The sequence below is a fragment of the Pristis pectinata genome, chromosome 7 (assembly GCF_009764475.1).
Source record: "Pristis pectinata isolate sPriPec2 chromosome 7, sPriPec2.1.pri, whole genome shotgun sequence".
NCBI lineage: Eukaryota > Metazoa > Chordata > Chondrichthyes > Rhinopristiformes > Pristidae > Pristis > Pristis pectinata.
The window spans coordinates 100,206,636-100,494,993 of record NC_067411.1 but is presented as its reverse complement, the minus strand read 5'-3'; the positions used below and the strand labels follow the sequence as shown (position 1 = coordinate 100,494,993).

Genomic DNA, 288,358 nt, shown 5'->3' with positions numbered 1-288,358 from the left:
AGAAGTTTTATGACAAGGTGGATGTCTCACCATCTGGGACACGCCCTCTTCTTGTGACTACCATCAGGGAAGAGGTGCAGGAGCCTGAAGACCCAAACTGAATGATTCAGGAACAGCTTCTTCCCCTCCGCAATCAGATTTCTGAACGGTCCATGAACACTACCTTATTATTCCTTTTTCTTTGCACAATTTTTGTAATTTATAGATTTTGTCTTTGCACTGTACTGCTGCCGCAAAACAACAAATTTCATGTCATACGTCAGTGATAATAAATCTGATTCTGAGAGTAAATGATAAATGGTTAGATGGAACCGGCTGGAAGGTTGTGTTAAAGGCATGGTGAATAATGAAAGGCAAGTCTAGAGGAGACGCAAATAGGAGCAGGTGAATACATTTGTTAACTGGAGGGGGATGGAGAGCTGAAGTAAAAAGCAAGTGGAAGTGGACAGTCACCACTGCAGACGGACAACCACGTTCTATAAAGTGACTGGTTTCTTCAAGGTAGAGGAGGTCACTGCTCGATAAGTGAAGGACACGAAACCAGAAGCAGTACAAGCACATCGCTACTTCACTTGGAAAGTGTGTTTGGGTGCTTAGTTAATAAAGAGGAGCTAAATGGCAAGGTAGCTTGAGAAGCTGCCGGAAATAAGTGATAGTGGAAGAATGATGCCTCTGGAGGAGTAGGAAATTTTAAAAAGGATGATCCACTCAGTACAGAAGTTGGTGGGGTGGAAGGGGAGGACTAGGGGAATTAGCCCATGTTTGTACATTGAAAGATACCCTTGATAGTCCTGGCCTTGTATCAAGGATTGAAGAGACTGGGGAAAGACTCAAAACTAAAAAAAAGTGCTTGGACCAGGGCCATCGTGACCAATTTGATAACTTTCTCTTCATTTACTTGTTTCTACATAAGTGAGATCAATGCCTGTAATCTTGTTAATATTCTTTTACAACCAAAATTGTTGACCCTTGTGCCCTTTTGATGACACTGCCACTCTCATAGGTTCAACATATCATACAGCATTGAAGAAAATCTTAGGTACAAAAGCAACTTCACTTTTTAGCCTGTTTTTTTCCCCCTCTTGGCATGCAGCTAAAGTTATCGGTCATTTTAGGCTTTGTTCTACACAATATTCTTATTTTTCCAACTAATACAGTTTTTATGTTACACCTCCATGTTGAATTTCAAAACACATGTGCCTCCATGGAGATGATAAATTCTTATTTGCCTTTGCTTGGCAATAGGACAATGGACAATCATAACCAATCCTTGAACAGATTTAGCCGTTTTGCTTCAAGTTGTTATAATCGGACTGTGAACCAGCAGCCAATCTGATGTTGATTTTAGTATTGCTAACTTGATGTCTTCTATCCAATTATCATTCACTTGCACTATTTCTATTTTCAGTGGTGAGCTAAAATAGATTTCAGTTAGGGAATGCTTTCTCTTGGTCGTAATCACATTCTAGGTCATGCATCATTTTCTTTCAGTGCTTGTAGATATTGGCTGTGGCAGTTAGCATTTACACCTGAGCAAATCTTCCTTGCTTTGCATTTGTATTAATGTGCATGACTGACTACAACTCTCCTGTGCTTGAAATTGTACTGTTTTCTGCATGAATATTTGATTGTATCCACACATTCTGAAGGTTGTGCTTCTCAGAGTGGATCATAATCTTAAAACACAATGACAATTGTAAGTAAACTGATCAAACTCTCCTTTGATATATGGTTCTTATTTCAAGATCAGATTTTAATCATCCAGGTAACATCCAACTTCCATATGTGATGCTTTTCTTCCAGCACAAATATTTCTCATATTTGGCCAAACCGATTTCAGTGGAGGAGCTCATATTACATTTTTTTTTTGAGGACTTAGAAAGACAAATTGGTTTATTATTGTCACACATACTGAGGTACAGTGGAAAAACTTGTCTTGCATACCATTCATATAGATCGATTCATTACACAGTGCATTGAGGTAGTGCAAGGTAAAAAAAAAATAACAGATTGCAGAATAGTGTTACAGTTACAGTGAAAGTGCAGTGCAGATAGACAATAAGGTGCAAGGTCATAATGAGGTAGATTGAGAGGTCAAGAATCCATCTTAGTGTACTAGGGGACTGTTCAATAGTCTTATAACAACAGGATAGAAGCTGTCCTTGAGCCTGGTGGCACGTGCTTTCAGGCTTTTGTATCTTCTGCCTGATGGGAGAGGGGAGAAGAGAGAATGTCTGGGATGGGAGGGATCTTTGATTACGTTGGCTGCTGTACCGAGGCAGTGAGTAGTGTAGACAGAGTCCATGGAGGGGAGGCTGGTTTCCATGATGTGCTGATCTATGTCCACAACTCTGCAGTTTCTTGCAGTCTCTGGCAGAGCAGTTGCTGTACCAAGCCATGATGCATCCACAGTGGATGCTTTCTATGGTGCATCGATGAAAATTGCTGAAGGTCAAAAGGGGATATGCCTCCATTTGGTCCATCAAATCTGTGCTGGCTGTCAGAGCATTCTGATCAATCAACCCCCCATTTACCTATTCCCTCCCACCCGTCCATGAACTACTTGCCCTGAAGCTACCAAACTATACTGGGGTAATTTACAGTGGCCAGTTAACCAATCAATGAGGTTAACTTTGGATTGTGGGAGGAAGCAGGAGCAGCCAGGGGGAATCCCACACAGTCACAAGGAGAATGTGCAAATATCATACTTTATAGACTCAAGGTTAGGATTGAACCCAGATCACTGGAGAGGTGTGGCTGCAGCACTAACTGCTGCACCTCAGTGGCATTTCAGTAGAACTTGCATACATGTAGTGACACAACTTCAGCATGTTCCAGAATGCTTGAGTCAACAAGGTAACACAGCTGCCAATTTGAACACAGTCATATCTCACAGACAACAAGACTTTAAAAAAGCACTGCTGCAATGCTGATTTGGAACATCTGGAATGAAATAGAACTGAGCCAGAGGAGACCCACCCAGTACCTTACAATTTAAAAATGGAAAAACTAATCTTAAGTAACTGCTTATTAAACATCTTCTACTTCTTCTTAAGTAGTCCCGAGGTGGAGGATGTTGACCACCGCTTATGTTTTGTGGGTTGTGAGGGGACTGACAAGTCCAGTAAAGGAATGGTAGATTCTTTCACAGATGAGGCAGAAGGTCCCCGATAGGGCAGGTGGGGAGTTTATGAGATGGTGCATTCCTTCTGTCACTTAAAACGGGGCCTGTGGTCTCCAACTGGTCTGTTTCCCTCTAGGAGTACTACCTACTGCCCATCATACCTCATTGGGGCAGCAGCATCAATGTCCAAGTGTCCGAGCTCCCAAATTATGATGCTAGAGTGGGGTTTGGGTTTGTCATTGCTGGGATTGTCGATGTGGGTCTTGACATTGTGGAGTGGAAAATTGTGGTTTCTTTTAGCGAGGTAGCTGTCACACACCAGCTATCACATCCTTCACAGAACAAGGTCTTGAACCAGTGGCAATGGGGACCAAGATGACCGGAGACCAGGCTGGTCTTAAACATACTTCTATAGGTCAAGATAAATTTACCGATCTGCAGTGTGATTGTGTTTTAAGAATGTGTGCTCAAGTTTAGAAACATGAGCTGGTCTGAAAGGTCTTCCATGGGAGTGCTTTCTCAGACTACATTCTACAAATGAAATAATGTTTAAATGATAAAAATTAGACATATGAATTACTGAAATCAGTGCTAAATAATAGTTGTTGGAAAATGATCTGTATTCGCTGCCATTGGTTGAGAGTTTTAAGTGTTGGTCAAGATACATGAAGATTCTCCCTACTCTTAATTTGGACCATGGGATCATTTACTGCCTGCACAAAGGACAAGACCTGGTGTTAAGTTATTGTTACATCCAAAATAATTTACCACCGATAATAACATCAATGAAACTGAATGCCAGATGTGTAGTTGGCACCGCTGCTACAGTACAAGCCATTGTGCTTCTAATGGCACACAAATTAAGGAGTTAGAGTCAGTTATCTTCAACAGCGCAGGATTCCTTCAGTAATGCACTGAAGAGTCAAACTGGAAAATCGATTCAAGTTTCTGGACATGTCCAACTAAAATTGGAAGAGCTACCTCCGAACCTCAGCTGACACCTTAGTTAATTGTATTATTAGGTTAGGTATTTCTTAATTTTGATATTAAATAGTTACAATAGAAGTTAACTGACAATTGACTTGAAATTAGAAGATCTGTGCATTTCATCCAGAATTCATTTATGCTGGTTTCCCTGCTCCATCATGGATTCATGAGGGTGGAAGTTCTTCAGTTCCATTAGTTACTCAATGTTTAATAGAGACATTGCTGTACATTGTACTCATTACCAAATATTGAACTGCATGTTTCTGTTCTAAAGGACAACCTTACTCACTTTTGCATTCTTCACAACTAACATTCAATCAACCCTGGTAACACCCAAACAAGTTTCACTTCTATCCTGCCATCTTGGTGGACACCAGAATCTCTGCTCATCGACTTATCTTCTTTTAAAAATTGTTTAACCGTTTTAGTAACATTACATAGTCACGAACCAGCAGCAAAAGAAACACACTGAGCATGATTCAGCGTTAAAAACTATTTTATTAATCACTACTTATGGTAATACGTAAAATAAAAGTAAAAAAAAATGTTAGTATGTTAGAATTCAAGAATGTTAAACCTCGAACGTTAACCCCAAAACTAAACTCTTCGTGTGTGTGTGTGACAAAGTCCAAAACTCCCAGTTCCGGAATGGTTCTTAAAGTTCAGTTCCGCAAGCCATAAGGTGAAATATGAGCAAGGGCTTCTTCAACAACCACCGTTGTCTGAAGATAAGATGTAGATGTAGAAAAACAGAGAGAGTACATACGAAATCCAAATGTTCCACGATGGAACCCAAACGACACTTCAGTGTTTACTCGGTAGTGACTTCCTCACCCCGAAAAGCATCCGAACCGTGGTCGTCCACACACAAATACCTGTTTCCTTCTACAGGTCAGCAACAAAGTGAACTCCACCGGATTACTTCCAACTTCCATACATGGATTTCAGTGGCAAACACAGTTATTGTTTCTCATCCATCGATAGAGAAAACAAGCAGGCTGGTGTCTCTCTCCCTTCTCTCTCTCTCTTTCTTCTTCTAACTTCTTCAACAACGTCATTACGTCCTTTATCTTCTATTGACGTAAGCACGCCCCACACACACATACACACACACTCTCTATCTTAAAGGGACTTTCACTGAGTCCGTAACAACATATAAAAAGTTTTCAAAATTGGTTCACTCACTGATCCACAAATTTAGTAATAGGAGCCCTTTCTAGAAAGTACCTTAATTTTATGACCAGGTTAAACAATGGTATCCAGGGATAGAAAAATGAGTGGACTACAGAGGTATACTGTATCTAGCCCCAAGCAACTTTTTCATCTACCTTCATCTCAGCAGCCATTTGTTCCTCCACATAGAACAGGGATGTACAAGATAATGACAGATTTCAATAGAGAAGGAGAGAAAATCTATTCCTATTAACAAACAGTTGGTTCAAGGAACAGGGGAGAGGTTTAAAGTGATGGGACAAATCTTTTAATGCAGTGTGGTTAAGATCTGAAACTCACTGCCTGCAAGGGTGATGCAAACAGAATGAAAGACTTTCCTCAGTTTACCCCAGCATCACTTTCATGCACTGACCCATATCCTTTGATTTTCTTGATCTCCAGTTTTAACTTCTGTAGTACTGGTGACCATGCATGTAGTTGTGAATATCCCAACCCAAAAACCTTCTCTAAAAAAAAATAACCTCCCTCATTTTAAAGCTTACCCTCTGATATTCCAACATCCCCACGAGTCTCATTGTTCTCTGAAGCTCCTTGGGACACTATGTAATGTTGTAACTGTAATAAGTGTTTACAGTTGTTTTTAAATAATATTTTGAACACAATTTGTCACATTTCATTTATCTTCAGACACTAATGGCAGCCTCTAGCCATTACCATTCACAGTTGTGCTACCAACACACTTCACCTCCATCCTTCCATCTCCGTGGACAACTTTTTTAAATTAAATATTACATTCACCTGCAGCCTTGAAGCATCAATTTATACTCTGCCCCGGCATCACTGATGCCCATTCAACTCCCAGACTGCTAAAAAGTGCAAGGGTTTTATTTCCATTTATTTTTACAAGTGAAACCATTCCCAGTGATTTGCTCTATCTAATTTTTGATCATTCTCATAAAATTGCAGCTCTATATTTCCCCCAAGTGAGATGGCATTTTGCTTGGGCAAGGAGATTTATGACTCGGGATGATGTGAATTTTACCTGATAGGTATGGCAGTTTCTGGATGGAAGGAGAGAACTATAAATCAGTGCTGAGAATGATTGATGATGGCTCGTAGAATATATGGAGTTTCTGCTAAACTTGCACTCATGTTACAAAGACCAGCTGGGAGAATTCAGAAGGAAATTTACCATTCAAATCTCTAAAACCAAATGGAATCTCACTCAGACCTTGGTTGGAACCTGGACAGAAGCATTACCTCCTATCTGCCTCAGATTTTTTTTTAAACCTCTTGTACAGTGACCTAGTCATTATAATACTCTACCATGGCAACAGAGGTCATAGTTCAAATTCTGCTGAAAGCCTTGAGATTACATTCAATAAATACTTAAATGTTGCTAGCTTCTCTAAAATGATATAGTTAGAGCAGTGAATGCTTCCAGAGAAGAGGTCAAGATTGTGGAAGAGAGATTTTCCAATCATACTTTTCCTTCGTTATTGTTGTATCAAACCCCCAGCACACATACGGCAAAACCACCATTCCAGGGATTGTGGCAGGTGGACAAGTCTCAATGCCACATTCTCAGAGCAACTAGGAGCTGGCACTAAATCCAGTCTCAGCGGCATTCCTCATGTACTGAGAAAAGCAAGAAAATGTACTACAAATTTCTGCTTAAAGCAGGACAGAAATGGTATCTACGCCATGAATGAGTCTGTGGCCAAAGGTCTATCTCCAGAAGTCATACTTTATATCTTTGGGGCACTGTATCCCAAAATGGTCACTGGGATGCTTACCTTGGATGTGAGATTAAGGACATGCCCCACAAGGCTGTGTCCTCAGCCTTCTACTCTACTCCCTATACACTCATGACTGCGTGACCAGATTCTGCTCTAACTCCATCTACAAGTTTGCAGATGATACCACTGTAGTGGGCTGTATCTCAAACAATGATGAGTCTGTACAGGAAGGAGATAGAGAGCTTAGTGACATGGTGTCATGACAACAACCTTTTCCTCGACGTCAGCTTCCTGGAGCAACAATGAATGTGCTGGAGGAACTCAGCGGGTCGAGCAGCATCTGTGAGAGGAAAGTAATTGTCACGGATGCTGCTCGACCCGCTGAGTTCCTCCAGCACATTGTTTGTTGCTTCAGATTCCAGCACCTGCGGTCTCTCGTGTCTCCCTGGTGCAGGAAGTCCTGATACAAGGTTTCGACAATTCCTTCCCTCCCGCAGATGCTGCATGACCTGCTGAGTTCCTCCAGCACATTGTACCTTGGGATGCAACAGTAAATTGCTTTGAATTAATGATTCCCCTGGTTGGATGGATGTTCTACACAAATTAGAATTGTCAAATAACATCCTAGAAACATCTGAAGCATTGTAGAGAGACTAGAGAGAGATTGCAGATGAGTTGAAAGGAATCAAAGAATACCAGAGAGCTCAAGAGCCTGAAAACATTCCTGGAGGTGTCTAGTTTCAGAACAATAACTTTCAATCAAGTAACACCTTTATCACAGAAAAAAATCTTAAAGGCATTTCACTGAGCCATTAAAATATAGATGGCCCATTGGGCAAAACCAGAGATAGACAACTTATTCACAGAGATGGTTTTAAACATTCTCAATAGAGGTGAAGGGAGGAGAGATCTAATGGGGTTTACCAGGAATCCGCAGAACAGAAAGGCTTGATAAGTAAAGGCACGGCTGGACACATTATAGGAGGACGATTCATAAAAGTGCATCATGGATGAGAGACGATGGGGTGATTATCAGGAGAAGTCAAAAGAATTGGAAAATAAAAGACATGGTAGCAAGAACCTCAGAAGGTATTTGAACACTATTGGTGATCATTTTCAGTAAAAATATTGAATAATGTTGAGCCATTATAACCCAATGACAGGGGGCATTAATGAATGAAGTTTGAATCTGAATAGGATAGATGTTAAAGGCATGGATAAGTATTTCTTCAGATGGGCTTCAGCATTTGCATTTGAAACAGCCTTTGTGAAGGAAAGGTTTTGGAATCAAAGGCTTGCTTAAGGTGAAATGGAATCCCATGATTGTTAATGGTGATAAAACAGATGCATCTCATGACAAAAACATTAGTCTCTCTTCAACATGTTAGTGTTTCCCCTCCCTATACACATTTACAAAAGGTCAGGGTTGAACTACCACTCGCTGGGCAAGAGTCCAACCCAGGGAATTAATACATAACAACACATCAGTGTTCCTTATTCTGTGGTGATACACCTTTACTTGGTATTGAGAGATTATAGTGATCTTAATGTAAATGCTGGTGCAGCACAGTCAACCAGCTCTCTGCTAACGTAAGGAAAACTCACCACATTTTGCCTACAGATACTGTTCTTGGCATCGGATGCTCCGTTGGGGTCCAGGTCATAGCGTTGGGCGCTCCGGTGAGTGATAGTACACCTTATTGCACTGCACTTTCTCTGTAGCTGTGACACTTTACTCTGTACTGTTATTGTTTTTATCTGTACTACATCAATGGACTCTGTACTAACTCAATGTAACTGCACTGTGGAATGAATTGACCTGTACGATTGGTTTGTAAGACAAGCTTGTCACTGTACCTCGGTACAAGTGACAATAAACCAATAATAATAAATAACATGGTGACAAATACAACACAAATTATATGGGACTACGTTTCAGAAATAACCACAATGATGAATTGATAAATAGCCGTCAACATAGACTCAGCTGACCAACCTCAATGATTTGAGGAAGTGAGATCCTGTGGAGATACGCTGGTGTTGGGAATTGCCAAGCTGGGAGTCTCAGTGGTCGTCATTGTTTTCCTGCATCCAAGCTGCATAGAGTCACACTGCACGGAAACAGGCCCTTCAGCCCAACTCATCCATGTTGCCCTTGTGCCATTTACACTAGTCGCATTGTTTCTGCTTCACCCTGCTGGGTCCACATCATCTTCACGTCACTGTCCACCACCAATTACCCTGCTCTCCTCCGTTACCCTGCGGCCGATTACTGTAGCCATTTCCTTGGTTGGTTGCCCCTTCGCTCTGTCCATCCCTGCTCCAGGTTCACCCAACATGGTCCACTAGGACATCACCCCTCCAGGTCCACTTGAGCTCAACCCTGCCAGGTTTGCCAGATCCACTCTGGATCATTTTGCTGCCTCTGCGCTTCACTCCGCCACCTGCTACCTCCGCTCCCCACGTGGCTCACTCCGTCTTCGCAACCTGCTCACGTCCCCCACCACCTAGTGCGTTGGCTCGTCACCCATTTTCACATTGCCAGGTCCACTTCCAATCACCCTATCCTCCCTGGTTCACCCCGCAGCCGATTAATGTTGTGACTTTCTTGGTTAGTTGCCCATCCTCTCTCTTGGTTCACCCTGGGTGGTCTGGTAGGACATCCTTTCAGGTCCACCTGACCTCCATCCTGATGGCAAACTCCATTGAATAAGCAAACCGTGAGAATCACACAGCACTGACTTAGATTCATGGGCTGGAGTCTGTTTGATTGTGCTATTTTCTTACAGCACATCTTCGCAATATTGACTTTATTGGTACAAGAGACTTTTCAGCATAAATTGTATTCGGTGCAATTTGGTTCTGCAGTCTTTTATGTTGGCTTTAAAGCACTGGGCCATAAACAAGCCCTGCCTGGAAAATTGCTCTTGCAACCTGTGAATTAATCCTAGACAGTTTCCGCTAAATGCTTCAGAAAATTAGCTGAAACTTTTGGATACAAGGTTACTAATAGAGAAGAAAAATAAAAGCTTGAGTGACTATTGAAACAAAATCTAATAATTGTCAATCCAATTAAAAAGCAGATTAGCATAGTTTTTAAAAAGGCTTTTTCCAGTAACTTAAAATTGGGTTATTTACATGTGATGGATTTACACTGCTTGTTTTTGGTGATAATTCTATTTTTAACTGTATTAATCAAATCATCACTCAAGGCTGTAAACGCATATATTCTAAAGCAAACAAAAGTATTTAAAGTGCTGCCCATATGATAGATTGTATTCTCAGCAAGTTTCAAAAGAGTAAATCAAGACACAAAGTAGGACTTTTTCAAGTGAGTACAATATTGCATACTTTTTTTGTTGTAATTGTTAAGGTAAGATCTTTATTAGTCACATGTACATCGAAACACACAGTGAAATACACCTTTTGCGTAGTGATTTTGGGGGGCAGCCCACAAGTGTCGCCACGCTTCCGGCACCAACATAGCATGCCCATAACTTCCTAGGAACGTGGGAGGAAACCCGAGCACCCGGAGGAAACCCACACAGACACGGGGAGAACGTACAAACTCCTTACAGACAGCGGCTGGATTTGAACCCGGGTCGCTGGCACTGTAAAGCATTGTGCTAACCACTATGCTACCATGCCATCCAAAACTGACACTTTCTCTTAGAAAATACATGCAGAGTTTTCAGATTGATAAATGATAACAAACTACTTGGGATGTTGAATTTGGTGAAGCTAGCTCAAAGCAAGATGTATGGATAGAGTGGCTTCATATTTTTGTAGATTGGTCTAGAGCACATCAACCTTGCTCTCAACAGGATCAACCTCCTCTTCTCCACAAACCTGCACTTACCTGGGTCAAACACGGAGGGTTAACCTCACTAGCATTCCAGGCCTCAAGTCAAGTGGCAAGGTCCTGATGACAAGCCAGCTTGTCGGAGGAAGCCTTGTTTCTTGTCCAAGCTTTGAGTCATTTTAAATATTTTTAAATAACTCTATCACACCAAGATAGTTCAAAGCTGTTGAAATAATTACTTTAAAGTCTAAAAATAAAAGTGAAGCTAACTAAAATCACATGAAAACACACACAAATAAATAAAAACTTTAAACAAGTAAAATGATTCAAGAAATTACTCACTTCCCCTTTGCCTCCTCATCTACAGGCCTAGAATCCCCATTCAAGATCCAAGAAATGATTTCCCTAGCATTATACCAGAAAATCCAAATAGGAGTTGTTTCCACACAAGTACAGCTGCTGAACATAATACAAGCTGTCTTAGATTTCCTTACTCAACAGAACCAATCTGAGGCTTAATTGAAGTTTAATTGGCTAAATGCAGGTGGTTCTGGTCAGAACCATTGGCTCCAGCCAGTCAAGATTCTCTCCATTAAAAGCCTATTATTGGCATATGGAAGTAAATTTTTCTTTAAAAGGAACAGGGAAACAGATAACTAACTAAAGTCTACTGAAGCCTAATTTGGGTTCTTCTAATTGAAGTTGTTATCTAAATGTTAAACCAAATGAAAAGCCCAAAGTCATGCAGTAATTGAATAGGCATCCCATATTTTTATTGATTCCAATCAATGTACTTGTAATGTTCTCTACAATTGTTCAACGTATTTGCCCTTGTGAATTGTAGAAAACATTACAATGTCACCTGATCTTTGTTTCAGTTTGCACCATATGCACTTTCTCTTGATTAACATTAGAACCAAACAGTTCAAGAAAAAGTAAGCAAATGATGTGTAAGTTGTTAGATGCATTAGCTTTTCATTTTAAGTTTTAGCTTATTGTCAGTTTTCTGCCCTTGATCACTGATTTATGTCATTCCCTACGTTATAACATTGTATATATTGATCTTTTGAGTTAGAAAGAACTACATTTTGCTGAGAATAGGATTTAGTTTAGCACCAAGGTTTCCCATGGGGTATATTCACAATGACTTAGCATGCTTTAACACATAGCTGACCTTCGATAAACCAATACAAAAGGTGAAGAGTAATGAGTCATGATGTACAAATATCTGAATTGACACTTACACCTTACATTTGAGATTACTTCTCTGCACTAGAAGACTTCTTTATTTATTGATAAGTTGGTCAGCTACTTAGGATGAATACTTAGGTCAACAGTAGAAGCAGCAAAGTATATTTTTACTGTTTATTTCTCTGAATGCTGGTCGTTTTTACACTGATGGAACAACGATAAACAAAATAGCTGTTCTCTGATTGGATATTGAATTCCTAGATTGGAAAGCCCATGCTTTAATCCAATATTTAGTGTTTAGTCTAAGTGAATTAAAAAAAAATGTATTATTGGTGACAAATTCAAGAAGGTTGTGCTGCACATTCTGAATAATACAAAAGGAAAATACTGCAGATGCTGTAAGTAAGGGGAAAAAAAGCAGAAAATAGATCACCCAGTGTCTGGGGACAAAATAAAAACAGAGTTAACCTTTCAGGTTACTGACCTGCCATCAAATTTTTCCTGATGAATATTGATTGACTTGAAGTGTTAACTCTGATCTTCTCACCCTCTCTGCTAATTCAGTTTTTGAAGGAAATTCCTTCTTTGCACCTTGAAACTTATTCAATTTTGGCTCTCAGGAGTTTGCAGGTGGATTGAATGGGGTGGAGGGTAGAGACAGGAACTGAATGTGCTAATCAAGGCATATAACATGTCCTCGGTGTTCAGAGCATCCGTTATTTTTAAGTCATTTTTTGGGGGATCTGGCCATCACTGGCTAGGCCCATCGTTAAATATCCTTGAATCGAGAGGCTTGCGAGGCCATTGAGCAAGCATTGAAAAGTCAACCACGTTGGTGGATCTGAAGTCAAATCAGATCCAGGCAGATTTGCTCCCCTGAAGAACATTGGTGAATCAAGGCGTTCTTTGAATCAAATGATTAACACCAAGGAAGATTATAAACTATGAAAATTGTACGATGAGGCTTCAGGACCTTCAACTTTAATGGAGGTAGCTTTACTGAAAGCTGAAACTGGCTCCTGACCTGCTCATTTCCAGTGGGCTTATTGTAAAAACAAAATACTCTTGTTGTCAGTGGAGGGGTAATCTACATTGAAATATTAAAATAGAAATTCAAACACTTCATAGTTTCCAGAAACTGGCCCTTCCACCCTTGGCTAGACTTTGCAATTCTTATACCCGTCCAGAATGCTCAAGCATTATCAGATGACCTTAGCCCAGTGTGTCTGTGCATTACTTGTGCAGTGAGTGCAGCATGTTTCCTGCCAGGCACTGGGGTTTATGCATGTTAACTATAAATGAGTGGAAAATCTAGCCCAAGGTGTTAAGCTGAAATACCTCTAGAAATTTGATGTTATGCATTTGCAATGCTTTCCAAAAGGAGCTGAGAGGATATCCAAGGCAAAATAAAGAATTTCCCAGATGGCAAGAGAAAATACTTTTTTTTTCCCATTCAGTTGATAGAGATAAATACCATTGCTGCTGGTACTTGATATCTGTAGACACTTGCCTCTGGCAAAAGTCTGTGTTTGATCAGGAGTGCCAGAAGCTGCCTGGGTATTTTGCAGGTTTGCAAAAACAGTCTGGTAGACATAAATTAAGTGAGGGAGAAATTCTAATAATTCCAAATAATTAGAATTAACAATTACACATCTTCTTCGTCCAGAGTTAGACGTTAAAGGGCGGTCAGAGGAGTCACAACACAAAAGAGAATCTATTGTGCGGCACACGGATGATAAGGGTGATACGTTAAACAAGACAGTCTACATCCTACACGCTATCTTGGCCTTTCTTGGATAAGATGGAGATACAGGATTTCTAAGAATGTGCCAGCTGAGCTGTGATGTATGCTAGAACTGGATCAATGGTTCCCACTGCTTTGCCTGGGGCTCTGAAGGTAACACCAACAAAAATATCGGCTTTTTGCTGTTTGTTCTTCATCAGCACAAAGAGGTAATTCATGGATTAGGGTAAGGGGGAAGGGGTTTAGAGGGGTTCTGAGGAAGAACTTCTTCACTCAGAGGGTGGGTGAAATGTGGAACACACCTGGGGGTGGTGGAAACAGGTATGCTCACAACAGAAGCGTTTAGATGAGCACCTGAATTGCCAAGGCATGGAAGGCTCTGGACCAAATGCTGGTAAATGGGGTCACTATAGATATTGGTATTGATATTGGTTTATTATTGTCAGTTGTACCGAGGTACAGTGAAAAACTTGTCTTGCATACCGATCGTACAGGTCAATTCATTCCACAGTGCAGTTACATTGAGTTAGTACAGAGTGTATTGAGGTAGTACAGGTAAAAACAATAACAGTACAGAGTAAAGTGTCACAGCTACAGAGAAAGTGCAGTGCAATGAGGTGCAAGGTCACAGCAAGGTAGATCGTGAGGTCAGAGTCCATCTCATCGTCTAAGGGAACTGTTCTATAGTCTTATCACAGTGGTATAGAAGCTGTCCTTGAGCTTAGTGGTATGTGATCTCTGGTTCCTGCATCTTCTAGCTGATGGAAGAGGAGAGAAGAGAGAATGACCCGGGTGGGTGGGGTCTTTGATTACGCTGGCTGCTTCGCTAAGGCAGCGAGAGGTACAGACAGAGTCCAAGGAGGGGAGGCTGGTTTCCTTGACACGCTGGGCTGTGTCCACAACAAGAAAGGTAGTTAATGGACATGGTAAACCAAAGGGGCTGTTTCTGTGCTGTATGACTCTATGAATTGTCTCATAACTGATTTACACCTACCTGATTCTCACTTTGTCAAGTAGATTGGAACATTTCATTATGTTAAATCATATTTTGCTCGTGTTTATTTGCTTAGATTCTTCTGTCAGTTGACATAATACCTTCTTATTTAATTCTGTCAAAACCATTTATAACTTTGAAACCCTCTATAAAATCTCTTCTTATGGTATAAATGAATCTCTCTGTTCTAAAGAGAATGTCCCAGCTTCTCCATATAACAGTCATTGTTTGCCCCTGATGTCATTCTTGTAAACCTCCTCTGTATCCTTCCTAAGGCCTTGATATACCTCCTAAAACGTGGTGCCAGAACTAAACACAATACTGCACCTGAACCTTAATTGGTGAATTCATAACTTAGCATAATTTTCCTATATTTTCTCTCCAGGCCCAGTAAAGCGAAGGATTCCAGATGCTTTTTATTTTAAACAGGCTTCTCAACTTATACTGCCACTTTAAAAAGTATGTATTCATATACCCTGATGACTTCCTATTCCTGTAGCCCCTTTAGAATTGTATCACTTCATTCATTTTGCCCGTCCTTGTTCTTCCCACTGTAATTTATCATTCACCCTTTATCTGTATTAAATTTCATCCATCATGTGCCTATGCAATTTATCAGCCTTCTCTTCCCTCCTCCACAAAGTTACTTGTTGCTTACTGCACTGCCAAGTTTCCAGTCATCTGCAAACTTTGAAATTACACTCAGGGTAAACTAATCCACATCATTAATATACAATAAAAGGAATAATGCTCTTAAAAGCATTGCTTGATGAATACTACCTTATACCTCCCCTCAGTTTGAAAAAAAGTTGCCCACAGCTCTCTGGTATTTGTCCCTGAACCAATTTCATACCCAGGCTTCCACTTATCTTTTATTCCCATGAGCTTTAATTTTGCTTACAAGTCGGTTTAAGATTCTTCATCAAACACCCTGTCGAAGCCTATATAGACATAATTAGTCATACTGCGTTAACCTTCTGTTACTTCATTGAAGAATGCAGTAAATCTGTAGTAATTTTCATTTATTTGACGTGATTACCAGAATCAACTGCAAGCTGAGTTACTGGGAGGAATTTGAACTAAGGAGATGGCTTTGTGTCAGGAAGCAATATAAGAGAATTTATAAACAAATATGACACTGACCCCTGACCTGTCCACTTTCGGTTGTAACGGAGGCTGCAAAGGTTGTGGACAGCCACAGTCAATGTGGAGATGAAATTGGTTGAGTGTCCCATCCTACTTGCAGGAGAACCTACTGCAGTATTGGTATTGGTATTGGTTTATTAGTGACAATAGTAAACCAATACCAATACCAATACTGCTCCTCCATGATGAACAAAACTTGGAAGAAGAAACAAAAGAAACAAAGTGGAGGACTTCAGTGTCCATCACCAAGAGTGGCTTAGTAGTGTTCACCAATTCCTAAGCCACAGCTGGAAGACCGGGTCTATGGCAGGTAATGCACGAGTACACAATGGACACTTGACCTTATCCACGCAATTCCATCTGATCATGGATGTAATGGTACAAGTGACCATTGTTGTGACAAAGTCCCGTCTTCACATCAAGAACACCCTCCATCGTGATGTGAGCCATTATAAATGTGCTCAATGGGATAGACGCAGAACAGATACCGTGGGTGGCACAGTAGTGTAGTGGTTAGCGTAACGCTATTACTGCGCCAGCGATCGGGTTCAATTCCCGCCGCTGTCTGTAAGGAGTTTGTACATTCTCCACGTGTCTGCATGGGTTTCCTCCTGGTGCTCCGGTTTCCTCCCACATTCCAAAGACGCATGGGTTAGTAGGTTAACATAGGTGTAATTGGGTGACGTGGGCTTGTTGGGCTGCATAAAAAAAGATTTTAAAGTTTAAAAAAAATTCTAGGCATCCATCTGGCACTGTGGACCATCGGCAGCAGCAGATACACGCTACCTTTGGGCCGGCATATCTCTTACTCCATCATACTGCCAAGAGAACCGTTCATCCCTGGTTCGTTGAGGAATGCAGCAGGGCGTGCTGGAAATAGGCCTGAACGCTGCCTTCGTGTTGCTGTTTACAGATAGGGGCGGCTCATTTATGGCAAATGGAATTGAACATTGTGTCATCATCAGTGAACATGCTCCCTTCTATCCTTATGAAGGAAGAAAGACTATTGATGAAGCAGATGAAGATGGTTAGGTTTGAGGAACTTGTGGAGTGATGACTTAGGGATGGGAGAGTTGAGCACCAAAACTACAATCAACTTTCTTTGTGCAAGGTATGACTCCAGCCACTCGACAGCCAATCACCCCACCCTTCCTTTCGCTGAATCCTAATCTATGATCCAATTCCCAATTACAGATGCAGTTCAGAATTTGCAAAGCAAAACAGCTGGTGATTGTGGTGGGGCAGTAAGGGCAGTTGTTTACAGCTGCAAATTTATACTTCAATGATCTGTGCTTTGAAAATAGGTGTCTCTATTGTTTAACTAAAATGATGAAGTGGATGTCTACCATCTGTAGACATTACATATGTAGAACAACCAAAAGCACTAAGATGAAAATCTCTCTGCAGAGGCTGAAAATTACATGTGACCTTTATAGCATCGATTGATTAAACTGAGTAACTCATAAACATGTTTTACAGTTTGGCAGTTAAAATATTCACCTGAGGACATTCTGTGAATGTGAGGTTAAACTGGTTTGTCTCTTTGAAGACTGCAGTGCTGTTTTGACAACAAACAGAAAACATTCCTCTCACAGTATACTGTTGGTGTTGTTGAAGGCACCTGAACACAATGTAGGCTCAACAAAGATTTAATGACTTTTTGCTGGAAGATCCTGGATGTCTCTTTGATTTGTATGCACCCTAGTTCTTCAGTTCTCTTTTCATCTCCTGTGGTTTTGCTTTGAGCCAATCAATGAAGAATGACAGAAAAGTGCAATGGATGTGCAAGCTATGCACGCTGTGGAGAATTTCAGAATCCCACCTGAAATCCTGTTATAAAAATAGCAGAAAACTTGGATAAACATGTAATTTGCCAACCTTAGTCATTAGCACATTTTCTCTGAGTTGCAGGGTATGGTTTGATACCATTCAATCAAAGTCGAAGTTCAACGGATGAAAACTGAAGAAAGTTATTTTCTTGCCATTGTCATCAGCTGCCACCCAGTCCTTTCCACATTCCTCTTTCACCACATCCACCTCACGTTCATATTTTCCCTCCCTGCTCTTTAGGCAATCCTCACCTCCGTTCCTCTTGCATCTTTCTCAGCTTCCTAACTGCTAGCAAGGTTACTGCGGGACCTTGTCAAAGGACTTTAGCAAGGCTGGTCTGGAAGTCCAGAGCACATGGGATCCAGGATGAGCTAGACAACTGGATACAAAATGGGTTTGGTGGAAGGAGACGGAGGGTGGTAGTGGAGGGATGTTTATCAGATTGAAGGCTTGTGACCAGTGGTTGCCATGGGGATCATCTCTTGGTTCCCTGTCGTTCATTGGTCCACTGGTCCACTGTTGACCCACTGGGTCCACTGTTGGATGAGAATGTATTTGGCATGGCTAGTAAGTTTGTGGATGACACCAGCATTTGTGGTATAGTGGACAGTGAAGAAGGTTGTCTAAGATTACAACAGGATCGAGATCAACTGGGGATGTGGGCCAAGGAGTGGCAGATGGAATTTAACTCAGACAAGTGCAAAGTGTTGCATTTTGGGAAGTTAAACCAGGGCAGGACTTGCACAGCGAATAGCAGAGCCCGGGAGAATGCTGTAGAACAAAGAGACCTTTGGTCCCTGAAAGTGGCAATACAGGTAGACAGGGTGGTGAAATGTCATGCTTGCCTTTATTGGTCAGGGCATTGAGTACAAGAGTTAGGACATTATTTTACAACCGTACAAGATGTTGGTGAGATCACAGTTAGAGTACTGTGTGCAGTTCTGGTTGCCTAGCTACAGGAAAGATGTTACCAGGATTGGAGGGCTTGAGTTATAAAGAGAGATTGGATAGGTTGCGAATCTTTTCCCTGGAGCGCAGGAGGGGTGACCTTATGGAGGTATATAAAATCATAAGGGGCATAGATCAGGTGAATGGTCACAGACTTTTTCCCCCAGGGTAGGGGAGTCTAAAACCAGAGGCAATAATTAAAAGTGAGAGGGGAAAGATTTAAAAGGGAACTGAGGGGCAACTTATTCACACAGAGGGTGGTATGTATGTGGAACAAGCTCCCAGAGGAAGTAGTAAAGACAGGTACAAATACAATGTTTAGAAAACATTTGGGATTGGTCCATAAACAGGAACGCTTCAGAGGGATATGGACTAAATGCAGGCAAGTGGGTCTAGCTCAGTAGGCAACTTGGTTGCCATGGATGTGTTCAGCCAAAGGTCCTGTTTCCATGCTGTATAACTCCATGACTTTATCAACCCAAAGTCTTTTATTGGCCTCAAGATTTTTTTGCCTCCTAGCCCTAAGTTCGTTTGAAGGTGTCCATTCTCCTTGAGCGGTCTGTTTGCGGATTGGTGTTACGTTAACACACCCTGAGCCCATATTCAATATTTTCATTCTAGCCATTAGGTTCATAACATGGAGGTTATTTTAGGAATCCCAGGCAAGTCCTAGATGTTACGGAAAAATGAATAAGAAAGTTAGATGTAGCACCACCTGTGAATTTTACAGGCATCTGTCTTTGTCACTTTGTCATCTTCAATGTCATGCTTTCACAAGGGAGGATGATGTAGTTTGTTGCCATTTCTAAGGTGCCATTGTGCAGCAACTTGTATCACAAGGATGGCTCTTCTCACAGGCATGAAGGTCACCACAGCATCTGCATCCCTTGAACCGCTTATGTGATGGACGAAGCCAATCAGTCATCTGTCCAGGCATCTACACGTGGTAGCACATTCATTTCTTTCCCTTTCAAACATAAGCATTGACTCAACAAGAGACAAAATATTTTCTGGGCTATAGTCCTGAGAGTGCTGAGAACTATGTAGGTAGCTGTGTAGTTGATTAAGCCAGACTGCTCCCTCCTAATAAACTAATATACTGCTCCTACACTGCAAAATTGGGCAGTCCCCTTCTGATCTGCCTCATATAGCCTGTTAACTCTGCTGGCTTCAATAGAAGGCTTGGTTGTTTTGACATATAATCATTTGCCCATCTATAAATAATTTTATTCAATATAATAAAATTACCAAATTAATCTCCGATTAAATTGTCAGGTTTTATGAATCCTAAAATAGAGGAATGAAATTTCTAAAGAGAAACAAGGAAAATTCAAATTCCCTTCATATCATTTTATAAAACTATGGCCTTTCACACAAGACAATGGATCAATGCAGGCCATATAAAAATAAATTTAAGTGTACAATCTGAGAGACAAAAAAGAGCTGCCACAGATAGAAATAAAAAAAGTCTGCAGCCTCTAGATATTTGAAATAAAAACAGAACTTGCTGGAAATACTCAGCAGGTCAGTCAGCATTTGCAGAAAGAGAAACAGAGTTACTGTTTCAGGTTTGAGAATGGTCTTAAATTAAAATTGGTATTGGTTTATTATTGTCACATGTACCGAGGCACAGTGAAAGACTTGTCTGGCATACCGTCCATACAGATCAATTCATTACAACAGTGCATTGAGGTAGTACAAGGTAAAGCAATAACAGAGTGCAGAATGAAGTGCTACAGTTACAGAGAAAGTGTAGTGCAGGCAGACAATAAGGTATTAGTATTGGTATTGGTTTATTACTAAGGTACAGTGAAAAACTTGTCTTGCATACCAATCGTTCAGGTCAATTCATTACACAGTGCAGTTACAATTAGGTTAGACCCGAGTGCATTGATGTAGTACAGGTAAAAACAATAACAGTACAGAGTAAAGTGTCACAGCTACAGAGAAAGTGCAGTGCAATAAGGTGCAAGGTCACAACAAGGTAGATCATGAAGTCATAGTCCATCTCATCGTATAAGGGAACTGTTCAATAGTCTTATCACAGTGGGGTAGAAGCTGTCCTTGTCTGGTGGTACGTGCCCTCAGGCTCTTGTATCTTCTACCTGATGGAAGAGGAGAGAAGAGAGAATGACCCAGGTGGGTGGGGTCTTTGATTATGCTGGCTGCTTCACCAAGACAGTGAGGGGTAAAGACAAGAGTCCAAGGAGGGGAGGCTGGTGTCAGTGATGTGCTGGGCTGTGTCCACAACTCTCTGCAGTTTCTTGCGGCAGAGCAGTTGCCATACCAAGCCGTGATGCTTTCTATGGTGCATCGATAAAAGTTGGTGAGAGTCAAAGGGGACAAACCCAATTTCTTTAGCCTCCTGAGGAAGTAGAGGCGTTGGTGAGCAGCCAAGAAAGCATCATGGTGCAAGGTTATAACAAGGCCAATTATGAGTCTTTGGTCTGAATTTTGCCGCTGATGTATACAGGAGTCAAAACCTGTAAGTTAGTGTTGACTTCCATCATAGTGTTCTTTGTTTTGCTTGCAATTAATGTGAAAGTGAGATCACTTCAACATTTCACAGTGACAAAAAGGTGTATGATTGACAGAACTTTTTTTTATGCGATTCCTGTCGACCAGACTGTTTCTACACAATTTCTTAGCAATTTTTCACATTTCTCTCCAAAGGCAAAGCAGTAGATTTTCACCTTTTCTGCCAGTATTGTAATCAAACAGAGGGATCTACCATTGACTTTCATTCCACAGAGCCCTTTGTGAAGGGACTATCATCATCCAATGTTTTGACTGAACAAAAATGCAGTAGATAAATTAGAAAGCATTCTGCTGATACTAAATGTAAAATACAGTAATTGTGTATGTTGGTGGGATTCCATTCATTTTATTTGGAATCCTCATTGACAAACAACACCCCCATTTGCCCAGTAGATACTTAGCAGGGAATTGCCTTTTGCAGTTCTCTCATTCGAAGTGACATTTAATCTCAGTTAAATTGAGTTGAAACCACAAAAGAAATGAAGAACCGACTGCATGAAGTCTCATCTGAAAACAAGCAACAATCCTTATCATTGCCAAATCAAAATTGCCAGAAACATTTCCACTGCAGCTGAAGCATAAACCTCATGTGAATGCTCAGAATGTTTTTGGTAGGATTTGTGTGCAAAATTGCAAATTTTATACAGGAAAAAATATATTATGCAAATCTTTTTATACAAGGGTGGTGTTTTTTTTTGTTTTGCCTCGATTGAATCAACTCAGCTTTTCTGACCTTCTGCAATAATTCAAGAATATTGTGGTTTCATGTAAGAAAGATCACGAAAAGGTCATCTCAAACCATTATAACAAACAAAAGAACTCTTCTGTACTCAAAAAGTGCTGTTTCAGCTGTCAGGTAGTCTTATATTTTAGTAGAGTGTTATTCTTTATAGATTACAGCTTTAGAGTGGCAAATTGGTTTGCATATCTTTGTAAATATCGGGGATAAGTTTGTGAATTCATATTACTGACATACTCAAATTCCCAAAATGTTTTTTGGGTTGGTGAAGCTCTGCACTGGAAGTACACAATCATAAAATTGTTTCAACTGTATACAGTGCAGAGTTGAATGACATCACCTGCCATTACGTCAGATAAAGTTTATGTAATATGGGATACTAGAATTTTTCTGATGTTTTAGATAAGATAAGATAAGATATCTTTATTAGTCACATGTACATCGAAACACACAGTGAAGTGCATCTTTTGCATAGAGTGTTCTGGGGGCAGCCCACAAAGTGTCGCCACGCTTCTGCCGCCAACATAGCATGCCCACAACTTCCTAACCCGTATGACCCAGAGCATCTGGGCCAGAACTAATAGACTGTACAACAGTTTGCTCCCCCAGGCTGTCAAGTTCCTGAATACCCTGGAGGCAGTCTCAGACAAACGCCGCGTCAAAAATCCTGGTTTGCACAACGGCGCATAAGAACTTTGGCTGCTGCTGAACATGTTTATACATTTAGTGCAACACACTGAGTTCTGTATTTTCTTTGTCCAGTTCAGTTTTGCACTAACCTTGCGCTAATTTTGCACTATTTGTACTTGCACAATTTTTCTGTCTGCGTTTATTGTATGTCCTCTGTTCTACGTATGTCCTCTGTTGTGTGAGTCTGGGGGAAACGACATTTTGTTCCTCCATGTGTTTTTACAGTATATGGGTGAATGACAATAAAGTTCAACTTGAACTTGAACCTGAACTTTGGAATGTGGGAGAAAACCGGAGCACCCGGAGGAAACGCACGCAGACACGGGGAGAACGTACAAACTCCTTACAGACAGCAGCGGGAATTGAACCCAGGTCACTGGCGCTGTAATAGCGTTATGCTAACTGCTACACTACTGTGCCTGCCCATACATTATGAAATTCTATCAATTTATAAGTGGTACCATAAATTACAATAGATCACAAATCGTTTGTTTTGGGGATATATTAACACAATTGTGCAAAGTACATCAGAAAAATGTGTTTTGATTGAATTAAGTCTATAATTTCAAATGATTTCATACAGTTTTCTTTGATGTAATGTTTTGCAATAATTTATTGTTTGTATTTGTTACCGTCATGTCAAAATGAAGAAAGCGAAATAGAAACTAAACTTTGTAACAAACTAGGCTGAGATCTCCTAGCATAAAATAAACTGGTAAAAACTGATATTTTTGAAAATATATTTGTTAAACCAGTTCAGTTTCAATACTATTTTGTGAATGTAAAGTTTTTTGAAATTGCTGAGCACTATTTTCAATAAATAAAATTGCATTATAAATCTTTGTCCTTGTTACTAAGTGCTCCAGAAACCTTGCCCCACTGCAGGAATGAGAGGACCTATCATGCCTGTACTTAGCTTCATCTGATTTTGGCATTCCTTGTTTTCCCACTTTATTCTTGGGGAAACTCTCACAGAATTGGAAAAAAATGCTGAGGAATGATGAAAGGTCAAGTTACATCAATATATAAGAAGGGAGATAGAACATGTCCAGAGAACAATAGTTAGCTTGACATTAATGATAGGAAATAAGATACACTCAATCACAATTTAAGATAAAAACAGATAAACCTCAAGAAACCAAAAATATAATAATCACTATATTTGCATGGAATTCAAAATGAAAAGTCTTGCCTGATCTATTTCTGATTTCTTTGGAGAGGTTATGGATGGTGGAGACCTGGGTAGAGTAGTAGATTGAATTTACCTAGGTGAAATTTTACAACAGTCAATGCTGGGACAACTGTTGTTATATTGATACTAAGAAGTTAGACTCTCAGTCAAAAACATAATTACTAACTGGGTGGTGGTTGAGTGAGAAAACAGTCAAAATTCAAAAGAACTGCAATAAATTATAACTTTCTGGGAAAAGGTAAGAATCTAAATGCAGTAGAATAAAAAAAGAGACCTTGCAGTACAGTGACACAAATCACGAGAAGTAACAATATAGAATAATAAGGCATTACAAAGAAAGTAAACCCAGCAGTAGTGTTCATTTCTGAGGGATGTAATTGAAGTATGAAAAAGAAAATAGATGATTACGCTGTCAGAATTAGGGAGGAGAGTTATAAGCAGGCTTGGGTGAAGTATAAAAGCTGTTATGGAGTGTGGAAAGAATGGATTGGTTTTGTGTTGTGTATTAGAAATTATTCTCATCAACTGTTCCACTTTGTTGCAGTGATCTTAGAGTTTTGTATTCACCCATTAAAACACATCTTCTACCTCACAACCATTTTACCTTCAAAGCTCTTCAAATCTTTCCTCTTTGTTTCTGCTGTCAGATTTTGCAGCTATTCTTCACACATTCTGAATCATTGTTTTCAACATTTCTGGGAAATGCTTTGAGATTTTGGACTATGTTAAAGGCACTACATAAATGCAGTCCATTTTCAATAAAACATCAGGGCCAGAGGTTTCTATAATGGAGATTTGTTGTTCCAATTGTGTTACCATCTTTCCTACCTTTAAGGATGTTATTGATCCTGACACCGTTTCCTTGCAAATAATTGGCTTTCTCAACAACATGAATGTTTCATAATTTTGCAACCATCTGAGCCTCATCAGATATCCATGTAACTATTCAGCTAATCCCTTTAACAAACAGCACATAATTTGTGTTATAATAGATTTTTTCTTCAATTGATTTGACCTCTTGGGGGTTAAACAGGTAAAACTATACATTTCCAGGAAGATAAAATCCTGTGGAATGTCTCCCTTACCCCTTAAGGTAACTGAATGAAAAGTGTCTCATATCAATCTAACACAACTGACAGAATACAGAGAATTCCTGGCATTTCACAGATCCTACAACCACAGACCTATCAGAGCTGGTTGTGTGCTCTTACAGCAATGTTAATATATTTTGACCACATTAATCCAAATGATTTGCGTCTCACTCCTTCTCTGACTACCATGGTTATACTGAATCCACACATTATACATTAGAAGTAATATTATGACTCTTTTATGATTAGCATTGTGGAGGCCATATTTAGAACATAGAACATAGAACAGTACAGCACAATACAGGCCCTTCGGCCCACAATGTTGTGCCGACCTTTAAACCTCGCCTAAGACTATCTAAGCCCTTCCTATTGCATATCCCTCTATTTTAAATTCCTCCATATGCTCATTAAGTAATCTCTTGAATTTGACCAATGTACCTGCCTCCAACACCGCCCCAGGTAGCGCATTCCATGCCCCAACCACTCTCTGGGTTAAAAACCTTCCTCTGATATCTCCCTTGAACTTCCCACCCATTACTTTAAAGCCATGCCTTCTTGTATTGAGCATTGGTGCCCTGGGAAAGAGGCACTGGCTGTCCACTCTATCTATTCCTCTTAATATCTTGTATACCTCTATCATGTCTCCCCTCATTGTCCTTCTCTCCAAAGAGTAAAGCCCTAGTTCCTTTAGGTGTATTAGAGATGATTTTACAAGGCTTTATTTTTAATAAGAAGTATCTTTATTCACTGGGGCTCTACATTAAAAAAAAACATGTCAAATTGTGCCGTTTCCTTTTTGCATCTTGTAAATATATTTCCAGTCATTCTAAAGAATGTGGGTCACTCTTGACCTGAAATTAAACTGTAAAAGAATGACATGATCCACTATGATTCAATAAGTATCTCAATGTGTTTGCAAATGTTGCAGAACTTTCTTTTTTGCACAGGGTTTTATAGGTGTGATCTTTTTCACTGTGTTATCTGGTCACAGGGGATTGCTGTGAGTCAGTCCACAAATTGTGGATAAGTAAAGGATGTGACAGATGCTACAAACTATGAGGCAACAGTGTCATCATTTTCCTGACAGAAAATAATTTTGATTGGATAGTTGTGCTGCCAAATGTCCCGGATGTAATTATCAGTCCAGCGAACACTAACTTCACTGCAGCTACAAGATGACAAAGTGGAAAATTGCCTGGGTGTGAATATTCCACTAAAAGCGGGAAAAATCCAATCCAATTACAGCCCATCTACCCTGAATCATTTGCAAAATGATGGACAGCTTTGGCACCAGTGTTACCACTGACACCAGTAACTTCTGACCAATGTCCACTTTGCATTGAGCCAGGGCCACAGAGCTTTGGTCAAAATATGGGTAAAAAACTTGTATCGCAGAAGCAAAATGTGAGTGGCTGATCGTGACATGAAAGCAACATTTGACTGAGTGGGACACCATGGAATCCTAGTATGGAAGATCTTTGAGGTTGTAAAACACTGGAAACTGAAAACGCTAGTGGTGATCGGTGGGTCAGGCAGCATCTGTGGAAAGAGAAACAAATTAATATTTAGATCTGTAAATTTTCATCTGATGAAAAGCCATTGACCTAAAACATTAACGCTGTTTCTTCCTTCACAGACGCTGCCTGATATATTGCAGCCTTGGTGGTTGTTGGAGGTCAGTCATCTTGGTAAGACTGCTATCCAAGTAGACCATCACTGATACAATTCCTCAGGGCAGAGTTACAGATCAAAATTATATCCAACTGCTTTATTAAAAATCTTTCTTTTATGGCAGGGTCACAAAGTTAAGTATCATGGATGATAGCACTGTGTTCACTTCTACTCATAATTGATTAACTTAAGCATTCTGTGCTCTCATACAGCAAAACATAGCAAATCTCAGGGTTATGAAGAGCAGGTAAAAGTTCTTGCCACCACCGTCATCCACCACTTTAAATTGGTAAATTGATTTATTGTTAGTACAGTGAAAAACTTGTCCTGTGTACCAGAGAAACAAAGGACCGCAGATGCTGGAATCTAGGTGGAAAACACGATGATGCTGGAGGAACTCAGCATCCTAGTGTTTGCTGCCTGGCCTGCTGAGTTCCTCCAGCATCATATTTTTCATTTGTCCTGCATACCATTCATACAGATCAATTCATTGCACAGTGCATTGAGGTAGTACAGGGTAAAACAGGAACAGAATGCAGAATAAAGTGTTACAGTTACAGAGAAAGTGCAGTGCAGGCAGACAGTAAGATGCAAGGTCACAACAAGGTAGCATTCTCTTCCTCCATTCTCACATCACCGTGGCTCAAGTGTGTACCATCTAGAAGATACACTGCAGCAACTTACCAAGGTTTCTTTGAGAACATCTGGTAAACTTGTAAGCTCTAACACCTTGAAGAGTAGGGGCAGCAGGTGCTCCAGAACATCAGCACACTTTTCCCCAAGCTACATCGCACCCAAGCCTGGGCATGTGACATTACGCTTTCGCTGTTAATCCTGGAACCTCTGTGGAAATATGTTCACTATGCAGCCTTTGAAAACATTCTATCTGGATGCATCACAGCTTGGTCTGGCAATTGCTCTGCCAAACAGCGCAAGAAATTGCAGAGAGTTGTGAAGGCAGCCCAGTCCCTCTCGCAAACCAGCCTCCCCTCCTTTGACTCTGTTTACATTTCCCACTGCCTTAGGAAAGCAGCCGACATAATCAAGGACCCCTCCCACCCCAGTCATTCTCTCTTCTCCCCTGTCCTGTCAGAAGATACAAAAGCTTGAGAGCACGAACCGCCGGACTCAAGGACAGCTTCTATCATGCTGTTATCAAACTCTTGAACAGACCTGTCATGTGGTATTGGTATTGGTTTATTATTGTCACTTGTACCAAGGTACAGTGAAAAACTTGTCTTGCATACCGTTTGTACAGATCAATTCATTACACAGTGCATTGAGGTAGTACAGAGTGCATTGAGGTAGTACAGGGTAAAACAATAACAGAATACAGAGTAAAGTGTCACAGCTACAGGGAAGTGCATTGCAGGTGGACAATAAGGTGCAAGGTCATAACGAGGTAGATTGTGAGGTCAAGGGTCCATCTCCTTGTATAAGGGAAACGTTCAATAGTCTTATTACCATGGGATAGAAGCTGTCCTTGAGCCTGGTGGTATGTGCCCTCAGTCTCCTGTATCTTCTGCCTGATGGGAGAGGAGATAAGAGAGAATGACCCGGGTGGGTGGGGTCTTTGATTATGCTGGCTGTTTCACCAAGGCAGTGCGAGGAATAGACAGAGTCAATGGAGGGGAGGCTGGTTTCCATGATGTGCTGAGCTGTGTCCACAACTCTCTGCAGTTTCTTCCAGTCCTGGGCAGAGCAGTTGCCATACCAAGCCGTGATGCATCCAGATAGGATACTTTCTATGGTGCATCGATAAAAATGAACTCATGATCTCCCTATTTACCTCATCATGGCCCTTGCACCTTATTGTCTGCCTGCACTGCACTTTCTCTGTAACTGTAACACTATATTCTGCATTCTGTTTTGGTTTTATGACCTCAGTGTAATTATGTATGTCATGATCTGTATCGATGGCAAAACAAAAGCTTTTCACTGTATCTCGGTACATGTCAATACCAATCCCAGAAGCTGGCTCACCTCCACTTCTCATGGACTTGGGTAGAAGTTCCAGCTGAGTGACCAATAATTATTCATACCTGCGGCATGAACCAGGAAAAGAGCAGCGACAGAATCAGCAATTTTGCCCTGAGTCTTGAGGCCCTGCCCAGATCTGTCCCTCCATCCTGCTCCATCATTTTGTGGGATATGGCCAATCTGATTGCAATGTCAACTCATCATTCCGAACTACCACAATCTTTCATCCCCTCACTTACCAAGTACATATCTGCCTCTATTTTAAAATGGCTTTGTTTCTACTGCCCTTTGAGGAAGGATGTCCAAGTCATTCCAAGGACTTACAGCCCATCGAGAGAAATAACTTTCAATGCCTTAAATGTCTTATTTTTAAACAGTGTTCCCCAGTTCTAGAATCTTCCACAGGAGGAATTATCCTTTCCATATCAATTTTGTTTTATAGAGTCATAGAGCAATACAGAACAGAAACAGGCCCTTTGGCCCATCTAGTCCTTGCCGGTCTGGTTTTCTGCCTTGTCACATCTACCTGCACCCGGACCATATCCCTCCAAACCCCTCCCATCCATGCACCTGTCCAAACTTCTCTTAAGTGTTACAACTGAACCTGCATCCACCATTTCCATTGACAGCTCGTTCCACACTCGCACCACCCTCTGAGTGAAGAAGTTCCCCCTCAGATTCCCTTTAAATATTTCACCTTTCACCCTAAACCTATGACCACTGGTTCTAGTGTCACCCAACCTGAGGGGAAAAAGCCCGCATGTATTCACCCTATCTATACCCCTCATGATTTCATATACCTCTATAAGATCTCCCCTCATTCTCCTGTGCTCCACGGAATGTTCCAGTCAAGTCCCCTCTGATTTTACTATACTCCAGTGGATACAAGCCTGACTCATTCAAGCTTTCCTCATAAGGTAGCCCGTCTATTCCATACATTAGTCTAGTAGACCTTCTCTGAACTGCTTCCAATGTATCAACATCCTTCCTTAATTAAGGAGACCAGTACTGTACACAACACTCCAACTGTGGTCTCACTAATGTCCTATAGAACTGAAACAGAGCTTCCCTCCTTTTCTACTCAATTTCCCCAGCAGTAAAAAAATTCTGTTTGATTTCTTTAGAGCTCTTAATCCAGCAGAAGGCATCTCAAATCACATGAAGGAGAACAAACCACTGTTCAAAAGTAAGAGGCCATTCACTTATAAGACAGAGATGAGGTGAAGTTCTTACTTCAAGAGTCTTTGGAGCTCCTTCCTCAAAAAGCAACGGGAGAGAGTCCTTGAATATTTTTCAGGGAGAGTGGTGTAGCTAGAAGAGCCACTACCACACAGCACCAGAGACCTGGGTTCAATCCTGACCTCGGATGCTCTCTGTGTGCAATTTCCTTGTGAGTTTCCCTCAGGTGCTCCGGTTCCTCCCATGTCCCAACGATGTGAGGGTTATTAGATTCACTGGCCACTGTAAATTGCCCCCAGTGTGTAGGCGACTAGTAGAATCTGGGGACAATTGATAAGAATGTGGGGTTAATCTTGGATTAGTGTGGATGGGTAGTTGATAGTGTGGACTTGGTTGGTTGAAAGATATGTTTCCGTGCTTTATCTCTCCATGACTCTATGATTCAGAGGTCGACAGATAATTATTCATCAAGGAAGGAAAAGGTTACCATGAGTAGACAGGAATATGGAATTAAAGTTATAGTCAGATCAACCATGACCGTATGAAGTGATGAGGCAGGCTATACGTTTGTGTGGATGCAAAGAGAAAAGGCTAAAATCCTAATGGGAAAAAATGCAGATGCTGAAAATCTGAAATGAACCCAGAAAGTGGCAGAATTTCTCCACAGGTCTGGCAGCATCTGTGGAGAGAGAAGCAGATCCAACATTTCAGGTCAGTTTTGATGAAGAACCATAATCCAAAACATTAACTATGCTCCTTTCAGCATAATACAACACGGCATTGTAGTGTAGCGGTTCGCGTAACACTTTACAGCGCCAACGACCTGGGTTCAAATCCGGCCGCTGTCTGTAAGGACTTTGTACGTTCTCCCCGTGTCTGCGTGGGTTTCCTCCAGGTGCTCCAGTTTCCTCCCACATTCCAAAGACGTACGGGTTAGGAAGCTGTGGGCATGCTATGTTGGCGCCAGAAGTGTGGCGACACTTGCGGGCTGCACCCAGAACACCCTACACAAAAAGCTGCATTTCACTGTGTGTTTCAATATACATGTGACTAATAAAGACATCTTATCTTATCTCTAACTTGCAGCATTGAGTATTTCCAGCACATTCTGTTTTAAATTCAAAATCTAGAGAGAGTTGACTAAGAAAGTTCTTGAAAGCAGAGAATTTCCAATTACGGCTTCTGAGGCATTCCCCAATTTTCACTGCTCTGCCACTGGTGATCGTGCCTTCACAGCTTTTCAACTCCTAAATGTTGATATTCCTTCCCCAGACCCCTCTTCTTGTCTCAATGTCAAAATTTGCATGAAAATATTACTGTGAAATTCCTTGAATCGCTTTAGCATTTTAAAAAGCACTTTGTGAATGGAGGTTTTAAAGGTCCTCTATAAATTTATTTGCTGTCATTTTAGATGCGGAATGGCTCAGAATGTAAAGGACAGAAGCAGGGCACTCAGTTCAACTGGTCCAGATCTGTGTTTAGGCTACACAGATTGCTTCCTCCCACTCCACTTCAACTAGCCTTGTCAGCAATTATTCATTTTAGCTTCCTCGTGTTTATAATCCAGTTAAAGTGTTGCAATATTGGCCTCTTATGTAACAAAAGTGACAGAGAAACGTTATCATTAGGAAAGTTTGCTATCGGAGCATGAATCACTGATGAATTGCGAATTTTATTTGAAATAAATTTGAATATGAGTTTGGGTCTTCTGTGGATATTTTACCATAGACATATTTAAGAATACATTTCTGATTTCGGTATTGAATCTAAAAGCAAAGTATAATTGGCCTGAAGCAACATTTTTAAGTGCTTATCTTTCTGTAATTTAAAGGTGCAGATGGATATTTTAATAACTTGCCGTGAGTAGGTTCTGCTTTTTATCAATTGGTTGCAGTGTTAAAGATAAACTACTAGCTCATATAAACTCAACTGTGGCAAGTGTCCACAAACATCTGCATTTCTTTGATAATCAGAGAAAATGCTGGAAACACGCAGCAGGTCAGGCAGCATCTGTGGAAAGAAACAGAATGAACATTTCAGGTTTTTGAGCACACATGCTGCCTGATCCACTGAGTGCTTTCAGCACTTCCTGTGTTTTTTTTGAATTTTAGATTTCCAACATCTGCAGTTTTTCTGATTTTCATTATTCTCAGTCACTGGTTCCCAAAGTTCCTTGACTAGTCCAGTAAATGTACACAACGGTTCAATGTTATGACATTATGATGAAAATACTGCTATGGTTCAAATAGACTGATGCAAAGATGTGTGTTTATGTGCCCTAACGTCAGGATATTGATCCTGCGGGAAAACAATGTGCTCGATCAGAAGCTATTTGTCTGCACAATTCTATAGAGCGCTTAATCTAGCAGAAGATGCCTCAAGTCACTATGAAGAAAAGAAAACATTGGATATAAGGAGTAAAGGGTAAACACTTGAAAGGGGTTTCTGACAAAGTCCCTGAAAGCAAAAAGGTAGGCCAAGGCAGAAGGAACTGAGCAGGGAGACTGATGCTCAGCTGATGCAATGTTCAAGTTTATGTAACAGTTCCATTTTTATGTGTGTTACACAGGTCAACTTTCTAGAAATTCTAGAATATTTCAGAAGAACTGATTGTCATAGCTTAACGCTCAGCATTATGGAGCTTTTTTCAAGATAACGTAGTCACAGGTTGTGGAGATTGTGTATTCATTGTTCACCCTTAATTGTCCCTGATCAGACTGGCACCACATTGATGGGTCTGGAGTCACTTAAAATAGGTCAGGATGGCAGATTTACTTACCAGGCAAGCTTTTTCCATGGAAGCTAGCTTTTAACGTGCAATATTTACTTAATTTTGGGATTTAAATTCCTCCACTGTGGGATTTGAACACATCTCTCTTGGCCTCTGCATAATAGTCCAGTCATTTAACTGCAATGCTACCATACTACTTAGTGAATCAGAATCAGATTTGCTATCACTGACATATGATGTGAAATTTGTTGTTTTGCGGCAGCAGTACAGTGCAACACATAAAGACATAAAAATTACCCTAAATTACAAAAATAAATAAATAATGCAAAGAAAGGAATAATGAGATAGTGTTCATGGGTTCATGGACTGTTCAGAAATCTAATGGCGGAGGGGAAGGATGAGTGTTGGTCTTCAGGCTCCCGTACCTCCTCCCTGATGGTAGTAACGTGAAGAGGGCGTGACCTGGGTGGTGAGGGTCCTTAATGATGGATGCTGCCTTCTTGAGACACCGCTTCTTGAAGATGTCCTTGATGGTGGGGAGGGTCATGTCCGTGATGGAGCTGGCTGAGTCCTTTGATCCTGCACAATAAAGCCTCCATACCAGGCAGTGATACAAACAGTCAGAATGCTCTCCACTGTCCAGCTATAGAAATTTGCAAGAGCCTTTGGTGCCATACCAAATCTCCTCAAACTCCTAATGAAGTAAAGTCACTGGTGCGCCTTCTTCGTGATTGCATCAATGTGTTGGGGACAAGATAGATCCTCAGAGATGTTGATGTCCAGGAAGTTGAAGCTGCTCACCCTTTCCACCGCTGACCCCTCAGTGAGGACTGGTGTGTTTTCTCCTGACTTCCCCTTCCTGAAGTCCACAATCAGTTCCTTGGTCTTGCTGAGCTGAGTGCGAGGTCGTTGTTGCGACACCACTCAACCAGCTGATCTATCTCACTCCTGTACACCTCCTCGTCGCCACCTGAGATTCTGCCAACAACAGTGGTGTCATCGGCGAATTTATAGATGGTGTTCGAGCTGTGCCCAGCCACACAGTCATGAGTGTAGAGCGAGTAGATCAGTGCCATGTTCTGCTCAGTTTTGAAATGAAAAAGGAGACTGGATAAAGATTATTTTCTCCAAATAGGGTGTGCTATTCTTACCCTGTACCAATTTCTATTTCTGATTGATGCCACAAAAGGAAGTATTGGCAGAAGTGTAGAAGAAAAACAGTGAGCTCAGGTAAACTGAAAGTAATATGTGAAGAATTTCAGCTGAAAAACAATTAGCCTCTGGTTCCTTCTCCCTTCTGTTTCCAGACATGAGGTTACAATCTTGATTGCCCGTGCTTGAGGCTTGAAATCTAAATAATTCACTAAAAAGCCTTCCAGCTCAGTTTAATCCCCAATCTTCAGAGCCCAAATCCCTTTTACGATCAGTCAGTGTCTCTTTACAGCAAATTACAGCTATTTACTCAGTTGCTGTTAAAAATATTATCAGCCAATCACATCTGGCTTCAGGATACCCAGGACAACATATGTCTTCAGCAGGTTTGTATTGTTCAACCTCCACAGGGCTTGCATTGATCTGTGCCTAAGATTCAAAAGTTGCTGGATCCAGTTAACTATTTGTTTGCAGAATGGAAAGTCTGAATTTGCCTGTGAAATCTATTGAGATTTGCACAGCAAGTGAGATAAAACAGCAAACACTCTGACCTTTTGAAAACTTTCTAATATGACGATGAAGAGCCATATATTTTTTCTTGTAAAACTTGTGTATAGTTTATGTTTTTATTGTGAATGCTGCTTAACTGGTGCTATGTGCCTGTGATGCTGCTGCAAGTAAGTTTTTCATTGCACCTGTGCACACATGTACTTGTGCATATAACAATAAACTCGACTTTGACATATTTTACTGAAATCATTACAGTAAGATTTCATCAACAGTGATGGTTAAATTTTTTGATTTCAAATGCAAGATTAAATAATTGTCCATAAGCAAGAATGTAGTATTACTATAATCAATCCCTGGTAGGTTGATTGTAATTTAGTTAATTGTAGGTTAATTTTCCTGACAGAAAAATATTTTTCCTCCAACCTTCATGCCTCTCTCTGATTCCCCATGAATTTGCATCAGATGACCCTTGGATCTGCAGGTATTTGTCTTGGATCTCTTTTCATTGAGAGGCAGAGGATTGTACGAACATACAGTACTCATCACTTCAGCAGGTTTTACAATCTCGTCATAGTCGAATGTTACACTGTTAGGTAGAAAATATGCTCAGAGACCACTTGCAGATACTGAGGGGTCCCAATGTTGCTATTTCAAGACTTGAAATTTGCCTGAAAACACTTCAATACGTTATCTTTACATGTTAGCTTTTTCTCAGCAGATAGTAATAGCAACAACAACTTCCATTTATGTAGTATCTTGAACATTGTTAAAATGTCCCAAGACACCTCACTGGAGTGTTGTAAAACAAACCATTCAAGTTGCAATGTGATATTGGGGCTGTGTATGTTCACAGAGTATTGAAAGTGCCTCATTTGGATACGGAGGTATTCCACATCTGAATGAGTGATTCCCAGAATAAGGTAGTCATTCTCCAGCCAGAAGTCACATTTAAAGCTGGTGCACAATGCCTTTCACCTTTGACACATGGGTTCCCCTACTCACCGTCCCTTGCTGCAGGTCACTCATGGTCGTTGACACCCGACATGCTGATCCCACCTGTAATCCAGCCTTTACAGTCTGCAAAGTTACAGTATCAGAGCTTGTGATATCACATCAAGTGATGGAACATATTCCCCTCTGCGTTCATGTTGCTGAACCACTGCCTGGCCAGAAGGAACATCCAGCAACAGAATCTGGTTTATTATCACTGTCTTATATATTGTGAATGTGTTGTTTTGTGGCAGCAGTACAGTGCAAAGACATAAAAAAAAACTATAAATTATCAAATAAATAAATAGAGCAAAATAACAGGAACTATGAGGTAGTGTTCATGGACCATTCAGAAATCTGATGGCGGAGGCGAAGAGCTGTACCTGCATCACTGAGTGTGGGTCTTCAGGCTCCTGTACCTCCTCCCTGATGGTAGTAAGGAGAAGAGGGCATGTCCTGGATGGTGAGAGTCCTTAGTGATGGATGCCACCTCCTTGAGGCACTACCTCTTGAAGATGTCCTCGATGGTGGGAGGGTTGTGTCCATGATGGAGCTGGCTGAGTCTACAACTTCTGCAGCCTCTTTTGATCCTGTGCATTGGAGCCTCCGTACCAGGCTGTGATGCAACCTGTCAGAATGATCTCCACTGTACATCTGTAGAAATTTGCAAGAGTCTTAAGTGACATACCAAATTTCCTCAAACTTCTAATGAAGTAGAGCCACTGGTGTGCCTTCTTCGTGATTGCATCAATGTGTTTTGCCCAGGACAGATCCTCGGAGATAGTGACACCCAGGAACTTAAAGCTGCTCACCTTTTCCACCGCCAAGATCTCATTGAGAGTCTGACAAGGGAAAGGCACAAAGATAGAGTAATGGTGGGAGGAGTGAATGTGGATGGGGAAAGTAAGAGCTTTATACCTATACCATCGGCAGCTTCAGTTGGTGTGGTCTACGTAGATGACATCTTTGCTCAGCCAGTGGGCATCTTCTGGTCATGTGCAATGGTTGTTGAATCCTTGACCTTCAGATGTTGCATGAATGGGAATGAAGGAGTGTAATGTGGGAAGGAAGGTTAGACACAAGTTTATCATCACTTTCAGTCTATTGGCTATCCATTCTGTAATGTCAGTATATCTGGTGGGCTGCACTCTGTCCTCCAGAGGTTGAAATATTACAGCTGTATTTCCCATTGGTTTGTTGTAACTGCTGCTGGTTAAGCACCACCTCTCCCGAAAAGAAAGATAAGTGCCATTGATGTGTTTGGGTGATATTTCAGTGTTAAGTAGCTAGTATTGTCTTCAAGCCATTAGGTATGGGTGGTGAGGCTTGGGGAGATGATAAGCACGAGAGGATGAAATGGAATAAATAACTGTTGATGGGTGGAGATCATTGGCAAGTGAAAGGTGTAGGTGTGATGGATAGAGCACAGTCTGAGGCTAATGGTATAATTGGTGGGAAATGGCACTCAACATGCATTCACAGAGTGTGGCCACAAATGAGACGTCTTCAGAAAACTCTCCCACTAGAGTCTGAAGATATCTTGAAGACAATTAAGATAATTTAAAACTAGAAATCTCTTCTCACAGAGGGCAGTGAATCTCTGGAACTCTCCACCCCACTGAGCTGTGGAGGCCAGTTCATTTGAAGTATTTCAAGTGCAGGTAGATAAATTTTTGAAAGATCAGGGGATTATGCGGATGTAGAAACAGAAGAGGTGTTGAGGCCCGGAGTAGATCAGCCATGATCATATTGAATTGGTTCGGCAGGTTTAAGGAGCCAGATAGCCTTCTCCTGCTCCTATTTTCCTGCGTTCTCTTATGAGGGATGTTGTCCATGTCCTTGGGGCTTAACTCATTGCAACTAACTGCTACCACTTCTGCCTTAGCATGTGCCTTGAGGGTAGAAGACCTTGTTCCTCCTCCTCATCTCATCTTCCAAGAACCTCCCTCACTGCATCAGAAAGTCCCACTCATCCGTATTCAGTAGGGCTTCCTGCAAGCTGCTGAGACCTTAAAAATGAATTCAACCACCAATTCCAACCATTGAAACACTACATTGTCATGATTGTGCCCTGAAGCAATGACCACCACAGCTCATGCTGGATGCTCTTTGAAATCATTTTAACGAGAAGTAACATGAAATTTTTATATGTCTTGCATGGTTTCAAATAGTTGTGGTTAAATCACGCATTGCATTGACAACGTCTGTTTTAGCGTCCTGTCCAATTTAATACCAGCAGAGTCTAAACCAGGAAAAAAAATAACCAGAAACAAGCTCTAAGACAAGATACCTTCATTAGTCACATGTACATCGAAACACACAGTGAAATGCAACCTTTTGCGTAGAGTGTTCTGGGGGGGCAGCCCGCAAGTGTCGCCACGCTTCCTGCGCCAACATAGCATGCCTGCAACTTCCTAACCCGTACATCTTTGGAATGTGGGAGGAAACCGGAGCACCCGGAGGAAACCCACACAGACACGGGGAGAACGTACAAACTCCTTACAGACAGCGGCCGGAATTGAACCCGGGTCGCTTGCACTGTAATAGCATTACGCTAGCCGAATTAGATTGAAATCATCCACAGAAAGTGATATAAAGATCAGAAAATAAAGATGAGTGAGATAATAATAAGAGAGACAGGAGAAGTAAAAAATATATACTTTTTTAATGCCTGAAAATAACTGAAATGTAAAACTAATTTTTCAGAGGATGAGAATTTGATTGGCACTAATTAATGTTAACCATGTTATTAAAAATGTATTTACTCCTAAATATATCATCCTTTACTTTCTGTCCGTGTAATGGATAATCAATGAGCAAGTGTCATGACTTCATGTTATTATATCAGAGGCGGAATTGTTTTGTTGATTAAAGAGTATTATAAATAAGGGGTAATTAGGGATTGATTTTAAATTGAAGATGGAGTATGATCAATCCCTGTGACCACTTTAGTACAGAATAGTTGAGCAAGTAGCAATAGAAATGCAATGTTTGGGAAATGGTGCAGTTAAACTCCTATTCAGCTGGGAATGTGAATTTAGGCCACAAAACTTTATTAAAATGAAATGTCAAGTTTGTAATTAAGATACAGATTTGAAACTTCAAGCTTTTACATTATTAACAGGATAAGAGACCTTCAAACGACATCTCAGCCTGAGAAAAGAAGCAGACTTATTGTTTCTCCAGTTTGCGTTTGGCCTCACCCTGGAAGTGGAGATGGTCGAGAACAGACAGGTCCGTCTGGGAATGGGGAGGGAATTAAAATGGCTTTCAATTCAAAGCTCCAGGTGACCATTGCGGACAAAGTGCAGGTGCTCGGCTAAGCAGTAGCCCAGTCTGTGCTTAGTTACACTGATGTGGAGGAAGAGCGCATTGAGAGCACTGAATGCAATAAAACAGAGACACAAGAAATTCTACAGATGCTGGATGTATCTGGAACAATGCACAAAAAGTGCAATAAACAAGGTTGGAGAAGGTGCACATGAATCTCTACTTCACCTGGAAGGGCTGCTTAGGTCCCTGGATGGAAATGAGGGAGAAGATGTGGGGACAGGTTGCAGGGAAAAAGCACCGGAGGAGGAAGAGGGGTGAGTGAACCAGGGAGTCGTGGAGAGAGTGGACAGATGGTGATGGTCACTTACCCAGCACCCTAAATACTAGTGGGATCTTCACAACTGCCCAAGTTACAACATTGCTCCTGTAACGTGGGACCTAAGAGTAAACTTGCATCACTTTATCACCCCTGCACCCACCCCAAGTGCATTCCCCTCCCCCAACAACACACCTTCATCTTGAGCCCTTGTTTAAAAGGTAGGAAACAGAGAGATCAAAAGAAAGCTTTGATTTGCAGAATTGCAGCTTTAGGGCGTTAAACATTTTAGCCCAAGGCCGTGATGTGTTGAATCGTAAAGGACCACTCTGAATTCAAGCCAGGGGTCAGAAGAATCAAGGAAGTCAAGAAGACATGTCATGAACTATGGCACCCTTACACAGTCACCTGCAGTTCAGCCTGATAATGATCTGGTAACACTGTACCTGCCTTTATTTTGTGTCATCTTAGTTTTAATGTCTTTGACATAGAATTATCATGTTATTTGAATAAAATGCCTCCCGTTCTCCTCCTGTTCTCCCTCCCTCCTCTCCCCTCTCCCCTCCCCCTCCTCCTCCCTCCCCCCTCTCCCTCCTCCTCCCTCCCCCCCTCCTCATCCCTCCCCTCCACTCCTCCTCCTCCCTCCCTCCCCCTCTCCCCCCCCTCCTCCTCCCCCTCTCCCCCCTCCCCCTCTCCCCTCTCCCCCCTCCCCCCCTACGCCCCCCTCCCTCCCCCTCGCCCCCCCACGCCCCTCCCCTCTCCCCCTCCCTCCCCGCCCCCTCCCCCTCTCCCCCCTCCCCCTCCCTCCCCCTCTCTCTCCCCCTCTCCCCTCCCCTCCCCCTCTCCCTTCACCTCCCTCCCCCTCCCCCCTTCCCCCTCCCTCCCCCTCTCCCCTCCCCCTCTCCCTCCCCTCTCCCCCCTCACCCCCTCCCCCCTCCCCCCCTCCCCCTCCCTCCCCCCTCCCCCCTCCCCCCCCTCTCCCCCCTCCCCCCCCTCCCCCCCCTCTCCCCCCTCTCCCCCTCTCCCTCCCCCTCTCCCCCCCTCCCCTCCCCCCCCCTCCCCCTCCCCCCCCCCTCCCCTCCCCCCCCCCTCCCCCTCCCCTCCCCCCCCCTCTCCCCTCCCCCCCCTCCCCCCCCCTCTCCCTCCCCCCCTCCCCTCCCCCCCTCCCCCCCCCTCCCCTCCCCTCCCCCCTCCCCTCCCCCCCCCCTCCCCCCCCCTCCCCCCCTCCCCTCCCCCCCCTCCCCTCCCCCCCCCCTCCCCCCCCCTCCCCCCCCCTCCCCCCTCATCCCTCGATCTATCTCTTGCTTTACCTCCCTTTCCTCCTACCTCACAAAGTAACCATTTGCTTTTGGACCATTCAAAACTTGATACTCAAGTCTGTTTAAACAGTGCAATTAAAATTACGATTAGCCCACAACTAAGTTTTTTTCAGCACGTGATTAACCATTAAAAAAAATCACTTTGACTTGCCCTAAAATGGCTATTTTTCAGTATCATAGCTATTCTCGCTGCTCTTTATTGCAGAGATAATCCTGCTTTTACTGAGAGATGTTGCTGTAGTTTCAGTTGTGTTTTGTTTGCTGTGGTTAATAGGACTCTCTTTCAATAGACTTTGATTGCTCAGTAACACCATTATTCAGTGTAATACCCTGTTAAAGCAAACTTCTGCAATTGTTTGCTGAATGAGTAGAACCTGTTTGCTGTAAGGTGATCTATTTACTGGGAGCCCCGTCAAAAAGGTGGTGTGAATGACAAAACCAAACTCATTTATCTGAAGTTACCAAAGGAAAATGCCATGGATGTTGGAAATCTGAAATAAAAATAGAAAAGTCAGGAAATGCTCATTATCTGAAATTGCTAAATTCAATATTGGAGCCAGAACCCAATGTGTCCAATTGGAAAATGAGCTGCTCTTCCCCAAGATTTCATTAGAATGGTGGACAAAGCGTTGTGACCATCTTACAGCACTTAATTTATCTGTTATGTACGCTAATTTGTATGTGCCAAGCCAGATATTTTGAATCAAACCTTCTGATAAGGAAATCTTAATATTTTTTTCTCTAACCTGTGCCATTGCTAACCATATTATCCTCAGCACAGATCAGCATTAACATGCACCCTTGGCTACAACACATATATAAGCATCAAAAACAACTTCATTCAGCTTGGAAATATTCTGCCTAATGAAGCCAGTGATGTTTTCTTGTCCGAAGATTTTCAAAGAATTAGAAAGCCTGATTTATGCAATGAAGCAGATACAAAGGTCATATGAACAAGGTGAAAACATACTCATTGATAGTTTGTGCTTGACATGAGTGATGCATTGCCATGTGTCAGACCCTTTTGTACTAACATTTATCTGACTAGTGCAGCACCTCACTAAATCTACATTTAATAAATGAGCTACTCACCATTTTTTTCTCTGGCAGAGATAAGTAAAGAGTACAATTTATATTCACTTCATCTGACAGGTGTTAAAGATTTGTTATATCAGGACAACATTTGTTGCTCTTTGCAAGTCACTTAATTTCTGTTGCCCTTTTTAACTAAGCCTATCTTGATTTCAACTGATGTTTCCACAGCTTGTTTATGTTTAGTTCAGTAAATTGGTGATCTAGGTAAACTGAGGTAACTTTTTTTTACATTATCTGACAATATCTTTGAATACTGATTCTATTTTCAGAAGCTGGTATGAGATGTCAGGGTGTTAAGTGTTTAATTAGAATTATCTTAATTGATCTACAGTTGTGTTTTTCTGAGTCAAATGGATCATGTTAAAAGTTTAAAGTGAAATCCCACAAATGCAGAAACTTTTGTTGCTTTACCTAGTCTTGATTGAACAGCTAGAATGAATTATGCCTCCAGAAATGGTCTGCAAGTGAAGGTACCTTAATTGCTAATTCCAGAAAATGGATGATTGGATGGATGGCTCTATTTACATGATAATATGTTTGTCAACTGGTTATAACCTTATTGACAAAATAAATGGTGCTAGATCTTCAGCTGCTGCAGGGAAATTCGTGCCAATCTGGGCTGACTGTTTTCTTTTAACTTTTTTTAAAAGTTCAATTCAATTTAATTTAATTCAATTTAATTTTACTTTATTTCCAGGGTATGCATGCTGATGCTGAAAATCAAAGTTTTAATTGTAAAACTCACTTATAATATTTTATTTAGGTGGATGGAAGCAGAACATGCTGGAAGTGCTCAGCAGCTCATTGGAATGGACATTGTGCTGCAATGAGGACCTCTTCTCCCTCTGTGGACACTGCCAAGTATTTCTAGCAGTTTGGAGAATGGTAAGAGTCTTCAGACTGATGAAATTGGAATCTTTTTTCTAATTTAATTAGAACCATTGATCCCAAATGCTTTTTTCACTTGCCATCTCAAATTATTCTGCCACCTTCAAAGATTCATGATCTCTCTATTCCTGCAAGTCATTTAAAATTGTAGCCATTATCATGTATGGCCTCATCTCACCCTCCCCGCAAAACACACACACTTCTTTCCGTTAGATTTCATCTCTTAGTTGTACAACATGGAAAAAGGCCCTTCAACCCACTGAATCCATACTAACTGGTAAGCAACCATTTATACTAATCCTCCACTAATCCCATTTTAATTTCCCCTCATTCCCACCAACTCCGAAGCAGGCATGGTAGTGTAGCAGTTAGCATAATGTTTTACAGCGCCAGCGACCCGGGTTCAATTCCGGCCGCTGTCTGTAAGGAGTTTGTATGTTCTCCCCATGTCTGCGTGGGTTTCCTCCAGGTGCTCTGGTTTCCTCCCACATTCCAAAAGACGTACGGTTTAGGAAGTTGTGGGCATGCTATGTTGGCACTAGGAGCATGGCGACACTTGCGGGCTACCCCCAGAACACTTAACGCAAAAGATGCATTTTACTGTGTGTTTCGATGTACATGTGACTAATAAAGGTATCTTATCTCTTATCTCTCTCTTAGACTCTACCACTCACCCATATGCTACACAGTTGACACAGGCTAATTAACCTACCAACCATACATCTTTGAGAAAACCAAAGGACCAGGAGAAACCCACTGGAGAATGTGCAAAGTCCCCACAGACAGCACCAGAGCTCAGGATGGAAGCCGGGTTACTGGTGCTGGGAGGCAGCAGCCCCTCGAGACCGTGTCACCACGTACCTGAGCACAGTGATCATATCTGCCTTGTGTCTGTCCATTTCATTGATTTAATTCCCCTTGCAGCCTGCCCATTGGTTACCACTCATCCATGTTCTTTCTTCTTCAGACTTTAAAACTATGTACACCTATGACCAAATGGTTAATAAATTTACCCAGTACTGATCTATATGGAAAACCAATGTATAATTCCCTCAATTCTTAATTGTTTTCTTGAACCAACTGGCAAAACCCTAATCACTACAGTTTAACAACACTTGGACCACTTGATCACTTTGCACTAAAATGGATTTTTTTTGTTCCAATTGTGTTCTATTTTGTAAAAAGTGTGCATAATTTTTCATGGGGCGGGCACGGTAGTGTAGCAGTTAGTGTAACACTATTACAGCGCCAGAGACCCGGGTTCAATTCCTGCCACTGTCTGGAAGGAGTTTGTACGTTCTCCCCGTGTCTGCGTGGGCTTCCTCCGGGTGCTCCGGTTTCCTCCCACTTTCCAAAGATGTACGGGTTAGGAAGTTGTGAGCATGCTATGTTGGCGCCAGAAGCGTGGCAACACTTGCGGGCTGCCTCCAGAACACTCTACACAAGAGATGTATTTCACAGTGTGTTTTGATATACATGTGACTAATAAAGACATCTTAATTATATGATGCTATGTACCCGTGATGCTGTTGCAAGTAAGTTTTTCATTGCACCTGTGCATACGTGTACTTGTGCATCTGACAATGAACTCGACTTTGACTTTAAGGATTGCTGTTCATTTGCCAGCCTTGCTCTCTTTAGTGTGTCACTGCTCAAGTGCTGGGCTCCATGATGTGACTCTAGTGATGGAGCAGAAGGTTTAGTCCACCAGCATCTGACCTCTAGCTTCTCTTGGAATCCTGCACTTCTCCGACCACATGTGGAAGTTCAGGATGTGCCGAGGTCCCAAGGGCTGGAAGCCGGAGGTTCCCTATGGAGCTGCCAGCTGTCAGTCAGCTGACTCATCCTGTTGCTGGTTTTTGGATTGGAAAGATTTATAAAACCAAACCAAACCAGCCAGCCAGATGTAGCATTCTACCACATTTGTAAGAGCAAATAAGCTGTTTGTCATGATCATTGAAGTATAAAAGTGCACGTGTGGATATTATAACACTTGCAGCCATCAGGGTAATAATTCTCTTGACAAAGCATCCCTTTATTAAGAATTAGACTGATGACTCTATAAACAAGTTGATGAATACAGTGACTGAACTTCAAAAGTGACCTATTTATTGCAAAGCGCTTTTGAGCCAACCCTGAAAATTTGCGAAGGATTAGAGCCATTCTTCTCTTTGCTCAAGGCAGTGAGAGCTGACTGACTTTAATAATGGCTCATGACAATGAACATCGTGCCTCAAATATTTAATTATGGAGGAGATTTAAAGTCATGGAAATGTTGTCATTACATTTAGTGCCTGGAGTTCAACTTGAAGTTTGATTACAAGTGGCTTAATGGAAATAAGCTACTTCCTTGACTTGATGAGAGAACTCTGACAGTATGCATCACATTCTATTTTTTTGTAGGAGTATGTCTTTGTTTAAAGATTGCCTAACATTCAGAAGGAGAGATGACAACCTTATTTTGGTCCAGATATAAGAGGCTGGTACAAATACATCAGAGTGAATAAGGTTGCAGAGGAAGGGAATTTCAACTTCCCCACTATGAACTGGGATTGCCTTGGTGCGAAAGGATTGGATGGGGTGGAATCTTTAAAAGTACATCCAGGAGACCTCTTTGTGTCAGTATGTAAAATGGTCCTATTGGGGATGGGGCTGTATTGAGGAACAAAGGGATGTTGGCGTACAAGTCCAGAGATTCCTGAAGTTGGCAGCACGGGTAGATTGGGTGGTAAAGAAGGCATATGGGATGTCGGCCTTCACAAGCCAGGGCCTAGACCATAAGAACAAGGAGGACAGAATAAAGTTGTACTAACTTTACAAAACATTGTTTAGTCCACTGTGGGAATATTCTGTGCCATTTAATCACCATGCTATAGGAAGGCCATAATTGCAGTGGAGAGGGTGCAGAGGAGGTTCACCTGGGATGGAGTGCTTCAGTTATGAGGAGAGACTGGAGAGGCTGGGTTTGTTTTCCTTGGAGCAGAGGAGGCTGAGAGGGAACCTGCCAGACGTATACAAAATTATGAGAAGCATAGACAGGGTAGATAGTCACAAACTTCTTTGCATAGTGGAGGGTGTAGGTTTCAGGTGAGAAGTAAAAGATTGAGAGGGGATCTGAGGAAGAATGTTTTCATGCAGAAGGTAATGGCAATCTGGTACGCACTGCTTGAAAAGGTGGTGGAGGAGGCAGGTACTCTAATCACATTAAGAAGCATCTGGACCAGAACTCAATTTACCAAGGCATTGTAGACTATAGACAAATGAAATTAGTATATGTAGGACTTAATGGTCAGCCTAGACGTGGTGGGCTGAAGGGCCTGTTTCTGTGCTGTATGACTTTATGACATCACCTCAGATGGAGGTCTTCAGGACCCTGAAGATCCACACTCAACGATTCAGGAACAGCTTCTTCCCCCTCAGCCGTCAGATTTCTGAAAGGTCCATGAACACTGCCTCGTTATTCCTTCTTTTTTAGCATTATTTATTTATTTACATAATTTATAGATTTTTACGTCTTTGCACTGTACTGCTGCTGCAAAACAACAAATTTCACGTAATGTGTCAGTGATAATAAATCTTATTGTGATGTTGCCATGTAGAGTTTACTGGTACCATTGAACAGACATAAGAATAGAATTGCAATCACAATCCATTATCCATGAATCAATATGAAACATTTTCTGAAATGTGGATGTTTCAAAGTTTTATTGTTAATCTGAAGAACATACAAGCTTGTACTGATTTTGCATTAACCATCAGATTTAGAGCCTAATACAAAAACAAGAATATTATTACACAGTTGCTAAGGTTACAGTGGTTATTTCATCCCGATTACATAATTTATGCTTTTTGACTTACTGACCAATCTTAAGCCACAGTTCTTAGATATAATTGCCTTTCATACAATAATAAAACAAGCCCACCACTCCTTCAAGTTGAAATCTTACTTCCGATTTTACTGTATTGTTCTCAAAGGGAAAGTCAACCTGCTGTAGGGATTTGTCTTAACTGAGATATGTTTAAACACAAGCATTTCCCAAGGAGTAAATTACAGAACACTAATACATCTTCATTTAAGTATTTTGCACAAATTACTTGTTCAAGTTGGTTACAACATTCGCAATTTTTATTATTTTATCTTTTCTTCAAGAACATCCACAGTAGGGGAATTGATAGATATCCTGAAACAATTCACAGGAGGTTTTTGTCTCTATGTGCATGTATTCCTTCTTGACTCTGCATAGTGCTCTACAAAAGTACTTTTTCATGATCTTGAAGAAAAGATGAAGGTTCTTCAACCTGATATATTAGTTCTGTTTCTCTCTTCTAGCTTCCTAACCTGCTGAGTGCTTCCAGCATTTAGGGTTGTATTCCAGATTTCCAGCATCTGCAGTTTTTTTTATTTTTACTTCAAGACATTTAATTGCAGTTACATGAATTTCCAAAAACATCTCCTTGCAAGTACAATCTATCAGTGATTTTCATCAGAGTTCTGCCAATAATTCGATGTGACTTCAGTGAGAGATCAGTGGAAGCTTGTGATAAATGGCATCAAAATCACTGAGATTTCCATAGATTTTCTACCGAAATTCCAAATTAAGATTAGGAAACCTTGGAAATTCTACTCTGTATATTCATCAGAGAATTGCAATCCTAATTTATTTTCTGTAGCCAGGTTTGTCCAATAATTTGATAATTTTACTATTTGCCTTGGCAAAGGGTACAAAATTATGGGATGCTTTGGGAGAGTAAACCAATTCCACTGGCCAGTCTGTCAAAGATCAGAGGGTAGAGATTTAAGGTGGAATCAAGGAGCCCAGTAGGAGGTTAGTCAATCCATTGTGGCCAAGTCTTTCAAAATGGAACCAGGGAAGGGTGAAAATTCATGCAGTAAGTTGTTATGATGTGGAATGAGTTACTTATAACTTTCAAAATGGGGGTGGACATGCCCCCAGAACACGCTACGCAGAAGATGCATTTCACGATGTGTTTCGGTGTACATGTGACTAATAAAGATATTTTACATCTTACTTAATAAGGAAAAAAAAATAGTCTGGTTTAGGGGAGTCATGCTAAGTAGACAGCTGTGGCCTATGCTGTAGGATTCTGAGTTGGGTATCCTTTCTTGCTCTGATGTGTGTTTGATGTGGAACATACTTGTTTCTTTCTATTCAGAGGAAAAATATTCAGAGGCTAAAGTAATGCAGATAGTTATGCATTTCTCTATGTGCTGAAAATTCTACTTGCTCCTTTCAAAGTGTTATTAAAAATACCTTTCTTCACTAGTACCAACCTCCAGACAATTTTGTAAGGGCTCATGCTTTAAGTCTATCTCTTGATATATTTGTTGGCATATGTCCAGCAGCTTGTTTCTGATGAATAATGTGTGGAAGAAATTGGATTCTCTCAATTCCTCAAAGGATATTCCTTTATGTGTCCTTCGATAGTTTTGCTTGCAGTCTTTTATAGTGGGAGCACAAGAGTAGCGCAAGAGTAGCGCAAGAGTAGCGCAAGAGCATCACTTCTGAACACCCAATCAGCAACCTTGTTGTATGAATCAAGACAGACTGACCTCCCTGTTCTGTCAGTTGCTGAAGCACATAGCCTTGCATACGGTTTTAACAGATAATTTCCCACACGGAGCAGCATAAATGTCAATAATGCCTGCAGAACAAAAAACAAGCTGGAGACATAATTTTCTAACGTTTTCCGAAAGGCAGAGAGAAGGGATAATGAGAAATGCTCTATGGCATCCAGATGGGAGACAAGATGTGGTTGAGAGATGCAAATTTCCGCTCAATAGATACTTCTTGGAAATTTTGACTTAACCAAGAGGCCAGTAGCAATCAAAGGCATCTGCAAAAGGCATCAACACACCTGAAGGAAAATTTAATCCAGGATTGAAATGAACATTGTGTGTGTTATATTAATTGGGGAAAAATCTTTAACAATTGATATTTGCAAGACAGCATTAATATATTACATTATGAATGCATGCACTGTGAAAATATTCCCTTCAGACAATTACCAAAATTGACTTCAATGGAATGAATTCCAAAGATTTTGTGGGCATGCTATGTTGGCGCCGGAAGCGTGGTGACACTTGCGGGCTGCCCCCAGAACACTCTATGCAAAAGATGCGATGAACTGTGTGTTTCAATGTACATGTGACTAATAAAGAAATCTTATGAATTTCGGAGGCAGAAGACAATGCACCAAGATGGTAACATCATGCATTTAGCACTACTGGCTGGGGATGTAATTCTATGGGTCTATATCCAACACTATTTTAATGGTTGACTTTCCCTTTAACTCGATACACAAACTAATACATTCTTTAGTCACTCAGTGCATACAGGGGTTAGGAATGCTCCACAATCACAGACATGCTAACAGTCTAATGATTTGAATAGCTTGTAGTAAGATTAGTTTCTCCATTATGTCTTTATAGCTCCACAATGTTACAACATTACCTTTTGTTGTCCTTCACAGAGCCAATTTAAAAATTATCCACATCATTAGGGGGAAAAAAACTGCCTTAAACCTAAATGCAGTTTTTTCCCCCTTTTTGGAAGATGCAACTTCCCCTATAAAATTAGATTGTGTGAACCTCCTCCTTGTAGCTTTAGAAATGCCAGACTACATCTTGGTACTTGTGTTCTTGATTCCAAATCAATTTTGTGCAGGGTATTTTGTGAAAAATTTTCAATATTACCATAAAAGCACTGAAAACAGGTTCACAAAAGTATCTGTCATGCAGCATCCTAAGTAATTCTAAATAGCAGACATCAATTATCCACACTGAATTTGATCTGCTAGAACTCAGTTATTGGATAAAAATCATTTTCAACACTAAGAAAACAGCCTTTGGAGGTACAATAAAAGGATCCCACAATTCTGTAGAACTCATAAAAGTAGAAAATAACCTAAGTAATTTGTTCTAGCTCCTGTAAAAATTAAGTGATTTGTAAAGCTGCGATGGTTAAATCCAAAAACTGGTAACGTTACCAGATTTATGGCAATGAAGATGAAACTTGTAACATTTTCTCCCTTCTGAATGGCAGAAACAGTATGACTGACAATCTGCATTAACATTTTCATACTGACATGGCATAGTAATGACGTGCCAAAAAGATGTGCATGGGTGTGTTACAACAGGTCAACGATCTTTGTTTTTCAATCAAAGGTAAAAAGAACTAGTGTGTATTAGAGCAGTAAGTTTGTGGTTCAGTTTGCTGGCTACTGACTCTCACTATTACTCAAGCTTTGGAGCTTCTCCTTTTTATCCAGAAAGGAAGTGAAAATTATTGTTGCAGGACATTTAAAAGGATAAAACTGGCTGAAACTTCCAATCTGATATTTTTGCAAGCTTTGTTACAATTCTGTGCGCATACAGTATGGAAGCAATAAAAGACAGCATCACATGTGAAAACCTTTCTTCATAGACAGAGGCAACAACTAACAGAACTGCCAAACACATGGTTTACATCAGCTTACAACAAAATGATGCACATTTAAAATGGTCAGTAGATGTTATTAATATTGACTATATAACATAAATACATATGTGATGAATAATTTAGGGATTGCAGAGAATAAGCATTACCCTTTCTCTCTCTCAGTACACAATAGCATCTATTTGCCTCTATGCACTTTGGGCTTTAGTGAATTTGGGAATAATATGTTACATTGCACTTTAGTGAGAAATAAAAGTGCTTTAAACAAGAGGACATTAATATGTAAAAGCAGAGATTATCTATGATAAGACAATGCTGGATTTATAACACCAGCAGGTCAATTCTGATGGTGACATAGAACCGCACCTGAATCACTGTTAAATTACATGGATGTTAATTTTGCATGACTTTTGCTGCATTGCATATATAAGCACTGAGGCAAAATTGACAAAACCATCTGTGTACATCAAGTCACTAAACAACAAATGACTTAAATGAATGACATCATATTATGTATTCATTGATATACAGAGGTCACTACATTTATCTGAATCAACAGAACTAAATGGATTAGGACTGAGCAAACAGCTTGTGTCTAACATAAATTCACATTTAGTAATAATCACAACAGCATTCCTTTTTCCTCCTATTTCTTTGCTACGATAGCATTTGTTTTCTTTATTTAAAAATAAAATTTGCAACAGAATAACTGAGGTTGGAAATTCAAACATGCTGTACAAAAATGATAACGTTTGGAATCATTGAGTGAGCTCCAAAAAAATGGCTGACGTGCACTCAAACATTAACTTTTTATTGTGTTGTATGTTCAGGGATTTATGGTCTTGTAGATTCAGGAATCATGATATTTATTGCCTAATTATTTTGATATATTGCAGTAACCTAATTTTACCTTTCTGGGTTTCTTCATATTAAGCATGAGCCCCCACATACAGAATCACACATGAAGTATGAAGGTCTGTAAGCAAAGCATATAGGGAAAAAGTTGCCTTAAAATAAATCTTCAGTGTCTGATAACAATGTGAGACAGGTACACTTTACAGAATGAAAGCTTTATCAGTGCTCAATTGTTTTAATGCCTGACTGGAATGACAAAGTGAAACTTAAGCTAGACTATTGAAAACCATTTCATTCTTAGGAGCCAAAGAGGAAAAAAAAAGAAACTTTTAAAAGCTGACAATAAATAAGATACAATACTGGCACCTGGAATAATAATTAGAAATATTAATTTTATGCATATTAATCAAACTTGGGGGGGGGAGCTTGCAATTGCACAAGTTTATTTCATTATGTACAAATTAACAAAACACAAGAAAGTAAACTTCTAAGGAAGAGAAATCACCGTATGAAAGTCTGACAAAGGGCAGGCCGAGACCACCTAACTTGATTTATGCCTATCACAAACTGAACACGTGTTCATGAAAACCCTTCAATATTTTACAGGTGTGTGCAGCTTTTGTTGAGATACAGTCGGATAGTGATAACTTTCTTGTCAGTAACCACCATTCATTATCACTCTTCTGTGCATCCCAGTAACTCTGTCCGCAGAGTGATCCGGCCATACCACGACCAGGGCAAGATTCGAATATATTGTGCATAGATGGGAGGATCTATTACATTTTTCCTGTGTGTATCATTATCAAAATTACCTTGGAAAACCTGCCCAAAGAAAAAAACATTGTTACTAAATGGACTGTAATATGATCCTCATCCACCCAAGCTGACAGCCAAATATGAACACTTAAAGCCATTTGGTGAGCCTGAAAAGAAGCAGCAAAGTAAAGATTCCAGAGGAGACCTGATAGAAATCTTTAAAATTATGAATGGGAGTAGTAATTAAGAATGTGAGACGTACTGTATACTTGTGCCTTGTGGATGGTCAAAAGGTTTTACCATTCATAAGAGCTTAGTATGCAAAATTGAAACACATGGGATTGGGGTTAATATAACGGCAATGTTTGACAGACATGAAAGAGAGAGCAGGAATAAGCAAGTCTTCTTCTGTATGGCAGGCACTGACTAGTGGGGGGTGCCTCAGCTATGACATGAAACATTTCCAAGTTTGCAGACTACACACAGCTGTGCGAGAAGGTGAGCTGAAATAAAAACTGGAAATGCTGGACGCACTCAGCAATAGTGAAACCCTGAAAGCGCGTACCACTGGGCTCAAGGACAGCTTCTATCCCGCTGTTATCTGTCTGTTGAACAGTTCCCTAGTACGATAAGATGGACTCTTGACCTCACAGTTCATCTCTTTATGACTTTGCACCTTATTGTCTACCTGCACTGCAATTTCTCTAACTGTATGTATTATTCAGCACTCTGTTATTGTTTTACCCTGTACTACCTCAATACACTGTTGTGTAATGAATTGATCTGTACGAATGGTATGCAAGACAAGTTTTTCACTGTACCTCAGTACAAGTGACAGTAATAAACCAATTTACCATTTTACCATTTGTGTAAAGAGAAACAGAATTGATGTTTCAGATCAAAGGATAGCATTCGTTTCCAGTAACGCCATCCTTGAGGAATTCTGTTCCGGGAATGTGAGCTGTGAGGAGCTTGCATTGCGTCTCCAATTGGCTTAGATTAGAGGATGTGGGAAAATGCATGGCAGATACAGTGTAATGTGAGTGTGAGGTTATCCACATTGGTTCTTAAAGCAGAAAGACAGACCATTATCTTCATGGTGATGGATTTTGAAAGAGTGAGATGCAATGGGAGCTGGGCACCCTTGTAACATGAGTTGCTGAAAGCTAGCATTCATGTGCACCAAGCAATTAGGAAGGCAAATGGTTACTGGCCTTCACTGCAAGGGCATCTGAGCACAAGAACAAGGAAAGAACAACTGCTGTTTATCTGAGAAAGGATATTCTCGCTTGGGAGGGAGTGCAAGAATTGGTATTGGTTTATTATTGTCACTTGTACCGAGGTACAGTGAAAAACTTGTCTTGCATACCGTTCATACAGGTCAATTCATTACACAGTGCATTGAGGTAGTACAGGGTAAAACGATAAAAGAATACAGAATAAAATGTAACAGCTGCAGAGAAAGTGCAGTGCAGGTAGACAATAAGGTGCAAGGTCATAACAAGATAGATTGTGAGGTCAAGAGTCCATCTTATCATACTAGGGGACTGTTCAATAGTCTTATAACAGTGGGATCGAAGCTGTCCTTGAGCCTGGCCATACGCGCTTTCAGCCTTTTGTATCTTCTGCCCGATGGGAGGGGGGAGAAGAGAGAATGTCTAGGGTGGGTGGGATCTTTGATTATGCTGGCTGCTTTACCAAGGCAGCGAGGTATAGACAGAGTTCATGGAGGGGAGGCTGGTTTCTGTGATGTGCTGAGCTGTGTCCACAACTCTCTGCAGTTTCTTGTGGTCATGGGCAGAGCAGTTGCCATATCAAGCCGTGATGCATCAAGATTGGATGCTTTCTATGGTGCATCGATAAAAATTGGTGAGGGTCGACAGGGCCGTGACATATTTCTTTAGCCCCCTGAGGAAGTAGAGGCGCTGGTGAGCTTTCTTGGCCATCGTGTCCACATGGTTGGACCAGGACAGGCTATTGATGATGTTCACTTATAGGAACTTGAAGCTCTCAACCCTCTCGACCTCAGCACCGTTGATGTAGACATGTGCATGTGCACTGCCCCCCCTTCCTGAAGTCAATGACCAGCTCTTTTGTTTTGCTGACATTGAAGGAAAGGTTGTTGTCGTGACACCATGTTATTAAGGTCTCTATCTCCTTCCCATACTCCGACTCATCATTATTTGAGATTCCGCCCACTATGATAGTATCATCTGCAAACTTGCAGATGGAATTGGAGCAGAATCTGGCCACGCAGTCATGAGTGTATAGGGAGTAGAGTAGGGGGCTGAGGATGCAGCCTTGTGGGGCACCAGTGTTGAGAATAATCGTGGCAGAGGTGTTGCTGACTATCCTCACTGATTGCGGTCTGTTGGTCAGCAGAAAATCAAGGATCCAGTTGCAAAGGGAGATGTTGAGTCCCTTGAATAAAGAATGATTTACTAGAATGATTCCTGGGTGCTAGGACTCATGTCTGAGGACAGATCAGGTTGATTGGTCCTATATTCACTGGAGTACAGAAGAATGAGAGGCGATCTCATTGAAACCTCTAAAATACTAACAGGACTGGACAGGCTAGATACAGGGAGGATGTTCCTGATGGTCAAAGAATCACAGCCTCAGGATATGGCATATGCCATTTGGAATGGAGATCAGGAGAAATTTCTTCACCCAGTTTAGTGGTGAACCTGTGGAATTCCCTACCACAGAAGGCAGTGGAGGACAAGTCATTAAATAATTCCAGAAGATAGCAGGAATATTTTTTAATGCTAAAGGGATCAAGGAATATGGGAAGAAATCATGGGCAGGGTTCTGAAATGGATGATATACCATGATCAAGTTGAATGGTGGGTCAGGTCTAAAGCATAAAATGGCATATTCCTTCTCTTATTTTCTTCTTCTATGTTTTGAGAAAATGGGTGGGACACTTGCCATAGAATACCCAGCTCCTGAGCAGGTCTGAGGAACTCACACTGGTTTCTGGTCAAAGGTGACTCCAGGTGCTGATGGTGGGGAATCAACATTCAACATTAGGGATGATGGACATTCATGAATGTCCAGAGGGATTCTCTCTTGTTGGAGGTGATCAGTACTTTGAACTGGCGGGGCATAAGGTCAGGTATGGCATGATATACCGTGATCAAGTTGAATGATGGGTCAGTCAAAAAGTTTGGTTCAACCACTTGCTGTTCCCAAGGTGAGAAATGAGGTGAATCGTTAAGGACAAAGGGTTATAACAAAGGTTCTCCGACCCGAAACGTTAACTCTGTTTCTTTTTCTAGAGTTGCTGTCTGATTGCTGAGTGTTTCCAACATTTTCTGTTTTTATTTTATTTCATTTTAGCTGAGGAACAGAGGTTGTGGCAAGTGCAGAAAGGAGAGATGTCCTTGTCCACAGTTGTTACAATGTGGAAGTGGTTATGGCAAAACTGGTGTATTGGTATTGGTATTGGTATTTGGTTTACTATTGTCACTTGTACCGAGGTACAGTGAAAAGCTTGTCTTACAAGCCAATCGTACAGGTCAGTTCATTACACAGTGCAGTTACATTGAGTCAGTACAGAGTGCGTTGATATAGTACAGGTAAAAACAATAACAATACAGAGTAAAGTGTCACAGCTACAGAGAAAGTGCAGTGCAATAAGGTGCAAGGTCACAACAAGGTAGATCGTGAGGTCAGAGTCCATCTCATTGTATAAGGGAACCGTTCAATAGTCTTATCACTGGGGTAGAAGCTGTGGTGTAGATGCTTTCAGAAGGAAGCAAGGTAAGTGGATGAGAGAAAAGGGTCAGGGGAACATGTTGGAAGATTTGGTGTGTAGAATGAACGCCAGTAAGGGTACTTAGGTCAAATGCAACAGTTCTGTCATGTATGTTCTAAGTAATTCACTCAACTGTAGTGATTACATGTTTGAAGCTAATTTTTGTACTGCTCTAGCCTCATGCCATTTCATTCAATATTGATCTCTTTTCTTCTATCATCTGATAGGAATAACCCAGTAACCTATGGTATCCTGATCCAGTTTAATTCCCCCAGGATATCAACAATTCACTATCGTTTCTGATCCTTGTTTATTTCACAACCTTTTTAATGTTCAGATAATTGTCCTTTTTTTGAGATTTGGATGCAACTAGAAAAAAATAGAAAATGAAAATTTCTTACACCAGACACTGAATTGAGCCACTAAATCTGTGACAATCAAAAGACTATTGTAGTCTCATGGTAGCTGATTGAAAATCTCTCCTCAGGGAGTACACAGAGATTACAGAAACTGCTATCAATGCCGATTGATTTTTGCAGAGTAAATGTATAAAGTCTTAAAGTCCTTATAGGTATTCTCCCCAAAGGAATGCAAAGAGAGATAGTTCAAAGTGCTGAACCAAATCTTTTGTGTCTCGGCTTCTGAAGGTCTTCAATCACACAACAATGGGGCAGATCTTCCCCACAGAAGTCTGAGTTTCCAGCACTGACATTGATGTAAATTGGCAGTGACAACTTCTGCACTGCTGTCTGTCCAGTGTGGTTCCTCATGGAGTCCAATCATGGCAGCATGACCTTCTGTGGGCCTTCTCATTCTCAGGCTGGGAACTCCACCTGTCAGCTTCAGCCAGGTTAAATATGGCACAAGTTCGGCAGTGCCCATTCAAATGGATGGGAGACAGTGGCTCCTTGGAGAAAAGTTCTTATGTTTTGATTATTTATTGAAGTTTGAATGATTTCAATTTATTTTTCATATGTGCGTGTTATTTTTAGCATTATAAATGTAAATATATTAAAAAAATATTTTAAAGTCACAAGGGTTACATTTTTATATATCTCAAGTGTTATTAAAAAGATGGCGCCAGAGAGAGGCGACACTTTGTTGGCAGCTAGCAGCATGTCTGTGGATGTCCACTCATTCAATAGCCCCAATCACACTGACAACGGTGACAGTCCGTGAGTCTGGGCTGATAAGTCCAACCTCCTGTCTCTACCTGCACTGCACTTTCTCTGTAACTAACACTTTACTTTGCATTCTGTTATTGGTTTACCCTGTACTACCACAATGCACTGTGTAATGAATGGATCTGTATGAACGGTATGCAAGACAAGTTTTTCACTGTACCTCGGTACAGGTGACAGTAATAAACCAATTCCAATACCAATGTTGCAATGGAAACAACCACATGGGCAGAGGGCCAACGATCTATGGGACAACAAAAGTTCTGCCCCAATGGGACTGGAACTGATGTCTTAAGATTGACATAGCTGATTTATTTTTTGAATTGTCCAGATAAATGCGTAACTAGCCCAGTTGTCAATACCAACCAGCTTGATCACTGAGAAGATCTCCATCTTTACGGAAAATAGATTCCTTTTAGTTTGGCTGTTTGCCTGATGTAGAGAATTCAAAAGGAATTTGGCAGTAGTGCTACAAATTTTAATATCAAGTGTTAACATGAAAACCACTTTCCTAATGAGTTTCATCTAACTTTATAATAGCAAAACCTTTTAATGATTTCCCTGCTGAGTACAATAGAAAATGAAGAGGAAAATTCAATCTTCAGAAATCAAGAAATATCGAATGGGTGTCTCTGGTGAATCATACCTATTCAGTAACTGTTGGCAAACTCACCTTATCCTTCTGTTGTTTGTCATCTTTATAAATAGTCCAGTTCTTTCCATCATTACTGTAGGCTACCTTGTAGGAACCCACAAACTGTATGTGACCAAAATCTTTAGCGCCTTGGGTGATTATACCAGTCACTTTTGTAGGAACAAGTAGATCAATCTGCAAGAGGAAAATATATAAAGTATAAAACATTTCCACGGATAAAAATATTGCATTCTTTGAAGTTTTTGGGTAAAGGAAGTGTTGTCCAAAATATTTCAATGTTTCACATAAAATGAAAATAATTTTCCTGTTATCTTTTTTAAGATATTTTTCTTACCAAGGTAGCTTTAGTGGGGCCCCTACATCATTCACATATTTTCAAAAATAACACCTTGTAAATCATGTTGCAAATATTTTTGCTGTACTGCACAACACAAAGTAGAAATGAAGAGAGGTGAGGTGAATCATTAACATCCTCGTCTTTTTCCCTTAAAAATGATTACGTTGCTTGTTTTGGAGCAGAGTTACTACCACAAGTATAAGGAATTGTGTACACCAGTAAACATTAGTATGATCCTACTGTAACCTTAGCTTATTTAAGAAAAATGCCAAATAATGAATCTGATAACCCAACAATGCAATGATTAATTTTCAAACTAGGCACCCATTTACAAACACAAAGTAAAAATGTGATATTTTGCCTGTAATGAATGCATTCCATGCAATATAAGAATTTGAACGTCATATAGGATATCTAAGTTTAATTATTACTTGGATGTGTTTTTCATTCTTTCTTTAAAGAAATATTCTACACTCTTTATCATCTTTACAGAGATTCTATTGGCTAGAAATGCCACTGCACACAAAATCATAGACACATGTGTGAACTTCATCTCGTGTCATTACTACAAAATGCACCACGTAATATAAGGCCACTTCACTTTTTACTTTTGTTGACCTCAATGGAATGAATTTCAGAGGCAGAGTATAAAGCAGTGGTGTTAGAACCATTGACTAGGGATGAATTTCTATATTATCTTGACCTTCACCATACAATTATATAACACTTCATCAGGAATCTCTTGACATAAGCATTTGTACTTCCAGCTACAGATAATAATTAAGGAAAAAGTGCAAAGTATCAAACTGCATACAGACTTCTTTGTTACTGATATAAATACCTCCTATTCAATGCCTCTGCAACTCCCACCCTTTCCTTTGACCTATTTCCATGACTGCCACACATACTGGAGATTAAAGGTGAAGCCTACAACCTTCAGTTGTTATTTATCACAAAAAATACAAGGAGTGAACTATACAACAGATCGCCAAAGAATCTTGAATAACCATGGCTTATCTATATTGGCCTCAACTCCTCTTCTGTTCCAGTTCCCCATAACACTCAAGTTCTCAATCTTTCAAATAGTTATCTATCGCCATCTCAAATATATCCAATGATCTGGCTTCCAGCACGCCTGGGATCAGAAAATTCCAGAGATTCATTACCTTCTGAGTGAAGATATTTCTCTGTACCTCAGTGCTAAATGACCAGCATCTTATTTTGCAGCTAAGTTGTTGATGACTCTCCCAGCGGGCACAGAAGTGTAGTGGTTAGCCTAACGCTATTACAGCGCCAGCGACCCAGGTTCAATTCCAGCCACTGTCTGTAAGGAGTTTGTATGTTCTCCCCATGTCTGCGTGGGTTTCCTCCGGGTGCTCCGGTTTCCTCCCACTTTCCAAAGATGTATGGGTTAGGAAGTCGTGGGCATGCTATGTTGGCGCCAGAAGCGTGGCGACACTTGCGGGCTGCCCCCAGAACACTCTACGGATAAGGTGTATTTCACTGTGTGTTTCGATGTACATGTGACTAATAAAGATATCTCATCTTATCTCATCTCACTAGGGAAAACATACATGTTTGAGTAAGTTCACCCCTCATTTTTCTGGACTTCAAGGAATGCAGACCCAAACTGGCTAGCTTCTCTTGATAGAACAGCCCAATTCAATACGTTCACGGCCGATCATCGGATACCCTGTTTCTGCCCTCTCCCCATCTCTCTTGTCCCCTTTGGCATTAAATATATCGATCTCCTTCTTGAATATATTTAATGACTTGACTTCCACTGTCTTTTGTGACAGAGAATTCCAGAGGTTCACTGCCCTCTGGCTGAGGACATTTCTGATCTCAGTTCTAGACCCTTAGGTTGTGAGCCCTGATGCTGGACTATTCATGCCACACCACGGGGGATGCAATCGTTGATGCCACCCTTTGAACAAGACTCTACTGCAACATTGGTGGTGGAACCTGATCATGTTTGCTAATGTAGGAAAGCGCCTGGCCAGCCACGGCGACCCGTGCTTTCCCAGAGGTCGATTTGCTACAACTGCCCTAATCAGAGGACCACACGCCCACTTGCTCACCTGCAGTCTGCTGGGTGATACAGGAGCTGCTGGGTGGTCCCACCGTCAGGTTGACCTGCGTTTCTCTAGCTATTACCTCTGTGGTCCAGGTGCACCTGCGATGGTTCTGCTGGGTGTGCAGCAGGTACAGCTGCAAACCAGGCACCAGAGACAGCCCAAGGCAGGGGCATGTCGTCGGGCCATGGTCTCAGGTCACAGTGACACTTCCAGCCACTGGCTCTTTGTTTCTACTCTTCTACACAGACAACGTGCCTCCTGATGATGTCATACACCACAGGAATAAGACCTCCCCTCTATTTTTTTTTCCTTTTCCAAAGGTGGTTTATTCAGTGATTACAGAATCACATTACCACAATATTACAGTACTTCACGATACACACTATTTACAGTTTCAAAATACAACATGGTCATCACTATCCAGAGTGTACTTGAGCCCCTGTTGTGTTCACCAATTCTGGAGATCCCCCACTGTACATGTGGATACCGCATGCTCCTTCTCCAGGGATACACTGGCAGCCCTACCCTCCTTGGGGCTGACCATCCCCCCTCTGCCCATTTACACTAATCCCATTTTATTCTCCCCACTTTCCCATCAACTAGCACCTCCACCCCCCTCACCGATTCCACCGCTCACCTCCACACTGGGGGCAATCGACAGAGGGAAATTAACACACGAACCTGCATGGCTTTGGAACATGGAAGGAAACCAGAACACCCGTGTGGTCAGAGGGAGAATGTGCAAACTCCATACAGACAGCAGCGGAGGTCAGGATTGAACCCGGGTCGTGGGAGCTGTGAAACAGTAGCTCTACTGGCTGCATCACTCTGCAACTAAGATGTTGAGGTCAGAATCAGGAAAGCAGAGGGCAAGCTGCCTCCCACACAGCTATATAAACACTGAGAGCACACATCCAGCAATGTGGGGCTTAACTGAGAGTGGCCTTTAAGGGCTGGTCTCTGCTGCCAGAGCATGGGAATGAAGAGGTGGGCAGCCTTAGGCCACTAAACTCTGGACTTGCATATTAACAGTCTAAAGGCAGTGCTATGGATTTAAAACAAGCTTAGAATCACCATCGGGCACTGCAATTGACCTGCAATAGCATGAATAAGCTATAGTTTTAACATTTCTTCTCAGGACCCAATTCTGAGGCAGAAGATTTAAAGTTGTGGGCATGCGATGTTGGCATCGGAAGTGTGGCAACACTTGCGGGCTGCCCCCAGAACACTCTATGCAAAAGATGCATTTCACTGTGTGTTTCAATGTATAAGTGACTAATAAAGATATCTTATCTTATCTTAATATATGAACTGTTGTGTTCAAGTCCTGTGAAATCTCACTTGAAAGTAGTATTTTCTTTAAATCATTTCTCTTTATATCTGGTTTTCTCTTCTGGAAACATAAAGATCAAACTTCTAGATCGTACAATTGATGGGCTTGTGCCAAAGTGCAAGGGGAAGAAACAAAGACACAACATAAAATATGATGCATACCGCATTAAAATCTCGCCAAGCCATTTAAAGATTTTGATAGCTCGGTTGCCATGCCAATTAGTCTAAGTAGAAACTTGAAAACGTATGACCCTTAATTAATATGGTGAGGTAGTAAATCGTTTTGGAACAAAATATGTTGAGCCTTCTTTGACAAACAGTTTCCATGTGTGAGATTAGAGCAGATACTACAAATGTGAAATGTGAGTTTGTTATGGAGTGCCAAGATAACATGGTTATCACGACCTATTTAAGATACTTTCCAAAATAAATGCTACTGGATGAAAAGTGTATTATTTGTTTTGTACATAAATTAGGAAAAAGGTTTGTAATCATTATACCTCTATGATATTAAAAAAAAATTGATAAATCTAATCGTTGTGGTTAACAATCAGTGAATTAATTTTTCAGCTTGAATGGAGTGATAACTGATGAAAATAAAAACAAAACTATCTGCCTGAAGGTCTCTACTTGATTTCCTGCCCAAAACATCATGACCTATGGGTTGTATTTAGCACACAGGAAAGCTTTGGTTTTGCACTGTTCATGAGGGACAGTGAAGTTTGCAGTGCAGCTGAATGAGGTGTCCTTAAAAGAATGGCGACATCCCTCACCAAGATCTACAAATACCATTGCACCATTTATTTTAATAGACTAGGATAAACATGAATGCCACTGGCCATCTTAATTTTCCCCGATCGACTACAAGTTTCTCCAAGTCTACTCTTCCCCACACCGCACTTGAAGTCCCTCTCAAGCAACAAATGGTGTCCATGATGACCACAACCTTACTTCTGGCTGAAAAAGATCACATGATCTCCAACTCCCCATTAATGAAAATAATTTGTGTCTCTGGTGAGTTTCGGTGGGAAGTTGGTACAACAAATGGTGAAATCAAAAATCATCCCCCCTGCCTCACCAATGCCCCCAAGTCTCCACTACAAGCAGATCACCAACATAAATATTGCCTAAAGTAGATAATAGATCATTTTCTTCCTCTCTTTCCAAGTACAAAGTACAAAAAAAGGAAAGTATACAACAAGTTCCATGGACCAGGCACCTACACTCTTTATATTGGCCAGAGATTCCTTACGGTGAGAAGAGGGACACCTACTGGGACTGGATATGGAATATCCTGATGAGACTGTAGGGTGACCTTCCTGCTTCATGTTTCATCTCCAAGGACAGATGGGCACCATTTAAAGGCACCATGAAGAACACGGCCTGAGGCCCTGGGCCTGGACTTTTTCAGAGACTCCAAAAGGATAGCAAGAAGACGGAATGCATTATCAGTGACTAGTCTTGTGCCCGAGGCTTTCTCAGTGCTACTCACAAGGAACAGCAAGAACGTTCTCATAACCAGGTCCAATAAAAATCTCCAAAAGTTCTACTGTACTTCCAGAAGTGATCCACTATACTTTTTTTGTATCTTTATTTGGTTATGGCATAATCTATTTACCTGAATAACACAAGTAGCATTGATAAAATAAAGAACCGCTGCTAATATTAGTAAAATATCTGGAACTGTTACTTTATAAGGGGAATCTGGAACTCCCGGAACTGTTCATTTCCAGGGAACTAAATGTTATAACAATCTGAATATTTATGTGCAATCAACGATTCTGAGGTTGACATGCACCCTCAGTGTATTAAGATGGTTTAAAAGGATTCATTTCAGGTTAGTTCCGGCTGGTACCAGAAACAAATCAATCAAAGCTGAAAATGTACACACAGAAACCTAACCACAGATAGTACCTGTGGAGCAACAACATATTCACTGCCCTGCAAACATCAACTTTCCATTAATGTTAAAATAAATCTGCTCTATTTATAACTGTTGCAATTGACATGAAATTTACTGACTTTTAATATTTCCATTTGCCAAATTTTTGACTGATGTTAAATACCATGAAAGTATTTATTCCCAATAAGAAAAAATGCATAAAATGACCATGACTGGGACCTTAATAAGCACTTCACTTTTCACTTCACTTTAGTCTTCCCTTGTGAAGACTGCAAAGCATATACTGAAGTGGGAGTTATTGCTGTGTGTTCTGAAGTGGTTGAAATGCCAACGTATTTTGCATTAGAGTTTTGTGTTGAGGTTAAGAGAAATAACTAATCTTTGTTCTCTTGAGATAAAGATCATAATTACAAATTGTTCCTTGCTGTTAGCAATTATTTAGTTTTCAAAATTTAGATGCAAGAAATAGGTCAACAAATCCTGCGAAGGACAAATCTTTGCATTTAAAGAAATTAGTGCTTTGAAGTATTTAAGGAAATCATTAGTTTCAGCCTTTAGAACAAATGTTTTTCATTAAAATAAGTGTATTTCAGAAGGGCACTCTGAATAGAGTGACATAATTCAAAAAAGCAAAGCTCAGCCAATGCCTGCCACGTAAGGTCATTTTAAATAAAGCATCACAGTATAAGAAGAATTTCGTAACGGCTTAAAATGTACTTGGGTGGCCATAGTCAGAAAGCTGCATCTTTGCTGCACCTTATAACTCAATATAACTCAAGCTCCAACACATTTACTTCTCATATTTTCTTATGACATAGAGTGAGTTCATTCGGCTCATTGAATCTATGCTGGTTTTCAGCACAATCCCATCAATCCCATATCCCCCATTCGTTTCTCTGTAACTTCTCTGTCAGATGCACATCAGCTCTCCCTCATCTGCCCTACCCACCTACAATACCAACCACTTACAGGAGCCCATAGCCAGGCAGCACATCTTTGGAGTGGGAGGAAACTGGAATACTGAGGGGAAACCCACCCAGTCACAGGGAGAATGTGCAACTCCATAAGGAAACCCCATCAAGCAACATCTGTGCAGCGGAGATCAGATAATTGGGGTGGTGGGGATGGAGATGTCAGACTCCACTGTCAGGAGGGTCATGGAACCTGGATGATTGTAGGGTTGTGGACCCCAGCCGATTGGTGGGTTGCGTGAAAATGTAGGACACCAGGAGTGAGGTTGGGAAACAGTTATCAGTTGTCCGGGTTGGTCACCTTTGATAGATGAAAGGCAAGCCTCAACCCAAGTCTGTGTTCTGACAACACAGTTATCTCCTGACTGCCTAATGATGGCTGCTCCCAGGAAAATTCAGTGTAATGGGGTGCTACACAGATAATGGCATCACCCTCTGTATGACTGACGTGGAAATCATGAATGGAATGCAAGAGTGAATCATGCCCTTAAGTGAATGGTCAAATTTCTAAAGTGACCCAATTCTGCCTGGAAGTGGTCATGCATGGAAACAAAACATTTCTCAGTATTTTTTGCCCTTTTACTTCACATATCTCCTCACAAAATGCACAAAATTCACAACCTCATCCTACCGAATTCCTGAAATCATCGATTCATAGAACAATACCAAACAATCTTCTAAACTTACAAACGGTACCAAACAAACTTCTACTTTGACCTCACCAACTTTCCCAGTTGCTATTGATAGTTGAACGTTTCATTCATAGTTATGCAATAGAAATGTTTCAGCTCCTTTCCTTGCACACTCTGATCACACTTGCTTGAAAATTGAAAAAAACCATACCTTCCTCTGCCATTGGATGATTTCCAACTACTTTTCTCATTAATTCTACTCTGTCTTTAATCATGTGGAAATCAGCCACTTTGCTGGGCTGCAGTTCTAAATATTCATCATTTCAAAGGCCCCAACAACCATGGGGCATATATAGTCCAAGCTACTACCATACTGGAAGTATGAATTATCAAAAGGCCAGTTCTGTTAATTGTAAAGACACTGGAATTATCACAATACTCAGTAATAGACCATAGAACATAGAAAAACTACAGCACAATTCAGGCCCTTTGGCCCACAAAGCTGTGCTGAACATGTCCCTACCCTAGAAATTACTAGGCATACCCACAGCCCTCTATTTTACTCAGTTCCATATACCTATCTAACAGTCTCTTGAAAGACCCTATTGTATCAGCCTCCACCACCGTTGCCAGCAGCCCATTCCACACACTCACCGCTCTCTGAGTAAAAAACTTAACCCTGACATCTCCTCTATACCTACTCCGCAGCACCTTAAACCTATGTCCTCTTGTGGCCACCATTTCAGCCCTGGGGAAAGGCCTCTGACTATCTACCCGATCAATACCTCTCATCATCTTATATACCTCTATCAGGTCCCCCCTCATCCTCCGTCGCTCCAAGGAGAAAAGGCCAAGTTCCCTCAATCTGCTTTCAAAAGGCATGTTCCGCATTCCAGGCAGCATCCTTGTAAATCTCCTCTGCACCCTCTCTATGGTTTCCACATCTTTCCTGTAGTGAGGCAACCAGAACTGAGCACAATACTCCAAGTGGGGTCTGACCAGGGACCTATATAGCTGCAACAATACCTCTCGGCTCCTAAATTCAATTCTCTGATTGATGAAGGACAATACACGATATGCCTTCTTAACTGTAGAGTCAACCTGCACAGCCGCTTTGAGCGTCCTATGGACTCGGACCCCAAGATTCCTCTGATCCTCCACGCTGCCAAGAGTCCTACCATTAATACTATATTCTGAATTATATTTGAGCTACCAAAATGAACCACATCATGCTTATCTGGGTTGAACTGCATCTGCCACTTCTCAGCCCAACTCTGCATCCTATCTATGTTCCTCTGTAACCTCTGACAGCCCTCCAAATTATCCACAACACCCCCAACCTTCGTGTCATCTGCAAGCTTACTAACGCACCCCTCCACTTCCTCATCCAGGTCATTTATAAAAATCACAAATAGTAAGGGTCCCAGTACAGATCCCTGAGGTACACCACTGGTCACTGACCTCCACTCAGAATATGACTCTTCAACAACCACTCTTTGCCTTCTGTGGGCCAGCCAGTTCTGGACCCACACTACAATGTCCCCTTGGATCCCATGTCTCCTCACTTTCTCAATAAGCCTCGCATGGGGTACCTTATCAAACACCTTGCTGAAATCTATATATACTACATCTACTACTCTCCCTTCATCGATCTGCTTAGTCACATCCTCAAAAAATTCAATCAGGCTCGTAAGACAGGACCTGCCCTTGACAAAGCCATGCTGACTATTCCTAATCATATTATACCTCTCCAAATGTTCATAAATCCTGCCTCTCAGGATCTTCTCCATCAACTTACCTGCTAGATGGTTAGATATAAAAGTTAATAGGACCACTTTAAAAGCAAAACAGTATCACTGCTCAGAGAAGTGTTTCTTCTGGCAGTGAATCATTACAAATCTGGACAGATATGTGACCACACAGCAAAAATGAATTAATATGACAAGGGAGCTGTTATTACGTGATGTATGAATTCCAATGTCAAAACCAAAGAATCAACCAAAAACCCAAGTGGCGCAATAATATTGAACAAGGAAGGAAACCTGTTGTCTTCACCCAATCTCGGCCAGATGTATTGCCTGTTGTGTACCCATCTGATGTGGGTTAGGAACCACCTCAGTTGTACCAGTCCATTATACAGAGAGCAGTGGATTTAGAAGATAACCCCACTTCCAGCACCGGGGCCTGTGTGTCTTCTGACTGCCCTCAGTGGCAACAAGGACCCAGTGACTTATAAACCTCATATTTTAAGAATTAATCCTCTGGTGCAGTTATTTATAAATTCTTCCATATCTTCCTCCTGTTTACCTGTTATCCCTGGTACCACCACCCTTGAGAGCAAAAACTCATTCAGTATCTTTATTTTACACAATATTTAGCATCTGTGTTATATCCTCTACCAGTTGGAGAGCCTCCTTCTCCCTTCAGTCACCACAGACTTTCACTAATCTTTTACTTTTTGTACAGATATGAAAGTCCTTACTGTTTTCTTTTGGGCTGGTTTATGTGAGGAAATACCAGTAGTTCCCCGCATAACTGTGGACAGTTCCCTGTGTAACTTTCTGTGATTTTGGGATTTCAGTGTGATTGCTGGTCCCAATGTTGCTGTTAGCTGTTCACCAGCGTTTATTCGATTAAGCTCTGACGCTGGGCTCCATGTGAAATCCGGTGAGAGAACAGCAACTGGGCCACTTTCTCTACACATAGGCAGCAAGCTCATCATAAAAATCTGTGCCAGTCTGGATCTGAGGTTGGGAAATGGTGTCCATTCAGTTTAATGGATGAGAAACTGTGGTCAGTGTAAGTTTTAAGTTAGATTTCATTAATTGAGATTATTTAAATGTTAAATATTCTTAAGTGCTTTGGCTTTTTTTTTACAGTTTTAATGTTTTCAATAGCTTCAGTAACTTTTGATAGTTTCCGAATGGTTTTGGATGTTTCTGAATCATCCCATTACATTATAGAAGCTCCCACTGGGAGTGATGAGGCTGGCTCTGCCCTCTGTGCAAATGTTCTTTGGATATCAGTGGTGAATCTCCAGCAGCAAACAATCTGCCGGAGGAACTTAGTGGGTCAGGCAGCATCTGTTGGAGAAAAGGAACTGCCGATGTTTCAGGTCGAAACGCTGCATCAGGGCTGAGAGGGGAGGGGAGATGGCCGGCACAGAGAGGGGAAGGGGAGTGGTAAGACAAGACTCTGAGGTGATTGGTGGACTGAGGAGGGGTGGAGGATGATGGGCAGGTTGAACCAGGTGGAGGATGATGGGAGACAGAGGCAGGTGAAGTGGAGGCAGTATCGTAGCACAACTAAGTAGAGCTGCTGCTTCAGAACTCCAGTGGCAGGAGTTCAGTCGTGACCTCCACTGCTGTCTGCGTGGAGTTTGTGTGTTCTCCCTGTGACCACGTGGGTTTCCCCAGGTGCTCCAATTTCCTCCCACATAGATAGAACATAGAAAAACTACAGCACAATTCAGGCCCTTCAGCCCACAAAGCTGTGCCGTACGTGTCCCTACCCTAGAAATTACTAGGCTTACCCATAGCCCTCTATTTTTCTCAGCTCCATGTACCTATCCAACAGTCTCTTGAAAGACCCTATCGTATCTGCCTCCACCGCCGTTGCCGGCAGCCCATTCCACACACTCACCACTCTCTGAGTAAAAAACTTACCCCTGACATCTCCTCTATATCTACTCCCCAGCACCTTAAACCTATGTCCTCTTGTGGCCACCATTTCAGCCCTGGGGAAAAGCCTCTGACTATCTACCCGATCAATACCTCTCATCATCTTATACACCTCTATCAGGTCCCCCCTCATCCTCTGTCGCTCCAAGGAGAAAAGGCCGAGTTTCCTCAACCTACTTTCATAAGGCATGCTCTGCATTCCAGGCAGCATCCTTGTAAGTCTCCTCTGCACCCTCTCTATGGCTTCCACATCCTTCCTGCAGTGAGGTGACCAGAACTGAGCACAATACTCCAAGTGAGGTCTGACCAGGGACATATACAGCTGCAACAATACCTCTCGGCTCCTAAATTAAATTCCCCGATTGACGAAGGACAATACACCATATGCCTTCTTAACCACAGAGTCAACCTGCACAGCCGCTTTGAGTGTCCTATGGACTTGGACCTCAAGATCCCTCTGATCGTCCACACTGCCAAGAGTCCTACCATTAAGACTATATTCCGCCAACATATTTAACCTACCAAAATGAACCTCTTCATGCTTATCTGGGTTGAACTGCATCTGCCACTTCTCAGCCCAACTTTGCATCCTATCTATGTCCCTCTGTAACCTCTGACAGCCCTCCAAACTATCCACAACACCCCCAACCTTTGTGTCATCCGCAAACTTACTAACCCACCCCTCCACTTCCTCATCCAGGTCATTTATAAAAGTCATAAAGAGTAAGGGTCCCAGTACAGATCCCTGAGGTACACCACTGGTCACCAAGCTCCACTCAGAATACGACCCTTCAACAACCACTCTTTGCCTTCTGTGGGCCAGCCAGTTCTGGATCCACACTGCAATGTCCCCTTGGATCCCATGCCTCCTTACTTTCTCAATAAGCCTTGCATGTGGTACCTTATCAAATGCCTTGCTGAAATCCATATACACTACATCTACTGCTCTCCCTTCATCGATGTATTTAGTCACATCCTCAAAAAATTCAATCAGTCTCGTAAGGCAGGACCTGCCCTTGACAAAGCCATGCTGACTATTCCTAATCATATTATACCTCTCCAAATGTTCATAAATCTTGCCTCTCAGGATCTTCTCCATTAGCTTACCAACCACTGAGGTAAGACTCACTGGTCTATAATTCTCTGGGCTACCCCTACTCCCTTTCTTGAATAAAGGAACAACATCCACAACCCTCCAACCTTTCGGAACCTCTCCCATCTCCATCAACAATGCAAAGATCATCATCAGAGGCTCTGCAATCTCTTCTCTCGTCTACCACGCAGCCTGGGGTACATCTCAAGTTGGGGTACATTCCCAGGGCACCAATGCTCAAGACGAGAGGGCATGGCTTTAAGGTTATGGGTGGGAGGTTCAGGGGAGATGTCAGGGGGAGGTTTTTTCACCCAGAGAGTGGTTGGTGCATGGAATGCACTGCCTGGGGTGGTGGTGGAGGCAGATACATTGGACAGGTTCAAGAGTTTGTTGGATAGGCACATGGAGGAATGTGAGATAGAGGGATATGCGGGAGGAAAGGGTTAGATAGTGTGAGGGTGGTTTGATGGATGGCACAACATGGTGGGCCGAAGGGCCTGTTTTGTGCTGTATGGTTCTCTGGTTCTATGCTGCTATGGTTTTCTCATCTGGTCCCGGCGACTTATCCAACTTGATGCTTTCCAAAAGTTTCAGCACCTCCTCTTTCCTAATATCTACATGCTCAAGTTTTTCAGCCTGCTGCAAGTCCCCACTACAATCCCCTAATCTTTTTCTGTAGTGAATACCGACCTAAAGTATTCATTAAGTACCTCCGCTATTTCTTCTGGATCCATACACACCTTCCTACTGCTGCACTTGATAGGCCCTATTCTTTCACATCTTATCCTCTTGCTCTTCACATACTTGTAGAATGCCTTGGGGTTTTCTTTAATCCTGCCCGCCAAGGCCTTCTCATGCCCCCTTCTGGCTCTCCTAATCTCCTTCTTAAGCTCCTTCCTGTTAGCCTAATACTTTTCCAGATCTCTAACATTACCTAGCTCTCTGTACCTTTTGTAAGCTTTTCTTTTCCTTTTGACTAGATTTATTATAGCCTTTGTACACCACGGTTCCCGTATCTTCTCATGACTCCCCTGTCTCATTGGAACATGCCTATGCAGAACTCCACACAAATATCCCCTGAACATCTGCCACATTTGTTCCGTACTTTTCCCTGAGAACATATGTTCCCAATTTAATCTTCCAATTTCCTGCCTGAGAGCTTCATAAATCCCTTTACTCCAAGTAAATGCCTTTCTAGTCTGTCTGTTCCTATCTCTCTCCAGTGCTAACGTAAAGGAGATAGAATTATGATCACTATCACCAAAATGTTCACCCACTGAGAGATCTGACACCTGACCAGGTTCATTTCCCAATACCAAATCAAGCACAGCCTCTCCTCTTGTAGGCCTATCTACATATTGTGTCAAGAATCCTTCCTGAACACACCTAACAAACTCCACCCCATCTAAACCCCTCACTGTCTGGAGATGCCAATCGATGTTTGGGAAATTAAAATCTCCCATCACAACAACTCTGTTATTCTCACACCTTTCTAGAATCTGCTTCCCTATCTGCTCCTCAATATCCCTGTCACTATTGGGCGGCCTATAAAAAACACCCAGTAAAGTTATTGACCTCTTCCTGTTCCTAACCTCCACCCACAGAGAATCCGTAGACAGTCCCTCCATGACGTCCACCTTTTCCGCAGCCGTGACACTATCTCTGATCAACAGTGCCGCTCCCCCACCTCTTTCGCCTCCCTCCCTGTCCTATCTGAAACATCTAAAACCCAGCACTTGAAGCAACCATTCCAGTCCCTGAGCCATACAAGTCTCCGTAATGGCCACCACATCATAGCTCTAAGCTCATCCGCCTTGTTCACAATACTCCTTGTGTTAAAATAGACACATCGCAAACCTGTCTGAGCATGTCTCTTCTCTATCACCTGCCTATCGTACCTACTACTAGTTTTCTCTATTTGAGAGCCAAACACCTCTTCCCCAGTCTCTCCAGTTTGGATCCCACCCCCCAACAATTCGAGTTTAAACTCTCCCCAGCAGACTTAGCAAACCTCCCCACCACACCGGGTTTGCTAACCCGTCCCAAAGACACAGGGTTGGGAGGTTAACTGCCTGCTGTAAAGTGCCCCTGGTGTTGGGTGGTGGGATTGATGGGAATGTTTGAGGGGACAGGTTACAGAGCAAATTAGTGAGTGAATGTGATTGCTCTGTAAGCTATATAGACCTGATAGGTCAGATGGTCTTTCTAGTCATAAGGAAATATGGACATTTAGATATCCCACAACATTTGCATTAACAACTTTCATTGCATTTCGGCGTTCCATATGCATAACAGTCAATGAAGTGTAGCCACCAATGGAATGCAAGATAAATGGCAAGACAAATGGATGTGGGCAGGCGTGGCAGTGTAGCGGTTAGCATAACGCTATTACAGCGCCAGCGACCCGGGTTCAATTCTGGCCACTGTCTGTAAGGAGTTTGTACGTTCTCCCTGTGTGTCTGCGTGGGTTTCCTCCGGGTGCTCCGGTTTCCTCCCACATTCCAAAGACATACGGGTTAGGAAGTTGTGGGCATGCTACGTTGGCACCAGAAGCGTGGCGACACTTGTGGGCTGACCCCAGAACACTCTATGCAAAGGTGTATTTCACTGTGTGTTTCGATGTACATGTGACTAATAAAGATATCTTAATTTTTGCACAGTTACTCTTACAAACAGCAATGTTAAAATAACTGGATGACCAGTTTTAAAGATATTATGTGAGGAATAAACATTAGCCATGAAATCAGCAAGTAACTCCATGGTATAGTGCTGTGGAATCACTTACATCCACCTGACAGGCCATACAGGGCTTCAGTTTATGTTTCAGCCAAGGGATGCCTCCCTCTATGTTATCCTGTCAGTTTAAATGTTTATGGTCAATCACAATGAACCCACAACCATTTAAGTCAAAAGCAAAGGTGAGACCAAATCAGCCACGGGCGAAATGACTAAAACTTTCCCCCAGCTGCAAAAATATCAGAGACAGAGATGGGCAGTGCAGTAAAGTTACAGCATATAAAGCTGCTGCTACAGTTCAAATGGAAAGTGAGTGAATAGTTAATTCTGCGACTGGTGTATTATGAATTGATTTTTCTGTGAATATCTTCAACGCACATATCAAAGGAGCAGGATTCATAAAACGTGAGGGTAGCGATAACCTCCATACTTCTGCCAGAGCTTTCACTGAAGCAGACATTGTATAGAACAAATAGCATGGTAAAATGGAGTCTGAAGATAGTTCTTTTCAGACATTAACAGGTGTGTGGGCGTAAAGTTAGATTGGCTCACATTAAGCAAAATGAGAAGCAACTACAATAGCTTGTTTTTTTAAAAACAGTTTATGCACACTCAGCTTTCATAGTCTTAACCTTTACTTTTTGGTTTTAAATCCTGATAAATATCCCACATGAAAACATACTTTTAATAATGTTAAATCTGGAGAAAATGACTTGCTTTCAATCACTCTCACCCCAATAAATTGTTGAGTTGTAAGGAATTGACTGTATAATAGGCATTATTACATTGCACTATTGCCCCACAGCCTTGTTTTCTTAATGCTCTCTTCAGAGTACACTCATGGAAACCAGCTGGGGACTCTTAACATATTTCTATCAAGAATGCAAAATATATAAATTTTGTTTTACATGTGTAGGATTTTCTTTGATACAACATTAGAATACAGAGTAGGGGTTGTAGGCAGAAACTGTTCTAGGTTTCCACCCACGTTCAACTCAATATCGATCCTGTTGGAGTCAGGCTAGCCATATTTTTGTGGCATACTCTAATTAGGTGGCAATGACAGAAAAGCACCACACAGTTTGTACTGTTGGCAAAACCTGAATAAGCAGAAATTCAGCATTGCAGGCAAAATGCCAGGAAACACTTCCGTGGTGAAAGTGGAATGTCAGATCAATTGTGAAATGATCAATGCACCGACTCAGACAATTTTATGATTGATTGTGCATTGAATTCTGTAACCAGTATCTTCTGGAGGCATTTGAAGCCTTTATTAACTGTTGTTTCCTGCTCTTTAGAGTGTTGCAGGGTATTTGCTCAGTTTGAGAACTCCCTGCAAAAGTAGTTGAGTTAATCCCATTCCCAGCGCTTTCCCCTGTACACCTACAATTCTTCCTCTATCCAATGTCCATCTGAAAGCAGTAATTGAATCTACTTCCACCGCTATTCTTGGTGAATCACTTTGACATTACATTATTGTTGCAAAGCCTGAATGTTAGCCTGATGGAGAGCTCTGTGTACAGGGTTGTTTTAAGTATATGAAGCATGAAAGAACATGGTTCTTCAAGAGTCCTACAGAATTTAACCAGAGAACTCCTCTTAAGTGATGTTCCTTTCCACAAGCAGCTGGGTTGAAAAAGCTTATTTTTTTATATTCAGTTTTAGGATTTGGGTATCGATGCCCATCTTTGAGCTGCCAGATCTGAGACTGTTTCTGGTGCCTCACAATGTGATGGTGTCCCCAGTGTGAATATGGGACTTTGTTGGTGTGAGGAATGTAGGGTGGTGGCTTCTATCATGCTCTCATGGACAGATGCATCTGCCGCTTGTTGGTTCACTCACTGCTTGCTGCAGACGCAGTCAGGCAGCTCTATCGTTCAGGCCTTGGCTAACTTGGTCTGTGTTGACATTACCAAGTCACTCCTGGTGGTGAACACTGTAATGCAGGGAAACTGCAGAGAGTTGTGTACACAGCTCAGCACATCGCAGAAACCAGCCTCCCCTCCATGGACTCTGTCTACACTTCTCCTCAGTATACTATCATGGCCTCAGTAAAGCAGCCAGCATAATCAAAGACCCTATCCACCCCGGACATTCTCTCTTCTCCCCTCTCCCATCACGCAGAAGATATAAAAGCCTGAAAGCGCGTACCACCAGGCTCAAGGAGAGCTTCTGTCCCGCTGTTATAAGACTATTGAACAGTTCCCTAGTACAATAAAACTCTTGACCTCAATCTAAATTGGTAAATTGGTAATTGATTTATTATTGTCACATGTACCGAGGTACAGTGAAAAACTTGTCTTGCATACCGTTCATACAGATCAATTCATTACACAGTGCATTGAGGTAGTACAGGGTAAAACAATAACAGAATGCAGATTAAAGTGTCACAGTTACAGAGAAAGTGCAGTGCAGGTAGACAATAGTTTGAGGTCAAGGGTCCCTCTTATTGTATAGTACAAGCCACCTCGCAATGACCTTGCAACCTTATTGTCTGCCTGCACTGCACTTTCTCGGTAACTGTGACACTTTATTCTGCATTTTGTTATTGTTTTACCTTGTACTATGTCAATGCACTGTGTAATGAATTGACCTGTACGATCGGTATGCAAGACAAGTTTTTCACTGTACCTGGGTACAAGTGACGATAATAAACCGATTTACCAATTTAGTCACCTAAACATTCTGTGCTCTTGCTATTTTCAGTGTTTCTTCCAGCTGAAGAAGGATGGTAGGTGGTAACTAAGAGGAGATTTCTTTTCTGATATTGACCTGATGTGCCACTGTGCCACCACCTCTGGTGGGTCTGACTTGCCATTGAAACAACTTCCATTAATTTAGTTCTAATGTCATTGTTATCCAATGGTATTGATTCAGTTTTGCAGTCATACTCGCAATGACCTTGCAACCTTACTGTCTTGCAAGTTTTGCAAGAAATAGCCACAATAAAAATCACCTTTAGGACCAGTGCAGTATTAATCATAAAAGTGAGAAGATTATCCTTCATCTAGTAGAATTTACACTGCAGCTGAGTTTATTACTGTGACAGTTCTCCTTATTGCCTGCTGAGTTGGTCATAAAAGTCATGGAATCTTATAATCACAGTGACTAACTGTAGTACCTATCAAAATGCCTCTGAGGTGAAAACCATAGATTTTTGGACTCCCAATATTGATAGAAAATTGTAGATAATAAGGCAGAAGGCTTCTTTGGAAGGAATTAGGGTGGGGAGAAGAGGAGATGACATAGGAAAAGGGGGGATAGGCAGAGAGCTGGCCGTTAGAAGGGATTGGGGAAGAGGTGGAGGGGACTGGGGGAACATCTTGCATTGGGAAAATAGGAACTGACCAAAATTGATGAGGATATAGGGAAGAGTATGAGGCAGGGCCAAGTTTTTCTGGTGGGGTCCATTAGGGCCTTTACTGGGTCAGGAAGCCTTGAATTTTCTCTCTAAAACATACCCCTTCTCGGCTAAGGATCTGGTTCTTAACAATTGCTGTCAGACTTCAGTTTGAGATTTCAGATCTGATGACCTAATCTACAAAGTCAAAGACTGAACCCATTTCCTTCCTCTGGGTGCCCTGCTTGCCTGCACAGTAGTACGTGTTAATGTGGGAGAGAATAGCAAGGAAATGAGATAAGTGGAGACAAATCATTCACAGTATTTTAACCATCCTTCCCAGCCAGGTTTCTGCCCGACAATGCCAGGTGAAAAACCTAGACTTAGGAGTCAGCAAGATGTCAGCAAGGACAGCTTCTATCCCACGGTGATAAGACCACTGAACAGTTTCCTTATACGATGAGATGGACTCTTGACCTCACAATCTACCTTGTTTGACCTTTCACCTTATTGTCGACCTGCAGTGCACTTCCCTGTAGCTGTGACACCTTACTCTGTACTTTGTTATTGTTTTACCCTGTAGTACCTCAATGCACTGTGTAATGAATTGATCTGTACGATCGGTGTGTAAGACAAGTTTTTCACTGTACCTCAGTACAAGTGACAATAATAAACCAATACCTATGTAAGTTCAACAGAAATAGCCAATGCTCTTTGAACAAAAAGTGCTCCCTTCAGACTTTCTGGAAGCAGCAAAGGCATGTGGGTAGGTAATTGGCCAATGTAAATTACCCCTAGTGTGTAGGTGAGTGGGAAAATCTGGAGTTAATAGGAGTGTAGGGACAATGATATGGCACTAGTGTAGGTGGATGCTTGATGGTTGGAGCAGTCTCAGTGGGTAAAAGGGCCTGCTTCAATGTTCTGTGTCTCTATGAAGCTAATATATTGTGTTACAAATTGATCTGGAATGATTTGGAAGTGAACTAGTGAAGAGAAATCACCTTTCAGTAAGTGTAAATCCAAATAATATTTCCCTTTCCTCCAAATCTGAAGAAACACACAGCAGTTTATCATACCGACAAAGGAATGAAACTTCTGCTTCATTCATTTCCTTTGCTGTGAAGCCCCAACAACTTGCAGGGTTTATCATAAGGTTTATTGGGAACTTTATTTTGTACAGGGGTTAGAATCTGAACACTCCCAAGATGCTCAATCGTGGAAGGCCACATTCTCATTTCCAAGGCTGATAGGTTATTTTCCCCTAAATAGTGCAGAGTGCAGGAGTTCACATAGGACTGGTGTTGAAAGTAATCGGCCAGAGCACTTTTATGGAGTATAAGCAGCCGGCTGCCGGATGAAGGGAGGCTGATAAGGTGAAGAGAAAAAGTAGCTTGATAAATTACCAATAAAGTGGAAAAAAATGAAATTAAGTTATTCACCATTGCACAAATAGATTCCAATCAATACCTTATATCTCAGGAGTGAAGATACCATGTCATTACTCCTGCTTCCTTTCACAAGCACAGAACTCCGGTGGCCTTACATCCCACATTACTCATCCCTGACCAATTAGTTTCCTGAGCATGGAACTTCTGAGCTCCAGAAATCGTCATGTCTCCGCACTGTGGTCAATCATCTATTTAATTAACCTAATAAATAGTTATCAGACATTTTAATCACAAGGGACTTCAGCCCATCTGTCAACTTTTAAGCTTGCAGGAATGCTTGCACCAGCCAGCAGTTAATCACGTAAATAAATCGGCTTCTGCATCTTCCCCTAATGAAACAGAGGGAAATCGACACTTAACGTAACATCTGGGTACTGAATTCAGTGAGAGGAATGCTAAACATGAACACAGTATTTCCAATAGGTTTGATAAGTCATCAGTGCAATGAGCTCATCTCTCTCCTCTGATTAGGTAACCAACATGTACAAAATATAAAAGAAATCTCGACTTATCCGAATCGTTGTTGTACAATATGATGAATTCTACAGGTCATACCGATTAAACTAATTAGTCTCGTTTACACAAACATAGTTTTAGAAAAATTACACACTAATGTTTTACTGGAATGATGCTGAATTTACTGAAGTGATTGCCTTGTCAGGGAAAATTGAACATATTGATCTAGTTGAATTCCATCAGTCTGAAGGACAACTACAATCCTTTCTCTCATTCTCCCTCAACAGGGAGAGCAAGTCCCAACGACCCACAACATACACTGGGCACAGGGCGCAAGAGAATTATGTTGGCCCTCATATTTATTGAAGAGTTCTTGAAGGCCTCAACATCTAATGGGATTTCTTTCTTTTCTTATCAAAAATAAACTCAAACATTTTCTCAACCAACATGCTGATGGGCTTACTTTGACTTACATGAAACATAAAACAGTACAGTGTACGAACAGGCCCTTTGGCCCACGATGTCTGTGCCGACCGTGATGTCAAATGAAACCAATCCCATCTGCCTGCACATGATCCATATTCCTCCACTCCCTGCACATTCATGTGTCTGTCTAAATGCCCCTTAAATGCCACTATTGTGTCTGCGTCCACCACTTCCCCTGGCAGTGCGTTCCAGGCACCCACCACCTCCTGTGTATAAAAAAAACTTGCCTCGCACATCTCCTTTAAACTTCCCCCCTCTCACCGTAAACCTATGTCCCTCTAGTATTTGACATTTCTACCCTGGGAAAGGGGCTCTGACTGTCTACCCTATCTATGTGTCTCATAATTTTATAAACTTCTATCAGGTCTCAATTCAGCCTCTGACAGTCCAGAGAAAACAACCCAAGTTTGTCCAACCTCTCTTTATAGCTAATACTCGCTAATCCAGGCAGCATCCTGGTGAACCTCCTCTGCACCCTCTCCAAAGCCTCCACATTCTTTCTGTAATGGGGTGAACAGAACTGTATACGATACTCCAAAAGAAGCCTAATCAAAGTTTTATTCTCCTTCCTTACTCTTATACTCAGTGCTTTGACTGATTGAGGCAAGCATTCCAATATGACTTCTTTACCACACTGTCTACTTGTGTTGCCAGGTTCAGGGGTCTATGGACTTGGTCCCCAAGATTCCACAGTACATCAGTGCTCTTCAGGGTCATGCCATTTACTGTGTGCTTTCCTCTTGCGTTTGACCTCACAAAGCACAACATCTTTGGGGAAACGTGCCTGGAGGTGGAGGAGGTAGGGGAGGTAGGGGCGGCACAGTAGCGTCGTGGTTAGCGCGATACTATTACAGTGCCAGCGATCAGGGTTCGATCCCCGTCGCTGTCTGTAAGAAGTTTGCACGTTCTCCCGTGTCTGCGTGGGTTTCCTCCAGGTGCTCCGGTTTCCTCCCACATTCTAAAAGACGTACGGGTAAGTTAATTTGGGTTTAAAATGGGCGGTGCGGACTCGTTGGGCCGGAAGGGCCTGTTACCACGCTGTAAATAAAATTTTAAAAAAAATTAAAAAAATACTTTGCTTCAGTGTTCACTAGGGCGAGGGACTTTCACGAATGTGAGGTCAGTGTAGAACAGGAAATGCGCTGGAGCATGTCGAGGTTAAGAAAGTGGCAGTGTTGGAGCTTCTGAAAAACATTTGAATAGATAAGTCCCCAGGGCCAGATGGATATACCTCAGGTTCTACGGGAGGCAAGGGAAGAGATTGCTGGGGCATTGATGACGATCTTTGCATCCTCCCAGGCCACAGGAGTGGTACCGGAGGATTGGAGGATGGCAAATGTTGCTCCTTTGTCCAAGGAAGGTAATAGGGATAATCCTGGGAATTACAGACCAGTGAGTCTTATGTCAGTGGTGGGCAAACTATTGGAGAGGGTTCTTGGGGACAGAATTTACAAGCATTTGGAGAAGCATAGTCTTATTAGGGCTAGTCAGCATAGCTTTGTGAGAGGCAGGTCATACCCCACGAGCCTAATTGAGTTTTTTGAGGAGGTGACAAAACAAATAGATGAAGGTAGAGCGGTGGATGTGGTGTATATGGATGTTTGTAAGGCATTTGACAAGGTTCCTCATGGTAGGCTCATTCAGAAAGTCATGAAGCATGGGATCCATGATGACTTGGTTGTGTGGATTCGGAATTGGCTTGTCCACAGATGGCAGAGGGTGGTAGTAGATGGAGTGTATTCTGCCTGGAGGTTGGTGACCAGTGGTGTTCCGCAGGGATCTGTTCTGGAACCCCCTGCTCTTTGTGATTTTCATAAATGACTTGGATGAAGAAGAAGGGATGGGTTAGTAAGTTTGCAGATGACTCAATGGTTGGTGGTGTTGTGGATAGTGTAGAAGGTTGTCATAGGTTACAACAGGATATAGACAGGATGCAGAGTTGGGCGGAGAAGTGGCAGATGGAGTTCAATCTGGAAAAGTGTGAAGTGATAGACTTCGGAAGAAAGAAACCTGAAGGCAGAGTACAAGGTTAATAGCAGGATTCTGAGCAGTATGGAGGAACAGAGGGATCTTGGTGTCCAAGTCCATGGATCCCTCAAATTTTCTGCACGTTGATAGGGTGGTTAAGAAGGTGTACGGTGTGCTGGCCTTCCTTAATTGGGGTATTGAGTTCAAGAGCCACGAGGTAATGTTGCAGCTCTATAAAACTCTGGTTAGACCACACTTGGAATATTGTGTTCAGTTCTGGTCACCTCATTATAAGAAGGATGTGGAAGCTTCAGAGAGAGTGCAGAGGAGACTTACCAGGATGCTGCCTGGATTAGAGAACATGTGTTATGAGGAAAGGTTGAGAGAGCTAGGGCTTTTCTCTTTGGAGCGACGCAGGATGAGAGGCAACTTGATAGAGGTGTATAAGATTATGAGGGGCATGGATAGAGTGGACAGACAGCACCTTTTCCCCCAGGGTGGCAATGGCCAATACCAGAGGACATCAGCTTAAGGTCAGAGGAGGAATGCTCAGGGGGAGATGTCAGAGGTAGGTTCTTCACACAGAGAGCGGTGGGGTGCCTGGAACACACTGCCGGGGGTGGTGGTAGAGGCTGATACAATAGGGGCATTTGAAAGGCTCTTACATAGGCACATGGAAGTAAGAGAAATAGAGGGTAATGGGTTGTGTAGGAGAGAAGGGTTTGTTTGATCAGGGAGTAGGTTTATATAGGTCGGCACAGCATCGTGGGTCGAAGGGCCCGCACTGTGCTGTGTTCTAGCTCACACTTGCCCAGATTAAACTCCATCTTCCCATTTCTCCACCCGTATCTGCAACTGACCTGTGTCCTGCTTCCCCCACTATCCTCAACTCCACCTATTTTTGTGTCATCTGCAAACTGACAAATCAGCGCTTCTACGTCGGCATCCAAGCCATTTATATATCACAAACAACAGAGGTGCCAGCACTGACCCCTGAGGAACACCACTGGTGACAGACCTCCAGCCAGAATGACACCGCTCCACCACTACCCTCTGTCTTCTTCAGCCAAGCCAATTTTGAATCCAATCTACCAAGTCGGCATGGATGGATCAGCCGACCGTGAGGGACCTTGTCAAATGCCTACAGAAATCCATGTAGACAACATCCACTGCCCAACCCTCATTAATCATCTTTGTCACGTCTTCAAAAAACTCAGTCAAGTTTGTAAGACATGACCTGCCCCACACAAAGCCACGCTAACTATCCCTAATAACGTCAGGCTTTTCCCCAATGTGAGTAATTCCTCTCCCTTAGAATCCTTTCCGATAGCCTCTCTACCACTGATGAACACCAGCCTGTAGTTTCCTTGATTATTCCTATTGTCCTTCTTAAATAAAGGAACGACATTGGCTACTCTCCAGTCCTCTGGGAACTCACGTCTGATAAGAGAGGATGCATTGTTGAGGCCCCAGCAATCTCCTCTCTTGCCTCTCTCAATAATCTGGGAGAGATCCCATCAGGCCCGGGGGACTTATCTATCTTAATGTTCTTCAGTAGGCTCAATACCTTCTCCTCCTTGAGCTCAGCATGCTCTGAAATAACACCAGACCCCTCTCTGATCTCAGTACCTCTATGTCCTTCTCCTTGCTGAACACCAATACAAAGTACTTGTTTAGGACCTTGCCCACATCCTCTGGCTCCAGGCATAGATTCCCTCCTTTATCCTTGAGTGGTCCTACTCTCTCCCTAGCTACCCTCTTGTTTTTAATGTATGTATTAAATTCCTTTGGATTTTCCTTAATCCTACTTGCCAAGGACATTTCATATCCCCTTTTGGCTCTTCGGATAACCTGTTTGAATTTGTTCCTGCTTTCTTTATATTCCTGAAGAGCCCTCTCTGATTTCAGCTTCCTAAACCTTACATATGCTTCCTTTTTATTTTTGACTAAACTTACAACATCCTTCATCATCCAAGGTTCCCGAACCTTGCCAGCCTTGTCTTTCCTTCCGTGCTATTCGCCCCTGCATTCAACATAGCACAATATCTTGTAATAATTTTATGTCTGTCACTGGTATGTAGAGAAGCAGATTTTTCTTGGCATCATTTTTTGTAAGGATTATCTTAAATTCTTTCCTGTATGACTTAGTTGCAGCTTTCTCAGGGTTTATTTTTCAAAACTTATTTCACTTCTCACAGACCCCACAAGACCAGAAAATCAAGAAACACTAAAATTAAATTTTAAGGCCAATTAAATGGAAATATTTTCTTGACAATGTACATAGTGAAAAGAAAACCCATTGGTTTTATTTTGGAAACTTATCTGAGCGCCACATAATGATTTGCATCTTGTTCAGATGAAGCTCCAAAGACAGTTCCATGGTATTATCCTGACTACATTAACGCTGATATGATTCAACAACTGTATCTGCACTTTGTCTCCAATCTCTCTTGCTTTCTCACCTCCCACTCACAGAATTTGCTGGGCTTAACCTTAACTATAAAATACACAGAAAACAGTGAAAACACTCGGTAGACACAACAGCATCAGTTCAGAGAGAAACAGGTTGGTGATGAATCAATGATGTTATTGAACTAATACTTTAAACCTGTTCTTTCTCCTGTGATGTTGTTTACAGCATTGTTTTTGCTTCAGATTTCACAGACACATAGACTTTCTTGTCACCTTTATTACCAACTTTCTGCTATTCTTAGGAGATGACCAGACATTGGTTCAGCTTCCTACAGTGCAGTCTCTGGACTGCTGCAATGAGTCAGTATTTGATAAAACTTGTCCACATAGAAAGTCTTATCTCACAATCTTTCCTAAGGAACTAGAGGCAGCCACATAGATTTTAGAAGGGAAGATTATGCTTTGCAAATCCAACAAGAGTTTTGTTTTGAGGAAAATGATGGATGGGTGAATCGATGAAATGCAGTGAAGATAAGATAATTTTTATTAGCCACATGTACATCGAAACACACAGTGAAATGCATCTTTTTGCGTAGAGTGTTCTGGGGGCAGCCTGCAAGTGTCGCCACACTTCTGGCACCAACATAGCATGCCCACAACTTCCTAACCCGTACGTCTTTGGAATGTGGGAGGAAAACCGGAGCACCCGGAGGAAACCCACGCAGACACAGGGAGAACGTACAAATTCCTTACAGACAGTGGCTGGAATTGAACCCGGGTTGCTGGCGCTGTAATAGCATTACGCTAACCGCTACACTACCGTGCCTGCCCTTGTGCACTTGGATTTTGACAAAATACTAGACCTGGATTTCTCCTTTAGCTTAGAGTATGAAATTTGTGTAAAGATTAAAACATTGCTTTGAATGAAGCTGATAGAGTGAAAGTTAAGGAAAATAACTTAGAAATGTTGGAAGTAGTTTGCCAAGTTTTCACAGATTTGTATATGGGGCTAAAGGTTGACAACCACATTTAGATAAAATAACCAAATATAGGTGTCATGGTGAATAAGTCTAATGATCAAAGGAACATGCATGTGATACTAACAAGATGGTGGTGGGCAACAAACACTGCTAGATGGACACCAATACTGTGGCGTGGGGCAATTTAGTTAATCAGGTGATAAAGGTTGGGAGATGCACAGGTGCAGAAACATAGAAACATAGAAAACCTACAGCACAATACAGGCCCTTTGGCCCACAAAGCTGTGCCGAACATGTCTCTACCTTAGAAATTACTAGGGTTACCCATAGCCCTCTATTTTTCTCAGCTCTATGTACCTATCCAAAAGTGTCTTAAAAGACCCTATCGTATCCGTCTCCACCACCGTTGCCAGCAGCCCATTCCACGCACTCACCACTCTCTGAGTAAAAAAACTTACCCCTGACATCTCCTCTGTACCTACTCCCCAGCACCTTAAACCTGTGTCCTCTTGTGGCCACCATCTCAGCCCTGGGGAAAAGCCTCTAACTATCCACACGATCAATGCCGCTTATCATCTTATACACCTCTATCAGATCCCCCCTCATCCTCCGTCGCTCCAAGGAGAAAAAGGCCGAGGTTCACTCAACCTGTTTCCATAAGGCATGCTCCCCAATTCAGGCAACATCCTTGTAAATCCTTGTGTAATGAATTGACCTGTATGATCGGTTTATAAGACAAGCTTTTCACTGTACCTCGGTAAAGTGACAATAATAAACCAATACCAATACCAATACCAATAAATCTCTTCTGCGCCCTTTCTATGGCTTCCACATTCTTCCTGTAGTGAGGTGACCAGAACTGTGCACAGTACTCCAAGTGGGGTCTGACCAGGGTCCTATATAGCTGCAACATTTCCAGAAGCATTTAGGGTGCAAGTTCATAAGATGTTCAAAGAATCATGCAAGCTCAGAAGGTTGTTAAATAATAACCAAGTAGATACTGCTTCTTGTAATGGCAGGGGAAGATTATAAATGTTGAGATGTACGATGATTATTTGGAAAAACCATAGTATAACTACAGTTAGAGAAGTATGCACAGCTCTCTGCTCTATATCATACAATATTGAGCCATTAGACAGCATGGATGGTGTCAGATATGAGGAAACATAGAAAAATAGGAGCAGGAGTCGGCAATTTGGCACTTAAGCCTGCTCAGCTATTTACCAGTCGGTCCTCTATATTCTCACTCTCCCCACACACACTCTGATGCTTTTGTGTTTCGAAAAATATTCAGCGACTTGATCGCCACAGCTTTTTTCAATGATAAATTACATGGTTCAACACCTGAGTGAAGAAATTTCTCCTTATCCCAGTCCTAAATGTCTAAACCCATATCCTGAGACTGTGACCCCTGGTTCGAGACCTCCTGACTAAGGGAAACATCCTCTCTGCAGGTCACGTCAGAACTGTGAAATACAAATCAAAGTACAGTTAGAAAAAATTTGGACTGTTTTCATTTAAAACAAAGAAGATCATGGAATAATATGTGGAAGGTTTCTGAATGAAGGGAAGTGAATAGAAAAAATTGGCATGTTTCCAGTGGTTAAAAGCAAACAGATAATACGACACTAAAGATGAAAGATTTAGGAGATATGGCTGCAGGAACATTTTTACATAGAGGAAGTGAGGCTAAAGAACACACATTTTAAGCGTTGTAAATTCAAGTAAAATGATGGATACTGGATCTTTATTATTTTCCCTGATTCCAAAGGATTCCATTATCAGGCAACTGTTTTGGATTCCAAGACTATCAGGAAGAAATGATAATAACATTGCAGGCTTCACTTAAAGAATAAAGACTTAAAACTCATGCTGGAACACAGCATAAACTGTGAACTTCAGTACTTGAGTCTAATATTTATTAAAATACATTTTCTAAATTGTAGGAGCTGGCAGTTCATTGCTAGATTGTATCTGGATTTATTTTAAGTTGAGCACTTTTACACATACATTGATTAGTAGCAGAGCCATGGAAAATGTTAAGCTATGTCTGGTTAATGAAAGAAATTATATTCTCAAGATACAATGAATACCTGCAGCCACTGTGACTGATCACTGCGTCCTGATGTCCAGGCATTAATCTTTCCCTGTTTATCCAGGCGAGCTTTACAGGGTTCCCATGTAAACATGTCCATATTTAAGGTCCTAAAGATGTTGGAAGCAGTAATCTGATAATCCTGGATATGTCCTGACTTCATACCTAGAGGTTCTGAACAGCCTAAAAGAAAAGAATAATTTAAAATAGAATGACAAATTACCCTTTATAAGTAATTCACTAGGCTTAAATTCCACCATGGTATTCTGATGATTTTTTCTAGAACTGTACAAAACTGTGCTGTGACCACACCTGGTACTGTGAACAGTTCTGGGCACCACATTTAGGAAGGATATGTTGTCCTTGGAGGAAGTGCAAGATCGATTTACCAGAAAAAACATCCAGATTCCAAGGGTCACATCACAAGCAGAGATTAAGCAAACCTAGGGTTGTATTCTGTGGAATTTAGAGGTTTAAGGGATGATTTGATTTAAGTTTTCAGGACATTACATCATTCCTGAAGCTGAGAATAACAATGCAAAAATTTGCTCCCGGGTTGCATTTCTGGCTGTTGCCAATGTTTAGCCAAATCGTGCTCAAGCAAGGCCAGCCTGGAAATGTATCACCGTAATTAGGAGTATTTTTGAGTAAGCTGTAGGTTAGATTTCCCTTTTTACGATGAATAAAAAAGGGAACATTTAACCCTCTATCTGATAGAAACCCTGTGTATGGTGTTCAAAGTTCTAACTTCTTTACTCAATGGACGACAGCAGATTTATACTATATACAATTTTAACCTGCGCACTTTCTCTACAAATGTAGATCCCTATGATGTCACTGGAATTAAACGGCAATTGTTAAGTTATGCCTGAAAGGGAAGCTGGTGTGTTGTTACAGGCTGAATCAGGTCAGAGCAGGATCAGCCATGGAGGAGGCCTTTCCTTGTTTGACTAGGTGCAGCAACAGGACTTTGCAGGATCCCTGAAGGAAAGTTCATGTCACTCCTGCCACAGAGCTCTCCCTTTGCTGAATGGAAGACCTCTGGGACTTTCCCATGACTCAATGCTATTGCCTAATTTGTATTTCAGAGACTCCTGATTTTTTACTATTTTTACAACTGACATTGTGCCCTCAAAACAGCATCTTTGTGTTTTTGGCAAGTCAAGGTAAGATCATTTTTAAGTACCAAAGCAAGAATGATTAGGAAGTAAAAATAAGGAATATACCTTGGTTGGGAGTGAATTCACTTCGGAGGCATGTGCTTAAGTGTGTTTAGAAACTTATTTAATTGCTATTTAGAAATTCCATTTATTTGGTGAATGTTTCAGTTATGAAAACAGTGCAAGCTATTGTCAAATACCTCACTTACCAAACTTGGAATTGGATTATTATTATTCACTTGTACTGAGGTAGAGTTAAAAACCTGTCCTTACATACTGTTCGTACAGATCAATTCATTACAACAGTGTGTTGAGGTAGTACAGGGTAAAACAATAACAGAATGCAGAATAAAGCGTTAAAGTTACAGAGAAAACTGCAGTGCAGGTAGACAATAAGGTGCAAGGTCATAACGAGGCAGATCGTGAGGTCAAGAGTCCATTTTATCACACTAGGGGACCGTTCAATAGTCTTATAACAGTGGGATAGAAGCTGTCCTTGAGCCTGGTGGTACGTGCTTTCAGCTTTTGTATCTTCTGCCTGAGAGGGGAGAAGAGAATGTCCTGGGTGGATGAGGTCTTTGATTATGTTGGCTGCTTTACCTAGACAGCAGGAAGTGCAGACAGAGTCCATGGAGGGAGGCTGGTTTCCATGATGCACTGGGCTGTGTCCACAAACTGTCTGCAGTTTCTTGCGGTTACGGGCAGAGCAGTTGCTGTACCAAGCAGTGATGCATCCAGATAGGATGCTTTCTATGGTGCATCGATAAAAGTTGGTAAGTGTCAAAGGACAACATGCCAAATTTCTTTAGCCTCCTGAGGAAGTAGAGGCATTGGCGAGTTTTGCATAAGTGCTGCTCACAGCTACTTAATGCAAAGAGACCAACATTTGATGTCAATTTGTGTTGCTGTATGGTATACTGCATTGTTTTATGGTTACAATTTCCCTTGGATGTAAGTGCAAATGGAGATTCCTTCTGTTGCAATAGTTACAAATTTGGGTCTGATTGTGAATACATTCTTGAAATATGGTGGTGTTACCTGTGAATCCCATGGGCCTCACTGTAAGATGACTCACAGTTCTCCACATCTAGTTGTATGAACTAGATGAAAAGAAAACACAACAAATGCATTTTTCTTGAACCATAAACTGGATATCCTGGCCCTTGCAATCATGGAATGGTCTCCAGCAGAGAAGATCGGGGTTTGGTGAACAGGGGTTGGACGCACGTCATGGAGGGACATATCATGAAGGATGAGGAGAGATCCAGAGATCACATGGGAGACTGTGTAATATGTGGAGGAGAGAAATAGAGAGAAAGCAACAGGTAAGGGCTGAGGTGGAGGAAAAGGGAAGAGATTGGTGAAACAGGTTTCAGGAGCACTGGAGGTACATATCACAGGTCCACAAACCATGCTGGAAAATCACTTCCCACCTTCCTTGGAAGAGCCTCTCTTACTTGATCTGAGGGTGTGTGGTGAGAGATGGGCAGGTTGTACTTAACTGAACTTATTAATCCCCCCTCCACATCCTGCCCTACCCTCCATGCCACCACCACCACCACGTGTTCCTCTCTTGTGTGCTCCTCGAATCTTTCAGGAGGACAGCTGTTTCACATCTCAGGGAAGTGGGGCCAGAACCAAATATTAACTGTTCATGCAGGACTATTATTCTGATCAACCACTTACAATCATTAAATAGTGAACATATAATTACAGAACAGAAATAGCCATTTGGCTGTTTGAAGCTCCTCTAATGCCTCAGAAGAATCATCCGTCTAAGTTAATGACCAGGACTTCTCAATTTCCCCCTTAATCTCCCTCATGATGCTTTTCTCTGCATTGGTTGTCTTTTTGCAAGGTTGTCTTTGATAATAGCATAATTTGATGAAGACCTAACATAATAGAACATGCATGCTTTACAGGAATAAAGTAATTTTTAACTATTGTCCTGTTGAGTGTTTTTAAATCCTGATTGTCAGAATGTTTTGCTTCCAGTTTAACTTTGTGCTCACAACCAGAGGGGGGAGTTTTCTGGTAAACATCGCCTGCTGAGCACATGGTATCCAAACAGAATGATGTCCAAATAGAAAGAGTGATGCGCTCATTAATTACTGAGACTGCTAACAAATTGCTTATTATCTTCAGTCTTCAGGGAAATAATTTCAAAGTCCAATTCATTAGTACATTCACCAGTTTTTTCATCTCCGTGTTTTTTTTTAAACATATGCTCATGCTTTATTTTGAAAATCTCAAACTAAAAAAGAACCTTTCTGATTCCTTCTGCTGCACTTAAGTATTCTTGAAAAGAAAACAGAATAACTGAGGTGAACAAGTTACTCTTGGCCTGCAGCATATTAGGAAATTAACCCATAGAGAAACAAAGGACTGCAGATGCTGGGAATCTAGATGAAAAACACGATGATGCTGGAGGAACTCAGCAGGCCAGGCAGATCCGTGGAGAAAAGCAGGGGGTCAACGTTTCGGGTCAGGACCCTTCTTCAGGACTGAAGATAGGAAAAGGGGAAGCCCAATATATAGGGGGGAAAAGCAGAGCAGTGATAGGTGGACAAAAGAGGGAGGTGGGGTGGGCACAGGGTGGTGATAGGTAGATGCAGGTAAGAGATAGTGATGGGCAGGGTGGGGGAGGAGGGGAGAGCAGATCCACTGGGGGATGGGTCAAAGGTGAGGAGGGGTAGAAAAAAGAGAGATAGACTAGGAAAGGGAAGAAAAGAGGCATGGTGGGTGTGGAGAGGCGGGGGCGGGGGGGCGGGATTACCTAAATTGGGAGAATTCAATATTCATGCCTTTAGGCTGCAAGGTCCCAAGACAGAAAATGAGGTGCTGTTCCTCCAGTTTGCGCTTGGAATTCTCCTGGCAGTGGAGGAGGCCGAGGACTGACGTATCTGTAATGGAGTGGGAGGGGGAGTCCTCAAGCATCATAGTGGTTAACCCATGGACACTGGGAGGCCTGTTTTAGTTCCCAGGGAAACAAATAAGATCCAGCAAAACATTTTTCACATTGCCCTCACTCCACTCCAAAGAAAGCAAATCTAGCCGATGTATCCACTCTCTCCTCGTAGCTAAACACTGCATCCCTCACAACATCTGGTGAATCTCCTCTGTACCATCTCAGTGCAAACACATCCTTCCTATAGAGTGCTGACCAGAACTACACACAGTACTCCATCTGTGGCTTAACTTATGTTTTACGTAGTTATACCATAAGATTCCTGCTCCATATGCTATGCACCAACTACTGAAAACAAATATCCCTTTTGCTGTCTTAACTGCCTCATCTGCCTTCAGGAATCCTTGGACATTTACACCAAAGTCCCTCTATTTCTCAATACTTCTTAACATCCGGCCATTCTTGATATTCGCACCAAATAGTTCTCCCAAAGTCAATCAATTCACATTTTCCAGGATTAAATTCCGTCTATCATTTCTGTGTCCACCTCGCCAACTGATTCATGTTATCCTATGACTGAAGACTACACCCCTCAGAGTCAACATTGCCACCCTTTGTGCCATCCTCAAACTTACATTCACATCGTTCATTTATGTCTATAAACAAAGAAAAGGTCCGAGCCCTGATTCCTGTGGTGCTTCCCATCACAGCAATCTCCAAACATCACCCACTGCCTCCTATTACCAAGCCAATTTTGGATCCAATTTGTCAAAATGCTCTGGATCCCATGAGCTCTTAATCTTGGGATTAGTCTCCCAGTTGGGACCTTGTCAAAAGTCTTATCAAAATCCACTTAGACTGCATCAACCACTCTACCCTCATCAGTGCATTTAGTTGTCTCCTCAAAAAAAAGTTAAATTAGTCAGACTGCTACTTCCCTTAAAAAGCCATGCTGACTCTCCCTGATCAATCCCTGCCTCTCCAAGTGCAGATTAATTCTATTCCTTAGAATCCTTTCCAATGATTTCCCTTGGGCTGATGTTGGACTCACTGGCCTGTAATTACCTGGAGAATCTTGCAGCTTCTTTTGAATAATGCAAAGAGTAAAGAATTGAATATTTCTGTCAAAGCACCAGCAATCTTTTCCCTTACCTTCCATACTGGAGGACACATTTCATCAGGTCAAGGGGATTTAATCGCCTTTAAGGCCACTAAGGCATCTAATATCTCCTCAATTTCAATGGCAATTTGTTCAAGGTGCACTGTCCCCCTCCCTGAATTTTCCATCTACAATGTCCACCTCCGTAGAGAAGAGAGATATTCAGTTATGATCTCATTTATGTCCTCCAGCTCCAAGCACAAATTGCCCCTTTGGTCCCACTTGGGTCCTACTGTTTTCCAGGTTAGTCTCTTGACCTTAATATAAAATGCTTTGATATTTTCTTTAATCTTGTCCTCAAAGTGCCATTTTGTGCTCCTCAATACATGCCATGCTCTCGTGAGTCCTCGCCTGTTTTCAGTTCTCTAAACCTGCCAGAAGCTACCTTTTCTTTCTTCATCCAGTCCTCGATGTCCCTTGACATCCAGGCTTCCTTAGACTTGTGGGATTTTGCTGTTACAATCACGTGAACACATTGGCTCTGAACCCTTGCTATTTTGCCACCTACTGGTTGCTGAAGACCTACCTGTAAGTTGTGGTACCCAGTCCACTTTTACCAGGTCCTATCTTATAATGAAATCAGTCTTCCCTTAAATTCCAGTCTATACCTGTTCTTCTCCAAAATAACCTTAAAGCCTGCAGAATTACGGTCACTACCTCTGAAATACTTTCCCACTGACACTCCCACCACTTGCCCAGCTACATTCCAACAGATTAGATCCAGTACTGCCTGTTCTCTGGTAAGACTAACCTACACAAAATGCTGGAGGGACTCAACAGGTCAGGCAGCACTATGGAGGGAAATGAACAGTCAACGTTTTGGGCTGAGACCCTTCATTAGGACTGTTGGTCCAGATTTCTAGCATCTGCGGTCTCTCTTGTGTCTCTAGTAGGACTAACTAGAGTCTGGGGGAGTGGGTCAGAGAGGGAGAGGTGGTCAGAGTGTGGGGGAGTCGGTTCCTCCCCTCCCTTTCTGCTCATTGGAGTCCTGGTCCCCTCGCTTCCTTTGAACTCATAAAACCTCGGTTCCCGCGCTCTCCTTAAACTGACCAGGGATCATTTCTCACACTCCCTTTAAACTTACCGGATTTACTGGAAAATTTAGTATAATACTGTGTAATATCTAATTCAAAGTGTGTTGGGATATTAACAGGAATAAAATTCAGAAGTCCAGAAACTCTGCCAGTTTGGCACCACCAAAGTCTCAAACTTTAAAACTAAACTTTATTTACACACGGTAACAGGCCCTTCTGGCCCAACGAGCCTGCGCCGCCCAATTACACCCATGTTAACCTACTAACCCATACATCTTTGGAATGTGGGAGGAAACCGGGGCACCCGGAGGAAACTCACGCAGTCACGGGGAGAATGTACAAACTCCTTACAGGCAGCGGCGGGAATTGAACTCTGATCGCTGGCGCTGTAATAGCGTTACGCTAACTGCTGCGCTACTGTGCCGCCCTTACATGTGGGCACCTGATAACGTATGAAGTTATCAGAGTTTTACTGAGGCTGAACTGACATCAGCTGATAGTAACTTTTCTCTTGAAGGGGTGAGGGGCAGTGGGAAGGGGGAGTAAAAGATGGATGAAAGGCTATTGTCCAGGAACCTCTACTTGCAGTTGGGGTGGGAAATGCAACTGAATGGAAGGAGAAAGCAGGCCAGCCCGAGACAGCCAAGATGTTGGAAGAAAACAGCAGCCTTGCATTATGTTATACCTTCTAGTGCTTCTCAGAAAGGCCGTTCACAGCAATTTCAAATGCAGAGCAGCAATCTCTTTCCGTAATGATTGGTTTCTGTAACAAATATAGTCTGCAAGGTTTCTCATACGTGTTAAGTAACACGCCAATTTCAGCCCTGTAATTACGACAGAAGACTTTTCATCTGTATGGCCCCTTGCCAATAAACTAACAAATTTAGATCTTGATTCCATAAACTCTCACTTGAACCTGTGAATAACTACTTGTGTGATGAATGTTCATAACCAGTTATTAATCGCATCTGCTAATCCCACAAGGTATGACATCAATTGGAACAGACCCGCTCCTGTGAAGCTAATATATAATTCATAGTTTTAACAAAATTAATCCTTTTACAGCAGACCTTTTGAAGTAAACACACCCAAACCAAACAGACCCATGAGCACTGACTTGAGATTACCTGACATCTCACAGCCGAGCAGCTCCATCCTCAGCGTACAATGTCTCCGACAGACCTGGGGATACAGCCGTATGAACTGGGCCTCGATGGGAGGATTAAAGGAATTTGCATGTGGTGTGTTGTTATCGACATTTCCACGGAAAACCTGCAGTATTTTAGTAAGAAAGTGCAACAAGTTTCTGTTATACAGTTAATTTATTGATGTAGCAGGGCTGTTGTCCATTAAAACTCGACTTTAACCACAGAACTTTGGGTCATAGACTGGAAGTGGGTCACAGAGTCATACAGCATGGAAGCAGGCCCTTCGGCCCAACTCGTCCATGCCGACTGTGTTGCCCAGCGAGCTCGTCCCATCTGCCTGCGTTTGGCCCATAGTTCTCTCAACCTCTCCTATCCAGGTACTTATCTAAATGGCTTTTAAATGTTGCTAATGTGCCCACCTCAACCACTATTTCTGGCAGCTCATTCCAAATACGCACCATCCTTTGTGTGAAGAAGCTGCCCCTGATGTCCCTTTTAAATCTCTGACTTTAAACCTATGCCCTCTTGTTTTTAACACCCCCTCCCTGGGAAAAAGACTGTGTGCTTTCACCCTGTCTATGCCCTCATGATCTTATATACCTCTATCAGGTCACCCCTCAATGTCCTACATTTAAAACATCACAGAGAAAGATCAACTTGACTCTGTGAAATTTGGTTTCTCTTCTATGGATACTGCCTGACTTGCTGAGTGTTTCCAGCATTCCCTGTTTTATTTTATGCATGTAATTACCTCACTGGATCCATACAAGCTTGCATTTCACAATCTGTACACTTCATGACCACTGAGGTGTTTATAATAAATAGTCAGAGACAGAGTCCAGAACACTTCCTAAGATTTCTTACGAGAAGCAATTTTCATAAAGTGTTGCAAAATATTCAGATGAAAGAACCAAATGACGACACATCTTTAATGTTTGAGTTTGGAATGAATGCTACAAACACCAATAACTGGATCAGTTCATAAAATAAAACTTTATATAGTATAGAGTATTTCAATACAACATTGACAGCTCGTTCTAGTAACAACTTGAATATTGTTAGGATAAATTATCCATCCAATTCTACATGATTTGCATGTAGCAGAGCATACATAACTCTCTCTTTTAGAAGTTCTCTTAATTGTTGAGTTAATGCTGCAATCTAAGAATAAGGAACATAAATTAAAACCGACTATTGAAAGTGTTGACATAGAATTAAAGCACAAAGACAGCAAATTAAAGGCACTGGATCTTATAATTTAACTATCGTATCTCAGTCAACCTATTCATTTAAGTGAGTAAATAGAAATAAATGAAAGGAGACAACACATTGTTGTTTAGCTCTGATTTACCTCGCTAAAACAAAGGATATGTGACCAGTGAAAGAAATAGATTGACTCTTAAAAGCAGAAAATTTCAATTTTTCAAAGGTGCTGAAGAAACCACTTGAACTCCATTTGACTCACAACACTACATGGTGCTCATTTACACAAAGCAGGATCAATTAGCTACTCTGTCTAAGAAGGAAGCAGGGGCACATCACTGACTGAAGTACCAAACATGTCAACAAGAATAAAGGGACACTGGCTGCAGCAACAATGAATCTATCAGTGTTCACTGTCATTACATTGTGAAACTGACAGCTTTGGGGTTACTGAACATAGGCAGTTTAACACAAACATCCCAGTCACTGTCAGTGATTCAGTGCTCCTTCATAGACCGCACTGTCTTCACCAAAATCGAGAAACATTAATTGAAAAGATAAACAGTTCAGCTCTTTATGTGATGGTTTTGATGTAAAATATCCAGAAAATGTAACATCTTGCTGCATGATGTCTAAGTTTGAATTTGGCATAATCACTGTTAAGCAAATTCACTGGCCCAAAACCATATTTAATTTTATACATATGGATGATAATTCTTGTAGATAAATATTTTCAAAGAAAATGAATATATACATAATTGAAGAAAATAGTCTAGAAATTAGTCAGTACCAGTAAAAGCAACTCATGGAATTGACTTAGAAACCTATAGCCCACTGCATCAGTGCCAATCGTCAAGCATTAAAAGCACATTTCCTCTTGAATCCTCACCAATTCATCACCCCCACCCCATCCCTGATTCTCCTTCCATCCACTTACACTAGGGGCTATTAAAGTTACAAATCAACCAACGAGCTCATGACAAGTCAATGAATATTTTGCTTGAGAGTCCACCATTGAGATATTCAGCAGCACTTAAGTTGTGTGCAACTGAACAGGCCTTGCAGATTTGAATCCCTTCCTTTGCAGAGTCCACAATGGTAGTGTTAATCCTTGTGAAATAAGTCATGTCTGGAGATGGTTTGGGGAGCTGGGATGGGGGAAACGGTTGTAGGGGGTAAGGGGGAAGTGGTCCAGCGGTCAGAAAGATGGTTCAAGGCCAATCACTGGGTAAAGGAGTTGGGGATCACTGGCGAGGGAGTTGGTGGTAGGATTCGAGGATGAGAGTGTGAGATTGGTAGTCAGGGAATGAGGCGGATAACGCAGAAAAGAACTCAGTGGTTGGGGAGGAGAACCTGTGGTTGGGAAGTTATTGGGATGGATGGCAGATTGGTGAACAGTGGGTGGTCAAGTTGTGTAAAACCGCACCAGTGTGAAATAAAATTATGGAAGTGGCAATTGGTTTGCACTGGTTGGCTATTGAGGACATTGTTGTGGGTCCTATGCATCAGTGTGTTGGATCCAAAGAGGCAGTGCGTTGGACCCACAGAGGCAGTGTGTTGGACCCACAGGGGCAGTGTGTTGGACCCACAGGGGCAGTGTGTTGGATCCACAGGGGACACAGAATGAAATTCATGGACCTCATGCAGTCTGCATGATGTCCTGGGTTTTCAATTATGTTTGATTTCTTATTGAATTGGAAAGTACATGGCAGTATATTTTCCAATCTGTAGGCAATTAAAAAAATTCAGTAAGTGTATTTTTGATATATCTATTTCTACGTCAAATCTCATGTTCTTCCAATCTTTATTAAAGATTGGTTAAAGATTTAAAAATATAATTAAAAATCATGCTTTGGGAATTCCTGGAGGAATGCACAAAATACTGGAGGGATGCAGCCGGTCAGGCAGCCTCTATGGACCCGCTGACTTCCTCCAGCATTTTCTGTGTGGCTCCAGACTTCCAGCATCCACAGTCTTTCCTGTGTCTCCATTTTGGAGCTCCTGGTTTGTCACCTGAGAGAATTCTTTAAAGTGCTTCAGTGCTCAGTGTGCTTAATGACATCACAGGTACTGGGTGTCAGGGGTTTCCTTGTAGTGACAGCTGGCTGAATCTGATGTCAGGAGAGGGGAAGTCCATACCACAGAGGTTGTTAGATCTTTGTGGGCAGTTTTGTTGCGTTCAAGGCAAGCGCATCATTTTGTGCTAAATATAAAGTACTGCCTCTGTGGATCCAATACACTGATGCATAAGACCCACAACAGTGTCCTTGATAGCCAACCAGTGCAAACCAATTGCCACTTCCATAATTTTATTTCACACTGGTGCGGTGTTACATAACTTGACCACCCACTGTTCACCAATCTGCCATCCATCCCAATAACTTCCCAACCACAGGTTCTCCTCCCCAACCACTGAGTTCTTTTCTGCGTTATCCGCCTCATTCCCTGACTACCAATCTCACACTCCCAACCTCGAATCCTACCATCAACTCCCTCACCAGTGAGCCCCAACCTCTTTCTCCAGAGATTGGCCTTGAACTCTCTTTCTGACTGCTGGGTCTCTTCCCCCTTACCCCCAACAATCTTCTCCCCCCACCCCAGCTCCCCGACCTATCTCCAGACATGACTTATTTCACAAGGACTAGTACCACCATTGTTATTTACCTTTTCACAGAGAAGCGGAGTGGGGCCAAATGTTTCCATGTGCAATACAATTCCTTGTAACTAGCTTTAGCATTCCAAGATGGACAGACAAAAATGGGAATCATCTTGAATTACTGATCACCATCCAGTTGAGGTGAAGGGAATGAATTGGGCTTAAAATATTGGGGACTCAGAAAACCTGTCAATATTCCCCCTGTCTATGTAACTGTCACTTGGTATAAGTTACAGATGGGTTGCTTCTGTCTGAAGATCTACATCCCAACATCATTTATCACAAAAGAAAAACGAAGGTAGAAATAAAGCACAAAATGTACTTGCAGCACACTTCTGCAAATCCTGGTATTCTTTATTGATGACATTTAAATAAAAGCATTTGACTGAAATGTATTTCAAACCTTTCATCTTACCATGTCCTCATAGGCACCTTTTACTTTGTAAGTAGTCCAGGTTTTGCCATCACCACTGTAAGCAATCTTGTATGATTTTACATACTCGGGGCTGCCAAGCCTCTTAGCACCCTGACTAATCAATCCTGTGATTCTCATTGTGCGCTGCAGGTTAATCTGAGAGGGAAAAATATTAAACAATTATAAACAATATGTTTTGTGTCTTTAAGACTATAGGTTTTCTGTCACCAAATTAGCACAGTATAAAAAGCTACACAATACCTTATGTCCCAATCCTTGAAAGATGGGATATAATTTGTTAACCTTTACACAGATTTACAGCAGATACTTTGGCATACTGCCAGCTCTCACTTCCCCTTCAGCTTGCCATTCCTTCATTGACACAGGGTTAAAATCCTGATTTTCCCTCTCCAATGTCACTTTGCAAGTTTCTTCTCCCACTTTCTCAAGGGCAGTTAGGAGTGGTGGGCTTACAAGCAATGGCCTCATCCCAGGAATGAATAGAAATCATTAGACATGGACCAGGTACTAAAAATTATGATATTAGCCATTTATTCACAATATGCAAGGCCTCTTTGCGTGTTGGGAGAGAAAACAGTTTGTCCCAACAAGGCTACAGTTACAACCTTCATCTCCAGCTTCAACACCCAAGAGAACTTAAATGTAGAAAGAGACCGGGTCTGTAATTGCCAGATTTTTCCACAAGGAAGAGAACCTGTTTGAACCAGAACTGAAGCTCCAGAGTAAACTCAATACAGGATCAGAAACTATGATAAAATGTCAAATGTATGATTAGAGTTTCTTGTTCAATTTAACTGTGTTAACTTCCCCCCTCTGTACTGCAATGAGAAACGGAGGTTCAGATGCTCTAAATCCATTTGTCATCAAACAATGTCCAATAGTAATGCTTAGGCACTGTGGATCATGTCAGGAAACTGCAGTCAAGTACTTTGCTTTTTAATGTATAAAGAAATTGAAATCAGCTTTTATGAAACAATATCATTGACCATATTCCATATTCTGACAATGTTCTGATTTTGATGAGAAAATTAGATGCTAAATTATGGGATCATAGAATTGTTCAGCACAGAATGGGTCCGGTTGGGCCCACTTCCCCCACGCCTATCTATGCTAATCCCATTTGCCTGTATTGGGCCCGTATCCCTCTACATTGTTCCTAAGTACCTGTCCAAATGCCTTTTAAATATTGTAATATTATTTGCCTCCACCACTTCCTCTGGCAGCTCGTTCCAGAAAACCACCACCCTCTGTGTGAAAAACCTACCCCTGAGATCTCCTTTAAAGTTCTCCCTTACCTGTGTCCTCTAGTTCTCCCCTGGCCTGGGAAAAAGACTCTATCTATCCTATCCCCTGATAATTCTATAAACTTCTATAAGGTCACCCCTCAGCCTCCTACATTCCAGTGAGAATAAACCCAGCCTATCCCATCCCTCCTTATAACTACAGCCCTCCATTCCTGGCAACTTCCTGGTGAATCACTTCCACACTCTCTCTATTGCTACCACACCCTCCCTGTAGTGTGGTGACCACAGCTATACACACTATTCCAAGTACGGTCAAACCAATGTTTGGTACAGCTACAACATGACATCCCAACTCTTGCACTCAGTGCCTTGGCTAATGAAGGTAAGCGTATCATATGCCTTTGTCAGTACTCTATCCATCTGTGTCACTACCTTCGGCGAGTTATGGACTTGCATTCACAGGTGCCTCTGTACATCAATGTTCCGAAGGTCCACGGCATTTATTCTATACGTTCTCTCAGAATGTGACTACCCAAAGTGCGTTACTGTTCATTTGTCTGAATTAAATTCCATCTGCCACTGCTCTGGCCCAACTCTTCAGCTGGTCTATGTTCCACCATATCCTTTGCTGTCTACGATTCCACCAATTTTCATGTTGTCTGAAAAATTAATTATCCGACCATCTACATTCTCATCTAAGTCATTGATATATATTTCAAACAACAAAAGGCCCCAACACTGATCCCTGTGGTAAACCACCTTTTGAAGACTTCCAGTCAGAAAAACACCCATCCACTGCTACCCTCTGCCTTATTGTGGATCCAGCCTGCTAACCTGCGTTAGTTCAGTTGTGCCTTCACCTTCAGGACCACTCTACAATGTGGTACCATGTCAAATGTCTTACTGAAGTCCACATAAACAATGCCTACTGTACGGCCCTCATCAATTTTCTTAGTTACCCACTCAAAAAGCTCAATCAGATTTCTGAGATGTGAGCTCCCCTGCACAAAACCATGCTGACTCCTCCAAATTAGTCCCTGCATTTCAGGTGAACATAAATCATGAAACTTCAAGTTAAAATGTATTGGAGGTGATAGGAGAAATTGATAAACTTTTGAAGATGAGAAATGATTTCAGAGTTTTGTATTTCAACCATTTGAAATGGTGGCATCCTGTTAACCTATAAAGACATCAAGGACAACAGTAGCATTCATCAGATGGATAATTTGCAGGTCTGTGAAAAGCTCACGTCTTCTTCATTTCACATTTGAAGATTTTGTGTTCACCTTGACAGTGATCAGCATTAGTGGACAGGAAAATCAAACGAAAAGAGGCTAACCATAATGAAATAAGTCAAAGTCAAAGTCGAGTTTATTGTCATCTGCACAAGTCCATGTGTGCACAGGTGCAATGAAAAACTTACTTGCAGCAGCATCACAGATACATAGCATCAGATAAGCAGCATTTGCAAGGAGAACGTAAATTAAACATAAATTATACACAATTTCTATAAGAAAAAACACAATTAGAACAAAAAAAAGTCCAGTCAGCCCTCAAAACAATATAGCCACACTGAAAGATCCATTTTCCAATGCAGAATTAAGCAGGAACTGTCAAATATGTTTAATACTGACATGACCAGGTAGGTCAGGAATGGGGAAGATGCCTGGCCTATTCTGAGAATCCAGATTATTGAGGAAAATTATCCTGAAAACTGTCCCCTCTGCTCTTAAAATGGGGTTTCAGCCTGAAGTGGCCATACATGATAAGATTACTGAATTACAACCAACATGGGATTTACTTTCACAGAAGTCTAGGAATTCAATGCGGTGCAGTGTTTGCAAGTGCTAAATGAATCTTTGGAAAACCAATCGGTAACTGAAAGTGGGGTCCTGCTGCCTGGAAAATGATGTCCATGATCTTCCTTCTGGATCCTCCAAGTATATGATATAGTGATCCATGTGGATGCCTGGATGTACCTTGTGTGATCCAATGGCGTGCAACTTATATCTAGGTGCCCTTCAGTAATTTTCATTGATGAGTGGCTCGTGGACAGTGTCGGCTACACATGTAGAAGCAGGTCTTCAGAAGGTTGGTTTTATCATAATTTAAAGAGAGTCTGCTTGCAAACATCCTATCCAGTCAAGTCCAGTGCTGGGAACTTGCCTCACTGATGTTCACTTTAAGTACAAATAACTCCTTCAGGCCACCTGAAGATGGCATCTCCCATTCTTTCTTGCCTTGACCCAACAACCCAAATGTGACCTCCATGCTCTCCAGCATAATACTCAACCCTGATCTGAAGATGACTTTGACCAACTGCCCCCACCAACCAATCCTGCTCCAGCACCCAGTCAAAAACCCCTGTCAATTCCACAATCCGATCCATAATATTGTGACCAGTCCCCACACTAGGTGACTCCCCAGCCCTCCTTGGCCTTCCAGGGCCTCTCCATTCTGCCACTCATAACTCAGATCATGGCTTCCTGTTTACCTCTGGGCAGAATGAGCAGAGGAAGGACTTTGATCTTGTTAAATGTGCAAGACTTATTTTATCAATCATGATGCCTTTGATCTTTTGCACAACAAAATTGAACAGCAGTGGGCCTCTAATGTGCATTTCCCTGTGATGACGAGTTTCTGGACCAAAGTACTTCCCACCAGTGGTTAGTGGTTACCACGAAAGATGGAGTTCAGAAATATCTCAGTGCGAGGCCAAAAATATACTATGGCATATCTTAACCAATATAGGGGGTCCTTATTAAAAGCAAACATTAATTTGGCATGAAAGAATAAATCAATAATGTCTAGGAATCCATACATCATAACTGTCATTGTCTGTAAATAGATTACTATTAATGAATGTCACCAAAAGAAGTAAAACACCTGATGCATATATTAACCAGAGAGGTCAAGTGATTGGAAAGAAACTTTTCTTGTAATCTAAGGTACAATTCTCAGTAGAATTTCATTTTGTTAGATAAAGATTCTCTTAGACTTTGCCTTTGTTAGATGCCAGTGTCTACTTAGAAGATTCTTTATTTAGGTCTGTGTACTCTTTGCCTTGTGGATATAGAATGGATATACTTACAAGTAAAAAGAATGTCAAAGACAGTGTAAAAGATTATACGATTCACATTGCAGAGGTTTCATGTAATTTATAGGCAGTGACACATGTGTCACTTAATTACACAAGTTCTATGAGATCAAGGAAGTTGTATGTTAAACCTCCAAGCTCAGGCTGTCATTCATATATAGGGTGGAAGCAACCTGATTGGAGGATGCAAGCAGAACACATAACCCTGCCATCAGAGGATCAATGCCTTGATGTTCCAGAAACTAACACTGCCATCCTTGGGAGTACAGGGATCAACTCAACCATTTTACTTACAAAGACAAGGTCATGCATGCTCTGGAAACACTGCTAGCTGGTACCACATAGACCATCTGTTCAATATTCTGGTGATCCGATGCTGTTAACATGACAGTTTTCTAAGCAGGTTATTCCGAGAGTAATCTACCCAATACAGCTTGATCTCACCCACAGTTTAGAATTCAGCAGACCTTTTTAATGCTGATCACAAAGAGAAATTCTTTATGCAGGCACAGTAGTGTAGTGGTTAGCGTAACGCTTTACAGCGCCAGCAACCAGGGTTCAAGTCTGGCTGCTGTCTGTAAGGAGTTTGTATGTTCTCCATGTATCTGCGTGGGTTTCCTCCGGGTGCTCTGGTTTCCTCCTACATTCCAAAAAAAGACGTATGGGTTAGGAAGTTGTGGGCATGCTATGTTGGTGCCGGAAGCGTGGCAACACTTGCAGGCTGCCCCCAGAACACTCTACGCAAAAGATGCATTTCACTGTGTGTTTCAATGTACATGTGACTAATAAAGATATCTTATCTCTTATCTTATATTCAGAGCTACCCCTCTACATCATCTCATTTATCCATTTTGTATCATTTAAAATAACCCTGTAACTTTATCAATTATGTTTTGTACAGTCGGTGTTTGAATTCATTTTGGAATAATTGATAGTCAATAAACAACTGCAAACACAGAACTTGACGTCTGAACTTTTCTTTGAAAATACAGGAAAACTATTTCATTCATGTGGTCGTACACACTGAGGGTTGCCAAGTTAGTATCACACCCAATCAAGAATGGGCGATCCATTGAAGCTCAATGAGCTAAATTTAGGGATCTTTCTCTCCTAGACCTAAGGTGGTGACAAATCCCAGATGCTTTCTTACTGAGGAGTTAATGTTCTTGGATGTTTACTAATCAGAGTACTGAGCCTGGTGTCCTTATGGTTTGGTACTGGGCTATACCTGTCCTTGGCATGTAAGAGTTGAGCAGAAAAAGGCCAAGATCACTCCACTCATTACATTTGATCCAAATATATCAAGAATTCAAAGAAAAAGACAAGGTTGATAAATTCTTAGTCTGTAAAGATAACACAAATTACAGGAGAAAGGAATGGCTACAGAAGGGCCTTCACGGGGGCAGTTGATCAGATTACTTGAAACTTTCAAGAGATTTAAAACAAAAGTGAAAGTTTCATTGAAAACAAATAGTTTTTTAGGCACTAAGCTGGAAGATATAAAAAAGGAAGTTAATTTTTCCACAAAATTCCCTACAGACCACCCCCACATAAAAACATTGACTAAGATCCCTACTGAGAAGATGGCTAAAATGGAATTCTTTTGGGGAAAGCTTACAATGTGCTTTACCGCTGGGAACACAGAGAACACCATTTGGAGAGCAGCATTTTTGAATGGAATTATTCAAGAATGTGAATATGGGGCCATAACCACTATCTAATTTTTATTTAATTAGTTGTACAACAAAGATGTAATTCCAGAAATTTATGCAACATTTATCAAGGAAGAAAGAATTGTTGGCAACAATGGATCTTGCATTACATTACTTATCTGTCACCACTAAATTCTTCTGCACAATTACCCTCAGCAAGAGAAACTGACTTTAAAAAGATTCAAATCACTTTTATCAGAACTGATGTTGTAATGGCCCGATCTTCAATCTCTGTAAATACCACTGAACAAACAATGGCAGTTAATATCTGTGATGAATTTTCTTTACTTACAATGTACTCCTGCAGATAGCAGATGTATCAATTGTATCATCAGGATTTTGCATCAGAAGTGAAGCACACTGAGAGAAAAGCCAATTACCAATCTGACTGGCTCAATGTAACAACTAGTTTCAGTTATGGTTGGGTCTTGGCTCTGAATCATTTATCAATGTGACATGAAGCACTGACCTGGTACCAGCCAATGTCCTGGTAATATTTACCCTTCAACAACATCACCAAAAACAGATTATCATCTACTTTCTGTCTGTTATGTCCTGGGTTGGTGCACATTCCTGAATCCATAACAGAAGGTACGACACCAACGTTATAATCCATGGTTGTAACACACTTTGGGAAATATCAAGGATGTGGTTAGATCCCGTAACCAACATCCATTCATTTTTTTGATTTCCCCAGTCAGCTGACTTTTTCCTTTTGAAGCTAATGAAGAGGTACAGGGAAATGCAGAATTTTGTTCAACTCATTTGGAAAAAGACCCACTTTTAAAGTAAGTAAATTATGTAAGTTTAGTGAAAACACATAGATGGAAGATGTTAATAGAAGAACTAAGCTTTTTGCCTTTTCACAATGGATCATAAACAAAGAACAATCAGTTTAGTTAATGAGTGGTAAAAATCACACCTATTGTGGTGGGACAAACATTATCCTAGAAAGTCAGCTGCTTTGTGCCCCTCATGACAATGTGAATGAAAATCAGTCATTTCTGGAGCCCCATTAAATCAGATTGCTTTTTCCCAAAGTGCACTAGTTGTTATACACTTCCAGAATTTCACCTTCTCAGACAGTCTGGTGGGGTCCAGGATGATTTGCTTCCATTCAGTGGGTTCTGAGAAGACCGATGAGGCTGATCTGGGATCCATAGACTGCCAAAGGTAGACAGTTGGGTTGGTAGTTTGCGAGGTGGTGCATCTCTTCCGCTGCTTTAACTGAGCTTCCATGTGCTCCCATGGTAGAGACTCGAGGAGTTTAGTAACTTCCTAAATCTCCCTCTCCAGTTTGTGTGGTCCCTTCAGACAGTGAAGATTCAACTTTTTTGGTAGTCTTTGAGAACATTCTTGAAGTGTTTTCTCATGGAAATTTCTCTCTGTGTTGGAGGGTAGAACATCTGCTTCGAGGATCTGGTATTGGGTCTGCTCAACTGAACTGGCTGAGTGTGACCAAAGCCTCAACACAATGGTTGTGGGGTTGGGAGAGGATGCATGGCATTGGTTCATTTATGCTTCCAGTGGATTTGGAGGTTTTAGCGGGGACATTGCTTTAAGGTGTAGGTTGCCCATGTCTCAGAAGTGTACAGGAAGGTATGGTCATTGCCACTTGTTAGATCACGTGGAGGAGGTACAGGAGCCTGAAGACCTACGCTCAATGATTTAGGAACAGCTTCTTCCCCTCTGCCATCAGATTCTGAATGGTCCATGAACCTGGCAGGCACGGTAGTGTAGCAGTTAGTATAACACTTTATAACACCAGCAACCCGGGTTCAAATCCAGCCACTGTCTGTAAGGAGTTTATATGTTCTCCCCGTGTCTGCGTGGGTTTCCTCCAGGTGCTCCGATTTCCTCCCACATTGTAGGAAGTTGTGGACATGTTACGTTGGCGCCGGAAGTGTGGCAACACTTGCGGGCTGCCCCCAGAACACTCTACGCAAAAGATGCATTTCACATGTGACTAATAAAGATACCTTATCCTACTTCGTTATTCCATTTTCTGCACTATTTTTTTATTTTGTAATTTGTAGTAATTTTATGTCTTTGAACTGCACTGCTGCTGCAAAACAACAAATTTCACAACGTATAAGTCAGTGATAATAAACCTGATTCTGATTCTGAGGTCCTACTAGAAACACGACTTTGCTCCAATAGCCGAAGGCCGTGCTGGTACATCGAATGCAGTAGGTGAATGTCATCATCTTGGCTGAGGGGTGACTCCAGGGAGACAGAAAGTGGTCCCCACTTTCCAAGGTGGCACCATGGACCTTTTTTTGACAGGGTGGGAGCGGGGGTTGGTGGGGGCGCGGGTGATGGACAATGGTTTGTGAAAAGGACAAGTTGGTTGGAGACTTTTTTCTTCAAGAACTTCAGTGTCCTGTGCACCTCAGCGAAGGATTCAATTTGTGGAGGAACCAAGCCTTGACAGAACAAGGGATAATTTAAACAGGACCTCCCTTCCTTTTATGGTCATTGTTAATAGACTTCTGAGCCCTCCAGACCTTGATTGTACTTGGATCCCAAATGGAAGTTAATAATGCTACTTCCTGGCAAAGCCAGAATTTGGTTCTATTGGAAATTAGACGTACAGTATCTGTGGACTGCCCTTTCTTATCCCTCTGTTTCAAAAAATAGTAAGAGTCGAATGAATACTTTGAGTAAACGAAGGAACACATTGCTTGCTGTATTGCTAGAGTTCACACGAGATGGATAGGCTAAGCAAAAGAAAATGATTGGGATGCTGTCTGAGGGTCTGTGGGGCCGTGTAAATGAGCATCATTCGTCATCTGAAACAGCAATGGGGGAATTACTTGTATGCTCCATTACTGTTGTGTTGCATGCTGCCTGCTTCTGAAGCCTGAACTCGGGCTTCAAGCCTCATTTTAACAGTTGTAGTGAGCTGCTGTTGCCTGCCCCTCCTCTGGAGGTGGCTTTTCACATTGTCATGAGCTCGCTGGAATGTTTATCTTGGTGTCAGTGCCTCCCTGCTCACGAAGATAGGGGGAGCTGCAGGGCTGACAGTCATGGCTCATGATCAAGGAGAGACTTTTATGAAGAAGATGTTTATCTTGGTGTCAGTACCTCCCTGCTCACGAAGATAGGGGGAGCTGCAGGGCTGACAGTCATGGCTCATGATCAAGGAGAGACTTTTATGCTTCCTGGCTCTACGTGAACATTTTAAAAATGCCCATTTTTTTGGTGACATTGGTCCTGTGTATCCCCATGAAACTGACTTAAGGTCTAATTTCTGCCATATTTCAATTTTGCAAACTTATTTGAAGTAATAGCTTTTTGAAAAATTTTCAAAACCAAACAAACACTTCATATTACTGTGATCTGGTAGAGTGGCGCCCAGGCTGAATTCTTTACAAATTTACCATGGGGGGATTTGAAACTTGGTCAAATCTGACACTCCTTGTATTCATTTGAGGTTTTGTTAAACAGTACAGGGCGATGCTATCTGCAGGGTGACACCCACAGAAATACTTTGTCACAGGAAAAAGAAACACAAGCATATATTTTCCAAGTTCTCCACATTTTTCCTGGCTGCTTGCGGATGTTCCACTAACCCACGTTTCCTTCCAAGTTGCATTCCGATCTTGGACATGAGACGAGTGGAACATACCGGCTGATTTCTCTTCTGTCATCTGCCAGGCCACATCTTCTCCCTTTCAAATTACTGATTACATCTGTTTGTTTTCTCTCCTCAGTCCACTTGCATGCTAGTGAGTCCACAAGTAATTCGACACGTTCCGGTTATACCCCACTTATGGGAAAATATCAGCCAGCGGAGTATGTTAAATATATTAGACCCAGATCACTACCCAGACTCACTGCCATAGTTCCTCCTCTGACCATTTGTAGATGCTGTTCCTCCATACTAGGTGGCATCCAGCAAGGGCGAACAGCTCTGAGAGTCAACCAGTCCTCTGGTAGTCTATCAGTGACTGAGGCTCCAGAATGCCTTAATAGCCTTTCAGAGTTTGCAGCTCTTCAAATACATTTAAATAATTTAAATATTTCAGCAGTTACTAAAATAAATAATGCATTTAATTAAAAACAAGGAAAAATTGAAAATAATGTAACTCAACACTTATCTGCTCTTATCTTCGTCCGCAGGGCTGGTGGTCCCCATTCAAACGAATGGGTTGTGCTTGTACGCCAGACTCCCTGACGTAAAGCTAAGGGTAGACACGGTAGTGTAGCGGTTAGCATAACGCTATTACAGTGCCAGTGACCCGGGTTCAATTCCAGCCGCTGTCTGTAAGGAGTTTGTACCTTCTCCCCTGTCTGCGTGGGTTTCCTCCGGGTGCTCCGGTTTCCTCCCACATTCCAAAGACGTACGGGTTAGGAAGTTGTGGGCATGTTATGTTGGTGCCAGAAGTGTGGCGACACTTGCGAGCTGCCCCCAGAACATTCTATGCAAAGATGTATTTCACTGTGTGTTTCGATGTACATGTGACTAATAAAGATATCTTATCTTATCTAAGCTGAGGGGATGGTGGCAAGTGCATTCAGGCCTAACTGTTGGGTTCAATAGTTATTTTAAGAGTGAATAGAAATCAGGTACACTAACATCTGATCTACATGGCGTTTTGGACTTTCATGTATACCGAAATCCAAAATGTGCAGAAGTCCCAGACAGGTTAAGTTGCTCCAATGCATCTACTTCCTCAGAAGGCTAAGGAAATTCAACATGACCCTGATGAATTTCACCGTTTTACAGAAGCACCATAGATAGCATCTCATCCGGATGCGTCACGGCTTGGTACGGCAACTGTTCTGCCCGGGACGGTAAGGAACCGCAGACAGTTGTGAACATAGCCCAGTGTTTCACGGAAACCAGCCTCACCTCCATGGACTCTGTCTACACTTCTCCCTGCCTCTATAAAGCAGCCAGCATAATCAAAGGCACCACCCGCCCTGGACATTCTCTCTTTTTACCCCTCCCATCGGGCAGAAGATACAAAAGCCTGAAAGCATGTACCACCAGCCTCAAGGACAGCTTCTATCCCACTGTTTTAAGACTCTTGAATGGACTTCTTGTACAATAAAGATGAACTCTTGATCTCTCAATCTACCTTGTCATGACCGTGCACCTTATTGCCTGCCTGCGTTGCATGGTCTCTGTAACTGTGACACTTTATTCTACATTCTGTTGTATTTTTCCTTTTGTACTACCTTGATGTATGTATGTTTGGAATGATCTGCCTGAATGGAATGCAAAACAAAGTTTTTCACTGTGTCTCGGTACACATGGCAATAATAAACCATTTTCCAGTTTCCAATTGCTGAAGGCCATATATTGAGATTACTGAGACCAATTACTAAGATTAGTCTTCCAAGCTTCCACTTCCCAGCACTAACCTCTGCTCACACTATGCTCTAGGTGTCTTTGGCTTTCTTGTGAAGGTGTGCTGTTTGGATATGGAAAGAGCTGCCCAAAGATCTGAACTCCATACTTTAATTCTGAATGTTGGAATACCAAGCCATTAACTAAGCAGCTCGATCATGGAATAAAATTGAACACATCAGGAAAATACAATGAGATAGTCAGGAAAGGAAAGCTGAGTGATGCAGAGAAATCAACTACTGTGGTCAGAACATACGAGCACATGAACCAGGAGCAGAAATGGGTCTCTCCAGCTCCTCAAGTCTGCTCTGCTTCTTAACAAGATCACACTGAAAAGGAGCCTCAAATTGAAAAGGAAAAATGTAGATTGAAGAAGAGATTGAAGTAAAACAAACAAGGACATTTCTGAAGTAAGAAGAAATTGCCACTATCTTGCTTTGTTTGTTTATTCAGCCTCGCCCTCCAAGTCTTGGCTGGCATATGTCCAACACCTACACACTCTTCCTCCCTCCTTCCCTTCCTAAAACCTACCTCATTGACTAAGCCTCAGGCCCTGCCAATATTTCCTGCTTCTGCTCTTTTCAGGCAAGGATCTAATCGCATTTCGAAAGGAATTACAGACTGTGAGACGACACTGTTGAAAACACACATTCTTTGATGGATAGCAGTTCTACAAAGATTTTTGCCTTATTCCTGCTGACTCCAACAGAATATTTGTGCTAACCTAATAAATAATGATGCTGTTATATTCAGTAAAGTTTTGTCCCACTCAGTTACCTTTGACTTCTGCTTTGTATTTCAGTCAACAGAAGTCAAAAAATTGTCAGTTTACACAGGGAGAGATTTAACAAACATGGGGTCTTTAGAAAAGCCGTTATTGGAGAATTCAGTGGATAGCATCAATGGCATATTTTTGAAACATATGAATCTATGTGACAGGCAGCAGATGCAGAAGGTCTAAGATAAAGCAGAATATGCCGGGACACTGAATGAGACAAGCAGCATCTACAGAGAGAAAGAGTCAATGGCTCCTGTTAATGACCTCTCATTAGTTTTGCTGTTAGCCTGACCTAGAAATTATTTCCAGACTTTTCTATTATATTTTAGGAATAATTTTGCATTGAACAGCAGTTGAAAAGACAAAACATACTTAATTTAGAAAGTTGGGAATATGTTATTGTTTTCTGAAGCATAATTCACAGTACGTTAAAGGCAGCTGGAATGTTTGCTGTGAATATGTTAACTACGGTTCATCTATTCAAATCAAAAATATTTGCAGACAAATCCATCACCAGATTTCTGATGAGGGATTTCTCTGCAAACATTTTTTCTCCTTGCAGGTGACTCACAGATGTTTAAAAATCCTAAATCACAATCCTGTAGATACTGGAATTTATTGCAAAGAGTAAGATTGGAAGGAGAGATAAGAGACTAAGGAAGTGCTTGGAATGAAAGATCTGGAGAAGCATTTGTAACAACAGCTGTTGAAGCTTATGATCCTTGACTAATAAAAGAAAGTAGAGTCTTTTGTTAAAACACCACACAAGGTGAAGGATGAAATGAAACTAAATCAAGACAGCTTTGAGGTTGAGTGCAAGAATCTAAGGAGAGAACTTGAGGGGTTGCATGAGCTGAAGTGAATGGACCTCAGGATGTGCCGAGAATGGTCATATGAGGAACACTGAATACCTTAGAGACATCTGTAATGGGTGGATCTGAAATGTACGATGTGGCCTTTCAGTTAGAATTAATGCATAATACATCTGAGCCAGAGACAGTGGCTGATAGAAGGGTCCAGCTGTGAAACATACCTGCTCAAAGACAAGAAGAGTCAGTGATCAATGAAGATTAACAAGGTAAAAGAGACAAAAAGAAATCACGTCAGAGAAAAGAACAGTATTTTCTCAAAGTGAGCATAGTGGTTCAATTACTTGATCACTATCCAGTGATTGACTAGGAGATGCTACCAGAGCAGTGAGGGAATTTAAATCCAACAAATCAATGAATCTGCATAAAAATCCAGTATCAGTGATAGCGGTAGTGGAATTACCAGATTGTTAAAACCAATCTGGTGCACAAATATTCCTCAGATAAGGAAATACCAATGGCAGGCCCACAAATGTGATTGATTTTTGACTTACATAGAACAGTACAGCACTGGAAGGCCATTCAGCCCACGATGTTGTGCCAATCTTGACGCCAATTTACACTCAATGTCCTCCTCCTGTGTATCATCCACATCCCTCCACTCCCTTCATATTCATGTGTCTATCTAAAAGCCTCTTAAACTCCACCAAACTGCCTGCTTCCACTACTACCCCTGGTAACCCATTCCAGGCACCCACAACTGCATAAAAAATTTTGCCCGTCATGTCGCCTTTAAACTTCCCCCATCTAACCTTCAAAGTACTGACTGACTCCCTCAGTATTTTCCTCGTCAGTCTTTCTATTGTTTTGGTGGAGTAATTCTCTCTGAAATAACACTACAAGCCACTCAGTCCAATGAGTAGTTAGGCATGGACAATAAATGCCAGTCTTGCCATTGATGCCCACATCCCCTGAACAAATACTATAATTACCCTCCTAAATGTATGATTCTCCACATTGATAATGGGTTAGAAAGTAATTAGATCGTCATTCAGAAAATAACTCAGGTTTAAACTGCTACCTACTATGTATCCTTCATATATACAGAGGCACTTATCTACTTTATCAACTGAGGCACAGATTGTTCAGTACAGCATCATCCATACACTTACAACTTCCAAAATTGCATATATATTAATCAAAAGATAAGTGGATTATGAATTAGCCATTTTCTTTTTCATAAAGCAGAAGCAAATCTGTCTATAGTTTTGTAGAGGATGATATAGATGTGTTAACATTTGCTTCGTAACTTTGGTGCACTTATATTATCTATCTGAGTACCATTATGACAAAATTATTATTTGATCAGCACATATCTGTGACTCTACATCAAGTGGTTTGACACTTCAAATCGTCTCTGTAACAGGACAGAAAATGAAATCAGTTCATTTTCACACAAGATAAGTGGGTAAATTTTCACGCTGAAATCTGCATGAAAAGTTTTAAATAAGGATGATTTGAAAAATAGAGGGAGAAAATAGATTGTGAGAAGAAACAAGCAAGGAATATAAAAATAGACAGGAAGGGCTTCTACAGAAGTAAGAAAAAAAAGAGAATGGTGATCCCTCAAAAAATGAGCTTGGGGTATAAATAATACAAAATAAGGGGATGGCAGAGATTTTGAATAAAAAAAATCTTCATAGTAGAAGACACCAAAATCACCCTAATAATAGTACAAAATCCATGGGCAAAAGTGACTGAGGATTTTAGAATAATCAATTTCATCAGAGAAAAAATGCTTGGCAGGATAATCAGACTAAAATTTGATGTTAAAATAAAAACAGAAAATAAAAAAAAGTTAAAAAAAACTCAAGTCAAGCAGCACATGTGGAAATAGAAACCAGCTCACATTTCAGGATGAAGATCCTTTGTCAGAACTGAGAAAGAGAGAAAACAATTGGGTCTCGATAGTAGAGCAGTTGGGGGAGGGCAATTGGTGGGAGAAAGGGAACATCTCTAACAGGGTGAGACAATGTGGTCATTGAATGGACAGTTAAGATCATTTGTCTGTTCAATGCATTGCTAACATTGTGAACTTTGAATGATGTTGTATAGTGTGGCGTACTGCGACAGGCCCAACGGGGTAGAATATATAAATGACAGCAAAAAGGAAGAGAGAAACGGCTCTGATACAAGTAGAAAGATTGTGCAAGTTATCTAAAGTTGGAGAATCTAAAACTGACTCCTGCAGACTGCCGTGCACCCAGACAAACAATGAGGAGTTGTTCCTTAAGTGTACGTTGGACCTTGTAACAATGCAGGAGAACTCAGTGAGAGACAGATCAGAGTTGGAGTGGATTAAAATGACAGATAACCGGAAGCTCAGTATCACTCCTGTAGACAATGCTGGTGGTTCGCAGAGTGATCATCCAGTCTGTGTTTGGTTAAAAAAAAAGGTTTATGTTCCCTCCACTAGACAGTCTGCATTTTTGGATCTTGAAAGAAGTTACTGCTGAAATAGTGGATGGATTCATTATCTTCCAAGGTCCCTTTTCATAAAGGTTCCAGAGGATTGAAAAGCCACAGATGTGGCAGATTGGAGGAAAACAGAAAGTAGGAAACCATAGTCAGGGAAAACTAATGTCTGTCAGGGTGCCACGGCAGGTACCAAGGACCGCTGGACTGACCTCCCCCGAATCTGCTCTACTGTCTTCATCAACTTGGGCCCAAAGCATTGGTGTTAACAAAAGCATTGTTGAGAGAAGATCAATGTCAAAGCCCTCAACGATCCCACAAAGCTGAATCTTCTCAGACAGAGCTTCACACAGAAAAAATCTGCCAACACTCAGCCCGGAGGAGTTGCAAAGTATCCACTGCTCATGGGTTGCCCTGTAGTCTGACTGTGCTAATCATAGAGGGGTCTCTCTGTCATTCACTACAGATAAAAGCATCACCAGGGATCTCCTCAACTGCCAAAGAGCTGCTCCCGGAATCACAGTGGATTCCTTCCATCCAGAGGCACAGTGGACATAATCTTCACCACACGACAGCTCCAAAACAATGCAGGGAGCAGCACCAATCACTTCACATGGTCTTTTTTTGACCTCATCAAAGCATTTGATGCCTTTTAATCAGGTGGGTTTGTGGAACACCCTCCTCAAATTAGCTGCCCACAGAAACTTGTCTCCATCTTATGCTTGCCCCAAGGGGGCTTGAAAACCATGAACTATGAGTCTACAACAAAACCATCTCAGTGAAGACCAATGTCAAATAAGGCTGCATCATTGTCCCAACATTGTCTCAACCTTTCTTGCTGCAATGTTCCAATTCACCTCTAACAAACCTCCTACAGGAGTAGAGCTAATCTTCAGATGGGGAGCTGTTCAACCTAAGTGGCTGCACACTTGACCCCTGGAAATTGCACTTGTACATGCTTAGAGGCCAAACCTGAGCCATAATTACTGAAATGTCTGAGAGGATGACTCCTACGCTAAAAACCTGTCAGGCAAAGATTCTCTACCACCTTGTCCCAGCTACAACATACTCTCCTCATACAATAAAGCTTCATGGCAAGATCTGGAAAAACCTAGGTCACTTACCCATATCTCAAAAGCCAGCTCTCAATAAGGCAGACATTGGTCATGAAATTCAGCCTTTGGTGGATTGAAGTAAAGGGCATTTGAAGACACAAGAGATTCTGCAGATGCTGGAATCTCGAGCAACACACACAAAGTGCTGGAGGAACTCAGCAGGTCAGGCAGCATCTGTGGAGGGAAATAAACAGTCGACGTTTTGGGTCGAAAACCCTTCATCAGGACCGGAGGCTTGGCATAATGCATGTGGTCTGCTGGCAGTGATCCCTGCCTTCCTGTATTCTGAGTCCTGGTTGAGCTACAGCAGGCATCACAAGGCATTGGAAAAATTACCACCAAAATCTCTGCAAAATCGTCCAAATTAATTGGGAAGAGAAGAAAACCAATGTCAGTGTCCCCTCCCAGGCCCATATCTCCATTATTAAGACCACAGTTACAATCACTTGGCTTAGGAAACAGACACTCTATTCTGAGTTCTGTCATGAGAAGGGATTACCAAGCGAACAGAGGAAAAGCTTAAAAGATATGCTCTGAGCCTCCATGAAGAAGTGACACCTGAGAATCTTTGGCTCAAGGCCATTCAACAAGTATTCAGGAATGCAGGGAGAACCTCAAGAATGTACCAGGAGCTCACAAATGGTAGGAGCACATCACCTTACAAACTACTCAGCCACCCTATCAGTTACAACCCATCCCATCTGTGGTAGAGTCTACAGGCTCCACATTGGCCACATTAGCAACCTCAGAATTCAAAAAAATGGAGTGGGAGGAAGACATCCCCAATCCTGAGGGATTCCATAAGAAGAAGAATTGGGAAAATCCTAGAATCCATTATTAATGACATAGTAGAAAGACATTTATGAAACATTGTTTTTGAAAAGGAACTTTGACAAATTTGTTCAAGCACTTTGACATTCTAAGAAGAGGGTAAATGTAGTGTATTTAGAGTTGTAGAGTCATACAGCAATACAGCACAGATACAGGCCCTTTGGCCCAACCAGTCCATGCCGACCACATTGTCCACCCAGCTCGTCCCAATTTCCTGCGTTCGGCCCAAATCCCTCCAGGGCCCGCCCCTCCATCCAGGCCCCGCCCATCCTTCCAGGCCCCACCCCTATATTTGCATTTCTAAAAAATATTTAACAAAGCATCCGTAGAAGTTACCTGCACATTGTGTTGGAATTAAAATAACCTGGGCGTGGAATTGGTTAGCTAACGGAAAACAGGAAGTTGGATAAATGAGTCATTTTCAGGTTGGCAACCTGTAACTAGCAGGGTGCTAAAGTGGCCGGTGCTGTACCTCACTGTTTATGATTGAGAGGAAGGGGCGGAGTGTTTTGCAGTTTGATTTGTGGACATGACAAATGTGTGGGCAAATAAATTGTGAGGAGATCAGAGAGCATCTGCAAAGGATTACAGATAGGTTAACTGAGTGGTTAAAAATTTGGCAGATGGTGTATAATGTGGGGAAATGTGAGGTTATCCACCTTGTTATTGGAAAAGAAAAGCTGAATATTGTTTAAGTGGACTGCAGAATGCTGTTGTACAGAGAAATCTGGGTGTCTTCACACATGTGAAACAGAAAGATAGACTGCAGGTACGGCAAATAATTATGAAGCAAATGGAACGTTGGCCTTCATAGCAAAAAAGGCCGAGTATACAAGTTGGAAAAACTTGCTACAACAGTACAGGGCATTGGCGAGACCACACCTACACACTCATCATGTTACTTAAGAAGAGATATACAGGTAGTTCAGAGAGGTTCACCAGATTGCGGTGGAGGGGTTCTCATATAATGAGAGGTTGAACAGGTTAGAAGAACGACCGCTGATCTTGATGAAACATATAAAGTTCTAAGAGAGCTGTAGAGAGGATAGCTCCCCTGATGGCACATTTTCAGATTAACAAGTTGCCCACTTAAGGAGGAATTTTATTTCTTGGATGGTTCTGAATGTTTGAAAATCTTTATCCCATAAAGCAGTGAAGGCTGAGTCAATGGATATAAATAAGTCAATGAATGTATTCAAGGAGATGACAGAGATTTTTGGATGATATGGAAGTCAAGGATTAGAAGGAACAGATGTAAACATGAAGTTAAATCCAAGATCAGATTTACTGGCAGATCAGACTCAAGGCACTATATGGCCCACTTAGAACACAAAACATAAAACAGTACAGCACAGAACAGGACCTTCGGCCTACAATGTTGTGCCGACATAGCTAATTCCTCCTACCTACAGAATGCCCATATCCCTCTATTTTCCTCTAATCCAAGACCCTCTTAAAAGCCCTCAATGAATTTGCCTCCACCACCCTATCAGGCAATGCACTCCAGGCATCCACCACTCTCTCAGTAAAAAAAAACTTACCCCTCACGTCTGTTCTGAACCTACCCCCCTCTCACCTTAAATGCCTGCCCTCTAGTATTGGATCACTCAATAATGGGAAAAAGATATTGCTTGTCCACCCTACCTATGCCCCTTGTAATTTTATACACTTCCAACAGATCACCCCTCAGCCTCTGCCGCTCCAGAGAAAGGAGTACTTCTGTTTCTTCAGATTTTCACGTTCTTATCTTGTTATGGTTCAATCAACAAATCAGTATTTACTCCATGTCATGTGAAATATTTTAAAGCATCACCATGGATACAGACCTTGATGTAGCTCTTAGATTTACACTGTTGGCTAGAAATAAAGCAAGGCTGGTACCCAGGGAAAAGAGCAAAGCAAAGCAAAGTTGTCCAGTTAGAAAAATCTGAGTGTTCTGCTATATTTAAGTTAACAGTCAATGTTGGCAAGGTTGAAACTTCAGACAGAATTTAATGTTTTCTGCAGAGGGCTGAGGACAGATTATGTTTAATTCCTAATGTTATTTGATACACTTTCCAGGAACACTTTGTAGGATGAGAGAACTACATTTTCTCATTTGCCTTTTTGAAGCTGTTATCTTCTAATTACGCAACAAATTTGAGTTAATATGCTGCACTACACAAGAAAATAACTGATGGACAGTACACCATTTAAATTAAGTTCAATTTTTAAGTCTTTGCTGGCAGGTTATTCAGACAACAAAACATGGTGTAATTATCCTGTGGCTCATTAATTCATTTTATTGATTGAATTTACTCTGATATCCTTGTCATAAACAGCTGTCAAAATAATAGTTTTAGGTTTTAATTCTTGGTACCTAAAACTAAATTTAATACAATATGTAATACAGACTCAACAGTTCATTTCAATTCAAAGGATGACTTAGTTTTCCATAATCGCGAATATTTATACCATTTAGTTGAGCTTTTCTCACAAATAAAAGCATAAATTTGACCTTGAGGTCTGAAGAAAGTTTTGCTTTCTTTCAACCTGAGCATGACTTTAAAGATGTACATTTTTAGAACATTTCCATTTCAATATTTACATTACAGTCCCCTATATGGGTCATTCTATTACGTTGGAACAATTATTTATAAACTTATCACTTGTACTTAGCTTTGGGTGACAGCTTTCAACCTTGTCACTGCCTTCAGACCATTATTTTTCATTAAATGCTTAAAATTAAAATATTTAGAAGAAGCAAACATTGCTCTATGAAGACACAAGAGATACTGCAGATTCTGGAATCTGGAGCAACACACACCAAGTGCTGGAGGAACTCAGCAGGTCAGGCAGCATCCACGGAGGGAAATGAACAGTCGACGTTTCAGGCTGAGACCCTTCATCAGGATTGGAAGGGAAGAGGGCAGAAGCCAGAATAAGAAGGTGGGGGGAAGGGGAGGAGCACAAGCAGGCAGGTGATGGGTGAGTCCAGGTGAGAGGGGAAGGTAGGTGGGTGGGGGGGGGGGGGAAGAATTAAGATGCTGAGGGCTGATAGGTAGAAGGGGCGAAGGACTGAAGAAGGAATCTGTAGGAGAGGGCAGTGGACCATGGAATAAGGGAAAGAGGTGGGGAATAGGTAAGCAGGTCATGAGGGCAGGGGGAGGGGATGGGTAGGTCACGAGCATGGGGGATACAGAAGGAGGAAGGGGGCCACAGGAACGAGGGAAGACGAGGGAGAGAAAATAAGGGGGGTGGGGAGAAGAGGGGTGGGGTTACCAGAAGTTGGAGAAACCGATGGTGAGGCCGTCAGGTTGGAGACTCCCAAGGTGGAATATGAGGTGTTGTTCCTCCAACCTGTGCCTGGCCTCGACGTGGCAGTAGAGGAGGCCGTGGACAGACATGTCGGTGTGGGAGTGGGATGTGGAATTGAAGTGGGCGGCCACCGGGAGGTCCCGGCTTTTGTGGCGGACGGAGCGAAGGTGCTCGACGAAGCGGTCACCCGATCTGCGTCGGGTCTCACTGATGTAGAGGAGGCCGCATCAGGACCACCGGATGTAATAAATGACACCATTGGATTCACAGGTGAAGCACTGCCTATAGTTCATTGTTCCCTAGTTGAAACATGCATGCGTGTGGCCAAAACTTTGCTGTACAACAAGGTGGGTCTTTACAGAATGTGAATTTAACTGAGCACTCAAAGATAAAAGCAAAACGGCATGGTCATTTTATTCTTCTGTATATTTAATGTGCTATGGATTGTATCTAATTTGAAGATGTAAAATACATGGGTTTTTCAAATCATCCCAGAGGACAAAGTATTGCACTTTATTCAGAAGCAGATACGATGGTAATATCTGTATGTGAACAAACATAAAGTACAAAATATACAGTATTTTGTATATTTTGAAAGAAAATTCGGCATGTCCTCGTTGACTTTCAACAGTATTTTTATAGATGCTCCTTAGAAAGCATCCTATCCGGATGCATCACGGCTTGGTATGGCAACTGCTCTGCCCAAGGCCACAAGAAACTGCAGAGAGTTGTGGACACAGCTCAGCACATCATGGACACCAGCCTCTCCTCCACAGATTCTGTCTACACTTCTCGCTGCTTCGGTAATCAAAGACCCCACCCACCCGGGTCATGCTCTCTTCTCCCCTCTCCCATCGGGCAGAAGATACTAAAGCTTAAAAACACACCAGGCTCAAGGACAGCTGCTATCCCACTGTCATAAGCCTCTTAAGTGGACCTCCTTTACGTTAAAGATGGACTCTTGACCTCACAATCTACCTCGTCATAGCCTCTGCACCCTTATTGTCTACCTACACTTCACTTTCTCTGTAACTGTAACTGTAACACTATATTCTGCATTCTGTTATCGCTTTTTCCTTATATTACCTCAATGTACTTATGTTTTGATCTATATGATGGCTTGAAAAACTAAGTTTTTCGCTGTATCAATAACAAACCAATTCCAATTCCTACAGTAGCCTACCCAAGCAATGAATCCCTTTTGCACAATTTTTTCTAGATGTAAGATTACTATGAAGATGATAAATCCTTTGACCATCACCTAGTAGTGTATACTGAAGAGTAGATACAATAGCATCAACAGCAAAGGTCATGTACATAACAAGCAGGGCAATAGCAATGAATCTGAGGACTTCATGTAGATACTGCCCAGTTCTGTGGTCCCACCACACCTTGATTAGGACTTACAGTTCCAGTTCACGGAAATTTGAGGATAGTTCTAATCCCTCATTGTGGTGCATGGAAAAGGTTCCTGCTAACAGACAACAAAGTGCTAAGAGTTGGCTAGATGACATTTGGATCTTTTATCTTTGAAATGGGGCCTTATTTATATATATTTAACATGATTACTTCTGCAGGGGTTCTTTTGATCATTTTTAATGCTTAGAAACAAGCCATCATGGATTCCAGAGAAAGAGCATGAATAATGTTTAACAACACCATTTCTGCTGGATGTTCATGGATCTTGTATATAATCGATAGAAGTCCCACAATAACTCTATGCTTACGGTTCAAAACTTCATTAGAATGGTGTCAGTGTAGTTCTGGTTTCCTGCCTGCAGGCCTCAGCAACGTAGACATAAATCGAATAAAAATTGCAAAAAGTAAGCAGTCTCTCATGCAATGAGTGATGAATATTGGGAGTACTTTCCAGACGGTGGAGACAAATAAAATCCTTCAAAATATAATCAGGCATGATGTGGGAGGGGGGAGAAAGAGAACAACTACAAGTCTTTGTGGAAAGATGACCTGGAGGAGCTGAATGAAATGCCATCCTTGATGAGAGTCAGGATTATCACTAAAGGTTGGAACACAGCAGTGACTTGACTTAAATGAGATTTTCTCTGCTGGCAAACAGCCATATTCTATTACAACTGTCAAGCACAGCTTAACAAACAACCTGGCATACTTATATAATGGTTAAGTGGCTCATAATGTGCTTGTGAAGCATTAAAGCATTATTATGCGGATGTTAGCTGATATCGCATCATTATTGCTGATCAAATGCCTTTCTGAGGAATTATAGATTTTGGAAATGCATTTCAATATATTCATAATCATTCTTACAAAATCATACCTATCAACCCATGTCTCAGAGTCCTCCATTGCCATCCCTGGGTAAACCACCAGAGCAGGGCCGGTGGATAGGGTGCTCAGGACTTAAGGGCCCCTCGCAAAAATGAAAGCTACAAATATTCTCAAGCTAATTCTTTTAACTTTGTTCTCTGATTTTAGGAATCTTTTCCCAGAATCATCTTCAAGGATTAAATCTCTTGCCATTACTCCGTTGACTGGAAATGCAGGCATAACTCAGTGGTTCATGGAATCCTTAACATTGACTCTGTCCTCTTGGCTTCTGGTCAGACATGGGTAACAAAACCTCTCACTGATGACCACTGACCATTCTACCCCAGCGACTGAATCAGTATTCCTATAGTTTAAACACCCCTTGAGTGAAGAATCGGTATAACAAGTCCAGAGGGATTACTCTGAGCAGGGAACAGCAATTTATACAATGATCTATATCACTGCTTATTCATATATAACAATATAAAACTTGGCAAAGTTATTATCTGTTTAGGTGTTTATTAATTAATGAAAATATTTTTATTACCGATAAATAAATTACCAAGTTTATTTTCTTTGATAAATATGGTTTTATCAAAGAAATATTGTTACTGACAATTCTCTTGGAATTCATTGAAGGTTTAACTGATAGATAAGGAGGAATCATGAATATTTTTATTGTGCTGTATTGTTCTATGGTTCTATGAATTTTCAAAAGGCATTCAGTTCGAGGCCATAGGACAGTTACAACAAAAAATGAGGGCTAATCAGGATTTGGGATGCTATATTTGTTTAGACTGAGGTTTGTTTAATGGACAGGAAAAAAATAAGTGGGTAATATTCAGATTGGCAGATGGGTAGTGGGATGTTGTTGTGACCAGTGCTTGGGCCTTAGACTACATTAATGGCTTGGATATGGAGACTTGGATGCATCCAAGGTTGCTCATGATCTAATGTTGGTTTGAAAAGCAAGCTGTGTAGAAGGAAAGATCTGGATTTTTATTTTGGAGGCCATCACAACCTCTGATTATCCCATAGCATTTTAGAGCTAAGTAACCTATAGAAGAGAATGCAGATTGTGTCTTTTACCCAGAGAGTGGTTGGGGCATGGAATGCGCTGCCTGGGTGGTGGTGGAGGCAGGTACATTGGTCAAATTCAAGAGATTACTAGATAAGCATATGGAGGAATTTAAAATAGAGGGACATGTGGGAGGAAGGTGTTAGATAGTCTTAGGCGAGGTTTAAAGCTCAGCACAACATTGTGGGCCGAAGGGCCTGTATTGTGCTGTACCGTTCTATGTATATGTTCAAAGAGGATATAAAGGGAAGGAAGGTGGCAGGTAGAGTTTAATGTGGTGATTTGTGTAATTTTAAAGTTGGAAAAGAAGGATAAAGAAGTCTTGTTGCAAGTAAATAATGTTTTATTGAATCATCAAATGTATTCAAGGTTAAAATAGACCAATTTTTGATCTATGGGGGAGTCCAGCGTTATGAGGAACATGAAAAAAGTACCAAAGTTGAGGCTAAGATTGTATCATCCATGGGCTCATCATGGGCACACCAGACTTGATGGTTCACATGGCTTATCCATGTTTATTCCTGATGTGAGATCATATTTTGTGAGATCATGTCCTGAAGTGGGAGTAATTTGCACAGTTTTGGATTTGGTACAGAATGGACAGTATATTTGCCTTACAGGAGTTTGAACAACTCTCTAGATTGATTCTTTGGATAATAAAAATGTCAAGAAGAGAGATTCAGTAGAGTGGTCCTGTATTTACTGCTATTTAGGAAAACAAGAGATAATCTGATTGAAACATATAAAAATTCTGGCCACATTAACACAGTGGATAATGACAGTTATTCACCCAGGTATGTAAATTCTTAATAGTTAAGTATAATTCAACTCAATAGATCTTTGGAAGCTGAGAATCAAAGGATATTGGTTTGGAAAGCAAAAAAGGTAGCTGAGCCATTATCTATTGAATGGTGGAGCAGGCCTGAGGGCCCTATGACCAACTTCTGCTCCCATTCCTTATGTTCTTATGGCTCAATGGCCTTCAACCAAAGTGACTTGTCACTACATCCAATGATCCATGTTGCTCAAGGCTTTAAGGACATAGTCACTAGAATGAGCTGGCAGTGAGAAGTGAGAGAAACAATTCAATATAATAAGCTTCTAAAGTGTGTCCTCAACTGTCACGCATGGACATGTTTTTTGGTAGGAGTGAACATCACAAGTCCTGATCTGATGAACTCTGATGAGAAAATCATTGAGCTGAAATGCCAACACTTTGAAGGCAGTCCCTTGGGAGCAAGGATGACTTGCGTTCAGTTTTGTGAATAATGAGGCCAGTGTGAGAACCCAGACTCTTCCACTGATGGGACATGAAGTGGCAGATGAGGCCAGCGGTTGGGTTGCAATTTAGTGCACATCTTCAACCACTTACACAGGACTGCTGTGCTGCCAACGCATGTCCTTGAGGTTCTCAATACCATCCCAATTGCTCCTTCTTCACTTTAAGTGGTCATGGGCCAGAGGCTCCAGGAGTTCATGGGGATGATGCATCTCTTCCAGAAAGCTTTAAGCACATCTGTCAATCTTTTTTAAGAGTCCACATGGTCACCTTCTCCCATGACACAGTTCGAATAGGGTGTTAGACAAGCAAACAATACTAGACTCAATACGCTCAATACAAGAGGGCATGGCTTTAAAGTAATGAGTGGGAAGTTCAAGGGAGATATCAGAGGGAGGTTTTTCACCCAGAGAGTGGTTGGTGCATGGAATGCGCTGCCTGGGGAGGTGGTGGAGGCAGGAACATTGGTCAAATTCAAGAGATTACTAGATAAGCAAATGGAGGAATTTAAAATAGAGAGATATGTGAAAGGAAGGGGTTAGATAGTCTTAGGCGAGGTTTAAAGGTTGGTACAACATTGTGGCCCAAAGGGCCTGTATTGTGCTGTACTGTTCTATGTTCAAATGGCACTGCCTGACCAACAGAGTGGACTATTTCTCTCTCAATGGGTGATTTGCTGGGAGCTGCAGGATTTTCAATGTCCATTTCAGATTTCCAGCTGGTACAGGAAGCCTCCAACCGCCTGGCATCTGATTGTTTGAAAATTCTAATGGCTCAACATCTGGGTCACTCGTTCACCCGGTGGGCAAGCTGAGGGTTCAGAGCGTGAGCACTGGGTATGGCTGATGCGGAGTATGGACCGTGGCTCAGACTGTGGGCCAGAGCCAGGGTTGGGCTACAGACACCAGGCGTCAGGAATGAGAGTTGGTTTGCAGCTGGAGGTGGGATGTGGGCTGCCTGTATACTTTCAGCTCCCTTTAAGTTCACTGGGTTCACTGGAAAAATTACTGCGTGACATCTTAAAAGGAAGTGAAGTGAAAGTATGTTTGGGTGTTCATGGAAGTAACTTCCAGTAGATCCAAAACAGCACAGAAACAGGCCCTTTGGCCCAACTTGTCCATGCCGACCAAAATGCCCCCTCTGAGCTAGTCCCATTTGACAGCGTTCAGCTCATAGCCTTCTAAACCTTTCCAATCCATCTAACTGTCTTTTAAAAGTTGTTAATGTACCTGCCTCAACCACTTCCTCTGGCAGCAATTCCACATAGATACCACCCTTTGTGTAAAAAGGTTGCCCCTCAAGTTCCTCTTAAATCTTTCCCCTCTCAGCTTAAACCTGTGCTCTCCAGTTCTTGATACCCCAACCCTGGGAAAAAGACAGCGCATTTAGCCTATCTATGCCCCTCATGATTTTATATACCTCTATAAGATCACCTCTTAGTCTCCTACACTCCAAGGAATAAAGTCCTAGCCTGTCCAACCTCTCCCTATAACTCAGTCCCTCAAAGTATCCCATGCCTTACAGGCACTGCTGAGATAGCCTTGAAAATCTGCTAGTCCTGCACCATCAAAGTCCCGAGAGTGTTGAATTATCATATGTTTATTGTATTTTGCTTTCATGTCAAAATTCCAAGCATCAAAATAAATGGGATTTGTGCAGGATTAGTGTAAATGGGCGTTTGATGTTCAATGTGGACCCAGTGAGCCAAAGGGCCTGTTTCCGGGCTGCATCTCTCTGTGACTCTCTCACCAATGATCAGAGACTCAACTGAATTAACCAGGTAAACATCGTTGCTGTTGGAGCAGATCAGAAACTGAATATTTTGCATTCCTTGAATCTCTGAGGTCTCTCTCCCATCTCACATGCCATAAACCGCCCATGAATTGGAACACTCTCTAATGATCAACAATACTCAGGAACTCTAACACATCCAATGCAGAGCACTTGATTGCCACCATTCCACTGATATGGAGTAATCCCTGCATTGTGAGCATCACACAGCGGGCATTATCTGCCAATGGCAGAAAAACTCTCAAGAAAATTTGCCTTTTTTTGCTTCTACCTCTGATGATCACACATCTAGATTCAAAGAATCATAGAGTCATACAGCACAGAAACAGGCCCAGCAAACCACCTGGTCCATGCTGACCAAGAGACCCATCTAACTAGTCCCACTTGCATACATTTGGCACATAGCGCTCCAAACCTTTACTATCCATGTACCTGTCCAAGTGTCTTTTAAGTGTTATTATTGTACCTGCCTCACCCACTTCTTCCAGCAGCTCGTTCCATATACGCACACCCTCTGCATAAAGAAGTTGCCCCTTGGGTCCCTTTTAAATCTTTCCCCTCTTACCTTGAACCTATGGCCTTAAGTTTTTTGTTCCCTTTCTCTGAGAAAAACACATTCACCCTATCAATGCCCCTCATGATTTCGTAAACTTCTATCAGGTCTCCCCTCAGTCTCCTATGTTCCAAGGAATAAAGTCCTAGCCTGCCCAACCTCTCCCTATAACTCAAGCCCTCAAGTTGCCCATAAGGGCAATAGAAGCTTGCCATCTTGTTATTGTTGCCTTAGAATGGGACATCTTTGATAAAAACCAGCAGGTCGTTCTTTCAGACTATTTCACATATGCCCTTGAACATATTTCCTAAACTTAGTAGTCAAAAGATTTTTGTATCATGCTGCCAGTGATATTGAATGGGATGTAATATGTTATGGACCACCTTCCCATCCAGTTATACAAGCAGATGTTCAGACTTCTGTTACTTGCTTTTCACAGTGATGGTATTAAGAGTCAAGCTCACAGTGAGTGACTGAGTCCCACGTAGGACAAACAGAATGTAGCACAGCAGATTCCTTCTCCTTTTTAGGTGGCACAGTGACAAAGCAAACCTCACACTCTGATGACCTGGTTTATTCCTGACCTTTGGTGGAGTTTGCAATTTTCAGTGGGTTTCCCTTGGGTGCTCCTAGATCCTCCAACATCCCAAAGATGTGTGGGTTGGTAGATTAAATGTACACTGTGAAATGCCCCTTGTGTGTGGGTGGTGGTAGAATTTGGAGAGAGTTGAAATGAATGTCTTGGAGTCATAAAGCCATACAGCACGGATACAGGCCCTTCGGCCCAACCAGTCCATGCCAACCATAATGCCCAACCAGCTAGTCCCAATTTCCTGCATTCGACCTATATCCCTCTAGGTACCACCCCTCCATGTACCTATCCAAGTGCTTCTTAAATAATACCAGTGTACCTGCCTCACCCACTTCCTCTGGCAGCTCGTTCCATATACTCACCACCCTCTGGATGAAAAAGTTGCCCCTCAGGTCTTTTTTAAATCTTTCCCCTCTCACCCTAAATCTATGCCCCCTAGTGTTGGACTCCCCTACCCTGGGGAAAAGACTGTTACCGTCCACCTTACCTCTGCCTCTCATAATTATAAACATTTTTATCAGGTCGACCCTCATTCTCCTAAATTCCAGGGAATAAAGACACAGCCTGGCCAACGTCTCCCTATAACTCAGGCCCTTTGGTCCTGGCAACAGCCTCGTAAATCTTTTCTGCGCTCTTTCCAGTTTGATGTGGGGAAAATAAAAATGGGATTAGTGTAGGATTAGTGTAAATGGTCGCTCAGGGGTCAACATGCACTTGGTGAGTTGAAGGGCCTGTTCAGTGCTGCAGGACTCCATGACTCTATTCCCCTGAAATGCATTATCAAACCCACAGAGGCTATGATAACTGTTCCAGTACTAGCCCATAAATAATCAGATTTATTGAATTTAATTTCACTGAATTAATTTGTGCTCTTTACCTCCAGATTACCAAGCCATTATTATAAACAGTGGGCTACTTTAACCACACTCTGACAGCAAAGTGATTTATGCTTCATAATACATTTTCCTATATGCTTTCTGTGATTATCATTCAGGGGAATATTAGTCAGATACATTTTCTTATAATAGGTTTGATTTAGCAGAAAGTGCACATTATACACATTTTCAAATTTTTCCATGCATAAATACGTTACAAATTAATTTCATAACATAGACATAATGGTTCTATATTTACTTAGGACCGTAAGAGAGAGCGAGCCAGGGGAACAATTTGCAGATGGGAAACTCCAAGGTAGAAGCGGTGCTGAAATTGATGGCAGGTCACCTACTCCATGTATGGGTCAAGGTCACAGCTTGGGAGTGAAGCAGGAGGGAATTCAGAATGGCAAATCAGTTACTCAGTAACCACAGACAGGCGATGCACCACTTTTTATTGGACTAAAACAGACAAACACTTGGACAGAAGTTGGTTAGTTCATCTCTGATTTCACCACTTGTGCATTGCCGTGCAGAGCCAGGGACCAGCAGGAGGTTAGCAATGGTGAACAATGTTCCGGGATGAGGAGCCAGAGATATTTTGCATTTGACCTCTCAGCTTCATTCCAAGGGCAGCTGCCCTCGGTAGCATGACTCCATTCATTTGTAGTTGCCAATCTTGATTAAAAAAGCAAGTGGACTGTTTACTTTTCCAAATTTATCTATTTCCTAGTCACTAATGTGATCTTTCAGTATATTTTTTAAATAAGTTTTAATTTTTTAAATATTTATTTGTCATTCAAGTGTATTTGAACAGCTTGGGTGCCTCTGATTATCTGATTCTGCCACCTAAAGCTTACGACCCAGTCTGCTTCATGGAACGACTGTCAGCATCCAGACCTTCATCTTGATTGGGATCTGGGGAAATGATCTGTGTGGCGGCGGGAACAATGCCGGGGAGTGGTGAAGGTGAGATGGTGGGTGTGGACAGCCGGCTGGATTTAACATAATCCCACGCATTATTATTTCTGCAATTCATCTTTTGCAATTGAATCGGGGTTTAGTCCGAGTTAGATTACATCTTCAAACAACTGCAGCAATGTGAAATCTCACATACAAATGGGAATGTCAGATTTAGTGCAAGGACATGGAGTAATCAGCAGCTTTCTATTGCATCTGGGCATTGATGTAATGGAATAATTTGAGTTCCATTAGTGCAGAACTCAATTTCTCTTGGGCCTGTGGTATTGCTTTTGTGTGATAACAGATTGCTGATCTCAGACCAAATATCTCATCATATCTCTAAATTTGCACAATTTCATTTAACAGATGCTAAATGGTGTAATTGATCTGCCTGAAGCCAGATTGAATGAGTTCCGTCGGATCTGCCAGTATTTTATTTGCAGTGACCACAATCTGTCTGCGGTATCGCAGTGTGTCTAATACAGCTTATCCCCACTTGACTCAGAGATTAGTATTCATCCCTCTGAATCAGGATACACAAAGTTCAAGCCTCACTCTGCAGTTTGAGTAATGGATCTTTCTCAGTACTCAGAGAAAAATGCTGTTTCTCTGATCATTAGGATTAACTCAAAATACAGATTGCTAAATAATCATAAACACATTTACATCTTCTTAGATTTCAGGTGAATAAGGGCATCTGATTCCGACTTCCATTCTTGTTAGGCAGGTCATTTTAAAATAAGGGCTTTAAATTTACTCTCCTATCTAAGAGTAAGCATCAGGTGTTTTGTTCAACAGTCATCAGGGTGTCTGTTAATAGCTTAGTTTCAGCCAATGAGCTGGATGTGGGACATATATCTGGGCTCACAGCAAAAGTCAGTTGCACAGCTAACAACGTCAATCGACTCAGGAAGAGGTCTGTTTAAAGAGAAGATGAAGTGGACCATATGAAATCTCCTGATTTACACAATTTATTTTTGCCTGAAGTACAGGGAGTAGAGGACAGTTACATGCCTCAGTTATGTCCTCCTGTTTAGCTTCAGTCAGCTACAATTTCCAGGTTTGGTTGACAATCAAAGACCCCACCCACCCTGGACATTCTCTCTTCTTCCCCCTCCCATCGGGCAGAGGATACAAAAGCCTGAAAACACGTACCACCAGGCTCAAGGACAGCTTCTATCCCGCTGTTATAAGACTATTGAACGGGTCCCTATTACAATAGGATGGACTCTTGACCTCACAATCTACCTCATTGTGACCTTGCACCTTATTGTCTGCCTGCACTGCACTTTCTCTGTAACTGTAACACTTTATTCTGCATTCTGTTTTGTTTTACCTTGTACTACCTCAATGCACTGTTGTAATGAATTGATCTGTATGAATGTATACAAGACAAGTTTTTCACTGTTCCTCGGTACGTGACAATAATAAACCAATTTACCAATTTAAACCAATTTACCAATAGAACAAACCACTTATGCCCACGCTGTCTAGGAATAGTATTGTTACTATGCAACCAAAAAGAATATTATTGTAGCATTATAGACTTTATGTAAAACTCCAAAGCTATTGTAGATTTACTGATCATGACCAGATCCAAGAAGAAAGGCTTAAATACCCAAGCTTTGAATGCAGGGTGAGTGACATCTCCACGTGGACGCAGAAATGTCTCAACAAGACAGCAGCCTGAGAGATTTTTGTTTGAACAGACAGAGGTGACGATGTGAGGCAACAGAAAGACGAGGTCTGGGCTGACGGGGCAGAGTGAGTGAGTGAAGAATGAAGTAAACACAAACTCATTAACGGTCAGGAGAGGAGGGTGTTGATGGCAGGGATGCCAAGTGTGATGACATCTCTCTGCTTCTATCCCATTTAGCGGTGAAAAGCAAGCAGAAATTAGTATGTACAATGGTAAGGGAACTGTCACTGGACGTTCAGAGTAAAATCCAGACTATCGCCCCGTAGCACTCACATCTACTGTGATGAAGTGCTTTGAGATGTTGGTCATGGCTAGAAGTAACTCCTGCCTGAGCAAGGATCCAGACCTGCTGCAATTTGCGTACTGCCACAACAGGTCTACAGCAGATGCAATCTCACAGGCTCTCCACTCGGCTTTGGAGCACCTAGACAACAGAAAAACATACGTCAGGCTGCTGTTTATCGATTACAGCTCGGCATTCAACACCATCATCCCCTCAGTATTAATCAAAAAGCTTCAAAACCTGGGCCTCTGTACCTACCTCTGCAACTGGATCCTCAACTTCCTTATCGGGAGACCACAGTCAGTGCAGATCGGTAGTAACATCTCCTCCTCGCTGACAATCAACACAGGCACACCTCAAGGATGATTGCTTAGCCCACTGCTCTGCTCTCTCTACACATGACTGTGCACCTAGGCACAGCTCAAATGCCATCCATGAATTCGCCATTGACACCAGTATTGTTGGTAGAATCTCAGATGACGATGAGGAGGCAGTACAGGAGTGAGATAGATCGACTGGTTGAGTGGTGTCGCAACAACAACCTTGCACTTAGCATCAGCAAGACCAAGGAACTGATTGTGGACTTCAGGAAGGGGAAGTCGGGAGAACACACACCAGTCCTCATTGAGGGGTCAGCGGTGGAAAGGATGAGCAGCTTCAAGTTCCTGGGTGTCAACATCTCAGAGGATCTATCCCGGGCCCAACGCATTGATGCAATCATGAAGAAGACACACCAGCAGCTCTGCTTTGTTAGGAGTTTGAGGAGATTTGGTACATCACCAAAGGCACTTGCAAATTTCTATAGATATACGGTGGAGAGCATTCTGACTGGTTGCTTCGCAGCCTGGTATGGAGGCTCCAATGCACAGGATCACAAGAGGCTGCAGAGGGTTGTACTCAGCCAGCTCCAACCTCGGCACAACCCTCCCCACCATCGAGGACATCTTCAAGAGGCGGTACCTCAAGAAGGCAGCATCCATCATTAAGGACCCTCACCAGCCGGGACATGCCCTACCACCATCAGGGAGGAGGTACAGGAGCCTGATGACCCACACTCAATGATTCAGGAACAGCTTCTTCCCCTCCACCATCAGATTTCTGAACGGTCCATGAACCCATGAACACTACCTCGTTATTCCTTTTTTTCCCCATTATTTATTTATTTTGTAATTTAGAGTAATTTGATGTCTTTGCACTATACTGCTGCCACAAAACAACTAATTTCACATCATGTAATCCGTGATAATAAACCTGATCTGATTCTGAAACTGCTGAACCTGCCATCTTTGGTGTACATAGGTTAGGGAGTTGGTGATGAAGCAACTCATTTGGCAGATTGGTGGGTGAGAGAGGTGTTGGGAGGTGATTTTGGAGCTGAGAGGGAGTTGCTCAGTTCGTGTGAGGTTGAGTGGGCAGAAGGAGAACTGGGGAAATACCTGCCTTAGCTGAGCTGGGTTTCCAGGAGGTTCCCTTAAAATCAGGATGAAGCAGTGGCCTGGTTCTGTATAATGACTCATGGATGCTGCCAGTTCATGTATATGTAAATAGGTTCCAGGAAAATGCAGCATGCTGGTGGATGTTACTGAACATGCTTGTGGTCTCTCTGTGCCTCAGAGGCACGGACAACATGGAAAGAAAATCACAGACTTTATGTACCTCGCAAAAAGTCCTTGATTTTCAATACTTCTTGATTTTTCTTTGAAACTGGATGCTACCTGTTTCAATTTCTACACCTGGATTCTCTTAACGTTATTAAAAGGGTTTCACTGTTCTCAAGAATTTTAACAAAGAAAGGCAGATGGTTAGGTTTGGATCTACATGCTAAATTTGTTTCTGACTCCTCCTGTGGACCAAGAGGAGTCGGATTTCTCCAATTCATCCCCAAACTGCCGATCTTTGCTGTAATCTGCTCAATTTCTCCAATTTTCCACACTGTAAACTCTCCAAGTCCTGCAATCTCCTCTAATCTCACCCAATATTCCTCCTCAACCGTGCTCAAATCACCTCCACTGCAATGCCCATCCTTCCCACGGTGATCTCTCCCCAACCTGTGGGTCCTCCATTGTCCCCATCTCTCTGTTCCTTGGCTATGACCTTTTCCAGAAACGTCCTTGTCTGTCAGACAGTCCTTCAGGCAGAGAACCGGGAAAAATAAAAGATGTCACAACTGTCATTGAGCTAAGCTCCATGGAATTCAGGTAACCCAGCCAAAATTCCTGGCAGTTACCTCCCCACCTGCCCTTTCCTCATCAACAACCCTCCACTTCCTCACGAGACCCCCACCAATAATTTGTGGCCACAGTTTCCACGGATCAATCTTGTGCCACGTTAACTGAAAGACACATTTTGCTCATGCTTCCATTGTGGGGAATTTGTTACATGTGTTAAATGCTGCTATTCATCTAAATGTAACCCTCAGGCTTGAACTCACAAGTTCACAGGCTGGAGATATAGATCATGATATCTTAACCACGATGTTGCAGACAGTGAAAGATAGTTTAACATTATTCTGATTATTTTCACTTACCGTTGTTGCGACAACTCAATTTATCTGAACCCACCAGGAGTCATTGTCAAGTCAAGTCACTGGATTCTGATGAGATTGACTGAACACTGACGCAAGACGCATGCTGATTAGAGAGAAAATCATAAAGGTTTCCTACTCAGGAAGCTCCATACCACAGTGAAGACTTTCCTACAACCAATAGTTATCCTGTATGAGAAATATTTGCAGAACAGTCTACCAATTTAAACTTCATGGGTGGGTTCATTATTTTCTGACAGAAAGCAAATTGGTACTCTGTATATTCACATGTATACTCACATGCCGAGGAAGAGGTTAATGATTCATATCAAACCCCTTCTCATTAAGTGCTCATTTGGTCTGCTTTGGAAAGATTAAGGTACAGAAGCAAAAGTCAGCATCATCTGGTCTCAGTTGCAAAGTGATGCAATGATTAGATGCCTTCAATTCCCTGGTTATCCCATCAGGAAGCTAAGCAGTTAGCTGTGTCAGTCCATTTCTATTGAAATGAGAAGCTTCGAATGATTAAAGGAGCAACTGATCTACCCTAACTTGAAGAATGATGGACTTTTTAAAAAAAAATCATTTTTGATACCGTGGAGTGTGGTGCTACAGAGTTACCCTCAGACTGCAGCCATCTCACTGGTGAAGGTTCTCCCACAACGTTGTTATGTTGGGAGTTCCAGAACATTTGATCCAATCACAATGTAGTGAATGAGGGTGGATTTCAAAGTCAGGATGGTGGATGATCTGCAGGTGCCAGTGTCACCAATCTGTTTGGTGCCCTCATTCTTCTAGGTAGTAGAGGGTTGAGGGTTTTCAGAGGTCCAGAGAAGGATGCCCTGAAAAGTTGCCACAGTGCATCTAGTACACAGAGCACACTGTAACCACAGTTCCCCTTTTGTGAAAGGAATTAACACTTAGGGTGGTGGGTGGTGGTTAAAGTGGCAATCAGGTGGGTGACTATTTTGTCTGTTGGTGGTCTGAAAGTGTAGAAAGTGGTGAATATTTCATCGCAATCCTGACTTGGAATTATTAAAGATGTAGATGGTGTTTGTAGGGTGTCAGGAGGTGAGATACTTACCATAGGACACCTAGACTCTAACCTGCTCTTGCAGCTATGGTGATAATTTACCTGGAAAAGATAAGGTTCTACCCAACAGTGACCCCCTGGATATTGATGCTGATGGACTTAGCAATGGTAATGCTAGTGAATGTCAAAGGAAGATGAGTGGACCCTCTCTTGCTGGAGATGGCCATTGCCCGGCAGTTTTGTCACATGAATGTTATTTGTCACTTTTCAGTCCATTCCTGACTTTGTCTGGGCTTGCTGCATACAGGAAAGGACCGCTTCATTTGCTGAGGTGTTGTGAGTGGAAATGAACATTGTGCAATCAGCGAACATCTGCACTTTTGACCTTATGTTGAAAAGGAGGTATTAATGAATCAACTGAAGATGCTTCAGCCTGGGACACTCCCCGGGGAAATCCCACAGTGATGTCTGGGGCTGGGATGATTGGATTCCAACAATCAAATCATCTTCTATTGTCAAGAACTTGTAACAGATTGAATAGCTTCTTCCTCTGACCAATCAAATTGCAAAAGTGAGATTTGAATTTATGGGGATTTCATGCTGCTTCCAATGCAGAAACAACCTTTCTGCACTTTCAGTTTATAACTCTGGATGAAAAGCTGTGTCCCTGTTGAACCATCCAGAGTCCTATTGTATCTACACCACTGGGCGACCTCTGAGATGTTGACTTTCTCTCCAGAGTGAGTCTATTCATAAATTCTTGGGTGTGAGAAATTAATAAGATCTCAACTGTTTGTAGAAAATGGGAAACATTTTGATGACAAACAGTGCTAAGAATATTTGTACTTCATTGTATTAGCAGCCGATTCCATAAAGTAACTGGTATGGCTTTGATTTGCATAATCAATGTACTTACCCTGTTGTCTCTTGATTAATTCTTGTGAAAAATTAATTTTACTTTTTAATATAACTTCAAAACATAACTGAATCCTATAATCCTTCTGGAAACAGGGTGAATGAAAATTTCTGAAAAACAGAGCAAGACCAGTTGGTCTTACATCAGTCCAAGTAACACTCTAAGAATTCATATCTCAAGATTAAATTAGAGAGGATTTAGAAATTTATGAGTTAATCAAGCACAGCCAGCATGGAATTGCTGGAAGCAAGTCATGTTTGACAAATTTAATTTGGAGTTCATTTGAGAAGTGATCAATCAGTTTTCTAAAGAGAATGCAGTGCATGTTAGAGCAGAATTTCTTCAGGGGTCTCCTCTAACTTTGGCAGAAACCCAGTGAGACAGTGGAGACAGCCAATTACCAGTTCTCTGAACTTTGCCAAGGTTATGATAGAAAAGAGGGGAATCCTAAGAACATTTTGTGTGGAGTTTGCACGTCCTCCCTGTGACGAAGTGAGTTTTCTCTGGGTGCTACGGTTTCCTCCAGCATCCTAAAGATGTTTGGTAATTTAGTTGGCCACTGTATTTGGCTCCTGGTGTCTAGGCAAGTGTAGTCATAATGATAGAGTCTGGGGTAAATTGATGGGAGTTTGTGAATAATAAAATGGGATCAGTGTAAGGTTAGTGTAAATGGGTGCCTGACAGTTGGTGAAGTCAGCAGAAGGACCTGTTTCCATTGAAAGAGTGTAGAGAAGATTTACTAGAATGTTGCCGGGTCTTCAGGAGTTGAGTTACAGGGAAAGATTGAACAGATTAGGACTTTATTCCTTGGAGCGTAGAAGAATGAGGGGAGATTTGATAGAGGTTTACAAAATTATGAGCGGTATAGACAGAGTAAATGTGAGTAGGCTCTTTCCACCTAGATTAGGAGAGATAAGTACGAGAGGACATAGCTTAAGATAAGATCTTTATTAGTCACATGTACATCGAAACACACAGTGAAATATATTTTTTTTGCGTAGGGATTTTTGGGAGGCAGCCCGCAAGTGTCACCATGCTTCCGGCGCCAACATAGCATGCCCATAACTTCCTAACCTGTACGTCTTTGGAATGTGGGCGGAAACTGGAGCACCCGGAGGAAACCCACACAGACATGGGGAGAACGTACAAACTCCTTACAGACAGTGGCCGGATTTGAACCTGGGTCTCTGGTGCTGTAAAGCATTGTGCTAACCACTATGCTACCGTGAAAGGGGAAAGGTTTAGGGGGAACTTCTTCACTCAGAGACAGGTGGGAGTGTGGAACGGGCTGCCATCTGATGTGGTAAATGCGGGCTCACTCTTGAGTTTTAAGAATAAATTGGATAGATACATGGACAGGAGAGGTCTGGAGGGTTATGGACTGGGTGCAGGTCAATGGGACTAGCGGAATAGTTTCGGCACAGACTAGAAGGGCCGAATGGCCTGTTTTCTGTGCTGTAGTGTTCTATGGTTCTATGGTTCCATGCCGTCTGACTCCACGACTCAATGCATGGATTTTCAGAACACATTTAATAAGGTGTATCACAGGAAGCTTGTTAGATGGGTTCAAGCATATTATATAAGAAGAAATGTAGTGAAAGAAGTCATGGCAGATTTCCCAACGGGTGAGAGGAAGGGAGTTAGGAGCTGGCTCAAAGGATTGCAGCCATGTTGGATGGCCCACTTCTGTTCTCAGTATGTAAGTAGAAGATTTGTACGAGTACATGGAGCCCAGTTTGAAAATTTGGTGGAAGCACTGTAAAAGAATTCATGAAAATATTAAAAGGCTAATGGGTCCTGACTTTGTCCTGACAGCTGCAATTTAATGTGGATAAAATGTGGGATATTATTCTGGGAGTGAGAACAATGTCCTACAACTTTTTTGGCCCTAGAAAGCTACTTCAAATCAGCAGCACTCAACAGGACAACAGATGTTTTCACTGAACAATTCCACAATGCATAAGGCAGCACAGAGGTGCAGCTCAGCGAGCTGATGCCTCACAGCTCCAGTGAGCTGGGTTCAATTGTGACCTCCAGTGATCTCTGCATGGAGCTTGCATGTTTTTCCTGTGACCACATGGGTTTCCTCTGGATGTTCCTGTTTCAGATACCAATGACAAGCTGGTAGGCTAATTGGCCACTGTGAATTGCCTCTCTGCTGTAGGTGAGTGGTAGAATTTTAGGGCAGCTTATGGGAATAAGGAGAAAATGAGAATAGATTTAGTGTAATTGGATGTTTGATGGTTCGCACTGATTTGGCAGTGCTAAGGGTCTGCTTCTATGCTGCTCCATACCTCTTTATAGTTGAAGACTCTATAAAATATAGAATAAGTCTTACACAATTAAGGCCGTTGTGGAGAATGTTAAGGAACTTAGGTTGATCACAGGGCCAATTCATGGGTTATTGCAGTGCAGTAGCTGATCTCATGGAAAAGAGACTCGCAGACTCTATGGCTTAGAACCTCCTCAGACAGACCACCTTTAAATGACAACATAACGAGCCTCCCATGTGCCTTGAAGGTTGGCTTCTGCATGAGTGGTCTGCACCAGATGGAAGATCACAGAGGTGCCATGCAGGCGTGCATGGCTTAACACTGAGTGCCACCGCACACCTCAGGGGACCTCCATGCATTAGCAAGTTGGAGACATGGGACTCCTGGGAGGAATGTTGTGAATTTTGTGATTCTTGACTATCCCCAATTTTCTTTGAAAAGTTTTTTTTAAAAAGAAAATTTATTGTTGAATGCGTGTAAATATTATGCTGCACAGTCCAGCTCCCAGGCCTACGTTCTTCCCAACAAGGAAATGACAGATGCTGAAACAAGTTGATTAAAAGTACAAATGTATATTTTAAAAATATAACTACCACTAAGTAAAAAGATTTTAAAAGGTCCAATAGTATATTATGTTACATAAGTAAGGAGAAAGAGCCTAGGAGTTAAGAGTTAAAGCTACATATATTCAGAACATTGGATAACATGCAGAATGTGCATTTATCTCCCATTCCCCAGTTGTTCACAACTACTACGAAGACAAATACATTACCCAATTTTCACAAAGCTCGAAAAGATATTGATTGCACTGTGTAATGAATTGACCTGTATGATCGGTTTGTAAGACAAGCTTTTCACTGTACCTCGGTACAAGTGACAATAATAAACCAATACCAATAACTGATCCAAGGTGTGGTTGTGGGCAAAACGGCTGCATGATAGCTTTGCACTGCTTGTTTTCAAATAGTTCCATAGAATCTTTGATGACCATCAGAACTGAGAAAAGAACACTCAGTCTGAAGGCCTGCGCATTCAACAACGTAGCACTCCATTGTACACTGGTGTTACCATAGATTCCGTGTTAAGTCCTTCAGGTCACAACTATCTGATGCAGAGGCAGGAGATCTACTGAAGACTATTAGTTACAGTGCTGTATCCAGCTATCTACGCCTTGTCATCAAATAGTTGTTAAAACAGCTACAACAGTTATCTCACCCCTCCATTCACCAGAACTTCTGCTTCAGCCCTGAAGGCTCTACACTGAACTGCTGGATTTTTATCTACTTAGTTGGCTGAAGTGCAGGATTCTTGGAGGCAGGTAGATGTTCAGCCTTCTGCTCAGCTGCTTCAACATACCTGGGGCACCGTCTCTGTCCTGGATTCTAACAGGGTCGCAAAACCTCTTCGGTCTTCTTAGCATCTAGGCTGGAAAAACTGCTTGCTGAGCCTACACCCCAGACTAACCTGCTGTACGTTCAGCAGCAAATCCATATCAATATCTGCCGGGAGAACCAACAACGCACATTCATTTCCTTTTCATTTGATTTAGTTCGGCTACTATAAATGTCTTTTCAATTATTTTTAACTGTGTTCCAGAGTTTGGATGTTGTGAGTGTCAAAGGTTTTCAATCTCTCTGACTGGATTTATAGCCAGAAAGACTACGAAAGCCTCACCAGATGTCAAGACAATCTGGGGGTAAGGTGACCACCTACACTTGGAAAGGGCCTGTATTATGCTGGGCCTGTATCAGCCAGGAAGCAGTTTCCTGTGGGAGTGTGCACCCAGGGACTCACTCCAAGTGGGCTCTTTCGCCAGATGACCAGTGAACTCAGGTGGATTAGCAGTCAGCGGACTCCCTCACCTTAAAATTCATGAATTCTGTACAGCATAGATTCACCAGGATTATGCCGGAGAGAGAAAACTATGGTTACAAAGAGACTTCAAATTACAGGATACTTTCATGGTTACAGAGAATGTAAATAGATCAGCAATTTGAGAGTTAACACCAGAAAAAGTAAGCAAACAAGCTACTGCATTGTTGTAAAAAAATAAACAAACAGATTCAATAGGGAGGCTCTTGTCACTCTTACCTGGGCCGGCCAATGTGTTTCACCCTCAATGCCTCCAAGGCAATTTGGGATGGACAATTAATCTTGGCAAAACCCTCTGAGAATGAGAACATTTTACTCCATCTTGTATTTATCCAGAGTCAGGCTGGTTAATGGGGCTAGCATGGCTTTTGAGCCCAATCTTTGAGGCACAAACCCAAGGACGGATGTCATGCACATTGGCCATGGGAGGATTTGGCCATATTTGTTGTTGTCTTTTTTTGTTGTTTTCTCTTTTCTCTCTATTTTGCTGCCTCAGAGAGACGAAGTTCTTCAAAGTGAGAGGATCCTTCACACAAACATTGCTACAGGAGTGGTTTCTTCATTGTTTGAACTCCTCATCATTCAGTGTCAATCCCAATTCTTCTCAAATTTGATACGAGGATATGATATTTCCTTTGGCCTCCATGTGTTGTTTCATCCTGATTGAGTTGGTAAAAGAGAACTCGTTTGGGGAAGAACTCATCCATCATACACACACAGAGTAAATCGCCCAAGGCAACTGGTGTTTCAAACGTCAATATTGGTGATGTTGGCTTTGGACAGGGTGCTGGTGGTGATTTACCCATTTGATTCTGAGCATTCATCAAAGGCAGCACTGTTAGTATGATTCCAAGGTCTTTCAATGTTTTTGATACAAAACCCAGGTTTCCCAGTCATAAGGAAAGGTTGGTATGACTACAGCATTGTACACAAAGAGCTTGGTTGTGGCCCAGAGGTCACAATTATTGAAAGCATGGTGCATTAGCTTTCCATTGGTAGAATTTGCACACCTGATCCTCTGCTGGATATCTTTGTCAATATTTAAACAAGTGTTCCACTTGTTAGTGTCACGCATAACCAAAACAACACTTCTAAAAATATATCGGGCATGCACAAGTTACATGTGGGCTTGATACAGTAATGGCATTTCAATAATGGGAAATAGATCGCAATCTCAGTACAAATTTTCCCGATTCTTTTGATTTAAACGAGTTACCTTTGGATGAGAATTTGGGTCAATAAGACCCCCAGGGATATTCTTATGGCAGTCCAGAACTGATGGCTTTCTGAAATAATTCTGTCTTGTAATTTCCCTCTCCTTTGAATTTCTTCTCCTTGCCTTCCTTCAGTTCTTATTATTGCTGTACATAAATTCTGTAATACTGTGCATTTGAACACATTTAAAGCCCATATACATCAAGCTTTTAAATATATTTCTGTCAGAGGAAAAACTACAATAGAGTGGGAGAGCAAGAAACGTTGTGCTGAATGGTGAAAACAAAATAACATGTACCTTGTTGCTTTGAACTATTTAAACAATATTGGCACATAGAAAAAAAGAAACATCAGCTTGAAACATAGAACCTGAATTACTGCCCCTAAGCTCATTGTTACTGGAACACAATCTCATGTCAAAGTCAGCATACCATAATGCATCACCAGGGAGTCTGCTGCAATCATCCTGCCCCAGCTGTCGTTAACACATTTTTCTCCATAATCTAACTGCTTAATAAACAATCTCTGCTACACAGTCAGCTGCCAGCTCATCAAACAGCCAACTCAGGACTGGGCAGCTTAAGACTTCAGTTCTGTGACATTCATATTCTAAAATAATTTTCTTCACAATTATTGAATGTAATAAGCACCAAAATATATCCCCAGGTATTTACAAGATCAAAATGCATGTGTATGCATCTATTAACAAGTAGAAACTAAAACTGAATAACTTGACACATATGTATCTAATAGACAAAGCACATCTTCGTATGTTCTTGTTCTCATTTTGGACATCATTCAAAACCTATTATCCATTGGGAGTGCCATTTCGAGTTCTCTCCTCTTCTCTACGATGACATTTCATGTCATTGAAAATTGATTGTTACTTGGAGTGAAATACGATACTGACCACATCTGGATCAATTTCTGCTTCAGGGATACATGGTGTGACATCATTCCCCGTGCAACACTCCTTCTGAAGTAATTCAGGGGGAACTGGACCACTTTCTCCTAGGAGTAATCACTGTTGGACATTCTTACGTTGACCTGGTCTTACCAGCACCATGCTGGATGAGTGCTCACCGTACAGTTTTCATCCGTCGTGTTGCCTTGACCATTACTCCCCTACTGTGTCAAACTACTTCACCTCACCTATCCTCTGATCTCCACCCAGACTCCTTGAACCTCAATGACCCAGGGCTCAGCCCTCAACCCCCGTCTTACGAGCTGAGGAAGTCCAAGACTCGGTAAAGGAGAGCTCAAACTCCCCTTCCTGCCACTTCCCATTTCCTTGACCCAGGGTAATCCTCCTAGCGCCTCTCTTGACATGGCACAGACATCTCTCTCAGCATTCCCCTCCCCACTGACCACAGCACAATACAGGACACAGAGGAGTTCAGAGTTAATAACACCAAAGAGGAAAGGGAAGCCAATACAGCAGATGCTTTGAGTGTATTTAGATAGACAAGAAGTGAAGCAATTAGGTGTCCTAATGAACATGGCGATGAAGAAATAGGATGACCATGGCAAAAGCTGTAAAGATACATTTCCATGCGGTTCTACAGGATGCTGGCGAGGCCACACTTGGATTATTGCTTTCAGATTTGGTCGCCCTGCTATAGGAAAGATGTTATTAAACCAGAAAGTGTGCAGAAAAGATACAGAGAGGATACTGGCAGGACTTGAGGGACTGAGTTATAGGGAGAGGTTGGACCTAGGACTTGATTCCATGGAGACTGAGAGGTGACTTATAGAGGTGTATAAAATCATGAGGGGCATAGATAAGGTGAATGCGCTCAGTCTTTTTCCCAGGGTTGGGGAATCAAGAACTTGAGGGCATAGGTTTAAGGCAAGCGGAGAAAGATCGAAGAGGAACTTGAGGGGCAACTTTTTTACATAAAGGGTGGTATCTATGTGGAATGAGCTGCCAGAGGAAGTGGTTGAGGCAGACACAATAACAACTTTTACAAGAAAGTTGGACAGGCACATGAATTGGAAAGGTTTAGAAGTTTATGAGCCAAATGCTGGCATATGGGACTAGCTTGGATGGGGCATCTTGGTTGGCATGGACCAGTTGGGCTGAAGGCGCTGTTTCTGTGCTGTACTTCCCCTGTATGTTGCTTGGGAGGCAGGGATCAGTATGGGGACAGGAGGAGTATCTGGGGAAGGTGTCTGATCGATCTTAGTGACAACAGGTCCATAAAGTTCTTTGAAATTGTGACAAAATTCTGATCAAAACTCTGACCTTGGCAAATCAGAGAGTGGTCTGTGCTGCTCAGATAGTTTTAAACTGAACAAAAAAGCAAACTGCTAGAGGAACTCAGCAGGTCAGGCAGCATCCGTGGAGGCAGAAGGATACTCGGCATTTGGGGTTGAGACGCTGCATCAGAAGTGCGAGTGTAGAGGGAGAGATAGCCAGTATAAGGAGGTGAGGGGGAGGGTTGAGGGAGGGGCTGGCAGGTAATGGGTGGAATAAGGTGTGGCAGGGTTGCTGGGCAGATGGACCTATGTTGGGGGGGGGGGGTGGTGGGGAGGGTGGAGGTAGAGACAGAGGCTGGAAGATGACAAGAGGGTGATACGTGGAACCAGATAAGGGAGGGATGATGGGCAGGTGCAACCAGTCGGGTAGGGGATAGAAGACCCAGTGTGTTAAGTGTGTAGGTGAAGGACAGATAGAACCAGGTGGGGGAGGGTAACGGGGGCAGGGGTATTGCCTGCCAGCTCCTGCCTCTCCCAGCCCCCTCACCTCTTTACACTGGCCATCTCCCCTCGTACTCTCAGTCCTGATGCAGGGTCTCGACCACAAACGCCGACTATTCCACTGCCTCCACAGACGCTACCCGGCCCTCTGAGTTCTTCCAGCAGCTCGTTTTTGCTCCAGCTTCCAGCATCTACAGACTCTCGTATCTCTGAACTTGACCGTCCACCTATTTGTTGGATTTCCCTCAGACTCCTGGCTCGATGCTGTTTGAGCTGCCCTGGATTTCTTCAACTCAGCATACTATCCTCTGCTATGGGCCTTTGACTGATTTACTTTCACTAGTTAATCACAGTTGATTGACTCAATGTGGTCATGCAGGATGGCACAGACCACTTCCACTCTCGACCTTGAGATCTTGTGGACCAGCCACCACCATCAACTTGTTGAATAGAAGTCCCATCCACGTCCAACATTTTCTAGATTTTCCCTATTCAGCTACAGAGATTTCCTTTTCCCCTTTCTGGACCTCACCATTTGATAGTCCCCAGAGCCACCCTCATTAATAATGCTTGCCACAGCCCAAGGAGCAATAGTGTGTCAAATTCTCCCTCACCATCATTAACCTTCCTTGTGAAAACACCCCCCATCCCTCTATTCCTCAGAAAGCAAGGTGGCCTTCAAAGCTGTTCTCCTCCTCCAGGGATATTACAGTGGGCCTGGGACAATCGGAAGGTTGGACAAATGGGAGATGAGGGAGTGGAAGAGGGAATAGTAGTATTGAAAATATAAAAATGACTCGCTATCTCATCACAGCTGAATTATTTGATCAAACCTTTCATTTCTCTCTGCCTCCTCCACAGCCTCCCTCTATATTGCTCCAGTTCTTCATCTCTCCCATTTTAGATTCTTTATCCTTTCTTCTGGTCAGTGATCACTTCCTTTTGTATCTCCCTGTTTTCCTTCCTCCCCACCGATTTGCATTCTCCTGCGCAGCCACAGTTTTGAGGAAAGGGTTTGGGATAATAATCTGAAGAACTTCTGGTAACTTTTCTGGCATGGGGTTTTGAGGCTAATTGAAAAGGTCACCTTAGGTCCTTCCTTTCTTGAACATCATGCAGTAGATTCATTCAGTGAAGTTGTTGAAAACTAATAAGGACAAGGGTAAGTGTTTTGATGATAGATCATCAGCTTAAAATACTAACTCCATTTCTCTCTCCAAACGTCTGACCTTCTGAGTATTTCCAGCATTTTCTGTTTTCGTTTATGGCAAATGTGTTGGCAAACGGTAACAAAAAGTAGAAATGCTGTACATTTGAATCCCCATTTGTTTTCATACAACCAGAGTGACAAGAAGAAGCCACTAATTGGCCATGGCATTCTCTGGAGAGTGGGAGAAACCCATTAGAATTCCTGTATTAAGTGCAGCATCGAGGACTGGGCATAAGGTGAGAAGGAGCAGGCATAAGGTGAACAATCAAACATGGCCTTGCTGCCCTATCCCAGATGAAATAGCTCATTGAGAGTCACACTCGAAGAATGACAAGTTGGGCACAGTAACAAGATATCCGGTGCCTGCAAAAATTTACTGCAGCAGCTAGTCAGCAAATCAAAAGGGAAATGGAGAAAATTACAATCAAAACTACAACTTCTACAATTAAAAAACATTATCTGTCGGTACGATGCCCACAGAAATTATCCGATTTATTTTAGACAGAATTTACTGGTCTGCAGTTGAATGCTTCAAATCCACCTCCTCCTGACCCCACTTATCAGAAAGTAGAGGGGTTCCTGACAAATACAACTCTGCATGAGGCGCTGCCTCAAGAAAGCAGCACTTATCGTCAAAGATCCCTACCATCCGGGCCATGCCATCTTCTCACAGCTACCATTTGGTCCTTGAACCAATTTGCACAATCCTAATCACTACCTCGGTAATAGCAACACTATGACCACTTTGCACAACAGTGGACTTCTTTTTTTGTTTTAATTGTGTTCATTCTTGTATAATTAACAATTAATGTATGTTTTTCTTGTGAATGCTGTGTCTCTAATGCTATGTGCCTGTGATGCTGCTGCAAGCAGGTTTTTCAATGTACCTATGCATCCATGAACTTGTGCAGATGACAATAAACTCAACTTGATTTGACTTGATCCTTACTTGAATATCATGCAACAGATTCATTGCATGAAGTTGTTGAAAACTACTTCAGTGAGCACAAGGGTAAGTGTGTTGATGATAGATCATCAGCTTGAAATGCTAACTCCGTTTCTCTCTCCAAAGAAAAGGTCGGACCTTCTGAATATTTCCAGCAGTTTTTGTTTTCCAAACTTTAGGAAATAAAAAGGGCATACAATTGCAATTATAATTGCATATATCAATTTATAAGTTCAATGACTAGTTTCTAATTTAATGATCCTGTAAAAGTACATTACATAAATGACTATTTTAGAGCCTTCTGTTTCATATTTTACCACAGTCAGCTTTCAGGAAAAAAATGTTGCAAATCATGTTTTAGTCTATCCTCCTTTGTATGCCCATCTGTTACCTGAATCCACGGCCATCTGTCATTTTCTGCTGCGGTCCAAGCATTTACAAGGCCTTTCTTATTCAATCTGGCGTAGTATGGGTACCACTTCTGCAGCCCAAACAGGGCACGGTGTGTCGAGGACGCTGAGATCTGTTGATTCGATATTATCCCTCCCTCCATCCCGAGAGGTCCTGAGCACTCTGTGGGTAAAAAAAAAGTACAAAAAGCACATGTTGGAAATGGGGACATACAGCTCTGAGTTCAAAGGGTGACAAAACAAAAAAGTTATTCTTTTCTTGTACCTAAAGATTCTTTGCATGTAAATACAGTTCAACTTTTAATTGAAAGCAATTTCCTTTTCTTCAGCAACATTCTTGCAAAGTATGAGCTTATTATTAGTGTCCTGATCTATCATTTCATGTGCTCAACAAGGAAAATTTGTAACTGCAATGCGTTTAGGCAAGTGGTAAGTGCCCAGAAATCCATCAATGATTGATACTGTTAAACACATTATATGTAATGGCAGGATAATGCTCTCTGTTTCTTAAGCTCATTCCATTAAAGTTAATGCAATTGAATTAATAAGTTGATGGGATATAACTTTTCAACAATATTCTGGTCCTTCCAATTTCTGTTTCTACTTTATAGCAATTGGTAGGTTTCCTGATTTTTGTTTAGTTTTTACTAGTTAGTTTTAAGAGACATTTCATTCTGTCGACCTATTTCACCTAATCTCTTCATTGAAGCTGTGCAATTAGATGCAGCCTCTTTGTTCTTATGCTTCTTCTTCATACATTCTGATTATAAAGCTACAGAGCTAAAGTCATGATCTGGTAACGTTTATCTACCTCAAGATAATATATTTGCTCTGGTACATTATTCAGAATCAATTTGTTTTCAGATTTTGATCATCTTTAGTTTCTTCTCCACTGAAACTATTTTGTACTTCAGATCTTCATTATTAAAGTCCATTTAAATCTGCAAACTAATCAGAATTTGAAGCACAGCCATTTCTTTCTCAACATCTAGTAGCCCATAATGGATACACAATAATCCTGTTTCAGTTTAACCTACCCTGCTTGGTTGAAATGGGTCTGTTTTATACCACAAAGGATTTTAGTTCACTTGTAGCCACCCTGCTGGGTTAGGCAAAAGTTGTGCTCCAGTCTGGTCATCACCTACAATATTAACCCACTTCCTTTAATGTTGTGATCCTGTCTCTGTAATGTTCCTTCCTTTTCTTTTTCTGTTTTCTATCCTGGGAAACACTTTTTTTTCCTAAATGTTCAGTGCAGCTTAAGCTGAAGGCAAGTCCCCAGTATTTATGGCAAGGAGGGTGAAATAGCTAAAGCCATATGCTTGCTGAAATGAACTGCAGGAAATCACTGTGATTCTATTGCTTTTCCTTCCCTGGTAAAATGAAGGCCGAGAGGCTGCCAGGGACTGAGCTGGTCACTCACGCAGACAGCCTATGATAACTTGGTGGTGAAGGGAAGGGTGGGGTGTGATAAGAAGTCAATGGTTCTTATCCCACCCCACCCTTGAGAATGGATGAGAAAAGAGAAACTGGTGACCTTGACAGGGAGAGACTGAAGGCTTATTGAGTGGGGTAGCGAGCAGAGGAGAGCAGCTAAATCACCTGATCCACATGGAGTGATTAGAATGGCTTCTAGTCAAAGCCAGTTCAGCTGAACCCTGGAAAACCTAAGATCTCTTTATTAGTCACATGTACATCGAAACACACAGTGAAATGCATCTTTTGCGTAGGGTGTTCTGGGGGCAGCCCGCAAATGTCGCCATGCTTTTGGCGCCAACATAGCAGGTCCACAACTTCCTAACGCGTACGTCTTTGGAATGTGGGAGGAAACCGGAGCACCCGGAGGAAACCCACGCAGACACATGGGGAGAACGTACAAACTCCTCACAGACAGTGGCCGGAATTGAACCCAGGTCACTGGCGCTGTAATAGTGTTACGCTAACCGCTACACTACCGTGCCTGCACAGAAGCAATGAATTTTACATTGCACTCCTAACTCTACTGTAATAAGATGGATAAAATTTGTTAATGAAGTATCCCCATTTTCCACACAAAGAAGCTACAACATCTTTACATGTAAAAAAAAGTGTCAGGATGTCACAATGGTGATGCATCTTCTATATTTCAATTTGTAACTCCATCCTCTATATTTTCCCATCCCAGAGGGCATGCATTTAAGGTGAGAGGGGGAAAGTTTAAAGGAGATGTGAGGGGCAAGTTATTTTACACAGAGGGTGTTGGGTGCATGGAATGTGCTGCCAGGGGTGGTGGTGGAGGCAGATACGACAGACATAAGAGAGACTGCAGATGCTGGAAATCTAGAGCAAAGGACACAGAGTCAGGCAGCATCTGTGGAGGGAAATGAACAGTCGACATTTCGGGCTGAGACCCTTCATCAGGACTGGAAAGGAAGAGGGCAGAAGCCAGAATATGATAGAGGCATTCAAGAGCCTCTTAGATAGGCACATGAATGTGCAGGAATGGGATGGATATGAACATTATGTAGGCAGCAGGGATTAGTTTAGATCGGCATTTGATCACTAATTTAGTCAGTTCGGTACAACCTTGTGGGCCGAAGGGTCTGTTCCTGTGCAGTACTGTTCTATGTTCTATGTTATTGCAAAGATATGGGAAATAAATGTTGAGATATTGGCTGGACAAGCTATGACTGGACTCAAAGGAGAAATCACGTTTAAAAGGTAGCAAATAAGATTATTAGTGTAAGATTGAGATTAATAGCAGACAAATTAAGGAATTTATTTTAATGGACAGACCAAGGTTATAGAAAATTACATTAGCAAATTAGCTAAATTAGAATTAATGACATTGGGTATAAAGATCTCAACATGTGCAGTTTTCAGTGGTGAGCCTTGATTGTGTTTCAAGAATTAGGAATGCGAGTTTAAAATTCTTCACTGGAAAGTAATTTGGACATTAAACCATTTTATCATATGTTGATAAATGTTTTAAGTGTATTCATGTTTTGCATATTACAAGTGGACTTCACACAAAACCAAACATTTGTTTTGCCTTTGCTCTCACGCTCCCATTCTGAACACATTTAGAACATTTCAGACGTTACACAAACAATTTAAAAACCCAAAGTATTAATTCTAAAAAATTGTATTGTCTTGGTACAGAACAGATCGCCTGTTAAAATCTGAACAATTGCATTGATGTCTTTTATACACATTCAGAGCAGTGTGTGTTCTGACCATTGTGTGATGCACTCAACCATGACACTATTAAGTGGTTAAATTAAATAAATTATGAAAATACATCTGGTGAATGAGCTCCAAACTTCAAACATTTCTACATAGATGCAACTTGAACCTTCTGTGTGGTTTCCAGGATTTCCCTTTCTTGTTAATGAAAGCAGTATCTAAAAGAACATGTCCCTAGAGCCTAATGCAAGTGTGTTCTGTGACATTCCCTGCCAGTCTTAACACGAATGGCTTTTACACCAGCCATGTCCTTCAAGAATGGAGAACATGCTGGTGTAGATAAGTAAATGCTACCTCCAGTTGAAAAATGAATTGAAATACAAGTATAAAACAAAAAATGGTGCACATCGCACACGTTGAATATGTTGTCTGATTCTTTGATAAAGGTTCCCTCAGTGAAGCAATCTTGATGTAAAGGATTGGGAATAAGCATATTGTGATGGCCATTGTGTGTTGTCAAGAGATTAGTTGAATGAGAAAGGCACACATACTCCAGCAACAAGCTAGAGGAACTCATCGGCTCATCCCTTTGAGTTCCTCCAGCAGATTGCTTGTGGCCCCAGATTCCGGCATCTGCAATCTCCTGTGTCTCCACATATACTGCAGGTAGCTCTGCAAGTGACTGAATCTCAAAGGACTGGGTGTGTGGGGGTGCTGGAGTGTGTGAAGATTAACTTCGCGTTCTCAGCTGAGCTGTGGAAATCTTAAACCACAGTGTTTTAGAGTTGGAACAGTCAACATGAATGGTTACTAACCCAAAAATATCCCCCTGGATATTTCGAGTCACTCAAACAATTATTTCTGAGATGTAATTATGCAGCTAGTTTAAACTCCAACACTAGTGACTATCATCACTTCAATGACTGAAGATTAAATATCTCATCTCAGCACATCACCTAATACCCTCCTGTGCTGAGCTTTTCTTAGCTCTTTAGAATTGCTTACATCCTCAAATTCACATCCTCTTCCTTATATCGTTTTCCTTTTATTCCTGTCCCTTAACCTGCCTACCCCTCTCTCCGAGCTTCCTCACCTCCCTGGATCCTTGGTCTTATATCATGATGCTGCACTACTGGTACTGGAGGTAGTGTAGCTGTCCTACAGTTCTGGAAACCCGGCTTCAATTCTGACCTCTGGTGCTGTCTCTGCGGAGTTTGCTTGTTTTCTCCGCAACCACTTGGGTTTCCCTGTGTGCTCCAGTTCCCTCTCACGTCCCAAAGACATGCTGATTGGTGGGTTAATTGGTTACAGCTAAATTACCCGTGGTGTTAGTGGGTGAAGAGAACTGGGCAGCAAATGAGAAGCACGTGGAAGGGTTTAAGATTAAGATATCTTTATTAATCACATGTACGTCGAAACACACAGTGAAATGCATCTTTTTGCGTTGAGTTCTGGGGGCAGCCCGCAAGTGTCGCCACGCTTCCGGTGCCAATGTAGCATGCCCACAACTTCCTAATCCACATGTCTTTGGAATGTGGGAGGAAACCAGAGCACCTGGAGGAAACCCACGCAGACACAGGGAAAACGTACAAACTCCTTACAGACAGTGGCTGAAATTGAACCTGGGTCGTTGGCGCTGTAATAGCGTTACGCTAACCACTACACTACCATGCCTGCCTATAAGAGAATAGGTTACAAGGAAATAAGTGGGGGAATGGGAATGATGGGATTGCTCTGAGAGCTGGCATAGACTTGATGGGTCAAGTGGCCTCCTTCTATGTCATAAGCTGGTTTGAGATGAAGTGCCCTAATGCTATATACTCACACAGCTTTTTCACAAAAGTTTATGTAAATATACCACACTGCTCTTCCTCGATGAAACAGAGTGTGAAACCCTTCATATAGATGCAGTCTATATGGATTCAGTTTTTAAAGTGGTTTTCACAAATGCTTGGACCTTCTTAACTATGTTTGAGTCTCAAGCAGTAGCACAGAAAATCCAGGAACTATCCATCAGATCAGATTACATCTGTGCTGAGAGAAACAGATTTAACATTTTAAGTCAATGTCAGCTGCAATCAAGGAGCCTTCATCACCATTTTTCAGCCAGTGCTACCATCACTTGTGTCATTCAGTCTCTCTAGGTCCCCTCCTCCAACTTCTCCTAGTCCTGATCAAAGGTCATCAACCTGAAAAGTTAACTCCTTTGTTTTTGTAGTTCCACCATCTTCCATTTTTAATTTGGATTTCCAGCATCTGCAATGCTTTTGTTTTTCAATTGCCTCTGTGGTTACTGTTTGATTTGAAGAATGTGTGACATCTTGACTGAACTCCCTGCCCACACGTCTCCTCTTCAATAGCCGATTCCATGTCGACTCTGGAATACATCTGTCATGACATATTTCTTCAACGTGTTCAGATATGCCTTTTGCTGCAAATATTTGGTTAACACAAACGTTTTTGACCTTTCTCCCAATTGACTCAAAATATTGTTTTGGATTACAGGCTTATACCATCTCACTGAAGTGCTGCTTCTGTGTGTCATACTTGTTCATCAGTCTTGACAACCTCAGCTTTTCATTTGTCTGAATTGCTTCACTTTGCTTCTTCCCACTGGTACTTGTTTTAACTGCTGCCTCTCCTCTTTCTCCTCGAGCTAAGCCAGACCAAACCTTAAAGTGTTTGAAGTCTATGACACATCAGGGATGAAATATCTAGTAGAATGTGTCATGATGCTATTTGTAAGTCAGAAGTTAGCCAAACGTTGAATCATTGTCAAACTGGAACAACATTGCTTCTTCAAGACTTTCTTCAAAATATGTACAGGCTTTTCAGCTGTACTGTTAGAAACAGGGTAATTTAAGGAATTAATTAATGCTTAATACCATTGCATCTTATGAAGCATTCAAACAAATATTTTAATGGTAGCACTGTCAAATTATTAACTTAAATGATGAAATCCAGATGATTGCGATCAAAATGGCCATTGATTTGAAACTTCAACACTGCCTGACCTTCTGAACATTTTCCAGCAATTTTATTAATTAAAGTTGTCCCCAAAGTGAAATGAGACTGGAATATAATACAAGATCTTTCTGTGAAATCCTGTGCCTGTCCCAATTATGTTCCATTGTCTGAAACTAATTCCACAGATATGTTACACGTCACAATGATTAAAATCAGGCCTTCAACTACCTTCTGCTGTTGTGGAGGGTTGAACATATTTAACTCAACCCATTTTGAGTATGTGTCGATGAGAATTACCAAATCATTGTCGTCTTTCCAATAAAGATTTGCGTGATTTCTCTGAATTGTCACATTAGCCACCTCCATGTCTGTCATGATGTATGTGTTGGTTTTGGTTTTGCACTCCTGATTGACTCTGCACATTGGAAATAATTCTTCTAAATCCTTATACACAACTGGCCAAGATATACTGGCAGTAGCCTTCATGTTTAAGATGCTGGGATGTTCTGCAGGTAACTCATCCAATATCTGTCTTCTCAGCACATTGGGGGTAATTGGTTTATGTCCCCCCTGCAGTCAGTGAACTGTCCAAACTGTGTGCTGTAGAATGGTTGCAGGTCTGCATTTGGATCTTTGCCTGAGCTCAGCCAACTTCTCAGAAGATGCTAGAGAAACAAAGGACTGCAGAGGCTGGAATCTAGATGGAATACACAATGATGCTGGAGGAACTCAGCAGGCCAGGCAGCATCTGTGGAGAAAAGCAGGCGGTCAACGTTTTGGGTCAGGACCCTTCTTCAGGACTCATATTCCGAGTCCTAACCCGTAACGTTGACCGCCTGCTTTTCTCCACAGATGCTGCCTGGCCTGCTGAGTTCCTCCAGCATCATCGTGTTTTTCCTCAGAAGATGCTCTCAGATTTGTTTCAGAACCATGTCTTGCTGTGTTCTCTGAGCAACTTCTGCACCTGTAGTTGGAAAGTCATCACCCATGTGAGAAAGTGGAAATCCTTCCTGTGGTGTTTGGTGTAAAGGATACGCCTCAGCAGTAAATACATTCCCCAAAAAAACTCTGGTCTTCTTAGCGAACCATTGTCTAGTTAGTACTGTACACAATTAGCAACTGTTAAAATGTCACAGTTGATCACACTGGGACATTGCAATATAGAACATAGAACACTACAGCACAGTACAGGCCCTTCGGCCCACAATGTTATGCCGAAATTTTATCCTGCTCTAAGATCTATCTAACCCTTCCCTCCCACATAGCTCCCTATAACGTATTTGTCCAATACTTTCAGAACTTTATGCAGTCTTGTGACTGTGCTTTACACTAAAGGTGACTGAACAATCTAACTGTGTAAACTTGCCTTACTAATGACTTGTTATTAATCACCCCTATAACTTTAAAATCTTGCTGTTTTTTATATTGTTGCTCGTAACAAAAATGCCCTAAAATTAACATCTTCATCACTCGCATCAGTTTTGATGTTGTGCATGCTCCCCTGTGTTTTAGATTTCCCACTCTATGTAGATATTGAAGTGCCTGCTGTTATTTACTGCCCTGTGTTTGGATTGGCACAGTCAGCATGAGCCTCAAGTGGTTGGTCCCAGCCTGTAGGGTAAATTTGCACATTGTATTATAAAAGCACAATGCAAGAACAAAGTGTATTTTCTATCCCACGAAATAAGTCTGACCAGGCCTATACAATAGCTTTCGATATGAGAGATACCAGGCCCCTGTGATAATTGGAGATTATGGGATTGCATTTAGTGCCATCCCCATGTGAACTAAAGCCTGAACAAAGGGATACTTTAGGCATGAGATTAGAGGCAGGGTTCTGTGAGTACAATATGATCATGCAGGGGAGGTGATGCATCTTCTCATCATGGGGTAGTGGAGAGATGATGGCTGAATGTCTGTACATTGGTGAAGATGTTTTACCTTGTCTCTAAATATGCATAAAATGCCATGCGTAACACTATTACAGCGCCAGCGACCCGGGTTCAATTCCAGCCACTGTCTGTAAGGAGTTTGTACGTTCTCCCGTGTCTGCGTGGGTTTCCTCCGGGTGCTCCGGTTTCCTCCCACATTCCAGAGACGTACGGGTTAGGAAGTTGTGGGCATGCTATGTTGGTGCCGGAAGCGTGGTGACACTTGCGGGCTGCCCCCAGCACATTGTCAGTAACGCAAAAGAAAGCATTTCACTGTGTGTTTCGATGTTCATGTGACTAGTAAATATCTTACCCTTGAAGGAAAAGGCATATACAAAATGGTTGCCATTACAGCTATAATTTGTCCCACTCACACCCACTAGGTGTTGACCCGCTTTCTGCATGGAGCTTTCATTACTGCCTTTTCAAGTTCGTGCTTGGTTGATAGACAGAAGTCTTTGACATTTTCATTCAAGTCGCAACCTTGCAAACCACATCACCCCGAGGGTCTTCATGCCTGACAACTTTGATTGGATCCCTTCATCTATCAAGCCACACATAAATCTATTCTGCATTGCACGGTCTAAAAACTCTCCACTACCTCAGACTACTGTGGATTAAAGTAATATTCCAACTCCTGTGGAGCCACCAGATTAGTAAGTGTGGAAGAGTATTCAGAACCACTCTCTCACTGCAGTGTTCAATACTTAGGCATTTTCAGCATGATCTCCTATCGCAAGGAAATTATTTGCCGCAAACATCTCCACCCTTTCCATACATGCTGTAAATGATACATTTGCTTAAGGCAGCTGATGTAGCTTGTCTATGTTTGAGCTGCCATTATGTTCCTTTTCTCACCAAATGATGACACTGATGCAGTTAAAGCTCCTTTCTCACTCGTTCCTGGGCAAATTTACCACCTCACTGTATACCCAGGAACTTCAATGCCTGTGGTGTTTGTCTCTTCTCAGGTGCAGAGATTTTGGAGTCACTTAATGAGTGTTGCCACTAATATTGTGCAAAAATGTTAACAGTGTTAATCTCCCTGTTGGTAATCCTCACTGCCAATTATAGTGTATTTGGGGTCTTGCAGTGCTGTTGAGTTCAAATGACAATAATGTGTAGAAGACACCAGAGGTGCAGAGGAGATTTACCAGGATGCTGCCTGGATTGAACCATAGAACCATACAGCACAAAACAGGCCCTTCGGCCCACCATGTTGTGCCGTCCATCAAACCACCCTCACACTGCCTAACCCCTTCCTCCCGCATATCCCGCCATCCCACACTCCTCCATGTGCCTATCCAACAAGCTCTTGAACCTGTTCAATGTATCTGCCTCCACCACCACCCCAGGCAGTACATTCCATGCACCAACCACTCTCTGGGTGAAAAACCTCCCCCTGACATCTCCCCTGAACCTCCCACCCATAACCTTAAAGCCATACCCTCTCATCTTGAGCATTGGTGCCCTGGGAAGGAGGCGCTGACTGTCTACTCTATCTACTCTCAATATTTTATATACCTCTATCATGTCTCCTCTCATCCTCCTTTCCAGTGAATAAAGCCCTAGCACCTTAAGCCTCTCCTCATATTCAATACTCTCTAAACCAGGCAGCATCCTGGTAAATCTCCTCTGCACCCTCTCCAACACCTCCACATCCTTCCTATAATGAGGCGACCAGAACTGAACACAGTACTCTAAGTGTGGCCTAACTAGAGTTTTGTAAAGCTGCATCATCACCTCGTGCTCTTAAACTCAGTCCCGCGACTTATGAAAGCCAACATCCCATTGGCCTTCTTAACTGCTCTTTCCACTTGTGAGGCAACTTTCAATGAACTGTGAATATGAACCCCCAGATCCCTCTGCTCCTCTACACTGCCAAGTACCTTGCCATTTACCCAGTACTCTGCCCTGGAGTTTGTTCTTCCAAAGTGTACCACCTCACACTTCTCCGGATTGAACTCCATCTGCCACTTCTCAGCCCAGCTCTGCATCCTATCAATATCCCTCTGTAAGTTCTGACAGCCCTCCACACTATCCACAACACCGCCTATCTTAGTGTCGTCCGCAAACTTACTAACCCAGCCCTCTACCCCCTCATCTAAGTCATCTATAAATATCACAAAAAGTGGAGGTCCCAGAACCGATCCCTGCGGGACACCACTAGTCACTGCCCTCCAATCCAAGGGCACTCCTTCCACCACAACACCTCTGCTTTCTATGCGCAAGCCAATTCCTAATCCACACAGCCAAGCTTCCTTGGATCCCTTGGCCTCTGACCTTCTGAAGAAGCCTACCATGAGGAACCTTATCAAACGCCTTACTAAAATCCATGTAAACCACATCCACTGCACTGCCCTCATCAATCTTCCTGGTCACCTCCTCAAAGAACTCTATCAGGCTTGTGAGGCAAGATCTTCCCTTCACAAAGCCATGCTGGCTGTCCCTAATCAGTCCATGATTCTCTAGGTGTTCATAAATCCTATCCCTTAGAATCCTTTCTAACAGCTTACCTACCACAGGTGTGAGACTCACTGGTCTATAATTCCCTGGCCTATCTCTATTACCTTTTTTGAACAAGGGGACAACATTCGCAACCCTCCAATCCTCCGGCACCATCCCCGTGGACAACGAGGACTCAAAGATCCTTACCAGCGGTTCAACAATCTCCTCCCTAGCCTCTCAAAGCAGCCTGGGGAAAATCCCGTCAGGCCCCGGAGATTTATCTGTCTTAATATTATTTAACAACTTCAACACATCCTCTCTCTTGATATCTACAACCTCGAGAACATTACCCGTACCAGCACTCCCTTCCACATCATCAAGACCCCTCTCCCTGGTGAATACCGAAGAGAAGTACTCATTTAGAACTTCTCCCACTTCCGCTGCCTCCAGGCAAATTCTCCCACCTTTGTCCTTAATCGGACCTACCTTTACCCTAGCCATCCTCCTACCCTTAGGATTGGAGAGCATGTCTTATGAGGATAGGTTGAGCGAGCTCGGGCTTTTCTCTTTGGAGAGAAGGAGGATGAGAGGTGACTTGATAGAGGTGCACAAGATGATAAGAGGCATAAATTCAGTCAGAGACTTTTTTCCTAGGGTGACAATGGCTAACACGAGGGGGCATAATTTTAAGGTGATTGGAGGAAGGTATAAGGGGGATGTCAGGGGTAAGTTTTTTTTACACAGAGAGTGGTGGGTACGTGAAACGCAGTACCAGCGAAGGTGGTGGGGGCAGATACATTAGGGACATTTAAGGGACTCTTAGATAGACACATGAATGATAGAAAAATGGAGGGCTATGTGGGAGGGAAGGATTAGATAGATCTTAGAGCAGGACAAAATGTCGGCACAACATTGTGGGCCGAAGGGCCTGTACTGTGCTGTAGTGTTCCATGTTCTAGAACTTCAGAGCCAGGGAATGTATTTTATTGCAGGTTAACAACAACTGACAAGTATTCTTACGTCACGTGTACGATGATGTTATTAGATATAAGATATGACTTATTTAGATATCGATATACAAATAGTTCACTCCTTCCCTCATCCCACCACTAAGATTTCACTCTTTTTTCCCTCTACATTTCTCCCTCTAACTCCTGTCTTTTACATTTCCACTATTTGAACCAATTAACTTATCTCCTTCTCTCATAACCTTTCTCGTTCTCAATTAGCTTCTTATTGCATTAATACCTTTCACACAGGCAGAAATATTAAATGATTATTTACCATTATTTATAGCTGCTCAGTAATTTTAATCATTAATAAAACACATTACTTACTGTACTGGCAATTTCTGCCCATGAATTCTCCTGGACATTCACAGGAATAGTTTGCAATGAGGTCAGTGCATATCCCACCATTTCTACAGGGCTCAAACTCACACTCATTTATATCTGTGAGGATAAAGAACAGAAATCATTCAATTGGGACAATTTATGCTTAAAATAAAACAAAATTCCTGAATAAATCTTCATTAGTTGTTTCAATATATCTGATGTGATGTACATTTTGCAACCAATCAAACTGTCCTGTGCAATATTTTCTTTACAATGGTCTATTTTGACGCAAACTCTACATCTCCTCAATTTTAATAATTCAATATTTAATACAAATATATCCTTATCAAATCAACAAAATAATTTCAATGATCAGTTAATCAACAAAATAATTTCAATGATCAATCACTACAGTGTTCACCCCATAAGTTCTCACTAGTGCAAATACTTTCAAAGCATAATTGTCCCAGAAGTTCTCCAAGCCCTTGTCGTGATAAACTTCTCTACTAAACAGATAACTTGGTTTAACCAGGAGTTCCAAATCTGCCAGAGCCACAGTGCTTTTGCGCGTTTGCTTTGGGCAGTGGGAACTAATTCTGTTTCTTGACACCCACAGCGATTATCATGAAAGGTCGGTATACATTTTCAATCAATCCACATGAAACGATTTGGAAGAGAAACAACTTACTTCTTGTGGAATTTGTTATATATACTTTGATTTCTGCTGGTAAGTAATTTTAAAGCACTCACTGTTCCTTTGACCAAAGACAACTATACGTACATAAAAATAATTTGAGAGGCTTGCTGATATAGGTACCTTTCACACTTAGTTAAATCATTTAGCATATTACTCCATCTCTAATGAAACAGCTTCATTGCATACAACACTAGCAGGCAACATTAATATGCATACATACAGATAACCAGATAACACACCACTAATTAAAAACTTAAATCAACGGTAACATTTTTGTGAAATGTAAACCTGAAGTAATTTAAAACAGAAAAAGGCAAATATGCCTTTTTCCTTTCCAAGGAAAATATGAATTTTGATCCTTTGGACAAATATAAGAGAAGACAAGTCCCTACAATGTGTTGGACTCTATTTCACAATGTGCTTTTTCACATGGAGAATTTAGCAAATAAAGAAAGCTGAAGAAGTATTCAAGGATACCTTTATAGTAGGGTCATGCAAAGTTAATCAATTCTTGGTCTAAATTAGACCCAAGTTACAGATATCATGTGGGCCTTTTGAAACAAACAGGGTTCAGACTGATGGATAGCTTAACATTTGATGTTTTAAAAAAATCTGGTTATCATTGTAGATATTCTTGTGTTAGTAAATGCGATAGCCACAATTATAACAGTTGTGTCCAAAATTATGTCAACAGACCACATTGCAACTTGCTTCTAGGACTGGAAGTAAAAATATTTTGATTCCCACAGTTCATGCTGTAAGTGGTAAAAATCTTCTTGTTACTGAAAATGCCCTCTTCATGTTACTACCACTGGGGAGGAGGTACAGGAGCCTGAAGACCCACACTCAGTGATTCAGGAACAGCTTCTTCCCCTCTACCATCAGATTTCTGAACGGTCCATGAACCCATGAGCACTACTTTGTTATTCCTTTTTATTTGCACTATTTATTTTGTAACTTATAGTAATTTTTATGGCTTTGCTGCCACAAAACATATTTCACGACATATTATAAACCTGATTCTAATTCTGAAAATGAATGGCTAAGAACCATTGCGAATGTTCAATAAATACTGAGCAAATGCCGGTCAGAATTGCTGTATCCTTTGTGCTTGCTCATCTGTTTATCCATGAATAGCACTTGCTGCTGGATTTACCAATATATTCTGATATCAGTAAAATGACACTCAAGACATGCAGAATCTTGCCCTGCTTCAACAGCATTGAATTTTGGTTTTTGAATTCATCGAGCAGGCATAGGAGTCCTGTGACATTTTCATGGTGTAGCCTGGAGAGCAAATAATGGTGAGCTGCCTGTGCAGAACATGCACCGACTTAAAAGGACTGAGTTAAAGAACAAAAAATCCAAGCTGCGCCAAATCTAATCAAATCTGTATACACCTAATAAAAGGCCATTGTCCAATGGGAATTCATCTTACGAGATAGAGTTTTCATTAACCTGTCACCCCATTCATGCTGAAAAACTACCCCACTGTGATAAGACTATTGAACGGTTCCCTTATACAATGAGATGGACTCCGACCTCACGATCTATCTTGTTGTGACCTTGCACCTTATTGCACTGCACTTTCTCTGTAGCTGTGACACTTTACTCTGTACTGTTATTGTTTTTACCTGTACTACATCAATGCACTCTGTACTAACTCAGTGTAACTGCACTGTGTAATGAATTGACCTGTACGATCGGTTTCTAAGACAAGCTTTTCACCGTACCTCGGTACAAGTGACTATAATAAACCAATACCAATACCAATAAAATTACCCTCGTTATTTAAGAAATCTACCTCAGCATTGTTGTGGGGTATTACCAACAAGAGGCTTAATAGAGCAAAACTGGAAAGAAGGCATTGAGTTAAATATTGGAGTATTAAAAGTTATAAAAGGAACTGAACAAAATATCAGGATTAAGAAGGAAAGTGGAACATTTACAAAGAAAAAGAGTTGACAGATGAAATGAGTTTAAATTAAATTTATATTTTATTTACAGCGTGGTAACAGGCCCTTCCAGGTCATGAAATGTCACTGAAACAATGTCAATTAAATGCTTTTCTAGACAGAGGGATTGCGGTGAAAATTGTGATTTCATTAAAAAAGGAATAAACTTGTTGGGACCTGTTTCCAGGAAAATCTTGTATTCAAGTTGTATTACATTCTATTTAGCATGGGGGATGTCAGATTTAAAGGTTAAAGGAAACGCTGCAGACAGTTAATTAAACATTCTCAAGTTCACACAGCAGCTTCCCCGTGCATTATAAGACAAATCAATACATGTGTGTGATAAACAGAAAACTCAGGCTATTTTCCCCAAATATAGAAGGGACTGTGGTATTGAGCTGTGATTTCAGTATATTTGCAGAAATTTGGAAGGAAACCCCTAAAAGGTTTGTGACTTCAGGACAACCCAAGGCATTTTACAGCTACTTACATATTTTTGAAGATTAGTCACTTTTGTTTTTTTTGGAAAACACAGCAACCAATTTGCATTCAACAAACAATAATGCAAATGTGATCAGTAATCTGTTTGACGGTATTGGTTAGAAGACAAATACTGATCAAGAATGGTGACTGGTGACAACATCCTGATTTCCTTTACAATAGAAGCATGAGATCTTTTCCTACAGCCAACAAAACCGACAAGGCCTTAGTTTGTCTTCTTTGAAAGACAATGTTGATCTCTCTCTTTTGAGCACAAGTCTAGAGTTTGGTACTCAAATCTCTGGAATAAGGTGAAAATGATCGCTGTATCCTTCAGTTGGAGCACTACTCACTGAACCATGAACAATGCTCTGTGGATGGACACTGAGGTGAGATACACGAATCTGTGTAACATCACAGCAAGATTACAAGTCTCATCACAACATTCTCTGGATGGTTTCCTGTAACCTCAGAATCTAACTGGGAGACAACTTCATGGCCCTTCCCAAGACTGTAAAGACAAAGAAAAGGAATAGAGGAAGCTGAAAGGACAAGTATACTTTCTGTCAATTCCAAGCCAAGTAGATACCACATGTCCTTCCTATTGGTTACAGGACCATCGAATCAACTATTAGTTACAGCAGCAGTGAATTGTTGTTCATTAGACTAAAAGTCCATATTTAGTAGTGTTTCTCAGGCTGCAGTGTTAGGATCACTGCTCTTTCTGATAGCTTGGCCTGCAGTTGGATATTCATGACATAATTTCAAAATTTTCACATGATGCAAAATCCAGAAATGTAAATAATGAAGGGCATAGTTACAATCTTCAGGTGCCAAAGGTGGGCTGGTAACTTGAGCACACAATGGAGGTGAGATTTAATGCCGGTAAAACCAAAACATTTTGACAGAAGGAATAAGGAGAGACAACATGAACTAAATGGTACACTTTTAAAGGAGGTGGATAAATAGAGAGGACCAGGGTTTATGATAACAAATTGTGAAAGCCGTTAAAAAAGCATATGGATTCATTGGCTTTATAGTGAGAGGCACAGAATACATTTGCAACAGTATACATTGGGAAGAATGCCTTCACTATTTATGGTGAGAAGCTTGACTAGAATAATAACAGTGAAAAAAGACTTCAGCTATTCAAAGAAATTAGAGAAATGGGGATTGAGATGATTAAAAGGAGCTATTGATAGAATTGTTCAAAATCATGAATGAATGAAGAAGAGAAGCATTTCCAGTGGTGGAGATGTTTGCAGCCAAAGGACACAGAGTGAAGGTTATTTGCAAAAGAAACATTTATTTAAATGTGGCATATTGTGAAATGGAATATACTGCCTTAAAGACCAAAGGAAGCAAATTAAATGGCAACATTCAAAACAGAATTGCTAAATACATGAAAATAAGATTACAGACCAAGCAGAAAGAGTAGATGAGAAGCTTCCAGACAGATCTTTCAAAGAGGTGCCATGGATGTAGTGGGTCAAAATGATCTCCTTCTGTGTTGAAACCTTGTAGTCACATTGGGAATGGGGCTTGCCTTTGGCCAAAGTCTCCCGTCTCACCCGAACCAAGTGCCAGCAACCTCACAGGCTGACTTTCACTTTCTTCAGGACTGTGATCCATATCACTGGAACATTTTCTTGGCATCCCTAACATGCTGGTCAATTGTTACTAACACAAAGAAAGAAAATCTGCGTGGACTTGTGCATCAGTGTTAGAATGGTAGTTACGGTGGGATTTTTTTTTAATAACAGGATGTTGGCTTTTCTGCTTGAAGCAGAATTTATTGTCCATCCCGAGATGCACCAACTAAACGGCTTGCGAGGCATTTAAGGGCATTATCCAGAGTCATATACAAGTCACACTAACTGATGCTTAAAAGGGTAATTTTGCAATAATCCTTTGGTTTAGTGATCACTTTTACTGATACTAACACTTTAATTCCAGAGTTATTATTTGAAATTAAATTCACGAGCTGTCATAATGAAATTGAAATTCATGTCCCCAGATCAATAGCCCAGGATTGCAATGTCCAATCACTTAATTACTGTGCTATCATACAGAGGTTAACTCCCACTTTTAGGCAAGAACCTATTTCTACCTTCAAGAATCTCATCTTAATCCTGCAGGAACAGCATGGATATATTATGAGAATAGTGGAGAGGATTTTCATACTTCATCAGTTCTCTAGCACTGAACTGCAAAGCTTTCTTGGATTACCATGAAATAAGATGGATTTAAATTGTCTTTTATAAACATATTACAAAATTCAATCCTGGATATAATGCACATTCCACTGAGATCTCTCCATTTTATCCCCTCTTTGTGCACCTACATAGAAACCATTGCATTAAAGTGAAATTTCCCTACTTCATAGGGGAGCTTTTCAATTGAATGCATGCCATGGAATAATATGCTGAGAGCCTGCCTGCTACAATGGTACATATTATCCACCATAATATCATTCCTTTCAATACACCATAGGAATATGAAATAATATATTTAGACTTTTCAATTGCAATTGCAAAGAAAAATTAAAAGTAATTACCTAAATAATTTAATTTTTATTTTTTTTATTTACAGCATGGTAACAGGCCCTTCCGGCTCAACGAGTCCGCGCCGCCCATTTTAAACCCAATTAACCTACCCGTATGTCTTTGCAACGTGGGAGGAAACCGGAGCACCCGGTGGAAACACACGCAGACACGGGGAGAACGTACAAACTCCTTACAGACAGCGATGGGAATCGAATCCCGATCACTGGCGCTGTAATAGCGTCGTGCTAACTGCTACGCTACCGTGCCCATAAATCAATTATCATAGTGGAAGCTGCTGCCAACGTTTAAGCATCAGTTGAGAAAATTCCTTGGTAATAATTTTTCATTATAATGAACATTTAATTTCTGAAGCCATAGAAAACTTACTGAAGCTAATCAATATCATTTCCTGATACTAATTTGCCAAATTGATTTACAGTGTGAGGGACTTTGATTATATAGACGGGGATTGCTTTCCTCAGAATAAAGATGGTTGTGAGGAGATCTGATGGATCCCATTAGGAGAGGGCTCAAGATCCAGAGGAGATACAATGAAGGTGATTGACAAAAGAGTAAGTAACAGGAGGATTTGTGGTTGGGTCTGGAATGCGCTATCAAGTGTGACAGTGGAGGCAAATTTGATTGTAGCATTCGAAGGGGAGAGGGGAAACATTTGTAAGGACAGAGTTTGTAAGGATATGGTAAATTGATAAATCGATTTATTATTGTCACATGTACCGAGGTACAGTGAAAAACTTGTGTTGCATACCGTTCATACAGATCAATTCATTACACAGTGCATTGAGGTAGTACAGGGTAAAACAATAACAGAATGCAGAATAAAGTGTAACAGCTACAGAGAAAGTGCAATGCAGGTAGACAATAAGGTCAGAATGAGGTAGATTGTGAGGTCAAGAGTCCATCTTATCGTACTAGGGCACCGTTCAGTAGACTTATAACAGTGGGATAGAAGCTGTCCTTGAGCCTGGTGGTACGTGCTTTCCGGCTTTTGTATCTCCTGCTTGATGGGAAGGTGGAGAAGAGAGAATGTCCGGGGTGGGTGGGGCCTTTGATTATGCTGGCTGCTTTACCGAGGCAGTGAGAAGTGTAGACAGAGTCCATGGAGAGGAGGCTGGTTTCTGTGATGTGTTGAGCTGAAGGTGGGGGATGGGACTCAATGCTATTCCATAGAGTTAAAATGGACCTGATGGGCCAGATGACCTCCTTCCATGCTATAACCATTCTGTGATCCCATGGCTGTGTGATAACAGTACCTAAAGTCTTGCATGTATAACTAATCAGGCGCTGTGTGCTTCAAAAACAAGTGGTCCCCTTGTTAATGAGGGATTTAAATAGTTCAGCTCATTGTGAGAACAACACACAAACAATAACATTCTCATCCAGCTAATGTTTCCCTGGAAACAAGAACTGATTGATGAATAAAACAGAAAGAAAATCTCATGCGCTTGGTGCACAGAAGGAACAGGTTTAGGATAAACTGCCACCTGAAATGTAAATATCATAAAAAAGCCAGAAGAATTATACCATATCATCGATCCTTGAAAGGCAAATCAGTCTCTCACCTGTTTGTGAGGATTTTATAAATAACAGAAACATGCCAAGGTCAGGTGTACATATCTGAATTACAATTATGACAAAGTTGTTGCCCTTCACATTCGAATAGATTGATGATGTGGCAGTGGCACAAATGGGCAAATTAATTTCACTTTGCAGTGTAAGCCAACAAAAAAATGTTCTTGATCAAAATAATGGAGCAATTATCTGTTGCTGGAAGCTAGTTTGACTCTGTAAATCAATTGTAAGAGCCTCTAAAATTACTGTTTAGGCTATTGTGAATACTGTGCTTTGCCTTCAATGTTGCACTTTCGTAAGGTTATCAAAGCTGAGGGGAGCATGTGGAAGTGATTCAATACAATAAGGCCAAGGATTAGAGAAAGGACCAGGAAACTGGGCAGGTGGGTAAATGAAAGGGAGTAACCACCCCCCTTTTGTACACCCTCAATCTATCTGGATTGGGGCTTGAACCCACACCCACCTGACAAGAGAGGTGAGAATGGTGCCATTAAGCCAAGTTTGACACCCAACACCTGGCAAAAGAAGTTTGGACTTTAAAGATTTTGAAAGGGTAATAGGGTATAACTTGTAATGGTCATTAGTCAATGGGCAATGTTCAACTGCTGGTTGCCCTGTTATGAAGCCATCAGAAAACCATAATGGCAGGGAAATTGTGCCTAATCTTAGGTGCACAAGGTCCACTTGAAGCTATTTTCAAGTGGACCTTTAGATGAAAGTCCATTAATATCATCTGGAAAAGGCAGGATCACTACCAGCTTTCTTATAGCTTCCTGTCGTTGGTGGGCTTGGGTGTGGTCATTTCCTGTGACACGTTGGTGATATGAGACAATTGAGACTCCTTCAAACTAAATGATGGCACTTTGGATATCAAGACAAAAATCATACATTATCATTGAACAAGTCAAAAAACATCTCCACAAGAGCATTTAATAGTAAGAATGACAGCTCATTAACAAGTGTTATCTATGGTCCATTTACTTAAGCAGAACTTTCTAATTGTTAAAACATAATTTTCGGCCTTTTCTAATGAACATATGTCATTGGAGCAGAACTTACTATGCTGACAATGAATTCCACTGAATCCATCAGGACACCTGCAGACGTAGCCAATAAATGTGTCACCACGATAACTGTCACTCACTTCACAAATCCCGCCATTATGACATGGGTTCGGTTGACAAGCTCCTGTAGATCATAAAGCATAAATAAGAAAAGAAAAAAAATTATGATCATATTTGCAAAACATTAATTCTAATATTTACATTCTGTTAGATCTCTTTAAAGGCACCTGATAATTTTGTAATGTAAACTAATAAAGAACTGACAAGATGGTGAAGAGAGTCACTTGATGTTTCCATTCAGAAGCACAGGGTTCTGTGCAATCCAAAACTAAATACAACCATTTGGGATACAGTATGCTTGAAATCTTTGCCTCTGTTTCTACACAGTTTTTGATTAAAGGGCATGAGTTGGGATGTTTGGTGAGGATGGGTTGGAAAGTTTCCAACAAGAATGGTAATAGTTTAGATTCCTGAGTAAGTATTTATCAAATCTTAAACAATGCAGGGGTGGGGATTGGTGTCTGTGGGAAAAATAGTGGAAAAAATAACAACATGTGCATTGAAAAAGCGCAGAACTTGATGAAATGGTATTGAGAGATGATTCCCCGACTACTACCCTTTCCCATGAGCCAGTTTTAAGTGACTCATTCATCTTAGCCCTTCAGCTGAGAGCGGGCACTGAACCTGAGACTTCCTTGTCAATACGACTCAGTGCTACATCACCACACATCTTAACACTTCTCAACTGTTGAACATGGGGGACCTTGGGGTTTCCTTCTTCAGTTTCACATGGAAATTAATTTCCATCAAAGCATTTAATTTCCTTGCCTGAGTTATCTTGTTGACTTCTTATGATTGTCTTTGTATATCTATTAGAGACCTCTGGTTTCGATTGTTTAGTAATACCGTCTATGATTAAAAATTACATGATGAAATAGGAATTCATTTATTTTGGTAATGCAACTATTAAACTGATATTACTGGCAGTTCCTGCTCATCTGTAGACATTCAAATGTAGCCTGCTTTGATTTTAATTTCTTACTAGTTCTTATCTCCAGGACTGAAAGAAAACCTTGTGTCAAAAAACACTTGCTAAATTATAACCAGCAATCATGTATATCAATCCAGAAAACAATTCATGCAAAATTTGAACTAACAGGCATAATCAATAAAACACACTTAAGGGAGGTCTAATGAGGGTAGAACATGAACCATGATTGTTAGGGCCTTAGGGAATATTGAGCAACAAAAGGGAACTTGGTGTACAAGTTCAAAGATCCCTCAACGAGACAGCACAGGTCAGTAGGTTGGTGAAGAAGGCTTATCTACATTAACCAGGGCATGGAATAAAGTGCGCAAAGTCTTCTTAAAACTTTATCAAACATAGGTTAGGGCACAGCTTGAATACTGAGTACAGTTCTGGTTACCGTGCTGTAGGAAGGGCGTGATTGCAATGGAGAAGGTGCAGAGGACATTTACCAGGATGTTCCCTGGGATGGAGGGGTCCAGTTATGATGAGAGACTGGAGAGGCTGGGTTTGTTTTCCTTGGAGCAGAGGAGGCTGAAGGGGAACGTGACAGAGGTATACAAAGGCTTGGAAAGGGTTGAGAGTAAGAAACTCTTTCCCTTGGCAGAGGTGTCTAAGACCAGAGGGCATAGGAGTAAGGTGAGGAGTAAGATATTTGGAGGGGATCTTAGGAAGAATATTTTCACCTAGAGGATGGTTACATGAGAGGATGACAAAGGCTGGCACTCTCACAACATTTAAGAGGTGCTTGGATGAGCACTTGAATTGTCAAGGTGTAGTAGGCTGCAGACCAAGTGCCAGTAAATGGTATTAGTATAGATGGTTAGCACGGACAGAATGGGCTGAAAGGTCTGTTTCTCTGCTGTATGACTCTATGATTCAAGGTCTCAAATGCATCAGAAATTAATTTGTGATTCAGGAATACTAATTAATGGTGGAATGCTTTTAAATAGTGATCAAAACCAACTATCTTAATGAAATACATTTATCAGCAGAAGTCATCTCAAGGTACAATTTGAAACAGTCGAGAGGCAAAAATGGTGGAATACAAAGAACCAGAATATTTAAGGGCATCATAGCAACAATGGACAAAGATCAAGCAACGTTACTAAACAATAAGAAGAAAAGTACAATGAATGTGAAAAGGACCACATTTAACACATTACAATGAATGTACTTATTTTAGTATTGCTTATGGGACCTTGTAATATGGAGGGATTGGGACTGAGACCAATAGCTTCTCTGGCCTCCATTAGAGATCTGTGGGAGGAAAATAGCTTTTGAATTATCCTGCACAATCTTCCTACAACTATTTTCAATTCCCCTATTCTCTCTGTAAAAGATTACATTGTGTAAGAGGAGGGACAATTTCAACATTAGCGTAACTCAACTTGGTAATGTCAGACTAATTCAGTCATGTGGAGCTTTCAGAAAGACAATGCACAACTCCTTCATCTTTTTCTGCAGCCATGAAAGCAGTATTATACCCTTCCGAAACACAAATGACTGACTGATAGAATGATTAAAATGAACCATTAAACCAAAAGGAAATCTAATTATTCAGGACAAATGTATTTATCGTCAGCACTTAAAAACATGACTAAGTGGAAACAAATATCTGAACAATAAAGGCTTGGTAGTCAGAATAATAAACAGAACTGTAGATTGGACTTTCATGTGCCAAAATCAGGGTAAACAGCATTGTTTAATGCATGTATTGGGATAAACTATGTGAGGATTTTGAACATTTATAAGTGAGTCTCATTGGAAATCAACCAATTAAAATAACAGAACTTAAATGACCACACAGTATCATCCAAAAATCATTTTATAAAATAAGCATAGTTGAATGATGACTCCTTCAAGAACCCTACTGCAACACAAACAAACCTTTGAAAGAAGTTTTGAATTCGTACCCATTTAACAAATTCTGCCCGAACTCTGAACATCTGTGACCTGGTCAAATTGTTTTAACTAATGTATCTTCCCGAAATGAACAAGGTTGGAAATTGGATTACCTATAATCTATTTCATTCTTTGAAGTCCATGTACAGACAGAACCATACAAAGCAATATCTGAGGATGTGACTCCAATGGAGAGGGATAGGGTTGGTCCTCATGTTAAGTCCCAAGATTGGGGTGGAAGGCTGATTTTGATAGTGCAAGACAGAAGCTGGCGGAAATGGATCAGGAGCAGGTGCTTGCGGGTGAAACAACATCTGACAAGAGAGTTAGCAAGAGTTCAGGGCCAGCATCTTCCCGTAAAGGTGAAAGGCATAGAGGGCAAGTGAGGGGGCCTTGGATGACAAAGGATATGGAAGGTTTAATCGGGGAAAAAAGGAAGCAAAGGGCAGATGTAGAAAACTACAAGAAAGTGAGGCCCTGAGGAATATAGAGGTAAAAGGAAAGTATTGGTATTGGTTTATTATTGTCACTTGTACCGAGGTACAGTGAAAAACTTGTCTTGCATACTGATCGTACAGATCAATTCATTACACAGTGCAGTTACACTGAGTCAGTACAGAGTGCATTGATGTAGTACAGGTAAAAACAATAACAGTACAAAGTGTCACAGCTACAGGGAAAATGCAGTGTAATAAGGTGCAAGGTCACAACAAGGTAGATCGTGAGGTCAAGAGTCCATCTCATCGTATAAGGGAACCATTCAATAGTCTTATCATAGTGGGGTAGAAGCTGTCCTTAAGTCTGGTGGTGCGTGTCTTCTACCCGATGGAAGAGAGAATGTCCCGGGTGGGTGGGGTCTTTGATTACGCTGGTTGCTTCACCAAGGCAGCGAGAGGTAAAGACAGAGTCTAAGGAGGGGAGGCTGGTGTCCGTGATATGCTGGGTTGTGTCCACAACTCCCTGCAGCTTCTTGCGGCCCTGGGCAGAGCAGTTGCCGTATCAAGCCATGATACATCCAGATAGGATGCTTTCTATGGTGCATCGGTAAAAGTTGGTGAGAGTCAAAGGGGACAAACCAAATTTCTTTAGCCTCCTGAGGAAGTAGAGGCGCTGGTGAGCTTTCTTTGCTGTGGCATCTACGTGATTTGACCAGGACAGGCTGTTGGTGATGTTCACTCCCAGGAACTTGAAGCTCTCAACTCTCTCGACCTCAGAACTATTGATGTAGACAGGAGCATGTACACTGCCCCCGTTCCTGAAGTCAATGACCAGCTCTTTTGTTTTGTTGACATTGAGGGAAAGGTTGTTGTCATGACACCATTCCACTAAGCTCTCTATCTCCTTCCTGTACTCCGACTCATCGCTGTTTGAGATACGGCCTACAACGGTGGTATCATCTGCAAACTTGTAGATGGAGTTAGAGCAGAGTCTGGCCACACAGTCATGAGTGTATAAGGAGTAGAGTAGAGGGCTGAGGACGCAGCCTTGTGGGGCAGCAGTGCTGAGAATTGTGATCCATCTGAGAATGTGATCCATCTGAGAATGCCATGGGGAACTAGGAAGGAGATTGCTGGGGCCCTGATGGAGATTTTTGTGTCTTTGTTCGCCACAGGTGAGGTATCAGAAGACTGGAGGATGGCTAACGTGTTGTTCCTTCATTGAAGAAGGGCAGTAGGGATAAGCTGGGTAACTACAGTCCCGTGAGCCTTACATCAGTGGGAGGGAAATCGTTGGAGGATATTCTATGGCACAGGAATTATGTACATTTGGAAAGGCAGGGACTGATCAGGGACAGTCAGCATGGCTTTGTGTGGGGGAAATCCTGTCTCAACAATTTGATTGAGTTTCTTGAGGAAGTAACAAAGAACATCGATGAAGTAAGATGATAGATGTTGTCTATGTTGACTTTAGTAAGGCATTTGACAAGGTCCCACATATGGAGACTGGCCCAGAAATTTAAGACATATGGGATCCAAGGCAAGTTGGCTAACTGGATCCAAAATTGGCTTGGAGATAGGAGGCAGAGGGTGGTAGTGGAAGGATGCTTTTTGGAACTCTGTGACTAGTGGTGTACCACAGGGATTGGTGGGATGTACATTAACAACATGTAGGAGGTATGGTCACTATGTTTGTGAATCTCAAGAAAACTGGTGGTGCTGTAGATAGCCAGGGAAGTTGTCTAACGCTATCAGATTGAAAGCTGGGCAGAGCTTTGGTGGATGAAGTTTAATCACAACAAGTGCAGGATGATGCACGTTGAGATGTCAAAGAGGGGTAGGACATAGACATGAAATGATGGAACAATAAGGAATGTTGATGAACAGAGAGACCTAGGGGTCCAAATCCATAGTCACTGTAACCGGCAACACTGGTCAAGAGGGTGGTGAAGAAGGCAAATGAAATGCTCGCCTTTCACAGGTTGGGGCATCGAATATAACGGTTGAGATGTTATGTATCAATTTTACGACACACTGGTTATGAACAACACTTGGAGATTTGTGTGCAGTTCTCCTCGTCTCCCTATAGGAAAGATGCACTTATGCCAGAGAGAGTGCAAAGGAGATTCAACAGGATGTTCCTTGCATTGGAGGACTTAGGTTATGGGAACAATTTGGATAGGGTGGGTTTGGGTTCCCTGAATTCCAAAGGTTTATTCCCCAATGAATGAAGAAATATTTCTTTCTTGCAGTCTTAAGTGACCTGCTGCTTATTTTCAAACTGTGCCCTCTGGTCCTGGACTCCTCAGTCAGGTGAAACACTCACTCAGCTTTTGGCCGGTCATGACCATGAACAATTTTGTAAGTTTTGATGAGATCTCCTCTCACTCTCCTGGACTCTAGAGAATACAGTCCCAATCTACTCAATCACTCCTCATACAGTAACCCTGCCTTCCCAGTGAATATTTATTGCACTTCTCAATACCAAGTTGGTAAGGAGACCAAAACTGTACACAATATTACGATTAAGATATTAGTCACATGTACATCAAAACACACAGTGAAAGACATCTTTTGTGCAGAGTGTGCTGGGGGCAGCCCGCAAGTGTCACCATGCTTCCGGCGCCGACACAGCATGCCCACAGCTTCCTAACCTGTATGTCTTTCGAATATGGGAGGAAACCGGAGCACCCGGAGGAAACCCACACAGACACAGGGAGAATGTACAAACTCCTTACAGACAGCGGCCGGAATTGAACCCGGGTCGATGGCGTTGTAATAGTGTTACACTAACCGCTACACTACCGCGCCTGGATGTGTTTTCACCAAGGCCCTATACAGTTTCAATTAGACTTCCTCACTCCTGGAATCAAACTAACTTGTTATAAAGAGTAATGTAACGTTTGTCCGCTTGCTGTAACTGCATGCTGGCCTTCGGTCACTGGAGTACAAGCACACCCAGGTCGGTCCCTTTGAGCATCAACACTACCCAATCTCTCACCATTTAACACAGTACTCTTTTCTCCTAAGTTCACCAAGTTGGGTGACCTCACATTTGTCTTGCCATTTAATTTAGAAAGAAGGATTTATTTTCTCTTTATAAATATAGACATAGAACTAGTTTCAATTTAAGATGTAAAACCTTAACAGCTACAGTCATCATTACGATTTTTTAAATGCTCAGAAATTGAACTATAATAACTTCTAAGTCTTTGATGCTAAAACTGTGATTACTTTTATAAATTTGACCCTCTGGAGATCTGAATTAAAATCAGAAAATGCAGCTGAGTATTTCTAACCTTTTCTCTATTTTCAGTATTTTTTGAATTCAATAATTTCAGATTTGTATCAGTCACGTATCTCAGGTTTCCAACATTCAAATGCTTTCCTTCACTCCTTTTTTAGTACTTCAGACTTGATTCATCTCTCCCCATTTACACCTCCACTAGGCACACCTTTTGTTGTCCACTAGACTTTCACACTCTCTCTATCTGGCATCACTACCGTTTGTGTCAATGAGTCTTCCTGGGGTTTGGGGGAGGTGATAGAAAGGGCAGATTATGGAGGATGGAGGGAAGAACAGAGAAAATAAAGAGCCACAAACATATTCAACATGCAAACAAATGGAAGCATTTTTGTGTTTACTCCAGGTTGATTAATTACATATCAGCAAGAATATTTTTTTTGGCTGATAAAACACATTATTAAAAGGACATGTTCCACCAATATGCTGGTAAAGCAGGTAACTGTGCATAACTTTAATGCAGGTTCTGCACGACAATTTACATTTAGTACCAATGGCCATTAATATACAGAAAGTGCAGCTTCCTAAATCAATAGGGTTGTTTACTTTTCATAGCCACACATTTACAGGGTTCCATACTGTGTATGCAAGGCTATCTGGTAACAGGTATTATGCATATTCAAATGAGGTGACCATTGTGCACATAGCAAACAGTAATAGCCCACCTGCTGTCGTTGACTCCTCTCCATCTGCAGCTGTTGGCATTAAATATAGAGTCATTAAATAAGATGGAAAATAGTAAAACACTAGGCAGCTGTCAACTAAAATACTTATGCATGAAAATTTGCAATAATTAATTGTCTACAGCTACTCCCAATCTAAAACATTCAAACATAGTTACAACTATTGTAAGTTCGTTAATATTTCATCCACCAGTATGCCATTTAAACCCAGGCCTAAATTTTTTTAATCCATTAAATGACTGTTGCAATTATCAGGATACATGCACAAGCTCCGTTTATAGCATGAAGAATGGCTTTATCTATTTAAGATATGTTTATTAGTCACATGTACATTGAAACACACAGTGAAATGCATCTTTTTTGCGTTGAGTGTTCGGGGGGCAGCCCGCAAGTGTCGCCACGCTTCCGGCGCCAACATAGCACGCCCACAACTTCCTAACCCTTATGTCTTTGGAATGTGGGAGGAAACCCGAGCACCCGGAGGAAACCCACGCAGACACGGGGAGAACGTACAAACTCCTTACAGACAGCGGCCGGAATTGAACCTGGGTCGCTGGCGCCGTAATAGCGTTACGCTAACCGCTACACTTCAAATGGCCGCAGCATGCAAGAACTGACACTAAGGCAGACATAGATTTGTTTTAAATGTGGTGTGCCTGAGTCTGGGCAGGACTGCAGCAAAAACAATGAAAACAAAGGATGGTGATACCAGAATGTCTTAGGGTTGTTGCAGGCCATCATTTCCTTGCCGGCAAGATTTAATTGCAGGTGACTTATGGAGAGGCTCCAGCCTCTTATCCCAGCCCATTTTGAAACTCCCACTCCAGTTATTGCTGGAAGCTGGAGTCTTTTGGAAGGACAAGGAAGGATCAGTAAGGATCTAAAGCTTTTTGATAGAGCATGAGGACTAATTAAAGGGAGCCTCTCCTCCAAATAGACCTATGCAGCTATCCTTGCAAACATTCTTAGATTGGTCAATTAAATTGGTAACCAAGGTACAGCGAAGAGCTTTATTTTGCATTCCCTCCATTACAACAGTGCATTGATTAAGTTGTGACTGAGATTCTGCACCTGTCTGATTCCCTTTCAAATTGCTCTGATATTTTTCAGCATTTCTTCAGGAGGGGCTGGGCTCCTCCTCACAAAGTGAGCTTCCAATGACAATCTATCTATATCTCTATCCTTGTGGAAGATACCTTCTCTTTCACCACAGTTTGCTGTACTGTGGCCCCAAAGTTAAAGGGACAGTGGCAGAACAGAAGGACAATTAGTCAAAGGATAGAAAGCAAGACTAGTGGTGAAAGATTGTTTCTCAGCGTGCAGGAAATATAGTCGTTTTTCACAGTGGTTGATATAGGATCACAAAACTCCATTTATATTGATGACCTAACCAAGGCATAATTCAAAGCTTGAAGAATGTAGTAAACAATGAGGATAGTGATCAACTTGGGGAAGACAAAGGTTAGTAAAAAGGTGAACACGTGGTGGGTGAAATTTAACACTAAGCGCGTAAGTGATAGAATGAGGTTTGGCAAAATGAACTACGTGGTGCAAATTAAGACCACAGTTTAAAAGAATGCACGGCATCCTTGGTTTTAAAGCAGAAAATGTTGATATTTTGATATTTAACATTTGTAGTAATTTGCTTTTCAAATAAAAGTCTTGCATTTGTACAATGCATTTCATGTCCATTTCAGGACATTCTCTTGCTTGTTATGGCCAATGAAGTATTTTTGTACTCTGGTCACTGTTGTCATGTAGAAAACCTAGCAATCAATTTAAGTACAGCCAGCTCTCACAAACAGTACACTGACAATAACCTGTATTTCTTAAATTCAGCATCAAATCTTTTTATATCTAACTGAGAGAGTAGAAAGGGTCTCAGTTTCAAACGTCATTCAAAATATAGCACCTTCGACAATGTAGCACTCCTTTCCCAAATCAAGTGTCAACCTATATTTTTATGCTTGAGTTTCCAGAGCCACTTCAGAATGTAGAAACTACTGATTCAGAGGTGGGAGTGCTGATTTTTGAGAAGCCAATCTAAAATCCTAGCTAAGCCTTAGTTAAATTATGGTGTTCAATTCTGGACATTGCATTTAGAGTCATACAGAGTCATGCACCACAGCACAGAAACAGGCCTTTCAGCCTACCTTCGGTCCATACCAAGCTGATCTTCTGCTTAGTCCCAGCTACCTGCCCCCGGACCATATCCCTCCAAACCCCTCCCATCCATGCACCTATCCAAATTTCTCTTAAAATTTACAATTGAACCCCGCATCTACCACTTCTACTGGCAGCTCGTTCCACACTCGCACCACCCTCTGAGTGAAGAAGATCCCCCTCAGATTCCCCTTATATATTTCACCTTTCACCCTAAACCTATGACCTCTAGTTCTCATCTCACCCAAATACCTGTATGCATTCACCCTATCTATACCCCTCATAATTTTGTATACCTCTATAAGATCTCCCCTCATTTTCCTGTGCTGCAGGGAATAAAGTCCTAACCTTTTCAACCTTTCCCTATAACTCAGGTTCTCAAGTCCCGGCAGTATCCTTGTAAATTTTCTCTGCACTCTTTCAAGCTTATTGATATCTTTCCTGCAGGTAGGTGACCAGAACTGCACACAATATTCCAAATTCAGCCTTACCAACGTCTTGTAGAACTTCAACATAACATCTCAACTCCTGTACTCAATGCCGTGATTTATGAAGGCCAAAATCCAAAAGCTCTCTTTACAACCCACTATGACGCCACTTTCAAGGAACTATGGATCTGTATTCCCAGATCCCTTTGTTCTACCGCACACCTCAGAGCCCTACCATTCACTGTGCAAGTCTTACCCTAGTTTGTCCTCCCAAAGTGCAACCCCTCACACTTGTCTGCATTAAATTCCATCTGCCATTTTTCAGCCATTTTCTTAGCTGGTCAAGATCACACTGCAAACTTTGACAGCCTTCCTCGCTGTCCACTATGCCCCCAACCTTGGTGTCATTCGCAAATTTGCTGATCCAGTTTACCACATTATCATCTAAATCATTAATATAGATAATGAACGGACCCAGCACCAATCCCTATGGCACACCACTAGTCACAGGCCTCCAGTCAGAGAGACAACCATCTACTACCACTCTCTGGTTTCTCCTGCTAAGCGAATGGTGAATCTAGTTGGCTACATCCTGAATGCCAAGCGACTTCACCTTCTGAAGCAGCCTCCCAGGTGGGATTTTGTCAAAAGCCTTGCTAAAGTCCATGTAGACAATGTCCACTGCCTTTCCCTCATCGACCTTCTCGGTTAACCTCCTCGAAAAACTCGATAAGATTGATTAGACGTGACCTACCACACCCAAAACCATGCTGACTATCCGTAATCAGGCTTTGTCTCTGCAAATACTTATATATCCTGTCCCTTAGAATACCTTCCAATAATTTACCCACACCTGACATCAGGCTCACTGGCCTATAATTTCCCGGCTTATTCTTAGAGCCTTTCTTGAACAACAGAACAATATTAGTTATCCTCCAGTTCACTTGCACCTCACCTGTGGCTAAGGACGTTTTAAATATCTCTGCCAGGGCCCCTGCAATTTCTGCACTAGCCTTCCACAAGGTCCAAGGGGACACCTTGTCAAGCCCTGGGGATTTATCCGCCTTCATTTGCCTCAAGTCAACCAGCACTTCCTCTTCTGTAATCTGGATACGGTCCGTGACCTCAGTTTTGCCTCAATTCTATAGTCTCTGTCTCCCGAGTAAATACAGATGCAAAAAATTCATTTAAGTTCTCCCCCATCTCTTTCGGCTCCACACATAGATGACCACACTGATCTTCAAGAGGACCAATTTTGTTCCCTGTGACCCTTAATATAGCTCTAGAAACCCTTGGGATTCTCTTTCACCCTGTCTGCCACAGCAACCCCATGTCCTCTTTTAGCCCTTCTGATTTCTCTCTGAAGTGTGCTCTTGCATTTCTTATACTCCTCAAGCATCTCATTTGATCCTAACTGCCAATACCTGATATGCACCTCCTTTTTCTTTGCTAGGGCCTCAAAATCCCTCAATAACTAAGGTACCCTAAACCTGTTAGCCTTGTCTTTTATTCTAACAGGAACATATAGATTCTGTACTCTCAATATTTCACTTTTGAAAGCCTCCCACTTACCAAGCATCTCTTTGCCGGAAAACAGCCTATCCCAATCCATGCCTGCCAGATCCCTTCTGATGCCATCAAAATTGGCCTTACTCCAATTTAGAATCTCAACCCGAGGACCAGTCCTATCCTTCTCAATAATTATCTTGAAACTAATGGAATTATGATCACTAGATCCAAAGTGTTCCCCTACACACATTTCTGTCATCTGCCCTGTCTCGTTCCCTGAGACGAGATCCAGTACCACGCTCTCTCTAGTTGGAACCTCTACGCATTGATTGAGGAAACTTTCCTGAACACAGGAAAGTTGTCAATGTCTTAGAGAGAGTGTAGAAAGAATTAACTGAGATGGAACCAGGAAAGAGAGACGACAGTTCTGGACAGAATGGAGAACCTGGAGCTGTTCAATTTAGGAAAGAGAAGATTGTACGGAGTGTCTTTCAAAATAAAATCATGAATTGATTTGAGAGAATAAATAAGAAGAAACAGTTTCTGTAGGCAAAAGAGTCAATAATGAGAGGAGGCAGATTTGAATTGATTGCCGAACTTTCCTCTGATCCATCAAATGGTTGTAAACTGAAATGCATCGCTTGAAAGTACAATGGAAGCAACTTCAACAGCAATATTCAAAGATAAACTGGATACACAATTTAAAGGAAAAGATATAGAGGGCTGTGGGGAAAGAGCATGGAACCTTATCATGGTTATAATGGGCCAAATAGCCTTAATCTGGTTCTGTTCAATTCAATCATTTTACAAGTGATGGAATACCTACAACTTACGACATCAAAACCATTTAGAAACTTTTGTGGGAAAGTAAAAAAGTGCAAACATTTTACAGAGGTTTTGGTACTGAAATTAAGTGATGAGGGAAGAAGATGTCTGATGGGAGCGTAAGATCTGGCGTTTTCCACTTTAATTGGAATAAGAGAACAATATTTTTTAAATAGTGAATAATGTATCTTGGTGCATGGAGGGATTTTGGTACATGGATTTATGAGATGCAAAAATTGTGTGCTAATACAGCATGTAATTAGTAAGGCATCGAAGTATCAAGAATTGCAATGTTGAGATTGAACAGGAATCTCGGAGAGACCTCATGGAATAGTCTGTATAGTCTTTGGTCTCCATTCTGAAAGAAGGATGAAGCCATTGAGCGAGTGCAGGTTAGGTTCCTGTGATAATGGGGAGAGTGAATAAGATTGACTTATTGCTGTTTCCTCCAGATCATCAAATACTGTGAGCGCACAGTTTCATGCTAAGAGGTTAGCCATTTAAGATTGAGAGGAAAAAGAGATAAATGGTTGTAAGTCTTTGGTATTTTCTGCCTCAGAGAGTTGTAGGTCACTAGCTGTTAAGTATATTGACAGCTGAGATTGATAGGTTTTGTTAAATAAGGGTATCTGAAGATATGGGACTGAACAGTAAAGTGGACATGATATAGAATCAGCCATGGTTTTATTGAATGCTGGAATATGTGCCCTACTCAATCTTCTACCTCTTACGTCCTTAAGTTCTTAAATTGAAACTCTTACATATCCCCAACAATGTAGAGGCAGAAACTAATGGTTTTATGTTTGATTTCAAAATCAGAAACCTCAAAGCCAAGGTTTCAATTTAACAGTAAGGCTGTTACGTAACACATGGAGAAAAAAGTGATTTAGTTCTCCAAAAGCCTGTGCAATGACATTCATCGGTGCTGCAGTCACTTAGCTGATAGTTTAAAGAACGTATGACAAACCACGAGCTTCATAATTTCGGGACACCATTCATGCAGTGAAATCCGAGAGACATGATCTTTTACAGCATCAAGGACACCACTTGGTTCATCGTGTCGATGTCAGCTCTTTCACAGAGCAATCTAGTTAATCCTAATCCCCTGGTTCCCCCATAACCATTCAACTTTTGTTCCCTATACTAATTATCCTTTGAAGGGTACTTCCTGCTTCATCTCCTGTGTAACATGGACAACAGGAATGCTGTTCACAGTTCTAATGTTGTTTCCACCAAAGTTACAACTAATCCCTAAGGGAAATCATCCTCTGAACCCTTTTAGAAATAACTTTATATTCTCAGTTTTTTTCTGTAATTCCTAAGTAGTGATTAGCAGAAATGTTTAGTGGTTTTGTGATTACTTTAAAAAATACACATTAAATGTATAATTTCATTTAGTTGAACCATAAGTTACTCGCAACCCTTTTCAATTAAAAATGCTCTCGTCAGTCATTTTCTGGTAGCATTGGATGGTTCTGGAAATGTTAGTATTAATTACTTCACTGTTGTACAAAATACTCTTTTCAAAAGACTCTTGCAAATTTCTGTAGATGTACAGTGGAGAATATTCTGACTGGTTACATCACAGCCTGGTGTGGAGGTTCCAATGTGCAGGATTGCAAGAAGCTGCAGAGGGTTGTAGACTCAGCCAGCTCCATCACAGGCACAACCCTCCCCAACATTGAGGACATCTTCAAGAGGCGGCGCCTCAAGAAGGTGGCATCCATCAATAAGGACCTTCACCATCCGGGACATGCCTTCTTCTCGTGACTACCATCGGGGAGGTACAGGAGCCTGAAGCCCCACACTCCATGATTTAGGAACAGCTTCTTCCCCTCCCCCCACCAGATTTCTGAATGGTCCATGAACCCATGAACACTACTTCATTATTCCTTTCTTTTAGCACTATTTATTTCTTTTGTAATTTATAGTAATTTCTATGTCTTTGCACTGTACTGCTGATGCAAAACAACAAATTTCACGTCATCTCTGTCAGTGATAATAAACCTGATTCTGATGTATTCCTGCAACGTGAGAAACAAGGTAAAACTGATTGTTCTCCAACTCATGTCTTCATTGTATGGAGAAGTGGGGAAGAGGTTAATTTTGACTCTGAGATTGTAAATAGGCAATGAGGATGCAACCTGCCAAACTTTTATTACTGTTGGGATCAAGATAAATTAACATAAAATATCAAGAGAAATTTAAATCAGGCTGGTAATGTACTGCAATCCATTTTACAGTATCATTCAAATTCAATATTACCCCAGGATCCCTGCTCAACAAAGGATAAAATTACCTATTTGCACACAATGGCAGACATGGTGTATTGCAAATGATGTGACTGACCGAACTAGCAAAGCTGTTTTCACTGGGTGCAAGTGATTTATAGTGATTATCCATCTGTGCAAGTTCCCGTTCACACAGTGGGTTGCCTGAGGGAGGACTTGCACAGCTGACAGGAATTTATGGACTGGACTGCACTCTCATCCACCAGATAAGAGAAGGATATATATCAGCTACATTCCTGTACCATGTCAGGGAAGAACAAATAAAGAGTATGAAACTTGGGACTTAGGTGAGTGGGGAAATGTCCATGACTTGGAAGAAAGAGGTGCTGCGTTTGCATTTTAGGATAATAGGCTAGTGATGCTCTGGTAAATACTTTTGTCCTCTAAACTGGGGCACTGGTTAAATTAGTGACCTGGGTATAACTGCACACAAATGACAATGTGAATCTGCAGGTACAGCAGTCAATTGGGATGGTAAATGGTACATTGTCCTTTATTGCAAGAGGATTTGAGTTCAAGTCAAGATGTCTTGCTCGAGGTATGCATAGGGCTCCAGTGAGACCACATTTGGAACATTGGGTGCAGGGCAGATTTCCTTATGAAAAGGAAGTATTGAGGAAGTGCAGCGAAAGTTCACCAGGTTAATTCTTGGATTGGTTGGTTCATCATTTGAAGAGAAACTAAGCAGAATGGGTCTATACTGGTTAAGTTTAGAAGAACAAGAGGTGATCTCATTGAAAAATACAAAATCCTTACAGGGTTTCACAAGAAAGATGCAGGGATGGTGTCACAATCCCATAATAACATTAGCAGATTTTTCCCTTTTTAGACATACACGGAAGCTTTCAGTTTTTTTAATGCTTCTAGCTAGAAAATTGTTCATTTCTGATTTACTTTTCTGATCGATGCTTTTGTCATGTTCTGAAATTTTCCTGATCTTCAGGCTTACTGATTTTTTTTTATTTTGGCAACATCATAAACCTTTTCCTTTGATCTAATATTATCAGCAACTTCTCTCAATAGCAATGGCTGGACATATCCTGTTGTTTTTTTTCCCTGTATTAATGGGATGTGTATGACTTGTAAATTATGTTTTTGAACAAGATTTTAATACTATGTTTAATCAAAAAGTGAAAGGAAGTCCTACTAAAAATGAATTAAGCTGTCTCTGCAGCAATGCCCTGTGTGTCCATAATAAAACTGGGGAGCTGAAGGTATTCATGTGTCAGGAGAAACCAGACTTAATGGGGATTACTGAGAAATGAATGCAAAAAGTCAAAATAAGAACTGCAGGGCACAACAAATCTAGAAAAGGTAAAGAGGAGAAACAAGGTGAAGGAGCAGTACTGAGTCAGGGTCACCAAATGGCAGGAGAATAAAGGGGCAGACCAATAATGAAGACAAGAGTAGAATCAACATGGATTGAAATGCAAGCTAACAACAGAGCGATTAATGTGTAGTCTGCAGATCATCTAAAAGCACAAGAGGAAGGAATGTGCAGACAAATTCTTGAAATAAGTAAAAATACATGGATTGCTAACTATGGAGGATATCAACTACCAAATGGACCAGAGGGATAGGTAAAGGGTTAAAGGGAATAGAGTTCCCGGAGTGCACACACAATTCCTTTCTTGTCCAATATATAAAACAAATGAGGATTCACAATTGGATCTTGTTATGAAGAATGACCCAAAGCATTAAGTAAAAGTAAAAGTAGGGCAATAGTGACCATAACAATTTTTGCTTTAAGATGATAATGGAGAAGGATGCAAACAAGATGGAGACCAGGCTTAAAGGTTGGAGAAAGGCTGATTTTATGGGACTGAGAACAGAGCACGAGAGGAGAGGATAAAATGGGCAACAATAATAGAGCATAAAGAGAAATATTTAAAATAGTGTTCAGTAGAATGCAGGAAAAATACATAGAACCATTGAACACTACAGCACAGAAAACGGGCCATTCAGCCCTTCTAGTCTGTGCCAAAACTTTATTCCACTAGTCCCATTGACCTGCACCCAGTCCATAACCCCCCAGACCTCTCCCGTCCATGTATCTATCCAATTTATTCTTAAAACTTAAGAATATATCACCCTGCTAAAAGAAAATAATCTAAACATTCATTGGACTCCATGGATGAACAATAGCATAAAGGAACAATTGAAGGTAAGGGAAGAGACATATTAAGTACATAAACTGTAGAAAAGGCATGGTAAGCAAAAACATGTAGAGACGGGGAGAGAAGTAAAAAACCTAGTAAGGCGAAGGGAAACTATATAATTAAATTATTTTGGGACATCAAACAAGACGGGAAAATATATTATGGATGTATCAACAAACGTCCGGGAGTTGACAATGGGAACAGGGCCATTAAGAAATTGCCAGGTTATGATAAAGAAATGGTAGAAATATTAAGTCAACATCTTGCTTCAATATTTACCAGGGAGATGGAACAGGTGGATATAACATTAGATGATGAGATGAGTAATCAGATAAGTGCGTGAAGCAGCCAGCATAATCAAAGACCCCACCCATCTGGGACATTCTCTCTTCTCTCCTCTTTCATCGGGTAGAAGATACAGGAGCCTGAGGGCACGTACCACCAGACTCAAGGACAGCTTCTACCCCACTGTGATAAGACTATTGAACGGTTCCCTTATACAATGAGATGGACTATGACCTCACGATCTACCTTGTTGTGACCTGTTACGGACTCAGTGAAAGTCCCTTTAAGATAGAGAGAGAGAGTGAGTGAGTGAGTGAGTGAGTGAGTGTGTGTGTACGTGAATAGAAGATAAAGGACATAATGACGTTGTTGAAGAAGTTAGAAGGAGAGAGAGAGAGAGAAAGGAGAGAGACACCAGCCTGCTAGTTTCCTCTATCGATGGATGAGAAACAATAACTGTGTTTACCACTGAAATCCATGTATGGAAGTTGGAAGTAATCCGGTGGAGTTCACTTTGTTGCTGACCTGTAGAAGGAAACAGGTACTTGTGTGTGTGGACGACCACGATTCGGATGCTTTTCGGGGTGAGGAAGTCACTACCGAGTAAACACTGAAGTGTCGTTTGGGTTCCATTGTGGAACATTTGGATTTCGTATTTACTCTCTCTCTGTTTCTCTACATCTACGTCTTATCTTCAGACAACGGTGGTTGTTGAAGAAGCCCTGGCTCATGTTTCACCTTATGGCTTGCAGAACTGAATTTTAAGAACCATTCCTGAACTGGGAGTTTTGGACTTTGCCACACACACACGCGAAGAGTTTAGTTTTGGGGTTAACGTTCGAGGTTTAACATTTTTGAATTCTAACATACTAACATTTTTACTTTTATTTTACGTATTATCATAAGTAGTGATTAATAAAATAGTTTTTAACACTGAATCATGCTCAGTGTGTTTCTTTTGTTGCTGGTTCGTGACATGACCTTACACCTTATTGCACTGCACTTTCTCTGTAGCTGTGACCCATTACTCTGTACTGTTATTATTTTTACCTGTACTACATCAATGCACTCTGTACTAACTCAATGTAACTGCACTGTGTAATGAATTGACCTGTACGATCGGTTTGTAAGACAAGCTTTTCACCGTACCTCGGTACAAGTGACAATAATAAACCAATACCAATATTAAATAAATTAATGAAACTCAGAGGATAAGACCTCCAATCTGGATAGATTCTACCCACAGAGTTTGACAGAACAGAAGCACGATCACACATATTTAATGACGTGAGAAAAAGGACTAATGTAAGAGCATTATCTTAATATATATTAGTGCAGGTACGAGACCATGTCCAGGGATCATAGATCATAACATCAGTGATAGGCAAATGGAATGGAAGCTGAACTAAGGAAATAATAGAAGAGCACGTAGAAGTGAGTTAATGACTAATCAGCATGGATTTAAAGAGGTCTTTCTTTACTAACTTCACTGAATTTTTTTTTGAAGTGGTAACACAGAGAGTAGACAATGGCAGTACAGTAGGTGTACTTCATCCAGCCCTTCAAAAGACCTTTAATAGGCACCCCATAATAGACCAATGAGTTAGTTCAGAGAATGCAGTCGAGGGAGGTAGGCAGGCAGATGGATAGTTAGAAGGCAGAAAATGAAGTCAAAGGTCAGAGTGGATGAAGGTGAATGGCTGTGTTGCACAAAGATCACGGCCGAATCATTCCTCTTCGCAACGTGGATTAACATAAGGAAAATGGTTTCTATCTCTGCAGATGATGCCAGACTGGGGGAGGACAGTCACGACTGCAGAGGCCTGCAATAAACTGCAAGAGGACATTGATAATTGCAGAGTGGGTAAATAGTCATCAGTTGAGAATTGGGATAGGTAAATGTGAGGAAGTGTACCTTTGTAGGAAGAATAGGGTGATAGCTTCTTACTGAAAAGGTGAGTGGAAGGAACAGAGTAGACCAATCATTTGAAGCTGTGCCATGCATATGAGGGTTTAGGTTCTGTTTAAATGAATTTAAAAGTAGGGAGCTTTTCCTAAACCTGTGTCAGACCTTGGTTAGAGGGCAGTTCAGCAGGTACTACTGCTGTCTCACAGCTCCAGTAACCTGGGAGCAATCCTGACCTCTGGTGCTGTGAGTGGGAAGTCTAGATGTTCTTTCTGTGACACCACGGATTTTCACCAGGTGCTCCAGCTTCCTCCCACATCCCAATGGCATGCTTGGTCAGCTAATTGGTTATTGTAAATTACCCCTAATGTAGACAGGTGATAGAAGAATCAGTAGGGGATGGTAGGTGTGGGGTGGAAAGGGTTAATGGACAGGTGAGAGAGAATGGGTTACAGGAATATAAGTGAGAGAATGGGATTGTGCTGAGAGCTAGCATAGACTCAATGGGCCAAAAGGCTTCCTTTTATACCTCAAGAAAATATGAGAGGAGATAGATCATGTTTGGAGCACTTCATACAGGTCTGGTTACCTTACCATAAAGAGTATGCAGAAGCAATGGAAGGAATGGAGAGAACAAGTCCAAGAATGATACCAGAAACATGCAGGCACACATCTCAGGAACAAAATGGAGAGACCAGGTCTATTTCCTCTTGAGGAAAAGACAGCTGATGAGTGATCAGTGAAAGTTTATTTTTAAATTATGAAAGATGTTGATAGAGTCGATGCAGGGAGAATGTTTCTAATTGTGGGAAGGGACACAAGGAAAGCTCATTGATATAAGGCAGTCACCAAGAAATCAAGCACAAATTCTTTACCCAAAGAGTTGAGAGGATGTGAGTTATGGCTACAACAGGTGTTCAAGTAAAGAGCATGGATGAATTTAAGAGGAGGATGGACACGCATGAGAGGAGAAGGGAATAGAGGGGTACACTGATGGGTTTAGATAAAGAAAGCTGAGAGGAGGATAGAGTGGGAAATAACATCAGCAGAGGGTTATTGGATAGAACAGCTTGTTTTGGTGTCTTATAGACAATTGGTAAATTGGTTTATTATTGTCACATGTACCGAGATACAATGAAAAACCTGTCTTGCATATTGTCCATGTAGATCAATTCATTACAACAGTGCATTGAGGTAGTACGGGGTAAAACAATCACAGAATTCAGAAGAAAGTGCAATGCAGGTAGACAGCCTAAAGGATAAACTGTTCTTCATGGCAGAACCTAACCTCTGTGGAAGGAGACCTTTAGTCCTTACCCTGCTGTACTGTATGTGACTCCAGTATCCCCACCATCTAACTAATTCTTAACTGTCCTTTGTGCTGATCCAGAACTTCATTAATGGCATCATGCAGGGGATAATGACACCCAGGCCCTGGAGAAATACACTTAAAGTTCTTTTTGGAGTAGAGCACACAAAAAGTAGTATGCTAAGCCAAAGAATTTCTAGGGGAAGCTTTTTCTCCCATTCTGGTATAATCCTATTCTGTACCCACACTTAGGAAAGATCTGAAGGCTTTGGAGAGGGCACAGAAGAAAGTTATTGGAAGAACTCCAGGGGAGATGAGTTACAGTTGCGTGCTTAGTCCACACAAATTGAGGTAATATATGGAAAAAGCTTCTAATATGCTACCTGGAAATGGTATTTGGAATGTGTAACTCAGTAAAGTGGTAGTTAAGGTTTCAATAATAGCCTTCAATAAAGAATGGTAGATACTTTAGATGTAGATACTCCACTGGCGACAAGGAGGCAAGCAGGAGTGAGATAGATCGGCTGGTTGAGTGGTGTCACAACAACAACCTCACACTCAACGTCAGCAAGACCGAGGAATTGATTGTGGACTTCAGGAAAGGGAAGTCGGGAGAACACACACCAGTCCTCATTGAGGGGTCAGCAGTGGAAAGGGTGAGCAGCTTCAAGTTCCTGGGCATCCACATCTCAGAGGAAATCTCATGGGCCCAACACATTGATGCAATCACAAAGGTGGCACACCAGCAGCTCTACCTTATTAGGAGTTTGAGGACATTTGGTACGTCACCAAAGACTCTTGCAAATTTCTACAGCTGTACGGTGGAGAGCATTCTGACTGGTTGCACCACTGCCTGGTATGGAGGCTTTAATGCACAGGATCGCAAGAGGCTGCAGAGGATTATAGACTCAACCAGCTCCATCACAGGCATAACACTCCCCAACATCAAGGACATCTTCAAGAGGGAATGCCTCAAGAAAGTGGCATCCATCACTGAGGACCCTCACCACCCGCGACATGCCCTCTTCTTGTTACTACCATCAGGGAGGAGGTACAGGAGCCCGAATACCCACACTCAGTGATTTAGGAACAGCTTCTTCCCCCTTCCATTAGATTTCTGAACGGTCCATGAACACCATTTTGTTATTCCCTTTTTAAGCACTATTCATTTATTTTGTAGTTTATAGATTTTGTCTTGTACTGTACTGCTGCTGCAAACAACAAATTTCATGACATACCAGTCAGTGATAATAAACTAGATTCTGATACTTGGCAGAAACTGTGCCATTACATGAAGAAAGTGGGACTAACTAAATTGCTCAAAGAAAGAGCTTGTTCAATTTAACAAGCTGACTCTCCCCCATCTCTGCAGTAGTATTCTATTTCTGCACAGAAGGAAGTGAGTGGAGACAATATTGTGGTATCCATTCATGGCATTGATAGGTAGCAGGCAATCCTATTGCAAGGGAAGAAAACCAATGCAAAATGTGACAAGAAATGATAACAGCAATGAAAGGTGTTGTACAACAAAAAGCATGCACAATGATGCACCATGATATATGACATACACCCATTGACCTGACTGAATTCTTCTGTTAGCTCTTCAATAAAGGTTTCATGCTGGCGACAAGATGCTCATGCAGGAAAAGAGCATAGGTCTACTGCATGTTGCCAACTTAATGTGTTTTCAGAAGTTAAGGGGCTCACCTGCCAGGTTCTCCAGAGCTCTGCCAAGAATATTTATTGAACACTACAGAAGCCACTTACTGCAATGTATCCTGCACCCATAACAATATGCTAAATAGAAGTAATTATGGAAGATGATTGATTAAAAGTTTAAATAGAGGTGGTGATATTTGATAGCAGTAATGTCAGATATTTAACTTAATGCATCAATACATTTCCAAATTAAGCAATAGCAGTGTCCATTTAATTAAAAAGGATTTCTATAAATTTGTATTTTATAAATATTTCTTCAATCTTCATAATATCATCCTGCAAAATTTAACAAGTAAAAGGACCAAAGCTGCTTCATGAGAAAAAAAATGGAATAAATGCAGTGCAATTTAGGTATAAACATTAATGGAACATACAGTACTGTGCCACACCGTAGGAAGGATGTGACGAAGTTGGAGAGGGCTCAGAAAGGATCCACAGAAATGTTGCCTGGACTGGAGGGCTGGAGTTCCAAGGAGAGACTGATAGGTTGGGACTGCTTGCCCTGGAGCAAAGGAGGCTGAGGGATGACCTTATAAAAGTTGATAAAAGTATAAGCATAGATAGGGTAGATAGTCTTTTTCCCAGGGTAGGGGAGTCTAAAATTAGAGGGAATAGGTTAAGGAGAGATGAAAAACATTTAAAGGGGAGGAGGGGCACATGTATTTCCACACAGAGCATCATGGTTATACAGAGCAAGCTGTCAGAGGAGTTGGTTGAGGCAGGTACAATTACAATGTTTAAATGACATTTGGACAGGCAAGGTTTAGAGGGACATGGGCCAAACACAGGCAAATGGATCAGCACCTTGGATGAGCTGGGCTGAAGGGCCCGTTTCCATGTTGTTCAAATCTATGAATCTACAAGAGAAGGTACACAAGAAGCAGGCATAGGTCAGTCACCTCCTTAAGCCTACTCTATTCTACAATGGCTGGCCCAGCCGTGGCCTCCACATCACATTCACCCCCTTTCTCCATACCCCTCAACTCCCTTGCAATTTAAATGGCCGTCAATTACTGCTTTCAATATAGTCAATGACTCCACCAATGGGATACAAAATGCCAAAGATTCACAATCATGAGAGAACACATTCCTCCTCATCTCCTTCCCCGCCACTAAGAGACTCAGCCACTTAACATCCATCCTGTGATATCCCCCCTCAATCTTCTATGTTTCAATGCTTATTTCTCTACAGTCCCAAGCACTCAGCTTTTTTTCCAATACCGTCATCCTAACCAAGTGAAACTTCTCTGGTTCACTGTTGACATATGCACATTATTCCTTAAACATGAAGACCAAAAACATCTGCAGTTCTCTGGGTGTGGTCTAAAAGTTATATCAAACCTTCCCCACTGTTTTTCTCCTCTTGCAACAAAAGCCAATTAACCTTCCTAATTACATCTGCTCTTAACATATTGTGTCAACATTTATTGATTTACATTTGTCCAAGTGGCTGTTTGTCTTCTCAATCTTTACTGTTTCTAAAAACCTCCCCACCACTGAGATTAAATTGCCAAGTTTATTTTTTTCTGAGCACAGGTATGACATTTGCAATGTTCCATTTCTTGGGCAGCCCACCCACGTCCAAGGAGGATTAGAAAATTACAGCCAGCTTCTCAGCAACTTCTCCCGTATTTCTCTGAGTCTTCCTTGGCTACTTTCTAATATTCTCAAAAATACCTCACTATTCTCCTCCAGAATACATGGATTGGATTAGATTAGATTTTCAAACATTCGTCTTTGCCCAATATTTGCTTCAAGATTGTTTGCAGTTATTTTCATCATAAGACTAAAAATTAACAAGTGATTGCTTCAAACTTTGGAGAATGGGGAAGGGACTCAGCAGAATCAGTAGGGATTGTGATATGGTGAGAAGGAAGGTTGGTAAAAGAGGGTTTCAAGGTAGGGTTTGAAGGTAGGAATGCTTAGACAACTGATGATTAAACCTGGAAGAGGAGAGGTTAAGAGACAGACGAGTGAAAAATCAAAGTGAACTGATTCAAAGAAAAAAAATGAATCCTTGGAAATGTTCAACCCATTGTATCAAAGCCACCCAGTGGACAAAACACGTACGTACATGAAAAAAAATGTCAAAGGCAGCTGTCCATGTATTAACTTGGAAAGTTACAGGGAAAACTGAAATACAAATGCACAAAGACAAAAATACAGGAAGTTAAATGTTAGAGAAACAAAAATGTGTACAAAGTCAACATTTAGAAGAATTAGATACTAATGTAGTTCTTTCCTTAAGATAATTGAACAAGAGTTTAAGAGTTTAATTTCATTTATGTTAATTTCAAGTATGTCCACTCATCATGACTAAGACCACAGCAGCGTGTGAACATCACATGGTCACATACTGCCCAGTTACATGGTCATTTTGGCTGCTGGCATTTTGGATTGTGTGCCAGCACACACAGAACAGCAGTTATAACTTCAACATGCAAAAATTAGAAAGCAGATCTAAAAATGAGAATGAGGTCCAACAGTAAATAAAATAATTTAGAAACTTTAAAAGGAATTTAAAACATTTTAGAAGTACACAAATAAAGCATTAAAAGCACAACTTGGTTCAATTCAAGATTAAAAGGATTATCTTTTGGAGACAGAAGGAATAACTGAGTTACCGACTACATACCTTACAGCTGCCTTCTCTACAGGAGAGAAGACTGTCAATATTGTGGTAAAGGAGGCCATTGTAGTGAATTAATATCACAGTATAAAACTTTAAAAGTTTAGCACCCTCAAAGTAGAAAGTTATGTGGCCCAACTATGAGGATGTATGGGTTAGGAAGTTGTGGGCATGCTATGTTGGTGCCAGAAGTGTGGCGACACTTGTGGGCTGCCCCCAGAACACTCTACACAAAAGATGCATTTCACTGTGTGTTTCAATGTACATGTGACTAATAAATACATTTTTGGATCATTGGGATCTCTTCTGGGGAAGGTGGGACCTGTATAGAGAGGACAGGTTACACCCGAACCTGAGGGGGGCCAATATCCTTGCAGCCAGGTTTGCTAGGGTGGTTCGGGAGGGTTTAAACTAGTTTGTGAGGGGGATGGGAACCACAGGAGTAGGTCAGAGGAAGAAGGGGATGGGGAAAACTCAGATCTAACAGGTAGAGAGGCTTTGGGGAAGGAGAAGCAGAGTACAGGCTATAAAATTAGTAAGGTGGATGGGCTAAAGTGCATTTACTTGAATGCGAGAAGCATCAGGAATAAGGGAGATGAACTGAGAGCTTGGATAAGTACATGGGACTACAATATTGTGGCTATTACAGAGACATGGCTGACACCAAGGCAGGAATGGATATTGAATATTCCTGGTTTTCAGTGTTTTAAAAGGGATAGGGAGGGGGGAGAAGAGGAGGAGGGGTGGTGATACTGGTCAGGGACACTATTACAGCTGCAGATAGGGTGGATAATGTAGAAGGATCCTCTCTAGAGTTAATATGGGTGGAAGTTAGGAACAAGAAAGCAGTTACTCTACTAGGAGTATTCTATAGGCCCCCCAGTAGCAGCAGGGATTCTGAGGAGCAGATTGGGAGGCAGATTTTGGAAAGATGCAAAAATAACAGGGTTATTATCGTGGGAGACTTCAACTTCCCAAATATTGATTGGCACCTGCTTAGTGCCAAAGGTTTAGACGGGGCAGAGTTTGTTAACTGTGTCCAGGACAGATTCCTGTCACAGTATATTGACAGGCCGACAAGAGGGAATACCATATTAGATCTAGTTTTAGGTAACGAACCGGGTCAGGTGACAGATCTATCAGTGGGTGAGCATTTGGGGGACAGTGATCACTGCTCCATAACCTTCAGCATTGTCATGGACAGGGATAGGAGCAAAGACGAAGGGAAGATATTTAATTGGGGAAAGGCGAATTGAGGCTATAAGGCAAGAACTTGAGAGTGTAAATTGCGATGACATTTTTGAAGGGAAATGTACTATGGAGATGTGGTCGATGTTCAGGGATCTCTTCAAGGATTTTAGGGATAAATTTGTCCCAGTGAGGCAGAGAAGGAATGGCAGGGTGAAGGAACCGTGGGTGACAAGAGAGGTGGAACAACTAGTTTGGAAGAAGGCGGCAGCATACATAAGGTGTAAGCAGCAAGGATCAGACAGGGCTCATGAGGAATATAGAGTAGCAAGGAAGGAACTTAAGAAGGGGCTGAGGAGAGCGAGAAGGGGGCATGAAAAGGCTTTGGCGAGTAGGGTTAAGGAGAATCCCGAGGCTTTTTTCTTGTACGTGAAGAGCAGAAGGATGGCTAGAGTAAAGGTAGGACCGATTAAAGACAAAGGTGGGAAGATGTGCCTGGAAGCTGTGGAAGTGGGTGAGGTTCTCAATGAATACTTCTCTTCAGTATTCACTGAGGAGAGGGGTCTTGATGACACTGAGGACAGTGTTGGTAAGGGTAATGTTCTAGAGTATGTGAATATCAAGAGAGAGAATGTGTTGGAGCTGTTAGAAAATATTAGGACAGATAAGTCCCTGGGGCCTGATGGAATATTCCCCAGGCTGCTTCGTGAGGTAAGGGAGGAGATTGCTGAACCGTTGGCTAGGATCTTTGAGTCCTTGTTGTCCATGGAAATGGTACTGGAGGATTGGAGGGTGGCAAGTGTTGTCCCCTTATTCAAAAAAGGTAGTAGGGATAGTCCAGGAAATTACAGACGACTGAGCCTTACGTTTGTGGTGGGTAAGCTGTTAGAAAGGATTCTAAGAGATAGGATCTATGAGCATTTAGAGAATCATAGACTGATTAGGGACAGCCAGCATGGCTTTGTGAAGGAAAGATCTTGCCTCACAAGCCTGTTAGGGTTCTTTGAGGAGGTGACCAGGAAGATTGATTAGGGTAGTGTAGTAGATGTGGTCTACATGGATTTTAGTAAGGCATTTGACAAGGTTCCATATGGTAGGCCTTTTCAGAAGGTGAGAGGCCAAGAGATCTAGGGAGGTCTGGCTGTGTGGCTTCAGAATTGGCTTGTCTGTAGGAAGCAGAGGGTTGTGGTGGAGGGAGTGCATTCGGATTGGAGGGCTGTGACTAGTGGTGTCCCACAGGGATCAGTTCTGGGACCTCTACTTTTTGTGATATTTATTAATGACTTGGATGAGGGGCTGGAAGGGTGGGTTAGCAAGTTTACAAATGACACAAAGATTATTGGCATTGTGAATAGTGTGGAGGGCTGTCGAAGCTTACAGAGGGATATTGATAGGATGCAGAGCTGGGCTGACAAGTGGCAGATGGAGTTCAATCCAGAGAAGTGTGAGGTGGTACACTTTGGAAGGACTAACTCCAAGGCAGAGTACAAGGTAAATGGCAGGATTCCGGGCAGTGTGGAAGAGCAGAGGGATCTGGGGGTTCATATCCACAGATCACTAAAAGTCACCTCACAGGTAGATAGGGTAGTTAAGAAAGTTTATGGGATGTTGGCTTTCATAAATCATGGGATTGAGTTTAAGAGCTGCAAAGTAATGATGCAGCTTTACAAAACTCTGGTTAGACCACACTTAGAGTACTGTGTCCAGTTCTGGTTGCCTCATTAGAGGAAGGATGTGGAGGCGTTGGAAAGGGTGCAGAGGAGATTTACCAGGATGCTGCCTGGATTAGAGAGTATGGATTATGAGGAGAGACTAAAGGAGCTGGGCTGTTCTCATTGGAGGAGGATGAGGATGAGGATGAGGATGAGGATGGGAGACGTGATAGAGCTGTACAAAATATTGAGAGGAATAGATAGAGTGGACAGCCAGCACCTCTTTCCCAGAGCACCAATGCTCAATACAAGAGGGCATGGCTTTGAGGTAATGGGTGGGAAGTTCAAGGGAGATGTCAGAGGGAGGTTTTTCACCCAGAGTGGTTGGTGCATGGACTGCACTGCCAGGGGTGGTGGTGGAGACTGATACATTGGTTAAGTTCAAGAGATTGTTAGATAAGCATATGGAGGAATTTAAAATAGAGGGATATGTGACAGGAAGGGGTTAGATAGTCTTAGGTGTGGTTTGAAGGACAGCACAACATGATGGGCCGAAGGGCCTGTATTGTTCTATGGTTATGTTTTTGTTAAAATAAGGTTGAAATTGCTAAGGTTCTGGTTGTAATAATTAATTTCATTAATGTGGTTGATGTTAATAACTATTACACTCCTGCCTATAAGAGGGGAGGGGAATAAATCCAGCAAACACACCTGTCATTTTAGCAGCAGCAATGCAGAAACTGCTATTGGCAATAATCCAGGACAAAATTAACTGGGACTTGGAAAGGAATGTATTAATAAATGAAACCAGCATGGAAATGTTAAGGGAAAAAAGTGTTTGGCCAGTTTGATTCCTTGAAGCTACAAGGAAGAGAAACGAGAGCACATAGTCAGATGTTACACATACAGATGTTCAAACAATGCTTGACATTCCATGTAATAGCATTGCAAGGAAACAAAATGAAGCCCACAAGACAATGGCAGCATAGATAAAGAATTAGCAAAGGAAAATGAAACAATATTAAGGGGAATGGTTGTTTTCCAGACTGGAGGGCAGAATGCACCAGATGTTACCATTGCTTTGCTCTTTTAAATCTATATCAATGACTTGGACTTGAGCAAATTTCAAAGTTTGCATGTGACAAAGAAAAACTCAAAGACACTAAACAGATAGGATAGTAATAGATGTCACAAAAAATAGACAAATTAAATTTAAAGGCAAGAACAATGAAGTGATAGCTTATAGTGGGAAGAACAGGGGCCACCAGTAGAAACTCTAGGATGCAATTTTAAAGATGGTGTTGTAGGGCAGTATGTAAACCTTTGAAGATAACATTATTTAACATTATGAAATCATGAAATAAGCAAGTAGAAACTGTCAAGAGGTTATAGCTAAAGGATAGAGCTTTAAACTGATTTACAAAGGGGCCAATAGGGAACATGAGGAAGCAATTCTTTAAGTAGCAATTTGCTGAAATCAGGAATGCACAGCCTGAAACAACACAGATTCAATTGCAACATTCAGAACAGAGTTGGTGAATGTTTGAAGGAAAAATATTTGAAAGACTGTGGGATTTAATGGCAAAGGCAGCAAAAAAGATTAAATACCTCCATCAAAAGGTCACACAGGAATTTTGGGCAAACGAGCTTCCTCCATGCTCATTATTCTACTCTTCCTAATGAGAGCCAAAGTCAATGGTCCTTGAGGAAACAGCTGACAAACAATCATAGTTGCCAGTTTCTTTTTAATTCCATCTTTGAGGGACAAGATGAAGAAAAATTGCACCACTTGGTCCAGAGAAATGTGGCCAGATTAAGTCCTCACAGTCATAGAGTTATACAGCACAGAAACAGGTCCTTTGGTCCAACTTGTCCATGCCAACTAAACTGTCTACTTGAGCTTGTTCCATTTCCTCAAGTTTGGCCCACAACCCTTGAAACCTTTCCTGGCCACTTCAGCTTCAATAGTTAGACACAAAGGAACTAACCAACTTCCTGAAGCCAACCTCCTGAAACCACAAGGTTGTGGACACAGCTCAGCACATCAGCCTCCTATCCATGGACTCTGTCTACACTTCTCACTACCTCAGTAAAGCAGCCAACATAATCAAAGACCCCACCCACCCCAGACATTCTCTCTTCCTCCCATCAGGCAGAAGATACAAAAGCCTGAAAACACATACCACCAGGTTCAAGGACAGTTTCTAGTCCACTGTTATAAGACAACTGAATGGTCCCCTAGCCTAATAGGATAGACTCTTGACCTCAGAATCTACCTCATTATGGCCTTGCACCTTATTGTCTGTCTGCACTTTCTCTGTAACTGTAACACATTGTTTTACCATGTACTACCTCAATACATTGTGTAATTAATCTGTATGAACAGTATGCAAGCCAAGTTTTTCACTGTACCTCAGTACATGTGACAATAATAAACCAATTTACCAATTTGAAGCTTGATTGCAGAAACTAAGAAAAGAGGCATTGGAATAAGCCATTTTTTTGGGCAAGTCTGTTCCAATTCCATCTCAATGCCATATTCCCCCTACTACCCCCATGTTTCTTGATGCTCTTTTGTTTCTAGAAAACCATACACCCCATACACCTTTCCCAAATAAATTCAGAAACATGGTCTCAACAACCTGTGGTAAAAAAAAATTCCACAGGTTCAATACCTTCAACATGAAGGAATTTCTTCTCATCTCAGTCCTAATTGCCTCCTGAGACAGACCATATCCTGAGACTTTGACACCTTTCTCCAAAGCTCTGAAACATCCTTCCCACAACCTGCAAACCCTGTCAGAAAACAGAGTACAACACCCTCTTATTGACAAAGCCATTATTCCCCACCCAACAAATTAAAGTTCCAACCTTCATTTGGAGCCTGGTCCTTATAACTGGATACAGGAGAGTCTTTCATTGATACACATCAGCTGAATACAATTACACTAATTAACATAAATTACAGGTACAAATAACACTTCACTCCCTCTCTAATGAATGAGCCATCTTGGAACCTGCTAACTATTAGCTGCATGTAAATGAAGTCTAGGCCCTTACTTGAAGTCTAGGCCCTTACTCATTGTAAAGAGAAAGTTGGTGACCTTAAAGACAAAATTCCTCATAAATGTAAGCATTAATCCAGAACTCCAGGAGCCAATCAAATTAAGAAATGATGTAAAGGTGCACCAGCTTCACATGTCCAGTCACCTGCCTCCATGTTGTCTCTTTCTTTAGTTTATTAATACAATAAATGTTTTTCAAACATTATTTGAAAAAATCTCCTTTGTTCCTTTCAAGTTCCAAATATGTCATTCATATAGAACATCGAACACTACAGCACAGTACAGGCCCTTCAGCCCACAATGTTGTGCCGACATTTTATCCTGCTCTAATATCTATTTAACCCTTCCTTCCCAAATGTTAACCCTACCCTACCATTTCTCTATTATTCATGTGTCTATCTAAGAGTCTCTTAAATGTCCCTAATGTATCTGCCCCCCACAACTTCTGCCAGCAGTGCGTTCCATGCATCCGCCACTCTCTGTGTGAAAAAAACTCTGACATCCCCCTTATACCTTCCTCCAATCACCTTAAAATTATGCCCCCTCATGTTGGCCATTTTTGCCCTGGGAAAAAGTCTCTGAATGTCCACTCGATCCATGCCTCATCATCTTGTAGACCTCTATCAAGTCACCTCTCATCCTCCTCCTCTCCAAAGAGAAAAGCCCTAGCTCACTTAACCTATCCTCATAAGACATGCTCTCCAATCCAAGCAGCATTCTGGTAAATCTCCTCTGCACCCTCTCTAAAGCTTTCGCATATGACGTGACCAGAACTGAACACAATACTCCTAGTGTGGTCTAACCAGAGTTTTATAGAGCTGCAACATTACCTAGCGGCTCTTGAACTCAATACCCTGACTAATGAAGGCCAACACACCATACACCTTCTTAACAACCCTATCCATCTGCGCGGCAACCTTAAGGAATCTATGGACGTGAACTCCAAGATCCCTCTGTTCCTCCACACTGCTAGGAGTCCTGCCATTAACCTTGTATTCTGTCTTCAAATTTGATCTTCCAAAGTGTATCACTTCAGACTTTTCCAGGTTGAACTCCATCTGCCACTTCTCAGCCCAGGTCTGCATCTCATCAATGTCCTGTTGTAATCTACAGCAACCTTCTACACTATCCACAACACCACCAACCTTTGTATCATCAGCAAGCTTACTAACCCCCCCCTTCCACATCCTCATCCAAGTCATTTGTAAAAATCACAAAGAGCAGGGGTCCCAGGACAGATCCCCGCAGAACACCACTGGTCACCGACCTCCAGGCAGACTTCAAAAAATGTGTTAAAATAATGGTATTAAAATCAGAACTTATCACAAAGATTTCATTCTTAGGACTGTGAGACTCTCCTGTTCCCTTATCGCCACAATCTTCCAGCTTTTAGAAGTTTCCTGACACCCACCATACTGATTTAATACATCATCCATTCCTCTTAACACAGATCATGTCCTGCAATTGGATTCTGAAGTCTGAATAGTTGGCAAACTTACAAAATTAGATTCGGTTCCAACACCCAAATCATTGTTGGATATTGTGAGTAGCTTGGTGCCAAGCGTTCACAAAACTGGGTGGCGTTATGAGTTGTTAGGTGGGCATGAAGAGATTTCAAGGTGACTTAGACAAGTTGAGTGAATGGTGAATAGTGGCAGATACAGTACAATGTGCATGAATGTGAAATTATCCACACCTGTAGGGAAAAAAAAAACACAGAAAGCAAAAAGAGAGATTAGAAAACATTGATGAACAATGCGACCAGGGTATCCTGGAACACCAAGCTGCAGGGAGTGAAGATAAATGATATATTGGCCGTTGTTGTAAGAGGTCTGGAGTAAGAACAAGATGTCTTACTACAATTATATGGGGCCTTGGTGAGACCACACCTGGATTATTGTTTACAATTTTGATTTCCTTTCCTAAGAAAGGATCTACCTGCCACAGAGGGAGTGCAGCACAGTTGCAATACTCTGGTCCAAAAGTTCCTCAGAGAATGCCTCATACCCTGCCATAGTTGAAGCTTTCTGAATGACCTTCGTCAATGAACTTCAGTTCTAGTTGCAACTTCTCAGATAAAGCAAGATCTGGAAAACATACATCCTTGGGCTAATAAGTGGCTAGAAATACTCGTGCTTTGTAAGGCTATTGCCAAGAAAAAAAGTCTGATCATCTTCCCTTGACAGAAAATGGAATTACTGTCTGTAACACAAGAGATTCTGCAGATGCTGGAATTTGGAGCAACACACACAAAGTGTTGGAGGAACTCAGCAGGTCAGGCAGCATAAACAGTCGACATTTCTGATTGAGACCCTTCATCAGGACTGGGAAGGAAGAGGGCAGAAGCCAGAATAAGGTCGGGGGAAGGGGAGTAGCACATGCTGACAGGTGATAGGTGAGTCTAGGTGAGAGGGGGAAGGTAGGTGGGTGGGGGAGGGGGGATGAAAGGGAGTGATGTAAGAGCTGAGAGGTGATGGGTAGAAGAGGCAAAGGGCTGAAGAAGAAGGAACCCGGTAGGAGAGGGCAGTGGACCATGGAAAAAAAAGGAAGGAGGTGGGGAACAGATGGGCAGGTCATGAGGGCGGGAGAGGGGAAAGAGAAGGTGAGGCATCCACAGGAATGAGGGAAAACAAAGGGGGAAGAGGTGGCAGAGAAGGGGGAAGGAGGGAAAAGAAGGGGGAAGGAGGGAAAAAAAGGGGGAGGGGTTACCAGAAGTTAGAGGAATCAACGTTGAGGCCATGAGGTTGGAGACTGCCACGGCGGAATATGAGGGGTTGTTCCTCCAACCTGCGTCTGGCCTCAACGTGGCAGTAGAGGAGGCCGTGGACAGACGTGTCAGTATAGGAGTGGGAAGTGGAATTGAAGTGGCTGGCCACCAGGAGATCCTGGCTTCTACCATCTGTAAATCCCCCCACCAAAATCCTTGAGGTCACCACTGACCGAAAATTTAGCCATAAGAGCAACAGGAGCAAGTCAGAGCTGTGGGTCCTCTGCCTCTCTGCAATCTACCAGGCACAGGTCAGGAGCACAATTCACTTATCTGGATGAGTACAACTGCAACAGTACTCATCCACATGTGCAGAGATAAGTGAGCATCCAAGAAATGTCCTTCGTTATCAAGGCAGCCTGCTTGAATGAGGCTACTGCATACACCAGCAGTAATCCATGGCTCCTGCGTCTGCCTTCCACAAAATGTCATGTAACAACTTGCCAAGGCTTCCTCACCACCTCCTCCCAAACCTATGAGCCCTGTCACTTGGAAGGACGAGGTGCATGGGGATAGCACCGCTCACGTTCACCTTCAACCTGACATGGAAGAATATCACCATACCTTCATGCTGCTAGAACAAATCCTTGTATTCCAGGGTTAAATGTCTGCAGGAATACCTTCAAAACACTGGTTGAAAAAGGTTCAAGAAGTCAATTCACATCAATTTCCCAAGGGTGAGTAATTTCTGACATTGCCAGTGACACCCACATCCCACAGAAGAATAAGGAATAAATAAGTATATTCTATTTTTCTTCTTTGCAATTGTTTTGCTCTACAATTATGCATTTGATTCTTCTAAAGTTGCTTCAATGACCTGTTTGGTCAGTGTACTTGTTTTTGACCTAAAAAAGAACATATTTGGTCTGCCAAGACTCCATGACAGGGTGAAAACCAAATTGAAGAGAAAAAAAAACAACTTCCAAATTACAAAGAAATAGTAAAGGCGCAGACAACTGGGTGAATTATTTTGTTCTGCTTCTAACTCATTGTGGATAAAATTGCAACATGTATCGAACATTATAGTACCCTCAAAATCTGGGAATTAGAGAGGTGTTTACCTCACATCCAGTTAATGCCAGTTACTGAATGGCACTGGGAACTGAGAGAGAGGCTGAGATGCATATCCTTGTAAAGAAAAGATCATGGAAACAAGGCAGGAGTGAGTTCCAGTGAAAACAAATTCTAATTAAATTACACTCTTGGCGACAGAAGCCCAGGCAAAACTTCTAAATTGCTTATTTTATCACTCATTTAAGTTTAACCACCCATACAGTAGTTTATGGTAAGCTTGCTTCACTGTACTCCAAGCGCTTTTACTCAACAATGATGGGGCCAGCTTCTGGATGCCAAAGAGTCATTTATAACCATGTTCAGTCACAAATGCTGAGTAGATAATCCATCCTGGCTACCTCTTGACAACTTCACCATCACAGCAGGCAGAATCAGGCAAATTGATTCACTCCATGTTATACACAGAACCTGTTGAAAGCATTGGATACAGCAAAGTCTATAGGACGACAGAACATCCCAGCTCTAGTAATGAAGACCTCTGCTCCAGAACAAGCTGTTCAAGTCAGTTGCAACGGCACTATAGAGAACTACCTGGGTATGCTGTGCTCACAAAAAAGCTGGACAAATCAAAAACACTCCAGTAATTGGTTTCATGCCTTGCACAAAGAAAAAGGGATGCAGCTCACAAACCAGTGGTTCTCAACAGGAATCATTGGTGGAAGGTGTCGTTTACATGCAGGCCACCCAATGGCAGGAATGTTGGGATAGACACAGAAACAGCACCCTGCATCTCAGTGCTCAGTTGGACTTTGTGGCAGCACAGAACGACATCTAGGGCAAGGATGGGAGCAGACAGGCTCCCTTTCTGCAGTACTTTCCCTAAAGATGGTAGAAATCTGACTCCCACCACCTCCTCCTGTACAATGCTGAGAAATCTGGCCCATCCAGAGCACAAGAGAAGAATCCATCTCTGTCTTCCATTGTAGCTCCCTCAATAATGCTTCAGGTTAGGACTCTCTTTTCAAGGAGTGTTAGAACAGGCTTGCTTCCTATATTGGGAGCTGTTGTCCCAACCGAGACTCAGATGGCTTCTTTGCCACATATTTGACCACGAACACTGGTGTAGCAATGTCACATGTGAGTTCTTTTATGACGATTGATCTCACAATTGCATCCCCAGCAGACTCTATACATAGGCATCTCAGAGGTATGGGCGGCACAATAGTGTAGATAGCAGTTCTGCTGCATCACAGTTCCGGTGACCCAGGTTCAATCCTGACTTTTGGTGCTGTTTATGTGGAACATAGATCAGAGAACCCTACAGCACAGTACAGGCCCTTCGGCCCACAACATTATGCCAATATTTTATCCTGCTCTAAGATCTATCTAACCCTTCCCTCCCACATAGCCCCCTATTTATCTATCATCCATGTGTCTATCTAAGAGTCCCTTAAATGTCCCTAATGTATCTGCCCCCCACAACCTCTGCCGGCAGTGCGTTCCACACACCCACCACTCTCTGTGTAAAAAACTTACCCCTGACATCCCCCTTATACCTTCCTCCAATCACCTTAAAATTATGTCCCCTCGTGTTAGCCATTGTCACCCTGGGAAAGAGTCTCTGACTGTCCACTCCATCTATGCCTCTTATCATCTTGGAGTCTGCACATTTTCTCACTGATGCTTGGGCTTCCTTGGGTGCTCCAGTTTCATCCCAAGTCCCAAAGACATGGATATTAGTACCCTAATTGGCTACTGTAAATTACCCCTAAGGTGGAGGTGAAGGGTAGAAGCTGAGGGGAATTGAGGGGAATGTGGGGGAGAATAAAATGGTATTAGCGTAGGATTTGCATAGATGGGTTCTTGATAATCTGTGTGGATTCAATGGGCCAATTCGAAGGACCCACCCTGGTATTGCGGATTGTATTTTGTGATAGATTATACACTTCAGTTCAATCATGTAGAGCATAAAATGTACCATGCGATTGAATTTCTATGCTGAAATTTATTTTGCCAGCTTCAGAATTAAGGTGAAGTGAATATAAAAAAAAGCTTAGAATCTTTTTTTAAACAGCAAGCAATCTGCTGCAGGAACTCAGCAGGTCAAAGCAGCATCTGTAGGAGAAAAGAAATGTCAACGTTTCGAGTTCCTCCAGCAGATTGTCTGTTGCTCCAGGTTCCAGCATCTGCCGTCTCTTGTGTCTCCACTCTATTTTAAATGGCTTGCCTCTGTTCTCAGTTCTCTTGCAAACTACCAAATGTAAGTACAATGTAGAATTTATTGGGAGTACAAACTATAAATAATATTTGCATAATATCAATGAACTAATGACTGAATGTATGTCAGCAAACTTAAAACAAAATTGTGATTGTGACATTCACCATTTAAAGTTTGCTCTGAACCTGGAACAAAGCCAAAGAAGAAATGATTTAAGACAAAATAATCAATCGTCTGTGCTTTCTGTCTGAGATATCCCCAACAAGGGTTCGGCTTCAGCTAAATGCCTTCAAATCTTTGTTTCAATGAAATCTAGTCAAAGCCAGAGATTCCTGCAAGTTCATCAAATCAAAATCCATTCTGTGCACATGGGCATTGTTGGCAAGACCTGGATATATTATATTCAAACATTGGGACAGAAAGCAGGAATGTGTTAGGAGCCGATATTAAAGACACGACAGCAGAGCGTTAAGAAAAAAATCAAGGTAATAAGGCAAATTCAACCTGGTTTTGTGAAATCACGTTTGATCAATTTACTGGAATTCCTTGAAGAAATAACAAGTATACCAAACTTGGGTTTCCAGAAGGTATTTGATAAGGTGTTATGTCAAAGTTTATTGAGGAAGAAAGCTTATGATGTGGGAGGTAACATACTGGCATGGTTAGAAGATGGCTGACTAACTGGAAACAGAGCAGGCATAAACTGGTAATTTTTCCTAGTTGGCTCGATGTAACAAGAGGTGTGCCACACGGATCAGTACTGCAGCCTCAACATTTTACAACTTACACAAATGATTTGGATGAAAGGAACAAAAATATGGATGTTAAATGTGCTGAAAGCACAAAGGTAGGTAGAAAAATATGTTGTGAAGTGGATATATGGAGGCTACGAAAAGATGTGGGTAAATTGAGTGAATGGTCTGGCAAATGCAATCTCGAGAGAGACAATGTAAAATAATTCATTTTATCAGTAAAAAATACAAAAAGAAACATATTATCTGAACAATCAGTGATTGTAGAGCTCTGAGTAGTTTGCAAATGGCTAATATGCAGGTACAGCAAGTAATTAGGAAAGCTAAAGAAATGTTATTGTTTATTGCTTGAGGGAATGAATGCACAAGGAGGGCTTTGCTTCATTGATATTGGGCATCAGGTGTACTATGTACTGTATTGATCTCCTTCATTAAGGAAGGATGATGTAAATGCATTGGAAACAGTGAAGACAAAGGTTACCAGACTAGTAAATGGAATGAGGTCAGGTTGGATAGCCCATGCTTGGAACTGCTGAAGTTTAGAAGAGTTGGAGCGGATTTGACTGAAACATATAAGATCCTCGGCAGTCTTGAGAGGGTGGACGTGGAGAAGTTGCTTCCTCTTATAGGAAAATTTAGAACTAGGGTTTACTGCTTAAAAATAAACAGAATTAACCTGTTTAAGATAGAGATGAGGCAACGTTTTCTCTCAAAGGAATGTGACTTTGAATGTTTCTTAAGGCGGGGAAAATGGATTTTTGACAAGCAAGGGGATGAAAAGGTAGAGATATAGGTGGGAATGCAGAGTTAATTGGACAGCCAAATTAGTCATCGCCTCATGGAATATCAGAACACACTCAAGGAACAAAGTGGCCTACTCCTGCTCTTAACTCATTTGTTTGTATGCTCCTCTGGACCACTGCAGTCCATGAAGTAACCATGCTCTTGCAATGCTATTAGTTTGGAAGTTACAGAAATTTAACTAAATGTCTGTGAAATGAGTTGTATCGAAATCAGGTAGCGCAGAACTTGCAGATGATGATATTCCCATTCACCTGCTGAACTCCTAGGTGGGGAGGCTGTGGGTTTGGAAGGTACCGCCACAGAAAACGTGGCAAGTTCCTGTAGTTGGCACGTACTGCAGCCCTGTTATGTGAGGATTGGAAAGGGTAGATTTTTAGCCTAGCAGAAGAGGGTCCAATCAAATGAATCGAACTGCAATTTTCTGGATGCTGTTGAGCTTTTACAGTGTTATTGTAGTTACACTCATCTGGGTAGGTGCAGGAAATTCTATCGCACCTATGTAAATGGAGAGCATGTCTATATTTAGGCATCTATATCTATCGGTGAGTCAGGAGGTGGATCAGTCGTCACAGAAAACCTAGACTCTCGCTTGCTGTATTTGTAGCATTCCTGTGACTACACCAGCTGATTTTCTGGTCAAGAGCAGCGACAGGATGTTAACCATAGAGAACCAGTGACAATAGTGTCATTGAATTTCAAGGATGAAGGGCTGGACTCTGATTTGTTGTAGACAGTCATTGAACAAATGTTACTTGCCAAGTTTCATTGGACATAAGAAAAGTTTGCTCCATTATCTGAAGAAAGAATAGAGCTGAACATGGCACAACTTTTGGAGTGCATACTCATTTCTGCCCTTAATGAAGGGAGAGCCTTTGATGAAGCATTTGAAGATGGTTATCACTAGGGTTCTGCTCTAAGGAACTCCTGCAGCCATTCTGTGGCTGAGATGCTTGGTTAGCCACAATCAGCACCATTCTCCTTTGTGCTCATTATGAATCCTAGAATCATTACAATGTAGAAAGAGGACATTATGCCTATTGCGTCAAAGCTGGCTTCTTGCTGAGCAATTTGCTCAGTCCTATCCCCAGTCCTTCCCACTTTTGAAAACCCTAATTGCATCTGGTTTCACCAGCCTTCCAGATGTAAGTTCAAGATCATGACCTCACATTCAATAAGAAATATTTTCTTCACATTCCCTCTGTATCTTCACTTTAAATCTGTGACTCCTGGTCCTTGAATCATCTGCTAGTGGGAAGTGATTCTCACTTTATCTCTGCTAAATGTGCCATGACTCTATATATCTCCATTGAAATCTTCTCTGAATTTACTTCCCTGAAGGAGAATTAACCCACTATAATGTGTGCCTGAAAACCCTCATCCCCAGAACCATTGCAGTAAATTTCTTCTGCACTCTCTTTCAGGGCTTTACTTCCTTTGTGAAGTGCTATGACTGGAATTAGATGCAATACTCCATTTGTGGCCGAACCCTTGTTTCATAAGGATTATACAATTGCAACATTTAACAGGAATTTAGACAGACATGTAAATGTGCAAGACATAGAAGGAAATGCTTCTAATGCAGGCAATTGGGATTAATAGACTCAGCCAGCTCCATCATGGACACAACGTTCCCCACCATCGAGGACATCTTCAAGAGGCGGTGCCTCAAGATTGCAGCATCCGTCACTAAGGATCCTCACCATCTGGGACATGCCCTCTTCACGTTACTACCATCGGGGAGGTACAGGAGCCTGAAGACCCACACTCAACGATTCAGGAACAGCTGCTTCCCCTCCACCATCAGATTACTGAACAGTCCATGTACCCATAAACACTACCTCATTATTCCTTTTCTTTTGCACTATTTATTTATTTTTTGTAATTTATAGATTTTATGTTTTGCACTGTACTGCTGCCGGAAAAACAACACATTTCACATCAGATGTCAGTGATAATAAATCTGATTCTGATTGATGGGCATGGACATAATACGCCTAAGGAGCCTTTTCGATGCTGTACGACTCTACGACTCTCTGACTCTGCTTAGCATAACCCCCTGCATCTGTACTCTATGCCTCTACTAATGAAGCCCAAGTTCCCATATGCTTGACAGACCATTCCTGCAACTGTCTGCCAATTTCAAACATATACACATAAATATCTATACACACCCTTTAGGGTTGTACCAGTTAACCTTTATTGTCTCTTTTCATTCTTTCTGCTAAAATGAGTTCAGCCACTGAGAGGTTTTCTTCTGATCCACAATGAATTCACTTTACTTAGTCACTTGGTGCCACATGTGGTAAATGTTGCCCTGGTGTCATCTCTAACTTATACTGGAAGTCTGTTCCCGTCCATGTCTCTAGGCACATACGTAATGAGGCCTAGTGCGAATTGGTCTTGGTGGATGTAGCTATATCTGAACACAGAATTGTTTAGTTATGTGCAGTCTCCTTGACTTAGCTTTTGATATTATTCTCAATAACTTTAGATTCAAACTACATATGACCACAGAAGTTCTTGGTAATGTTAAATTTTTGAAGATAAGTCAAAGCAGTACACACATGGACTCACGCTCCTAAAAATCTGCAGTTTATATTTCAGAGATTAGGGCAGGCATGGTAGTGTAGCGGTTAGCGTAACGCTATTACAGCACCAGCGATCTGGGTTCAATTCCCGCCACTGTCTGTAAGGAGCTTGTACGTTCTCCCCGTGGCTGTGTGGGTTTCCTCCGGGTGCTCCGGTTTCCTCCCACATTCCAAAGATGTACGGGTTAGTAGATTAACTTGGGTGTAATTGGGTAGCACGGGCTCATTGGGGCGGAAGGTCCTGTTACCGTGCTGTATAAATAAAGTTAAAGTTATAAAGTAAAGAATGAGTTTCATTCTGGTTGAAAAAATAAATTAGTCTATCTTAAGAGGAAAGTATTTACTCTGCCTTGATTTTTCCAGTAACCAATTCCATTACATAAAGTTGTATCTTGCTGCACCCATTAAATATTTATATCAAGTACGTTATGTTAAATATAATTTGTCTTGCATGCTTATGTTGACCTAACACTCAATGAATGCTGAGTTACAAATCGTATCTCAGAGCTCTCCATTTATATTATGCATCAATCTCTTTTAAGTAATTAAAATAAATTTCTTATGATATTTATTCTTACAATAAGCTAAGTTGATGTGTATATGTTGGACAGTTACAGTAATGTTCTTCTGAAACAGGTTTCATTCTTATTACCCTGTGGTCAATGTTGAGCCATAACACTGCTTTTAAAAAATATTTCATAATCGCTAAACCTAATTATTTTAAAGGTTCTTACACAGATAAATCTTTCTATTATATTCTCCCACAATTACCTCTGTGGGACCAGTCTGTAATATATAATGAATAATAACAAATGCAAGCATTTAAAGATACAACACAGGACAAGACAATAAGAATACAGCAGATGCTTGAGTACTGTTAGCCAGTCACATGGCACAGGTTAATATTCTGTCTTGTTAGAAGAGATTTTGAAGAGATAGGCATGCAGGAAAGAGGTGTTGCCATGGTCTGTGCTTGCACTTACCAACCTCCACAATACTAGAACAGCTGGGACCTGTGAATCCATCAGGACACTCACATGAAAAAGGTTCATCTGCCAACCCTGTCATGCAGGTACCACCATTCTCACATGGGTTGGGTTCGCATACTTCTCCTGTTATAAAGTAAAAGAGATGAAGAGTTAGTGGATGTATTAAGATCAAAGAAAGTTACCCAAAAAGATCAAAACAAATTGATAACAGGTAACTGTGATATCTCAATCAACTCCAAGTAAAAGTAAAGAAGGCAAGCAATGCTGCAGGGAAATTATTTACTGTCTACTAAAGTTGGGAGGTGAATCTGAATAACCAACTCCAAAATGAATCTAAGCTTCTTCTACATCATTTCCTATTTTAATGGTACCTTAATATGCTTACCATGCTGGGTCCTATGGTGAACACTTACAACATTAAAAGTATTATTAAACAATATTAGATGCAAGACATGGCATCATTTAATATCATGGCTTTAAAGTCATTATTCTGCAATGTAATTGAGTCTTTGCAAGTGAATATTTTTTCCCACAGTAAATTTTCATTCATACTATGCCAAAAGGTAAATGTTTTCTCCACTTACTGGGTATCGATAAATAAAGCAATTATCCCTTTGTCACGCATAGCACATGGACAAGGATTTCTTGTATAACCCGTATAAGTATTCCTTTCCAGATTCAAGGGGTTGAATAAAAGTACTCTTTAAATCCAACTGAGCTGTATTAGATTCCTCGGTGTCCCTTTCTTAACTTAGCTATAATGACAAAGAAAAATCTCCAGTTCATAACAACCGATGGCAGAGTAAATATCTGCTTCCGAAACCCAGCTGAAGCATTTAATTAATGCAAAAAGAAACAAGAATATAACATATTAAGTACAAGAAGTAATAGAACATAGAACAGTACAGCACAGAACAGGCCATACCACCCACAATCTTGTGCCAACATAGCGAATCCCTTCTACCTGCAGAAACTCCACATCCCTCTATTTTCCTCTCATTCATGTGCCCATCCAAGCCCCTTTTAAAAGCCCCCAGTGAATTTGCCTCCACCACCCTATCAGGCAACGCATTCAAGGCATCCACCACTCTCTCAGTAAAAAAAACCTACCCCTCATGTCTGTTCTGACCAAGGTCACAAGATCACAAGACAAAGGAGCAGAAGTAGGCCATTCGGCCCATTGAGTCTGCTCCATGAGCTAAACTAATACTATTCCTATCTAGCCCCAATTTCCGGCCTTATCCCCATATCCTTTGATACCTTGACTAATTAGATACCTATCTATCTCCCCCTTAAATGCCTCCAATGATCAGGCCTCCACACCTACCTCCTCTCACCATAAATGTAAAATCCATTAATTATTTACCTGTACACTTTCATAATATATCATCATAAGCACTGAAGTAAGGATTGCAGTTCATTCTCCTTCACTTCAGACCTAGGGATGGAGCAGTCAGATCTTCCTTCCCTGACTGATACAGAGGCATTGAGGATAGGTGGAGTCACTACCCTGTGAACAGCAAATTCTGTGCAGATCAGGGACCACATCTAGGACTCCCCTGGCTGTGAGGAACTGTTCACTGTCAGAATCAACTGTACCATCAGGGGACCCCACAAACAAAACATACATTGCATGAATCAAGTGAATTTCGGCATCAACCCTTACCAGAATCTATATTTACTGAGGGCTGCCCTCTAACACAGACCTTAATACTAGAGCAAAATACTGCATAAGCTACACATCTAATGTAAAAGCAGAAAATTCTGAATTTACACAGCAGATCTTTACTCTGTATTCTGTTATTGTTTTTATCCTGTACTACCTCAATGCACTCTCTACTACCATCGGGTAGAAGATACAGGAGCCTGAGGGCACGTACCACCAGACTTAAGGACAGCTTCTACCCCACCGTGATAAAACTATTGAACGGTTCCCTTATACAATGAGATGGACTATGACCTCACGATCTATCTTGTTGTGACCTTGCACCTTATTGCACTGCACTTTCTCTGTAGCTGTGACACTTTACTCTGTACTGTTATTGTTTTTACCTGTACTACATCAATGCACTCTGTACTAACTCAATGTAACTGCAATGTGTAATGAATTGACCTGTACGATCGGTTTGTAAGACAAGCTTTTCACTGTACCTCGGTACAAGTGACAATAATAAACCAATACCAATACCAGATGAAGTAGCATCCAGAACAGAGAAACAGCGTTAACGTTTCAGGTTGATGGTGTTTCATCAGAGAGCACTGACCCAACATGTTACCTAAATTTGCCTCCGTTTGAATGTGCCATAAGGATTGGTGATGGGACCCTCAAACGTTTACTTTCTATATTGATCAGTTGTACAAAGGGACCAGGTGTACTGCAGCCAAATTTGCTGATGATGTCGGCAGTTTAACAAGTTATGAGGAGGACACAAAGAGCTTACAAAGAAATATAGATGAGTTAAGTGAGAGGGCAAGACGTTGGCAGATGGAGTATGTGAGAAATTGTGGTTATTGGCTTTAGAAGGAAGAATGAAAAGGCAAATTATTATTTAAATGCAGTGAGACTGCAAAATGATGCTTTGTGAAGGAACTCGGGGGTCCCAGTGCAAAGGGTTCACATGCAGGTACAGCAAATACGACATAAGATGCCTTTATTAGTCACATGTACATCGAAACACACAGTGAAATGCATCTTTTGCGTAGAGTGTGCTGGGGGCAGCCCGCAAGTGTCGCCACACTTCCGACACCATCATAGCATGCCCACAATTTCCTAACCCGTACGTCTTTGGAATGTGGGAGGAAACCGGAGCACCCGGAGGAAACCCACTCAGACACTGGGAAAACATACAAACTCCTTACAGACAGCAGCCGGAATTGAACCGGGTCACTGGCGCTGTAATAGTGTTATGCTAATCACTACACTACTGTGCCTGCTAATGGAATATTAGCTTTTATTGCAAGGGCTGTTGAATATAAAAACAGGAATGTTTTGATGCAACTTCACAGGTTACTGGTGAGACTGCACCTGGAGTATTGCATACAGATTGGTCTCCATATTTAAGGAAAGATGTACTTGCATTGGAGAAAGTGCAGAGAAGATTCACTAGGTTGATTGGTATTGGTAATGATATTGGTTTATTATTGCCACTTGTACCGAGGTACAGTGAAAAACTTGTCTTGCATACCATTCGTACAGGTCAATTCATTACACAGTGCACTGAGGTAGTACAGGGTAAAAACAATAACAGAATACAGAGTAAAGTGTCACAGCGACAGGGAAGTGCAGTGCAGGTAGACAATAAGGTGCAAGGTCATAACAAGGTAGATTGTAAGGTCAAGTATCCATCTCATCGTATAAGGGAACAGTTCAATAGTCTTATCACCGTGGGATAGAAGCTGTCCTTGAGCCTGGTGGTATGTGCCCTCAGGCTCCTGTATCTTTTGCCTGATGGGAGAGGAGAGAAAAGAGAATGACCCGAGTGGGTGACTGATTTTTGGAAATGAAAGGGTTAATATATGAAGGCAGGTTGAGCAGGTTAGGCCTACATTCATTGGACTTTAAATGAATGACAGGTGATCTTATAGAAACGTACAAGACTCAGTGAGATATGACAGGGTTGATGCTGAGACGGCATTTCTCCTTGTGAGGGTATTTGGAGTTAGGGTGCATTGATTCAGAGATTACCTGTTTAAAGTGAAGATGAAGAGGAATTTCATCTCCCAGAGAGTCGTGACTCATCTGAACCCACTACCCCAGAATGCTGTGGAGGGGGAGTCATTGAATGTAAGGCAGAGATTGATATACATTTGGACTATAAGGGAGTCAAGAGGTAAGGGGACAGAGTGGGAAAGTGATGTTGAGACTGAATCACATATGATCTTAATAAATGATAAAGAAGGTTTGAAAGGCCTCAATCCTGCTCCTGCTTCTTACATTCCATTTTTCTCTCCTCAGATGCTGCTTGACATGCTGAATAGTTTCACTTTTTTCCAGACAGCTTTAACTCAACTGGTAGCACTCTTGCCTCTGGCCTTCATCAGTCAGGGCACTGAGCATAGGAGTTGGGACACGATGTCGCAGTTGTATAAATCATTGGTGAGGCCACACTTGGAGCACTGGGTACAGTTTTGGTCCCCCTGTCATAGGAAAGACGTGGTTAAACTGGAAAGAGTGCAGAGAAGATTTACAAGGATGTTGCCAGGACTCAAGGGCCTGAGTTATAGGGAGAGGTTGGCCAGGCTGGGTCTTTATTCCTTGGAACATGGGAGAATGAGAGGCGACCTTGTAGAAATGTTTAAAATTATGAGATGCATAGATAAGGTGGACGGTAACAGCCTTTTCCCCAAGGTAGGGGAGTCCAAAACTAGGGGGCATAGATTTAGGGTAAGAGGGGGAAGATTTAAAAGGGACTTGAGGGGCAACGTTTCCACGCAGAGGGTGGTGAGTACATGGAATGAACTGCCAGAGGAAGTGGGTGAGGTAGGTACAATAGTATCATTTAAGAAGCACTTGGATAGGTACATGGAGGGGTGGGACTTGGAGGGATATGGGCCGAACGCAGTGGGTGGGTACCGTGGTCGGCCTGGACTGGTTGGGCCGAAGGGCCTGTATCCGTGTTGTATTGCTCTACGACTCTACTAGGCTGTAAGTTCAAACTTCACTCCAGACCACAGAGACCATACTCTCAGCTGATGCCATCTTTAAAATAACACTTCAAATTAAGCTTTCAGCAACCTACTCAAGTGGATAAACAAAGCAGTATCTAAAAGGGAATGGGGGCTTCCTATCGTTCTGGCTAGTATTTATTCTTCAACCAATTCCGAAAACAAATGATCTCATCACTTATTTCATTGCTGTTTGTAGGATTTGATGTGCGAGGGCTGGTTGCTGCATCTTCTACGTGGCAGCAGTGATTTTGGAGTTTTGACTGATTAGCCTACATTAAATGATGTAACTTTCAGTTGTACTGATAACAAAAATTGTACATTATATCTAAGGTCGACAAAGCACATTGCTGCATCCTGGACAGCAGCTAAAAGAGCAGTAGGCACAATAGTCTGCATGATGTCCAAGGTAGTGTGACAATCTTGGCAAGGATCCCTGTAGATTCATCTGTTCTCATGGCCCTTACCCAGGCCAAATGGTGTCTCTGCCCCTGGCTCTTACTTAGGCTGATCAGTGTAGCTTGTCTGACAGTCAGTCAGGCTGCAATTGCTCCTCAGTCCCAAACCTCCTGGTCAAATAGCTCCTACAGTTCTTTTCTCCTGGTGTTCTTCAGCTTGTGTTGGGCAGTGTCGAGGAGGGTGAGGCAGGGGGGGGGGGGGGGGGGGGGGGAGGGGGGGGTGGAAATCATGTCATGTGATAATGTTAACTCCACCCCTGATTTGTTGAAGAGCTCACTGCTATCCTAGGCAAAAAATACCCCAGTGCTACCTTAAAGCAGCTTGAATGGCTTTCTCCTAAGTCAACATTCTCAGTTATTATCAGGTAAACTTAACCATTAAAGGATACCAGTCAAAGTGCCTAACCACTGAACCAGCTCAAGGATTTAAGTGCCTTTTATAGATCTTGATCCAGGCCCAACTTACGTACATTATTTATCAAGGTGCTAGCTATAGATAAAGCTGCCAATTTAAGAACTATTATGATACCTTCAGGGCAGCCTATTGGGGAACAGAAATAACTGCAGAAATATAACTCGTTCAAAGTTCTGGCCTACTTTAATCAGTCTCTTTCTGAGTCTGTGCAGAACAATCAATATTCAAAACTATGATGATTGAGTTGTGATTGTAGGAAATAACTCATCACGAAACTAGTTTAAACTTATGTTTCTTTTTCTCACTCATTTTTTGTACTGTTTTTCTTAATTGAGTTGTGATTGTAAGAAATAACTCATCGCGAAACTAGTTTAAACTTATGTTTCTTTTTCTCACTCATTTTTTGTACTGTTTTTCTGAAGGCTTTGGAGTACTGTGTGCATTTGTGGGTTGCCACGTTACAAGAAGGATGTGATTAAGTTAGAGAGAAGGTAGAAAATATTCACAGGAATGTTGATAGGCATAGATAGGGTAGATGGTCAGAATCTTTTTACCAGGGAAGGGGGAGTCTAAGGCTAGACGGCATACGTTTAAGGTGAGAGGGGAAAAGGGGACCTGAGGGCAACTTTTTCATACAGAGGGTAGTGAGCATGTGGAACGAGCTGCCAGAGGAAACTGCAGAGGCGGGTACAATTACAACGTTTAAAAGACATTTGGACAGGTACTTGGATAGGAAAGCTTTAGAGGAATATGGGCAAAGCACAGGCAAAGGAGATTAGCGTAGATAGGCATCTTGATCGCCATGGACTGGTTGGGCCGAGGGGCCTGTTTCCATGCTGCATAACTCCATGAATAAGGTAAGTTGATGGGACTCTATGCTGGTTTAGAATTTACTGTCATAACTAAGAGGAATGAATGGGTTTTACTCCAGTCAACACCTTGGTATCAGCACTTCCAAGAGATGAATATGCATGCCCATACCTGATAGAGCCATGGCTGTTATTTGATTTGCCTTGTAGAACTCCTGTTAATAACCTGGTCCTGAGAGTTCAGAAGGCAGCTGAGCAGCTAGACACACTTATTTACCTTGATGAGTCAAGCCTTTATATTAAAAATCTTACCTTATCAAGGCTGTATCCAGGGTCTAAATTACATTGATATTGCAAAAATACTATTAATGCAAAAACAAATACCGCTTCAAAGGTTGTATGGACAGTACTACTTCAAAGCTTCTAAATGCAGGTACAGTTGGAATAATTACAACGTTGTTCCAATAAATATAATTTGGGGGAGTAAGTGTGAGACGAGTACAAGAATTCTTACAGTAACTACACTATGAGAAGTACCTTAGTGACTGTAAAGCCTTTTGGAACGTCCCAAAGTCATGAAAGAATCCAACAGAAGCAAATTCCTTGATTCTTTCAGTCCCTGGGAGTTCCTCCTCCAGTTTCTAAAAGGATGCAAAATTATCCAAAGGAAGGCAATGATATCATCACCAAAGTCTTTATGAGTAATTACTGAGTTAGTAAGCAAAGAAAAATAAAGAGTTGGTAGTGGTTTCTGCTTCTCTCACATGGCAGGCAGTCTACAACCATCCTGACCTTGAATCCTCTGGAATTTTCAAGCAGGTCCATTTGAAAAACCACATACCCAACTTCCTCGCGTCTAATTTGTCCATCCACTTTCTCAGCCTCTCCAAGTTTGGGACCCATCCTTTTAACATCCATATTTTTCTTTTGTCCTGCCATCTCCTCAACTTCTACATTCAAAGTAGTGTTGCAATTTTCAGAACGACCTACGCTACTGTGGTTGGTACTCCCCTTAAGCAAGCCTTGTTCCCACATTCATTCTGTGGGTGAGACTGCAGCTGAATTACTGTGCACATTTTTGGTCTCCTTACTTATAGATGGATACACCTGCATTGGAGTCAGTGCAGAAAAGCTTCACCAGTTTAGTTCCTGGGATAAAGGAGTTGTCTTTTGAGGAATAATTGATAAAGTCAGGCTTATGCTTTCTGCTGGTCAGAATGAGAAGATTAATAAAATACGTAAAATCTTGAGAGGGATTGGCAGTCTAGATGCTGAGAGAATACATTGTGGGAATCTTGAACTGGGGGGGGGGGCGCATAGCATCACCGTAAAGGGTCAGTCATTTAAGATTGAGATGAAGAGAAGTTTCTTCTTCAAGTGGTTTTGTGAATCATTGGAACTGTCTACTCCAGTGAGCTATGGAACCTGAATCATTGAATGCACTCAAGGCTGAAATAAATAGATTTTTGAACTGTAGAGAAATCTAGGATTATGGGGATCAGTAGAGTTAATGTGAATGTCAGAACACCTATGATTGTATTGAATTATGGAGTAGGCTCAAGGAACCATGTGACCTATTCCTGCTCCTAATCCTTATGTCGTTATGTCAGGATGATCTTGGAAATGACTTCATAACAAATGTTCTGGCTGAAAGGCCAACCACTAGATGGATAGTACTCACGTTAAAAAAACATTAAACAAAGCCTTTTCTTAAAAATCACTTCTCTGGGACATTTTTACAAAAGGAAACGATTGTCGTGAGCTTTGAGCATTCTTTTAGGTGTCTGATCTCAACAGTGGTGCCCCACCGACAGTGTACACTACAGCACTCCATTGAGCTTAAACAACTTGTGGTTTTCAGTCCTCCTGGCTACCCTCCGATGCACATGCTACCCATTTTTATGGGTTAGGGTGACTTTTTCCACAAGATTCCAGAAACCACAGCAGCTAAAACCCCATTTGTTTGACACCCAATGAGATGAACTCACCATGCTGTATAAACTCTGATGGATGTCCAATTGCACATTGAATCCGAAGGTCCATTAAAGCACACATCTTCTGTAAATGTGCAGCATATCTTAGAACCTTGGTCCAAATGTGGACCAAAGGGATGAATTCTTCAGGGGAGTGTCTACCATTGACTCTTAGATAGCATTTGATCAACTGTGCATCAAGGTGCCCTGATAAAGCTGGTCAATGGGCATCAATGGGTATGACTCCATGGTTGGTGTCATGCTTTGCACAAAGGAAAATGGTGGTCAGAAGTCAATCATCCTAGTCCCGAGGCACCTCCACAGTTCCTCAAATAAATGTCTTTGGCCCAACCATCTTCAGCTGTGCTGTCTTTCGTTGTAAGGTCAGAAGTAGGGATGTTCACTAATGACTGTATAAGTTCAACTCTGTTTGTAACTCCTTAGCAAATGATGCAACTCATTCCTGCATGCAGTAAGACCAAGACAGGCATGAACTGATAAGTGATAAGTAACATTTGCATCACACAATGACCTTCGCAACAAGGGAGAGACGAGGCATCTACCCTTGATATACAATGGCATTATTATTTGCAATGTGGTCTTTGTGGAGCTTCATTCCAAGCAGCTGCAGGACAAAGAGTCATCAGGCTATTCCCAGGGAGTGAGACAAACATCGATTGCTGGTCATCAACTCGGTGAAAGGCACACTTTGTTCTGCTGGACCTCCCGTGCAAGGAGTTGTCCGCAATTGAAAGCCGCAGGTTGGCACAGTCCAACGCTGAAGACTACATGCTAAAGGACACACAGAAGCTTAGTGCAGCCACCAGAAAGGCTCTGTGGGGAAAGACCAGAGTTCAGCATCCTCCCACCACTACACACTGAGCAGTTGGGCCCTGCAATAATAACCTCTCTAAATTATCGCTAATGGAACATTTGAGAATGACACACTGGAGCTGTGTTGACATTATGTAGATATTTTGAGTGAATGTAATAAGTGCTTAATATTGTGAATGAAGACAAACCAATGTCCTGTATTACATAACTGTACATTTTATGAATTATAGTTTATTTCTGGAAAAAGAAAAAAAAGTGAAGGAACCCGATGTGCTGAACTGAACTTGCCCCCTCACCCACCCACTCAACTTGAGGGATTCTCCAACTTAACCCACTCTTTCTGTCATCTTTACAAATGCCATTGACCCTGGTCCTAGAATTCTTCACTTTTCACAACTGAATTCTAGGATGCTGGTTCTCTTTCAATTGTCCTTCACCTGGGATGGTCACCACAACTAAACTGCAAGAAAGTCCTTCTTGTCCCAGACTATTCTGAAACTATAATCCACATCTTCATAACCTGCAGTAATTTGCATTACAGAATCAATAGTAATGTAATTTGTAAGCACTGCAATCTATGATTGCAATCTATCCAAATACTGTGCCTCAGCATTACATTGTAAATGCTGCATTAATAAGTATGTGGAAGGTGAAATTACAATTCCACATTTATTTTCAAAGCTCAATCAGGCATTTCTCTGCAATATTCTGCTTAGTGAAAAATAAAGCAATCCATTCCATCAGGATAGTTTGGTTGGTATGTTTATTTGAAGCAGGAAGAAATTGTATTTATTCCAAACAAAAACTGAATTTACTACAAAAATAGATGTTGCTCCAGGAATACAAAAATAGAGTGTCCCAGGTACATATAAAGGTGTATTAAAATGATTAAGATACCAGTGCTCTGGTATATGCATCCATGAGCTATGTATTGAAGTTTTAATACTTGAATGCCTGTGTCACTATCTGTAAAATACTTTTTCTTATAGCTTACATGCAGTTCAACTAGCAGCGGTGCAGCTCTCCTGGAGTTTAACATGTGACAGTTTTACCAGCTGGGGAAGTTGTACAGATGGTGTGAAAGTTTTGCCATTGATCTACTGAACATTCCTAAGCAAATGAGTTGTAGGAACCTGATTCTCATTCAAACCCACATCTGATTCACCAGCACAAATTAATTCTGCAACACTGCCCTTCATGTCGCAAACTGTTCTGAAACCATCACCCACACCTCTGCAGCCTGCAGACTCATATTTCCAATGCTTCTGTTGATAATGTCTTTAGATCTACCCTACAAACATACCAAATTATGTAGAACTGACTTCCAAAATCCTGGCCTTAGCTTTAAATTATTCCATTAGTTTGAGTCTATAACCTTGCACCAACAGTATCTTTCTCAATATCCATCTCCTTAAATAAGGTTGGTTTATTTGAAAGTATACTCATCCCTAATTAAGGTGGTTAGAAGTCCCACCGCAGTATCTAGGATCTAAAGCTCATTCTATTGTGGCTCCACCTGAACATTCCTTATTTTTTATATATTGGTAGAGCATTAGAGATTTTTTGGATTATTTACTGAATGAACTAAAATTGGTTCAACATTCCATCCCTCATCATTGAAGAAAGACATTAACAGGTCATTTAGTTCAGTTCTGTTTCTGGAAGACTGCAATGTGGAAAGTGGATGCCACATTTTCCCTGGTCTTGAAATTAGGTCATATGGTGCCATGATCATCTGTATCTGTGCTAAATATCTGTTTGGAGTCTGTATGTTCTTCCTGTGATAACGTGCGTTTCCTCTGGGTGCTCCAGTTTCCTCCCTCATCCCAAAGATATGTGAGTTGGCTAATTGCCCCTAACGTGTTGGTGAGTGGTATGGTTGTTGGGAGGGGTAGATTATGAAGCACATGGGGGTGGAATAAAATGGGTTAATGCTGGATTATTGTAAATGGGTACTTGATGGCTTGATGGTTGGGCATGGGCTCAGTGTGCCGAAAGGCCTGCTTCTCTGCTCTATTACCTTGTGGTTCTACACCTTGGGAAGCTTGTTTCATTGCTAAAGGATTTTGCCTGAGCAGATCCTTGGCTGTGAAGTCTGGAGCTGGAAACCTACTTTAGATAGGCCCTCTAGAAGTAACAAACCTATTGTGGTGGCTCTTTCAAAGTCCCCACAGTTAGCCCCCACTCAATTGCTGTCTGACTTGCCTACACCCATACCCCTAGCACCTACAATCCTTCACCCGGCAACCTTCATAATCCCCCACCTGAATCCTTCCTTCACCAGCTTTGTTCCCAATCTCCTCACCAATCTCCTGCACAACCCCATCACCACCAATCTCACTCCTGAACCCTCCTGAGCCAAAGCCCCCCCCACTGAATTGCTGCCTAGTCCACTCTTCTGGTACTTTGCTCAACACATCCACCGTGGATCCTCTGACAATACGCACACAACCTCCAGCCAAATTGATTCCTCATCCAGCCACTCCCCTCGCCAACAATTCCAACTTCTCCCATCTTTCCTCTTCTGATACCTGATTCTCAACTGCAGCCAAATGAGATGGTCTACCAGGGACCCAACCCAACCCTTAAAGTCAACAGATATATGACCTTCCCTCCCTCACCATTGCCTATCTCCCTCCCACCCCCTTACCCCCATTCCTTCTCACCCATGGCCCACTACCATTACTTACTTGATAACTATTCTGGTTTGAAAGGAAAACCTTTGAGAGCAGAAGGCATTGTGTGATGCATAACATCTTGGGCCTCATGTTAAACAGAATTTCTGCAGTTGGAGACCCTCCAACAGAATGTCATGCCCCACTCATTTACTGCGCTTTTAACGGAGCCACACAATTTCTCGGCTATTTATTTTGATGTCGCACCTGAAGAGTGGGGAACTGATCATTTTATTTCACTCTAAATCCCACTTAAGATTTGACCTGGCCACCTGAAATCTATCATTTTACTGCAGTCACATTGCAGATCCAAGTTGTTCTTCAGGAAGTTTTTGGAAACACGTTATATTTGCCCATGGTCGAAATTAAGCAAAAATTTAACTTCTCATAAAATGAGTTTTACTAATAAATATGAAAATATGGGCTCACCTCAAGTAAACAGGTCCGCTTTTCATCTCAAAAGGCAACATTTTAGGAAAACTCTCAAACTTTATTTTTAGAAACTCAACCACATGCATTTAATGTTGGCAATACAGTATGCTGTCGGACAACAAATCTCTCTTTTATTGGAAATTAACTGCCAAGTACAGTATGAATCCTGCTGCACTCTCTGCCTTTCCTAACACGCCTTTCACTTTAGGAGACAAATATTAGTTGGACTGGACATTTTTTTTTTAAACAGCCTCAATTACATGAGTCAGTTATTTGCAGAAGGAAGCAATGTAGTCTGGATACTGAAGTATTTAATACAGAACTAGAAGTCTGGAAATAGTTGACAAGGGTGTAATTAAACTAATCTACCAGGCAAGTTACTGAATATTTCTAGCAATATTTGGAATCAACCGTTCTCAGAAATAATCCTACTCAACGCAACAATCCCTGTGATTAAAAAAATCCCTACTGACTTGAAGATTAGCTGAAAAATACCATAATATTTGCAAGCTATTAACAAATGGCGTCTTTGAAGAGGGCCACTAATACACATCATTTCATTTCAGATGATGTCGATTTATCTTTATTGATCTTTTTGGTCAAGTGTATGCAATGCTTTTTTTCCCAAAAGTCATCAATACATCAGAATGTCAAAATACATTTTCCCTTCAATAGGTACAGCAGAAAAAAAAGTATCCTTTTTAAAAAATCATACCATACTGAAGACAGAAGAAATTAAGGAAAACAGTTTCAATTTTTTTCACAGCAGTTAATTTCCAAATTTAGTAACAGTGTTTATAACTGGTACACACAGATAATACACACTGCTATGAGAAGGATAACAAATCATCCTTTGATGTCCAGGAAAACTTTTTGCTTGATAATTTATGTAGATTCACAGCTTAAAGTTATTACAGTGATAAGCTCAGAAATTCCATGCAGCAGTTATGGCTGTATTGTCTGAAGCCAGGACTTATGGCCAGCACTGATCCAGCTCATTAAAATATCCATCCTAGTTCAGTGGCATAATTCCTCTGCAGTATAAGAAGAATTTGCTGGGATATGTTAAATTAAGAGCAAAGCCTTGATAAAGCTAAGAATTATAACGGTAGGCTGGGAAAGCATGAAGGAAGCACAATATTTTTGGTTCAGTGAGTTGATAGTTGGCTCACGTATGAATTTATATCATTTTTCAAGCATGTTTTCTAATCCTGGACAAGGGTGGAAAATTACATGGAAGTGAGCAACGGTTATGTGTCATCCTCTTCACTTAACTAACGAGCAGCCTTCCTCCTCTCTTACAGCTACCAAATATTCTTCAATTCACCAAGTCTTTCTGCAGAAAAAAATTGTGTTCAACACCCATGAAAGACAGAAAACGGCCATGAAATTGTCAGGACACATTCTCGTCTGGCAGTGAGAAGTGGTTGTAGAATGAAGGCAGAAGATTAGTGGATGCATTCCGTGAGCACTACCATCTCAATGGAAAAGCACTCAGCCAGAAGCAACAACACACTTCAGCCTCCTTTGTCTTAAAGTGGTTATGCTTCCGTTGTAAATTAATTTTCCCCCTCTGTATGCCATTCCACATAGAGTCATACAGCATGGAAACAGGCCCTTTGGCCCAACTGGTCCATGCTGACTAAGATGCCCATCCAAGCTAGTCCCATTTGCCAGCAAGTTACTGAAGATGATTCTTAAAGACAGGATTTATGGGCATTCGGAGAAGCATAGGCTGATTAGGGACAGTCAGCATGGCTTTGTGAGGGGCAGGGCATGTCTAACGAGCCTGATTGAATTCTTTGAGGATGTGACATAGCACATTGATGAAGGTAGAGCAGTGGATGTGGTGTACATGGATTTTAGTAAGGTGTTTGAAGGTGTTTAGTAAGGTGTGGAAGGGTAGGTTAGTAAGCTTGCTGATGATACAAAGGTTGGTGGTGTTGTGGATAGTGTAGAAGGTTGCTGTAGATTACAACAAGATATTGATAGAATGCAGAGCTGGGCTGAGAAGTGGCAGATGGAGTTCAACCCGGATAAGTGTGAAGTTATACACTTTGGGAGATCGAATTAAGGCAGAACACAAGCTTAATGGAAGGACTCTTAGCAGTGTGGAGGAACAGAGGGATCTTGGGGTTCACGTCCATAGATCCCTCAAGGTTGCCACGCAGGTCGATAGGGTTGTTAAGAAGGCATATGGTGCGTTGGCCTTCATTAGTCGAGGTATTGAGTTCAAGAGGTAATATTGCAGCTCAGAAAACTCTGGTTAGACCACACTTGGAGTATTGTGTTCAGTACTGGTCACATCATTATAGGAAGGATGTGGAAGCTTTAGAGAGGGTGCAGAGGAGATTTACCAGGATGCTGCCTGGATTGGAGAGCATGTCTTATGAGGATAGGTTGAGTGAGCTAGGGCTTTTCTCTTTGGAGAGGAGGAGGATGAGAGGTGACTTGATAGAGGTCTACAAGATGATAAGAGGCATAGATGGAGTGGACAGTCAGAGACTTTTTCCCAGGGCAAAAATGGCAAACACGAGGGGGCATAATTTTAAGGTGATTGGAGGAAGGTATGGGGGGGGGGGGGGGGGGGGGGGATGTCAGAGGTAAGTTTTTTTTAAAAACACATAGGGTGGTGGGTGCGTGGAATGCAATGCCGGCAGATACATTAGGGACATTTAGGAGACTCTTAGATAGCCCTCCATTTCTCTATCATTCATGTGCCCCTGTGGGAGGGAAGGGTTAGATAGATCTTAGAGCAGGATAAAATATCGGCACAACATTGTGGGCTGAAGGGCCTGTACTGTGCTGTAATATTTTATGTTCTATGAATATTCATCATTTGCTTCAGAGCTATGGGATCTTGTGGATACTCACATGAAAATCAAACATCTATTGATGCTGGAAATCTGAAATAAAAGCAGGAAATGTTGGAAACACTCAGCAAGTGAGGTGGTACTGATGGAAGGAGAAACATAGCTGACAATTCTGGTTGAAGACCCTTTGTCAGAACTGAGAAGGAGAGAAAACAACTTGCTTTTAAATTGCAGAGGGGGTGGAGGAGAGATGAATCAGACAAAGAAAGTATTTCTGATAGAGTGAGGCCAGAGTCACCAGTTGCTTAAGGAATAGAGGTCATCTGGCCAATAAATTAATGGGGCAGTTGTAGAGGGAGGAAGTGAATAAGAACTATGAAATGGGGACAGCTGGAAAATGTGAATACAAAGGAATGCACAGGTTGCAAAATGCAACACTGTAGGATGTGCTTCTAATGGAGAGAAGGAAACGGACATAACACCACAGATGGATGACTCAAAGCAGATAGTTCTGATACAGAGGGAAGTGAGCTACTTGAAGTTGTAGAATTCAATATTGACCCTAGAAATGTCAATGTCAAGAGTTATTACCATGGTGAATACAAATATAATTTAATGTACATTAGCAGCTTTAGCTTTGTTGCTGATACCAGTATAATCCATAGCAACTTCACATGAGCATGCAACAGCTCTCCACATCAAAAGCACTTTAAAAGCCGTGACTTTCACCCACCAAAGCACTGCCTTCTTCCAGATCCAAGGGTCTAGGATGCCAGCCTTTTCTGGAAGCTAACATTTGACCAGTGAGTGTCTGATAAGTGAAAATGTAGATCCTGAGCCTGGTAGGCTGACTGTGCCAGACGTAAACCTGAGGTCGCATTTCTTGTGCATAGCAGAGCAAAACTAGAAATCTTCACATTGCCAACAAAAGAAACTCAGGAAGAACAACTTGTTGTTCTGTCCCTGTCATGACAGCTTGTTCCAGGATAACAGCAGTCCCATGAACCTTTTGTAGCACAGAAGCAATTAGAGATCCTTCACAATACTGCGTTTCCAGTCCCATTCAAAAGAAGCTCAAGAATAGGAGAAAGAATGAGGCTTTCAGCCAACAGAATGATCTAGTGTGAGGACGCTGTATTAATAACAGCTTGGTTCCTTCATTCAAAGCAAACTGTGCATTGATGTTGTGCTCTGTTATTCATTGAAACTGCTGTCATATGGAAAAAGATGCTTGTATTTTGTGCTGTGCATTCAATCAGTTGATTAAGACTTTCAAAGTTACACAGGATGAAAGAAGTCTGATGTGACATGTTCTCGAGGATGATTATATCATTGCAATCTTCAACAAATGTGTATTGGTTAGAAAGACACGTCACTAACAAAGATAGGAGAAAGGAAAGTTATGATAGTGAAACGGATAAGAACAACAAGTTGATTTCTGATGTTCCTAAAGATACGGGTAAGAAGTCTGGATGACAAATCTTTTTTTGCTGCCGCACTCCAAGCTTTTATGTCTCCAAAGCAGTTGCAGCATCTCTTCCGAAAGCTCCTTATTCAGGAACAAAATACGTCTGATGAAAGATCATCGACCTGAAGCGTAAACTCTCGTTTCCCTTTCCACAGATGCTGCCTGACCTGCTGAGTATTTCCAGCATTTCCTCTCTTTTATTTCAGATCTTCCCATCTAGACAATATTGTAGTAGTATCTTGACAAGCACTTGAATTGTCAAGGCATAGAAGGCATTGAACCAGATGCTGGCAAATGTGATCAATATAGATTGGCACTTGATGGGCAAAAGGCCTACTTTACTGTGCTGTGTAACTCCATACATCTGTTTGGACAGTTTGTGGTACATTATCACAATGCAATACTGAAACTTGGGTGTATTGAAAAGCTCTGTCTGATTGTCAAGGCAGAAAACTTGCCAGTTTAATATTCTGAAGGCCCTCTCAATGAACAGCTTCGCACCGGCCATTCTTGCAGAGGTGACTATGGAAGCAAGAAGCATGTTTTGTGTTTCAGAAAACATCCATTCCTTAAAAAGGCCAGGGAGGGAAAAGTTCCTGTTTAGCAAACCTGGAATTCATGGAAAGGATGCCTTCCACGGAGAACTTCAATGAGTGGTGTCTTACTTGACAAGAAATAGGTGTTCACAAAAGAACCCAAGTTCTATGCATTGTAATCTGTTTTTTTGATTCCAAGCTATGCGGTAAAATTTATGATCCCATTACACTGCTGCCCTGCTGAAACAGATGATTGTGAAGACATGCCTGGAGGACATTGCAAAGTGAAATTATAGACCCTGGATGCTTGAAATAGTCCATGACCTAAACATTTGGCCTGGTCATCCATTTCATGAACACAGCCAGCGTATTCCAGGCAAATGATTGTGGATAAAGTTATTTCCACAGCATCTCTGTAGTCTCTCTGGCTTGTAAATTCTTTGTGACTGAGTGAGCAGGGTTCACACTTGGCTAGGTCTCCACAAGTGCTACCTCACTATCATTTCCTCACGTTCCTTCTCCTCCAATAATGTGTTCAAAGAATTGGCAACCAGGCATTGCAAACATGGTGCTCAGGAATGCTAACAATGGGAAGGAGAGAAACTTACATGGTAGAAGCTTTCAGAAGCAGGTCCTGCTTAATCCAAATGCAAGGCAAATAAAATGTTTTGCAAGCTCTTTAGTAACTGCAGTGATCTCTCTCAAACACTGCTTTGGCTTCAAGCTCCAGTGTCAGCAAAAGGTGTGTCTTTATGTTGTTCTAGTTACCTTTGTCAAAGTGGCAGCATAAATCAAGGGACTTTCAGTGATTAATGCTGCTCAATTTAATGCAAGTTTATCGACACACAGCAGAATAAGCGAGTCCTATTTTGGGTCAGGAAGCTACAAGGCAGCTATCAAAAGACGACAAATCCTACAGAAAAAAAGGTACTGCTCCAGAACTCTTCCACAGAATTACCGGCACATTGATTTTATACTAAAACACATACAAAGCTGTGAAATAAATTCAGGGGCATCAGTTTATCTGAGATGCACTTTGCAGATTAAAAATTTCAGTTTGTCACACACCAATGACAACAATTAACTTTCTAGTTTGAGCATAACTCAGGATATATAAAACTGATGGATATGTCTTAGAAGATTTTACATGTGCTATGGATAAAAGGGGAAATGGTGGATATACCAGACTTAGATTTGACAAGATGTCACAACAAAGGTAATTGTGGAAAATAAAAGCTCGTGTTGGAGGAAGTTATGAACTGGCGTGATAGAAGAGGTGGAATAAATGGGTCGTTTTCTGGCTGGCAAGATGTAATGAGTGGTGTGTCACAGGGATCAGTGCTGGGGCCTCAGCTTTATTAACATTTATATAAATGCGTGTAGGGACTGAAGGCCTGGTTGCTCAATCTGCTAACGGGAGAAGATATGTAAATAAGTGCAAAGAGAACATAAGCAAAGGATAAAGTGATAGAAATAGGTTCAGTGAACGTGGAAACACCTGGCAGTGAAAAACTTGTCTTGCATACCGATCGTACAGGTCAATTCATTACACAGTGCAGTTACATTGAGTTAGTACAGAGTGCATTGAGGTAGTACAGGTAAAAACAATAACAGTAGAGTAAAGGGTCACAGCTACAGAGAAAGTGCAGTGCAATAAGGTGCAAGGTCACAACAAGGTAGATCGTGAGGTCAGAGTCCATCTCATCGTATAAGGGAACCGTTCAATAGTCTTATTACCATGGAGTAGAAGCTGTCCTTAAATCTGGTGGTACGTGCCCTCAGGCTCCTGTATCTTCTACCCGATGGAAGAGGAGAGAAGAGAAGAGAGAATGTTCCAGGTGGGTGGGGTCTTTGATTATGCTGGCTGCTTCACCAAGAGAACGAGGGGTATAGACAGAGTCCAAGGAGGGGGGGGGGGGGGGCTGGTTTCTGTGATGTGCTGGGCTGGGTCCACAACTCTCTGCAGTTTCTTGCAGTCCTGGGCAGAGCAGTTGCCGTACCAAGCCATGATACATCTAGATAGGATGACTTCTATGGTGAAAAATGTGAAATTGTCCATTTTTGCAGGAAAAATGAAGCGTGATTTAAATGGTGAAAGACTGCAGAGCTCCGAGATGCACTGTGATCTGTGTGTCTTAATGTGTCATTCACAGAAGGTCAAATGCAGGTACAGCAAGTAATTGGGGGAAGCTCACACAAGGTTATCAGTTACTGCAAAAGAAAATCAGTATGCAAGTAGTGAGGATATACCTTAGTTATACAGGGCTTTGGTAACACCACGTCTGGGGGGGGAAGTGTACAGTAGTGTTTGAAGCAAAAAGGATAGAAGATCCTGAGGTCTTGGATGTGGAGACGATGAGATGAGGCATTTTGTTTTTTGTTCTCACAGAATTCTGAGCATTTGACACTCTGTCCCTTAAAGGACAATAGAAGCAAAATCTAGTTGAATCATGGAGCAAGCTCAAGGGCTGAATGCCCCACTCCTGCTTCTAATTCAGATGTTTATGTCTGTGTTTGCATATTCATTACAGCAATGTCTCAAGAACACATCCTCTTCTCATTGTAACAATAATGCTAATGAGAAACATTTTTAAGCAACTATTGCTAGGCAACAAGGACTCACCCAGTCAATGTTCTTCTCTAAGCAGAATGGAATATTTATGTATTTGAACTTTGAATTAAAGCTACACAAGAAACTAAATCAACTGTGTTCTTTTTAAATGTATTTGCTCTCCATGGGTGTCCATCCAAATTATTAAATCTGCTCACTTATTTCCAATCCAGCAAATCCATCTTCTTTCAAGTTATCTGGAGTGATAGGCACAATCATAAACAAAACGTCATGAAAGCACAGACAGAAACTGGAAACAGACTATAAGGATGAGGAGAGAGCATGGTAGTTTACCCAAATCTGTGCGCCTGTGCAGCAGACACATTCCACAAGGCAGTTGTTGAAATATCTGCTGTTTTTAAATAAACTTTCACACTCTCATTTGGCAAGCCACTATATTGATGTAGAGCCATGGTAGGGAAACAAGCCCTTCAGCACACAGTCTTTACTGATCAATTTGTTGCATTGATTATCCCAATAAGAATGACAACTGAAAAACCCTATTTTTAAAAAAGTGTGATGACTGAAACCTCAGAATATCAACACTAACCAAGATGGAACAATAACATTAAAAGTATATAAATCGCTTTCTCAGGTATGGAATAAAAGCAAGAACAAGAAGAACAAAGTTGATGACCTAATTTTTTTTCAAATTATATTCCATCAGTTAAATACTTGCTCCTTCACTTAACCTGTCGACATCCCCTGAAGCCTCTCTGCATCCCCCTCACATCCCACACTTCCAGCTGGTTTTGTTCAGCAGCAATCTTGGACACACGGCACATGATCTCCTCATCCAACTCTCACAATGTCATTGGGGCCCAAGCACCAATCCCTGCCAAGCCCACAAGTCACAACCCGCAAATTCGAAAGTGACCCATTTATTCCTACTGTTTTCTGTCCTTTAAACGTTCCTCTTTGCTTGCCAGTACATTTGTAAGACTGTGCACTATTTCTTTAATAATCTCTTACATGACACCTTAAAGGCCTCCTGAAAATCCATGTACTGGTTTGCTATTATCTATTCTGTTTGTTGCAACCTCAGAAAAAACCCTGACAGATTTGTCAGATATAATTTTCCTTTTATCAACCTATGTTGACTCTGCCTAGTCCTATTATTATTTTCTAAGTGGCTGATACCACTTCCTTAATAATAGATTACAGTACCTTGCCTTCTAATATTAAGCTAATTGGTCTGTAGTTCCGTTTCCTCACTCCCTCCTTTCTTGGATAATGGGGTTATATTCAATACCTTCTAGTATGCAGGAGCTATTGCTGAATTTATGGAATTTTGGGAAGAGTATCAGCTTCTTCCAGACCAACGTCCCAAACATAGAGGCGAGTTACATCCACGGTCTTCACTTTAAAATTCTGGGTAGTGGGTCACGGTAGTGTAGTGGTTAGTGTAACGCTATTACAGCACCAGTAACCTGGGTTCAATTCCCGCTGCTGTCTGTAAGGAGTTTGTACGTTCTCCCCGTGTGTCTGCGTGGGTTTCCTCCGGGTGCTCCAGTTTCCTCCCACATTCCAAAGATTTATGGGTTAGGAAGTTGTGGGCGTGCTATGTTGGTGCCGGAAGCGTGGTGACACTTGTGGGCTGCCCCCAGAGCACTCTACACAAAAGATACTGTTTTGATGTACGTGACTAATAAAGAAATCTTAATCATGTCCTAGAGATTTATCACCTTTCAGATCTGTTAAAGCAGAGACCTCAGAAGAGGGATAAAGGAGCAGGGATAGCTGGTATATATAGATAGTTCATCGTAATCTAGTAGTTTCAAAAATGATGTGAAAAGTACATTCTGGGCTATGCCAAGAGGATATAGTAGAAAAGCAAAGACATCATGATGGAACTTTACAAATTACTGTGTTCCATTCTGAATGCCACACCATCAGAAATATGCAAATACCTTTACTGAGGATGCAGAAAAGATTCAGTGAAATGATTCCAAGGATGAAAGACTTCAGTTATATGGGTAGACTGGAAATGCAGTTGAACAGAAGAGGTTGTGAAGGGACCTGGTAGAGGTATTTAAAATCATGCAGGGCTTAGCTAGAAATGGTCCCATTGGCGGAGACAGTCAACGACCAGGGGACAAAGGAGGAAGGTGATTGGCAACAGAACCAAATGTGACTTGAGGAAAACCTGTTTTACATAGAAGGTTAGTGTTTAGAAAGCACTGCTAGTAGTAGTAACAAAGACATTTAAAATATTCCCGAGGGGAGCTGCATAAATATCTAAAAGGAAGGGCCATGGGGAGAGGGTGGGCAGGGAGACATTCATACAGCTAGTATGCACTCAACAGGCTGAATGGTCTCCTTCTGTGCCATAACCAGCCTCTGATTCTGTGAATTTGTGATCACCTCCCAAAGCTACCCACACACCAATTCCATCCAGCACCTCCAGAACCAGCCCCTGCTGCGCAGAGTCTGCTGACCCCCACCATCACCTCAGTCAACTCAGAACCTACAGAGCTGCAGTGGAAGGGAGTCATCCTCAACCCCCGAGGAGACACAAGAGACTGCAGATTCTGGAATCTGGAACAAACAATGTCCTGGAGGAACTCAGCAGGTCGAGCAGCATGTGTAGGAAGACAGGAAATGTCAGCGTTTCGGGTCGAAACCCTGCATCAGTCCTGAAACTCCCACAGATGCTGCTCGACCCGCTGAGTTCCTCAAGTGGATTGTTGCTCTCGATCCTGAAGAACTGCCCAAGAAGAGAGGATATTGCTTAGTCCCCAAGACCACATGAATATATAATTATGTAGTTTTTATTTAAAGAATTCTGCTGAAGAACATTGCATTATGAAAGACAATTCCAATTCTGGGATTTCCTTACAGTTCAGTTCAATTTGGAATTCACTTCATGCCTACAGTGATTTCTATGATGTGACAGCATTAAACTACAAAATGTCAAGCAGGTTCAGCAGTTTTCAGCTGTAGGGATGTTAATTTATTTTAACCTTACATACACACCATTATTCATTAAGATGTAAAAACATAAAATTCCAGAATTACATCTCCTCAAAACAGTTCTTAGTTCATCCTGTTATGGAAGCTCAGCTTTTTAATCATGGTACGTAGCCTCAGGATTTCCCAATTAGTCTGGACACAACAGCAGAACAGACACAAACACAGCAGACACTAAGCCTGCAGAGTCAATAACTTCCATTCTTATATAATCAATTAAACAAAAAACATTCTCAGGATAAATGTCATTGGCAAGGCAAGGCCTGTATTTACTGTCCATCCCTAGTTGTTCTCAAGTAGGTGGAGGTGAGCTGCCTTTTGATCTGTCGCAGTGTGTTGACAGGAATGGTTTTGCAGGATTTCACCAGCTGAAGCCTTGATGATTATTTAGCCCTTAGAGGATTTCCAAATGGAGCTGAACAAAGCACAATATCAGCAAACAGCCCAGTTCCTGACCTGAGAACAACTGAAGCAGCAGCTGATGATAGTTGGGTTGGAGACTGTCCTAATGAACTCCTGTAACAAAATCCTGAGAGTGAGGAGTTCAGCCTCCAAAAATCAAATTCACCCGATTCCTGATGTGACTCTAGCCACTTCAAGATATTTCCTCCAATCCCTTCTGTCTAGATTTACTACAGCTCATTGGCAACATGCTCAGCTGAATACTGCTTGGAATCGAGGAGTCACATCAGAATCATTGTGTCTGCGTTTGTACAGTAATGTAGACAGTAGAAGGAAAAGGTCTTGCATACAGGTTAGGAAGTTGTGGGCGTGCTATGTTGGAGCTGGAAGCGTGGCAACGCTTGTGGGCTGCCCCCAGAACACTACGCAAAAAGACGCATTTCACTGTGTTTCAATGTACATGTGACAAGATATCTTATCCTATCCTTCAGGACTGTTTCACCATTAAACATGATCAGGGATCATCAGCCACTTCAGTACTGTTCCCCTACTTCACTATATCCCCTGTACGAGGAAATACATCTAATTCTTTCTTGAATGTATTTAATGACTTGCCTCATCTGCGGTAGGTTAATCCACAGGTTCACTATTTCTGGGTGCAGTCACTTCTACTGATCTTGGTTCTAAATGGCATACCCTGTATTCTGAGTCAGTGACCCATTGTTTTGGATTCTCTGGTCATCAGGTACATCCTCTCTGTATCTAGTCATACTAGTCCCATTGGATATCATAAAAGCTTATAAAAATTACAATCTTTCTTCTAAATTCTAGTGAATACTAGCCCAATCAAACCTACAGAGCAGCTCTGCCATGCCAGGAATCAGTCTTGTAAACCTAATAGCTTACCAAAGGGATCAGTGCTGGGAACCTTGCTCTTTGTTTTGTTTTGGTATACCACCAGGCTCAAGTACAGCTTCTATCCTGCTGTTATAAAACTCTTTAACAGATCTCTTATATGCTAAAGATGAGCTCTTGATCTCTCAATCTACCTCATTATGGCCCTTGCACTTTACTTGTCCACCTGCACTGCACTGTCTATAAGTGTAACACTGCATTGTGTTCTGTTTTTCTTTCCTTTTGTACTACTTATCTCTGGAATGATCTGTCTGGAAGGCATGCAGACAAAAGCTTTGATACATGTGACAATACTAAACCAATTGCCAATTAATAATCTGGATGTGATTACAAGATAAGGAAGTCTGTATTTAACATGAAAATTGGTAGTGTTGCTGATTATGAGGAGGGTATTAGGCTACAGCACAATATTGAGGAGTTGGTAAGATGGGCACAGCAATGACAGATAGAACTTAATCCTTATAAATGTGAGATAATGCACTTTGGGGGAACTTAGAAGGCCAAGACATACACAATGAACATAGGCCCCTAGGGAGTAATGAGGAGGAGACAAACCTTGATGTACATGTCCAAGGATCTCTAAAGATAGTAGCACAGATGTCACAAGGTGAGAATGAATTATCTGAAAACTATCATCCATAATAGTAGGAACCTCAGAAGAAGATTCAGAAGAATAATCCACTTATCACTTTTGTGAAGACAGTTGTACTGCTTTAGACTTGCTCTTCATCTGCTCTCAGACTGGGCTTCCTCAGTATGGGGACTAGATGTTCTTCTCACCCTGCTTATTACTAAATTGACCAATTCCATTACCAACTGCACGTGGTATGGCTGTATAGCTTTGGGATGAGCTGTTCACTACAGGTACAAAGTCAGAGTCGAGTTTAGTGTCATACACACAAGTCCATGTGTTCACAGGTGCAATGAAAAAACTTACTTGCAGCAGTATCACAGGCACATAGCATCAGGTAAGCAGCATTCACAAGAAAAAACATGAATTAAACATAAATTATACACTATTTTTACAAGATAAAAACACAATTAGAACAATAAAAACAAAGTCCATCTTAGTGCAAAGTGATCAGAGTGGTCATAGTGATGCTAAAGTACAGTGGTGATTAAGGTTTTGCTGGTTGGTTCAAGAACAGAATGGTTGAAGGGAAGTAGCTGTTCTTGAACCTGGTGGTGTGGGACTTCAGGCTTCTGTACTTCCTGCCCAATGGGAGCTGCAAGAAGATGGCATGGCCCAGATGGTGGGAGTTTTTGATGATGGATTTGCCTTCTTGAGGCAGCACCTCCTGTAGATACCACAGATGGTGGGGAGGGATGTGCTCGTGATGTATTGGGCAGAGTCCACTACTCTGAAGCTTCTTATGTTCCTGCACATTGGAATTGCCGTCCCAGACCGTGATGCTATCAGTCAGGATACATTCAACGGTACATCTGTAGAAACTTGTTAGAGTGTTCAGTGACAAGCTGAACCTCCTTGTGTGCTTTCCTTATGATTACATCAATGTGCTGGGCCCAGGACAGGTCATCTGATACAGTAACGTCCAGGAATTTAAAGCTGCTGACTCTCTCCACTGCCGATCCCCTAATGTAGACTGGCGTATGTTTGCCATCCTTCCCGCTCCTGAAGTCAATCAGCTCTTTAGTTTTGCTGACATTGAGCGAGAGGTTGTTGTGGCACCTCTCAGCCAGGTGTCCTATCTCGCTCCAGTAAGCAGACTCATCGCCACCTGTGATTCGTCCAACAACAGTAGTGAAGTAGCTGGCTCCTTCAGTAGCACATTGTTTTTGTTGTACAGTTTACAAGTACTTCAGTTACAAACTTAGCAGGTTGACATCTAATTTTAAGGAATGTGAACTGCTGTTCTTGGCACACTTTTTTTGCGGCAATATGCTGCGTTTCTACATTTTAAATTCTTTTGTTCCAAATTTGGGCATTGCTTGTAAGGCCAGCATTTGATGTTTATCTCCAATTGTCCTTGATAGGTTGTTGCTGAGTCACCATCTTGAATTAGTGTGCTGTGTTGGTGAAGATTGAAGATATCCCCCAGTGAAGCAAAGGGGGTCCCTCAGGTAGTGGTGTCCCCTGAGCTATCCGCCCTCATCCTTCTTGAAAGGGACAGGACAGGAAGTGCTTTGGGAGTGGCATGGGTGAGTAACTGCAATATATTTGGTAGATGCCACACACTGCAGCCAATGGCATGTCAGTGAAGGAGGAAATTAATTCTTATGCTGGATGACAGGGTATCAATAGAGCAGGCAGCTTTGTCTGGGATGTGTTGAGCTTCTCAAGTACTGTTGGAGCTCCAGGCAAGTGGGAGAAATATTCCCTCACACTCCTGGCATGTGTCTTGTTGATGATGGAAAGGCTTTGGGGTGTCAGGAGGCGAGTCAGTTGCTACAGGATACAAGCACCTAACCTGTTCTGGTTGGCACTATATTTACGCAGCTGGACCAGTTGACCTTTGGAACATATTCTGAGTAATAAATGTCCCAAGGCACTTCAAAGTAGCAGAGGCAGGGAATAAAAAACAAACTCTCAGCTGAAGTATTTGCCATTAGTGCAGCTGACAAAATGCTTGGCCAAAGAGGTTTTATGAGTCATCCTAAAGAAATTAAGAAGCACAGATGGTTAGGCATCCATTCCAGAGTCAAAGTCACTCAGGCAAGACACTTACTTCTGCACACATTCAGAGACCAAGCTACAAACCATCCTTGATCCCTTCACTGTAGTGCAGGAGATGTCCTCACATCAATCATTCAGTTGTGTCAGGTCATTCATCAGCTTTCTACCGAGACTATAAAGATCAACAATGAGGCCCTTATCATTGCGAGACACTCCCCACAGCTTGGGAAGCACCTCTCAGAGACAGCCATCTACAAAAAGATCCAGCACTGCCTCCACTCCACCAACACATTCTTTGGCTGCAGTGCTTCTGGTGAGGCTACTCCCAGAAAAGAGTTCTTGAGGACCAAAACTTCAAACCCACCATCAAGCTCATGGTCAAACCAACCAACAGTGATCCCTGCCCTCCTGTTTGCACAGGAGACATGGTCAACTTGCAGTAGAACATCTCAAAATATTTGAGAGCTACCACTAATGCTGTCTCTGCAAAATCCTCCAAATCCACTGGCACAAGTCGGTTAACCAATGTCAGCATCCACTCCCCTGCACTGAAGCTCTGACCACATTCAATCAGCTTCAGATGTCTACATGCCTGACACCAGACTCTGGAGCAAGACACTCATCTGAGTGCCATCATGGCACCCAGATTCCAAGAGGACAAAGAAAACACTAAGCACATCTCAAAGCCAGCTTATAAAAAAAACTTAACATCTTCACTGACTCATGGGACTGTCTTGCCCAAGGTGCTTAATATGGCAGAGAAGTATCTGGGAAGGCTCCAAGGACTTTGTGTCTTTGAAGGGAAGAAGTGGAGGCGGAGCACAAACACCGTGAGAACATGCAAAACCCCATCAGCCCTCCCACCCACCACACTGTTCCACCTGTGGCAATGTCTAGGACTCATCACACACTTCAGAACCCAAAGAAATGTTGTGCAAGCAAATCATCCTCAGCCCCAAAGTACTGTCTAAGAATAGAGATTTCATCTGAGATCTTGGCTGGAGTCTGACCACATCCGCCTGACTCAAATGGAGAGTTTCACAAACTCAGCCAAGCTCAATCTAAAAAAGCTGGCATTCTAATAATGCTCAACTCAAAGTAAATGTAGTTGAGATGTAGTTGTCACTGTTTTAGGACTACACAGTATTTTACAACATGAAATATTTTGCATTGACCTACTTAACGATTATCAGGAGATAAGTACATACATTCACGTATAAAAGCCTACTATGTATAATTCGTACAACACAGCAATTTGTGCACAACTCTGTTCAAGCTGTCAATTTTGGACATTTGTTGAAAAGTCATACATATGAGATATACTGACACTTCCCTACTTCACAGGGATTGTGTGAATAAAAAGTTACAACATTTTAAATAACCACATTATTTCTTGAAAGCAGATTGAGATTGCTCTTGTACATAATTTATTGTATATTTATGTCAACTGCTAACTGTCTAATCAATTGTCTGACAATGCTAATGAGCTTCATAACCAGGAAATACAGAATGCATTATCTCACTCTCCACTAACCCAAATTCCTGTCTGTCTGCATACATAAATAATTTAGTATCTCAGAAAGTTGCTAAGTACAATGCTGATTGCTATTAATCAAAGATCTACTTTTGAACTTTTGCCCATCTTTAATCAGTGGATTTTAGCTTGTATACAGCATTGCAAGTGTTCCAACTGTCAAACTGTTCCTGGACTAGAGTGCCCAGCAGAGGGGCAAAAGAAAAAGAGCAAATACAAAAGATAATCCAGGTACCAGTTTCTAATTATTATTTTGTGATTCCTACTGGACTGTGGGATCTGAGCATGATCAGGATAAACTGCAAAATTTCCACTGTTGGAAACCTGCCAACACTCACTGCCTGGGCTCACACAGAAATAAACCACAGGGAGAGCTGCCTGGAGTCATTACCACTTCATGGATTCAAGAGCAGACAGAACAAAGTTCAGAGGAAATAACAAAAAAAATTCAACTTCCATTTTAGTTTGGAAGCATATGCATCATGTGATACACCACAATGAAAAGATCTGACCCAATTACACAAAAATCACCAATATTATCTAAACATTACAAAATGTACTGCAGTTATTCACCCAGGCTACTCCAACAGCACCTCCCAAATCCACAACGTCTACCATCAAGATGGCCAAAGTCAGCAGTCACATGGGATCACCACCATCTGCATGTGTACCACTCCAAGTCACACAACATCCTGACTAGGAAATATTTGACTGGGTTTGACGGATTTAGTGCTGGGTGAAATCCTGGAACTCCTTACCAGTCACCAGAAGCACTGCAGTGGTTCAAAACAGCAGCTCCCCAGCACCTTCTCACAGGCAACTTGGGATGGACAGTAGTGCCCAAAAAATGAATTTGTAAAACAGTTGTCTCAATTGCTAACAATTTTCCATTTCATATGCATTTTAAATTACAGCAGACCTGGCTTTGTGTATTGTTGTGAGAACTCACTTTACTAGTGAAGGATGTTTTTTCCCCCTCTTCCAAACTGAGAGAAAGATGTGCAGCTACCCTTACACACATGACTCCTAACCTGCTTTGCTAAGTTCCAAATAAATGTAAGTACTGATATACCAGCTTGGGACTGAAGCAAAAAAGAGTCCTTACTTGCATTTTTTCCAATGTGCGATGAATTTATCTTGAAATAATCATTTCTAAACTCATTGTTTCAATTTCATTAATAATAGTGAAATCTTTTGTAAGGAAAAGACTACCCAAAGGCAAAAATATCAACAGGTCAGAACCAATCCAAACTTTACTGGCTCCAACTGCAACTCCTCCATTTCCAGTCCCATTCTAAACCCTTTCATCGCAAATTCCATTATGTACCTTCAATCAGCATCTTTTGCCAGATTGCTTTATCCCCACATAAACTGAAACATTATCCCCTGATTACATTAACTTTCCTATGGGACCCAAATGAACACTTGCTGGCTCGACAAGCACAGCATGAAAAAGTGGAGACTTGTCTTTTCACCTCAACTTATCTTCTCACAAGTTGGGCTTAGTGGGAAAACATGTACCCTTCCCTCAAAGGTCCAGATCGAGCAGCAGTCATGACCCATTAACATAACAGAAGTCTGATCTGCTTACTTGAAATAGGACTACACAAAAGTCTGTGGGGATTGCTGGGGATCAGCTGGCAGGTGCCACAACCAATTTCAATTGCAGTGAAAGTACTTTACATTTCTTTTTGAAATCAGGTAATTTTTTCCCCTTTAAAAGAATGCGAGTGACTCGTCTGATTGCCAGTTGTTAGCACCAGAACTGAAGCCTCTTTCAAACAGGGAATAGACTAGCTGTAAAGAAAAACGACTATTATCATACCACCATAATTTTTCCAGAGAGCCACAAAACAAAGTTAAACAGGCATCATCCTTCTAAACAGGCCATGGGGTCATAAAGACTTACAGCACAGAAACAGGCCCTTGAGCCCATCCTGTCTGCACCGACCAGTCAGCACACATTTTACATTAATCCCCTTTTATTCTCCCTACAGTTCCCTCAATCTGTTCTGCACCATGATCTTCCATGTGGTAGTTCTGCTGGATCTACCCACCAAATCTACCATCTAGTGATAGGTGATATCACCTATCCAAATCCCAACATTTCCACCATTCACACCAATTGTGTGTCACGTAAACTCCTAAAATAATTATTTTTTTTACACAGTGGGGATGGTTTACTATGTTGAGTGTGAAGGTGGCAGAGGCCAGCACTCAAATTTAGTCATAGAATGCAGGGTTGTGATACTCCAGGTCATTCCTTTTCAATCTTTATTAGTTTTCAAATTAATACAGATTTATAAATAGCATCAATATTTATACATGTAATACAAAGAGATCAGGAGAACAATCATGGCATAGATAATCATAAAGAACAAAATAAAAAATCTGTAGATCCAATGATCTTAGTAAATGAATATAATAAAAGAAAGGAAGAAGATTTATAAAATCAATTTAAAGAAAGAAAAAACCCAAATCAATAAGAAAAATTATAAATATAAACTAAACAGAAAAAGTGCAAAAGAAAAAAACTGGGTTAAAATTTCTCAGTAGAAACAGGGCAATATTATGTCATCAGCTCCGTTCCTCTAAGTTAGAAAGTTATTGAAAGGGGATAGGTCATTCCACGTATGAATACACACTAGTCAGAGTGCTGCTGTCATTGTTTCATTGTCTGGTGTTTTCAGTTGTGCAAACAATGCAGAAGGTCACCTACGTTGCACACTCCTACCTCAACTATTTTATCTGGCAACCTAAAGTATTGGAATTGGTTTATTATTGTCACTTGTACTGAGGTACAGTGAAAAACTTGTCTTGCATACCATTCATATCGGTCAATTCATTGCAGTGCATTGATGTAGCATGGTAAAAACAATAACAGAATGCAGAGTAAAGTGTCACAGCTACAGGGAAGTGCAGTGCAGGTAGGCAATAAAGTGCAAGGTCATAACAAGGTAGATTGTGAAGTCAAGAGTCCATCTCATCGTATAAGGGAACCATTCAATAGTCTTATCACCATGGGATGGAACCATAGAACACTACAGCACAGAAAACAGGCCATTCGGCCCTTCTAGTCTGTGCCAAAATATTATTCCACTAGTCCCATTTCCCTGCACTCAGTCCATAACCCTCCAGACCTCTCCTGTCCATTATCTATCCAATTTATTCTTACAACTCAAGAGTGAGCCTGCATTTACTACATCAGCTGGCAGCCCGTTCCAAACTCCCACCACTGAGTGAAGTTCCCCCCAATGATCCCCCTAAACCTTTCCCCTTTCACCCTAAACCCATGTCCTCTCGTATTTACCTCTCCTAATCTAGGTGGAAAGAGCCTACTTGCATTTACTGTCTATACCCCTCAATTTTGTAAACCTCTATCAAATCTCCCCTCCTTGAGCCTGGTGGTATGTGCCTTCAGGCTACTGTATCTTCTGCCTGATGGGAGAGGGGAGAAGAGAGAATGACCTGGGTGGGTGGGGTCTTTGATTATAGACATGTGGTATAGACAGAGTCCACGGAGGGGAGGCTGGTTCCTGTGATGTGCTGGGCTGTGTCCACAACTCTCTGCAGTGACAACAAGTCTGAGCAGACCAGTCTGATCTGCTGTAACTGACGTCCATGTATGTTGTACTGTCTGAGTCTTCACAATATTGTGCATTGAAAGCAATCTGCACAGGACAAAGAGGAAGATGAGGACATCAGCTCCAGCAGGAAAGTGACAACTTCCATTGAGAGCTTCTCAAAGAACCAACACACATGACAATCAGCTGCCAAAAGCTTGGATGACTCAGCAGGAACAACTGTCTCATTCGTGAATGTGTTCTGATGTGCAAATATGAACATTGCAGAGGTTAGTCATGTTTCCTGCACTCAGGATATGTACTTCTAATAATATTACTTCTCTTGGTAAAACTGGGGATTATAATCTCTCCATCACTATATTGCAATTTTGTTTCACCACAGCTTTCTATGAAGTCTCCCATCTTGTGTTCCAAAGAGTTTTGTCTCCTTGTGCTTAGATCTGCTGTTAGCATCTTCACTGAAGCCTCAGTGAATCCTGAAGCATTACACATGGGAGACAGTCTTTGCTGTAGCTCTGCTTCCTTCAAGTTGTAATGCCTTCTCATCTTTAAACAACGACAACTGTTTAATTGCTGTATCTCAGTCAGTTCTCCCTCTCTGCAAGATGCTGTTTTAGAGATTGCACTAGTCTGATACAAACAGGATCAAATACAATAGTTCTGCCATCTTTCCACAGGAAGATGGTGAGGTGTACATCAAAAAGTTTGGCTGCATGTTACAACAAGTACTTCAGAGGGAAAATATTAAACTCACTAAATTAAGTTCAAATACAAACAGAAGCTGAAATGGGAGGATCCAGTACAGAAAGTCGTATAGTGCTGGTCTGAGGGAGTAGATGAGCTTCTACATGACTGTTTTGAGTTGGTAGCCTGGTCCATGTTCAAAGACTCAGCTGCCAGCCTAGATGAGTGTGTCACCACTGTCATGGACTTTAATCGGCAAGTGTGTCGAGGACTGCGTACCAAAGAGAACAATTTGTGTTCCCAAAATGGAAACCATGGATGAACCGGAGATCCACTCCCTACTGAAGTCTAGGACTGCAGCATTCAAATCAGGTGACCCTGTAACCTTTACCAGAAATAGAGATACAACCTCTGCAAAGCTATCAGAGATGCCAAGAGACAGCATCAGTCCAAAATAGAGTCCCAGACCAGCCATCAGTTGTGACAGGGCTTACATGTTATAATGGGCTACAAAATGAAGTCAGGCGGCATCACCAACAACAGCGCATCTCTCCCCGATGAGCCTAACACATTCTATGCACATTTTGAACAGAAGGGGATTCGTTTGTCACCATCCACCCCGAGAGCCTCCAATGAACCTGACCCCATGGTCACTGTTGAGGGCGCAAGATCAATCTTCCGGAGATTGAACCTTTGGAAGGCATCTGGCCCGGATGGTGTCCCGGCCGTGTCCTTAGATCCTGTGCTGATCAGCTGGCAGGGGTATTTGCAGACATTTTTAAACCTCTCCCTGCTTCGATCCGAGGTTCCCACCTGCTTTAAGAAGACCACTATCGTCCTAGTACAGAAGAAAAAGAAGGTAACGTGCCTTAATGACTACCGACTAGTGGCTCTGACATCCACCATCATGAAGTGCTTCGAGAGGCTGGTCATGGCATGCATCAACTCCAGCCTCCCTGAAGACCTCGACCCACTGCAACCTGTCTACTGTCGAAACTGGTCTACGACGGATGCCATCTCCCTGACCCTACACTCATCTCTGGAGCATTTGAATAGTAAAGACACCTACGTTAGACTTGTTTATTGACTACAGCTCAGCCTTTCAATACCATAATTCCAAGCAAACTCAACATCAAACTCCGAGACCTGGGACTCAGCACCTCCCTCTGCAACTGGATCCTTGACTTCTTGACCAACAGACTGCAGTGAGGATAGGCAGCAATACCTCCAGCACGGTTATTCACAACACTGGTGCCCCACAAGGCTGCGTCCTCAGCCCTCTACTCCCTATATACTCATGACTGCATAGTCAGATTCTGCTCTAACTCCATCTACAAGTAGTAGGCCATATCTCAAATAACAATGAGTCAGAGTACAGGAAGGAGAGAGAGCTTAGTGACATGGTGTCATGACATTTCCATCAATGTTAGCAAAACAAAAGAGCTGGTCACTTCAGGAAGGGGGGCAGTGCACATGCACATGTCTATATCAACTGTACTGAGGTCGAGGGTTGAGAGCTTCAAATTCCCAGGAGTGAACATCACCAATAGCATGTCCTGGTCCAACCATGTAGACGCCATGGCCAAGAAAGCTCACCAGCTCCTCTACTTCCTCAGGAGGCTAAAGAAATTTGGCATGTCCCATTGACACTCACCAACTTTTATTGATGCACCATAGAAAGCATCCGATCTGGATGCATCATGGCTTGGTATGGCAACTGATCTGCCTGGGACTGTAGGAAACTGCAGTGGACACAGCTCAGCACATCATGGAAACCAGCATCCCCTCCATGGACTCTTGTCTATATTTCCTCATTGCCTCGATAAAGCAGCCAGCATAATCAAAGACCCCACCCACCCGGGACATTCTCTTTTCTCCCCTCTGCTATCAGGCAAAAGATACAAAGGCCTGAAAGCATGTACCACCAGGCTCAAGGACAGCTTCTGTCCATTATAAGACTATTGAATGGTTTCCTGGTATAAGATGGACTCTTGAACTCAATCTACCTTGTACCTTATTGAGTACTTGCACTGCACTCTCTGTGGCTGTGAAACTTTATTCTGTATTCTGTATTGTTTTACCCTGTACTACCTCGATGCACTGTGTAATGAATTGATCTGTATGAACAGTATGCAAGACAAGTTTTTCACTGTACCTCAGTACAAGTGACAACAATAAACCAATTTCAATTCCAAATGCAGAGATTTCATTCCCTGCAACAAGATTGTTGAGGGTGCAGCAATTTCCGGCATTGCAACTCAAATTTACCTTTTCCAACCCCAAGTAAGTCAAAGTCAATGGTAAAAGACTTCAACATGATAGGTGAAGGCCACACTTCCTACTGTGTCCATGCGAGCTATACTGAAATGGAATACGTAAATTCACTATCTGCTGGAGCAAGCTACTACAGGAAAATCGTTATGGATATTGAACAAATCCAGGTTTGAATCATCTTTGCTGATTAACAACATGTATTTTTCTGGCCCAGTCACTGGAACAAGATTTTAATAGGCTTCACAGGAAATATCTGAATGCCAGGCCATGGAAGGAATGACTCAGGTGACCAACAAAAGGGTGCTGCTGAAAATGCATCAGCTGAATCCATGCAGAGAGCAACAATGCCATCAATAGAAGAGAACAGAAAGGTTATAGAACAGGAAAGTAATAGAACATTAAATCCAGTGTTGCAAAGTGAAGGTGAATGTGCAAGAAATAGAAGTTAATCATAATGATGTGTCAACTCTATTATAAAGAAAAAGTCTTTCATGCCTGAAAGTGGTTCAATGCACAAGAGCTATTTAAGAGATTCAAAACATTTCTTAAAAATTCATTTTTAGCACACATTATAACATAGTTGATATAATAACAAAATTAAAATGAAGCTTACTATTCAATGCTCAGAATGCTTGGGAATTATTGAGGTCATTATGCAATTAACATTTGATATATGATAAATGAGCAGACATGTACCATGTCCAAAATGAATCAGAACAGCTTATATTAAGTAATCTTTAAGTACTTGTAACTTACAACAGTAATTTTCCAAAGCAATTGTTAATTTGCTTTTTGAAATGTATTTATAACAAGTAATCTGATATTAGATCATGATAAAAGCAACCTCAAAATAATAAAACTGAATGCAACATTTCCTCCAATAATGGGAGGACATTACAAAGGCATTTACCTCACTCAACATGTTGAATTCTTCTGCTACTTCCACCTCTGTGCGAGGAATCTGCACCCCAGCCTGCACTTTTTCTCTCATCTGCCAATCCACTTGGACCATTTCCAGACCTATTCAGTAATAATTGCTGAAGCAAAATTGACTGCCTTCATTTTTCCACTCCCCTCACTCGAACCTTCTTCTTTTAGAGCTTGCAGCATTCCACCATCTGGGAACTAAGACCAGAACTATCCTCAAACTCACCTACAACCATGGTGCTGTTGTAATCTGGGGAAGTGACTCCTGTCTAACAGATGCCAAACCTGAACTCTCATACACCTCCTCATACAACCCCCTGGACCATGAGCCCAACACAGAACATCAGGCCATTGTTTCTCAGGCAGTCATTTCCTCAACAGATCTTCCCGCCACAGCTTCCAACCTAGCAATATCCCAGCCCCGCACAATCCACTTCTACCTCCTGTCCAAGACAGGCAGGATTGTTCAGGTGGACTCGTTGTTTCAGCCTACTCTTCCCCTTTATTTCTTCCCATCCTAACTCTCTCCTGATCCAATCCCTTCTGTGACACCTGATGTTCTCTACAACTTTGACAGTTTCACTTACCTGATCCCAACTACGAATGTACAAACCCTTCATATCTCCATCCCACACAAGGAGGATTTGAGGGACATCTGATTCTTCCCTGAATAGAGGCCCAATTAACTTCCATCCACATTGAACAATCTCTCCTTCAATTCCACTCATTTTCTCCAGATCAGTTGTGTAGCTATGGGAACTCACATGGGCCCAAGCTGTGCCTGTCTTTTTGTGGGATGCATGGAACAGTCTTTATTTCATTCCTGCTCGAGCCCCTCCCTCAACTCTTTCACCACTTTGTCGATGACAGTATTAGAGCTGCTTCCTGCGTTCATACAGAATCCAACAATTTACTAATTTTGCCACGAATTTCCACACTGGTCTCACTTCTACAGTCTACCTCAGACTCATCTTCTCCCTTTCTGGATCTTTTTGTCTTCATCTCAGGGGACAGGCTGGCAAAAAAAAACATCCATTACAAGCTACAGACTCCTACAGATATCTCAACTTTACTTCCTCCCATCACTAAGGATCCTCACCATCCGAGACATGCCCTCTTCTCATTACTACCATCGGGGAGGTGGTACAGGGGCCTGAAGACCCACACTCAATGATTCAGGAACAGCTTCTTCCCCTCCACCATCAGATTTCTGAATGGTCCATGAACACTACCTCATTATTCCTACTTTTTTTGCACTGTTTATTTTGTAATATATAGTCATTTTTGTGTCTTTGCACTATACTGCTGCTACAAAACAACAAATTTCACATCATACAAGTCAGTGATAATAAACCTGGTTCTGAGTCCCACCCTGCTACCTGTGAGCATTCTATTCTCCCTGTTCCTCTGGCTTCATAGCTGCTCCAATAATGAGACATTCTACATAGGTACTTCTGAGGTTTCTCCTTCCTCCTGATCCTTAGGTTCCCTTCTACCATAGTGGGAGGAACACTCGACCACGTCCCATCTGATTCCTGCACCTCTGCTCTCAACTCCTGTCCTCCTGGACAGAGCAAGGAATAGTGTTCTACCCCACCAAATTCAATGGATTATCCTTCACAATTTCTGCTACATTCAACAATATTCCAGCACCAGGCACAATTTCCCCTCCTCCCCTATCAGCATTCCATTGGAATAGTTCCCTTAATGACTCCCTGGTCCAATCTTCTGTATCCATCAACCACTCCTTCTCTCAGCACTTTGTTCATTCAACTGCAGGAGTGTGGGAGATACATTTATAATTTTAACCTCTTCCTTTCTATCCAGGGACACAAACATTCCTTCCAGATAAAGCAGATACTCCCTCACACTTCTTTCTCTCCAGTACACTGCATCTGCTGCTCATAATGTGGTCTCCTCTACAATGAGGAAATTAAATACAGATTGGGTAACCACTTTGTAGGGCAACTGCTTTCAGTCCACAGGTGCCCAAGCCTCCTGTCACCTGCCACTTTAATTTTTCCTTCCAATCTCACTTTGGCCCATCTGCCTGTGACACAACACAAAAATCAAGAACAATGCCTCATCATCCATCTGAACACAAGGCAGTCTTCCAGACTCAGTTTTTGAATTCTCTAACTTAAAGTAACATGCTTTTAATATTGTATCAGAACTTGTTACTTGTTGGTCATCAGTAATATTGGGTCAATTTTCTGACCTGCTGGGTATTTCATACATCTCTGCATTTTGTAGCTTTTACTTTCCTTTGCGTATTCTTTCTCTCCAACTGTCCTCATTAACCCATCGACCAGATGACTAAATTGACAGCTTATCTCCAGAGCAACCCTGGCCTCACCCTATCAGAGACTGTCATTTCCATCCCTTCCCTACCCTTAAAACCAACTTACTTTCTCTTTTCTACTTCTGATGGAGTGTCTTTGATCTGAACCCGTTTCCCTTTCCTTACATGCCAGCTGACCTGCCAAGAACCTCCAGCATTTTCTGTTATTTCAGATTTCCAATATCTGCAGGGTTTTATTTTACATTCGCTGGTTATTTTTCCATGCCCCTAATACAGATTTAATGGATAATCTTTGAATAATAATATTATTCAATAATACAGCCAATATTTCTTTCAATACAGGAAGTTAATTATTATTACCAGAACACAGTTCCAGAAACAAGCTTCAAGTTATGAGCTGAGTGTGGAATAATGGCAATGATCATTGTTTGATTGAAACTACACACTTTCAAAAATACCTACAATTTTTGCCAGACCTGGAATTTATAGTCTATGATGTGATTCAACTTCTGCAAGGGACTGACAAAAAAATCTTTCAGAAACCATCACAGCCTTTGCACTTGTTTATAAACTCACAAGGATTAATTTTGTCTGTTACCAACCAATTTGACTTTCTTTTACTGAAAAGTGAAAGCTTCAGTAAAATTATCAGTAGATAATCAAGCCAACCCAATATCCAGTGTGATCAGTGGTAAAACTGCAACTAAACCACTGATCCAATAGAAAATGCCATATACATATCCAACTATTTCCCTTAGTCAATAGAAAAATCGGCATTTAAATTATATCTTCTCGCAGCTACCATCGGGCAGGAGGTGCAGAAGCCTGAAGTCCCACACCACCAGGTTCAAGAACAGTTACTTCCCTTCAACCATTCTGTTCTTGAACCAACCGGCACAACCCTAATCACTACACCTTTGCAACACTATGACCATTTTGATCACTTTGCACTAAAATGGACTTTTTATTTGTTCTAATTGCACCCTCTTGTAAAAATGTGCCTGTGATGCTGCTGCAAGTAAGTTTTTCATTGCACCTGTGCACACATGGACTTGTGCATCTGACAATAAACTCAACTTTGTCTTTGACTCTGATATGTCATGGAAACTGGGCAACTGGACTTGGAATTGGGGACTTCCACGCATATGGCTCACCTAATTACAAAGCCCAGTGAACATTCAACAATGGTGGTAAGTGACATGCCAGATACCTTTGATACTCTGATACAACAATGAAGCATGAGCAGATGACTGCAAAGCAGTACGAGCCAAAGAACTTAATGGAAAGAATCACTACTTAAAAGGGATGTATCTTACCTGCAACTGCAGTGGGCAGTCCACCTCAGAAGGTGGAGATTCAGCTCAAAAGTATATAGAACCTAGAACAGTACACCACTGTAGAGGGAAAGGAACTGCTGATGTTTCAGGTCAAAACCCTGCTGTACGATGTTGTGCCAATCTAGATGCCAATTCATACTAAGTGTCCTCCTCCTGTGTATCATCCACATCCCTCCATTCCCCTCATTCTAAAAGCCTGTTAAACTCCACCAAGCTGCCTGCATCCACTACTACCCCTGATAACCCATTCCAGGCACCTACCACTCTCTGCATAAAAAACTTGCCTTTCACATCACCCCTAAACTTCCACCCTCTAACCTTAAAAGTACAGACTGACTGCCACCCTCAGCATTCTATTCTTTTGGTGGAGTGATGCTGATTGGGGAAGTGGTGGCTGTGATTCTCTTCTTGGACATACACCTTTGCTACAACGATGTCTATTCAAGCGCTGGAGAAACAGGATGTCTCCTCCCATGCTCTTCAAAGCAAGTTTAGCATCAGATTATTCTAAACCACTGCACTAATTCTAATCCCACTAAGAACTCCTGCGATAAGAGCAGTTGCCATGGTGGAACGTCACAGTGAGCACACACATCACACAACTAATTAGTTTAACTTGGCTAAAGGCCTAGTCAGTTTCATATGCATATCACTTTCCACATTAGCATACAATTTAATATACGCTACAATTTCTCAGCCAATTTTGCTAATTTTCTAGTCCGTCCCTACAGAAATAAACCTTGGTGCTTTGTACCTTCTTTCTTAAATAGCCATTCATTTGCATGGTTACTTCTAACGATTTGTACTCCATGATCTTTGTTCCTTTGTGTATTTAAATTCTTAATGTTCAAGGAAGATGTGACCTTATTTTTCAGAACAAAATGTGATACCTCACACTTGCCTGTGCTGAAATTCAGTTCCCAATGATATTCTCAATCTTCCATCATATTGATGTCTTCTGGTAATTTGTTACAAGCCCGTTCACTATTGACTATTCCATTCAATCTGGTGTTGTCTACAGATTCAGAAATTCTAATTTTGATTTAGTGTCTGAACTGTTCATAAATTGTGAATAACAATTTACCTCATGCAACCAACCAGCTCTTCACCCCGCTCTATGCCTGTAATATCGTATTTTCTGATCTTACTCAATATTCTATTATACAGTGCCTTAAAGATCTTATGAGATACTAGAAATATTACATCTACTGCACATCTCTGGTCTAATCTTTCCAAAGCACTCAATGAGCTGGCTTGTGTAGTACTTATCCTTTTGAAATCCATGCTGACAGAGAATTTTTTTTTGCACTTAAATGTCTTCTTTTATTTTCTTCCTCTTGTAAGGGTTTCACTATTTTTCCAACACTGATGTGAAGATGACCAGATTATCGTTCCTCAGATATCTTCTATCTCCCTTTAATAAAGGTATTATGTTAGCTATCTGTCTGCCCACTGGTATTAAAACTCTTCCTAATATATTGTTAAAGATGTGGTATAATACCTCTGCCAGCTTTCACTACATTCTCCTAAATGCACATCTCATTTTCCAATGTCAAGACTGGTTTAGCCATTTCATAGAACATAGGAAAACCTACAGCACAATTCAGGCCCTTTGGCCCACAAAGCTGTGCTGTTTCCTGGTCAGTTCTAAAGCAGACTATGTATTGCGCTGGCACCTTGTTTTCACTTTGCTCCTCAGGTCTTATTCTCTTTCATCATGCTTTTCCCAAATGTCCATTTACCTGCTATGTATCATAACTTTACGCTTAGATTCTCATTCATTGTGTCTTATCAGTGCTGAGTTTGCTCTTATTGTTCAGTAAGACTCATTATTCCCAAGCAACAATCAGCTGGAGAAACTCAGTGCATTGAGGACCATGAGGGGAAAACAATTCTTGACACTTGATGCAGGGTTTCAACCCAAAACATCATTTCCTTTCCCCCCCTCCACAGATGCTGCTCAGCATCGAGTTTCACCAGCTGATTGTTTACATAGAAACAGAAACATAGAAAACCTACAGCACAATCCAGGCCCTGCTGTGCCGAACATGTCCCTACCTTAGAAATTACTAGGCTTACTCATAGCCCTCTTTTTCTAAGCTCCATGTACCTATCCAAAAGGTCTCTTAAAAGACCCTATCATATCCGCCTCCACCATCGTTGCTGGCAGCCCATTCCTCTCACTCACCACTTTAAGTAAAAAAAACTTACCTCTGACATCTCTATACCTACTCCCCAGCACCTTAAATCTATGTCCTCTTGTGGCCACCATTTCAGCCCTGGGGAAAAGCCTCTAACTATCTACCCAATCAATGCCTCTCATCATCTTATATACCTCTATCAGGTCCCCCCTCATCCTCCGTCACTCCAAGGAGAAAAGGCCAAGTTCACTCAACTTGCTTTCATAAGGCATGCTCCACATTCCAGGCAGCATCCTTGTAAATCTCCTCTGCACCCTCTCTATGGCTTCCACATCCTTCCTGTAGTGAGGTGACCAGAACTGAGCACAGTACTCCAAGTGGGGTCTGACCAGGGTCCTATATAGCTGCAACAATACCTCACGGCTCTTAAATTCAATTCCACAATTGATGAACGACAATACATCATATGCCTTCTTAACCAGAGTCAACCTGTGCAGCTGCTTTGAGCATCCTATGGACTCATACCAGAAGATCCCTCTGATCCTCCACACTGCCAAGAGTCCTACCATTAATACTGTATTCTGCCATCAGATTTGACCTATCAAAATGAACCACTCCACACTTATCTGGGTTGAACTGCATCTGCCACTTCTCAGCCCAACTCTGCATCCTATCTATGTCCCACTGTAACCTCTGACAGCCCTCCAAACTATCCACAACACCCCCAACCTTCGTGTTATTGCTCCAGGTTCCAGTATCAGCAGATTCCAGATTTGTATCCTCATTGTTCCCAAGCTCTGTTAACAAAATTCTAAGTATTTTCCTTCGTTATTTGATGTCATGGAGTTCCAAAGTTGTTATCTATTTTATTTTCTCAAGTTCTGTTCTTAATTCATAATCTGCTTTCCTCCAAGCTATTATCTAGTTTTCATCAAGGGTCACTGTTACTCAAATATTCTTTTACTAATAGTTATTTTATTTGCCCAGCTTCATTCCCACTACAAAATCCAGCAGTGAATACCAGTTTCTAGGACTTCTTCATCCTACTTCATGACTTCGTTAGGAGTCTGAAGAAGCTTGGTACGTCACCAAAGACTTGCAAAAATTTCTATAGGTGGAGAGCATTCTGACTGGTTGCATCACCTAGTATGGAGGCTCCAACGGGCAGGATCAAAAGAGGCTGCAGAGGGTTGTAGTCTCAGCCAGCTCCATCACGGGCACAACCCTCCCTACCATCAAGAACATCTTCAAGAGGTGGTGCCTCAAGAAGGTGGCATCCATCACTAATGACCCTCACCATCCAGGACAATACCTCTTCTCATTGCTACCATCGGGGAGCAGGTACAGGAGCCTGAAGACCCACACTCAATGATTCAGGAACAGCTTTTTCCCCTCTGCCATCAGATTTCTGTATGGTCCATGAACACAACCTCATTATTCCTTTTTTGTACTATTTATTTTGTAATTTATGGTAATTTATGTGTCTTGGCACTGTACTGCTGCCATAAAACAACAACTTTCACAACATACAAGTCAGTGATAATAAACCTGATTCTGATTCTTACCTTTAGGGTAGAAAGTAATTCTGCACACACTGTCACTGTATACACTATTTCCTCATCTCTTTTACCCACCTATACTGGCCAACCAATTTCAGGAAAACCAGCATCCTGTGTGATTGGTACTCTTGGTATTTCACATATTTCCCAAGGTTATAGAATCAGAGTCAGAGGATATGTATGATAGAGAAGGAGGCTACTCAGACCACTGTGCATGTGGCATTCATAAAAGGGCTACCAAATCTACACTCCTGCATTATTTCCATAGCCCTGCTGATCACAAGCCTTCAGGTAAATATCCTGGCACCTTTTGCATGTGATTTAGGCATTGAATTCCAGAGCTTTACCATCCTTGGATGAGAAAGTTTCTCCACATGTAAACTTTCTACCAATTACTTTAAAGTTATGCCCTTTGGTTTTTGAGCCTTCTGTTGAGGGGAATAAGTTCTTGTTCGTTACTTTGAGTCACTCAGTTTTATACAGCCTTCACTGCACCAAAGGAAACAACTCTAGCTTATCTATTCTTCCTTCAATGCTGCAGTCTTCCAGTCCTGATAACACCTTCATAGATCTCCTGTGCACCCACATCAAAAAGGTGTGGGGAGATCAGAAGTTTACACACTAATCAAGCTGTGGCCTTACTAGTGTACATGGTTCCAGGATAATTTTCCTACTCTCACATTCTATGCCTTGGCTAATAAAGGAACATATCCCATATGCATTTTTGGCAAACCACCTTATTATTTTGTTCTGTCATCTTAGAGGGTCTGTGGCATACATCCCAAAAAGCCTTGTTCCTTCACACCACTCTATATCCTGCCAGTTATGGTACACTCTTGTCTTGATCATCTTCTCAAATGCACCACCTCACCTGCATTCTACTGGCCACATTTCTGCCCAACTGATCAGATCATTCATAGCTTCCTGAAATCAAAGGTTTGTCTCCTCATTGTCCAGCAGACAGCCAAGTCTTGTTTCAACTGCAGATCTCTATCAGCCTCCCCCCTGTATATAGGTCTACATTATATACAAAAAGCAAGGGACTGAGTTCTGGGCCCTGGAACCCCAGTAGTTACATAGTTATAAAAGCACCCAAACTTTACACCTTGTTTCCTGACACAATGACAATTTTGCATCCAATTTGCTGGTCTTCCTATGATCCCATAGGCTTTTACTTTATTGTCCAGCTTGTCAAGTGAGGCCTTGTCATAAGCCCAGTCAAAAATTATGTAGATTATATCAAGCATATTGCTGACATAAAGCCTCCTTATTATCTGTGCATTCAATCATGTTAGTCAGATGCAACATTTCCCCTGAATAAATCCAAGATGACTATCCCCGATTAATCTGTCCCTTTCCAAAGGAAGGACAACATTGTCCCTTAGAATGAATTCATATAATTTCCCACATCATTAAAGTTGCCTGTAATTATTTGGTTTCTCTCTCACTTTTTAAGAAATGTTACAACCTTAGCTCTCCTCCAATTCTCTGGTACTACTCCTGTGCCATGACTGCAGTTGTTCACTCCAAGAGTCCCCACAATTTCCTCCCTTGCCTCTTCTAACAGCCTGCAATATATTTCTTCTGGACCTGGTGATTTATACATTTTCAAAGGTGCTCCCCACCTTAAGAATTTGACTCTTGTTTATTCCTTTCAATATTTCTCACTTGTTCACTTTAACTATGAAGTTATTCTTTTTTTTAAATGAAGACTGTCACAAGATATTCATTATGAACCTTCTCCACATCTTCCACCTCCAATTATCTTTTGATCTCTATTAAATATTACTCCTGGTTATTATTGTTAATCATGTACTTATAAAACATCTTTGGATTTGCTCTGATTTTGCTTGCCAATTCTTATTATGCTCTCTGCTTTCCTAATTTCTCCTATCTGATACAAGCTCTGTCCTATCTTATCCTCAGTGCATCCTTTCATCCAGGGGTCTGGATTTGACCTACCCCTTGTGGGAATATGTTTATTCTGAAACCCTTCCATCGCCTTTATAAATGTTGTTAGATTGGACTGTTTTTTTTACATGTACAGTGTTTAATACACCTCAAGTGGCTCCACAGGGAATGGCCGCTTCCTAGCTTATTGGTTCATCCATCAGGTGAATATGTGTTTTCTCTTTGGTTGGTTTTGCCACAGGTATCTAATAGGTTTTCTGATAGGTACTCCTTAGATAACAGTAGTCCAATCTCATCTCTGGTAGAAAGGCTGTCATTTGTTTTTATTAATCACTCTTGCTCTTCCCCCTCCCCCAGCTCATTGTTAGTTCCTTTGTCTCAGCTCATCTCCTAGTAGTAAAGTTAGTGCCATGTGCTCTGTGACTGTTCCTTTGGTTTAAACTTTTCCAATAAAACTTTGTGAAGCACTAAGTTGTTGTCAATTCATTCTTGGACTCCTGAAAGAACCTGTGGATTTGAAAATAACTGGATCTGACAATGTCTCCCATTGCTCTGAAGCTGATTACCTACAAACAGCTGTTTCCAGTCCAATTTTGTGAAATCAATTTTCAATCAAGTAAAATTGGCCTTACCCCATTTGGAGCCATCACTCCTACATACAAGTGCCTTTAGTTTCCCCAAAGGGTTCCAATTAGGAGGAGCAGACTGTTCCCCACCACACACAACTTCCAGGACTAAACAAGGGAAGCAAGTGAGCAACAGTAAACCCTACAAATAGGCTAAGCTTTGGATGGTCCCATTACAAAGATCTGCAATCATTTGATGCTCCTATACACCCAAATTTAAGGCTAATACTTTGAGTTCTGAAATCTGAACCAAAATCTGAATGAGACCTTGGTGCTATTCTGCCTGAGTGCTGAAAGATTCACAATGAATGCCAAAAATCCATAATTAAAGCAAATAGTAGTTAAAACAACCAGATTAAAGCTTAAAGTGCGGCAGAGTGCTTAGTTAGATTCAGCTAGAAAATTAAGCAAGACTTTCCCCTTTGGGCATAATTGAGGATCAAGCACAATTGCACTTAAAATGGAACTAATTTTCAGATCCTCTATGCTCAAGTTTCCACTCAGTCATTTGGATGTAGCTGAGTAAAAAAAAATCTCCATGAACAGCACAATTAAGCACTATTTTGGAAGATCATTCTAAAAGTTATTACATTAAAATATTCCTTTATAACTCTAACAAGTTGATTAACAGCTGAAAAGGGTTTAATCATAAGAAAATAAGTATTTTCATTGTTAAGCTCAACACAGTCATTTGATTTAAATGCACTCTCTAGAGTCACCATTTCCCACAGAGAAATTCAGGAGATACAAGGGCAGTAAGGACAGGGGGATGTCATCACCTACAAGCTCCCTTCCAAGTCTCAGAACATCTTGACCTGGTAATATGTCATTGTTCATTCATCACACTGGGTCAAATTCATGAAATCCTATGTTTAATGGCACTATGAGCGTATCTCTTCAACAAGGGTTGCGGTGGTTGAAAAAAAAAGCTCACCAGATACTCAAGGATCATTTGGGTTAGAAATAAATAGTGGCCTTGCCAATGACATCTACACACCATGAACAAATAAAAATATTAGGGCTCTCATTAATCACATTTTCACAATGATTACACTGGAGAAGTTTTAAAATAACAGTGCTAAGCAGCAAAAATCCAACTGCACTGATGTGCATCACAGAAGTTACTCTCTATTTCAGAGTAATAATGGCAAACACTGACATTTTAGCTTTCATTACAAATGTAAAATCCAGAATTCTTCCAATTTACTTTCATCATATCTACTTGCTGAAATGAGTAATCTTTGAGTGGACTGATTGGGTGCCTGTGACTGTCTGCATCTGTAACTAACCCGAATGTATATTCACTAGTGCCAGGCAGAAGGAACATTTGTATGAGTCATGGTGCGTTCTGAAGTGTTAGTTGAAACCATTTACACAAACCTTTGTCAAAAATACTGCTGACATCAGTGCCATTCAGCTGCTCCTATATTCACCCATGTTTGTGCCAAAACTGAAAGCAACCTCACAAAACCAAGTGATCTTTTAAAGTGGTGAATGATAGATATTTGGGAACTTTGACTATCTGCAACATCCACTGTATTAAATCTATCCTTGACTGCATCTAATGTTTTCAACCTTCCACATGTAGCTGTATCCAAGTCTCTGCCAATGTTGTCACAGTCACTACAGCAATTAGCACTGGAACTGCTCCCTGATTGATCTCATGGAACCAGAGAGCTAAGGTTTTCGACTTAAGTAAAAGCCTGAAAGCACATACCACCAGGCTCAAGGACAGCTTCTATCCTGCTGTTATAAGACTACTGAATGGTTCCCTACAATAAGATGGACTCTTGACCTCAATCTACCTCATTACGACTTTGCACCTTTTATCTGCCTGCATTGCACTCTCTGTAACTGTAACACTTTATTCTGCATTCTGTTATTGTTTTACTTTAATGAATTGATCTGTATGAACAGTATGCAAGACAAGTTTTTTGCTGTACCTCAGTACATGTGACAACAACAATTCCAATTCAATAAGTTTTTTTAAATTCATTTTTTAAAGAATGTGCGGGTCTCTAAAATGTCCAGTGTTTGATACCCATTCCTGACTGTCCTTGAGAACGTGGTGGTGAGACACCACCCTCAGCATTCCTTCTGGTGCTTATCCTCAATGTTATGAAGTATATCAAGACAGCAGAATTTCCTGCCTGAAGGACATTAGTTACCTAATAAAAATGATTATGCAGGTCAGTTTTATGATCTCTGAAGTTTAGGAGAAGGTGCAATCCTAATGGATCGTGACAGGGTAGATGCTGAGTGTGTGTTTCTTCTGAAGATGGAATGAAGAACACTAAGGCATGCTCTCAGGATAAGGTAACTTCTGCTTAATACAGACATGAGGAGGAATTTCTTTTCTCATAGCATTGCGAGTCTTTGGATTCTTTACTTCCAAGAGTTGCAGATGCTGAGCCATTAAGCATTTTCACGGCTGCAAAATATTTTTCAACCTTTGGGGAATTAAGAGTTATGGGAATTAGGTGAGAAAGTAGTGTTAAAGCTAGGATCAGGTCAATAATGATTTCACTGAATGGCTGAGAATGGCCTATTCCTGCCCCAGTTCTTTATGTTCATGAACAGTCATGGATATTGAGCCAAGTTACTGCTCAAAGTAACATCCATTATTGGGAAACAGAAGTACTGAACAAGTGAGAGATACGACACATTAGATGTCTGCCCTTCACTGCCTGAACCCACAGCACTTTTCATCAGTGTCCTGAACTGCACCCAATGCTTCCTCAACATCACACGCAAATCGGATTTAATGTTGCTGAATGCCAAAGACCACTTGATATTTCTTAACAGAGGGTTATTCTGCTTATCAACCCCCCTTCCCTTTCAATATTGTATAAATTGTTAAGCACCTATACATTGAATAAGTGGATAAGTAACACATCTTTCAAATCAGGACAAGATTGATATGTTCTTTAAGTCACTCAATACATTCTCCAGAGCTAATTTATTAAAAGATTATTCATTTTTTGGGGTATCTGGGCACTGCTGACAAAGCCAGCATTTATTTCCTATCCCTAATGGTCTTTGAGTAGGTTATGATGAGCCACTTTCTTGAATTGTTGCATTTCATCTGGTGAAGGTATTCCCATTAAGCTGCTGGGTAGAGAGTTCTAGGATTTAGACTCAACAATGAAGGACTGGCGATATATTTCCAAGTCTGTATGGTGTGCTACATGGAGGGAAACCTACTGGTGGTGGTATGCCCATGAATCTGCTACCTTCATCCTTGATGACAGAGGTCACCGATTTGAGAGGTGCTATTGGAGTGGCCTCAATGAATAACTGGTGCATGGAGTAACAATCAAATGGACTGCTTTGTCTTTGATAGCAGCATTGAATGTCCATAGAGTTGTTGGCACTGCACCTATCCAAGCAAGTGGAGTGTATGCCATCATACCCCTAGCTTTTGTCTTCTAGATGATGGCAAGGCAAATCACTCACCACAACATACCCAGCCTCTAACCTTCCCTTGCAGCTGCAGTAGTGATGTAGCTGATCCAAATGATACACCAAACAAATTACAGATAGTTATACGTCTCTCTGGTAGGTCCGCAACAGTGTGGCTGGTTTTCTTCTAGCTGTGTACCAGCTTGGCCTTGAAACACAATGACAGCATACATTATCCTTATTGACTCAGCAAAACCGGTTCTCTTGCTGGAGCTTTGAACACAACGATGGCATTTTATAATTGATGCATTTCCCCCCACTTCCACTTTCTTCACAATATCTCGACTGCTCACTGCTTTCTTCGTAGCTAAATTCCAAGAGTTAAAATTGCATTCTAATATCTGTTCGTCGATCTTTCATTACGTTGCTGCTCTTTAATTAATGGCACATTTTGTGCACAAGATTCTTAGTCATTAACATGATCTCATTAACATCATCTTAATAATAAATGTGGTACACCCATTAGGATAATAAGACCATGCTGCTCTAACAACAGCACTCCTCCAAGTACCTGCAAGTCTTAGACACCAAACCTGATTGTTATACCACATTTTAAAAACAGAGCTCAACTAAAGATTAATATTTGTCAGCTGTTTAAATATGAAGCATCAGCTTGTTGTTCCCATTCTATCTGAAGAAAGATTTAAAGGACCTATCATTTCCATTGGAGACAAGAGACTGCAGATGCTGGGATCTGGAGCAACACACAAAGCACTGGAGGAACTCAGTGGGTCGAGCAGCATCTGTGGAGGGACAGGAATTGTCGATGTTTTGGGTCAAAACCCTTGGACCTGAAATCGACAGTTCCTTTCCTCCCTTAGATGCTGCTTGATCCACTGAGTTCCTCTAACAGATTGTTTGCTGCCATCATTTCGATTGATACATGTATACGAAAAGTACAAATGCAATTACCAGCAGGGGAAAGATGTGGAAAATATTTTATTTACAGTTCAAAATATGCCCAGAAAAAGCCAAAATACATTTGATGCTGGAAATCTGAAATCTCAATGGAAAATGGTAACAATCAGCACAGCAGACAGAATCCAGGGAGAAAGGGAAAGAGTTAATGTTCCACTGTCAACTGAAGTGAAAAATGTAGGTGAGGCAAATAAATACTGAGGCAAGGAAAGGCGGGGCTGAGGGTAAAGGAACTAAACCAAGATTATTCACGGGGCAGAAGGCAGGAATGATTAGAAGTTAAAAGGCATGGTAATGCAAAGCAAAACAGGGTGGTAGTGAGGCAAGTAAAAATTAAAGATTGATCTAGAAGAGCTGGAAGTAGTAACAGAAGAATCAATACCAACATATACTAGCTGAGAAAAATGGGAGCAGCTGTTATGATCTGAAATTGATGTTGCTCAGCAAGCTGAAAAATGCCTAATCACAAGATAAATGTGCTGTTTCTGGAGCTTCCTGGAAGCAGTGCAAAAAGGACAAGGCTGTGGAAGTAAAATTAGAAATGGGATGAGAATTATAATGGCAAGAAATTGAAATCTCAGATGCATCCTCACAGACTAAACCACAAGGTTCAGCAAAGTCAACCCATCTACATTTGATTTCCCCAGTGCAGAGGAGCGATGGGTAAACCTGGCAAGTTTAGGGAACACTGGCTGATGAGAGATATTGAGGCTCGGGTCAAGAAAAAAAAGGAAGCACACATTGGGTTTAGGAGGTCGGGGATGAGGGAATCCCTTGATGACTGTGAAAAGAACAAGAATACTCTTCAGAGGGAAATCAGGAGGGCAAAGAGAGGGTATGAGATGGATCTGGCAGGTAAGGTTAAAGAAAATCCCAAGAGGTTCTATAGCTATATTAAGAGAAAAAGGCTGGCTAGGGAGAGAGTAGGTCCCCTTAGAGATCAGCAGGGCTGCCCATGTCTTGAGCCACAGGAGATGGGTAGGATTTTTAATGAGTATTTCTCCTCAGTGTTTACTGAGGAGAAAATCATGGTTGCTCAAGAGATAAGGGAAACTAGTGGAGATGTTTTGGAGAACATGCATTTTACCAGGGAGGAGGCATTTGCAGCCTTACAACACATTAAGGTGGACAAATCCCCAGGGCCTGACCGAGTGCATCCTTGGACTTTGTGGGAGGCTAGAAGATAAATTGCAGAGGCCCTTGCGGAGATATTTGCTTCATCGTTAGCCACTGGTGAAGTTCCCAAAGGCTGGAAGGTGGCTAATGTCATTCCGTTGTTTAAGAAGGGTAGCAAGGACAAGCCAGGGAACTACAGGCCGGTCAGCCTGACGTCAGTGGTGGGGACGTTACTGGAGGGAATTCTGAGGGACAGGATCTACCTGCATTTGGATAGACAGTCTGATTAGGAGGAGTGAGCATGGTTTTGTGTGTGGAAAGTTGTGCTTGGTGAACCATTTAAAGTTTTTTTTGAAGAGGTAACCAAAATGGTAGATGAGGGTCAGGCAGTGGCTGTTGTCTATTTGAACTTTGACTGAAGGCTTTTGACAAGGTCCCGCATGGCAGGCTGGTCTGGTAGGTTGGGTCCCATGGAATCCAGGGAGAACTAGTTAGGTGGATTCAAATTTGGATCAGAGGTAGGAAGCAGAGGGTGGTGGTTGAAGGTTGTTTCTCGGAGTGGAGGCCGGTGACTAGTGGTGTGCCGCAGGGGTTGGTGTTGAGACCCTTGTTATTTATATGAATGATTTGGATGCAAATGCAAAAGGCTTGATCAGCAAATTTGCAGATCACCAAAGTTAGGTGGTGGTGTTGATACTGAAGGTTATCATAGATTGCAGTGGAATCTTGATCAGTTAGGGAAGTGGGCTGAGGAGTGGCAAATGGATTTCAATACAGAGATGTGTGAGGTGATGCATGTTGGAAAGTTAAAACAGTGTAGGATTTATACTATGAACGGTAGGGCACGAGGGAGTGTAACAGAACAGAGGGACCTAGAAGTACAAGTCCATAGTTTATTGAAAGCGGCATCAGAGGTAGACAGGGTGGTGAGAAAGGAGTTTAGCACACTGGCCTTCATCATTCAGGGCACTGAGTATAGGAGTTGGGACATTATGTAGCAGTTGTATAACTCATTGGTGAGGCCACACTTGAAGTACTGTGCACAGTTTTGGTCACCTTGTTATAGGAAAGATATGGTTAAACTGGAAAGAGTGCAGAAAAGATTTATGAGGAGGTTGCCAGGACTAGAGGGCCTAAGTTATAGGGAGAGGTTGGCCACACTAGGTGTTTATTCCTTGGACTGTAGGAGAATGAGGGGGAATGTTACAGTTTTATAAAGTCATAAGAGGCCTAGATAAGTGAATGGTCAGAGCCCTTTCCCCAGGGGAGGGGAATCCAAAACTAGGGGACATAGATGTAGGGTGAGGGGAAAGACTTACAAGGGACCCGAGGTGCAACGTTTCCGCACAGAGGGTGGTGAGTGTATGGAACGAGCTGCCAGAGGAAGTGGGTGAGGCAGGTACAACAGGACCATTTAAGAAGCACTTGGATAGGTACATGGAGGGGCGGGGCTTAGAGGGATATGGGCTGAACGCAGGAAATTGGGACTAGCTGGGTGGGCACTGTGGTCAGTATGGAGTGGTTGGGTCGAAGGGCCTGTATCTGTGCTGTATTGGTGTGTAAGCTTACAATACAATTAAGGCACGGAAAGAAGTAGAAGTAAACTGTTGATTCATCTGGAAGGATGATATGGAGAAAGATGAGAGCACTGTTGTATTCTCTACATTATTAGAAGACTTAGTGCAGTAAAAGTTCTCAAATTGCTTCACAAAAATTCAAACAAAATTCAACACTCAGCTACACAAAGAATTTTGATGGCAGTTTAATCATATTCATGGGCTTGAAAAGTATTCCAGCAGGAAGGAGAAACAGACATGTAAATGCTTAGGGAATATCTACCTCTGCTTTGAGTCTAGTCAGCTGAAGCTATCGTCACTAACAGTAGAGCAATTAAAGTCAGGAATGTACATAGTCAAAATTGAATGATTAAGGCATTTGGAGATTTAAAGGCTAGATGGAGGTGAGGGGAAGTGCTAAGGAATCAATTGAATACAAGAATTAGAATTTTAACATTGAGGGATTATCAGACATCAATTCAATACTGGTCTGTGAGATCAGAGATAGTGAGTGTGGGACTTGGTACAAGTTAGGTTATGGACTATGGAGTTATCAAAAAACTCATTGATGGAAGAAGGCTAGTCAGGAGAGTAGAGTGAAACTGCTTTAGACCTTTCTGTAAATTACTTTATAATGCAATTGCAAATATTAAAAAGATTTTAAAACAAACTATTCTAACTTTCATTTAACACATTCAAATACAGAATTGTTGGAATGTTGTAGGAAGTTTTTGAATACAACTTTATATGAAGATACTTCATTGGCTTTCTATGAGTGAAAAGAAACATTGAGTTTTGAATGTTTAATATTTTCTCATTATAATTTCAAAAAGCTATTGAGAATGATGCTTCTTACTGTAACTTTTCCATCAGTTCAAAATCATGAGCTGCATGAGTGACATTTAAAAGATCATCACAAACAATACAGAAAGAGGATGTAAAATTATGTCAAACATTGCAATCTTACAGCACACATTACATGGCAACTAAAAGCTCAGAGTTCATAGGTTTGAAGCAATACATCAACTAACATATCCTCTGATGGAAGTACAATTACATCCTGTTGGCAAGCTCAGTCAAAACTGAAAATTATTTTACATTGTACAAAACTAGATCATAGAAGTGATGATTGAAGTTTGTTGCAAGCAGTTCAGAGGAGGTTTACTGGATGAGTTTTCTTTTGAGGAACAATTGAACAGGCTTGTATCTGTGAGAGGCAGCTTGATTTCTACATACAAGATCCTAATGGACCTTGACAGATTAGATGTGAAGAGGACATATTGTTGTGGGAAAATCTAGAACTAAGGGTCATTGTTTAAAAATATGATGTTGCCTATTTAAGACAGATGAGAGTTTTTTTTTCCCCCCCAGATGTTCAATGGTCTTTACAACATTCTTCCTCATGGGGTAGTGGAAGCATAGTATATACATATTTTCAAAGCATTCTTTTTGAGCTGGGATGTGAAAGGTTACTGGGTAGATGGGAATATGAAACTGAGATCACAGTCTGATCAGTCATGGACTCATGGAAGAGTGAAGAGGGTTCAAGCTGCCCAGTGACTGGCTGCTGCGCTGATATACCTTCATGTGTAAGAGGCATTCATTTGATCATTGACTCACAAAAGCAGTAAAGTATTTCTGAGATGGAGCTACCATTGCTATATGCAGACAAGGCAGTCAGTTTGCATATAAAACAAATGAGTTTATGACCAGACAATTTTTAATGTTTTTGTTAAGGAAAGAACCTTGGCAAAGAATGGGACTTCCTAGAATCATAGAACAGTACAGAAGACATTCAACCACCTGAGCCTGATTTGGCTCTTTCAACAGGAATACCCTTCACAGTATTCCCCCAGCTTTTCCACAATTTAGCAATTCTTTTGCATTCCGATATTTATCCAATTCTATGTTGATGGCAATAATTGAATCTGTATGGACCATCTGTGTTCTCTCCATGTCCTCACTCTTCTCAACATCTGTACTTTACCCCAGCCCTGTAACAGTCCCAAGGTATAAGCCCCTCTTTTCTGATCTCACAAACATCCTAAAATATAAACACTTCATTATTGTGGCCACACCTTCATCCATTAAAGTGCTAAGAACTGGAATTTCATCCCAAAAGCTGTCTGCATTGTTCTCCTCCTTGGGTAGCTGTTGCAATACCTCCTTATGCTGCTACAAGACTATTGAACAGTTCCCTAGATGGACTCTTGACCTCACAATCTACTTTGTTATGACTTTGCACCTTATTGTCTCCCTGCACTGCACTTTCTGCATTCTGTTATTGTTTTACCCTGTACTACCTCAATGCACTCTTGTAATAAATTGATCTGTATGAATAGTATGCAAGACAAGTGTTTCACTGCACCTTGGTACATGTGACAACAATAAACCAATTTATGCAGTGCACCATCAAATTTTCTTTGGTAACACACCTGAGAGTGCCTCAGGTCATTTTACCACATTAGCGATACTTTATAAACACAAATCATTGTTCTTGTTACATAATAAGAATGGGTGGCACGGACTCATTGGGCCTGTTACCATGCTGTAAATAAAATTTAAAAACATTTTTAAAATATGTAATAAGAAATAGGAGCAGGAGTCGGCCATCTGGCCCGTCAAGCCTGCTCCACCATTCGTTAAGATCATGGCTGATCTTCACCTTCCTGCCTTTTCCCCATAACCCTTAATTCCCCTACTGTGAAAAATTTAACTGTCTTAAATATATTTAATGAGGTAGCCTCTACTGCTTCCCTGGGCAGACAATTCCACAGATTCACTACTCTGGGAAAAGTAGTTTCTCTTCATCTGTCCTAAATCTATTCCCATGAATCTTGAGTCTATATCCCCTAGTTCTGGTCTCACCTACCAGTGGAAACTTCCTGCCTCTATCTTATCTATCCCTTTCATAATTTCATACGTTTTTATAAGATCCCCTCTCATGTGAATTCCAGTGAGTGTAGTCCCAGGTGACTCAATCCCTCCTCATAGGCTAACCCCCTCATCTCCAGAATCAACCCAGTGAACCTCCTCTGCACTGCCTCCAAAGCCAGTATATCTTTCCTCAAGTAAGGAGACCAGAACTGCACGCAGTACTCCAGGTGCAGCCTCACCAGTACCCTGTACAGTTGTGGCATAACCTCCCTGCTCTTAAATTCAATCCCTCCGGCAATGAAGGCCAACGTTCCATTTGCCTTCTTGATAACCTGTTGCATCTGCAAACCGACCTTTTGCGATTCATGCACAAGCACTCCCAAGTCCCTCTGCACAACAGCATGCTGCAATCTTTCACCATTTCAATAATAATCTGATCTTCTATTTTTCCTTCTAAAGTGGATGACCTCACATTTACCAACATTGTACTCCATCTGCCAGACCCTTGCCCACTCACTTAACCTATCTATATATCTCTGCAGACTCTCCGCATCCTCTGCGCAATTTGCTTTTCCGCTCAATTTAGTGTCATCAGCAAACTTAGATACACTGCACTCAGTCCCCACCTCCAAATCATTAATGTATATCGTGAACAGTTGCAGGCCCAGCACCGACCCCTGCAGCACCCCACTCACCACTGATTGCCAACCAGAGAAACACCCACTTATCCCAACTCTCTGCCTTCTATTGTCTGCCCCACTCTTACTTTTCTCTTTTCTAACTTTTGCTCTGGTCTCTGCTTTGCTTTCCTGTCTTTCAGTATGGATTCCCATCCCTCTGCCATATTAATTTAAACCCTCCCCAACAAGCAGTGATCCCAATCCTGCCCAGGTGTAGACCGTCCAGTTTGTACTGGTCCCACCTTCCCCAGAACCAGTTCCAATGCCCCAGGAATCCAAAAGTCTCCCTCCCACACCACTGCTCAAGCCACACATTCATCCAAACTGTGCTGCTACTCCTACTCTGACTGGCACATGGCACAGATAGTAATTCTGAGATTATAATCTTTGAGGTCCTACTTTTTACTCTAGATCCTAGCTCCCTAAATTCAGCTTGTAGGACCTCATCCCATTTCATTGGTACCTACGTGCACCACAATAACTGGTTGTTCACCCTCCCCTTCCAGAATGCCCTGCAGCTGCTCTGAGATATCCCTGACCCTTGCACCTGGGAGGCAACACACCAACCGGGAGTCCTGTTTGTGGCCGCAGAAGCTCCTGTCTATTCCCCTCACCATGGAATCCCCGACCACTAGAGCTCTGCCACTCTTTTTTCTGCCCTCCTGTGCAGCAGAGCCACTCACAGTGCCATGATCCTGGCTACTGCTGCCTTCCCCTGATGAGCATCTCCCCCAACTGTATCCAAAGCAGTATATCTGTTTTGGAGGGAGATAACCACAGGGGACTTCTACACTACCTTCCTGCTGGTCACCCATTCCATCTTTCCTTTTAAACTGCAGTGTGACCAACTCACTAAACGTGCTACCCACAACATTCTCAGCATTGCGGATGCTCCAAAGTGAATCCATGTGCAGCTCCAGTGCCATCATGCAGTCTGTCAGGAGCTGCAGCCAGACACACTTCCTACACACATGAGCATCAGGGACACTGACAGCCTCCCCAAGTTCCCACATTGCACAGGAGGAGCACAACACAGGTCTGAGCTCACATGCCAGGAATATAAAGCTTTGAGAGAAAATAAAGAGAGAAAAAATGAATAAGAACCTACCCTCACCTTACCTGAGTGTTGCTCACCCTCCTCGCTGAAGCCTGGTATTCACCAAAGCCCACACTTAGACAACCAGCAGCACTTTGGGTGGACAACAGCCCCTCTCAAAATGGCCACTCTGCTTGGCCCTAACTTCATTTTATTAGCTGCTGATGATCAGCTAATTAACCAATCACTTATTAACTAACAATTAGCTGACTTACCTCTTAAATTCCTGCAAGTGAAACTCACAAGCAAGCAAGGAGAGTCACTTCTTTCCAATTCTACTGCTCTTCCTCCAAGTCACCAACTCTTCAGCCTCAGCTTCCTTCCCCCCCCTCCAGTCTAACACTGGCACACTCCAACAATGGCCACTCTACTTGAGCCTTACTTCTTTTTATCGGCTGCTGTTAACTGGCCAATGAGCCAATCAACTATTAGCAATGTGCAAATGTGCCTCTTTTTGAAACTCCATCCCTTAGTTATATTTGTATTCAAGTTGCTACTGTTTCAATTCGGCTCTTAATCAAATATTTTTTGAAATTTTAAATATGTAACATTGACTGTGTTGGCTTCATTGCCTCTTTCTTTGACCTCATCAAAGAACAAGTCGTTAGTAAACTTCATACATTTGCTCTTACCAAAACTGTGGCACTTCTCCTTCATTACTTTATACCTTCCCAAGTACTTGTTAATATTCTCCACAATTAATGTTTCTAAAAAGTTCTCCAATACTTATGATAAACAGACTGATGAATAATTGCCACATTTATCCTTCTCCCCTTTTCCATGCAATCCCCAAGTCCTCTGGTACCATCCCTGGACTTTAGGAGGTTTAAGGTTAGAGACACTATCCTGATTTTTGGTGCCATGGGTTCATTTTTGTTCACCAGATAAGCAGCTGGTGCTGTTGAGAAGCTGCACGTCATCAGCATTGCACTTTATCAGCTATGAAATGAGATCATGTCCAGGATGAGAGCTTGAATCTACTGCCTTCTGATAGAGGTATAACTGAGTCAACTGATTTAAACAGGCATTTATGGATAAGTAAGGACTTGAAGGGTACTTGAGCGCCACTGTAATTATGTTACAACTGGCGCCTTGTATTGATGTTCCTGCCTACTAGAAGCTCTGAAATATAATTCTACTTTTACACTATGGAAAGCTCAGCCAAGCCACACCAGAATTCATACCAGAATTGATGGGAACATTTGGGCAGCAATCATTAAACACAAAGTAGTCTCAATATTTTACAACAAACTTTAAAAGTTTGCACTCAAATGTTGAATCTTAAATGCTTAAGCGTTACTTAAAATGTAGTTATTATAGCCAGGTGCAATATAGAATGGGTGTTCAGGCTGTGGGTAGACTGCTAAGTAAACACGACAGCTGCTAAACTGCAGTAAATAACCCAAGTGGTTCTCCAGGGACCTGAAAGGGAAGTAATCCTGCCGCACCTAACCATCTGGCCCTAACTACACCAAGACCAATTGGCAATAACTCAGGATTCTATCAGGACATGACTTAAACAAATTCAGCCCAGTAAATCCTGTCCACTGCTCCTCAGTAACATCTGCATACTGGTGGCCAAGTTGGGAAGTGTACCAGAAAATAGCTAAACAGCAGCTTGACTTTTGTTTTACTCGCAGTGTTATGTGTAACAGTCGGCCTCCCAGACTCTTCCATCTCCGTACCTGGTATGTCTTCTCTCACCTGCCTTGCAGACACACCAGGTGGCTGGGACAAGTAATATACAGTTAGACAGGGTCCAGATGCCAGAAAATTTCATGGCTCAACATCAGATGTCAAGGAAGCCTTCTGCTGATTATTATCTGCTGCCCCTGCCCCCTTCAAATGACACATATTCCCACATACTGAGACTACCGACAAAGCTCCAGAACAGCAAAAGCAAAATAATCGGGATCTCTGATGCAAGTCCCGAAGGACAGAACTACAAATCAGTTTGGATTTTAAAGTTTCTCCCTGCTTTGTCTTCCCAAACCTTCCTTGGCACAGTTTTGTCAAACAACTGGTACTCTTACCCTGTAAGTCTGCCTACTACAAGGAGCAATCAATTAGATTTTTACCTTTATTCTGCACTTTTCCCAGTAATCCGGAACTGGGACAACACAGCCTTGTGTACTACAGTTGGTGAGCTGCAGCATTGGAGAAACTTACTTGAATTGGCAACCACCTTCTTATCAAGTTATTAAACTAAGTTCACAGTTGCAACTGTTAACTGCAAAAACAACGGGCATGCTTTTATTATAAAACATTACCGTTGTGGAATTGACCGCTTCATATTTTTTTCAAGTGGCCCATTTTCTTACATTTGGCCCAGATACACAAAAAAAACAATCTATAAGAAATATTATTGACTTATATTGCAAAACCTAATTTAAAAATTGTTGCAAATTTGCTTTATTTGAAGAGTAATCCAGAAATGTTGTAAAATGGTGTTGTGCACTATCCAATCACATGTTAACAACTGTCTTGTTAAAAAAGAAGCTGGATTTATACCACAAAGCCCCAAAGTACTTTTGAAATGCGGTCGCTGTTGTAAGGTAGGAATGCTCCCACAAGCAACAAAGTGGAAATGATGGATATTTTTTTCCCTTGATGTTGACTGTGGGATAATAAATGGCCAAATTATGTACTTCACCATTGTTTATTGCAATGTAGCCATGGGATCTTCAAAGTTCATCTGACAGAGCAGTCAAGACGTCAGACTGATAATTTTAAAGATGGCACTCCAACAGAGCAGTACCCTCTCGGCATTGCACTAGAGAGTCCGGTTGGATTTCCAGTGCTCAGCTTCCCATAGTGGGACTCAAATACACCACCTTCTGTCTCAAAGATGAGAGAGCCAGCAACCAAGCCACAGCTGACATCTACATGTGAGCATGTGTAGTGTTGTGTTGGTTACAGGGCTATTTCAGACAGTTTTATTTTGTGAACATCTGTGAATCTGAACAAAGAGTATTTTGGCCAAAAGGCCCCTTTTCCCCCCAAATAAGAGGCATTGTGCAGATGCAACACAGGGGGAAGACAGAGGGCAACAGGGGCAGTGTGGAATGACAAGTGACTGCCACAGGAGTAATAAAAAGTCTAATTATAAGTAAGAGGAAAATCAAAGGCAACAGACAAGAAATGTCTTAAAGTCATAAGGGTGCAAAGCATCAATTGGCGGTACAACAACCAAGCAGGTGTAAACCACCTGCTCACCACAGTGGCTACACCTTCACATCAACTCCTGAATGCTTTCATATACTTGAAAAATCTTAAGATTATTTTACTGCCTCCATTAATGAGCATCTTCAATAAAAAAAGTTGACTAATTTAAAGCTTGCTTGTTTAATATAATCTTAAATTGCTCAATAAACAATTATACATAATCCTTAAGCGTGAGGCTGTATTTACACTTGATTTTTAACCCTTTCTTGTCTGAGGAAAACTACATTAACAGCCCCGTTTCCTTACAGGAGGGAATAAAAAGTTCATTCCAGGCAAATCCCAGCTAAAATTCACTTCTATAAACACACATGCACGCTGTGCAGAAGCACATGCATACAGCAGCAGCATGGATTTTAAGGCAGCGTTGTAATTAATAATTCACAAGGTGATAAAATATTCAGTTTGATGACAGAGATGTGGATTCAGTCTTAACACTGAAAATTTGACAATCCATATTACTCATTAGTATTTTACCCCCACCCAATCACGCTGCAATAATAACGCTATGAAAAACAAATACAAAAACATATGTTCAGTAGGATCAGTAAATTGTGTCCCTTAAGAGTTTGCACCGTGCAGATGACTCGAAACTGAGCAGATCTCACTTCCAAATTGCTGAAAAATAATTACTTATCAGACAACTCCGACGTGAAAACCCTCAATATGCTAAACCATTTAATATGGTGCCTGTTTATATTTAGCGTTCGGCGCTCTCTGCAAGATAACTTGAACAGGACAAAGGCACAAGCGATGCCGAAGGCGGATCTTCTCAATTGCGCTGTGGGGTTTTGTTTCAGAATATTTAAAAAGGCTGTATCATGATGCAGACGGCATTTGGCAGTTCATGATAGGCCCTCTTCCCCATCCCTCTCCTCCCTCGGAGGCTCCTCCTGAATACACACACAGTGGGTATTGGGTGTTGTGCAGTCCCGGGGTGCAGCGATTCACAGTGTGAGCGGGGAGCAGCGACGCTCTCGCCGCTTCTGTTGACGCAGTGAGCTTTGTCCCAACACGGAGAGAGCGAGAAAGGAGCAGTTCACTCACCATTGCATGTTTCAAACACCCCATCCCACCCGGGCGAGAAGGGTTGAGCGTCTCCAACGCTGGACCAACCCTGAATCCACACACAATGCAATCTGTGTTTTGTTTCAAGCAGCCGCTAGAATGTGTTACAGAACAAATGGGCGCTGTGGGTGACCGTGGGACCGTCTTTAAATAAAATTCAATACAATAAGTTTGCTGCCCTGTGTGTGTGCGTGTGTGTTTATTTCACATTCTCAGCACAATTAAGAACCCTTCACCGTGTCTGCTTGCGCTCAGGAGTGGAGGGCCGAGGGACATCGCCTGCAAACGTCCCGGTCAGACACTTTGCTCAGCCCGAGGGGAGAAGCACTTCATCCCATCCCAACACTTCTACCCCTCCCTCCCACCACCTACCCCTCCCCTCCACCATCCCACCTCTCAACCCATCCCGCAAAACTATCTTCAATACATTTGCAGCCCCCCGCCCGCCCCTCCGACAGACACACCGATGATAGAAGCGCTCTGTCCGACCCACCTCTCGCTCACACCACCCCGCAGAGATACTCAGGGGGGTTTATCTAGGGGGTGGGCTGGGGGTCTCTGAATCGCTCACCAACAGGACGGAGAGAGTTAAACCTTACCCCAGATCCAGTCCCCTGACAGAGCCTGCAAGCTGCCCGTGATCTGGGGTTAACCCCGTCCTGAAACGGAGGAACAGATGCTAGCTCTCCGCTTCAGAGGGTCGGACAGACTCACACAGGGGGACAATTCTTTCGGTGGAGGAGGGGGGGGGAGGAAAGAACTTGAAATGATCCTGGTAAGGAGAAGCCCGGGGGGCTGTTGGACCACCGGCTACAGAGACGGAACCAGATGTAGGAGAGGTAAACACATGAGATCCTGGCGCCGGGGTGATGCACACAGCGTCGGTGGGAAATACACAGGCGGGCGGACTGGCAGGAATTCCCTTTAAACCAAAGGTGCGGGTCACACCTCCCGGAGACTCACCTTTAGCGAGGCGAAGGATGCCCAGGCTGACGGAGAGAAGGAAAGTGGCGGCGGAGAAGTGATGCCTTCTCATCGCTGGCGGATCCCCCCCTCCTCCGTCTACCTCTCCCGCAAGCGCTCCGGAACCAGGGGCGTTACAGCCAAGTCCCCCTGCTTCTGTGCTCCAGATCGCTGGCGTGGTCCGGTCTGCCGAGGTCAGACTGGGCTGGGTCGGTGCTGAGGTCGAAACAGCAGGACAAAGCCTTCTTCCAGGGGGAGGAGAGACAAAACGCACACACACACACTGAGACACTGAGACACTGAGCACTTTGAGTGACGCCGGGTGCTTGAGTCACTGCGAGCGCGGAGATCAGAGTGCAGTGAGGAACAGAACGAGATAGCGCTGACTGATACTGTTCCTGGTGCCACAGACAGAGAGAGCGCCGCTGTTCCACGTTCCTCCCGTCCAACAACAGCCCGGCACTCACCCTCACCTACACACCCCCCTCCTCTCCTCCCTCCCCAACCAGCCACCACCTCCCCGCCTTCAGATCTGCTCCCAACTAGCTATTATTTCTGTACAGGGAAAGAATTTCAACCTGCCGCAGAGACCGAAAGGTCAGGCAGCCTCTGGATCTTTGTTCACCTCCCTTTGCAGGGTAAAACGATGCCGCCTGCTATCCTGTTACCCAACTTGCTTCCTTATTTAAAGATAGAAGATGGTATTTCAGCTCATTACGCAGACGCAAAAGATAAATGCGAAGTTTTGCAAATCTGAATAGAGATATCTGGAGTGAATGGCATTTGCACGGAGTTGTTACATAACCCAGCTTCTTTCACTTGAGCGTTAAAAAGCGCCAAGTGATTTGTGCCGGAAAAGCTCTTAATAACCCGTGCACTGTCGCCAGTGTGATATTTTGGGATCAACGCTGGCATATAATTGCGTGCTGCCAATTTCTCCGCAGTGAAGTTGAAAACTATAATAATCTGTAGTCAATTGCCATTTGACCATCCGTGTTATATTTTAAAACACTTTAAAATGTGCGGATTTATTTATTAATATCTCTTGGCAGACGTTTATCACACGTCCACAACAGGTGGCAATGGAACATTGTTTAATGATTGTTAGGGCTGGATGCTAGACCACAAAACAAACATGTTACTGATGCAGCCAGCTCGTGAGCACAATCAAACCCAGATTAGCCTCATAAATACATTAGCTCAGATGGAAATTTACAAAGATTTAGCATACATTTGGTATCCTGGGGTTTATAAATCAATGCATTAAAATGATTCACTTTGACAGTGCACTGGGCAGAAATCAAACGGTGAGGTGTGAATGCTACTTCTCACAGTTGGCGCCCTGCTTGGTTCCCTATGTGGAATAGATGTTAAACCTGCTGGTAGACTACTAAATTGTTCTCAGGAATTAAAGGTAATAAAAGTTGGGGGAAGGGCAAACTCCTTCCTGTAAATCAAGGACAGAGCAGGAATCTTAAAGTGTTTCCAGTAATTTCTATTTTTTTTAATTTAAGATATTCTTTTGATTTTCGCTCTGGAACAAATGTTCTAAATAATGAGAGATTTTGAGGCAGGAAAAAAATAATTGCACCAATCTATGATTTATTAAGTAGGTGGCATGTTTAAAATCAAAAGATCTGAGATATTTATTTATTGGGAGGCTTGTTAAGAAATAAAGTGTGCAGCCAAAAATAATGATCAGAACAGAATCCCTGAAAAAGGATTGTCTAGTAATCCAGATGCCTGGGTAAATAATCCAAACAGAATCAATGTAAATTTCACCATGACGTGAATAACTTGAGTTCAGTCAAAAAAAATTAAAATGCCAGCTAGGAGGACAATGAAGGTGCTGGATTGTCACAGAAACAATTGGTTCACTGATGGTCTTCAGAGAAAGAACCAGATTGATTTGTGACTCCACACCCACACCAATGTAACTGGCACTTAATTGCCCACTGGAATGGACTCACAAACCACTTCCTTGTATCACATTTAACTAAATAGCTCCTTTAGATAACTGGCCTAGCAAGATGGAACAAGTTGTTCCTTGTGCAGTAAGATTCTATCAGCCACACTGCTGACAATATTTTCCTCATTTTAATATAAATAAAGCTCACAAACAAAATAGAGCAGTAAAAAATCCTGTGACAGGATCAAGTATTGTTTTCTTGAAGGGAAAGTACATTTTCTTCAGGTCGGGTAAAATGTGACTGGATGAAAGTATTTCAGTTCTTCAGAATGCCTTAAACCCAGAAGAGCATCCATTATTGAATGTGTGAATTTCTCCACTTCACACATTAGCAATCTTTGTAGCTATTCTGTAAAATATTGTCCCCCTGCTTTACTCAATATTGCATTGTAGATATGCATCCTTGAGACTGTTTTTTGTATTTCAAAACACATTCATTAGAAACAAAGAATATTTATTTCGTTAAATTTAATTCTGCTCTTTGTGAAATGCATTCTGATGAACCTTAGTTATACACTAATGAAATATAATAGGAATACTTCATTTTAAAATGTAAATATGCACGTTTTAAATAATAATCATGTCCTTTAACTGCTACATGACCTGTTCCATAAATAAACATGCTTATGCAGAAACCTGAAAATAAGATTCTTCTAATTCTTGAACAATAGGAGCAGACTCAAAACACAAGCAGTAATAACCCATATATTTTTATTATCTCTAACAATATCAAGTAAGTGAAAGGACAATTATGATTCTTAGTGGAGGATGGGCCTCTCTCTCCCATTTGCTTTGCCCTGAATACATAAATATTTCATATCTTTGTCAGCTGTTTGAGATTAAAACATTTTGTGACTGTGCATTGAACTGTGTTACACTGTATCGCAAAGGACAATAAATATTTCTTATTAAACAGTTGCTTCCTTCAGAGCTTAAAGCCAGCAGGCTTAATTTTTGTCTTTGCTTATTTAAAGGTACGGTATTATATTTCAAGTTATCCACAACAATCAAATCAAACTATTAATCGGAAGCCTAAATGTTGGATCACATAGTGCTATGTTTTTGTGCTCTATTCAATCTAGTTTCAATGTAGGGCCCACTCAGTAAGCCCTCACGTTGGGCCTTTTCCGTGGCTCATGATGCTTTGGGCCTCATTTATTATTGAATTTCCCAGAATGAATCGACAAACAAAATGCTCATTGATGCACTACGCTGTGGCTAGGTTGTCAACAGAATTCTGGGCAAAAAGATTTTAATAGATTTCACCATGCACTGTTCTGGAAGAGATTATTCTTAACTAGTTCCACAAATTATACCACTTTCCAGGATGGGCTTAACAATTGCAAGATCTATTTGGAATTATTTGCACCTTAGTTTTAATGTTATAGTTAGAGATGTTCCATGCAAAATATCACAAATTAGATTTCAAAGTTTTGATCAAGATATGGTAGTTAATTCCTGTATTCAATATGGCATGGTATTCGTCTTATGTGCCTCATGAATACTTCAAAGTGATTTTCCATAGCCTCGCCAATTTGCATTTCTAAGTTCTTGGCTATTGGTAAACATGCCTTATTTTGATCTCTGGAGTGCAAATAACAAACTTGGGTCAATTGCAGCACTGTGAAGCTCTAAAGCTATATTTAATTGATTATAGCTTATGATTATGTGGTCTAATATGCACTAATTTTAACTAGAATCTTTTTGCAATAAAAAGCCTGTGCTTTGTTTTGTTACTTTACATATGTAAGTGTTGTTAAACATTATGAGTAGCATTGTGGAAAATGCATGGAACCACAGAACATTTAGTTTTAGATAAACCACACACTAATAAACTATGTTACACATTGCTATTAATGCATGACATTTGCTGCAGTCTGGTATTGGTTATCTTACTGAATTATGAATTTGAAGGACTGAGATATAATACAGGGAATAACATCTTGAGAATTTTAATTTGGTTTTTAAAGTTGGTATAAGCAGAATTAACTCACTGAATTACTGTTAGTTAATTAATGGTTTGAAGGGAAAGAAATGTGCTGTCTTTACCTGGTCTTACCTCTATGTGACTCCAGAATCAGGTTTATTATCACTGACACATGACATGAAATTTGTTGTTTTGCGGCAGCAGTACAGTGCAAGACATAAAATTACTATAAATTACAAAATAAATAAATAGTGCAAAAAAGATGGAACAACACGGTAGTGTTCATGGACTGTTCAGAAATCTGATGATGGAGGGGAAGTTGTTCCTGAATCGTTGAGTGTGGGTCTTCAGGCTCCTGTACCTCCTCCCCGATGGTAGTAATGAGAAGAGATCATGTCCTGGGTGGTGAGGGCCCTTAGTGATGGATGCCACCTTCGTGAGGCACTGCCTCTTGAAGATGTCCTCGATGGTGGGGAGGATTTTGCCCGTGATGGAGTTGGCTGAGCCTACAACCCTCTGCAGCCTCTTGCGATCCTGTGCATTGGAGCCTCCGTACCAGGCTGTGATGCAACCAGTCAGAATGCTCTTAACTGTACATCACCTTACCTGCAATTTGAAGAAGCACAACAAATCTATCTATTAATTTGTATCAAACAGCTGATCTGTGGTGTTTCAAGAAGACAGTGCCTTCTCAGGGCAAGGAGTGATGGGCAATCAATGCCGGCATTCCCAGTGATGTTCTCTTCCAGAGCATAAGTCATAAAGAAGTTTCAGTGGATAATATGCTCCTGATGCTTTAATCATTTTCCCGTGTTTTGCAGTTAGAAAACTATGTGAAGTATTTAATATTTTGCTGTGATTTTTCTGATTTATGAAAGCTCTTCGCCTTCATGCATCCAAAAAGGAAAATCACCTTCACCTGGATCTTTTGCAGATGTTTCAGAAAGGTGGCTACATTCCAACACAGCATAGTTTTGCTAACGAATGCAATAACAGACTCAATTGTAAGTTGCCTGACTGGTGGGTGTGGGCTGATTTGGATCGTATGCCTGTTTTAAATGCTTCCTGATGTTCTCCTCAAGCTAAAATTAAGGTAACATAACACTGGGAGGGAATTAAAATAACCACCCATCTTGTTCCTACTAGGCAAGATGGGTTAATATCAGCCCCATGTTACTTGCACTAAATAGCAAAGTCAGCACTGCTCAACTCAAAGCTGGTTTCAATGCAGGAAGACACAAAGAGGAAATAACTAAAAATCCAAGGCACCATTTGAACTGATGTGTGTAAATCTTGATAATGGTTTGATATGCATCCAATTACCATGTGTACTTTAAAACATGCTGTCATTTTTTTGGCCTTGTGCATCTATCAATTCTGCAGCAATTTTACATGTCTTATTCTTGGTTGCTTTCCTCGGGCCTTGTAATAATCTTATGAACTGGTAAAGCTGCTTTATCTTTGACACATAGCAAATGATTTTACTGCAGTTGCTTGAAAATAATAATTTATCTGATTACAGACAGAAACAAAATGGAAAGAGAGGCCAAACAGAAATGAACCACAATACTTGGTAAGTTTCAATGTCTGGGCTCAGTCATTTAAATCTTTAGAGTAAATTCATCCATTTGGTGATTTCTGTATTTAAACCACATGGCAAAAAATATTTTAGGAGTAACCATTTACAATATAAGGATGCAATTACATATTTCCCTCACTACCTCAGTGGTTGTATTTGCTTTCAGTCTGAATGACTTGGTTTCTTTCTATTGAGCCAGATCATGTTGGATTGGCCCATCGGCTCGAGTTACCACCCACAGCAGTTGCCTCCCCGCCCAAATTTATCTTCTTGATGTGAAGCTCATCCTTCAAGTACATCCCTCACTGCTATTGGTAGTATCTACAGGAGGCGCTGCCTTAAGAAGGCAACATTCATCATCAAAGATAAGATAAGATACCTTTATTAGTCACATGTACATCGAAACACACAGTAAAATACATCTTTTGCATAGAGTGTTCTGGGGGCAGCCCACAAGTGTCGCCACGCTTCCGACGCCAACATAGCATGTCCACAACCTCCTAACCCGTACGTCTTTGGAATGTGGGAGGAAACCGGAGCACCCAGAGGAAACCCACACAGACACACGGGGAGAACGTACAAACTCCTTACAGAGAATGGTGGAAATTGAACCTGGGTCACTGGCGCTGTAATAGCATTACGCTAACCGCTACACTACCGTGCCTGCCTCAGGCCATGGCATCTTCTCACAGCTACTATCAGGCAGGAGGTACAGAAGCCTGAAGTCTCACACCACCAGGTTCAGGAACAGCTACTTCCCTTCAACCATTCATTTCTTGAACCAACCAGCACAACCCTAATCACTACAGTTTAGCAAGGCTATTACCACTCTGATCACTTTGTAGTAAAGTGAACATTGCTTTTTTGTTCTAATTTTGTTCTTGTAAAAGTTGTGTATAATTTATGTTTAATTTAAGTTTTTCTTGTGAATGCTGCTCATATGATACTCTGTGCCTGTGATGCCACTGCAAGTAAGGTTTTCACCTGTGCACACATGTACTTGTGTGTATGAGACAATAAACTCGACTTTGACTTTGACTTTGAGATACCTTCCATGAGGGGGAGTGGACTCTGAAACATGCATGATCTTGAGTGGTCTTGACAGGGTCAGCATGGTGAGGATGGTTCGAGGACTGGGGGCTACTGTTTAAAAACAAAGGGCTGCCCATTTAAGACCAAGATGAGGAAAGAATTTTTCTCTCAGAAGGTTGCGAATTTTTGGAACTCTCTTCCTCAAAGTGCAATGGAACCAGAGTCTTTGAATATTCTTAAGACCGAGGTGGACAGATTTCTGATTAATAAGGGGGTGAAAGCTTGCCAGGGATGAGTGGGAATGTGAAGTTGTAGTTACAGTCATGATGGAGTAGGCCCAAGGAGCCAGGTAGCCAAATCTTGATCCCAATTTTTATATTTGTATGAACAGTGACCGGGTACCAGGTAGTGATCCACTAAGGTCCCCTTCTCCTTGAAAACCATGACAGCTCCCATCTGTCAAAGGTTTTTGGGCTGTTTGAAAATATATTTCAGAGTCAGAGATATTTAAAATCTAATCAAGTAGATATAAGTAATTTTAACAAATGAAAACTATTGAAAAAACATAATATAATCAAAAAAATTATGAACATCTTAAAAGATCAACTCATAACTAAAGATAAAAAAGTAAAGTGAAATAACTCAAGGGCTTTGCTGCAATTGCCCTTATCGACAGGATCAATAATGTTCATTTTGCAGACAACTCTGACAAAGTATGAGGGGCCAGATGTGAAGGGCATCATCCTTCCAAGCACATCAGCTTATTGGCTCAACAGTAGGTCCAGCAACTATGGGGGAGTTCAGATACTCTGGCATTTTACCTTCTGGTCACTTCAGAGTTTCACTTTTGCCAACATACATGGGTGCAATGGTGGATACAGCAACAGAGCAGAAGTTCAAGTACTCCAGCTCTCTGGCATTTGATCTCCAGATCAGCATTCCTGAAGATCTGAAACAAGCTGGGCTTCAAATAGCTGAGAGGTTAATTCCAAAGATCATGGTGTCCTGCTGCTGATGCTCCAATAGGAATCTAATTGAATTGGCCTATTAAAATTTGAATAATTTTTCATCACTGCTTTGCAAGACACTGTAGATAACAGCAAATTGCAAGAACTTCCTATTTTCTGTTCTGTATCCATTAAATAGCGTGACCAAAACTGTATGGAATACCCCAGGTGTGGTCTCACCAGTGACCTGTAAACTTGCATCAAACCTTCCCTACTTGTTTTACTCTATATCATTTGCAATGAAGACCAACATCCCATTAGCTTTTCTAATTATTTTCCATTCCTGTGTGTTAATTTTTTGTGTTTTGTTCAGTAGCACACCCAGATCCCTTCACACTGAAACATTTGATAGCCCCACTCTGTTTCAATAACTCTTCACTTTCTTATTCTTCTTTTCAATGTGGCTGACCTCACATTTTCCCACAGTATAATCCATCTGACAAATTCTTGCCCACTCATTTAACCTATCCATATCTATTAGCAGGACCTTTATGTCCTCCTCAAAACTTATTAACCCACCTACATTTACATCATCACAAAATTTGGCCACAGAATTCTTGATAACTTCATCTAAGTTATTAATACAGATGATAAATATTTAAGGCTTCACCACTGATCCTTGGTAAATTGGTTTATTATTGTCACATGTACTGAGGTACAGTGAAAAACTTGTCTCGCATACTGTTCATACAGATCAATTCATTACAGCATTGCATTGAGGCAGTACAAGGTAAAACAATGAAAGAATGTAGAATAAGGTGTTACAGTTACAGAGAAAGTGCACTGGAGTGGACAGTAAGGTGCAAGGTCATTATGAGGTAGATTGTGAGGTCAAGAGTCCATCTTATCATCCTAGGGGACTGTTCAATAATCTTACTGAACAGTCCCCTAGGTGGTACGTGCTTTCAGGCTTTTGTATCTTCTGCCTGATGGGAGAGGGGAGAAGAGAGAATGTCCGGGGTGGGTGGGGTCTTTGATTATGCCGGCTGCTTTACCGAGGCAGCGAGAAGTGTAGACAAAGTCCATGGAGGGGAGGCTGGTTTCTGTGATGTGCTGAGCTGTGTCCACAACTCTCTGCAGTTTCTTGTGGCATACATTATAAGTTGCCAATCTGAAAATGACCTGGTTCTCATGTCTCTTTGTTTTCTGTTAGTTATTCAATGCCCTGTTCATAATAATATATTACCTCTAATCCCATGCACCATTACCATTTTATGTGCAAAGTATCTTCTAGAAATACTCTGCAAATGCATTGAATTCATTGGTTCTCCTTCTCTCCACCGTGTTTGTTACATTCGCAAAAGAACACCAGCAAATTTGTCAAAAATCATTTCCTTTCATAAAACCATGTTAACTCTACTTGATGGTCATGTGATTGTTCAGAATGTCTTTAATAACAGATACCAACATTTTCCCAATGTTTGATGTTGAACAACTTGGTCGATAGGTTCCTGCTTTCTGTCTCCATCCTTTCTTCAATTTGTGTTACCTTTGCAATTGTCCATTCCTCTGTCCTGAATCCAGGGAATTTTGGTGGATTACGACCACCATCTCTCCTTTAGGGGCACAGGAGCGAGGCCACCAGGTCCAGATAACATTAGACCTGGTTCACAGAGCAGCTTTGAAATTGATGGGCCCAGAGTGACAGGAGTATTCAAGGAGCTAACTAGTCCTCAGCTGCAAAATTCTCTTTGCAAACCTGTGAACTAAGAAATATGGAGAGGAAACTAAGCAAAGATATTTGTATTTACAGTAATGTTGTGCTGAATATGAGGAGATGTCTTTCATCAATAATGAAACTCTTTATATTTTTGGGCCACTGGGTAGCACCATCAAGCACTTCCAGAGCATGTGCAATGTTAAGTGATGTGGATTTATTCTCACCCCGTTCTGGACGAAGATTTGGAAGAGTTTCTGCTAGCTCAGCATGGATATTACATTTATTTAGGTTAGAAAGCATATTAGTAATCACACAGAAGTTAAGGTCATTTCGCTTCTGGGTGTGCTTTAAGAGGTTTATTTATTTTCAATGGTTTTCTTGCAGCAGCAGATCTGGGGAAATGCAGTGAAACAGTGAACATGGTCATTCTATTTTGCCAATCCGTCAGAGAGAACACTCATGGAAATTTACCCACCTTGCTTACAGGTCCTATTGTAAACATTCCTCCACACACAGCCCCACCTCCCAGAAAAATGAAAATGTTGAAAAGCAGTGCACATAGTTGGTATAAAGCAACAAACAAACCCGAAACGTCGACAATTCGTTTCCTCCCACAGATGCTGCTCGACCCGCTGAGTTCCTCCAGCACATTGTTTGTTGTTCCAGATTCCAGCATCTGCAGCCTCTTGTGTCTCACATATTTTGTATATTTTGACCAATGGAAATTTCCAAATTTTTAATAAATGTTAACATTAATCCCTATTTAACCAGAAGTTAGAGCTATTTAGACTTAAATGCAACAGAAATGTATCACTGATGCTGAGTATATGCTTTGGTTCATTCAGGATGCCAATTATAATGACGATAACAACCTTGGCATCACAGTCCACTACTATTTAGCTGAAAGATTTGCCCTTTTGGGGAATGGGAGATACACCATTATTTGATGTGCTGTGATTAGCCTGACCTACCTTTAGCTCAAGTGCGTTCACTTCACAATTGGAATTAATCTGATTTACATTTAATCTGAAATATGTTTTGCCTTCCTTAAAAGCTCAGGAAATCTTTCAGGAAAACAAGAAGGACCAAATGAGCAAAAGTAAAATGGAGAAAAAAAAAGAGCATCTAGTAGAATATATGCAGCAATGCATTTATTAACTGTACATTGATGGGTGCTCCAGTTATTAAACCCTTTCAGCGGAACACACACACTTCAGGCAGAAGTGCTGACATGTGTTTGTGTCCCTGTGTGTTCAGCTAAAATACATATTTGAAATTCTCTAGTGGAAATTTGCCTTTATACCTTTATAGTTCTTCAACTAAAAAATTCTTTATATTTGGAAAACATTTTTAATAGGCAACACGCAGCAGTTACAACTATTGTTTTCAGTATGCTTTAATTGGTTTAAGAATTAATCTAGATTTGCCCAGAGGAAATGTAAAAAAATCGTGAATTACATGGACCTTCATTTATACTCCTGACTCCTCATTTGCAAAGCAGGGAGGGACAAGATGTGCTTTTCCCAAAACAATTAACAACAAAGCAAGTGAGCTTAACGCATATATCATCTACAGCTACATTTGTCAAGTCAACCCTTTCATGTTTCCAAATGGGAAAATCTGTACAGTCAACTTCCATGATACAAATTCAAAGGCATAACTGCCTAAACTGTGTTGCTTTATATACCTGGAGGTGCACTACAGCAGTCAGCTTTGAAGTCATATTTGCATATTCTTGGTTAAAGGATATGCAAGATTTTTTAATATTTCTGGGACTTTATTGAATTTACTTTTGGAGAACAAATAAACACGATAGAAACCTTCAATAAAATTTAGGACTTTCATTTTATTAAAAGATTCAAAATGCCGATCAGTTGCCTTGGTGAATACAAACTGCTATTTGATTTTGATGTGGTTTTGAAGGTATAAAGCATGTACTCTGAGCACTTTCAAACTATAATTACAGGGTTCATTTCTTAAGGTGCATTTCTAATACTCATTGACTGAGAAAGATTGTCTATAACCTGCATTTATACTGAGTTCATTGGCGTGCTGGTGCATTACGCATCACACAAAGATCTGTTGCATCTGAAAATGTAACTTGCCAGATTTGCTGGAGCTTGTCTAATGGCTGATGGCCTCAGCAGTCCTGACACATTTACTTTGGGCTCACTACTAGTTGTCCAACATCATAAGGCCAGTGCCTAGTAACCCTACTTAATATTGGTATTGGTATTGGTTTATTATTGTCACTTGTACCGAGGTACAGTGAAAAACTTGTCTTGCATACCGATCGTACAGATCAATTCATTACACAGTGCATTGAGGTAGTACAGGGTAAAAACAATAACAGAATACGGAGTAAAGTGTCACAGCTACAGGGACATGCATTGCAGGTAGACAATAAGGTGCAAGGTCAAACAAGATAGATTGTGAGGGCAAGAGTCCATCTCATCATATAAGGGAACCGTTCAATAGTCTTATCACCGTGGGATAGAAGCTGTCCTTGAGCCTGGTGGTATGTGCCCTCAGGCTTCTGTATGTTCTGCCTGATGGGAGAGGAGAGAAGAGAGAATGACCTGGGTGGGTGGGGTCTTTGATTATGCTGGCTGCTTCACCAAGGCAGCGAGAGGTATAGACAGAGTCCATGGAGGGGAGACTGGTGTCCGTGATGCGCTGGGCTGTGTCCACAACTCTCTGCAGTTTCTTGCGGTCCTGGGCAGAGCAGCTGCGATACCAAGCCGTGATGCATCCAGACTGGATGCTTCCTATGGTGCATCGATAAAAGTTGGTGAGTGTCAAAGGGGACATGCTAAATTTCTTTAGCCTCCTGAGGAAGTAGAGGTGCTGGTGAGTTTTCTTGGCCATGGCCTCTACATGGTTAGACCAGGACAGGTTATTGGTGACGTTCACTCCCAGGAACTTGAATCTTTCAACCCTTTCAACCTCAGCACCATCGATATAGACAGGTGCATGTACACCGCCCCCTTTCCTGAAGTCAATGACCAGCTCTTTTGTTTTCCTGACATTGAGGGAAAGGTTGTTGTCATGACACCATTCCACTAAGCTCCCTATCTCCTTCCCGTACACTGACTCATCGCTGTTTGAGATACGGCCTACTACAGTGGTATCATCTGCAAACTTGTAGATGGAGTTAGAGCAGAATCTGGCCACGCAGTCATAAGTGTATAGGGAGTAGAGGGCTGAGGACGCAGCCTTGTGGGGCACCAGTGTTGAGAATAATTGTGCCGGAGGTATTGCTGCCTATCCTCACTGATTGCGGTCTGTTGGTCAGAAAGTCAAGGCTCCAGTTGCAGAGGGAGGTGTTGAGTCTTAGGTCTCAGAGTTTGCCGATGAGTTTGTTTGGGATTATGATATTGAAGGCAGAGCTGCAGCCAATAAACAATAGTGTAACGTAGGTGTCTTTACTGTCCAGATGCTCCAGGGCTGAGTGTAGGACCAGGGAGATGGCGTCCGTTGTAGACCTGTTACAGCGATGGGCGAATTGCGGTGGGTCCATAGTCACAATAGAAAAGTGATTCCCAATTTGGGTGACTCAATGTGTAGACAGTAGCTCCAGTGCTGACTAGCAAGAAGGCTATTAGTCATACTTGGTCTTTCTGAGATAAAACCAGAAAATGCTGGAAACACTCAGCAGGTCAAGCAGCACCTGTGGCAAGAGAAACAATTGGTTAACAGTCCTGGGCTGTCCTAAGGTTAACAGTTCCTCCTTCCACAGATGCTGCCTGGCCTACTGGGGTGTTTCCTGCATTTTCTTCTTTTACTTCAGATTTCCAACATTTTTATTTGGTCTTTCTGAGACACTGCCTCAATGAATCTAGTAATTGTCTGGGGTTTATGAAAGCTGTGTCAGAGTGTAGAAAGCTAAATGGCACAACCAGATCCCATAGAAACAGAGCAGTCTGTCACCTAATCAGCCGAAACAAAGTGTGGGCTGAGGAGAGATGGATGGGGCGGAACAATGACCTAATATGTTGCCGTCTTTAATGTGAATGTTATAATTAGGCCTGTTTCAGCAAGCTGGGCTCCAGAAAGAATTTAAATTAAATAAATACTTCTGTTTGATATTCAGCAATATTTGAAATTACCAACAGTCAAACTAGTTGTTAGAGAAGCCACAAATAACTGAACAAAGCAATAAAGCACAAAGTCTGCCTGGTAGCAGTGAGAGAGAGGAAAAGGATCACAAGATCATAAAATAAATACAGATTTAAGAGGTTTTTTACATCTTATCACTGCACCTAACTGACTCATTAAGGTTTTAGTCACAAGAAGTTTTACCCCAACTAAATGTCTTTTCCACTAACAATTACTTATGTCTAAATGAAGTACAACTGACAGTTTATCTGGATTTCCCAGGTGGCACACGATCCTAGTAGTCGTATCCTAGTTTCGGATAAGATGTTGACAAAGGGTAGCAAAAATTCAGGGTTAAATGAGAAAAAGTATTTGCATTTGTTAGCCTGTTTGGCAAAGTCACCAGTCAAAACATTCTGTGCAAAGTTGGCTTCACTCCCATAGCTTCCACTTTTCTGATCTTCCCAAATGTGAACCTCTGGAAAGCATCTGGCCTGGATGGTGTCCCTGGCCGTGTCCTCAGATCCTGCGCTGATCAGCTGGCGGGGATATTTGCTGACATTTTTAACCTCTCCCTGCTTCAATCTGAGGTTCCCACCTGCTTTATGAAGACCACTATCATCCCAGTACCCAAGAAAAACAAGGTAATGTGCCTTAATGACTACCAACCAATGGCTCTGACATCCACCGTCATGAAGTGCTTCGAGAGGCTGGTCATGGCACACATTAACTCCAGCCTCCCTGAAAACCTCGACCCACTGCAATTTACCTATCACTGAAACAGGTCCAATGGGGACACCATCTCCCTGGCCCTACACTAATCTCTGGAGCATCTGGACAGTAAAGACACCGACGTTAGACTATTGTTTATTGACTACAGCTCCGCCTTCAATACTATAATTCCAAGCAAACTCATCACCAAACTCTGAGACGTGGGACTCAAAACTTCTCTTTGCAACTGAATCCTTGACTTCCTGACCTATAGACCACAATCAATGAGGATAGGCAGCAACACCACCATGATTATCCTCAACACTGGAGCCCCACAAGGCTGCATCCTCAGCCCCCCACTCTACTCCCTATACACTCATGACTGTGTGGCCAGATTCAGTTCTAAGTCCATCTACAAGTTTGTAGATGATACCACCGTAGTGGGCTGTATTGCAAATAATGATGAGTCGGAGTACAGGAAGCAGGTAGAGAGCTTAGTGACATGGTGTCACGACAACAACCTTTCCCTCAATGTCAGCAAAGCAAAAGAGCTGCTCATTGACTTCAGGAAAGGTGAACATGCTCCTGTTTACATCAATGGTGTTGAGGTCGAGAGGGTTGAGAGCTTCAAGTTCCTAGGAGTGAACATCACCAATAGCCTGTCCTGGTCCAATCGTGTAGACACCACAGCCAAGAAAGCTCACCAGTGCTTCTACTTCCTCAGGATGCTAAAGAAATTTAGCATGTCCCCATTGACCCTCATCAATTTTTACTGAAGCACCTTAGAAAGCATCCTATCTGGATGTATCATGGCTTGGTATGGCAACTGCTCTGCCCGGGACTGCAAGCACATCATGGAAACTGTCCTCCCCTCCCTGGACACTGTTTACACTTCTCACTGCCTCAGTAAAACAGCCAACATAATCAAAGACCCCAGCCATCTAGGACATTCTCTCTTCTCCCCTCTCCCATCAGCCAGAAGATACAAAAGTCTGAAAGCATGTACTACCAGGCTCAAGGACAGCTTCTGTCCCACTGTTATAAGACTATTGAACGGTTCCTTAGTACAATAAGATGGACTCTTGACCTCACAATCTATCTCATTATGACCTTGCACCTTATTGTCTGCCTGCACTGCACTTCCTCTATAACTGTAACACTTTATTCTGCATTCTGTTATTGTTTTACCTTGTACTACCTCAATGCACTGTTGTCATGAAATGATCTGTATGAACAGTACCTCAGAAAGCTCAGACCTGCAGCAATGTAGGAGAAAGACTCAGGAGAATGAAACCTCATAGATCTCAGGCTACAATTTCCTTTCCATCAATTTAATAAAATGAGACATAAGGAAGACAGGTCCATATTTGACTTAAAATGTCTCCGATCCATCTTAAAAAAAAACAAAGCTCCTAAGTATCCTATTTAATGATCAAATCAGTTCTTTATTATTTGGCACTTTCTCATCTATAAAAAGGACATTAGTTCCCTCTTCTAAGTATTGTTTCTCTTTTTTATCTCAGCCATCAAACATGATAAGGAAGGGTTTCATAAAAACATAAATACAGATTCCACTTTTTTTCCATACTGCAGAATAAAGGTGCAGCGATCACATGTGGGTTTTGTAATTTAACATACCAATCAACTAGCAACAACGAATAGAAGCATTGCTGTTAAATATCAACATTTAAAAGTAGTTGATTATGACTTAAATAATTAAAGCAATTATTTAAAATTAGAACAGTAAAAAGTCGAATGAATTTGTGTTAAAACATTTATCTGATTTATGTGAATGGAAAACATTGATATTAAACAAGATAAAAAATATAATTACCTCCACTTTCCTTTCCAATTCAAGTCTGCGACCACACGAATGGGGCTACACACATTACACATGCCAATGGTCCCCTGTTAAGCTCAGTAAACTTGTGCTTCACTGCTGGACTGAATGCTGTTAGGCAGTGGATCTCTGCTGAGTCATGGCTGAAGAACAGTACAATCCAGGCCAAAGGATAAGATATAGAAAGGAGAGAATAGGGATGAATGGCTATTGTTCAGATAATGCAGTTGTTTTCCCAGAGGTGTGTCTTAAGGTCGCCGCTTCTTTCAATATATATGGATGAACTGGACTTTAGTAAACAGGTGTGGTTTCAAAGTGTGTAGATGACATGAGACTTGGTCCAGTAAAACATTGACAGATTTCAGGAAAACTGAGACAGGCTGGTTAACAGGAAAGCCGTATATCAGATGAAACATAATGTAGAAAACAGAGAAAATGATTCATCCTAAGCAGAAGAAAGAGAAAAGACAATGGAGATGTTATAAAAGGGAAACAGGATCAAAGTCTGGAAAAGTAGGCTCACAAATCATTGCGGACAGCATGACAAGCTGGTAAAAATTTATGGCTTCCTTGGCTTTAAAAGATAGGGTGAAGAGAAAAAGAAATTATGCTAACCTTTGTATAACAGCAATCAACTCGAGACTCTGATGGAGGATCATTGACCAGAAATTCTGACTCAATTTCTTTCTCCGCAGATGCTACCTGACCTGGGTTGGTATTACCAATATTTCTATCCTTATTGTATTCAGTTCTGGGCACCACACTTAAGGAAGAATGGAAAAGGTTTAGAGAAGGTCTGGAAGAGTTTAATCAAATCATTGCAGTGATGGCAGACTTCAGCAGGATTAAGAGGAGATTTGGTGGAGGTGGTCAAAATCTGCCACGGTCAAAGGAGAGAGGTTTGTGATTGGCAGAAGAACCAAAGGTTATTTCAGGATGGATTTTATTGAAGCACTGAGAGACTAGGAATGCATTGCTGCAAGAAATAGTAAAAGCAGTGTCAGTAGAAACTCCAAACCAATCCTGTGCAGTTGTCTTGTAAAGGGCCTTTGAGATTGGCTAGAAAGCCATTCAGTTATACCATTGCCTTCACATTCAAACAGAGAAAGAATACAATTGGACAGACCACTATGCATTGATCCAGACGTTGAAATCAGACACACTGCAACTTCCAGCATAGTTGACTTTCCAATTCAAGTCTACAACACTGGCATCCAGCTGACAATATGGAAGATTCCCAGATATGTTCTCTTGACAAAATACAACACAACTCTAATTACCACTCAGTCATTTTATTCTCAGGAGAGTGATGGAAGCTGTCATCAACAGGGCGACCAAGTAGCACTTACTCATTAATTACTTACACACCCATGCCCAGTTTGGGTTTCGGCAGAGCCACTATGCTCCAGACCTCATCACAGCCTCAGTTCAATCATGGACCCAACAACTGAATTCCAGAAGTGAGGTGAGATTGACTGCCCTTGACAACAGCATAGCCTTTGACCGTGTGTGGCACCAGGATGCCCCGGTAAAAGTGAAGTCAATGGACATCAAAGGGAAAACACTCCAGTGATTGGAGTCAAACCTCAGAAAAAGGAAGATGGTTGTAATTGTTGGAGGTAAATCATCTCAATGCCTGGGTATCACTGCAGGAGTTCTTCAAGGAGCATCAATGACCTTCCTTCCACCATGAAGACAGAAATGGTGACCCAGACAACAGTCCGGCATGGGCAGATAAGTGCCAAGTAAAATTAATGCCACAGAAGTGCCAGAGAATTATTATCTCTATCACGAGAGACTCTAGCCTCCTGTTCTTAGCATTCAATGGCATTACCATCACTGAGTTCCCCACCAGCAATGACCTTGGGATCATGATGGACCAGGGGCTGAATTGGATGAGCCACATAAATCCTCCATGGCTGCAGAAGCAGTCAAGAGGCTGGGTATCCGGTGAAGATAGATTCACCTCCTGATATCCCACAGCTTTTCCACCATCTACAAGGCATGTAGCAATACTATGCACTTGTCCGGATGAAGGCAGCTCCAACAGCCCTGAAGAAGATCAACACTATCCAGGACACAACAGCCTGCTTGATTGGCATCCCAGTAATCACTCAGAAAACTCATTTCCTCCCCCACAGTGGCCACAGTGTGCACCATCCAAAAGTTCATGGCAGTTACTTGGCCAGACGACTCCATGGGCAGGCACAGTAGTGTAGTGGTTAGTGTAACGCTATTACAGCGCCAGTGACCCAGGTTCAATTCCTGCTGCTGTCTGTAAGGAGTTTGTACGTTCTCCCCATGTCTGCGTGGGTTTCCTCCGGGTGCTCCGGTTTCCTCCCACATTCCAAAGTCATACGGGTTAGGAAGTTGTGGGCATGATATGTTGGCGCCGGAAGCGCAGCGACACTTGCGGGCTGCCCCCAGAACACTTTATGCAAATGACGTATTTCACTGTGTATTTCGATGTACACGTGACTAATAAAGAAATCTTATCGAATCTTACAACACCTCCCAAACACGTGACCTCTGCCACCAAGGACAAGGGCAGCAGGTTCCTAGAAATACCATCACCTGCAGGTTCCCCTCCAAGTCGTACATCATCCTGATTTGGAAATATATTGCTGGTCCCTCATTGTCACTGAGTCTAAATCCCAGAACGCCCTACCCAACAGCACTGTGTGAGTACCTTCACCAGAAGGACTGCTGTCACAAACCAGCAACAAAAGAAACACACTGAGCATGATTCAGTGTTAAAAACTATTTTATTAATCACTACTTATGATAATACGTAAAATAAAAGTTAAAAAAAATGTTAGTATGTTAGAATTCAAGAATGTTAAACCTCGAACGTTAACCCCAAAACTAAACTCTTCGTGTGTGTGTGTGTGACAAAGTCCAAAACTCCCAGTTCCGGAATGGTTCCTAAAGTTCAGTTCCGCAAGCCATAAGGTGAAACATGAGCAAGGGCTTCTTCAACAACCACCGTTGTCTGAAGATAAGATGTAGATGTAGAAAAACATAGAGAGAGTACATACGAAATCCAAATGTTCCACGATGGAACCCAAAAGACACTTCAGTGTTTACTCGGTAGTGACTTCCTCACCCCGAAAAGCATCCGAACCGTGGTCGTCCACACACAAATACCTGTTTCCTTCTACAGGTCAGCAACAAAGTGAACTCCACCGGATTACTTCCGACTTCCATACATGGATTTCAGTGGCAAACACAGTTATTGTTTCTCATCCATCGATAGAGAAAACAAGCAGGCTGGTGTCTCTCTCCCTTCTCTCTCTCTCTCCTTCTTCTTCTGGCTTCTTCAACAACGTCATTACGTCCTTTATCTTCTATTGACGTAAGCACGCCCCACACACACATACACACACACTCTCTATCTTAAAGGGACTTTCACTGAGTCCATAACACCTCCCACCTAAAAAAAAAATTTCCCAAGAAAATTTTAACCGCGCATAGTTAGTAATGTTAATAATTATCATGCTACACAACTACAGACTATCAGATTAGTACAGATACATGTTTCCCATTTAACATCGGGAAAGACAATCAGCAATCACATTATCTTTGCCTTTAATGTGAGTTATCATGAGATCAAACTCTTGCAAAATTAAACTCCAGTTTAACAGCCTTCTGTTCTTGTTTTTGACTCGGCTCAGAAACACCAGTGGGTTATGATCTGTATATACAGTCAATGGTTTCTGAGCGGTGCAAACATATACACTGAAATGTTGCAAGGCTAAAACAAGCGACAGTAATTCTTTCTCTATGGTGCAATAATTCTTTTGATGCTCATTAAATTTCTTTGAAAAGTAAGCTACAGGATGGTCAATATCATCAAGGTCACCCTTCTGCAACAACACAGCTCCTGCAGCTTCATCACTGGCATCTACTGCTAATGAAAATGGCTTTTCAAAGTCAGGTGTTTTGAGCACAGGATGGTAGCATAAAATGGCTTTCAGCTTCTCAAATGCTTCTTGACAAGAATCTGTCCAAACAAACTTTACTCCCTTCTTCTGAAGATTAGTTAGGGGAAGAGCAATATCAGCAAAATTTTTACAAAATTTTCGATAATATCCAACCATTCCCAAAAATCTTCTAACAGTCCTCGTACCTGTGGGAATAGGGAACTCAGATATTGCTTGAACTTTTACCTGAACAGGAGCTTGCTTGCCTTGACCTACAACATAACCAAGATACGTCACAGTGGCATGGCCAAATTCACTTTTAGCCAAGTTAACTGTAAGGTTAGCCTTGGAAAGTCTTTCAAACAACCTTTCTAACACAGAGATGTGATCTTCCCAAGTATCATTCCCAGTTACTAAGTCGTCAATGTAGGCATCTGTATGTTTTAACCCATGAATCACTGAATTAATCATTCTTTGAAATGTTGCCGGAGCATTTTTCATTCCAAATGGCAAAACATTGTATTCATACAATCCAGAAGGGGTTACAAAGGCTGAAATCTCCCTTCCTCTATCTGTTAATGGAACACACCAGTACCCTTTTAATAGGTCAATCTTTGTAAGAAATTTTGCCTTTCCCACTCTGTCTATGCAATCATCCACCCTAGGAACAGGGTAAGCATCTGACTTTGTTACAGCATTCACTTTCCTGTAATCTGTGCAAAATCTAACAGTTCCATCAGGTTTAGGTACAATAACACAGGGCGAACTCCAATTTGAAGTAGAATGTCTAATAATATCATTTTCCA

The 288,358-nt window shown here is 41.6% G+C and overlaps 1 protein-coding gene across 3 annotated transcripts; it reads right to left on the bottom strand.

Moving 5' to 3' along the window:
• Window positions 1–45,718: 45,718 nt before the first annotated feature.
• LOC127572539 (EGF-like repeat and discoidin I-like domain-containing protein 3) lies at window positions 45,719–268,244 on the bottom strand. Of its 3 annotated transcripts, none has more exons than XM_052019909.1 (11): window positions 267,807–268,244; window positions 205,353–205,481; window positions 171,081–171,110; window positions 163,738–163,866; window positions 155,411–155,524; window positions 143,544–143,725; window positions 96,327–96,482; window positions 92,032–92,176; window positions 84,642–84,826; window positions 56,715–56,870; window positions 45,719–51,166 (listed from the first exon to the last, which is right to left on the bottom strand). In XM_052019909.1, exons 1-11 carry the CDS (start codon window positions 267,877–267,879, stop codon window positions 51,020–51,022), a joined length of 1,446 nt encoding a protein of 481 aa, XP_051875869.1. In that variant the 5' UTR covers window positions 267,880–268,244; the 3' UTR covers window positions 45,719–51,019. The 3 variants fall into 3 exon arrangements, with proteins under 3 accessions (XP_051875869.1, XP_051875871.1, XP_051875870.1); XM_052019911.1 differs by having other exon boundaries at window positions 205,407–205,481; XM_052019910.1 differs by lacking the exon at window positions 171,081–171,110.
• Window positions 268,245–288,358: the final 20,114 nt, after the last annotated feature.

Bases quoted from the DNA above. Each gene is read 5' to 3' on its own strand.
- LOC127572539 (XM_052019909.1), bottom strand. From the start codon at position 267,879: ATGAGAAGGCATCACTTCTCCGCCGCCACTTTCCTTCTCTCCGTCAGC. The intron at 171,111-205,352 runs GTAAGTGCAAGC...TAATGCCAACAG, and splicing joins TTCTAGTATTGTGGAGGTTG to CTGCAGATGGAGAGGAGTCA. The intron at 155,525-163,737 runs GTAAGTTCTGCT...TTATCCTCACAG, and splicing joins TGGAATTCATTGTCAGCATA to ATATAAATGAGTGTGAGTTT.